The sequence below is a fragment of the Amia ocellicauda genome, chromosome 16, assembly GCF_036373705.1.
Source record: "Amia ocellicauda isolate fAmiCal2 chromosome 16, fAmiCal2.hap1, whole genome shotgun sequence".
NCBI lineage: Eukaryota > Metazoa > Chordata > Actinopteri > Amiiformes > Amiidae > Amia > Amia ocellicauda.
In genome coordinates, this window is record NC_089865.1 from 9,558,758 (window position 1) to 9,762,527 (window position 203,770).

The 203,770-nt window shown below is 36.0% G+C and overlaps 3 protein-coding genes across 3 annotated transcripts; 2 read left to right on the top strand and 1 right to left on the bottom strand.

Annotated features, from left to right (window-relative positions):
* Window positions 1-14,931: 14,931 nt before the first annotated feature.
* Window positions 14,932-17,818, bottom strand: rprma (reprimo, TP53 dependent G2 arrest mediator candidate a). Its single transcript, XM_066688159.1, has one exon. It carries the CDS (start codon window positions 17,725-17,727, stop codon window positions 17,290-17,292), a length of 438 nt encoding a protein of 145 aa, XP_066544256.1. The 5' UTR covers window positions 17,728-17,818; the 3' UTR covers window positions 14,932-17,289.
* A 10,376-nt stretch (window positions 17,819-28,194) lies between these two features.
* galnt13 (polypeptide N-acetylgalactosaminyltransferase 13) lies at window positions 28,195-67,063 on the top strand. Its single transcript, XM_066687519.1, has 12 exons — window positions 28,195-28,627; window positions 34,701-34,987; window positions 41,505-41,673; window positions 44,960-45,126; window positions 45,521-45,728; window positions 48,086-48,256; window positions 48,722-48,839; window positions 49,348-49,528; window positions 52,781-52,920; window positions 53,270-53,368; window positions 54,692-54,826; window positions 61,213-67,063. The coding sequence occupies exons 2-12, from the start codon at window positions 34,846-34,848 to the stop codon at window positions 61,351-61,353; spliced, it is 1,671 nt and encodes a 556-aa protein (XP_066543616.1). The 5' UTR covers window positions 28,195-28,627; window positions 34,701-34,845; the 3' UTR covers window positions 61,354-67,063.
* Window positions 67,064-84,448: 17,385 nt separating this feature from the next.
* kcnj3a (potassium inwardly rectifying channel subfamily J member 3a) lies at window positions 84,449-130,661 on the top strand. Its single transcript, XM_066687795.1, has 3 exons — window positions 84,449-85,711; window positions 86,462-86,678; window positions 125,218-130,661. The coding sequence occupies exons 1-3, from the start codon at window positions 85,037-85,039 to the stop codon at window positions 125,802-125,804; spliced, it is 1,479 nt and encodes a 492-aa protein (XP_066543892.1). The 5' UTR covers window positions 84,449-85,036; the 3' UTR covers window positions 125,805-130,661.
* The last annotated feature ends 73,109 nt before the right edge of the window (window positions 130,662-203,770 follow it).

Here is a 203,770-nt window from a genome sequence, read left to right on the forward strand (position 1 = left end):
TGGCATGTATAATCACATGCATGGTCACTTGCAGTTTATACAAGGTTACTTTTCAGCTCATCAATAGACTTAATCAAGGTCTACTAATGAGCTATACTACTTTATTTTTCTAAATACAACTACATTTTCCAGGTGGGTATTGTTCTAAATGCATTTCAAAGATGTGACAAACATATCTATAACAGTATTTTATTAAAACTACACATATAATGTGCTGTGGAAAGATTGTTTTTTTGTGAAGGCCATTGTTTTGAACAACAGTAAACTGCTGTACTTCTGCTAAAAGGATAATGCACCCTTTTATAAATCTGGGGACAAAGTAATTCAAGGAGAAAAACCTTTCCAAACATTTTGAAAACAATAAACCAATAGAACATCTCTGGGATTAACTTCAAGTGCTAACCAACGAATCACACTGCAGGGACCAGCTTCTCTTCTCTTCTACTGGAAACTTTAGTGACTCAGTATTCCTCCTGATAGCAATCAACATAACTGTTTAGTCATGAATAACAAATTATCCTTCACTGTATTAAATATTGTTCACAGCTGTCTTTTGTTTGTTGTCCCAAAATGTTAGGTACAATACTGTCAATAAATGATATACATCCTGTACTTAGTTGTAAAATGAAGTATTTCCATTAGTATAGAATTCTAACTTCACCAAATATCCTTCAATCTACATACAACTATTAGAGACATGTCTTTACTGTGTTGACAGGTAGACCCTAACATTTTGTTGGGTTATTGTTTCATCACTTCCACAGACAAGTTAATGAAGGTAGAAAAGAAAGGCTTTTAATAGTGTATATTTCTCAGAAGGTTCCAGATTCCAGATCCCTTACCTAACATCTATGACTGAAACCTGTAATATATTTACTATACTGATGCTTACTGATAAATTCATTTTTTTGTAAGAATAAGACATTAAGTTACAAATCGTGTTTTCTTAGTTTTACATGTTCGCTGCAGGAGATGCAATATATAACCCAAGGATGTCACGATTTCATATACCCAAAATAGTTTTTGTTGACTAGTACTTTTCTTATTTTAACACTTTCAGATGAATGTTTGTGTGGGGTTTTGTAGAAATTATTTAAAGCAATTTGAAGATGGTGCCTTTGGAAGTAAACATGTTTCAGCAATGGCTATAGGAATTATTTCAAAAATGACATAAGTAAACCTGAAATGTAGCAATGACAGAGTGGCAGTGTCACAGAAACAGGCACTGAACACATCTCAGAGAAAATTACCTCTGCTAGTAATTTTCTCCAAAACATTTTCTGTTTTCCTTTTTCCTGTTTGCTTTTTTTTTTATTGCGGTCTTTATATTCCATATATCTAGCATCTGTAAAATGTTTCTACCTGGAAAAGAAAATGTCAGTAAACTCACTCATGTGTCCATTTGCCCAGAGCCATTCTTTCCGTTTAGGGAGATAAAATGATCATCATTAGCTGAAATATCATTAGGTATGCAGAGAGATAGAACAGAGTGGGTCCATTCCAGAAATTTCACTGCCAACTGAGCAATTGTTGATATCTCAATATGTCGATTAGTACCACACAGTACATTTTTTATTGTCAATTGGTGTTGTGCTTCAGAAAAGTGGTTTGTGCAACTGCTTTTAAATTAGTGTTACAAATGTGTGTTTTGTTATTGATTATTGATATTAAGCCTAATAAGATTTTAACTTCCACTGAGTGTAATGGGGTAGGTTGGGGTGTTCTTTATAGTAGTTGCCCCTTTTGTTTTCCCCCAACCTCCAAGTATAGTTTGTAAATCAAAAATGTATTCACAAATAATGACTGGAATTGTAACCCAAACATCTCTATTAAGAGAAGGAAAAACACAAATTTAGTACTTGTACTGATGTTTTATATTTCATTGATATAGCAGTTAGCACTGTGGTTTCCATGACAATGTTCAGAAATTATAAAAAAATATGTCATTGACTTATATTGGGAATTTCACTGTATCTTGTTTTAAACACAAAATGGCAGACAGCTATGTGCTTTAAAGATTTATGTCTGAGAGAAAAAAGGCAAACATCTATCTAAAATGGCTTCAGGCATACATGAAAACACCTGTCAAATACACTGTGAACAAGCGACCTAAATCAAGGTAAAGATCGGCTGAGGTAAACAATTACAAAATATTCAGAGTATCAATGGATTCAGCTTTCTTATTAAACAGGAAGCAATCACTTGATGATATTAAATATAATACAAGTATTGTTCTTCAAGTTCAGACATCCCCCAAAATACATGATTTTAATGACCAAACAATAAAACAAAAGGAATACATCTCACAGTTATCTCTTGGTTATCCATTTATTCAACTGCAAATGCAATATGTTTGGAGTTTGGTTAAAATAATATCTGCCAGATGTTTAATATTTATTTAGGAAAAACATATACACATAAATGTGCATCAATGGTGGACTTTGTCTTGGAAGAATTGTCCTGTAATTGAATTTCTTTAGAATGAATGTGAATGTCTTAAGCATGCACTGGGGGGGAAAGATAGGGGGAATCTTTTAATGAAACAATGCATCTCTTTCCCGACAGATATCCAGGCAGCATACATTTAGATTTAGATTTAAATGCAAACTTACAACACCATCGTACACCTGTTCAAACCTGTGACCCTGTAACCACGGGCTAGACAGACTACATGAGGAAGGGTATGTCAGTGCTTAGGAAGCAGGTTGTCAGTGTTAAAGTGAGGAGAAAAAAATGCTGGAGGCACAGCAGTCTTGAAAAGGAGGCCGTTTGAACAGCTTGATAAAAGTGCCTGCGCAATATCACTTGAGGCAGGAAGACAGCTGACAATCTGACAAATAAACCAGAGGAGCAAGCAAGGAGAGAAACCCTGAATAGCATCGCATGCTGGCTTCTAATCTCAATGACATTCATTTTAGTTATTGTAACTTGGTCAATCCTCTTATATCTTGAAGGATATTGAAGTGAGATACTTTCAAGCTTTGCACTGTTACAGAAGTAGAAATGATATTGATAATGATAAAGAACAAAAGGCAGTGTATGGTGATGTGAAAACATATAGAATACATTATTTGTAGTTCCCAAGAACCGTATATGCTTCTTTATGTGATAATGTATAGATATAATTAGAGATAATTACTTTAAATGGTGCCGTAAAATACACAGTTTTCTCTTTTTTTTATGAAAACATGAGATAGCTCTGGTTTACAGGCAACAAAAGAAATCGGGTGATAAAATCTCCGTATGTCATGAAAGGTCACCGAAGTGTTTCACAGTTAAAAAAGCAGCAACTCAGGGGCTCTCAGAATGAATGGAAAACACAAACCTGTTTGTCATTCTTTTTCTCACTGGTCATAAAAAAATAAGAAGTAAAAAGAATGAAGGAAAGGGTAATGTAAACTGAATCATGTACTACATAAATAATGTACATCTCTATTAAGCATAACTGTGTTTGAAGGAGGTTGCTGTCTTACACAGTATAAATATTTTATACCTCAAGTTCTATTGTCAACAAAAGAATACTGAGTGGATATTTGGCTCAATGTATTTATGTGTTTTAAAAATGTGTATCTATTTTCACCTGTTTTTAAAGGTGAGGTATACTTAAAAGATACAGGAACTGTGAATTTGTATGGAAAATCAAACAAGTTGCTTTCTAAGCATTTAATGTTCCTTTGAGATTTATTTTCTGCCAGCAGCTACAATAGGTCTCAAGAGATGGCTCCATGCCAAAGTATTGTGGCTTGTTGCCCATAATATAATTACTGTATATCAGTTCTTTTTTTTTTAATTAAAACAACATATAGAGTAAACTAATTATGGCAAAGACAATTACAGATGCCTGTTTATTAAGAGAATCGAAAAAGGCCAAACATTTGAATAAAAGTCATCTACAGTATCAAATAAAACAACTTAATGTGAGGATTTTCACTGAAGGGAGAAAAGGGAAAATGAAAATACATGATGAGAGAGTGGAATGAGCAAATTTAACACAGCAATGGAAATATAATATATCTGTAGAGTAATGTATCAGCTTTTTAATACAATAATCTCACCCCCAGTCCAGTGGATAAGAGAAGACCACAACCTCATTTCCATTCCTGCAGGATTAAGCCTAAACCACCTCATGACTTGTAAGACTGCAATGTTTTGACTCATATTTACAGACTTTGGCCATATTGTGTTTGATTCCAGTCTGGTGATTATCCATCCCTTGTCCAGAGTGTTTGTTGATATCTGCTGTAAAAATATGTGATCAAGCAGAGGAATCACCTGAAGATTAATAGAGATAATTATTGTGTTTGGAGTATGATAGCATTTTTTATTAAAGGGAAAAATGTCAGCAGCTGAAAATGTAATTACTGGCACTTTTTTAAACTATAAAATTATTAGACTATTAGAAAATTCAAAAGGAAAATAATTCTCAGAATAAAAGTCAGTGTTGGTAAGATATTGGTTAGGATGGTGTGAAAAATTACATATATGACAGTAGTGGTTTACTTTCTAGTTAAATTAAATGGATTAAAGTATTTAATTGAACCTATGTACGTTTCCACATCTCCCAAAGTTAATAATCATCTTGGCAATTCTCTGAAGAGCTCTCATATTTTTAGACCTCTAAATTGTTGAAATGTAGAACTGAAAGAAGAGCCTTAGAGAGTAAAGGAATAATGAATATGTTCAATGTCAATTTGATTTGTGTGGAGAAAAATAGAGAAAGTAAAGACTGGTAGGTAAAGGACATAATGTTTTTCTAATCTTATAATTGCTTTCAAACATTTTCAAGTTTGATTTATCGTGAAGGTGATGCAAGGTACTGAGATCTTTCAGCAGTATACTGGGTTTATTGTGTGGTCTGACACTGTTGGAAAATACAATTGGCATCAATCTCTAGTCGGTTTGACATTCATGTAATGTAAAATGTCAAAACAGCTGGTATTCTGTTGGGAACGAAAAGGTGCTTTTTAGAAATATTGCGTCATATCTATATTGGACACATCTGTCAATGTTTAGGTCTGGTCTTGTACTGGGTTAATCCTTAACAACAATGTTTACAATCCATGACATTCACTATGACATTAACTAAACACATAACAAAAGTTATTTTGGCTTTAAGACTTTTAGAGTAGATACAATGACAGAAAATAAAAGTTGTACGTGCAATTGATGTTCCTTTCTTGTCAAAAAAGTGTTTTAACTCACAGTGTAATTACGCAGAATGCACAATTGTTTAGGTAAATTCTTAATCCAATACTGTTATCACAGCATAGACAAATCCTTGTTTAATCATTGCAAATTCCTAGGTGTAAAACCTTTCAAATGCAGTACATACAGATTACAGCAGAGAAGAAAAAAATGTGCAACCGCCTGGAAACCAGAGAAGCAAAGTAGATAAAGTCGATGTGTCAACTGATGTGTCAAAGGAAAAGGGGAACAAAGAGAAGCGACAGCAGTGAAGTTGATTGGAAGACACTTGTGTAACACAATGCTGTTGTAACTGGTAGGTTTGCAGGTTGGCAGTGTATCAAACAAATTCACATTGCGGTGCTCTGCGCTCAGAGGCCATTGAACTCATGTTCAGGAGCAGGGGGAGTGGCATCATTGGAGAAAATGATCCAGGCAGTAGGGCTGAGTTGTCACTCTTGTCTCCCGGCAGTGCAGTTCAGTCATATAAGGAAAAGGAAGACGGGTACCTTGCGGCTTTAAGTCTGCACTGCCAAATATGAAACGCAACTTTGTCACTGAGTAGTCTTCCATATCTGGCCTTGAAAAATTAGAGACAGAAGTTATAGCACATTCTTTAGGGTAGTCCCAGAGAAGTTGGAGGTGTTGAAAAGGATATTATACAATTGGTGGCAGGGAACTTTAAACACTTGTGTGGGGGTCTAATAAACTGGATTATGAGAATATTTAAATGCTGAAGCATCAGTTGAAAAAAACAACAGATTGGGTGCAAAGCAACACATAACAGAAAGGATAATAGTCACCATCATCGATATGATCTTTAATCAGGTGCAGGAGACAGCAGATGCAGTAGTGGTAGGCGAAGAGCAGGAGGCAGCTGTGGACTGGAAGACTGGATTCACCATTTCCTGTACTTACAGACAGACATGCAGTTATGTATGTAATGTGAGATAAGGTTTGTCTATTGTGCTGAATTTCAGTTTCTGAAATTATTTCTTCACTGCTATAAACACTATATACCATTTGTACACAGTATTTCGGATGAATAAATCATGGAAGGAGTACTATTTGTAAAACCTTGCACTTAAAAAACAAATCATAGGAATAATAATAAAATAAAAGCCTTTGAGGTTTTTGAGATACCCGAATCATATTTTCAATGAAGTACTGTTGGTTTTGTACAGGTTTACGTCATGGAAAATGTTCTCACTTAAGTGTAAACACTGCGCTGTAATTATATTGCTTTTACCTCGATTCTACTACAGATTATTTATTTAATGTAACATTTCACAACCCAGTCTAATGTGACTTGTGTAAATTATGGCTACTCTTTATTTATAAATGTTTACAATATTTTAACCTGACGAAGGCTCTTTTTTGGATGACTAAAACTCTAATTGTTGTGATGCACTTGGCTATCCAAGGTGGAAATGTTTATGTGAAGGATTGCAGGTATTGCTGTTTGGAAGAGATGTAAGTCAAGTAGATGAAAAAAACAAAAGATGTTAAAAAGGTGTAGTAACCAAGGGTTTATAACAAACAGTGCATCTAAAACATTTGAACATTCGAACATATTGTAAATGTTTGTTGTATAGAGGTATGCACTTTTGCAGTTGAAATGGAAAAAAATAATACTAATGTATCAAGAAAACGAGCAGTCCAAATACACTTCCAATTTGAAAATGATAGTAATTTGAATAACGCAAACTTTGAAACATTGCCATTTTTTTTGTCAGAAAAGTAAAAATAACACTTGTGACATTTGTTCTGCAAAAAAATTCTAAAAAACATTGCTTTTTAAAACAGCAATGTTTATCTGCAATTCCTCTGTCGAGCAAGATAAAAGTGAAACTGAGAATATATATTCTATCTGGCCCAAGGGATTCATGATCAGGGGTGACTGGAAATAGAAAGGATTATAGTGGTGTTAAAGGTTAACATGGAACCACATTTTGTATCTGAAATCCCTTTTACATTATAAGAGATTTTCCACTGTTCAAGCTCTGCTGTGTATTACGTTTAAGGGATTTGTTTTTATCTCGTCAGTTCAGTTATTTATGCTTGACATATTGTTTTATACCAAATAATACAGACATACATACACACACATATATAATACTATCATTGTTGTTCTTGTTGTTGTGAGAGCTGACAACATTCTCACAAACAAGAAACAGATAATTCAGGGCAGTTGAGTACTCATCAAGTTTAATACAGGCAGTAAACACTCTAATCTGGAGCAAACTGCATTGAATTCACTGCTTGATCAGGGAAAACCTAATTAAGACAAAGCCCAATATCTCCTGATCTCAATCAACTCAAAAACAAGTACCTTTGGTCCAACTAGAACTCAAACATAGATTTAGTACCCAGAAGAAATAGATTAACCTAGCATCAACAAGGCTTTGGCAATGAACAGAAAATATGCCTTTTTCCAGGAAATTGGCAATACATAGGCATACAACTCAAAGATGGCAACAATTAAGTCTATTTGGGTTCATTAATATAACCACCTCAGTGACAGGTGTACAAAACAAACAGAAGCCTCATAATAGACATGATTCAAATTGTAAGGAAAATCACAGAAAAGGTGGAAAGATGTATGTTCTGAATAACAAGAAGAGACAGAACAATAAAATAACAGGTCAGCGCACAATCAGCAGTGGGTCACCATGAAAAGAGACTGGAATGGCAATGGGCCAGACACATGGCAAGACAAATTGACCATGATTAGATGAAAGAGATGCTATATCCCAAAAAGCAAAAATGACGAAGAGGAAGATTTCCTGAAAGATGACAAGATGCACCTAAGACACATTTATGAGAAAGCTGGATTAGTCTATTCAAAGAAGCTGCTGCTCAGCACAGGATGAAGTTCAGGATGATGAAGAAGATGGTATACATCTTCTTCTTTACATTTGAAAGCATCCTTAGGTACATTTGACCACTTCATTGGGAAAGATAGCTTCAGACAGATGTTGCATCCACCTTGCAATTTTGTCTTCACACCTTTTCATCGCTACACTTTAATATTGTTTGGGATCAAACTGTGCATCTGTGAAGCACAGTATATCGTTTCGGTGTTTGTTCCCCTCCATGTTTTACTGAGAGGTGTACAAAATACTGGAAGCAGCTAATCTTTTGTAAAGAAAACAAAGTCAGAGACAGTATTTGAAAGTGCACTGTAAATTATTTGCTCTGTCATCCTGCAATTTGGAGCTGTCGGTTACCATAAAAATCACGAGCTACCTCCATGGAGCACTGAAGCATTAAACCAATCAGTCGCTGGATGAGCTGAGCCTCTAGGTAGCTGTTTACTCATAATTAATACCCTTGAGATGCTCAGGCCCCACAACACTTCTTAAATGCAATAGGCTTTCCAATAACACAGTGTAATACTGTCTGTCTGAAGTATGTGCATTTGAAACAAGCAAGGGTTCTTAGGTCTTTTATGAAAATCAATTATTTGCACTCAGTAGAGCTTGTTGTAGTAAGGTCTCTTGGGGACACAAATATGTTCCGTTTATTATTTTTTACCAGATGTGGGCATCTATTGTCTTCACGAAAAAGGTAACAACAATTATCGTAATTTTTTATTTATAGACAGACCAGTGTCATTAAAGCATAATCTACCTCAAGAATTGTCAACCGTTAAAAGTGTATCATAAATGTAATATTAAACACAGTATTCCTAGGGTGAAGTACTTTAATCAAATTGATTACAATCTTGTGCATGATTTGCCTCTAGTTTTGCCAATGAGCTTTAAACACTTTACAAATTGACATTAAATACATCAATCCCCTGACAAATGAGACACACATTACATTTTGGAGTGTACTGTTGTAATTACAGGTCTGTCCATGTGACCCTTGCAAAGGGACTAAAACAGTGCTACAGTTTTAAGCTGTATTAAACAAAACTTCATAACACCATGTCTAATTGTTTTCAGACACAAAAACAATATTCAACTAAATATCAAACTGGTAGGACAGAACAACAATGACAGAACTTGATTATTGCTGTGGAATTTATCTCTATTCTGTCCGGGGTTGTTTATTTTTTCATAAAACGAATACGTAAGGAATTTCTCTAATTTTGATTCACCTTTGTCTGAACTTTCCAGCTGTGCGGTGGACTTGGTCAGTTTCCTGGGTCATGAACTACATTTGCTGAGTTTGTACCATATTACTAGACCTCCTATGTAAGCAATGAAAATAAGAAATGTCTTCTACACCTTTGAAATCACGCACAAAGAAAATGTTGGTTCAAGACCTGGAGTCAAGGTGAGACATGGCAAAGGAAACAAAAAATACTACAAAATGCAGAAACATAGAAAAGGTTCGTATACCAGCAGGTATACCATTCAGTTTATGAAGTATTGAAAAACTATGGCAACAACATAAGGAATACAAGTATGCATCCTATATACTGTAGATCTGACAGGAAATGGTAATGTTTCTGATGAGAGTAAAATGTAATTCATAATATTTGTTCCTGTCTTTGGTATTCTACTTTTTAGTGTGCACACCTCATTCTTGCTGAAATTGACTTATGCTATTCCAGTTAAATAAGGATTGCTGTTAAATGCACTGTGATTGTAAGATTTTAGAACACAATAATCCTAGGGGTATGGCAGGTAAAAACAGATGTGGCATAGATTATACAATAGCAGACAGCAGATGTTCCATTTAATCGTCATGCTACAATAGACAGATATTTAAACAGCTATAATACATAACACAGGACACTTCATGAGATGTTCGAAAAACAGCCTAGAAAACTATTCCACAACAAAGAACAGTTGATGTATCATTCCAGTTATAATGTATTTGAAATTCCAAACAATGCTGTTTAATTTAAAAAAAAGTTTTGCGGAAAAAAAACTTGCATCCTTTTTACCTTGGCTTTTATGAAATCAAGGAAGTCCTATGACACAACTGTAACACCAATCTTACGAAAGATAATATTAAATGGCTATTATCAATTTAATGACCTGTCAGTGTAAATGTGGCAGAGAATCTTGGCTTGACACATTGCAGATGCCTCTTATAAAATGTTGCTTACTTTATATCAGTTTAATAACTTCAGCACAGTCCAGTAGATTCCTAATGGCTCCCTGTGGAGCAGCTTTTATGACATCACTCGAAACTCTGTTGCAACAAGCATCTATCTCATTGTGTAAACAGTGTTTCCAGACCAAATCAAGACTGACCTGCCTGTGAAATCACAAATTACAAACTTGCACCCATTCACGGTTTACTGCTTTCTACGGCTTACAAATTAAAATACAATGAAATACAAGTTTGTAATTTGTGATTTGGAGGCAGGTCAAAGTTGGTCTAGGCCTTTGCATCAGTACGTAATCTGCTGGCAATAGATGTTTTTCTCTTTGTCACAGTATTGTATTCACATTTTAAGTTTTTAAAGAACTCAGTCAGTGGGCTGACAGTGGAGTCTTTCAAGGTCATCTATATTATTCTTTTTGGAGTGGGATTGACACTATTACATATACAGTTATAGCTGAAAGAATTCCCAGCCTTCATTTGAAAGAATGTTAGTCAGTGATTCGTTTACTGTTACTGATTTCATTTATTGTTAATTAAACCATACTTGCCATCTATAGTTAGATGCACTTGGTGTATTATTGCAATAAATAAAGATAACATAGAAAACATCACATCATAGTTAATATTATGTGCACTCAAACTTTACACATAATTCTTAAGACTGAATTATGCTTCATCTTGTGTCTCCTGTTGCTGGTAAACAGAAATGTAAGCTAAACATTTTTTTTTTTTTTACTGCACTGGATATTTGATGTTGTTTGATACAAAATGAGCTGCTAAATCTGTGCAGAGAGAAGCCACATGAACCCTTCAATCAGTTCAGTGCTCTACATACAACTGAGATTTATGACTGTCATGAATGCCTCACTTGAGCCACGTCACATTTGAAGCTAAGCTTTTTTATAGAGGGAATGTTCAACTTCTTTGCCAATATAAGCCCCCTTGTAGTCTTAACTGGCAGCACTGTGGAGTAGTGGTCATAACTGGAAGGTTATGGGTTCAAATCCTGGGTGGTGCAGTGCTGTTGTACCCTTGAGCAAGGTACTTCACTTAGATTGCTCCAGTAAAATGCCCAGCTGTATAAATGGGTACAAATGTAAGTTGCCCTGGATAAGAGCATCTGCTAAATGACAAATAATGTAATGTAATGTCAAGTGCAAAATGATAAAAAAAAAAAAACTGTTCTGTAGCCTTCTACAATGTTTTCCTTCGGTTAGCTGAGTGACATCGATAGCGATATGATCTCATTCATGGTCAACAGCTAATTATTCTCAGCTGAGAATTACATCAAGTAGCTCCTTTGAGCTATTTACAGCAGCTGTTCATGCCCATATCATACGGTAAATTTAATGCTGGAAAATACAGTACTGTGCAAAACTTTCAGGCAGGTGTGAAAAAATGCTTTAAAGTAAGAATGCTTTCAAAAATAGACATGTTAATAGATTATATTTAACACAACGCAAAGTGAGTGAACAGCGTAACTTTTTGAAAGCATTCTTACTTTACAGCATTTTTTCACACCTGCCTAAAACTTTTGCACAGTACTGTATGTTTCATGTAATTATAAGAAAATATACAGAGAAGCACTGTGGAGGATTTAATGCACAATATCATTTTATATTAGCACATTAACAATTAACTTCTACAGTGTAAGACAATTGTTGGTGAAACCCAGTAACAGCCAGGCCTAGCCAAAGAATCAGACCACTAACCACATGTTAGTGTTCCAGTGACTAATTTATACAAAATTTTTAAGTAAAATGATTATGTCTCAGAGCCATTTCTAATGGACATTTGCGAGCAAACAGCAAGGTTTATCAAAACTGACAGAGGTAAGAGGTATCCTGTTCATATTACCTAACCAATGGACCAAACCAATTAGTGAACTTACTTATTATTGTTATTATTATTTTTCAATTTCAGTAACTGAATGAATTATTTGACATAATTGATCAATATCAACATGATCTTTAGGCACTAATTGAATATACGTATAGGTGTTGGGACACATTTAGACATTTAGATACAAATATGAAAATACTAAAATGTCAAAATCTACAGAAAAAACGTTACTTTAATGTAAATGGAAAAAGATTTATATCTCGATTTTACTGTCCCTCTTTCAGAATCACACACAGTCAGGAAATGTGATTGCACACCAATTATTCAGTGTGATCACAGCATACAAACTACATTTTCAAGTCCCTGTTATAAATAGGCTTTGCTCGTAGCTGGCCCCATCAGAAATGTGTATCATCATGACCAATATCTCACACAGAAACTTAAAAGATTGGCAGAAATATGCCAAATTCTTACATCTCTCAATTAACCTTGTATTTGTATTTCACTTTTAATGCTCCAAACCTAAACTGTTCAATAATCTTTCACTGCACTGTGAGTTAGTTATCCTGACTTGTATGTGGCAAATTTACCACATTTAGAATGGGTTAATAATTATAATTATGTTATGCACATAACAAGCATGCTGAAGAAAATCAGGATCTTACAAGATGTATTGAGGAAATCATGTGTCAGAACAGAAAACTCTCTCCAATGTATGTAGCATTACAAGTAATTGGACAGCCTCTCTGCATTTCTTTTTAATAGTATTCTCAACACTATGAAAGTCCTGCTGGGGATTAAAAACTCGGGGTCTGTTTTGAGAAAGCCTGATGGGGCCAAGATCATTTTTCCAGGAAGCCTGAGAGTTTACAATACTTTTTTTATTCTGATGAAATTGTGTCTGCAATTCTATATTCTATACCCACTTACAATCACTGCCTCGCGTCCGAACTGACATTTGATTAGGCTATTTGAATTTTCACCACCTTGGACCAGTCAAGCAAATTATATGTGACATAATAGTTGATTTCCTCGGTCCTGTAAAAGCAATCTGAATGCAAAATTACAATGCACCAGAAACCTTATGAAACCTTTCGAAGTGCATTGCACCTGACACGATACAGGCACAAACCACAGAAACAAGACAGTCCTGATGGGAAAGTTCAACTTCACTCTAGGATATCAGACATCTGCAAAGCTAGATTCTCTTTAAGACCTTTGCAATGTATTTCAGTGACAGAAAACAATAATACTGCTATTTTTCCCTCATCTCTGTCTCAGATGTAAGATATAGTGACACTTGAATGAATGAATGAATGAGCATCTTTGAAGACTCATCTGCCAAATTGTGTCTGGGCTGTGTTAAGGAGTCTGCACATGAGAGGTGGCCTCCTACTTTATTTGCTAGTAGCTTCATTATCCAAAAGTCTCATCCATATGCTTTTGAAGGGTCCAGGGGAAATGGCTGGCACAGAGTTACACAAACCCTTTGCCTACAGCTCTGCCTTCTATAATTACATGTACACGTAACTTCAAGTTGACTGAAATTAGTTCAGTTGTGATAGCTGTGGATTGCCACTTAAAGCAATACATAATATGTTAAATTTGACTGTTTTTTAATTCAATCATGGGTGTTATGTTGAGGTATAAGGATTAAATAAGTTCAAAGTATACAAAGAATACAGCTTCTGTCTATTTCAAAAAACAACAATGTATAATCTGGAGAAATGCTGCAGCTACTCACACAATCAACCACATGTTTGTTCAAGGGGCTCATCTTGACTTTTAAGGATTGTAATATACAATTTAATGCACATGTGCCTGTCACCTGTGATCAGCAAGGGTGCATAAAGATGACACTCTGTAATGGCTTGCAATTGGTAATGCCATGTACAAGGGTCACTTAGGGATGTGACTTTAGTTAGTCTATAATAGCAAGAAGAAAGAAGACATGTTTTGAGCCTGAGTGAAGTGATACAAAACAATTTACTTTAAGAGAGAACGCAGCTGGTAAATCATCGAGACAGATTGCAGAACAGGCTTATGTTCGCAAAATCTTCAATACATATCGTTTATGAGAGGCGCTGTTATTCCCAGGAGAGGAGGATGACCTCCCATTGTCAGGTGTAGCGCAAGAGATTGCTAAATTGTGTGGAAGGAAGAAGAAGAAAAGAAGAGAGCTTGCACCTAAACACGCAGCTCATCGAGGGAAAGGACGGGTAACCACTGCATTTGCTTTGAAGCTGCAAAGCCTCCGTTCCTCAACAGAGTCACTGTAAAGGAAATAAAATAGATACGTCTTTATATAACATTTGCTGACTGACATTGTAAATCTCCTTCAAAATGTAAAAGAAAACACCCGCCATCATTAGGGGGCCATGTATTTCAAACCGCTATCCTGCTGAGACTTTTCTGTAATAAGATTAACATGAGCTCTAAATATTTGAAGATCACTTTTGTGTTTTTTAAAATATTCTAAATACATTTGCAGTTTTTAATACTTTTGGTCCTCAACAGTATGAATAAAAAAATTATTTAAACTGGCTTTATTTATACGATACATATTGAGATCCGATAGAAATCTGAAGTCCTTACAAGCAGAACAGTTGCAATTGCTGCTGTTTAATGTAAATAATACATTTGCTTGATGTTCTTTCTGTTTGTTTTCAATCATAAAAACAGATCGAGTGCATATTCAGAGCAGATGTTTGATGAGTCATTACAATTAGATGTAACATATTGTAATTTGTTGTTTAGTTAAAATAATACTTGAAGTACAACAGGTATACAAATTGAAGTGATGATAATTTCACTCAGCTATTGCACACAAAACCCAGCTTCCAAATTAATCATCCAGCAACTGCTTTATTTACAAATGTATTAGTAAAGTGAGAAAAAAAAGACACAAAAAAGCAAACAGACAAAGAAACAGTTTTTGGCATTCTTGTATGCCACCCACTTTCCAGAGTAATTACAGACAATTTCTTTAAACCCAGCTATTATGGTATGTCCAGTTAATGGAATGTATGTTGTAATTAGAGTAATTAAATAATGGGTGAATCTAGGACAGAATTTCTATTAATGCACATCAGCAGTGCTGGTTTTCCTGCCAAAAAAACAGGTGTAAAAATTAATCTGAGCATAACGTTAGCATTAACATTTTCAAACTGAAAGAACAATAAACCAATCAAGCTTAATATTATTCACAAATTAGTCCAGTATCTAGTTGTGCTAGAAATGTAGTGAGTCCTTACCTTTTTCATTTTAATTTAATTTAAAAATTGGCCTTTTTCCCTGACAAAGTAGACACCAGTAGACAGCATCAAACAGCATAAAACCAATATCCATAGCTCCATCTATTCATTGTGATACTATTTCAACATTCATTTTAACTAGAAAATAATAAGGTACATGCTTTGTGAGGAATTCATTTGAATACATGTGATATAAGAATTGCTCTCATGCAGCTCACATGACCTGACCTGTCTTAATCACACATTGTGCTGCAGAATAGTCCCAAATGCCTCTCAACTGGCCCTCAAGCACAATATCCCTGGAAAGGTTATATAAGCTGTGGGATTTAGGCATACATAGAAATACTTATATTTTTAAAAAGTATTTGATAAAAAAAAAAAAAAAAACACAAGCATTTGTCACAGATCCAAACTGATCTGCATGACATCAGCTACCCAGAATTGTAACAGAGAAATGAAACCACTGGTCATATTTTAGACAGATGGAAACCAAGACACTTCAAGTTCAGATTCAAATAATACAGTGTAGCACACTGTTGGGTTAGATGGTTTAACATAATGTGTATGTTTGTAAATACAATTTTGTTATTTTAGAAATAGAAATAATGACTTACCTTTAATTAACAAGAAGCAGTGAACCTGAAAACATTAAAGCAAATTCGCAATTATCGCCAACGTTATTAATTAAACTGTTATAGCATCATGAACATAACAGCTTGCAAGAGGAGAATGTAAATTGTTCTTCCAGGTAAGAAGTTATATTTAAATATTTAAACTGTTAATGAGGAATACAACTAAATTAGCTATAATCTCCACCAGCCTTTTATAGTTATAAAAACACATATTTGTTCATATAAAATATGAAATTACTAAAAGTAGTTTAGGAACAACTTTTGTCTAAAAAATAACATTTTAAGAAGAAGGAATGATTTTGTCACATTTTAGAAAGTTGTTTTTTTGTGGTGTATGAAATAGACAAATTCAACACCCTACGTCTACTACCTCTCTATTACAAACCATTTCTACTACCAACAACAACAACAACAACAACAACAACAACAACAACAACAACAACAACAATACTAGCTTGATCGTAATTAAATGTATAACGTAATGTTAAATGAATTAATTAAAACGAATAAGTGAATCTTAATTAGTCCAGTAGGATCGCATTATTTTATTTAATGTGCGGTTGTGCTTACAGGTTCAAGATAGGGTTGTGTTGTACTTACACCGTGATTGTTACGTAACCAAAAACTTTGGGAGAATCCCAGGATGCATTTATTAAAATAGAACAATAACATATCTTTAGATTTTTTTTAGGCTACAATGAATTCATCCGTGCAACACTTCATTGGGACATTGGCTCAGGAAAGCAAAACAAACAAAAAACATGGCAATTTACCAAGCCGAAATAGTGAAATATGAAATAGTAGTCTACATTATATGCAAGTAGTAACAATACAAATTAATGTTAAACATTCATATTTAGTTCCTGCAAAAGGAGAAAGAAAACATTGTGTAAAATGACATCATCATCTCTTGTATTACCAGTTAACATACATGAAGCTTTAGTACAATATGTTCTCCTTGATTAGAAAATAAAATATTAATAAAAACTTTTTTTGTGAGAAAAAAGGGAGTTTTAAATATTTTTTAATTGAAGAAATAAAGTTTATTGGTCAAGTTTTGCCTTTATGTCATGTGCAGTCTTTATACATTCTTGAAGATCAGCTTTGGCCACGGGAAAACAACATTGGCAAATTCATCCCTTTCATGACAGAAGGAGCGATCCAACTTTCGAGAAGATCTCGGATGGAAATGTCCAGTCTGTGGATGCTCTACAATCATGTCCATACTCAAGATTTACTCATGGGAAAGGCATCAGGTTGCATTTGATCAAAAACCACATGCTCCTGTTTGCAGCTTCCAAACTGGCTTCCTAGTAAGGACCAACGACCACCGATTCCACCTCTTTGGAGGGTCTCCTGTCCTTCACTAAAAAGTTGATCATCCCCTCCGACTTGATCAGCAGATTGCAGCCCAAAAAGAAGATGCCAAACACGACAGTGAGTGAGAGGACGCACATCACCGCTATCTGCACCACCCTCATGATGTACAGGCTCCTTTCGTCCGGGGTTGTCACCACAAATCCGTCATCTGTCACCACGGACGAGAAGTTGCAGCATTGTAGGATCCCTTCACTTGTGTTGGAGAAAAGTGCGCCTTCGGTCTGGTTGACCACTGTAGAAGAATTCATCTCCATTGCGCTTCCAGTGCGGCGCTTGCCAGGGAACCGGCGCTCCTTAATTGTGCAGGAGCTCAACCGACAAAGGTTGTGTGCTGTGTGCAGGTCTGACAGAGGTTGGGCTTTTCTCATTGGGTTGCTCTTGGGTCACTTGCTGTCTCCCAGTTCTCGTCAATACGCCACTGTCTAAATTGCAGCCTCTGTGGCAACCCGTGGTTATTATACCTGTCTGGGTGAAACCATTTCCACACAGAGGAGCGTGTTTTCTTTGCCCTTTTTTCCTTCATGTTTTTTTTAGAAACTCAAATGCATGTAAATAGCGCCCCTACAAGCGCAGTCTAATGTCCGCATAGTATACAGAAGCGCTCCTGCAGAAGCAGCTGTACCTGAAGTCACTGAATTGTTTCTGAAAACGACTTACAGTTAGATAGATACACAGGCAGATCGATAGACTATCATTTCTAAACCAATTGTTAAAGCTGTTGGTATTTCTGGCACTTTTATACAGCTAAAAATAAATACTTCATGGGTTGTATATGTATGTGAAATGTTCTAAATATCAGTAGCAGCACAATTACCATGACCACATGCAAAATAAAAAAACACAATTTTAGACATAATTACAGTTCAGTTCAGTCATAAAGAAATATCCAAATAAAATAAAAAGTTCTAGGTGTGACCATCATGTCTCAGAAAAGGGGGTCTTACACTGACACCAAGTGGATGAAGTTATTTTTGGCATGTTCTGCCTTGTATGTGTAATTCAGTGCTAATGAGAAACTGTTTGTGCATTATATTTATTTATTTAAAAATACAATAAATAACTATAGGTTTTTTTTTATTAAATACATATTTATTATAAAGAGAGTGTAAAAATCTCTAGTACTGCATACAACTTAAAAGTTTCTGGCTCTCTCACTGAAATTTAGATGTAGATATACTATTCAAAGTTTCTTTACAAATTGTAATTCATTACAGACTAAGCATTTGTATACAATTCTCTTGTGAAAAAACAGTACATTTAAATCAGTAAAATACACAGAACAAAATATAGCAGTCTGACATTATACACATATTCAAACATAAGGTACCTCAGCGCTAAGAAGACAAGTAAAATGTACTTTCAGATGCCTTTTGTATACATTGAGTCTTAGTTTGAATGGATTTCATTTTTCTTCTACTGGAATAAATGTCTTTCTGGACTCTGTGAAAGAAGACTTTTTTTAAAAGGTTTTATTAAAGGTTGTTGAATCACCACTTTAAACATATGCTGGTCCTATTTGGACATATTCGGATTAAAGATAATACTTTCTTATTCCACACCTTTCTTACAACATATGTGTCTAGTGTAAAACTTGAAATAAATAAAATGCAATAATTATTTCCCCCAGGTTTACTTGTGAAAAGCTTTGTCAGTCGTTTCATCCCTCATCCCTTCAAACCTGTTTGTCATAAGCCCACTTGTTTTCCCTGTGCATTGACATTGTCTGTACAGATGTTCATTTTAAAATTCTGTTTCAGTATCATATATTTTTTATCTTCAACTTTCTGAGAGCTTGTGGAAGAATCTTGACTTCACAGCCATTCTGCATATGATTGGGCTTGATATGTCATAATGTCCTGACATTATTCACTCCCTTCTGAGTCCTGACTCAGAAATCCCAATTTCAGCGACACACCTGGTGACTCTTATTTAATGGAATTGTAAAATCTTTTTTTTTTTTAATTTTCATATGAAATGTGAATATATATTGAACTCTGATATGATCCTCATTGCAGAAGATAATCTATACATGCACAAATAACTAGAAAAGAGAAAACATGCATTTTTTTAAATAATTTTGAAAAACATATGTAACAGTGACATTTTTTGACTGGCATTCACACATTATATTATTATATGGTGAGTTATCATAGTGCCAAGAAATGCAATATTCAAAATCCAATTGTTAATGACTCACAGATAACTGTAACTGTGTAACTGTTTCCTCTGCATATGTGGATCTCCGTATCAGGAGAATTCGGTTGATATTAATTACATAAAGCAACATGAAAAATTGAATTAAAGGAAAAAGAGAAGTACAATGTCAGTCCGTAGCTCATACATCTATCTTCATAATGCTGTGGTGTAGTATTGTTTGAACAATTTTCATATACCAGACTCTTCTGTCTTTATTAAGAATAAAATCTATTTGAAGTTAGATAGCATCCGGGTGGTTAATGTTATATATATGACTAGCATAATTTACAGCTTGTTCTTTAATATAAAAATATAAAGACACATTTCAAAGCAAGCATGTAAGTTGTACAATTACAAACTGGATATACTTGAGGCTCATGGTGCAATTACAGTTGCCACTTAAAGGAATGTAGGTATAAATGTAAAGATGCAGTAGAGGGAGCTGTTGCTCCTTGTCTCTACTGAATGCTTTCTGTGGCTCTTAATCTACACCTCTTGGTCAGGGATGATTTGAAACAAGCATGACATTTTAGTGTGGTTGTCAGCAGACAATGTTCCAAGAGCAATACTGAAAACCATACATGTTGCATTTCTTATTGATTTTCCTTCAGATACAAATCAGGAAGAGCTGCAAAAACAAAAAGGTGAGAGAGAGAGAGAGACTGCCTGTTTGCAACAAGCAATCATTTAAACATAATAAAACCTCACACAAATATATCAATTTTTTCTCTTTTATTTCTCACCACCCCCCTCCCCCCCACCACCCCAAACCATTAACTCTGTCCCTGATCTTTACACCTTTAAAGAAATCAAACCAATGCACACAACAAAACAACAATCGGATAATATAACCCAATAAGTTAATTACATGGTAAAAACCAATTCCCCTCCATACAGTTTGCAAAGGGCATCATTAATACACCAGCCCTGTTCAAAACTCTCCACATCATTCATCAGTCTGTAATAGTTAAACTCCAGTCTGACTCTACACTTGACCAGCATGGCAAACACTCTCACTGCATCCTCACTGCCCTCCCCACACACTCTGCTCCTCCTGCTCTTATAGACGACCATTTTGGCCTGGCCCAGCAAGAAGTTTGCCAGCTGGTCCACATGTCTGGTCTTTCTGGCGTGTCTCGCCCCAAAGATAAAAATCGTTCTGTTAAAAAACAGGTTAAGATTGGTGAAAAGACAGGTTAAAAGACTAAAAATGGGTGACAACTGGGAGCATGTGCTAAAACAGTGAAACACAGTCTCTCTCTGAGCACAGAATGGGCAGGCGTCAGACACAGCAGGGTTAAGAACAGAAATAAAATAACTGACAGCAATAATGGTGTGTAAAACCCTCCATTGCAGATTGCCAGCTTTCTTATTGAGGAGGGGCTTGTACAGGCTGCTCCAGACGGGCAGAGTGTCCTCCACCAGCCACAGCCTCACTCTCCAGGGCGTATCAGAGAGCTGGCTCTGGTGCTGCACCTTCACACAGAACCTGTAAATGGCTCTGCCCTCCATGGTGGCCAGGGGACAAGCACTCAGGCCGTCAATGTACAGCAGTGGCCCTAAGGGGCCAGCAGTGGCAGCGATAGTGGGGGACACCAACAGGCTAGGGAACGAAGGCGGTGTATAGGGGAGGGGGTGCCCCTGAAACAGCTCCTCCAGGAGCAGCAGTCCCCATGGACGGAGGGCGGAACCCAGCTGGAGCAGATATCGCTCCACACAGCGCTGTTAGTGCAGCCCCAGCGCGCCACGCAGACGCTCTGCACTCAGCCAGCTGCCCTGCTGCAGATCCAGCAGGTGGGCCAGCTTGGTGAGCCGGGCGCTGACCGGCAGGCAGATGAAGGAGTTGGAGCGGGTGCAGGGCATGTCCAGCCAGGGGTTGTACATGATTGGCTCTTCCAGCAGCCCCTGCAGTGTGAGGGGCCCCTCCTCTCTTGGCCCTCAGCTGGCCCCAGGCCTTCAGCAGGCTACAGTAGAATCTGGGAAGCACCGACAGGTCCAGTCTACTACAGTCCATCAGAAACAGGGCTGTATCCAGCTGGAGCGCCTCCACCTGGTGAAGCAGGGCACAGGCCAATGCCCTCCAGGGCAGAGAAGGGGGGCTGTACAGTAGCCACTGTACTGACTGCAAATGAAAGGTAGACACCCTGCTGGTGATATCAATCAGGCCCTGCCCCCCTCCTCCTGGGGCAGGTACAGGAGGCTCAGGACGGCTCTCTGCAGCTCCCCCAGCAGCCCGGGCTGTGACTCTACACACACTAACCGGTGCCACAGTGTGGAGGCCACCAGGTTGTTGACGATGAGTGTCCTGCCTGTGTAGGAGAGCTGGGGGAGCAGCCAGTGCCAGCGACCTGCCGCCATCGTACCCCCTCCAGCACCCCCTCCCAGTTCTTCCTTTCACTGGCCTTGTCCTACCTGTGCACCCCCAGGTATTTAAAACCTCCCCTGCTCCAAGTGAGCCTGTTTGGTAGTGCTGGGGGGCCGCAGCCTTTCCACTGCCCCAGCAACAGGGCACAGCTCTTAGCCCAGTTCACCTTGGCTGAGGACAGAGTCTGAAAGTCTGTGATGGTGGTGTGCAGTGCCCTGATGTCCCGCTCCCCCCTCACCATGACCACCAGGCCGAAACCCGGACGGGGAGGCTGGGGTAGTGTGGCATGGACAGTCTGCTGATGACATGGAGCAGGGGTTCGATGGCCAAAGAATAGAGCACGCCTTAGAGAGCACAGCCCTGCCTGACACCCCTCCCCACAGGTAAGGGAACACTGTCCCTGTAGAGCACCTGAATCATGGCCAAAAAGACAGGGCTGAACCCGAAGAACCACATGGTCCCTCACAAATACTGGTGTTCAAACCGGTCAAACACTTTTTCCTGGTCTAGAAAAATCAGCCCAGTATTCAAACACAATAACTTGGAGACTGCCAAAACATCCCTGATCAGAAAAACGATATCAACAATTGACCTGCCGGGTACACAGTACGTCTGGTCAGAGTGTACCATAGACCCCAGTCCCAGACTCCCTCAGTCTGTTGGTCACACACAGCAAGACAACAGGTCTCCAGTTTTTATGTCACACAGATCCCCATTCTTGGGCAGCCGCGTGACCACTGCCCTCCTGCAGCTGAGCGGCAGCTCACCCTGAGCCAGACTCTCCCTGTACACGGCCAGCAAGTCCTCCCCCAGCTGTGGCCAAAAGGCCCTGTAGAACTCTGCGGGGAGCCCGTATATGCCAGAGGACTTAGCATTGTGCAGCCCACTGAGTACAATGGAGAGCTCCTCCAAAGTGAGCTCCCCCTCCAAACCCCTTTTCCGCTCTTTGGGGACCTGTAGACGACCTTGGTTGAACCTACATGTGTGGGGCGCATCTCCGCCTCCTGTCTCATTGGAGAAGAGCTGTGTATAGAACTGCACAACCCTCCCTCGGATCTCCCCTGGCTCGTGCAGCTTGTGCCCGGCCGTTGTGTGGAGACAGTGGATCAGTTCGCGCTGGCCGTTTTTCTTCTCCAGACTGAAGTGGTGGGTCGGGGCGATCTCGTCAGCGCTCCCTGTACCTTCGTATCCAGCAGGTCAGTGAGGGATGCTTTCTTGCTCTTGAGGTCTGCAACAAGCCTGCTGTTTGGAGTGAAATCCTGAGCTTGTCGTGCCATCTATGTGCGTTTCTTGTAAAAACATTACACCGAGGACAAGGAGGCAAGAGAGGAATCCGTGGAGCCATCCTCACTGTCACTCTCCTAGCCCGAGGCGTCCCCGGTGGCTGCCACGATACTCCAGCGTATAGCCAAACTTTTTCCTACCAAGTCACTTGCCACCCCAGCTTTACTATCTTTCCCACCAGGTCTTTTACTGCCACTACTACTCCCAGCACATTCTTAGATCTTTTTTCCCTTGGTGTTTTAAATTCCACCTCAGTATTTTCCATTTCCACTTACATCTCCACGGCCCCCCACACACTCCACTGCCTCCCCTGCAGCCGAAGCGCCACCCGGTGCCTTGGCTTGTACTGCCATGCCTTGCCCTGCCTCCTCCTTGGCTACACCCTTGTGTGTCTGTCTGCCCGTCTGCTGGCTGCTAAGTTTGTTCCTCACCAGTAACCACCGCTGTCTCCCCATCCGGTGCCTCAAAACCATCTCCTCCCTGTGCATCTTGGTTGTCATTATCCCCCCCTGCCTCAACCCCGTCTCCTACCTGTGTGTCATTACCTCCGGCCAGCTCTACCTCCGTCACGGCATCAGTGGTGACAACGGTCTGAGCGGCCACTGTCTCCCCGGTTTTACCTCCTGCTCGGGACAGTTTCTCACAACATGCCTCTTGCTCCCACATTTGAAACACTGCATGGACTCTGAAGTAGCAAACACTACGTAGTTGGTATTATCAATCATTAAATTTGAAAATGACATTGATGTTATTGAGGATCATAAACAGCCTTCAGAAGGACACAACGTTCAGTAACACTGGGGTGAAATTACCGTCTAGTACTATTCGCCAGAAGCTGATTGACCAAATCAGTGGATTTTAAGAAAATGACAATGGCACCACTCATCCAGGAGGCAGACTTGATGTTATCACACCCTAGAGAGAGAGAGAGAGAGAGAGAGAGGTCATAACATAATACATATTGTTTTAACATTGTGCATCTGTATGTATTTTGTCCACAAAAACCAAAGAGGAAAACTCCAAATTTATAATGAGCCAGTGCTCATGTGACATCTATATCTTGGGGACAGAGGGAACAGATCAACTTTCTACTGCCTGCTGGAGTGACAATGCTTACTATCTGCCCAGGTTGAACACAGAGCAGGTTTATTCCAATCCCTAGGCGATAACAATGCCATCCTTAAATGCAGATGTTAATCCTGTGGCTGTCATTCAGTCCAGAACGTTCTTCTCTGATGGGTGATTTCACTTCTTGGTAATATGCTCACTCTACTGCAGTCCTTAAAATAGACATGACAATAGAGCTCATATTCTGATAATAGATGTGTTGAATACATATCTGATAGGCACTAATGAGGAGCCATTTGGATTTTAGCTAATAAGACCGCATTAAAATAATACACTCTCCTTCCCTGTACACAACACAGACAATGTATCAGATATGTAATAGGAGTTTTGAGAATTACTAGCATTTAAAGACTATAACAAAAACTGTAGAAATTTGAAGGACACTAAAATGTAATATAGATCATTACTTTCACAAAAAAAAAACATGTTTCACATAATGTGAGTCCATTCTTGTGAAGACAGATTATGTATCTGTGGACTTTTATAACTTTTATAACCAATCAACTAAGATATTTTACATCCCAATTTAATATACAAACACAGGATAACCTACCTAAAGGTTGTCTTTAAAACACATATAATAATTTCTATCTATCTATCTATCTATCTATCTATATATATATATATATATATATATATATATAGAGAGAGAGAGAGAGATATTGCCATCAGTATAGGCATGGTATCTTTTTAGGCAGTCGGTTGTAGGTTAAGTTAATTAATTAATTAACTTAAGCTGTGTAAACTGTGTAAACAAGTACAGCAGCTTGTGTGATTACAAGTGTACATCTTGGAATCCCATTCAATTCCATCCCTTTAAACAAATTCCACATTTCAAGTTAATAATGCAAAGTGGTAGAAGTGGTTAACACCGAGACCAAGTCCACTCTCTCTCTGAGTTATTAGGGAAGGTAATTAGGGTAATTACTATAGGAAAAAAGTCATGTCTATTACCATTTGTAAATTCACAGTGACTGATTGATAGACTGTGTATCTTGCTTGACTAATAGCTACAGGGTTGCTCTTAGACATTCTCAGTGTAACTGACAGTAATGAATAAAACAAAAGGGTCTCTTAACGATGGTTGTTGAGTCACTGAGATTGGATGCATGTCTGCTTGCGTATTATGCTTAACAATCTGAAATAAAACGCTTCCATCACTTATGCCTGGTAATAAAAATGTTAAATTACACTCTTTATCTTGTTAAAATATTGGTTCCTGAATTCCCTTCTGACTTCTTTACCAAAACTAAATCTCTTATCAATTATTCAGTTTAAACTGGTACTTCTTATTAAAACACAGATTTAGTTCTAAAGGGGTAAAACATATTTTTTCACACAGTCTCGCAGAGATGCTAACTAAATGCAAAAACACAGTGCAAACATTGCTTAAAAATAGTATAATATTACATTGTAGTGTCAGAACAGTCAGTCCGTATCGGCCAACTTCTCTGAGAAAAAGGCAGACAGAAGACGGAGGCAGTGTGAACCAGGTCAGGAGACTACAACCTGTCTGTCTGTCTGTCTGTCTGTCTGTCTGTCTATCTATCTATCTTTTTTATTCTGACATGCAACCTAAATATATTTATTCAGAGAATGCATGGGTGCATTGGAATCAACACTTAACTGCATGAAGGTGTGAATGACAGCTTTACCCTCTTCTATGTTTCATAAACCGACTTTAAAACTGAGAAAGAAAAATATTATGATCGTTTTACCGAATAGTGTGTATTGCATGTGAGGCCTATACAGTAATTTGGTATTTAAAAATATTCTGATATTGGTTAAATCTACACTCATCTAAAGGATTATTAGGAACACCATACTAATACTGTGTTTGACCCCCTTTCGCCTTCAGAACTGCCTTAATTCTACGTGGCATTGATTCAACAAGGTGCTGAAAGCATTCTTTAGAAATGTTGGCCCATATTGATAGGATAGCATCTTGCAGTTGATGGAGATTTGTGGGATGCACATCCAGGGCACGAAGCTCCCGTTCCACCACATCCCAAAGATGCTCTATTGGGTTGAGATCTGGTGACTGTGGGGGCCAGTTTAGTACAGTGAACTCATTGTCATGTTCAAGAAACCAATTTGAAATGATTCGACCTTTGTGACATGGTGCATTATCCTGCTGGAAGTAGCCATCAGAGGATGGGTACATGGTGGTCATAAAGGGATGGACATGGTCAGAAACAATGCTCAGGTAGGCCGTGGCATTTAAACGATGCCCAATTGGCACTAAGGGGCCTAAAGTGTGCCAAGAAAACATCCCCCACACCATTACACCACCACCACCAGCCTGCACAGTGGTAACAAGGCATGATGGATCCATGTTCTCATTCTGTTTACGCCAAATTCTGACTCTACCATCTGAATGTCTCAACAGAAATCGAGACTCATCAGACCAGGCAACATTTTTCCAGTCTTCAACTGTCCAATTTTGATGAGCTTGTGCAAATTGTAGCCTCTTTTTCCTATTTGTAGTGGAGATGAGTGGTACCCGGTGGGGTCTTCTGCTGTTGTAGCCCATCCGCCTCAAGGTTGTACGTGTTGTGGCTTCACAAATGCTTTGCTGCATACCTCGGTTGTAACGAGTGGTTATTTCAGTCAAAGTTGCTCTTCTATCAGCTTGAATCAGTCGGCCCATTCTTCTCTGACCTCTAGCATCAACAAGGCATTTTCGCCCACAGGACTGCTGCATACTGGATGTTTTTCCCTTTTCACACCATTCTTTGTAAACCCTAGAAACGGTTGTACGTGAAAATCCCAGTAACTGAGCAGATTGTGAAATACTCAGACCGGCCCGTCTGGCACCAACAACCATGCCGCGCTCAAAATTGCTTAAATCACCTTTCTTTCCCATTCAGACATTCAGTTTGGAGTTCAGGAGATTGTCTTGACCAGGACCACACCCCTAAATGCATTGAAGCAACTGCCATGTGATTGGTTGGTTAGATAATTGCATTAATGAGAAATTGAACAGGTGTTCCTAATAATCCTTTAGGTGAGTGTATTTCATAAACATAAAGTACTACTTTTATCACTACCACTATTAACAATTATTATTTTAAAAATCTGACTCTTGTCTCTCGCCTCCCTCTGTACTTTAGTTTGACCACAGACAGCTAGACCAATGATCGCAGTCTCTCTATTGAAACTGTGTCCACTTCACCCCTACAGATGCATGCTGTCACTCTATGTAAACAACAGCACGACCAATCACAGGAGGCCCAGGTATCTCCCCTAACTTTGGTATTTGGATACATTCAAGCTTTGATATTGCTAATCCCCAAAGAGTCTGTGGGAGGGAGATGGGTATGGTGTCAACTGAGGTGCTGCTGTGATTGGTCACCTCTCTACCTTCCCATAGTGAGATTTTTAAGTGGATAAATAGAGCTAATGAGGAAACCTAAACCAGTGGTTCCTCAGCCCTGGGCCTGGAACCCCTCTGTCTTAGAGGTTTTATTTAAACTGAACTCTGAATTTAACTATATATTTTTTATTGTTTGAACACCTACAGAAAAACCTTAATAGTTTTTACTTTTCAATGCATTATTCATAGAATAAGGTTTACAGTGTTTTTAGGTTTACAAAAAAATAGACTATTTCTCTCTGTATATATATATATATATATATATATATATATGTAAAACATTTGCACATTTAAACTTAAAAAATGGTTTCTTGTAAAAAACATAATGAATAGACCATATTGGAATATACTGGAGAAAGAAAAATACATTTCCCAGAAGTCAGTGCCATTTTCCTGTTTTCGCATATGCTGTGTAATGATTGGCATCCATGTCACCCAATCAGGAGCTTCTAAAGGAACCCTCATGCCTTACGTTTCCAAGTTAGACTGTGCCAGATGGTAGCATTGCCCTTTCCCGTTATATTTTGATGGACCCAGGGAAAGCTATGAAATTCCGTTTCACTTGTATTTAAATATATATTTTGTATATATATGAAGTAATAATTATATAATAGCTGGTTGTTTTGGCGGGGCTCAATATGAAGCCATGGCGGAGAGGCGGAATGGAAAGACGGCGTCTTTAGGAGTCACTGCATTTCAGGAGGAACGTAATTTCTGCTACCTAACGAGACCATGACTCTCTGATCCGCTGCGTAACCGCTACCATTAGATATCAACATTTATTTTGTTTTGCATTGAACGATTTTTTATTTCCGTTTCCTATGCTTCGTTGTCATTGTTATTATTTCGTATTGTGTAACCCTATGCAACACGTTGCCGGCAAACAGGACTGTGCAGCTGAATCTCTTAATTATTCCCAGTAAGTATACATACTTTTATTAAATGAAGTATTGCATCCACAATAATTGTGTGTGTGTGTGTGTATATAATATATATAAGGACGAGAACCCACTTTGAAAGCATGATGCAAATAATGCATGAAAGCAGATGTCATGTTTTGGATGCTGTAGTGTTTTATTTGTATTATCTACTATTCATGTTCATGTATTTGGCTACAATGAATGTGATGCAGAGAAAAGTAGTGTTCTGTCAGACAGCTATATGTACGTAATTGATTACAGTATTGCAGTAAGCTTTTGATTTCATGAATGTGACACTTTTGAATGTGCAATATTCAGTCACTCTTTTGGTGCATCTGAGCTACATTTCTATATCTGAATCAATATCCATAGGCTTTCTTGCCTATTCAACTTGCCAAGGTACAACAGAAGGGTTTGATTGATCCAATTTGCTGATTTGTGAATGTGTAGCAGCATAGGGGAATATGCACACACTGAGTAACTAAAACAGCTTGATTCGCATATGCTGACACTATTTAGTTTAGTTTAGTGTATAAATAATTTCTCAATTGAGAATGGATAAGAAGTCATTTTCTCACAATCTTAAGGATGAGTATCTTTAAATAATTTAGATGACACATGGGCTGCAGTAAGAACAAAAAAAAAAATCAAGCAGTTACTATTTGTGTCAGTGTGCACAGTAATTAGTGAAATGTAGACATGAGGCAACCACATGAGGGGTTTGTGCATTTAATACAATTTGTATAAAGCTGGAACACTGTCTGTAAACTACAACTCCATCCCAAGGTTACAGCCACACATCAGGATGTGACTTTCATATAATCTGGATTTGGTTTTGGTTTGGTAAATTGTATATGGAACATCTTAGAAGTTGCAGTGTGCAATGTGTTTGAGTTTGCAATATTAATGAACATTCACTAAAAGCACTTTCTGGTGAATAAAAATACATTTATAGTCTGCTCAAGTATAAAATATCCAAGCAGTTTAAGACACGAGAGTTTATATTTTAATGACCTCTTCAGGGGCAAGCTGCATTGAAGACTGATGTTTTGGTGGGATTTAAAGAATAATATTAATCTCTTTTTTGTTTGATATTTAATGTTGCCGCCTGGTATGCACTTGCAGATATAACCATCAGTGTTTCACACAATTAGTGCAGATTGACTTTGGTCTTACCTGTGCAGTTGCAACTGTTAGTGGCATGTCTAAGCATAACATCAAAGGCTCAATCTGACACTTTGACATGCTTATCAAAGCATTGCACTTTACTGCTGTTTGCTGTGTGAGCTATGACAGTGACCCAATGGAGTACAGGCTAAAGAGGATCAGCGTTTGTTTTTTTTCCTCATGGATCCTATTTATGTCTTTCTGTGTCCTAAAGGCCCACTGTGGATGGCTGTTCTAGTTTGCCTGTTTATTTCCTTTTTAAATGATCTTGCTTTCTGGTAACTTAATGAGTATTCTGAGGTTTATTTTCTTCCATGATTGTTTAGTTCTGAATGCTGGGCTCAATGACTGGATTAGGCCTTTCTTATGAAAAAATCACCCGATCCTCGCGATTCTACATGCATCAAAGTGCCTAGTAGAAGAAAATTGTATGCAAACAAGGTGAGTGGGGGCTGCCCCTGTAGATCCCGGAAACAAAGACATATACATTGAGCCTTCACGGTATAACCCCCCATTGTAGTCTATGGAACAACTACATAAAAATGCTGCTTTATCTTTTGCTTTCCCAGCCCCAAGAAGCCGGCATTCATTTGCTTCAGCCTTACATCTCACAGCTTCCAGGTGCTGCACAGTGCATGCTTTAGCCCACCTTCTCCGCGCCTCCAGAAGCTGATATGCCCTTGTTTAAACCTTACATCTTGCATCTTCCAGGTGCCGCAAACGGCATGCTTTAGCCCACCAGCTCTGCGCCCACATAAGCTGCTATTCACTTGCTTTAGCCTTATTCTCTCAGTTCTGTGTGTAACAGTGCTCCATTTGTCACCTTAATTTGATCCCATGGAGAGGGAAATTGATAGGCTACATTTTAAACATGTGATGTCTTGAAGGAGCCTTTATTTATACATTTGTGTTTTTATTTCTGTATGTATATGTAGTGTATTTAAGACAATGTAATTGAATGAAGACAGGTTCATGTAGCCTGTAGTCTGTATGGCCCTGTTATTGCGTGGTCTTAGTTATTAAAATAAATATATACACATATAGGCAACTTCAAAACAGCACGTTTAAAATGTAGCCTATTCATTTTTCCCCTCGATAGGATCACATAAAATGCGAGAAATGGGGTCTGTAAGAGACGAAACTGAGACCAGTAAGACTAAAACAATATGGGCTTCTGGAGGCGCCGAGCCGGAGTGTTAAAACATGCAGTGTGCGGCCCCTGGGAGCTGAGAGAAATAAGGCTGAAGCAGCTGTATTGAGGCTTCTGGAGGCGATTAGTCTGTCCTGTCCTGATTAGTCTGCATGTGAAAACATGTATTGTTCTCTTATACATGCTTTATTATTATTATTATTATTCTGCCATTCGCACTAAACACTATCTCCTCCTACAATTCTTAACGCACATTCACCAAACTTCACACGGTGGTTCATTATGATACTGTGTGGTGTGGTTGTGCTAGGAGGGTTAAAACATGCACTGTTCGGCACCTGGAAGCTGTGAGATGTAAGGCTGAAGCAAATGAATGCCGGTTTCTGGGGGGCTGGGAAAGCATAGCATAATATTTTCTTCTACTAGGCACTTTGATGCATGTAGAATCGCAAGGATCGGGTGCAATTATATTGGAAATCCTTCCCTAGATTTTCCATATATTTTACTGAAACAGTAGGGTTTCAAAGAATATCGCATCACGCATTACTGCGTATCATTTCAACTACAGTATTTAAGTTATGTGCCAGTAATGGTTACTGTCATCATCTAGATGAGTTTTTAATCATACCTGTTATGAGTCCAGTGCATTCATTTAAAATATTTATTTGCATTAGAGCAGGAGATGCGTTTTAATGGCTGCAGTCTCTCACAGCAGCTAGAGGAATGCCTAATTATGGTGTTTCCATCACAGTCTGGAAAATGGCATATCTTTAGGTCATGTCAGATTGACAGTAGCCTCAAGAACCCCCACTTGCACATATACTTCCTGAAATGTGGTGACAAGATAGAGTGATGTACAACTGAATTGCTCCCCAAGCCATTTGTTCTGTGAAAATAGTGTAGTTTAGTTCAATGTGGTACTTAACGATAAAAAAAACAAGCCTCACCTAATGTCATTGTAGTAAAGCATATGCTGAACACTATAACACACTTGTTTTAATTGATTGGATAGGCGAAAAGAAGTCATCTTTCATAGCATGTTCACTTTGGAGTTATTATACTCACTTTTAATTATTTACTAAACTGAACAGTTGCCAACCATGTGAGAAAGCATCTAAATGATGAATCTGTTGTGAAGGAGGTAAGGTAAATTGTTTCCCCTCCATGGTTGCCTGTTTTCTTTGAGGATGTAATCTCTTGAGTGAGATTTAATTATAACTTGAATTATTTGTAAATACATATTTAACATGGACATTTAACATGGACATGCATGACTACTTATATTGCTGGATTCTATTAAGCTTTTTGACAAGTGCAGCAGTACAGGAGTGCAAGTGGATCATACTCTTCATAGTGAGACAGCTTTAGAAGAATCAAGGAGAATGTAAATCTTGCACTTCTGTTTAATGCCTGGTAAACTTTGACAGCAAGACAATTCATTATTTTAATTCCTGATTGTAATGAGAGAGACCTCGTTGTACTGTTTCACAGGTGGGAACAATATAAGCAAGAAGATGGTTGGACTAATAAAACAGCCTTTTAAGGGTACACTGTGTGAGTAGTGCCTCAAGCGTGTTCTGTGGCACTTAAACCTTTAACAAAATCTGTTGCTGAACATGAAACAGATGGCCTAAAACGCATAAGGGGTCTGAATGGGGATTTAAAACAGAAATGATCAGAGCACTTGCTGGTTGGTCATTAATCTATCACTTCCAGACATATGTTTTAAAGGCTGCCAGTAGCCTATATCATGGCCAACAAATATGATTAAAATCAAAAGATTAATATTTAGCAATCTGGAGCACAGCAGGTTACTAGAGCAGCTAAGATGGGCAGGTACAGTAAGCGTTCACTGACAAGTCTGTGCTGGTAGTTCTTATTTGTTTATATAAAATACACTAAATATTGCATCAAAAGCGGTCTTGCTTGTGTAAACACAGGAAGCACTATTTCATGTTCTTTTCTCAACATGATCATAAGGAAACTCACATGCACGTCTACATGTTTTTTTAGGATGCACTGTGTGCATGTAATCTAATCTAAGTTTTTTTTGTCTTTTTAAAGTAAAACCAGTATGCATTTGATGAGTAACCTCACATAATAAGATGATTTTTTGTTAAAGGGTGAAGCAGTGGTTAGTGCTGTTGCCTTCTAGCTCCTGGGACTGGGGTTCGATCCAGCCTCAGGTGTCTTGTCTGTGTGATGTCTGCATGTGCTCGCCGTGGTTGTGTGGATGTTGGCTGGGTGGTCCGCTTGTCTCCCACATCCATAAGACACACTGCTTACTTCAGGCTTTGGCCCTGGATCACCATCCTGTACTGGATAAAGCACTTTTTGAAAATGGATGGATGGGTTATTGTTTTTTTAATACAGCATTCATGTTGGAACATGATTTGTCTAATTCTTAACTTGAGTTATGTTGAGGTCTTGAAAGTTTTGCCATTTTAACAAACATCATTTCAGTGTAGATGGACATCTTTCTCCATAAAGCATGCCAGATTCTGAGATTTATTTAGATTTTTTAGGAGAGGAATATTGTATGGATACATTACAGAGCATGTTCAACAACCATCCTTTCCTGATGACCACTGAACACCAGTAGGGGTCTCCTGTGGGAATACTGGGTTAATATCCCAGCAGTTATTTTCTCATTGGCATGGATGTTCTATAGACTTGTAAGATGGTACAAATGTATCTGATCCTACTAAAGCACCTTCTTTAACTCCCATTAGTATTTTAGGATGTGATAACGGCAGACCAAGTCCAAGTGTGACATCTTCTCTGATGGCTTCTGATGGGTGTATGCCTGCAGAGGGATATTGTGGTCATATTATCTGAGCAGTGCACTGCTGGAGAAAGATAAGGTGGCAAGTTTGTCAGATCTCCTTGTGGAAAGCCCTGAGGGTGTCAGAAGAAATGTATACCATGTAAACCATCAAGAACAGTGCTTGTGAGGACAGGAAAGAAACAACAACCATGCACTATGTTTTTATTTTGTTTTTGTAGTTGTCATTTTCAAACTTATAAGTCAATAATGACTTGTAAGCTTTGATGCTGTAGAGCATTTATCCTGGGACTGGCATCTCCTAAAATCACAGTAAATAAAGTGTGGATGGCATTAATCATCTGAAAAGGGTAAATTCAACGTGATGCATGGATTATACTGTGTAGAGTATAGCTTTCCTCCCACGTATCTTGTTGGATGGATTGAAAGGATCAAGTGAATGCTACTTATGGCTCAATCTGTGAAAAACGGGACACCTAAGCATTATTTTTAACTCATCTGTCTCACACTTGAATGAAACTATGTATAGCATTCTCTCTCGGACTGGAAAAATAATGTTTAAGTTTTAATGTTTTGAATAGAAAAAAGATTTCTGCATGCCATGTGAACCTAAGAATAGCTGATAATTCCACTGTGAAGCAAAGACAATGCATGTGGGGTGTGTGGGAGGCAGAGGTGTAAGGAGCAAACCTGTAAACCTTACACCAACTATCTGTGCTCAGGCACACTAATGTTCTTGTCCATGATGTCAGTGTTTGTATCATGTTTGTTTAAGGAGAAGCAAAAAATCAATGAGAACAAATAAATCATGGATTGTGGGAATGTCATTATAAGACTGGATTATGTGTATTTGGAATGTTCTCATCTATTTACGTCCATATTATTTGTCATGGTGAAATAAGTGGTACCACCAGAAGTGTTGCCCTTGTACAACGAATCTATGCTGTAATTTATTTTATTTTGTTTTCAGTGGGATGAAGTTTCTCCATCCTCCATGCAAAAGTGGTTCTGCGTTGCCTCGCCTCTTCACTGGAGTCTCTTCTCCATCTCAAAGAGGACTTTGCTGATTCCTCATTCAGCAGGCTGAATCATCATCCAAAAGCAAGATTGACGACATGAGGAGATTTGTCTATTGCAAAGTGGTTTTGGCCACGTCTCTAGTTTGGGTTCTTGTAGATGTTTTTCTACTACTGTACTTCAGTGAGTGTAACAAGTGTGATGACAAGAAAGAACGATCGCTGCTACCAGCTTTGAGAGGTAAGTTATCTCCCCAAACACTATATTTGGCCCAGCTCTATGGAATGTTAAGTTTTTGTGAACCATTTCAAAGAGTTTTATTCTCATCAATATGTTATGCTAAAGATTTTGTACAGATGTTCTATTTGTTATCCTTAGCGCTAAAGTATGAATCTTGGCTTGCAGGTGGAGAGAGCTTGTGGAAGAACCGGTTTACCCTTGTGTCTTCTGTTTTATATTCCATCTGGGCTCTCAGTCACTTAATTAAATCATTACCAGAAGTATCTCCACACATTTAACATGTGAAAATAATGATAAAGGTCAAATTAAGCAATTATTTGTTTAATTATGATTCCTGTTAAGTAGTTTTGGAGCTCAGCTGGAACAGAAACCTGCAGACACAGGGGCACTCTGAGAAACCACTGATGTAAAGAAACTTAATATAAAATCATCTAAATTGGAGAGAAGAAAGACCAGAATATAGAAGTGTTTACAGGGCATGCAAATGGTATGGGGTCTTATTCTTCTTTTCAGTGCCTAGACCTTTTTTCCCCCTCTTTCTTCCCCTCTTGTCCTCTCTACTAAGTAGTGTGCCATGTGGCAGATAAGCTGATTTCAAGGTTGGGAAAGATAACTATGTGGAATCTATTTCTGGTACCCTTGTATTTCCTTTTAAATTATGGATATTTCCTATAACTTCAGTTGCACAAAGGGTACTGATGAACACCAAATTAATACGTGGTTACTGCTTTGGGTCTATATTAAGAATCTAAATATGTCTGTGTAAGCTTTTGGGAATTAGATTGTGTTAAATGAGGTCTACTTAAGTAGTGGTTCTGGCTAGAAAAGCAAGGATTAGGCATTTGACAGTCTTACTCATGCAGTGTTTCTTTCTGTGGCTTAAGAATGCAAGGATTAATCATCGAAGTTTAGATTCAATATCAGCCCAGCATTATATTTCCATGATCTATTTTCCCATATTGTCAAATTAAATAACTGATTCATTTTCAGTTGGAAATGTTAAGTATGATATAATTAAGACTAGCATAAGTGAAACCAGGTTTTTGAGGCTTTAAATAGATTTAACATTGCAGAGTACATAGTGGAGTTAAATATATCACAAACTAACATATGTACTGTGCCATTCATTTAACACCTCTTTTCACATTCTGATGATTTTTAAGGAAATACACAATTCTGATACAGCCGCATGTTCAGGGCATGAGCTTGTGGTGGCGCAGGAGTTGTGTCCTTAAGCCTGCAATCTGTCGGCTCTCCCTCACAGCTCCTGACAGGGAGAGATCTGAGGGATCCATGCTAGAAAATGTCTGTTTTGCATGCCAACCAAAAATAAAGTAAATATTGGCAGATATATTGACAATCAGGAAATGTAGCTTCCCAATTATCGGTATCGGAAGTCAAAAAACCTGTATCGGTCAGGGTCTAATTTCTTGACTATGTGACTTGTGTTGACTGTATTAAATGTATAAGTTGATATACTGTCTAAAAGTGCTGTAGGTAACACACCTTATATACACTTTCACCTAAATCTCAAATTACAAACCTTATCGTGTTTTTTTAAGTATTAAAATCTGGTCTCCCACAAGAAAATAACAAGCGATTGGGTACATGATTTATGCTAAAATTTATAATTCCCAGGTAATTATTATTTTTATTTGGTAGGCCTTAAGAGTTTATCTTGTCATAATTATGTTTCTAATGCAGTATATGTACTGTAGATGTAGCCTATATGTGGCCATCTACTTTTTAATAATATGTAGGACAAGTAGCTTTGTTTCCTAATTTTGCCAGACAAGACATCTGTATCATCCCCAGATGACATTGTCAAGATGATGCTTGCCATTCATAACTTTTAAACCAGTTTGCAAGAAATGCATGGAGAATATTTATTTCCTGACCAAATGACTGCACCCCAGCTTTGTATTTTGATACGAATTTACTGCATCAATGGTATCATTGTTTTCCATCTTTTAGAAGCTTGCCTAATCTGATATGGTCATAATGAAAGCACTTTATTAATTTACCGGTTCATTGTAGCTAACATAGCGGAAAATGTCTAGCTGACAGGCAGATATGAAAGTTCCCATTAGACTGTTGATTAAGACTTTACGGGCCATTTAGCATTATCACAGAAAGACTTGTCATTGCTCCAGAAATAGCTACAATTATTGAAAGACTTAAAGCTTTAGACACTATAATATACCTTGTAAAACTACTAGCGTATTCAACTCTAAATCAATACATTCTGCATCCTGTCAGTCCTAATTGTTTTATAAATATCTGTTTTACTTTCAGGGTAAGCTATATTAATGCATACTTACAAAATACTGCTTACTTTGAAATGTGTATGTATTCAATGTCAATCTTACTGATAATGAGGTCTCGATCAATATCATGTCTGGTTTGCCATTTTTTTTAATTCACAACTTTGTAACTATAATGTTATGTCCTTATATTTAGGTAATTAATTGGGCCTGAATGAAAGGGTTTGAACATGCCATGATTGTTTATGGTTACGCTGTGTACATTTAGAAGCAATAGTTACGTAACACTTAAGTAATCTGTAGCACATGATCCTATTAATTGTCATGTAAACAGTGGCAATATGTCAAGGAACCAAGTTAATTAGGTGTATAATCAAATTAGTTTTACAATGGACAACACTGGAGAATATGTAGGCCTAATCAATCCCCAAAATCAAGTTATGTCACACAAAGTTACAAATATGGCAGGACTGTTTGTTATGTCTAGACGTACAGCCATAATAATGCTTGAAAAACACAAAACAGGTAATGGACCTGCATGAATCGTTCCCAGATCTGGAAGACCAAGTCTTATATCTGTAAAAGCAAGAAGATGAATTGCTCAAGAGATTTCTGTAAAAAGCTGGAATAATGGCCAACAAATGTCAGAATCATTTGTTAGATTTTGGATCATCAGTTGAAAAATGATATCCCTTTTTTTGATGTAATTCTTATAAATATTCTATAATTTTCTTGTATTGGTGTATATTTATTTACAATGAATATCGAAAAGGATCTACTTTTGTTGTCTTGTACATAAAAATAAAGCAATAGTATGGGGGGGAAGAAATCATCTTCATCCTTTAAGTTCTCCTTATAAAGATGGAATAACATGACATTTCCCCCTTATGATGAAGTTGCAGTGCTTTTTCTGGAATACAGATTGCCAGGTTTAATGGATGTAGTGGGGAGATGGGAGATCAAAGTGAGCAAAATGTGAAAGGTATGAGAGATACTGTACTGGAAATGTATTTGAAAGAATGTGATAAAAATACCTTAGGTTTACTGAAAGAATTTAATTGGACTGCTTTATAAGAAAATAACTAGACATGACAGCTTTTGGGTTACAGAGGGCAAGAAAGATGCTTGCAAAATACAAAGGGAATTCTAACAAAGCAAGCAATTATAACTGCCACAGAATGAAATAACCAATAAATGTGAAAGACTCCCCAGGAAAAGGTGAAGATTACACTGTCCGGTATGTCATTACTAGGTACACATCTCTTTGGGAATGTGTTCTTTTTGAGGAATTAAACACATTTCACATGAGCACAGGATGAATAAATTACATTACATTGAAGCAGAAGGAATTTGCGTTGAGTGCTGCCACAGAGTTTTGTTACGCATCTTCAAAATTGCTGTTAATGAAGAAAATACAAAATTGCACATAATAAGTGGGGATGATAGGCAATTCCACAGTGTGCAGTAATAGACTCCTTTTCTCTACATCAGGAAGCATTACCATGGTATCACCAGTGTTAATGTGATGCCTAATTTCAACTTCATGTCTTCATATTAGAAGCATATAGAAGAAATAAAGCCAGGGCACAAGACTGGAGAACAAAAGACATGATAGAGAAAAATAAAAGTGCTTAATATGGTGTGTGGGGGGACGACGACAACAACATAGAAACACTGACTTACCTGATCTGATTTGTGTGTTTTAACACCTCTAAAATGCATTTTTCATATTTATACTATATAAAAATTATAATGATATGTTTTCTTTAAAATGTTATTGAAAGAGAACTGCAAAATAGTCTACTTCAGATCTTGGTAATTGATATTAAATAGTTTTTACTAATTATACTAATGTGTCAATATCTTTATTCTGAACTGTGATGCTGCATGCAGTGCCAGACTGAGAGACTTGACACTATACACCATAATATCTTAAATGTAACGAAGATCATTTCTACCTTCATTGGTAATGAAAACTTAACATTGCCATATTTTATATTTTTGTATTTCCCATTATTTTTTAAATCCAAATCTTCCCTTAATACTGAGAGAACAATTAATTTGCCTAATATCTAAATTATATTCAGAATGTTTTCTCTTTGCTTCAAGACTTTTTCAGAACCTATACAATGCAATATTAAGAGAACTCTAAACTGCATTTATTTGAGATGCAGATCAGTTGAATCACTGACACTCCTACATTAATAATATATGAGTATTTTGCTTTGAAAGATGGGTTATATTTGAAATTATGTGTAATCATGTTCCAGTGCTGGGTTGTTCATAAATGATTTAGTTTGTGTAATGTGGGGTAATCCGACGGAAGTGAATGTCTTAATCAGGTCAGAGCAATAGACAACTCGGTACTGCATTGCAATTACATTATATGTTGGCGAAAACCGGTGTGTTCTAGGCACCAACAGATTTCCAGCATCTTGCTTTCTCATTTTTAAATGCTGGTATGAACAAATGTGCAAACACTACAAATAATAAGAAATATTTAAAATTGTATCAGATACCTTCTCAGTAAACAAAACATATCAATAATGAGATTTTAAATAATTAATTTAATATTAAACATAAAGAACATGGTTTCTTTCCAAAACAACATTACAATTCTGATGAATGTCTTTTGGATAATTCCTACCTCAAAAACAAAACATTCATAATGTTTGTGTCTTTCCAAATGTGTTTTTGGCATATTTTATCAATGGAATTGTGCTAATTATTTGTATTTACTTTTGCTTGCTACTTTTAGTGCTCTCAGTCAAGTATTAGCATTATATTATATATGCAAATTACATAAGTAGTTGAATGGTGGTATTGGCAATCTGTTAATTTAAATTATGTTCACTCGACTTTCTCACAATTGGTGGAGATCTAGGAAGAGCTACTAATTTACATTACATTTATAAAACTCATCAGTATAACCCATAAAACTTACTAAGCAATTATATATAATATACAATCAAGAACAGAAAAGCAGTTATCAGAAGAGTGGAAAAATTCTACAAAAACCTATATAGTAGTGAGTGATGACAGCAGTTAAGTTATTTTAACATCAACTTCAATAATATTGTATACTGGATGTAACTTCGGTGACTTTTTAAGGCTGGTTCTGAATCTACAGGCCAACAAAACTGGTATTGCAGTGTCCTTGTATAGTGATAATACCATGTTTTTTCCCCGACCTCCCTTGGGTTGTCATTCTGATAAATGGGGTTTCCACTGTTTGTCTTCAGAAAATAGTGCAGAAACTAAGTAGCTTGGTAATTGATTTTCCTAGAAATATATCAATGGTCTCTTGAGACAGAAGGCATATACCATCTTTAATAGGTAAAAGTCCTCTATGAATCAGAACTTTTAACTTTTAGTAAGAATTAAAAAGGCATGGATTATTCCTTTGTGTGTCAGATGGCACAGTTTGAAACGCAAAACTGGATTATTTTTGGTAGGTCAGTTTCTGTAGGATACCTCACAATACATATGAGCAATCATGGATGCTATTCTATGAATGCAGATACTTTTGTAATTATATTAAATAGAAGCAAGGATGCATTTTAAAATGTAAAATCAGTTTTAACACAGCTGTTGTGAATAACTACATCTTGAGTAATCCGGTAAGTCCCTCAACACTGACATTGTTCATTATGATTCAGTTGTTTTTCTGTGGGCATGACAGCAAAGAGAATCCTGAAAGACAGACAGACAGACGGATGAAAAAGAAAGGAAGAGAGATTAATCTGTGAGAGACCAGGAACAACTTGATTAGGTCATGTTTTGAAAGCAGGCGGCACAGTCAGTCAGACCTGTCTTCCCCAGCTCATCAATCACACAGGAGGACTTTAATTATCTGGACTAACAAAGGCTTTCACAGCAACAAACAGAACATGCAGTGGAGACATTAGTGGCTTCCAAATATTATCTGTCGTGCAGTATTATAAATGTACGTGAATGTATGGGCTTTGGAGTGGTGCATCTATTTAAAACACTCTCTTAAAAGCTGAACTGTGACCAAAGGACTTTATGACTTTTCATGAATGAATTTCTGTAAATCCAAGCATTTTTATGAAGAGTTTTTAAGGGAAGGCTTTGAAATGTTTAATTTGGTTGTGTGCTGCTCACATCTGCCTTTTTAAGTGCAAATTGAATCGTTTCAACTCTTGAATCGGTTGAATTCTATTTAAAAAGTGATGTGTGGTGCAAAAAAAAGTTAACTGTTTATGCTCATGTATGTATTATTATTATTTCAGCTGTTATATCAAGAACACATGAGGGTCCTGGAGAGATGGGAAGACCGGTAATTATACCCAAAGACGATCAGGAAAAAATGAAGGAGCTGTTTAAAATCAACCAGTTTAACCTCATGGCCAGCGATATGATTGCACTCAACAGAAGTCTGCCTGATGTGAGATTAGATGGGTGAGTATGCCTGTGTATTCTGAGATAAGTATGGAGGAAAATCAATTATTCTCTGCATTTATAGTATGAGAGAATTGACCCTAAATAACATAAGGAAGGAGACGGTAGAATTATATTACTCATGCGTGTTCCGCAAATGAGAAGTCTAAATGTTTATCACAAAATGTATTTCCATTAATCATCAATATTTCTCAATCTACTCTAAAAGTTGGGCTTTAACACACTTACAGTGAGGGAAAAAGTATTTGATCCCCTGCTGATTTTGTACGTTTGCCCACTGACAAAGAAATGATCCATCTATAATTTTAATGGTAGGTGTATTTTAACAGTGAGAGACAGAATAACAACAAAAAAATCCAGAAAAGTTATAAATTGATTTGCATGTTAATGAGGGAAATAAGTATTTGATCCCCTATCAATCGGCAAGATTTCTGGCTCCCAGGTGTCTTTTATACAGGTAATGAGCTGAGATTAGGAGCACTCTTTTAAAGGGAGTGCTCCTAATCTCAGCTCGTTACCTGTATAAAAGACACCTGTCCACAGAAGCAATCAATCAATCAGATTCCAAACTCTCCACCATGGCCAAGACCAAAGAGCTGTCCAAGGATGTCAGGGACAAGATTGTAGACCTACACAAGGCTGGAATGGGCTACAAGACCATCGCCAAACAGCTTGGTGAGAAGGTGACAACAGTTGGTGCGATTATTCGCAAATGGAAGAAACACAAAATAACTGTCAGTCTCCCTCGGTCTGGGGCTCCATGCAAGATCTCACCTCGTGGAGTTTCAATGATCATGAGAACGGTGAGGAATCAGCCCAGAACTACACGGGAGGATCTTGTTAATGATCTCAAGGCAGCTGGGACCATAGTCACCAAGAAAACAATTGGTAACACAGTACGCCGTGAAGGACTGAAATCCAGCAGCTCCCGCAAGGTCCCCCTGCTCAAGAAAGCACATGTACAGGCCCGTCTGAAGTTTGCCAATGAACATCTGAATGATTCAGAGGAGAACTGGGTGAAATCAAGCTCTTTAGCATCAACTCAACTCGCCGTGTTTGGAGGAGGAGGAATGACCCCAAGAACACCATCCCCACTGTCAAACATGGAGGTGGAAACATTATGCTTTGGGGGTGTTTTTCTGCTAAGGGGACAGGACAACTGCACCGCATCAAAGGGACGATGGACGGGGCCTTGTACCGTCAAATCTTGGGTGAGAACCTCCTTCCCTCAGCCAGGGCATTGAAAATGGGTTGTGGATGGGTATTCCAGCATGACAATGACCCAAAACACACAGCCAAGGCAACAAAGTAGTGGCTCAAGAAGAAGCACATTAAGGTCCTGGAGTGGCCTAGCCAGTCTCCAGACCTTAATCCCATAGAAAATCTGTGGAGGGAGCTGAAGGTTCGAGTTGCCAAACGTCAGCCTCGAAACCTTAATGACTTGGAGAGGATCTGCAAAGAGGAGTGGGACAAAATCCCTCCTGAGATGTGTGCAAACCTGGTGGCCAACTACAAGAAACGTCTGACCTCTGTGATTGCCAACAAGGACTTTGCCACCAAGTACTAAGTCGAAGGGGTCAAATACTTATTTCCCTCACTAACATGCAAATCAATTTATAACATTTTTGAAATGCGTTTTTCTGGATTGTTTTGTTGTTATTCTGTCTCTCACTGTTAAAATACACCTACCATTAAAATTATAGACTGATCATTTCTTTGTCAGTGGGCAAACATACAAAATCAGCAGGGGATCAAATACTTTTTTCCCTCACTGTACATCATTGAAAGTTGAAAAATTACGAATCATGTGGTTCTGTTTTAATATGATTAATATATGCACACTCATTATTTCACACTGAGAATTTAGATCACAATTGCAGTAGCAGCACTGTTAGTTGAGCAATCTGTTCTTTCATTAATTTTGAATGGGCTTTCTTTGCAAAATGTTTAATTAGACCGTGTTCATGTACATAATTTCCTTCTGACCTATTTTTGAATTTGAAAAAACATTTTGAAACATGAAACATGTTATACACCATTTTCTGAAGAGGTGTTTCTATTTGTATGGTAAAACAGTCCTCAAAAATAGGCTTTATAGTGTTTTTCTGCATGAAAAATAAGAATCTTCTGATAGATGCATGTTTTAGGGACTTAAAAACATCATCAAATGGCCAATGTTGTTGGGCAATTCTGCTGTCAACAGTTTCCTTTGAAAGAACACTTGTTACTTTGAGAAATGCAATCCTGAAGGTAGGTTTGATATACAAGCTCATCGTAACTACTTAATATTAAGTGACAGCTAAAGGTGTGAGGGAAGGGACTTTTGTTCTTGCACTCTGAAGATTTATTTGTACTGCATGCTGAAAAAAAGAGAGCTATTTTCTTGATAAATTGCCACATCTATATTGTCTACTGTTACTGGTGCCCCAAGACTGTTAATTTACTCTTCAAAACTAGTATATCCCTCTGCTTTTAAGGAGTGAGTTGTTGTTTAAATGTAACGGTAATTCACAATCCTTGTCTGTGAGAATTAAATGAAGCCAGTGATTTAAAGGGAAACTGGCACAGTTCCTAAAATTGTGGTTTTATGTGTCTTTACCTGTTGCTGTAGTGTATAAGTAAGATGTATACCACTCTCCCAGATTGATTCTATCATATAAGCATTTATTCTCAGGATTGAACCATGAGTAAATATGACTAATAATAGGCTTGATGCACACTTTCTATTAGAGCTCAAAAGTAATATTTGACTCACAGAACTTTAGCTGTAAGTATTTCTTTAGGATGTCATATGGCAACATAAATAAGTTGTTTTACTGTGTAGGTTTTCTGCTGTCCTCATTCTGTCAGTCGCTTGACTCCCAGATCCACAGATAATGCAGGGAGACTGAATAACCTCAGAGTTGGAGCTAGTGCTAGTGTTCAGCACTTCTCAGTTGCTTTACTCTGAAAAAGACCCACTGGCTCCAAATATGGTTCTTTTGTGCCATTACTCCAGATACAGCGTATTTATCAGGAAGCACTGCTGGTGTGATCTATTTAATTTTCTTCCTTGTTTTTGGTAATCAAAAATTGCTTGGACTAAGGCATATACCAATAGTTTAAATAATGCATTATTTCCCCCTCATCTCTCTCTGAGTAATATGTCAGCTTTAAATGTAGCTTAAACTTAAATGCTGTTTCATGCTACAAAATTGAATGCTACTTTTTCATAATATTTAAGCACATTGTCCATCTGTCAGTTTCTGTGAGTTTTAATGGCAGACTGTTCTCTTTCCATTCATAGCTGTAAGACGAAGGTTTACCCTGACGGTCTCCCAAACACAAGTGTTGTCATCGTGTTTCACAACGAGGCGTGGAGCACCCTGCTTCGGACCGTCCACAGCGTGATCAACAGATCTCCTCGCCATCTACTTCTCGAGATCTTGCTGGTTGACGATGCCAGTGAAAGAGGTACAGTCTATTCTAAGACAACATTTGGTAAATCTGCACTTATTTTTTGCTTTTAAAATGTGTTTCAAATTAGGAGCATGATTTCATCTGAATTAAAAATTAAAATTAAAATTAAAAAGACAACTTGGGCACTGGTTATTGGAGTCGCATTTTAGTCTCGTGGAACTATGTTTGTTTTGTTTAGAAAATGATAAAGCTATCTGCAGGCTACAAGATCCTCTCAAGCATGTTAACTATAATGTGTCTCTATGAGTTGGGCCATACCTTGAACCCCAGCTGACCTCAGGTTCATCAACACTGACCTAAAGCTATTCAACTTTGCTGTAATGATAAATGTTTGTTTTATATCTTGCATAAATATCTGTTATGAACTTAACTTTTTTTTTCTCTCCAGATTTCTTAAAGGAACGTCTGGAAAATTACGTTCGCGGTTTGGAGGTCCCAGTGAGAATCCTGAGAATGGGTCAGAGATCTGGGCTGATCCGTGCAAGACTCCGAGGGGCGGCCGCTACGAAAGGCCAGGTCATCACCTTCCTCGATGCACACTGCGAGTGCACACTGGGCTGGCTGGAGCCGCTATTGGCCAGAATTAAAGAAGACAGGTAATTAATAATACACATATTTTTTAAAGAAACCCAATGATAGCCATGCTTCTGTAAATGTCTCTTGTGAAATCCTGAGTGTATTTTTTCAAAAGGTAATATGTAGTTGTAAGTCATACAGTGAGGGAAAAAAGTATTTGATCCCCTGCTGATTTTGTACGTTTGCCCACTTTAATGGTAGGTGTATTTTAACAGTGAGAGACAGAATAACAACAAAACAATCCAGAAAAACGCATTTCAAAAAAGTTATAAATTGATTTGCATGTTAATGAGGGAAATAAGTATTTGATCCCCTATCAATCAGCAAGATTTCTGGCTCCCAGGTGTCTGTTATACAGGTAACGAGCTGAGATTAGGAGCACTCTCTTAAAGGGAGTGCTCCTAATCTCAGCTCGTTACCTGTATAAAAGACACCTGTCCACAGAAGCAATCAATCAATCAGATTCCAAACTCTCCACCATGACCAAGACCAAAGAGCTGTCCAAGGATGTCAGGGACAAGATTGTAGACCTACACAAGGCTGGAATGGGCTACAAGACCATCGCCAAGCAGCTTGGTGAGAAGGTGACAACAGTTGGTGCGATTATTCGCAAATGGAAGAAACACAAAATAACTGTCAGTCTCCCTCGGTCTGGGGCTCCATGCAAGATCTCACCTCGTGGAGTTTCAATGATCATGAGAACGGTGAGGAATCAGCCCAGAACTACACAGGAGGATCTTGTTAATGATCTCAAGGCAGCTGGGACTATAGTCACCAAGAAAACAATTGGTAACACACTACGCCGTGAAGGACTGAAATCCTGCAGCGCCCGCAAGGTCCCCCTGCTCAAGAAAGCACATGTACAGGCCCGTCTGAAGTTTGCCAATGAACATCTGAATGATTCAGAGGAGAACTGGGTGAAAGTGTTGTGGTCAGATGAGACCAAAATCAAGCTCTTTGGCATCAACTCAACTTGCCGTGTTTGGAGGAGGAGGAATGACCCCAAGAACACCATCCCCACCGTCAAACATGGAGGTGGAAACATTATGCTTTGGGGGTGTTTTTCTGCTAAGGGGACAGGACAACTGCACCGCATCAAAGGGACGATGGACGGGGCCAGGGCATTGAATGCATGACAATGACCCAAAACACACAGCCAAGGCAACAAAGGAGTGGCTCAAGAAGAAGCACATTAAGGTCCTGGAGTGGCCTAGCCAGTCTCCAGACCTTAATCCCATAGAAAATCTGTGGAGGGAGCTGAAGGTTCGAGTTGCCAAACATCAGCCTCGAAACCTTAATGACTAGGAGAGGATCTGCAAAGAGGAGTGGGACAAAATCCCTCCTGAGATGTGTGCAAACCTGGTGGCCAACTACAAGAAACGTCTGACCTCTGTGATTGCCAACAAGGGTTTTGCCACCAAGTACTAAGTCGAAGGGGTCAAATACTTATTTCCCTCATTAACATGCAAATCAATGTATAACTTTTTTGAAATGCGTTTTTCTGGATTTTTTTGTTGTTATTCTGTCTCTCACTGTTAAAATACACCTACCATTAAAATTATAGACTGATCATTTCTTTGTCAGTGGGCAAACGTACAAAATCAGCAGGGGATCAAATACTTTTTTCCCTCACTGTATATGACATCATTTTCAAGGTTACTGTCCTCAACAATGTATGACACTGAATTATATCATGTAGTTATCATGAGCAACAAATTACATTGTAGGCAAACGTCTATATATATAGGATTTAAGGTCATCTTCCCTTGCTCTGAATTAATTTAACAATACATTAATTAAAGGGAGAGCTCTTCTTTTCCTTTTGGCAGCTGTCCATTATGAAGGTGGAAAAAGTGATTGTTAGGGGCAGGGGTAAAATGAAAAGTGTACGCTATCCGTTCACTAATTGATTTCCCTGTAGCCTTTAATCAATACTAACATGCAGAGTGGTGTTTGTATTTTGCTCATTATTAGGAGTACAATTACTGCTCCTCCCAGAAACTGCATCCTCAGCATCAAGTTATTTTTATTTCTTCTTTATTTAAAAAAAACAACTTAAAATTAAACCTTTATTCCAAGTACATCTGATGAAGTGTTACTGGCTTTGCACTATCAGCAGTTTAAGTTTAACTAGTATTTAATATAGCGCTTATGAGGAAAATAAGAGAGACCTAGTTTGTTTGTTTCTATGAAAGCCTTGCTATCTTAATGTTTATGTTACTATGTTTATTTCTTATAAGACCATACACAGGAATGTCCATTCACAGAGTATGTGATCGGGATTGAAAACAAATCCTGATGTTCTTCATGAAGATTTTGGCATTTTCATTGTTTATAATGCATGTCTTTTCCACTAAGTTGAAACTCTGTTCCACAGGAAAACGGTAGTTTGTCCCATTATTGACGTCATTAGTGATGACACATTTGAATACATGGCTGGATCGGATATGACATATGGGGGCTTCAACTGGAAGCTGAATTTCCGATGGTATCCTGTTCCACAGAGAGAGATGGACAGACGGAAAGGGGACAGAACACTACCTGTCAGGCAAGTAGCAGGGAACTACAGAATGAAAAACTGATTAGCTAAATATACTTCAATAAGAGACACATACGAGCCATTTTAACACAATTTTCAAAAAAAAAGCAAGAAGAACCATTCAATAAATTACTTTAACCTTAATAAAGTGTGTTTATTTTAATGTAGAAAATGACCTTGAGACATTTTTCATACCAGTGTTCTGAATCAGATTTCCTGACTCAATTTTTACTTATTCTTTAGGACACATACACCAAAACTGTATGGTTTATGCCTATTTGTAATTATCTACCTTTGGCTCGTCTTCTGTTGATATCGTGGGGAGTTTACTTTGATTTATTCCAGCAAATATGCCTGGAAGCAAATGTCCCAATCTCCTGAAATCAGGTTCGTTTGTGAAAAAGTGGCTTTGTTCTTCAAAGGGTTTAATGTTACTTACTTCATCTTTTGTTTGTTCCCCCTTCCTTCATTTAGGACCCCTACAATGGCTGGAGGCTTATTCTCAATTGACAGAAATTATTTTGAAGAAATCGGAACATATGACCCAGGAATGGACATTTGGGGTGGAGAGAACCTAGAAATGTCTTTTAGGGTAAACCTTGTTTGAGTGCTCAGATGTTTAGTTAACTTGAAGATTAAATTGTATTGTAATGTTTATTGTACTGTCCCACAATGTACTTGCAATCATCTACTTTCCTGAAATATTAGCAAAATTAATTAGCAAGGTCAATAAGAAAAGCGTAGCATAAACCTTTAAAGAACAATAACCAAAATGCACATTATAGGATATGCAGAAACAAAGGGAGTAACTACACCGTTGTGATTCATACTACTAATACTACAAATCAGACTGGTTTATTCTAAATTGCTGTTAAGCTCAACATCTTCCTCAAGCTTATACAGAAAAGAATACATATATAGTAATTTATTATTTTAATATTTCTCTGCCCCAGTATTGCTTGATTAATTGGGATTGTAGATAATGCACAGGAAGCAAAAAAAATCAACCTCAAACAACTAGGGTTACTAGTGACTCTGTAACAACAACCAAAAAAGTATATATTATCAAAGGTAACTATTTATACTTCTATATTTGGCAGATTTGGCAGTGCGGAGGCTCCTTGGAGATCGTTACGTGTTCTCATGTCGGCCATGTTTTCCGCAAAGCGACCCCATACAGCTTCCCTGGAGGCACTGGCCAAGTCATCAACAAGAACAATCGTCGGCTGGCAGAGGTCTGGATGGATGAATTTAAAGATTTCTTCTACATCATATCACCAGGTATGCTTGTAAATATGTTTAATGTACCTGAGATTACATACTCGATTTACTTTTAAATGTTCAGCAGATATATTTTTTTAATTATCTACAGAGCATAGAGGAGAAACAACATGGGTCAATGGCTGGGTGTACATGCCAGTCCAAAAAATATTCGATTGGGTCAAAGTTTTGTGGTCAGAACTGTTATACAGTGCATCCGGAAAGTATTCACAGCGCTTCACTTTTTCCACATTTTGTTATGTTACAGCCTTATTCCAAAATGGATTAAATTCATTATTTTCCTAAAAATTCTACAAACAATACCCCATAATGATGACGTGAAAGAAGTTTGTTTGAAATCTTTGCAAATTTAAAATAAAATAAAATAAAAAAAAGCACATGTACATACGTATTCACAGCCTTCTGTAGTCACATTATACTGTTCGAAGTGCATATGCATGACAGTTGAGTGCTGTAAAAGAGTCGTATACAAAGCATCCACTAAACTGTTAACTTTACTCGGTTCCCATTATCTTTCTTGTGTTGTGTAATTAAACACAACACTCACAATGTGTCATGCATTTCTGAGCAATAGCCTCTAGCTAGTGTAATTGTCATTAAGAAAATTACCCTAATTCAGATTGGCTTATGAAGATGTGTAATGGTTGATCTCACTAAATATAATGAAAAGTAAAATGATACACATTTGATGAGGAACTTCATTATGTCATTAATGTTTTAAGACATTGAAAGCAGGTCTTAAAGTCAGCCACCAATTAGTTCACTTCATTAGTTCATATGATGGTGCTTCCACCAAATACCAAATCTCAATTAAGTCATGTATAAATACTACAGCGACAGGGCAATAAAGAAGGTGTGGGATTTAACCTAAGGCAGTAGTGGTGTAGCTTACTTTTGGCTTCTGTTTTGCCCTGTTGCTGTTGGATTTTGATCATACACCACAGAAAATTCACAAATTGTGCTCCACTTGTTTGATGCTCTTTCATTGGGCAGTGTGTGATGCCAACTCTAGGGATTTGTTTTTCTTCCTCCCGAGAGATGCACCAGTCACATAAGGCAGTGTGTTCGAGGCTAAGTAAACTGAGGTCTTGGCTCAAAAACAATTGAGTATTTGTCTGTTCCATGGGTCTGTTAACCAAGGTTAAGAGAAACAAGATAGTAGAAGAAACCAATATATATCGCATTTCATATTTTAAGGATGTTTGTTGTCCTAAGGTCAGCAACTGCCATCCACAGGCCAATTATAGTAACTACATCAACTACACAATAGAATCAAATTCGATATTCCATTCGTGCTCTTTTTTAAAGAATATTATTTTATTTTATTTTCCTGTGAAATTGACCTTTGCCTTTTTACATTTCTCTGGCAAATATTGTAAAAGTCCTTTTCAAAACATTCACTGAATAGTTTAGCATTGAATCGCACAACTTTGAAAACCAATTGATTGGTTTTACCATTTGAAAAACGTAGGTACTCGATTACAGTTAATAATGATAAATAAACTAATAATAAACTAAGATTGTAAATCATTCAAGAGAAAAAAATAAATATATTTTATATACATACACTGAAAGAGTTGTCTTATTCATGCCTAGCTTCTATATGTGCTTTATTGTATACAGTATGTCTGCTGTCGCTTTGCTGGGTTTGCTTTCATAATGGTTCATACAAAGATTTATTTAACTGCAATGCGCTTTGTATCTAATGCAATGTTTGAGAATTTGCTAAGCCTTGATACAAAAAAATGTTGTTACTGATATATAAGTGTTTGGAATCATAATGCTGCAAAATGACATTTATAACATTGGTGTGTCTTGCACAGTTTCACCTTGCTTATTATTGTATTGTGTGCACTGAATACAGCTCAAATGTAATGTTTGCTGGGTCCAAAAGTGTCAGTGTAAAGAAAAACACACAGTTGAAAAGATTTTGGTTTACCACAAAGGAAACTGACAGCATCTGTAATCAAACTAATGTGGAAAAGTCTCTGAGGCCTATGATCTCATAATGATACAATAACAGATTGCTAAGCCTGATGTATCCCATTGTAGCGAAGTCTGTTCAAACACAACCTCAGAAATGTCAATGAATTTGTGATTTTTATTTATTAATTACATCGTATTTTATTCAATATATTTAAAAAAATATGAAGCTGCAGAAAAGAGTATTGAAATCCAAAATGGAATTCTGATGTTTCATTTGTTAGATATCTGATTTATATATATATATATATATATAAATAATACAATCTGTGAGAATACCTTTAAACATCATAAATTAGTCTATGCCACATGCCTGGCAGTGGTAAGTGACAGGTATTTGGTCGACATCAGTTTATTTTCAAAATCAAAATGATGTGCATGCCATTGACAAAAGGTTAATCAAAGTGAAGCAAGCTTGAAACATCAAAGAGAAAAATGAAAATGCCAGCTCCTCATACTGAATGGCATTTGATTTTTAACAAGTGATTAGTGAGTTAAAAAAGTAATGATTCATATACCTTCAGAACAAAATCTATACTTTTATACATTTATTTCATGAACTGTTTGAATCAATGAATTGATTGATTAAACTTTCATGTTTCATTCAATTACCCAGGTAACTTAACTATTTATACAAGGAAACTCTTATCTTTTGATCAGAGGGGTCCATCTGGTGGTTGTATTAGGCAGTGCCGATAAGTCATACTTTATTCTGCACTATTGCGCTTAAAAAAAATCATGAATGCAGAATGTGTCCTGGTCTTGGTCTCTCGAGTATTTTTTTTGTCAGATGCAGTGCAATGAAAGCACTGATGTCTTCATCCATTACATGAGGAAATGCTTTGCTGTGTTCAAAACGTGGTCTGCTGTGGACAGTGTAGGGATCCAGCCTCAAATAGACCAGTCATTTAATTGTGTGATTTGTGTGTGTATTGGTGGCTTTGCATGATCCTGTAATAGCTTTTTGAAGTCAACATGGAAGGCATCATGTTCAATTATTCAAAAAATGATTCATAAAAACTTTCTTCACAGTCCACAGTATTACTGGTTTCAAAGGAGCCCATATGAAGCGTACATTATTACAATTTCATTACAAATTATTCACATTTTGATTAGGGAATTGTATTTGTATAGTTTCTCACATTAGATTGACTTTAACAGTACATTTTAATGATTATGTCAATGTTTACTTTATTGTTCATATAGTGTATTGCAATTTTGGTTAAGGAATACAGTTTAATTTAAAACGTTCTCAATATTTTTGAACAGGAGTGGTCAAGGTGGAGTATGGGGATGTATCGTCTCGCAAAGCATTAAGGGAAGCCCTGAGGTGTCAGCCTTTCTCATGGTATCTGGAAAATATCTATCCAGATTCTCAAATCCCAAGAAGATACTACTCGCTTGGTGAAGTATGAAGTCTTTAACATACTACTGAGTTTTAATTGGAAAACTTTATTACTGTCTAAAATGTAAGCTATTGCACTACAGGTAATTATAAAAATGAGTATTTTATGGAAGATTGTTCATCACAAACTACAGAGTAGCCTACTGGCTCTATGAAATTATAGATTAAAATAACACCATTAAGAATGTTCATTTGACGACGTTCGGAGGTGATGAAAATCTAGCTTGCTGTACTAAAACTGTTCTGTTCAAATTAAGCAATGAGGGTGTTTTCTTTCAAATGAAGAGCATGTTTTATGATTTGTGATTGTGTATGTTCCAACTGAAATGCTTATTTTCTCTCGTGACATTTAGATCAGAAATGTGGAAACAAATCAGTGCATGGACAACATGGGACGCAAGGAAAATGAAAAAGTCGGCTTCTTTAACTGTCACGGGATGGGGGGCAATCAGGTAAGGATGTGTGTAGCATTCAGTTTATACTATATGTGCTGCTGAGAATGTCCTGAGGTTGTTGCAGACAGTTGCTGGTGTGTTCTAAATAAAGACAACAAACTAAAGAGCATATCATTAGAAATAATAGCTTTATTTTGTGTGAAAAAACCCCCTGAACAAAACTAAATTTGTAGGCTGTATATATTTACTCCACTGTGCTACAACTATGTCCCATGATAAAGAGAGGCTTATGTCAAGCAAGTGTTGTGTATATATTTGTCAGTCAGTAAACCCTTAAGGACAAGTGACAGAGATTAACTCTTTTGGCATTTAAATCTATTGAGCTTTTGAGGTCAAACTCGTATCTCGGTAATGTTAGCCAGCCTCCCAGACTGCGGCCAATTACCATTAATCTTATTCTCTGTCAACAACATTTTTTATGACTTATGTGTAGAATCCCGGCTTCTGTCAAAATATCATAGGAAAAAAGAGAAACATTTGGGCTGACTCTCAGGCTTAATTGTACTGATAAGGATATTGAAATTAAAGAAATTAAAGGCTGTAACATAACAAATTGTGGAATTTTCAAGGCTAAAGTATCCGCTATTATGCTTTTATTTTTTCTAATATAGCTCAGGATGCAATTATAGTTTTCATCCATGTATCATCTATACATATCAATGCCCCAGACATTACACTGTGCACTCCAGCAGACTAAACGATAAGGTCTTCAGATCCAAAAAAAGATAGATAATGGGGAAACCAATACCTTGAGGAAAAGCTTTGTGTGTGTGAGTGTTAATTAATTCAACATGAAAGATATTCCTGTTTTTTTTTTTTTAGTCCTACTGTTTCAAGTGTACTATATAGTAAATATAAATACTGTTTGCAGTGGTTCATGTGAGGAAATGACAGTTTGTTTCATTGTGTGGTAACTTACAAGGCATGCTATGCTAAAGCTTTCAATGGTTTTAAATGTGGACCTGATGACCTTTAACTTTAATATAAGATTAGAGTGACAGCGATTTTGCTTTTTACAACATTGTTGGGCTTTGATTAGTTAAAGGTTAATACAAGGGCATACTCCACTGAGAAGTTTAACTGTGACCAGAAAGAGCTTTCCGGGGTGGTGACAGGTACTGTGAACCATAGAGGATGAAATGCCATGTAGCCAGAATGTGTCAGTACATGGAGTTGCAAGACTGACCTCCTTTTGTAAATGATTTTATTCCCCCCCACATCTACACACTGTGCCTGAGGAATTCATGGAAATAACATATTTCTGTTGGCCTGAGGTCTGCGTTTGGGATCAGGAAGGGGTTTTGTTTTGTTCCTTTACAGGTCTTTTCTTACACTGCTGACAAGGAGATCAGGACTGATGACCTGTGTCTGGACGTATCTAGGCTGAACGGCCCTGTCGTAATGCTGAAATGCCATCACATGAGAGGAAATCAGCTGTTTGAATATGATGCTGAGGTGAGTATAATTATTTTTTATTTTTTTTGTTTGTTATTTTAGGATTGCACACATTTGCGTATGGGAAGGGAATTAATTCCTTTTTAAAACAAGTGTGTAGGTTTATTGGAATTATTTTTAAAAGCATTGTTAATGTTGTATATTCCATGTGTGTTTTATTTTTACTCAAACCCTTTTCCTTAACCCAAATGAAAATGGCCCAGTACCTTCTCAGACTCAATTTATCTTACAGGGTGTTTTCTAGTAAATTTCATGAGTAAATCCCATTTACTCATTGCTTTTTTTTTCAACCACAGATGTAATTCTCTTGAGTTTTTCTCCCAAACAAGCACATGCATCCTGAAATCGTTTAAATAAATACATATGAAAACAGTGGCAGATAATTTCTATTTTATAATACTGTTGATAAAAATACATTTGAGCATTCAGTATTATTTAAGTTTAATAGTATACATAATTGTAATTGTATAACTGTACTTACACATTGTTTTTAATGGTTATAACAGTGAAACAAAAGTTTAATTATTTTGAACCAGCAGATGGAGCTAAAAAGCAATTTTATATTTGTTTAGAATATTCATACTCTATATATAATGAAAATATAATTATCTTTTTTTAATTTACACAATCGTGTTATTGTTTTGTACCAGGTTACCGTTCTATATTCTCATAAAACTGAAATGATTATCTACTGTAATAATAATGTAATGACTACATATATTTTTTAGAGTTGATAAGATTATATTTAGCAGATATAATTTATAATAAATATAGTCTGACTGCACTGTGATTACTCTGCATTAAAAACAGAGCTCCACCATCCACATTAAAGTAAAACTATTATGTGATAGCACTGCATGATTTAAACCTCATTCAGTCATTTAGAAAACTGAAATGTAATTTGAAAGAAGAGCAATACCATCTAATGTCCTCACTGCACAATAGTGAGGGTTTTCAGAGTAGCTCAGGTTTTTGTTTGCAGGACCTTGACATTATTAGTTCATTTTAATTAGCTTTCCAGTTATTTACCTTCATTTAAAGTAGCAAATTATAGCAGTATATCATAAACTGTAAATGTTTAGTCACTTAATTCAGATCCGATCCTTCATGATACAATATAATTTCATCCTATTCTGCGTCTATTTTGGATAAGTAAAATATGCATTCTGTTGATTTTATTTTCCACTTTACACTCAGTATGTAGGAAAATGGGAATATGACTTTAAGGTAAGCTTCTTTTAATGGTTTAAAGGTATGTTCTTGAGTGCAGTAGAGTCCTCCCTTTGCCATGTGACCTGTCTCTAGAGCCCCTTTCCATTTACATTCAGAAGGTGTTTTCGTAGATTTATAGAGGATATGATGTTTTAGTGCTTTTAATATTTGATGTTTAAATATTGTAACATTCAAAATATTTTTTGTACAAAACTAACAGTGTAGTCTTGCTATCAGTCAGATACTATTATTATGATTATTATTATTCATATAATGCACTTACCACTCAAGCTGAGCTTTTCTTTTTCCTTCAAGCAGATGTTCAAAGGTCAATTGAAATTATGTACTTTAGCTGTGTATCTTTAATTACTCTGAAACTGGATAACTACTTGCTAATTGGCAATCCTTGGTTGAAATAATTATTTTACCCTATTGTTTATATTTTGATTACCTACAGCAAATTAAAATTAGGACATATTGATGGTCAATATGCATTTTATGTATTTTGTTTAAATCCCAGATAGTTTTTTGTATATTTTAAGATACACATGCACATATAGTATATATGTATGTATGATAAACATAAATAAATTATACACCGATCAGCCATAACATTATGACCACCTGCCTAATATAGTGTAGGTCCCCCTTTTGCCACCAAAACAGCCCCGACCCGTCGAGGCATGGACTCCACTAGACCTCTGAAGGTGTGCTGTGGTATCTGGCACCAAGACATTAGCAGCAGATCCTTTAAGTCCTGTAAGTTGCGAGGTGGGGCCTCCATGGATCGGACTTGTTTGTCCAGCGCATCCCACAGATGCTCGATTGGGTTGAGATCTGGGGAATTTGGAGGCCAAGTCAACACCTTGACCTCGTGATTCATCAGACCAGGCCACCTTCTTCCATTGCTCTGTGGTCCAGTTCTGATACTCACGTGCCCATTGTAGGCGCTTTTGGCAGTGGACAGGGGTCAGCATGGGCACCCTGACTGGTCTGCGGCTACACAGCCCCATACACAACAAACTGCGATGCACTGTGTGTTCTGACACCTTTCTATCAGAACCAGCATTAACTTTTTCAGCAATTTGAGCTACAGTAGCTCGTCTGTTGGATCGGACCACATGGGCCAGCCTTCGCTCCCCACGTGCATCAATGAGCCTTGGCCGCCCATGACCCTGTCGCCGGTTCAGCGCTTTTCCTTCCTTGCACCACTTTTGATAGGTACTGACCACTGTAGACCGGGAACACCCCACAAGAGCTGCAGTTTTGGAGATGCTCTGACCCAGTCGTCGAGCCATCACAATTTGGCCCTTGTCAAAGTCGCTCAGATCCTTACGCTTGCCCATTTTTCCTGCTTCTAACACATCAACTTTGAGGACAAAATGTTCACTTGCGGCCTAATATATCCCACCCACTGACAGGTGCCATGATAACAAGATTATCAGTGTTATTCACTTCACCTGTCAGTGGTCATAATATTATGGCTGTTAAGTGTTAACAATGGTAAAAATGTTTTTACTTAAAATATGACTATGTAGGTAGCAATAGCTATTTTAGTAATGTATATCTTTAATATCTGCTTGATAACATTAAAATGTAAGTTTCTGTTGCGTGGACTGCCCCAACAGGCAGATGATGTCATTAAATATTTGGTAAAGAAAAAGTATCCTAACTCCAGAAACACTAATCACGTTTTGTTTATTAACCATTGTATCATTATTCCAAAAGACACTTACCCAGTAGTATTTGTCCATTAAATCGAATTATGTTATTGTTGCAACATACTCTCATATTTCATTAGCTTTATGTTTTGTCAGTCAATAAAAATGCAGTATAAAATGCATGCTATAAAAAGCCTGTAAATGATTTCTTCAAACACAATGTTGACTTTTCAGACGTTTGTAGTCCAAAAAAGTAAGGAAACCAATAACCACACTTGTGGGACAACAGTTATTTTATATATTTGAGTTGCTCACACACAAAACTGATCATTCAAATTTTTTTTGTCATTTGGTCCCATAAGAGCTGTATTTTATACTGTATTTGTTATTCATGTCAGTGTTTTTGTATCAGTAGCTTAGATATGATCTAATTAATAGTGGTCCAATTCCCTTTCTGAGTGTTCACCTCCATTATTCTTTGTGATCTTGTTTTGCATGGCTTCGTTTGTACACAGAAACGCACTTTTCGTCATATCATCACCCAGTCATGTCTAACAATTAGCCGACTGGAAGATGGAAGTTACGGTCCTACTGTGGAGTATTGTGATAACAGTCCTGTGCAAACATGGAATTTAAGGAACTACACAAGACTTGAAGTTTTTAGGAACATCTTTTACAGTCCTACAGATTATTTTCTGTAACAGTTCTTGTAAACTTCCAGGTCAGTATCCTAGTGCTCGTTGTGTGTGATGTAGTGATTTAGCAAATGAGTTGAATAGTTTCTTTACACTCTTAGGTTATTTTTGTTATCCATTTGCAGATGTAGATTCAGTATTTCTCAGCAATATTGTGAATTTCAATAGCATTCAATCTGTGAACAACAATATATTTCTAATGTAGCCTACTTGTAAATAGACTTCATGTCAGAAAGTACATCTCCTTGACTAAATGTACTTTTACCAAGAATATGACTATAGCTCTAGGCCACTTTTAATGCCATTCATAAATAATGCAAAACGTTGGTCGTCTGCATCTCCTCAGTAATAGGGGAACAGGTATTGACACATGACACTGGCCAGATGCATTGATGAGTGTGGGTGAGTTACCTAGCATCTTGTGTAGTTTTTGAAATGAATGAAAAAGATAGTCAACTATCCTTTTCAAACGATAAAAGACATCCCACAGCAAGTCTAGATGGGAATGCTACACTGTACGTTCCTCTTCTCTGCCTCCGCTTTAGATGAAATCCCACTTGACATTTATTTTCTATATAAATATTTTATTGTATTTGAAGATTCGGTACTTCATCCCACATAGTTTGAACTTGAACAAGCTCGTTTAAGAAGATTTTGTTTCAATTTTGCTTTGGCCGCAGCAGTGTATGACTGCATTTGTTTGCCTTTGTCTTACGAGTAATTTCAGCTGTGCCTTCATTTTAAAGGCTCTTGGCTTCTATAGCCTCATACAGCACCACAGCTGGGCTAGGAAAATCTAACGGCCTTGGACGGCTCTGTTTGCATTTGGAGGCTTTGTTGCTAGGCAAAGCATATTGTTTTTTTTTTTCCTTCAATGTTTGTTTGTTTCTTTGTTCATTTATTTATTTGTGGATTGTAGTTTTGGTACTTGGTAGGGGAAAGGTAGTAAACTGACAGCCCAGAGCCTTAATCCTCCCATCTGCTAGAACAGGTGGAGCACAGACAGACAAGCTGCCAACCCCCCTTTCACCCCCTTAGAGCCTCATCCCTACGCATGTGGGATTCCCAGTTACTGGGGTGGTAGGTTAATTAAGAACCTTTTTTGTGGGTTTTGTCTTCCCGTCATGCATTGCCGAGGTGCTGTAAGATTTAAAACACAATAATGATGGCATGACATGCAGACTGGTTATTTATCAGATGTATGTATTACATTATCTCAAGGCAGGCATTATTGTATAGTGTTTGTCTTTATTGAGGATTGTCTTTTGCCTTGTTCTGTTTTTTGTTTTGTTTTTATTCTTAACATAGCTAGAGGTGTCTAAGATTAGTGTCAGCACAAACATATAGGCTAATAATTTAGACATTCTCTGTCGAGCTGTTCTTTTCATGCTTTTCAATGCAGCAAACAGGGTAAATCAGCTGTGCTGAGAGCAGGCTGTTGGAAGTCATATTCATTAAGTTGTAGGACTTCAGCTGTGCACACATTCGGAAACGGCCATATGAGGCAGTTAAGGTAGCTGGTAAGCTTTTAATGAGTTTTTATTTCTATTGAAGAGCAATTAAATAGTAATGAAAGAGAATGCCCAGCGTATTTTAATATTTTCATTAAATATAGATTAGTGCTTTTCAGAATGAGGTAAATTTTCTTTTTTTTTTTCCTTATGTAACTTATGTGATTTTTGTGAACGTTTTTTATTTAATTTATTGGAGCTCATATTTTCTATTTTGTCTGAGGTGCATTTCATATGAAATCGTTAAAGCTTGAGTTTTACTTGTTTATGTTGCTGTATTTATGCTAACATAAGTATTGTAGTTTGGAATGATAATATGCATTTATTTTGTACAGTGCATTTGCATTTGTTTTAATATATATTTTTAAATATTAAATATATACATAAAATATTTTATTTTAGTCTGTAAATGCAGATTGTTTGTAGAAACCTGATTGTGTAGCAGTGTTGTTGACATCATAAAATAACTAATAAGAAGATTGGTAATGTTTAAAGAAATTTGGAGTACAGTTTATGTACATTTATTATTATTATTATTATTATTATTATTAGTAGTAGTAGTAGTAGTAGTAGTGTGTAAACTTGCATTGAACCAAACACCCATTCATCTGAACGGATATCCCCTGAGCTGCTCGGATGACCGAGTTTGCACTGCACACATGCAAATATGTGTTTATACTCTTAGTGTTGATTTACTGAGTTAAGTTTATAAGTCTGCAAAAAAATAGAGCATAGTCGCATGACAAAGGCTTTTCACATAACATATCCTACCCTGCTTTACCATTGCCTTTATTTAATGTCATAAGCTGTTGAAGGAAAGTCTGGTACAAGATACTGACATATTGTTATTCACAATAGGGGAATCTAATTCTAGTGCCGGGGTGTCACTCTTTATTTTGATTGAACTGTTATGTTACTCTTTCTTTAAAATACTGTCAAATCCAAGCAGATTGAGGAAAAATATATAAAAACTTTAAGCATTGTGAAAAAATGTGGATTAAGAGTAGAAGCTACTAATCAGCGAGAAAAGCCTTCCACAAACTTAATTTTGCATAATACCTGTAACTCAATGTGTAATATGGTCACTGTAATAATTGAATACTTAGATTAAGTGATTTCTCTGGGGAGAAGTTTAGCTGGAGCTGATTTAAGTTACATTTGCTGATTCAGTTTGCATACCGTATAAGCTGCTTTCCTGCCTCTCATCACACATGGGTATTTGAAATGAGGGAAATAAAGCACTGAGTGTGCAGTGGTAGGGAATTGCCCTGCAATCCTAAAATCCTTTTCAACTTTGACTTTTTCAGAGGATGACACTTCAGCACGTCAACAGTAACCAGTGTCTCGATATGCCTTCTGAGGAGGACAAAATGGTTCCCACCCTGAGGGACTGCAGCGGCAGCCGATCCCAGCAGTGGCTGCTGAGAAACATGACCTTGAGTGCCTGAAGCCCACGAAGAGACGACTCTCACTGGCAGTGTCTACAGGGTACCTACCACTTCGTCGCCAGTTGATTTTACTTGTCAGAGGCAATGTCAGTTATGCTGCCTAGTCCCATTATTACTATCTGGACAAGTGTGGACTTGGGCCAGAATTTTCCTGCTCCACGTCTTTGACACAGTGCAACATTGTTTCCTCAAGGGACTGTCTTGCTTCACAGGAGATCATAACACATTCTGTCATTAATGTTTTGTGCACATTATACAGAGAACACAGCAGAAGACTACATTTTTCAGATTCAGCATATTTCAGAAAATAGAGCGAATTCTGGGGAATTCAGGTGCCACTGAAAATATGTGAAGTCTTTGCCATGTTTCTGAAGCTGTTCACTCTCAGATATGGCATAGTGAAGGAGGATTTCTTCCTTAACAGCAGTTATGATCAGTGGCATATAAGCATATCTTTATTGGGGGGGACTTAATCATATGACTCAGGGTATTTTATAAGGCCATGTGCTGTAATGATTTTTGGTGATATTTAATCTTGTCCGAGGGGAGGTCCTAATAAAATGTTTGACATTTTACCACTAGATACACCGTTACATGTGTGATTTGGCAACTCTAATTACCGTAAAACTTCAATTAAACGCCCCCGGTGTATATTCCAAATAACTGCAAGAAGCCCCAGCATTAATTGGAGACCAGCAATCGTAAGAGACTGGCGTTTGTATTAAACATTCATGAATAAATAGACATCATGGACTCGTGCAGGTTAAGAAGAGCCTGCAAACATTGCTTCATTGTAGAAGTAGGCAAATAGGCCAGGCTTTTATTTTTGTATGTATTATTATTTATTATTAATTTGCTTTCCAAAGATGCAAATCACATTCAGTGTATGGTGAACTATACAGTGGATTGAAAATAAGATATCGGTAATTCTGTTAGCAGTCTAAGATTCAATATACTGTTAACTCTCGTTAAATAAACACAAAGCACTTCAACAAAACTGTGGAACTACGTTTTAAACCAAACAATCAACATTATACTTTGTTTGTCGCAATTGACAGTTAGTTCAATCACTGCAATTAACAGCAATACAAATATACAGCTATATATAATAAAAACACACGTGATGGTGTTTTTTTTAATTAATATACAGTATATATATTTACTGAAAACAAGAAAGGTTGTGGTTGTGGATATGTTGTGGAAGGTTCTTTCAAATGTGTTAATGCATCTTTAGAAACTGTATCGATTTCCCTTTTCTTTATTTATAAAACATTGTCAAGTCTGTTTTGTAACGCCTAACCTGGCGTTTATTAGAGACCGGCTTTTGTTTACATGATTATGCAAATCAACCCAGCGACTATTGGAGACCGGCTGCTATTTGAGACCCAGCGAGTATTGGAAGTTTTACGGTAATTTTAATCCTAGTGTATTCATTTATTATCATTCCAGTTCCATGGTTGTGCTTACTGTCATTTGTTTGTTTGTTTGCTAATGTAGAGAAAAGCATTTAAAAAATATAGTCAGACAGAATTCTTTGATCTGCACTATTCTGAAATGGTCATTGAATGTGTCAAGATGCATAACAAGTAGGATAAAATAAGGGAAATTGTATTGCTTTATTATATTATGTATTCAAGATTTTGATCTGCATTTTGCCCTTCTCCGCCCCAGAGCAACTTAATTCCTTTCAATAATCTTGAATTGAAAAGGTTTAAATACAAATCTGTTTTTATTCAGTTGATTTGGGAGATTAAAACCAGTGTAGTTAGGAGTCCACGTAGACTCCTAGGTCTTTCTCATGCATTACTTCATCTAATTCTATTCCTCCCATAGTGTAATAATAGTGGACATTTTTGTTACCTGCATGTACTACCTTGCACTTGTCCACATTGAATTTCATCTGCCAGGTGTTGGCCCACAAATGAATATTATCTAAATTCCCTTTGAAAAACCTAAACCTATATAACTATACCAGAGTCCAGATCATTAATATAGATTAGAAAAAGCAAAGGCCCTAGTACTGATCCCTGTGGAACTCCACTAACAACCTCACTCCAGTTAGAAGAGACTCCTCTAATCGACACCCTCTGTTTCCTAGACATCAACCAGTTCATAATCCATCTACTTACATTACCCTGAATGCCTACAGCTTCCAATTTGAGGATCAGTCTTTGGTGTGGAACCTTATCAAAAGCTTTTTGGAAATCTAAGTATATCATATCATATGCTTTCACATGATCTACAGCTGCAGTTGCATGTTCAAAAAACACTAATAGATTAATAAGACATGATCTGCCTCATCTAAACCCATGTTGACTATCTCCAAGAATATGGTTTTCATTAAGATGCTCCTCTATTTTCTGTCTAATCATTTTCTCCAACATTTCACAGGTGATGCAGGTGAGACTGATTGGTCTGTAATTTCCTGGCTCAGTTTTGTCCCCTTTCTTGTGGATTGGTTTGACATTTGCTGTCTTCCAGTCAGTTGGCAAATCCCCTGTTCTAAGAGTGAAATACTCCTTTAGAACATTTGCCAAACCTTGTTCGTTTTCCAAGATACTTCCATTTTTGCCCTTTATCTGTTTCACTTGCTCCTTTATTGACCTCTTGCTGTTGTAGTATTGAAAAAAGCTCTTGGTATTAGTTTTAGCTCAAAGAGCTATGTTTCTTTCTATTTCCATCCTTGCTTTCCTGATCCCTTTCTTAAGATCTCTTTGCAGTTCAACATATTCTTTCTATTTTGTTTCATCTCTATCCCTTTTGTATGCACTATACAACATTTTCTTTCTCTTGATATTTTTTGCATACTTCTATTAAACCATTTTGGCCAGTGTTTTTTGGTACAAATTTCTCCTGAGCCTCAGGTAGTATATTCTTAAAATATAATATCCATTTTCAACTTAATCTGTATCCAGTGTGCTCAAGTCTAACTCTCCTAAGTGCCACCTCATAACTTCAAGGTTTGCTTTTCTAAAATTGAAGACCATTGTTTTAGACTTGGGCCTTGTTTTTTGCAAGTATGCCTCAAAGCTAACCATATTGTGATCACAGTTTGCCATTGGTTAACTAGTGTCCCTCTGACTCTATCTTGGGTCATTTGAAAATATCAAGTCAATGCATGCGCTCTCTCTGGTTGGTTCCCTGACAAACTGAGTTAAAAAGCAGTCATTTACTATCTCGGCCATTTCTATTTCTGCTTCTGTAGTCCCAACTGGGCATTCCCAGGCACATCCTTGCTACATGCAGTCCTGATTACACTGTACAGTGCAACATCTTGTTAAATATCTGAGTTGGGTGGTCCTTCCACTAATCCTCCAGATCTTTAAGTCAAAGATTTAACCCATTAAGATTCTGTTTCATTACTACGATCTAATTTTAATTCTTCTGCTTCAATGTCATTTGTGACACATAATGCTACCCCACCACCTCTTTGATTTTGCCTGTCCCTCCTAAACTGTGTATCCTTTCAACTTGTATTCATCCCCATCATTTTCTGTAAGCCATGTTTCCGTCACTCCTACAACATCATAGTCACCCACCAGCACTGTGGCTTCTAGGTCTAAAATCTTGTTCCTTATACTCCTGGCATTGAGGTACAAACATTTCAGGACTTTCCTACTAGTAGCTTCCTTTGGTTTTCTTTCCTTAGTGGAACATCTCCCATTGTCAGAACTTTTGATTAAGCAAAAATTAAACCTATTATATATTCCCACAAATTCTTAATAATTAATATTTTATAGAAAGGGTAAAAGCAATTTGGCTGGTATTCCTCTTACAAAATTAATATCAAATTTAATAATGTAGTACATTAGAGCCATGCATATCAATTATTGCTGTATTTATAAAAAGAAGGGACCAAATTTATTGTGAAAATACACAACACTTGAAGTGTAAAACAATCAGTTAAAATTCTAAAGTAATTTTCTAAGGGGAGAGGGATACATATGTCTAGAATTTGTTCTCTAAATATGCTTGGTATGTATAATTTGGGGGCTTATGTAAAAGTCTTGTTATATGTATGTACTTTCTATGGCAATGTTCATACTCTTTTTTAAAGTCAGGGATTGCAGTCTTTCATTTCAATTTATTTTAACTTTCTTGTACTCTTGAAGTTATTAATGAATGTCACAGAAAGCTATTTAAAATGTCGAACAAATCTTAAATAACACCAAATATTTTTTTTCCCATAAAGTATTTTTTCTCTTCAATCATAATTTAGTATACCTGAAATATTTTTATCATTAAACAAATCGATCATATAAAAGACATTTATATACTGTACATTTGCAAAAAAAACACCTTTATACATAATGTAAATCCCTGATTATAGAAAGCAGGTTATATATAAATTACAATAACAATATGGATATATAATTGAAAGTGTAATCATTTTGTAATAGTGGGAGCTGCATCCTTAGTTCTGCTGTTTAAAGTTTGGAAGTTCAGTGTGAAAGGAAGCAATCAATCGGACACCTACATCCTCGATGTATTTAAAGTTATTCTAGGGCAGTCCCATTTTACAGTGCTAAATTGGTGTTACACATTCTCAGTTCAGATTAGGAAATTGTAAACGTATATATATATTTAGAAAATAAACTACATATTTGAAATCCAGTTTCAATATTTAAGACCACAGTTGTTCCAATTTTCAACCTCACATTTACCTCTCAAATTCAGAGGCTGATGAATGATGAGGAACTGTTGCTATGAAATATAGGGGATTATCCAGCATGGCTAAGAAAAGGTATGTTACAGTACAGTTGAATACATATTTAATACATTGGTTTTAGAAGTAGAGCTCCTGATGACACCAGTGACTCACTGTTACCTGTTAACACTCAATAGAATAAGCTACATTCACTACATTTCTTAAATATTTCATTGATGCATTATTGTCACAAAAACACATACACAATGTAAATATTTCTGATCAGATTCTGAAAATCGCTGTAAATACAAAACAAAATATTTTTTTAATAAATATTAAGGATATAGGCCCTGTAAAAATGCTAATGATATTTACATATTATTTACATGTTATGTCTATAGAATTTTATACTTTACTGAATCATTAATAGTAAACAGTGTACATGCTGTGTAATATGTTAGGGCTGACAGGAGTCCAGCTATTCCAGTTAATTTTACATAAGTGTTTTATGGACAGCAATCAGGAAAATATACACACAATAGATTAGAACCTATTGTGTGAGTTAACTGTGAAACCGTTTTCAACTGATATGTGTAGTGACAGGTCAGAGAAAACCTTAAAGGGAAATTAATCGGAACAGCTGTCTGCCAATTGCCCTCTAATGTGTGTGTGTGTGTGTGTTTGTGCATATACATATATATATATATATATATATATATATATATACATACATACACTTCAGTTTACTTTTCTGCTGTATGAGACATTTGTTGCCTGTAATAATAAAAAAAAAATGTATGAATTGATTTGTTATAATCCATTTTTAGCTCCATAGATATTTGTATATATAAAATATATATCATAATGATGGGTAATATTATAATAGGGCTTTTTTGAAAGTCCTTTGATGCTGCTATTTTAAGTGCATGTTACAGAAATTTAAAAAAGTAGTTTGTGTACAAAGGTGTTAAATAATGTAGAAGGCTTCAAGTTATGTTAGTTGCCATTGATGTATATTTAATGATTTGTACATTTTTGGAAGGAATAAACTTTACAAGTTTATGTTTGGGTTTGTCATTTTATAGACTGAAATATTTATATATTCTCTTAACTGGGTTATTACTGTTACAGGAGCATGCACCCCAGTACATTTAGTCCCTCTCAGCATACTAACTGATAATTAGTGAGTAATCTGCAAGTTATCTGAGTCAGCTATTTCAAATTGCTTTGGAAGAGAGATTTCAGAAGATACTGAGAAAACAGTATTTGCACTTAGGATTGTATCATTCCAAGTTTGCTTGATAACATTTAGTTTTTATGCAATATTGCAAGAATACAAGTCTTACCTTAGATCCATATTCTTCAAAGTGTATTATAACGGTAGTGTCAGTCCAGGATATATCGGTAAACATGATATTCCATCCCCAAGTCTGTTCTGAAATACGGTGAGAATGCATGTCATTAGTAGACAGTTCATACAAGTTACATATCCTACAGATTCCATGTGTATTCATTTAAAGTGTTTTTTTTTTATTTTTTATAATGTTCAATTAAGAATTGACTGTATATTATGTAAAATTATGTATATTTTAACCTGTTAATTTTCTTTTGTGAAAATAAAGATTCTGTACACTTTACCATACAGAGCATTTGTAGCTGGTGCGGTCAGAGCTCCCCACTCGGGGTTCGATGTGCTCCGCATAGTAGAGCGATAAGCCCACTACTTCAAAAGATCAGCACCTGGATATTCAAAAGGTTTGTGCACTGCACAGAGAGCTGTGCTCATCGCAAATGGCTATCAAACATAAATTAGCATTATTTGCCATATTGGTAACCTCATTTTGCGTGGCACGATCCATTCTGCGCCGTGAACAAATAATGATCATGCTATATTCATAGATATGCGCCATGCACAAAACCAGGTTTGCGACATGTTTCATAAGGCTTGGAAATGGATGGCGTTAGCTCTGTGCACAGCACCAGTCCAGTGGACATCGACATTCCAGCACACAGTCAATGGAAAGTGTGGAACTGACTAGTTTTTTAAGTATGGTTATGTGTGCTGCACAAATTCTGCACATAAGTCTTTTTTGACAGAATGGCAATAAATAAATACAAATAAATGAGAAATGTGGTTAGTCCATGGACATTTGGACAGTACTGATGCATTGTACACCCAGCAACAGCAACCCCGACATAGGCAAAGATATGCTGAAAATGTGTATCGCCCTCGGCAAATGTATAAGGAGCTCAAAAATAAGCACATTATGTCCAGGTATCATGTCTGACATGCTTAATTATCTATGTCACCTGCTGCATAATGACCTGGCCAGAACAAACCTGTGTAGTGTGGGATTATCTGAACTACTTATATGTGTCCTGGCTACTAGGATCTTCCAGATCTGGTGATACAGTGGGGATCACCCAATCTGCTGTGGCTATGCTTGGTTTCTTTTTTTCGAAATGTATAAATAAATAAATAAATGAAGGGTCTTCGATAGTATGCAGTGTATTTGTCTTCCCTTTTTTAATAACATGCAAAACCAAAGCCTTAGGAAAATTAATCAGAGATTTGTATTAGTCCATTTTTTTCCAATTCTAGTTTATAGATATGATAAAACTGTGTATATAATAAAAACGAGCAGCACTGAGCATTCAGACTTAATCAATGTTACATTTGTGACTTCAGTCATAACCACAGAACCACAGAAGGACACACTGGCACATCTCTGTTTGTACCTGACCATGTAAAATACTGCTTTGTTGGGCTTGATTTCCATTTAATCTTTTGGAGCTTTTGCCTCGAAGCAAAAGGAGAAGATTGTAATTTTCTTCAATTAGATTCCCCATGGTCATAAACCTATATTAAGTAAAGAGTAAATGAATCTATATTTTATAATTTATCCTGATATTCTAACAAATATTCCAGACTTGTATTCAGGTAATTATGTAAAACAATACATGAAAACTAGTTTCTAAAGTAACCTTTTTATTTTTCCCATTCATCCATTCTCTCTATAGTTTTAATCTGAAATGCTTGTTATGATTTATTTTCCAAACTTAAATTAACAAAATCTCTGAATATCTACAGAATGAGCTGTGGAAGTCTCCAGCCAGGCAAAAACACTGGGAGATCGCCCACTATGTAAATATTCACCCATCCACAGAAATGCAATAATTGGCTAAATGTATTACCTCTGTGATTAATGCATTTAGCTTTGGTTCAAAGCATGAGTAAAAAGTCACACTTGAGAAAAACTGAAATAATAAAGGAATTAACTTCTAATTTATCAAGAATAAATACATTTCTGCCAGAACCAAAGGAGTCTGTGCATCAAGACACACTGAGTTTTCTCACTGCAAGTTGTCTTATTTTTACATTTCTAAAAGGGAAGGGTGTGCAGGTAGGTGGGTGTGCAGGAGGGGCTGGTGTGCCCTATGCAATTTTAAAGCTAAGTAAGTGTGCCTTGAGCTATAAAGGGCTGGGAAACTCTGGTTTATAAAGTGGCACTGTATTATGGTAATTTTCACTGAGGTCATGTATTTTTAATAAGTATTTGTAAACTCCTAGGCAACCACTACAACATAATTTATGACTCGACCCATAAATGATTCTTGCTCTCACTGTTTGCCAAACACACACAGCAGGAGAACAGTGTGAGCAATACGCCATCCTCACACCTGTGCACTCTTGGCCCCTGCTGGGTATAAGCAACACCTGTGGATAACAGTGACACAGCGGCAGTAAAGCAGGCGATTAGGAAGCCAGCAGTTTAAAATAACATCTTAAAGGATTCCTTCTCTCTTCTTTAACGTTATATTATGCTTGGTGTAATTCGAACGGTTACTTTTTCTCCTACACCAAAATAAAACAAAGGTAACATTTGGCTATATTCAAATGCATTCAGAAGCTTATTGGCCTGTGATGATCTGTCATTACACAAAGTTAAGTGGTAATATCTATTTGCAGTCACTATTCCTGATGGTTATCTAGACCCTCTTGAAAGATGGCAGTCTTCCGTTCCTTTGCTCCACAAACTTGGTCATGTGGACTAGCTGAGACCATATTAAGGGGAAGGTTCTATCGGGTCTACAGGTGGGTATCTGCCCTGTGCTGTGCCAGTCCAGGGTGATGCTCCATTAGTATTTCATGGCCTCCATGTAGCAGATGCTTTCGGTCTATTCCTAGTTAGCCTACAGGAACATTACCGAGAGCCATAGAGACAGTGCCCTGAAGCAATTACCAGAAACAGACCAATCACTGTAGCTGTAGTAAAACATACTTCTAATAGAACTTGATACTTGCGAAATCATTGCCAGAAATATTTAATATGAAATCAAGTTCTATACTGAGCATGTGCTTTTCAAGATTTCAATCAGATTGGCAAAACCTGACACCAAACATCTTGCATGTCAACGCTGGAGGCTTTGGTTATTCGGTAAGTACATTCACCAAAAACCTTAATTGCCTGTTTTTTTCCACATCGGTTTCATGTCTTAGGGTTCATTAATTTAGTAAAGCAATAAAATACCATTAACTGCATTATAATCAGTTGTGAATAGCATCTATCTGTTGTGAAGCCATTGTGAAACCATTTAAGTAAAGAAGAAAATAACATAATTGCCACACTGCTGAAAAGCATTGCCATATCCTTTTTCTACACAGCAGGGGTAAAAAAAATAAAAGACAAGAAAAGGACAGACAAAACAACAACTACTTTAAAATTCTTAATTTGTTAAAGAACCTGAGGTGATGCCGAGTCTGAAATGAAGAGTGGGCTTAAACACTAGTAATTTAAAAGGAGACCACCATGGCAGGGAAGAGGCCAAAAGGGAGAAACTTTTTTTTTTCATGAAAGACATCACATAAACTGAAAAACAAAAGGCTCTTCATCTCATATCTGATTGTGATATTCGGGTATCTTCATGTGCGATACAGTGAAAACATATTTGATTTTTGTTTTAATGATGATTGACTGAAAATATTATGTCATTCGGCTTTTTCTGAATGAAATTTTGGATTTACATTATTCTTTCTGGGGTGTCTGTAAAAAAGCATGTTGAACAACTTAAGACATTTAAGATGGGCTGCTAATTCTTTCCTTCTATTGCATGTATTATTTAAAGTTTGGCAAACCTAATTATCACTGCATGGTTGCTTACTACCTATTAGAATTATATTTCTTGACACCTTCTTCCATTAGAAGATCTGAAATAAATAAATGAAAGTCATCAGGCATCATAGCAGTCATCATAGCAGTCATCATAGCAGTAAGTGTATGTTTGTCAAGATGCAGAAAGAGTATAAGCGGTGTATTCATGTTTAATAAGTTACTGCCATCCTGGGGCCACATTGCCTACAACTGGCATCTTTAGTGCATTCTGGAAAATCTAGCAATGTATAATATTTGTCAGATCAGCTTTAAAATATCCCTGTGGAATCACCAGGGTGTTATAAAATACATTTTTCTTGTGTTCTTGTAAGGCAAACACTATGCTTTCATGTGTGTGGGTGTGGGTGTGTATATAGACAGTTCTCAAAATAAAAAAAAAACACTTCTAAAGCCTCAAAGGCAGTGAATATTCAAAATTACAAATGAATTAGCATTTCAGCATCAACACTTGTAGTTTCTATGGCAACTGGGGATGCAACTTTAACTTTGCAGGATTCAGAATAGAAGGCAATACAAAAGACTAATCGTTCATGGACTGCAGTATAAAGAGGGGAATTTACTGGCTGTGCATTGCAATTATTTAATTGTTCCTTTTGTCAAATACTGATGATCTTGATAAACAGTATAATTTCCCTTCAAGCATGTACTTAGACCCTGAAATAGAATTAATGCTGAGTACCCTGCACTGAGAACCATTTGCTTCACAGAATTTGTATTTCGAACAGGCAGCATACAACATCCTAACGTTTATTATTATATTGGATGTTCAGAGAAATGATGCAGAATACTTATCTACCATTAGAAATCCTTATTGGCTCAAATAACTGACCAAATAACTAAGAATCCCAACATAATCTACACAATATCTTGCAGCTCTGGGTTCCTTCCTCATTCAATGCGGTTTTCAGAAACACTTCCATGAACAGTACCTGCCTGCTCTCGCCTCTCACCACTGACATATAAACTTCAGTCTGGTTCGCAGTGGTCAGAAAAGGAGCCTGAGGATGCTCTTAATGTAAATAGTTCTTATTTTCTGAAGAGCAGAACATACAACAATGATATATCACAGAGCAATTTTATTGCACAAAGAAAATTTGACAGCCAATTACATCTTGAATTTTGAAGACCATGCACCTGGATGTTTACATACTAAAAACGTGTTCACGCAGTGGTAGGAAACAAAAATAGATACTGAATAGCTAAAAGACTAAATCGAGAACCAATATTTAAACTGCTGTAAATGGAGCAGAGTTAATCATTTGTATATGAACAACATAAATCCAAGGAAAATAATTGGATTTATGATTGTTTGTACAGCAGTATTAGTCACCTGTTCATCTTTATTCACTTACTCATCCTTTTCACTGTTAGCAACTTTGAATTGAACCTATAATTGATTTTATTAGCAGGCAGAAAACAGGTGATAAAAATAGCTCAGTGGAGGTAAATTATTAGGATTAAACATTGATTTATGCAGTGTGCAAGACCCAGACTGCCTAGAGAGCAAGCCATTCATTTGTGATAGCAGTGAAAGAAAGAAAACAACATGAGGATTGAATTTCTAGTCAAAAACAAACATCACAATGATGTGTTCTGAAGTGTTTAAATAAGCTGCCGCAGTTTTTAAATCATGAAAGACTGGATTATATGTTCAAATCCTTAGGAAGAAGTAGAACAACAAACACAGATGAACCATTCAATTCTTATTTTTCATTTGAGTAATAGTGATTTTTACTAAATGTCAGATATCCTGCATTTCATTCAGCTTTCATTCTCTCTATAATGATCAAGCGTGTTTTCTATGCTGTAGGCAGTCAAATTCATTCCACAAGAACAACTTTAATAAAAAGAATAGCACCCACTTTAATAGTACTTCAACAGCACATTGTAATTTGGTATATTTAGTGATGTGACATTTTCAATCACCCTTGGATTATTATACACTAAACAAATTCAAAAACCTTTTATTCTTTACTTTGATTAAGCCAGAACTTGTACATTTCAATTTGGAAACTGTCTTCGAAAATAATCAGCAGGATTTTCAAAAGGGCCATACAAATTATTTGTAATTCCTAAAACCTCTTCAAGTCACTTAATACTTAACATCTTTTCTAGGGCTTTATATAAAATGTGTCATTCATCCACTTTCTTAGTACAAGTTATATTAAAGGTCAGCCATTGAAAACTTACTATTGGAATTACTAGTTTAAAGAAAATACTGAATACTCTAAGAATGATATCTTATTTAAATCATTCTAGGTCTATTAACCTAATGCCACAAATATTGTGTACATTAAGTCTTTTTTTTTCTGGAAATGTTTCTTATTTCAAAAGGAGCTCTGAAGGCTCACCCACAATCTGAGTGTTACTAGGCAACGCCCCATGATTTGAGTGTCTTTGAAAATAAATCTTGGGAATCATAAAAATCTACCTTAAATAGGTCGATTTCAAATACTTTAAGCAGGTGTATCTGAGCAATCCATAAACAAGGGGGTTGGTGTCTGTAGTGTCCACGTTTAATTCTCGCAGTGATTAAAATCCTTACAGTTGTCTGTGTACGGTTGTCTTAAACATGCTCTTTACAATAACCAAAAGTTGCCATTCAACATGTTACTTCATTTTTCCTTTGATAACTAGAATTGGTATTAAATGTACTTGGATTAACCTCTGCAAAACAACTGCAAACTAGCAAGGTTGTTATTGTTTTGGTATACTTCAATTTTTGGGGGAGGAGAAAACGTGTTGTTCATGGGTGGGGATTATGACATCACCCATCTTAAACACGACACACGAATCAATGATGACAAAAATCATGCTGGCAGTCTGACCCAGGCCACTTTAGCTGACCTTGCAGTGTAAACGCAGAAAAAGTCAATGCTGATAAACACTACATAGTTTCTTTTAAAATGACACTAAAAATTAATTGTTTTTTGTTTAATTTGGCATTCAGATACATTTTTGGCATACCCTGGAGTAAAGTGAAACTGTCTGGTATTCTTGCAGTGACATAAAACAAACGCATGTAGTGTGGAAATCTCAAGCAGAATTTCTGTTATCAGCACCACAGTATGTACAACAGGCAGTTTGATAAAGGGAGTAATGCAGAATGCTTGAGTGGCTGGATCAGGATCATTGATCTGAAAGGGTTTAATCCCACAGTGATTATGTGTAATTATCCACTCTTTGGGGTGGCTTTAAGAGGTGCAGCTAACCAAACCTTGCTATTCTTCTGCATTGTTAATTGCATTCCTCGTGTGGAGTAAATAGAGTAGCATGTTCTTAAATGTATCAGATAGCCTACATTAGCACATACATAGCATGAGAAAAATTAGCACTAACATTCAGCTCTGTAAGGGGGTGTTGTTGTTGCATGCGTAATTAAAAAAACATCATAAAACCCATCATCCAACCAATTACACATGGTAATTGATCCATGTGCAGATACAGTGAGGGAAAAAAGTATTTGATCCCCTGCTGGTTTTGTACGTTTGCCCACTGACAAAGAAATGATCAGTCTATCATTTTAATGGTAGGTGTATTTTAACAGTGAGAGACAGAATAACAACAAAAAAATCCAGAAAAACGCATTTCAAAAAAGTTATAAATTGATTTGCATGTTAATGAGGGAAATAAGTATTTGACCCCTTTGACTTAGTACTTGGTGGCAAAACCCTTGTTGGCAATCACAGAGGTCAGACGTTTCTTGTAGTTGGCCACCAGGTTTGCACACATCTCAGGAGGGATTTTGTCCCACTCCTCTTTGCAGATCCTCTCCAAGTCATTAAGGTTTCGAGGCTGACGTTTGGCAACTCGAACCTTCAGCTCCCTCCACAGATTTTCTATGGAATTAAGGTCTGGAGACTGGCTAGGCCACTCCAGGACCTTAATGTGCTTCTTCTTGAGCCACTCCTTTGTTGCCTTGGCTGTGTGTTTTGGGTCATTGTCATGCTGGAATACCCATCCACAACCCATTTTCAATGCCCTGGCTGAGGGAAGGAGGTTCTCACCCAAGATTTGACGGTACATGGCCCCGTCCATCGTCCCTTTGATGCGGTGCAGTTGTCCTGTCCCCTTAGCAGAAAAACACCCCCAAAGCATAATGTTTCCACATCCATGTTTGACGGTGGGGATGGTGTTCTTGGGGTCATTCCTCCTCCTCCAAACACGGTGAGTTGAGTTGATGCCAAAGAGCTTGATTTTGGTCTCATCTGACCACAACACTTCCACCCAGTTCTCCTCTGAATCATTCAGATGTTCATTGGCAAACTTCAGACAGGCCTGTACATGTGCTTTCTTGAGCAGGGGGACCTTGCGGGCGCTGCAGGATTTCAGTCCTTCACGACGTAGTGTGTTACCAATTGTTTTCTTGGTGACAATGGTCCCAGCTGCCTTGAGATCATTAACAAGATCCTCCCGTGTAGTTCTGGGCTGATTCCGCAACGTTCTCATGATCATTGAAACTCCACGAGGTGAGATCTTGCATGGAGCCCCAGACCGAGGGAGACTGACAGTTATTTTGTGTTTCTTCCATTTGCGAATAATCGCACCAACTGTTGTCACCTTCTCACCAAGCTGCTTGGCGATGGTCTTGTAGCCCATTCCAGCCTTGTGTAGGTCTACAATCTTGTCCCTGACATCCTTGGACAGCTCTTTGGTCTTGGCCATGGTGGAGAGTTTGGACTCTGATTGATTGATTGCTTCTGTGGACAGGTGTCTTTTATACAGGTAACGAGCTGAGATTAGGAGCACTCCCTTTAAGAGAGTGCTACTAATCTCAGCTCGTTACCTGTATAAAAGACACCTGGGAGCCAGAAATCTTGCTGATTGATAGGGGATCAAATACTTATTTCCCTCATTAACATGCAAATCAATTTATAACTTTTTGAAATGCGTTTTTCTGGATTTTTTTGTTGTTATTCTGTCTCTCACTGTTAAAATACACCTACCATTAAAATGATAGACTGATCATTTCTTTGTCAGTGGGCAAACGTACAAAATCAGCAGGGGATCAAATACTTTTTTCCCTCCCTGTATGTGAGATTGTTCATTTCACAATACTATTCCCTTTATGAAACAAGAGGATTAAAACAAGTGGTTTGATATTGAAAAAGCCAAACAGAATAATTACCGTTGTATCCTCGGATTCAGACATCAGACGCCATGCTGTAAGCAAGAACTGAGCGATTAACAAATAAGATAGTAAATTACGGCTACACTTTTGAAATTGATGGGCTGGTTAGTGTGGAAAAGGAATCAGAGCTCAAGTGCCAGTTCTGCTGATGTAACCTGTGTGATGAATGCGATAAAATTAATAAACCAATTCTAGTTTTCTTATCAGATCTACCCATTCCAATTTGTATGAAATGCACTGCACAACAAGCACATGAAACAATTCCATCAATTTATAATGGGAAACGGGACAAGGCCAAAATTGAAAGTGTTTGTTACAAGAAGTAAAGAAATATGGTTTGATATAATTACCAAGGAGGGGAAATGTTTCTAAAATTAAATAAATCAATTATGCTACAACAATTTCCAAAGCAGTGTATTTTTTGGATAAGAATACATGTTTTTAACATTCGTTGGAATTATGCTAGGATATATGTTCTGTATTAAAATCAACAAATTCATATTTCATTGTTCCCACATAGATTTATTATTATTTCAATAAAAAGTTATTTACATTATTGAATGATAACGTTTTTGGGGATGTAAAAATAATAAGTGTGATGTGTAAACTTTTTTGGATCTACTCTACAATGAAGGCTATATCATGGCTAAGGCATGCTATGTAATATTCTAATGTGAACACGCAACACATTTTGAAGGAAAGGTATGTATTATTCCAGTTGATTAAGTCAGACTGCACAGCTTGTCTGATGGACAACCTAAGGGAAACCTCTCTTGATTAAGGATGAAAGATGTGTATAGGATTCTGTTTTAAAAGATAGCCAAAAAAGAATAATTCCATGAAGCTTTTTTGTGTGAGTGTGGGGGTTATTACAAATGGTTGAAAGTGCAAATTAAAATGTCATTTGTCTTCTCAAACTTCAATGATTGCTATTTTTTGAAAATCAAATCAATGAAGACTGCCAAACAATATGCTTCAGGCTTGCCATAAAAAGCATTTGATCTAGTAGCATATGTTTTGGTTTACAGTAATGTACTGCTCTTTTGAATACTCATGATAGTGATACATACAGAGATGAAAAAGATATATAAAATTACTTCTGTACTTATCAATATACAATGAAATGTATTCATAGAAAATTATATTCCACAGAACATTAAATGTGATCATTAATGTATCAGCATGTATCAGTCTTTGACGATTTAAGATTCTCTGCTCCTGTGTACATTTTCACAATTGGAAACTTGTTTTTGATTAATTTATGTATAAATTAATCAACTGTCAAGTGCTTCACACTTGCTTATAGATAATCAGAAAACATTGGTACTTCTGATATTAAATCTACTCCTCCAACTATTATTACACTGGTGAAAGTTTGATTTTGTCACCTATGGAAGACAAGGCAGGTAATCCAAATCACCAACAAGAGTCAGACTCGAGATCAGTGCCAGTGATGTAATCCAGCTCATAAAGCAAAACACTGGAGGGGTTTCAAGAATTTACATTTATATGATGAGGAACCACTTCATACACAAGTGTATCTATTTGCAGAACGATTTTAGGACAGATTATCTAATTACTTAGTTGATAGCTGACAGGCTCCTGCATTCAGTGACCACGAGGGAAACACGTTATACATGATTTTACCTGAAACCAGATTTTCCCACTGTGAGTTCAAATTGACCTCCTTTAGCTTTTTGCCCTTGTTAGATGGGGGAATACTATATCTTCCTGTTCACTGGTCAGATGATTTATAGACTGGGGGTTCTTGAAAGGCAAGGTCAAAGGTAAAAAATATATATATATGTAAAATATGTGCATCATTTCCAAGATTTAACATTTTTGTGCATTTTCTTGGCTGAACAAACAATAAGTTCCATTTCTTAGATTATAATGAATTAACTGAAAAGTAAGGAAGTGGATACAAAATGTACATTAAACCTGTATTTGTTTATGGGCAATTGATTATCAGACATTTCTATACACAACCAAAAACTAAATATGTTAGTGATGGGTATTTTACACAATTTCATTTCAACCTTGCAGCCTGACGATAAACATGGGAATTGAATGATTTTTAAATTTTTAAATCTGATATACACATATATAAATGTTCATTTATATGTTGCTTCAGCCCCAGATTAAATTCCCAGATGTGACAATTTAAGAAAGTTGAAGTATTTATGACTTTTAAGGATAATAAGAACCTTAACTTCACAGGAAATCACATCGTCTTTTCTCATTAATAAACCAACACTAGGTGACCTATTCTGACCTATAGTCATTAGAAAGCTATTGATTGTTACACAGGCAAAGCATGTGTATTTTTTTTTTTTCTTTGAACTGGGTACCAGCATGATCTGAAGGACAATCAGAAACCCATAACCAAGAAGTATGGTCTTCTGTGGTGTAAAATGAATGACCCAGCACCTTATGTGACATGTTCCATGTTGTCAGTTCTTCTGAATTTAGTTACATAAAAAATCACAGTGATTTTAAGCAATTGTGGAAAGAAAAACACTACAATGTGAAATAAGAATGTATACTTTTTCTGATTTTATTATTGTTTATTACATTCAATTAGAACAATCAGTTTCATGTTAGCAAACCAAAAAAAAAAAAAAATGGTGGTCAAACTTTTAGAGAATTGTACACAATGTCACAGGAAACGGTCTATGGCATGTGTCTAATTATAGTCAAGAATGAAAAATTCAATCTCTTTTCAATGTTAATAAGAGGTGTTGTATACTATTGATGAACATAGCATTAGAAGTTTGCCCTTATTTATTTTATACATCATGACAGAAGTTCAGAAACCCATTCTGTTCTTGTAAGTGTTAGAGTAGAGTCAATCCTCATAATGTTTGGTTTTAGAGAAGGTATTACAACATTAATGCAGACATTCTTATAATGAGTCTTGAGGGAACTACTGTATTGATACAGGTTTGAACAGACTGTACTCACTGTAGCAGTTGTTTAGACTCAGTCATATTGATCTATAGCACAGAGAGAGACGGCAAAAGCATTTATCAAAGTATTAAAAATGCTGCCATATTGAAAAAGGCATTTAATAGACATCCGAATGGATATCTGTACAACAAGATTAATTGTGTATGCAGCTTTAATGTGGTATAGATTTTAAATGATCATTTCTTATACACTTTTAAGGAGAGTACATGCAAACTATTCTTTGTGCAGTTATCTAACTTTTAGAAAGAATAATACCGACACCCTGACCACCAAATAACAATATTGTCTTGTTTCTATGCTAATTTTTATTTTATGCTGCAGGACTCCCCACACCATTGATGTCCAAGTTTTCCTTTCATGTGAAAACAAAAACAAACAGAATTCAAAGCAACATAAACTTATATATTCAAGAAGCAGAAAACACAGACGAGACGTGTTAGACCAGGCAATGTTTCATCTTGTACAAATGATATTCCGAGTAACACACCGAGAAAGTTTTCATACGGTGAAGATGCTAATGTCCCATTGCTTTGCGGAACACAATGAATAATAGAATACCTCTCAACCCCTTCATTTATCGTTGCCGTTTCCTGCCTCCAATGAGAGCAGTGATCCAGTGTTTGGGAAACACTGCACTAATAAATCACCTTGCTTCGCACAGTCAAACAAAGCACAGTAGCAAGCTACACGGGTCTCTCCGATAAAGGTAAGCAAGATCATATTAATCGTATTGCAAATACTCCACTGGCATATAATCTTACCCATTATATTCAGACTATTGGGATTGTGTTTTACTTATAAAGTGTTGAATGCTACCAGCATGTATTTCAAAGATTACACATATTTTCAATTTGCACCAGGAATCAAACCCTGACCTCCCATACACCAGCCCTGCAAGCTACCACCTCCACAAACACTCCAGACTGGCTGAGAAGGTGGTAATCAGGAACTACTTACATCCTGGACCCACTTGCAAGGCTAGGCTCGATCTGATCCCAAGGTCTAGACTAGACCAAATCAAAACTTTGACCTACCTGCAAATTGCTAGGTATAAATCTGTACCCTTAATGTTGTTTAATTTATTTTTTAGAAGGCACTTTAAACAATCTGTAAATCAAAACAGGTACAACTTCGTAATTTGCAATTCGTGGGTGGGTCAACGTTTTGATTTGGTCTAACCCTCAATGGGAAATTAACATCACTAATTTGAGGAGCTGAAATGGAGACCCCCGTGGGCCAAAAAGTTAATTTGGCATAAGTGTCTGTGTATAATCACAGTGGGTTTGATTTGAAAATATTTGTGCTGATATAAACCATTTTTGTTTGTATTTGGTCTTCTACAAAACCAAGCATACACAGCGGTTTACAGGGAGTTTCCGCACTGTAGCAAGTCTCTCTCAGAGGAGGATGTTGTGGTATTCGATCCTGGAAGGTCATGTATCATGTTGGCATCCAATATGAGGCTCGTTTCAACCCCGACACATACTGAAGCTGCTTGTACATCTGAGCATTGGCGAGTGAGATTTATACTGCTCGGATCTGTCCACTCACACTGTAGATTCACTGTACTGTAACGGAGACCCCTACTGGCTAGACCTGTGATTAGTATGCCTATACCAAAAGAATAAGCCACAATTAATTATTCTTCATGCGTACATTTATAATTTGGAAAAACTGTACACCATTACAACAATAACATAACATTATTAACCTTGAGAATAGCTTAGCTAACAGCATCATTTTCAGCTTCATCCAGCTGTGAAACTACATATGTTTAAGTTACCTCATTAAAAACACAAACTGTGGCCCTAAAAAAGAAAAGTCTACATTGACTGGCAAAGCTAACTGTAACCCTTATGCCCACCCAAACCAGAATGTAACCCTAATTTAATCCATTAACAAAATAATTGCAAAATGTTTTCACAATAGTAAACAATTTAAGACTATTCCTATCTTCATTTGCATGCCTAATTAAACATTACCATAACTCCAGGCATTTTCTCTCTTTTTAATTTCTAGTTCAAATTTTTGGTGAAACTCCAATATGGTTTACAGGCACTTTCAAGGTTGATGCCATTTTGGATAGGGCAATGCACTGGATGCCAAAATCATTATAGACAGACCCACCTTAACATTTAAAATGTCATTACAAATCAACCGAGATAGACAGTCATTATTCTACAGTACATTGCCTACAAAATTAGATTCAGATATCTAGGTTTTCATCATGAGCTTTCAATATAACTGCACCAGCTATTTACAGTTCAGCAGGATACAACCACAAAAGATCAATGACATCAAAAGACTCCTGGAGCTTACAGTGTGTGTGTACTGGGACTGGCTGTGAACTAGAGCAGCACGAGCCCAAAGCAGAGGGGATCAACTACAGAAACAGCTGTCCTGCCCAAAAGATTTGGTGCATACAGCAACATCAGGTATCAAAAGATTAGAGAATATTTTCCTTAGTCATTGTTATGACATTGTTATAATGGTGTTTCTGAGTAGGCCACCCATCAATAAAGAACATTAACAAAACATTTTTCTCCAGTTAGAAAGAAAGCAATGTAGAAATCAAAACAAAATAAGGTTTTAGTGGGAACTAACCAGAGAAATGTGAGAATGGAAGAGATTTAGATCAATCATTCAGTCCCTTATATGCAGACAATTACAGAATGTTAACTTGCAATGCCTTGTAAAATCCTGCATTTGTGAAGACTAAGTACCTTTTCAATTAGTTACTTATATCTATGTTTTTGAGAAATGTTAAGAAATGCAGAATTGTGTATGGTCAGTCTAAATTGAGATATAGGTTTTGCTTCTAATAATGAGCTTAACTGAGTGCAAAGGTTCTGTTTACCTCAGGTAAACAATTTTACTGAACTATCAAATTATGATTTACTAGAAGATCAAGCTCAAGTATTTATCTGATGATCTTGATGGCAGTAGTTGTTTATTTAAAGTTAAAAGTAATTTCTAGGTTATGTCCAGAATAATTGAAGACATTTTAAATCTGATGAACTATTAAAATGGTATGGATTTTACAGGACAAACATTTATTCATGTGAACTCATTTCTGTCTAAGCTACAAACCCAGGAAAAGGAATGAAAAATGCTACAATGCAGCCACTGGCTATGCTAATAAATAAATACAATATTAAAGTATTGAATCACTTGAATGCTCGATTAGAAGGCTGAAGCAGTCAGATGTCATAGGCGACTTATGTGTAGTGTGGAGGAATTGCGTGCAACTGCTGTGCGACAATCAAGAAAGCAGATGGACCTCTTATCATTTAAAAAGAGCAGTCATTTGTCCCTACAGCAAGGACTTAATTCACTATATTGACTTCATTGACCAATATATTCTTCAAGACACCCTTACATGTGCTGCAGAACCACCATCAATCGAATGTATAACTCGTCACAAACTGGTAATCACACACTAGGCTCAAAGACACATTGTGACAAGCAAGAGAAGGGCTCCCGCAGTCCAATTAACAGAAACATCAACAGTGGACAAGGCACAGCTGTTCCTGCTGGAACAAAATGTGCCAAGAGCTAGGGTTTGTTGGGTTCAAAATGCAGTTAATTTGTACTTTGTCTGATCAGACTATAACAGGGCCTGTCAAGGGCACCCTGGAAGTTTTTAAGATATAGTAACCATTTAAATGCATAACTTAAACCAATTACATTTTATCTGACAAGCAGAAAGGCAATATTTTTTAAAGTTTCTTAATTACAACAAGCAAAAGCAGCTCCTATGGTTATTTGTATGTGTCCATTAGGTGCATCATACCACACAATCAAGCTATAAATGATATTATCTCCATTAAATACAATAAAGCAAGATTCACACACCCACATTTAAATGAAAGAATAAGTGAACATTGCACATATCATAATTTAAACCTATCACAATATTTCAGTCACATTTTTAAATCCCTTCTAATATAAAGCATTCGTGCTTACATAATGTAGGCTTTACCATACAGAAAGATGGCAAGAGCTGTATCCCAAGCTTTGTTTTCTGATCGTTTCATTCCACACAAGGGCATGTACTGCAAAATCAATAATAACCTTTTTCACAATTATAATACATCACAATTTGTGATCAAGCAGGCACACAACGATTTTTTGAATTGTACTTACTGTGTATATATACTCTTAGCATATTTTTACATGCAAACATTTCCTGGTCTGTAGGAGAAGTCTCTCATTATGATAATCATATAGAATCCATAGATGTCTCTAGGCCATCAAATCAAGAGGCAAGATCATTTAAGCCCACAGGTGTAAGCGCTGATTATACACAGGAATACACTAATTAAATGGTATGTCTCTATAGCCTGCCTTTAGTAGTGGGGTGCAGCAGTTCAAAGGGCAAGCAATGCCTTTTCACAGCTCGGAGTCTCGTTAACATTTAACCGTTAATTAGACAAATGCCAAACTGCTGGGGGCACACAATAATCACTACAGAGGGAGTAAGAAGAAAGTAGCAATGTCACAACACGTGTGTATTCCAGCCTATTTGAACTGCAAGCGTTTATAATACAATAGAGACTATTTGCTTGAAAATATGTATTCATACATTCTAATCGTCTGCATTGACGTGGCCATATTGCATGACAACTGGACATAACGTCTTCCATACATTTGATTGCAATCTGTGAGAAATGCACTATGAATAATTGCTCATTATTATTTAAATGCAAAATAGCCCAAACTGCAGTACTATTAATGACGAAGGCAAACTGCCCCTCAAGTATGACCACCAAGCGCTACAAAAGGACAATACACGTAAAGAAGCATTTTAAACAAACCTAATAATGGAAAGAGCGATATGCACACTCGGGAAAAGTAACAACCCCACATGTCGGCGGTCAGGAGGGATCCCTCGCCCCCCTATAGCCGGCACTGCAGATGTGCTGAGTTTAGGTGCCACTAGGCTGAGCGCAGCAGGAGGAGCATTCAGTGCGCAGAGACGGAGACAGCCTTCCGCACATCCACATCCAACCCGACACAGAGACCCACACAAGGCAACGAGCGACGGCAGCACCTGAGCGCAGCGAGGACCGCAACTCTCCCTCGGGCAGAGCAGGGGGAACCGCACACGAGTCCGTCCCGGTGAAGAGTGAGTCTGTGCGGGCGAGCGGGCGGGCGGGTTCATGGCCAGCTCGAGCCCGGCGGCAGAGCGCGCGGGCTGCGGGAACCGGCGCGTGTGAAGCGCAACAGCGGCGCGTGACACTGGCGCTCTCGTGCAGCAACTATGTAATAATTTGGTCGCGCTGTAACCACCATCGGACGTATAATCGCACCACCGCCTTGACAAGGACGGGTCGTGCCGGCTGAACAACCCCCTCCCCCTCGACGCTTCCAACTTTGGCTCGGTGTCGAGACGCAGCGTGCAAACTCCACAGCCGACCTGCGCCGAAGTGTGTTGGCTCGACCTGGGCAGAGCGGCTGCACCAGCAGAAGCGGTTGGCGCATCCCTAGGAGCAGCAGTTTGGTTTCATAAGCTCCTGCTCTGATGAGAGGAGACTCGTCCCCCCAGTGTCATTCATCTGCTTGGTTTCTGTTGCGCCGGCGAGCTCATGTTTTCTCACAGGTAGCCCAGCTGAGCCACTCTGTCCGCGCCTCGTTTTCAGCACTAGACTAAAACGCGTGGGGGACAAAAAAAGAGAACCGCAGCCCAGGCTAGTTATCTAATCGGACTTTTGCACATTGAATCCCAAGGACCACTAATCTGGCTGCCTTCGTCGTATTATGTCTGCACTCCGCAAGAAATTTGGGGACGACTATCAGGTAGTGACCACCTCGTCCAGCGGCTCTGGATTCACGCAGCCGGCGCCCAAGAGGAAGAGGCAGCGCTTCGTGGACAAGAACGGCCGCTGCAACGTCCAGCATGGCAACCTCGGGAGTGAGACCAGCAGATACCTCTCGGATTTATTTACCACCCTGGTAGATCTGAAATGGCGCTGGAATTTATTTATCTTCATCCTGACTTATACTGTAGCCTGGCTGTTCATGGCATCCATGTGGTGGGTCATCGCCTACATCAGAGGCGACCTGACAGATAAAGCCCACGATAGTCAGTACACGCCGTGTGTGGCCAACGTCTATAACTTTCCCTCGGCTTTCCTGTTCTTTATTGAGACCGAGGCCACCATAGGCTATGGCTTTAGGTACATCACAGACAAGTGTCCCGAGGGGATCATTTTGTTTCTCTTTCAGTCTATCCTGGGATCCATTGTAGATGCCTTTTTGATCGGCTGCATGTTTATCAAGATGTCTCAGCCCAAAAAGCGGGCAGAGACTTTGATGTTTAGTGAACATGCGGTGATCTCCATGAGGGATGGGAAACTGACCCTCATGTTCAGAGTCGGCAACCTGCGCAATAGCCATATGGTCTCCGCTCAGATCCGCTGCAAATTGCTGAAAGTAAGTGCTGTTGCACCCTGTGTATGTAACCCTGTGTGTCACTGAGGCATTGACAGTGTAGCTCTGCTGAAGAGTGGATGAATATTATTACATCACTGACTGTTCAATTGCTTTAATCCACTGTTGCACGTTTGAGACAAATATTCAAATATGTTTGTATGATCTTTTTATACTGTTTTCTCTCATGAAACCCCTTTGTCTTCAAATATCTTAATTCCCCTACACGTCTTATTGTTGTTACAATTATGTAATATTTTATGCATGTTTGTTGATTAATCGAATGCAATTTAATTACAAGATTAATAAAAGAAGCTGAATACTTTTACTGTTTTATACAAGGAACATATGAAGCAATTGTTTATAACCATTTCAAATGAATACATTGTGTTTGCATTCATATATTAAACAAGTTCACCTGTAAAAGATGACAATAGCTTAAACTTCCTAATTTGTCACATAATTCTTAGTTGGTCCCAGGAGTCAATAAAATGTTGGGCTCTGTGCCAGGTAACGAAGTTCACTATAATTAGTAGGAATTGCTTGTTCAATTTACTCGTATACCATTTAAAGTTATGCATTTTAATGTTCTTTGTAACACCTCAATGTCATGAGTCATTGAATTTATATTCTCTCTGTATCTTGAGTGATTGATTGCATGGAAGTTTGACAGCATGTGAATTGCTGTCAGTATGGCTTATGGAATTGCTGTGGTTATGCTGATATTTCCCCTTTCTCTGCACGCTTTCTCAGTCCCGGCAGACGCCTGAAGGCGAGTTTCTCCCACTGGATCAGCTCGAGTTGGATGTGGGCTTTAGCACCGGGGCAGACCAGCTTTTTCTCGTTTCCCCTCTTACAATTTGCCATGTGATCGACACCAAGAGCCCCTTCTACGACCTCTCGCAGAGATCCATGCAAACTGAACAGTTTGAAATTGTTGTCATTCTGGAGGGGATTGTGGAAACCACTGGTGAGTAAGCCAGACATATTTTGGTTTATATTCTTAATTTCAAAAATAAATTTGCCATGCATTTATACAGCAAACCAAAGCCAAGGAAACATCATAGTGATAACATGCTGGTGACATACTGAGACTCTAGACATGTAATTTGTAATGTATTACTTTTTTGTACTAATGGGCCTGTTGACTGAAAATTGGTTTACATTAAGTGACTCCTGACTTTATGTAAACCAATTTTCAGTCAACAGGCCCATTAGTACAAAAATACTCTTCTATAATACTCAATTTTTGTTTTCAGGATATATGGTGGTGTGTGTTTATAGGGGACTATGGCTTTCATTTTACCACAGGCTTTTTTTTGGTGTGGGGGTGGGGCTTAGAAACGCAGGCCCCTACCTCTCGCACTCTTCAAATAATGTCCCTGCAGAGGATAGACAGCCATGGTATATAAGAAGGAAGAACAATTTTTACTGTCATAGAAAGCTTAGGACTTATTTAAATAGCATTCGATATTGTCAGCTGGATGGATTGCAGATTAATATTTTACATTTCATAATGAAGTTGACCATTTTTAATTCTTTGCTTAAACTAGACATCTGTAAACCAATAGTGCCTGCAATGAAACATTGACTACACACTTGATGGGGTCAAAAGTTGAACAATGATGAATGATACTGTTTATATTTTTGAATATCTCTTTGTGGATTATTACTTTTAGATACTCTTGCCAAATCCACATCATACAAGATTTAATGAAGAGGCCTATATATAAACTGTATTTGAAGATTGAGAAATGGATAGCAGAAATGTGAATACCATAGCCTTATTAAACAGCCATACATATAAATATGGTGTCATTCAAAGGCTTAATATAAACAAGACTGTATTAATAATATTTATTATTATTATTATTATTATTATTATTATTATTTATTTCTTAGCAGATGCCCTTGTCTAGGGCGACTTACAAAGTATAAGCGTAATAGATATTAATGATAAATAAATGCAATGCACAGATTGATAAATATTAAAGAATCCACCTCAGATGTACAATAATAAGATGAATGACTAAATTGTTTGTTTGGTTCGAAATGGAAAGATGTTTAAATATTGAACTGCTCTTCTTTTTATACTGCAGAATATTATATAATAGTATTGAATAATTTACACAGGGCAGTGTTAATACTAATGTTCTCCATATTTGATTTAAAGATTAAAGGGTCATATACATGCGTTTTGAATAAATTAAAACTGTATATAACTTGTACGGGTGAGGCTGCATTTCATTTTACAGTGCTACATTATTTCCCCTTCTGTTCTGTTAAGATAAGCCATTGCTTAACGATTCAAATGCGTTTCTTTGATCGTTTTACAAATAACCTGGAATGCCACTAATTTAATTATTATTGTTTTAACATTTTGTAGAAAATGGCTGTTGTCATGCTTACCAATTGTAATCTTTCTGTAATGAGCTAATCTTTCTGGTTAGAAATCCTGTTGAAATATTTACTTGCATGTTCTATTTATAGCCCAGAATGCTGCAGTGATACTAAGCGGTTTGTCTAAACTATGGATTAGAGCTTTAATCAAAGCATACATGCTTTTTTGTCTGTTTTAATAGGAAAGTGCAATATATGTGTGTATATATATATATATATATATGTGTGTGTGTGTATATATATATATATATATATTTTTTTTTATGAAAACAGTATGTTGTCCATGCTGTTTAGTGGTATGAATGCAATTTTCCCATTGTTTTTCCTTTGTAACAAATTAACACGTATGAAAACTTAATCCACATTTAACTGTAAGAGTGATGTTAAGTACCATATACTTGTCATATATATAATTAGATCTATAGATTTATGTTTAATTCTACTTTCTCAAAGGTAACATATTTCTGGTATAATTACTGCATTTATGCAATTTGACCAGTTTCTTGTTACTATTGGTATGTCTACAGGAATATTATATCACTATTTTCATACTCTGCATCTCTGCATGGCACAGAAAAAAGCACCCTGCGAATCTCTATAGTGTCAAAATAAGTTTACTTGGGTGCAAAGTAAAAAGTGGAAAGAATATCCTGAGTCACAGCATTTAGATGCCTTTGGCTAAAGAAATGTTTGCAAATGAAGTACAAATATCTTCTCAGCCATGAAAGGGTTTACACACTTGTATTACCCTGCAACTTACTGATAAGAAGCAGAAATGCATTATGTAAGGAGTGCTTAATCAGAGTATGAACCCTTTTCAGTTCAGAGTTAAGCTCCATTCCTTGTGAACTGTGCTGAAGAAACTCTCATAAAGCTCATTAAATGTTACTTCACAACCATGCTTTAATCAGCCCATGGTGAACATAAAATCTTAGTGATTTGACTGTGACAAGCAAATAAGTCAACAATGTATTTTTTATTCTATTTTTTATATTTATAATAGTGATAATGGTTTGAACTTTGAACGTTTATAGTTGGCTACACCCTGTATTTTTTGTGGTAGTCTGTTAAATATATTTGTTATATATATATATAATACAGATTTGTGGAAACCTTTAAACTAATTTCCATTTTTCTTGACAAGCATGGTTCCTGCCATAGTTGGTCGTGTTTATTTGAATGTTATAATATATGTGCGTTATTGTGAAAACTGATCATTGTCATTTGAATAATGTGTACAAGCCTTGAGGAGAATAAATGGCAGGCCTTTAAAGAACATATTCCTTCACTTGCATGAAAAGATGACTGATGATGCACTCTAAAGTATAATTGTTCAAAATAAACTGTTAAAACTATTAATTTTAACATATGAAGGCTATTAGGCTAGCTATGAGTATTTTCAATAGAGATAAGCTGAATTATATGGCATTTACTGAATGACGGATTGTGTTAATATACAGTTTAACCTTGGACAAAATGTAATCTGCACCTTTATTGGTCTCACTATCAGATTGAGGATCTAATTTCTGTACCTAATGGCACTGAGAATGCTGCCGTAGATTACACACCGGTCTGTCCTTTACGCTTTGCCACTTTGTGGATTCCAGCCCACAACATGACATATCCTTCTTCCATCTGTGTCGTTGTTCACTGTATTGTATCGAGACACTGGCCTGTCTGTCTGTGTAAGGAAGATAGAATCTGTTGTTTGTCAGTGAAGAGGACAGGCACCCAATAATTGATGTTCCACCTCGCATAATTTCTAACCCATCTAAATGTCCCTGGATGTGTTCCGGTGTCAGAAGGACATGAATTGAGGCTGCTCTGAGGTTCTATACACTTCACACCCGTCCCAGGAAACTGCGTGAAAACTAACTGTATACAGATGATAACAAGTATTACCATTTGAGTATCTTTTCTGAATTGGGAAGCGTTCATGAACATCTAGTTTCAATCTGGTGTGATTTGTGCTGGAGCTGTGACTGATCTGCAGCCCTGGCCGTGTTGTATCCTGAAGTTCCCATTGCTGTGGTGTCAACACCACATATGCGAGACAACACTTTGGGATGCATTCAATAATTGGGTGACATGACATTGACTTGCCTCGTTTTCAAGCCTCCCAATGCCTCATTCATGTCCTTATTACATGACCTGACATCTAATTAGTCTCAGAGCCTTGGCACTTAAAACATTAGACAGTTTTTAACCAAGCACTCCCACTCCACTTTACTGATTTTTGTCGGTATGTCAATCTGCCGAATCTGTGCCTTGCGTGATGTTCTGGTGAAAATTATAACGGTATCACAGACAGAATTTGAAATGAACCAGTACTGATTTTCATTATACCTGAAAGTGTGATGCTAGGTAAATGTAGTTCAATAGCATAACATGCTTTTGTAAAGTACCAAATTGGTTTTGATAAAGATGCATTTGTATGTGGACATTGACAAAGTTTTAAGCTACATAGATGTATTAACAACCTTGGTTAGGAACACCACTTCTTTCAATGTCTGTGAGTTCTGATGAACCTCTTATTCGGACATGGTTGTGGGCTTCATTTGAACTACATCCCTTGTAATAACCTGCAATACAGTGTGTATCTAGTGATTTGGATTGTCCATTTGTGTATTTGGCTACTTTATGCACAATAAAAAATAATGTGTATGTGTGTGTATAATGTGTTTATGTATAGGTATATTATATGTATATATTAAACGGAAACAGAAATACAATTATAACCTGCACTATAAGTAGGAATTCACACACTTTGAAACTCATAATTGGGAAATGGACGATAATTAGCTTGTATTTTGTAAGTCGCCCTGGATAAGGGCATATGCTAAGAAATAAATAATAATAATAATAAAACGCATGGGGACATATAATGAGCTAAATATATCCTAAACAAGATAGTGTTATATTTTGTACTGTTTTACATCCATACATAAATATTATATATTGATATTGGAAGGACATTATGTTGATTGTTATTAATTAATAGCCATAAAAGGATTATCAGTACCATCCAAGTCACTTCCATTCAGTTGTTTTTGTTTTTAATTCACCTCAAAACAAGCTTTGTCAAAGACATTTTTTTTGCATGTAAATACTTTCTAGATTAGGCACTGCTGCGGCATAATATAGAAGTTTACATATTAACTGAATAATACTGGAAGGTACAAAATTGATTTGACAGAAATGCCAAACTCAGTGTCTCCGTAATTTGCATGGTATTCCATATTGCCCAGACTCTTTTTTTATCAAAATTTGCTGTTCACTTGTATTCCCCAGACATTTTCAATTCTGTCCATTGTAACGGTCTCCATGGCAACCCCCCCTTTCTTTCTTTGAAAATCCAAGACCTTAGCACTGCACCTAAAGTTACTATCGTCTAGCATATTAAAAAAAAAGATTTTATTTAATAAACTTCAAATAAAATACTGCAGTTATGTAACAATATGAATAAACTTTATGACTATGATAGTACTTAATCTTAACCTTGAGCTCTATCTTTCACTAAAGATCTACATTTGTGCATCTAAATATTTAACTCCTTTTTCTAATTTAACTGTCATAGTATCCGCTTTGAATGTTTGCCCTTAATAACTTTATAGAACACACATGGGTGTTCTAAATATATAATGCATACAAGAACATATTTTACAGGTATGCATTGTCATGTTTCTTATTATATATAATATTATAAAAATATAAAAAAAATATACATATATTCAAACAATACATGTATATTAGTCTTTTAGTACAGTATAGCACATAGTTTAATTATATTTACTGTTTTTTGTATTATTTCAATGATACGCATACAATGTTCCATATCTTAATTACTTATGTCAAAAACATGGGCCATGTGCTGTACAAGCAAGACTGGATACAAATACTAAACTGAACTGTCATGAAAGATTATTGAATAATCATTGTATAAGGAGATTGTGCCACTCGAATTGGATCTGTTTTGTCTAAGGTTTCCACTTTATACATTTATGTATTTATTGTTTTTTTTTGGCTTTCCTATAACACATTTTTGACATAGCTTTGAAGTATTTAAGAAAATGACTGCAGCCAGCTGTTTTTTTTTTTTTTTCATGCACCAGATTTGACAGGCATATTAAAAGGCAGGTTTTTTTATCCAATCAACTCTTAATTTGCATATACTGACACACTCCAAAAACAGCAGATGTAGGGTAAAATAGACACAGACTATAATGCTGTTGAATTGACAATGACTGTGAAATTAAGACCTAGGTTATTTCAGAGAGATGCTGAGATAAAGGTACAATATGGTATGAGTCTTTTATTGTGAAATTGCAAGGATTTGCTTTTTGGCCTACCTTTTTTATTATTATTTGTATGGATTATCCTGGGATGCCTTAGACTTTATCAAGCTATATGAGTAAATTGTGCTGCATCCAGTAACTTATTTAATATGTAGTAACCTAATTAAAATGGAGTCACTACAATTTAAATCATACTGTCAAAATAATATTGGTTTTTGAAATGCTTTTACACACACTTGTGTATTGTAGCTTCATTAGAAACTCAGAGTAAACATTTGCCTGCATTCCTGATAATGAGTTTCTTAAGACAGTATACATTTATTGGTTGCTTGGTTGTTGACCTTTTTGATAACTGATTTTCCTAAGTAATCATCGAGGCACACATTACATTCACTAAGTACACCTTTGGTTATAATACACTAATCAGGTTATACAGAGATGCTGGAAATTAGATTTAAGCAATAGTTCCATGGTTTCCTTGACCATTTCAGAAATGGCCTTGACATTTTGTAACCCAGAATGCTCTATTACTGCAATATTTTTAGGAGAGACAAAATGTGCTGGACACACCATTAGTTTTTGTTGCATTTATCTTTTTTTTTATCATATATCCACATATATATATTCCTCTATGGTAAGATTTATGTTTCTCTGGTAGCTTAGCAGGTGTCTCTAATTATTGGGTATTTAAAACTTCAGCCACTTTTACTCCTACAAAATCTATTATCTTCTGAGTGAGTCATTGCTGTTACTGAAGGAACTTTGCTTGTAAATCCTTTTAGAACTCAATGCAATTATGAAAAGGACTACTACTGCTAAAACTTTGCAGTGCTTCACTTTTGTGAGTCATCAATTAAGATGATTTAAGGCCCTTTGAGATGGTGTTGGTGTTCACCATGAAAAGACACTGTATAAAATAGTGATTGATTGATGACTTGAGAAAGTGGGGGATATCTGAGCTCTACAAATATGGCAGTAGATTAAATCATCACTTATTCTTAATCGTTGCCAGCATTTGAGTGTCAGGAAACAACCGACAGCATAAGATCTCCCAATTTGCATGAATACTCAGAAGAAAGTTGATTTGGTACTGGTGACCGGCTTATCTTGCATTGTATGTAATGATAACATAATTTGCTTTTTTAAAACCTATGAACTCTGTACATCACTGTCACTGTCTGATTTATAAAAAAAATGACTGTAATATCAATCAATGACAGTGAGTTAATAGTTTCTTCTCCCCGTATGTGTAGACTTTGTCACTCAGATGAGAGGGATTTTAGAACCATTAACATGAAACACATTAGAAACTGATTAAAAACAATTTAATGCATAGATTTAATTTATTCAAATGTTGGTATAGCCTGAAATGAGTGACTCATTACTTCAGACCTGAGAAAGTGGTTTAACATGTTTTTCTCTCTTCCTGCTTGGGTACTTATTTTAAAGTTAATCTTATTGTAAAGTAAATTCCTTGGCACAAACATTACTACTGGGAGAAATTAAATTACTGTAATACGATATAACACATTGGTTAGATAAGGATAACAATGCAGAATAGCAAAATATTATCACAAATTCTAATGCAATAGAATTTTATTACAGTTCGTATTTTGATGTATGAACTGATGTTTGTTATTTATTAATGATGGATTTAAAGATGCGAAGCTTGTGAAGGAAAATGAATATTGTTTGTAATTACAGTGCAATGGTGTTGACAGTTAACTTTAGTCATTCTTTCTCCGGTTCAATACGGTATGGACAACAAAGCTGAGTATGAAAGGAGTACCTGAGGTGTACAGTGCTGTAAAGTTTGTTCCACAAGCAATGTTATTGTGTGTTGTGAAGGCTATTGTGCATTGTGACAACATTTATGACGAAAAAATACAATATTAAACACCACAACCCTCCCTTACAACAGATAAAATTGAAGCACTGTTGAAAACAACAAACAAAACCTCAAACTGACAGAGCACTCACAGGAGCAGTTTATCACGCATTGACAGCTGCTTGTTGGCAATATTTCATTAGGTTTCTACCCCCTCCTTTTTAGCTGGAAGCTAAAATATATATTTTATCATGATTCACTTGCATTTGATGAAAAATAGCATCTTTTTGTTATGGAGTTTCTTGTGTTTTTTATGGTAAAATATGCGGGGGTGGCGTGGGAATGAGGTTGTGGATTAGAATTGATTTTGAAAGTTTTATTTATTTATTTATTTTTGAGTGTGTACACTAACTGGATTAATGTTTTGACTGTTTTTAAAAAATCAAAATTTCACTCACAGATCCACAAATGCTGTTTGGTAGATTTATTTTCATTTGTGTATCAAGGCTGATAAAAATAATATACAGTATTTTATTTTTTAGACATCCATCATGATTGAAAGTAAAGATAATGTATGTATTTGGAAGCATATGTATAGAATGAATTTCAAAGGGATACTAAATGGGAATGCTGAATTAATAGTATAAATCTCCTTAGGCTTCAACATAATATTAGTTACTCATAATATAGAAGTACTTATCTAGTATTTGCTGTTTTGCAGGATAGTGCATTGAAGCCACACAGCTTTGAGAACAACTATTCAGAAAATAATAACCTGCTTACTGAAAACAATGATGTCAAATTTAAATTGGAAATTGTAATGGATAAAGGGAGCTGGCACATGTGCCCACAAAGCCCTTCACATTTCAGTGAAAATAATTTGGAACTTGAGGCAGACTATAACAATTATTCAAATAATTTCTAAGATTAATATTTACAACAAAATAAAATACATTTACAGTGTTATGCATGGGTTTCCTATTACAATAAAGTTTAAGACATTCAAGTACATTGATATTCAAATGAATAAAGAACAGGAATTTATGATAATCCTCTTATAAATGCATCATCCATTGACATCTTAGCTCAACATGGCCAAATAGTGGCGTAGAGGTTTCACCAGTCTTATTATTTCAATTTCAGTTTGTCTCATTTTTACTAAAGGTAACCCTAATGTAAGGCTTCCATTTATTATCTGTACCTTTACTTTCCATGTTCCCTATTGGCAATTAACCTAAGTGGCTCACACCGACAGATAAAATATGCATCACCTGCCTCCGTATCTGAAGACTTCCCTCTTCCAAACATTTGATAATGATAAATATCGGGTGACCTTCATATGTCCAATTATGCAAGGCAATTTAGCTTTCTTGAGAACTGTAGCCATGGTGAAAAAATATTTCATCTCCACCACAGGTGATGTACTTTACATGCCATCGTTATTTTTTTATCCATATGCCACAGGCTGTACAAATCTATATATCACCTGGTGTTATATTGCTGCTTCCAAATAGACTCTGGCCTTTTATCTATATGGAATTTAGAATCATGCAGTCCGTATTTTAAGTTAAAATGGTATGTTTAAAATTTGTCCATATCAATTGCATTGGACACGCTACAAATATAAACAGCTAACAAACACGAGGTAAATCGGAGTAAAGTTTACTGAAAAGCTAGGACGGAAGAACAGGTGTGTCCCGAGAGGAAGGGAGTTTTATTAAGTCAAAATGATTGTCTTCAGAGTATCTCCTCGTACTTGATCCAGTAAGAGTCCTTTGTATCCAGCAGTTCAGGGGGTTAATGTCAGTTGAGTCGGGAAGTCAATCAGCAGCTCAGGTGAAGGCAGCAGTCTCTGATTAAAGCTAATGAGCCCTGGGTCAATGCACAAGAGGCTTGTACCACTGAAGGGGTCTGTCACATTGTTCACGAAAGAAAAGTGCAGACTGAAACACACAGAGGTAATGAGCACATTTGATGCTCGTGTTCTGTGCTGGAGAAGTGTTTATATGTGTTTTAGCACACTGTTATTTTCTCTCACCGTATGTTTCAATGCAGACCTTTGAGGTGCACTGCCGACTGAGAATAAAAGTGTAAATACAGTCATTTAAAATCTTATTAATTTCCTGCTTTTTCTTTCACCATGGGTTAGATCCCCATACTCAATCTCCACTGAGACCATTTACAAGAGACCTCTTCATGTTGAGTCTAACACAAATAATACAAAGCCTTGACAAGTCCTTTTACATTACCCAACACACAATAAAGGTTTAGCAAACGGGACTTGGCCAAAACAAAACCCCATCAAATCCACTAGTAACAAATGTGTTGGCAGCTTTATATTACCAGATAATCAGGCTGATTCACAGAGGTTTGGGTGTGATGTTGGTGCAAGTATTCGTCTGGTGGGGAGGAAGTCAGGGAGGTGGCTGTGTCAAGCCTTTAATACAATAGTGCATTGCATTGACTTCTAATTGTGGGAAGCTGTTAGTCATTTGTATGAGGAGGAAGAGTGGTAAGCAGATCTGGTAGACCCATGTAAGTTCATGGAAACTTGAGCTGACTGCAGCTCAGATAAAGGAAAGACCCTTTATGAAACAAAAAGCCACCATTAAGAATTGGAAATGTAATGTGAAATAAGAAAGATTAGTTTTGACATGTAAGTTGAAAACCTAAAATCTTTGGTTAACTTGTCATTAAATATTTGTAAAATTGTATTCAATGTTATGGTAGAATTGAGTTGTGTTTGTTGCTCTGTAATTCAGACTTCTCCCTTTACTCCCTACGTGATTTATAGTACCGGTAAGGAACATTATCGTTAAAAGCCAGTTTTTCCTCACGGATCAAAAGTTTGGCAACCTCTAATCATCTATCAAGTGATCTCAGTTTTCTGACTATTATTCATTCAGTAAGGCTGTCCTTACTTCAGGATTTTTTTAAAGCTTTTTTTTAGAAACTGTCTAGAGGTGGACAGAGTAATTAAAAAATCAAGGTCAGATCAAAGGTGACTGGCAAAGATTTGTCAGGGTGCAAGTCTCGCTTTAACAGTCAACGCTATTTTCTTTTCTCATAGGTAAAGCTGGATTAAAACCTTAATGATCATAATGCATTTTGCAAAGTATTTTACATCACATTATATATTTTTTTCTATTTTATTCTACTGAGAATGACATCTTATTAATAATTTAGAGACTCCAGTAGATGCTTTCATAAATTACAATATATTGACTACTCAGAAAGAAATATGCGTAATACATAATCTAATATCCAGGAACTTGTAAATACAGCATCAACAAACTCTGTGTATAAATATATTGTAGCTATTACAGATCTGACAGTGAAGCTAGTTTTCTAATTTGTAATCCTTGAAGTATCTCTATATTTCAGATGGAGATAGTAACTTCTAATATATCTGGAAGCCTCATGAATGCCACTATACATAAGCTGTTTCATAATTCGTTTGCTTATATACCTATTGGCTGACTAAAAATCTATGATAAAATTAAAGATAATTTTTGTCATATAACTACTACATTTTATTTTAGTCTAGTTCACTTAATAAAATGTGGTCTTTTGTAATGAAATAATGTTTTACACACAACACAGTATATTTTACAGTGCTTGTAATGTGTATACACCGATCAGCCATAACATTATGACCACTGACAGGTGAAGTGAATAACACTGATAATGTCGTTATCATGGCACCTGTCAGTGGGTGGGATATATTAGGCAGCAAGTGAACATTTTGTCCTCAAAGTTGATGTGTTAGAAGCAGGAAAAATGGGCAAGCGTAAGGATCTGAGCGACTTTGACAAGGGCCAAATTGTGATGGCTAGACGACTGGGTCAGAGCATCTCCAAAACTGCAGCTCTTGTGGGGTGTTCCCGGTCTGCAGTGGTCAGTACCTATCAAAAGTGGTCCAAGGAAGGAAAAGCGCTGAACCGGCGACAGGGTCATGGGCGGCCAAGGCTCATTGATGCACGTGGGGAGCGGAGGCTGGCCCGTGTGGTCCGATCCAACAGATGAGCTACTGTAGCTCAAATTGCTGAAAAAGTTAATGCTGGTTCTGATAGAAAGGCATCAGAACACACAGTGCATCGCAGTTTGTTGTGTATGGGGCTGCGTAGCCGCAGACCAGTCAGGGTGCCCATGCTGACCCCTGACCACTGCCGAAAGCGCCTACAATGGGCACGTGAGCATCAGAACTGGACCACGGAGCAATGGAAGAAGGTGGCCTGGTCTGATGAATCACGAGTTCAAGGTGTTGACTTGGCCTCCAAATTCCCGAGATCTCAATCCAGTCGAGCATCTGTGGGATGTGCTGGACAAACAAGTCCAATCCATGGAGGCCCCAACTGCCAACTTACAGGACTTAAAGGATCTGCTGCTAACGTCTTGGTGCCAGATACCACAGCCCACCTTCAGAGGTCTAGTGGTCTAGGGCTGTTTTGGGACCTACACAATATTAGGCAGGTGGTCATAATCTTATGGCTGATCGGTGTAAATAAACATGACATTAAACTATATTTAGAACTAGAACTTCTTGATTCAGGCCTCTTTTACACTACAAAGTGAGAAATACTTTTGTAAAATAACCGACTTACACATTATGTAACCCAATTCATATTCTGACACCAGCTCTAACATTTTATGCATCTATTATGTATAAGCATTATATATAAGCTACTGATACCCTGTATGAATATACTATGAAAAGATGTGTCCTTCTTCCAATTAAAATCACATCATTTTCCAGAGTTGGATATCAAGTACAAGCTTGAATGTAAGTGGCTTCAGCAACAAAGAGCAGCAAGCTTATGTTCTTCAAATTGTTAGTTTTTATTTAATTTAGTTTTGTTTGTAGATATAAAAACTATGACTGTCAATGTATGTCATCTTCAGTTTTAAATATGCAGAACATAAGTTTGTGTTCTTCCCAATGGAGTAACTTTAATAGCTTAATGAAGATGTATGTATACAATTTTATCTCTGAAAAACAGCAAAGATCAAGTGTACAAGACAATGACATATTGATACCAAAACACATCCAATATGTAAAGTATAATTTATTATTAAAGGAGACATTTCTCTATCATTACACCATTGTTCATGTACACTAAAATAATCTGTTTCTAGTGTTCTTGAAAATAAGTAGTCACACTTTGTTTAAAAATTAAAAGCCCTTTTGTAATGCATATACTTCTGAAGAAAGAAGGGCGTGCAGTCTTAATGCACATCTGAAGAGGTGGCCTTCATTAATTTGGAGCATAAAGGTTCCTATTAAAATGTGGAAAGCGGGGGCATGTTGCTACTGATTATATTATATAAACAGGGTATTAGTCCTTTGTAATTCTGTACCCTGGTGGAAAGAAAAAATATCATTAAGATGTATCAACAATTTCTTAATTTATAAAGAACATGATGAGCTGCCTGACCTAATGCCTGTAGTAATTTAATGTCATGTCCAAGCAAAAAAGAAAACCACCAAGGAAGCTTACCCTGATTTGGGAGAACAGAGAAGAAAAGATTTAAATTAATAAGACATCACCAGACCAGGCACCAGCTGGGGATGTGACCTTGTGTCACTGTTCAAGGCAAAGTAAGCTAGCATGATGCTATCAATGCAAGCTTTCTCAGACAAGAGCTGTGTTACCAATAGAGACTGATGGTGCATAAAAGGAAAGGTATGAAAAAGGGCAAAAAGCTTTAAAACACATGTTTCCTTTCAGACCTGGAACAGATAAGAATATATAGCATCCAATATAAAACTATTTCATAGAATGATAACCTATTTTTTTAATGTCTTTAGACAGTGGCTTTGATTCTGTGATCTCCAGGACAAAATGTAGTCTTTTATTCAGTGGTAAAAGAGAGAACGGATGTTGTTCTAATGAAACTTTTGTGTTATGGAAAATGCACAGTGTATTTAACGTGAAGGTACCAATCACATATACATTTCCAATGGGATAAAGCTGCAGTTTAAGAAATAATGGCATTCCAGTCTTGCTGCTGCCAGAACTATTCACTGACCCCTTACTCTTAAAAGACTTTAGGGCCCGTTGTGTGAGAGTCGCAGTTCTGAATATCACAGCACCAATTCTGGTTGTAGTTAATGTAAAAAATATTCTGTAAATATGAACCAGACCTCTCCATAGTACTTTACCTAAATTATGTATGTGCAGCGATTGATATAAATGTGACGGAAAGGAAATTATTAATCGTCACAGTAAATACTGCAAATACATATATTTACAGCATTTTGTGGCAGCATTATTAGCAGTGGCTGCTACCACTGATTAGAAAAATATAACAAATATCAATATTGATGAATACTTACGTTTCTATGCCCACCCCCTTGGAACACGTTGTTTTTTTATTTACATTACCCAATCGAGCAGTTGAACAGTTTGAAATGTATGTGATTTATTACTATTGTTTCAACATTACAGTCACATGTATAAATAATGTTATAGACCCATTTCTTTAAATCTTTACTAAGCCTACTAATGTTGCCTTTATCCATAGTAAGTCACCCAGAAAGTAATGCCCCACTTTCTTTCTATGGGAATTAATTAATTTTAGAATGTGGGGCATTACTTTCTAGGTGACCTTCATATGTGTATGTATTAGGGTTGTAACGGTATGATATTTTCACGGTATGATAATCATCTCGGAAAATATCACGGTTTCACGGTATACGGTATTAAACAATCATTATTATTATCATCAGCTACAGTGACCCTTAAATGAATGAAAACAGATTGAACATATGGTTTATTATAACAAACTTTTTTCTATGAATAATTTACTTTTTATGGAAGTATGAGTCTACCTTTTGAAAAAATAAAGAAAAGCTGCACATCTCCCATTTGAACAAAATAAGGAATAAGTTATTTCTCTTTAGATTAGACCAGAATAAACCAAACTGTCCTTCCTCTTGAACAGCATAAATGGGAGAGCAAAAAGTGCCAGGTTTTTCCACTACTGTAAAGGGCATCATGTCTTTAGCAATGAAATAAGATACAGCATGATTCAATTCTTTGGCTTGTTTGGATGTAGGATCTAACTTGATTCCTTTTGCAAGTGACTGTGTGACAGTTAGTTGAGCTGGATCAGGAAGCGTCTTTGCAGAGGTAGCTTGACCCTAAAGAATTAACAGAATTATAAACATGATAAAAAAAAAACAGCATGTAACTACATATAACCACATAATGAACCAACAACATGGATGTAAATGGAAACTGAAATGTGAGATATAACTTAGATGGGACAAACTAATTCAAATGTTTATTATCAAAAACATGTCTAATCAATTTATTTTATAAAACCTTAACTTATTTTTATTCTTAATGTATTAATTATTATTTAAGATAATATAAGATAATAGTCTTATGAAATGTATTTTATTTCCTCAAATTCTGGGTTGTCTGATATAATTTGTCTGGATTCTATGATTTAATACAAATATATTATTGAAAATGCAATCAGATGGTAACGACTTTTGTTTGTCTGCACAACAGAGGTTTACTAAATTAAAATATGGACAAAAAACTATATATTCCTTAAATAATGTTTAAATAAACTTTATTATTATTGTTGTTGTTATACCTTTAAGTAGGCTACATTCTATTGTACAATAGTAATATATTTCAGTCATTATTTCTTCAAGCTAAACCGAACTTTTATTTTGACAGGTTGTACTAAACACCTTTGAGTTTCAGTCAGACTGTATTTGACGATGATTCTTTTAAATACAATTATGAAATGAAATGCTCATTAAGTTTTCTCTCAGAGCAGCTCTGGATATGTTCATGTATTCATGTCCTCATTTAGTGAGTGCACCGGCAGACGCTTTAAACACCATGAGCGTCACACGTACTTGAGTATGTACTACTAGACGAAACGGCGCTGCTCATTCACACGGATACACGCAGAACAAGAAGAATATAGATTTACAGTATATAGCAGTCTTTTTGCGCTGTATATTCATAGACACACGCATATCGCGATTTGATTCATTGCACAGTTATATTTTTGATTTATTTATCCATCTATAATCGCGCATTTTACATGACATCTGCGTTATATTGTAAATTCCCTCTGCATCACGGAAATAATACGGCCTTAATTTATAAACGGAATATACCTTTATCTTCGCGGAGGGATGGTGTTCCCGAATATGGCAGAACATGTTCAACATATTTGCTCCTTTTGCAGACACTCTTCGTCCACATTTCTTGCAAACTGGATATCCATCTTCAAGGACAACCCCGCGTTCGTTTTTCGGATACCCAAGTATTCCCATACTGCAGATTTGAACTTTGTTTTCGGTGGGGGATAGAGATTAGAAATGAGCTGCTGCTAATCTGACATTTTCTCTGCTGTACATGTGTGGGTGGAGTCTAAGCAGTCAAGTGGAAAGAAGTTGCATATGCGCAGCATCGCAGGTGAGATTTGGTTTAATTTTTTTTTCCAAAACCGTGGCTAAGCAAATGTTCACGATATGATAATTGTACATATCGCCATAAACCGCCATACCGGTATACCGTTACAACCCTAGTGTGTGTGTGTGTACACATTAGATGATCTATGGGCATGTACATGCTTAGAAAATATCTCAGTGGTACCTGTAGGCAACAAAATACTCAAAGCTGATATTTTAAAAACAAGAAATCCACCTAGCATAAATGAATACACAGAGGCCTAAATTAAAATGCCATTATGTTGGATATACCCCGTCTGGAATAAGCAGAGTTTGATCACTGTTATGTGTAATACTTTAAAAATAATGACAAAATTAAGTCTACTGTCTGTTGTTTCAAAGCATGGCTCATGCTTATATGATAAGCTTTTTAAAAGACGCAAACAAACAAAAACCTATCATAATAAGTACTAATGTGGCTTAATACCCCACATCCCCACTCTGACTTTTCCACCAGAACCCTCTACCACTCCCACGAAAGAATAAAATAAATACATGTAAAGAAAGAAAACAATGTAAGCACAGGATAAACAATGTACTTAAAGAGTAAAATTAACAAAAACATACATAAATGAATGAGTTAAATACGAAAACAAATCTGTCAAACGAAGTGACAAGTAACAGCAGCAAAAGCATAAGTAAAATAATGAATACATTCAATTTCCTGCTTCTGCTACTAGATTCACTGAGTCAGTAAACGACAAATAAGTCGAGTCATGGGTTTAAGCAACAGCTTTAACAGACACAGCAACACATGGAGCCTCACTCTCTTCACTACTTCTACACGGCTGAACTCTCCCCAGTCACGGCCAGGGCTGCTAGATTGGGCTTGTTTCTTTTCCATTGTGTGAAAAAATGACTGAGCGGATATCTACATTTCAGGCAACTTTGTTTCTACTGTGTCCAGGTGTTCATTGTCATGTGAATTATGAATGAATTCCAAATTGTATATTCTTTTTCAAAATATGAAACTGGAAGCAAACACCCTTGCGTTTATGTCTCAGACTCTATTCCAGGCCTCTGACTAGTGTAACCAATGATCTCCTCGAACACGTGGCTCAGTTGATCTGCTGAGTAGAATGATCAGTGAGAACGTGTGACTAAATAAATTGTGTGTACGAGAACTACCTCACTGATTCTTTCAAATGTAGTGTATTTTTTGCAATTATGGGTAAATAGTTTCAATACAAAAATATGTACATGAAAGAATGCGAGAGTGGTTTTAGTGATCTATGTAAATATAGTGGATGGTGAAAACACCACACATTTATTTACGTTAGGGTTTGTCATAAAAAATAAAAATATTGTACTGGTTTTGGGCTAGAATTTTATTGATTTTGGACTACTAGTGCATTTTAGATTTTTCTGGCAATCCTGATCCCGGTTCCCCCGATGTTACCAGTTATCCTTTGACCCTGCAAATCACAATTCTCCCCACACACACACACACACACACACACACACACACACACACACACACACACACACACAACTGACAGGCGTACACACACCAGCCCCTCCATTTAATGCAACAGACTCATAAAATTTCTCAGATTGTTACAATACATTTCATTGATATGGATGTTGGGAGCCACATCTCATTGTTCATCTAACTTTGTCACAAATTCAATATTTTCAGCGTACTCACAAGGAGGCACAGAAATATGTGGATATATGTACTGGCACTTTTACACTTCAGTTGGTTCATATACTTTATATGAGAATCTTTTATGCCTGCTTTGGAGGTGCTTCTAATTAAGTGAAAGTTTGACATTTTATGTATATTGTATATGTGATATATGTATTCAATGTATACGTAAGGTCAAGCTTTTAAACATCATCATAGATGCAGATATCTAGTTAGAAACATCTGCTTGGTGCAGGTTTTCACCCCAAACCATTTATTTATTTGATTAGAAAAGGAGGACATTACAGTGGCAGTAAATACCAAAGAAAAATGATTAAATTACTTTTTGTTGTATTTTTAGAATATAATGCATTTAAATGCGTTCCTCTTTAACTTAATTTCTAAAAAGGTAAATGAACTTAAAGGGGATTGGTACATCTAGATTGATTTCTTTATCTATGTCCCCCTTCCAGATTCAATTGTGTTAGTTGTAACTGATACTGCTCAACAGTCCAGTACTAATGTTTGTATTTGCTGTTATGTTGAGGTTTTTTAGGCTCCCAGATTAGAACATTATTGCTGAAAGCATCTTCGTGTCTGCTCCTTGTTTGCTTTAGTCTTGCTCTTACTATATACTTAACAACATGCAGTTAAATCTCTTGTGGAATTTTCAACCCATTATTCTTGCAATCTTCTGCCACCTTACCCAATTTAGAGATATAAACTGACATTTCTGTAACCTCTTCACAGTATACACCCACAGTTATTTTATTGGCTGTGTTTTTGGACTGTTTCTGCACCCCCTTCCCCCACAGCAGCAACTGCGCACTATTTCTCTTAAGCATAGTATTCGTTGTCTATGCGTTCCCCTCACATCTTATTTAGCTTTTTTATTTATTTAAATGGACTGAATAAACCCTCTAGATGTAACCTTGCTAATTTAGTCAGTACTAAAATATATTTATTCAGTATGTAGCTCTTCTGTCTGGGGAGAATAATGCAGTAGAACCAGGGCACCAAGAGCAATACAGTAGTTTTCTATGTTTAACACTTCATGATGGTAACCATAGAAACAGATTATCTCTCTAGAAGATATGAATTGTGTCCATAATAGAATTAATTTATAGCAAAGTGAGACATCTTTCTTTCCTCCTAACATAGTTATTATAATACATTTTAATTAATATGCATTAACACGTTAAAAGAAAATGTATTTTTGAATAAAATGTAAAATAAACATGAAAGCACAAAGCAATTCAAGGTCCAGGTTTCATTTTGAGATGCGAGAAAGTTAATCAGAGACTTGTCCAGGTGTGGATAAACTATCTTTCAGAAACTTGATATTTTCTTTAATTAAGACGTGAATAACTGGAGTCTTGTAATACATTAGATAGTCTCAAAGTGCAATAGAACAGATCAGTTACTGGAATTGGAAGGTAGCTTGCTGATGATCCTTTTAGTTACATTTCATTTAACATGCATTAAACCTAACATAATGTTACCAAAACATAATAATCTTCTGTAAAATATAGGCCTCAGCATTTTTTCAGGGCCCCTTCATACCTAGGGCATTGATTAAGTTCTGATCTTGAATTCACTTGCAAGCAGACTAAAATGTTGCTGTTTTCCTTTCTGTTTGCTGGTTTCACTTCTGAGAATCTCAGGGGGACTGCAGTTGTTCTACCAAGTTCATCTTCTTTACTGTAATCATGCCTGAATACATTTGTTTTTGTTTCCAAAGGCAACATTTTCCTTTAAATGTGCATAGTCTTTAACGCTGTGCATTAGCCCAGTATCGGTGAGTTGTTAGCAGTCTTTAACAATCCCTGTTTATCATCCTTTCTCTTCTGAAGCATTATAATGACACACCATGTATTAAAGGTGTGAGGCAAAAAGACAAATTATGGAAGACCAATGTATTTATATATGTTAATGTAAGAGATAAAAAACAATTGTAACACAGCTATTGATTGTTTATGGGAAAAACAAAGAAACAATGAAAGTAAAATGACAAATATACAATTGCACTGATGTTTCAAGGTCTGTTATTAAAGACAATACCAACAAAATAGAATAATAAATACATGCATACATGCATACAAGGGATAGACTATTGGATTGATAGATGCAAAGACATAAACACAGTGATTCTTGTATTAAAAAATAACAATTTAAAGAACAAACCAAAAACAAGACCCGTGCATTTAGAAAATTCACAATCAGATACACAGCTCTGGGAAATAAAGTAATCAAAAACCAAATGTTTGCTGAAAAATGAACTTAATAGCAAGAAACAATTAAATAATTACAAATACATTTTATATCTCAGAAACAGACTGGACAGCAGAATATGTGCAATGATGAATGGTCTTCTTAACAAAATGGCTGCTTTATAAAATCCAAAGAATGCTCTACGCCGACCAATGTGCATTGCAAATGACCGGATTATTATGATAATTTATTATTAGTAGTAAAGGTACAGAATTGTTGTGTACTCTAACCAGTGACTATTCAAACTGGTGTAGAATGCATCAGATCTGGGCACCCAATACAGCATTGTTATCCTTACTGCTCCTACCCTTTCTATTCTGTTCCATCCATGTTCATGAATACTGAACGGTTTCTGTTTTTTGGTTCAAACTGTTTGCTCCTGCAATTCAGTATCACTTAAATATTTCATATGCTGAGGCAGGAGTTTGTTAAGCAGGATTTCAGTTTTTTTGTATATGTTCTTTTCAGAGAAAATGGAAAGGATTTTTTTTTTCTTCTTCCAGAAATGCACCAAATAGGCTGCAAAATAGAGACTGCTGAAGGAACAGCAATCTAGAAACACCCCAAAAATCACAGCTAATGCAGCAATCTGTGATAAGATTATATTGTGGCGACAGTTATCTAGCTTTAACCCTTTGTTTGCCTGCTGCTCCAGGCAGTAGAGATTTTTTTGCAGGAAGATGTATTTGTGAATCTTATGAGCCATGGTATCTTTTTTCTCTGTGAGTGATAATCTACTGTAGTCAGTCTGTGATATTTCCAATACCTGCTTCCATGAGGAACTAGCATTTGACATTTGTCATTTTTCTGTATTATGGCAAAGCCACTGACATGAAAAAAAAAAAAAACAATATAAATACAGTTCTTACTAAGTTACTTCCATCTTTAGGCCCAGTTCCTGATCATTTGTGGCCCATGAACATCCCGTGTCACTATTCCAAATAGTAGCAGCTCTGTAATTGAGCTTCTGGGAAAACATGTCTGACTTGTGGCACTCTATAAAGTGCTACATTAGGATACCTTTGAGATAATATAAGTGATTGTTATTATTATTAGGCTTACATTTTAAGCTGTATTGTTTCAGTTAAAGCCTTGACCCTTTGTTTTATTGCTGGTTACAATTTTAACTTGATATAACTTGGTATATATACTCCTGGAGGTGATATATGGGTGTCCAGTTTGTTACCCCACAAAACTTGCACCGTGCAACTTAAATTATACTAGTCTTGAAAATAAGTCTTGTATACTGTAAATGGGACGATGTTTAGATGCCAATAATAGTGATATGTATGTTTAAAGGCCTATCTTGTTTAGGAATCTGTTCTGAAATACCATAAGATTATTCAGTAAAGATAGCCACCATATTTACCTGACAGGCATCCCTTCAGCATTTTTGCATGACCAACAGTAGCATGTGTTGTGCAGTCTGTTCTCTCCCAGTGGCAAGGAGATGCCTGTCTTTGGCAGCCTAATAGGAATCTCAACAAAGAAGTGTCCTCTTGAGCATAAAAAAGATGTCAGAATGTGTACATTGTAGGACATTAGTAATATGTGAAAATATTGATATATTGTGCAACAAATACTAGTAAAGAACAGAAGCAAGCTGGAGGAGCTTATGAAATATATGGCCAGTAAAATGTTATGTTCATTTCATCATCATCTGTCACTTTGGGTAGTTACTGTGTAGTTAAGTAGAATGTGCTATCTTATCATGGCTGGTCTTTGAGTTTACTCACTAACACTTGTTTTCCAGATTAGATTCTGTGTATGATTGGTGTCTAATTGTGATTCAGATACTTCCCATTTTGTATAATAGACCACATTATCTTCTGAAACATAACATCTCTGCTTTTTCATATGACACGTTTCATAACAGCACGCTGACTGCTTCATAATGATGCTTCTTAGTATGTCTGATATCTCTAAATCCCTACACTGCGGATTTATAAAGGTTAAACGAAATACTGAAACTTCTTGTAGACTGTGATTTTAAGTGCATTCTTTTGGGTACAATACTAGTATTTGGGAATTGTCTTAAATGATTCTTCTTATAGACTAGGTTTTCTCCAACTGAAAAATATCACTTATAAAATGTGTCATGCCTTGTAAAGAGACTGTGTGTGCATTCCATAAATAGTCATCTGTAGCCATAGCAGTGCCGTGGCTAAAAATTGAACAGTGCCAAACTTATTTTTGGCTCCACAAAGAATCTGTGCTCTATTGCTTCCTGATTTTGGCAAGGCCAGTGGCAAAGCTTACAGTGCATCAAATGCCAGCGAGCTCGCAGCTAGCAACTGAGAGTTCTGGAAAGCTCTGCATCTCTTTGGCTCTAAAGTGGGATACATTCATTGCTTTATCATCGTCCTCTGCTTCTTACTGCTAGGAGGCATATTATTCTTCCGTTCACCACTTGAATTGAATCCTCTTTTGTTTGCACATAGCTGTAGTCACACAGCCACAGCATTTTTCTCCTACCAATTCAAACCGTACAAGCTTAATGTTCTCCACCTACGTAACACAGAAATCCTCCAAGTCTCCAGCTAAGATGCCTTTCTGATGTTCACAAAAACATGTTAAACAAGATTAATTACTCATGTTTGATTCACCTTTGTGTGTGCCAATGCCAGTGTTTGTCCACTGTGTGAACTGGTTTTATGTTTGCCTTGCAACATACTTTTAAAAATGCATTTGATTTAGGAATTTGCATGATATTTTTACGTTATTAATCTACACAATACTGTCTACTCCAGATGTGTTTTCCCCTTGTTTATTGGTACACAGTTTCTTTGTTCAGTTTGATATCCATGAGTATGGCTTTGCATTGTGGTGGAAACCCCTGAGCCAGCATTGTAGGCTATCTGCTAGAGAGCATTTTGTTTAGTAATGCTGTAGAGGCCTTCGTATGGGTAGTAGGGGAGGTTTCTGACCCTTGATGTGAGGGAAATCAAGTTTCTAACATGGTTGCAGGCTGGTGACCTTCCCCAGGGAAAAGTCCTTGCCAATGAACCACAAATTTCAAGCTAAGGATACAGGGACAGAGAAAGATACAAATGTTAGTTTAAATAGTAATAACCTTGTTTTTGTGAAATGTTGCCAACTGACTTTGAATTTGGATCATAGCTTTAAATATATAATTTTCACTTGACCGCATCTTTTAAAATGAATATAAAATCAATTAACTCTAAATAAAATGAATTGAGGATACATTGTATACTGTTATACATATAAGAAGTTCATTTTGCAAGAAAAGTGTTAAAGAATATAGAACAATGTTATTTTCTTTTACAGATGTTGGCATATTATTCTATGCAGTGGCATTTGAAAGAAATACATATGCTGTATACTACAGAGGTGGTAATTGTGGTTTCAGATTTCATTTTCAGTTAGTTCAATTATCTGATTTCAAGCCTGGAAAAGCTGCTTTACCGATCAATCTGTTTCCAGTCGTGTTTAGTCAGGAGAATATTGCATTGTTTGGTCCTTTGGCTAAATGTGTCTGTATTGATACTGGTGTGTTTGAGCCTGCTTCAGTAGACATGCCAGATGAGAACACCAAGAGCCACTTGATTTTATGTATGCATTTATTTATTAATATTTATGGTTCTTTTACTTCTGAAATGCACAAGAGAGGAAATATTTAAAGAGTTGCCCTTTAACCTGTTAAATATATTTTCCTACTGTATGCCTTTATAAATAATTGTATTCCTGAAGTTACTGAATAAGTCCTCTGTCTTTGGTAGGTTCATCTTAGTTGATTCTTCACAAGTTAAACTTTAAAAGATTTTGAATCCATTGGCTACAGAAACATTTAGTAGAACAGAATTATGATTTATGAAATTGTATTACCAGAATTTTACATGCTGTGATTTTTTTTGTTTTTTTTTTGTTAAATGGCATTAGATAATCATTAAAACGTAACCACACTCATGGTTTATTTGGCATGCTAATCAAAATGACAGAACCCATATGCATTTACATTTTATTGCGAAAGAGCACAATATTATTTGAGAAGTGGTACAATAGAGTTGTTTTTGTTGATAAACAATACAAATTAGAGCACTATATGTAGGTTATGATTGTATACAGTGAGGGAAAAAAGTATTTGATCCCCTGCTGATTTTGTACGTTTGCCCACTGACAAAGAAATGATCAGTCTATAATTTTAATGGTAGGTGTATTTTAACAGTGAGAGACAGAATAACAACAAAAAAATCCAGAAAAACGCATTTCAAAAAAGTTATAAATTGATTTGCATGTTAATGAGGGAAATAAGTATTTGACCCCTTCGACTTAGTACTTGGTGGCAAAACCCTTGTTGGCAATCACAGAGGTCAGACGTTTCTTGTAGTTGGCCACCAGGTTTGCACACGTCTCAGGAGGGATTTTGTCCCACTCCTCTTTGCAGATCCTCTCCAAGTCATTAAGGTTTCGAGGCTGACGTTTGGCAACTCGAACCTTCAGCTCCCTCCACAGATTTTCTATGGGATTAAGGTCTGGAGACTGGCTAGGCCACTCCAGGACCTTAATGTGCTTCTTCTTGAGCCACTCCTTTGTTGCCTTGGCTGTGTGTTTTGGGTCATTGTCATGCTGGAATACCCATCCACGACCCATTTTCAATGCCCTGGCTGAGGGAAGGAGGTTCTCACCCAAGATTTGACGGTACATGGCCCCGTCCATCGTCCCTTTGATGCGGTGCAGTTGTCCTGTCCCCTTAGCAGAAAAACACCCCCAAAGCATAATGTTTCCACCTCCATGTTTGACGGTGGGGATGGTGTTCTTGGGGTCATTCCTCCTCCTCCAAACACAGCGAGTTGAGATGATGCCAAAGAGCCCGATTTTGGCCTCATCTGACCACAACACTTTCACCCAGTTCTCCTCTGAATTATTCAGATGTTGGCAAACTTCAGACGGGCCTGTACATGTGATTTCTTGAGCAGGGGGACCTTGCGGGCGCTGCAGGATTTCAGTCCTTCACGGCGTAGTGTGTTACCAATTGTTTTCTTGGTGACTATGGTCCCAGCTGCCTTGAGATCATTAACAAGATCCTCCCGTGTAGTTCTGGGCTGATTCCTCACCGTTCTCATGATCATTGAAACTCCACGAGGTGAGATCTTTCATGGAGCCCCAGACCGAGGGAGACTGACAGTTATTTTGTGTTTCTTCCATTTGCGAATAATCGCACCAACTTTTGTCACCTTCTTCGATGGTCTTGTAGCCCATTCCAACCTTGTGTAGGTCTACAATCTTGTCCCTGACATCCTTGGACAGCTCTTTGGTACTTTAAGAGAGTGCTCCTAATCTCAGCTCGTTACCTGTATAAAAGACACCTGGGAGCCAGAAATCTTGCTGATTGATAGGGGATCAAATACTTATTTCCCTCATTAACATGCAAATCAATTTTATAACTTTTTTTAAATGTGTTTTTCTGGATTTTGTTGTTGTTATTCTGTCTCTCACTGTTAAAATACACCTATCATTAAAATGATAGACTGATCATTTCTTTGTCAGTGGGCAAACGTACAAAATCAGCAGGGGATGAAATACTTTTTTCCCTCACTGTATATTGATGTCATTGCACATAGATAGAGGCTGTTATAGTTTAACTTTTAATTTTATTTAAGAGGCCTGGTGACAAATTCTCAGAGTATGATGTCATTATTGAATTTTCATAACTATCTCAATGTTTTATTTATTTTACTTATGCCAGTATCAGAAAAATAGGCATACTCAGCATCGTTTGAAGTGAAAATTACCTGAATGAAGCAGGAAGAGAATAAAGAACTGACAAAAGGGTTGTGTCCTATACTTATTATTATTATTTATTTCTTAGCAGACACCCTTATGCAGGGCGACTTACAAAGTGTAAGCTCAATACAAAGTGCAAAAATACCGTGCAGTTCAAGGCATAAAACATATTACAAATTCCAATTTACATAATACAGTGCAATTCAAAGCATAATACAGTTCATGAATTCCAATTTACACAAGTGTATACAATATATGGGGTCTTACATCCTGGATTGTAAAAGCTGATGAGTGCAGACAAGATGATAGGTCACAGTCAAGGGCCAAGGGAAAGGGAGCATAGGGGACATCAAAATAAACAATATGGGTACTAGTAATGCAAGGCAAGCAGTATGATAAAATATTGTATAAGTGCTATCTTACAGGAGAGAAAATGGCTAAATTACAAGTACTGTCTGAAAAGATGTGTTTTGAATAAATGCTGGATGGAGGTCAAGGACTATTTTGACATCAGTGGGAAGGTCGTTCCACCACTTAGGGGCCAGGGATGAGAAGGTGCGGGCTCTGGAGGAAGGCGAGTGCAGAGGAGGCAGAGTTAGTCTTTTGGCACCGGAAGACTGCAGTGGTCTGGAGGGGATGTATGGGCAGACAAGGGTCTGACGGTAACTTGGTGCAGTGTGGTCGAGACAGTGGTAGGTGAAGGTCAATGACTTGAACTGAATGCTTGCCAGTATTGGGAGCCAGTGGAGGGAGCGGAGCAGTGGAGTAGCATGTGCGAATCGGGGCAGAGAGAATACCAGACGAGCCGCAGAGTTCTGGATGAGCTGGAGCGGGTGAGTAGTTGTTGCAGGCAGGCCGGCCAGGAAGGAGTTGCAGTAGTCCAGGCGGGAGAGGACCAGTGACTGGACAAGCAGCTGAGTCGAGTAGTTGGTGAGGCGTATGTTGCTCACGAAGAATCTGCAGGTGCATGTCAGCATGGTGATGTGCTGAGTGTAGGAGAGGGAAGGGTTGAGGGTGACTCCTAGGTTCTTAGCGGAAGAAGAAGGAGAGTGTCGCAGATTCCAAGGGGATTGAGATGGAGAGATCAGCAGAAGGTGAGGAATAGGACGAAAAAGAGCAGATCCAATTTGGAGAAGTTGAGCTTGAGGTGTTCCGAGAGCATCCAGGCAGGCAAACAGGAAGAGATGCAAGACGGGATGAGAGGGTCAGAGGAGGGAAAAGACAGGAAGATCTGGGCATCATCTGCATAAAAATGGTAAGAGAAACCATGGAATGCGATGAGGGGGGCCAGGGAGCGAGTGTAGAGAGAGAACAGGAGGGGACCCAGGACAGAGCCCAGGACGGAGCCTTGGGGTATGCCTGTGGGGAGAGGTTGGGGGGTGGATGAGGAACCTCACCATGTCACTTGATAGGTCTGGTCATTGAGGTAGGAGGAGAACCAGGTGAGAGCAGTTCCAGAGATTCCAAGGAGGATGGAGTGATTGACAGTGTCAAATGCTACCAGGAGAGCAGTCTCAGTGGGGTGAGCTGTGCGGAAGCCGGATTGCAGAGGATCCAGGAGTGAGTGATGGGAAAGAAATGCAGAGAGCTGATGGTGGACAGCACGCTTGAGGGTCTTTTTAGAGGAAGGGGAGTAGGGAGACAGGGCGGTTGTTCTGAGGAGAGGTGGGGTCAAGGGTAGGTTTCTTGAGGAGTGGGATGACAACAGCTTGTTTAAATGCAGACGGGAAACAGCCATAGAGGAGGGAGGAGATGAAGGGGAGTAGATCAGGAGCAGTTGCTTGGAGGAGGTGAGTGAGGAGAGGGTCCAGGGCACACGTTGTAGATTTGTGACCTAGGAGGAGAGAGGAAAGTCTGAAACAGGTAAGAATGAAGAAAAGGAAGCTTAGTCCGTCGGACATTTGGGTGTGATGGGACAGGAAGAGCTTATGGATGTGTGTGATCTTGGAGGAGAAGAGTCAAAATCATCTGCAGTGAGAGATGAGGGAGGAGGAGGAGGGGGAGGGGTAAGAGGAAGGAGAAGATGGAGTAGAGTTTGCGGGGGGTTGTTGACAGTGGATTCAAAGAATGATTGGAAGTAAGACTTCTTGGCTGAGGTGAGTGAGGAGGAGAATGTGGACAGTAGAGAGCGGTAGAGTTCGAGGGAGTTTGTACCTTTTCCACTTCTGTTCAGCGGCACGCAGACTGGATAGGGTTGAGCGGAGAATGGAAGAAATCTAAGGCTAAGGAAGGGAGGGACGGACAGGATGAGACATTAGAGGACAGAGAGAATCAAGGGAGGAGAACAAAGAGGAGGTAGCACTGTTGACATATATGGGAAAAACAGTCAAAGGAAGGTAAGAGAGAGCCATGTAAGTTGAGCCTTGGTGACTATGACTGAGTATGTTGCTACACATCTCAAACACGCTGTCCATCGGGGCTTCAGATAATCAACCCCCAACTGCTTTTAAGGGAGACTTATGTTCTTTACAGGATCATATATACATTGTCTATCAACTATCTTACTAATTTTAAAAATAGTATAGCACAACTGACGAATGGAGTTACAATTCTCCATAAATACCTGTGCTTTTTTTCTGCATTGTATTTTAAACTGAATTGTCAATAGAGCTTGATGTTATAGGTCTCGTGTCCATACTGGTAGACTTGGTTTCCATAGGAACACAGATTTCTAATGTTAGGTATGAATGTTTTCATAATAGAAACAGTGTCTGAATAAATGGTTTACTTTATTCTCTAATCATGATCCTCAGAATTAATTGTCACAGTATATTATTATTGCACATTGTTTTGATATTCCCTGCTTATTTTTATTGCAATATGTTACTGTAGACTTTTGAAAAAGGCTGATGTTTTTAATTTTTTAGAAGCTTTATAGTAATTAGCTGTTGTACACTAAGAACATGTTTCCCTTATTACTACATGCAATTAAGTTAGTGTTTTGTTGTTGTTGTTGTCATCGTCGTCGTTCTTAGGTCTGTGTGAAGCCACTCGTGGTTGTAATGGCTGCTATACTCACAATTTTTAGATTTCATGCAGATGAAAAGGAGTGAACAGCTGCATCTGATTGAGATGTTTATGCAAGCTTGTAAAGGCCAATTTAATTGAACAGTAAATGGATTGAATTAGAACAATGAAGGGAATAGGGACATCATTTATTTATTTAAAAAAAATACCCATGTGTTTGGCATTGCTTTTAAAGGTTTCTGAATATCATTGAAATTCCATTAAATAGCCATAATCTGTTCATGTGAAAAATAATGTTTTATAAATGATTAGTTTTAAATATTTATTTTATGTATTGATAACTAAACTACTGCTGCAGCATGATTTGATTGCAATCTTGATTAATCAAGCACATTTTATTAATTATTATTTTAGTAATGTTATATGCATTAGGAATCAACGACCCCAATCTGCTAAATATTAAGTATAAAAAAACTGCATTACTATTAATTGAATATGCACTATATTTTCACCTACTGAAGTGTAACCTTCATATATGATCTTAAATGTGCTTAGGGAGTGCTGTTTTAGCCATTACTTTGGAAGGGAAAAGCGGTTTAAGTTGCTGTCAGTCACTGTCATGACCAGACATTAAAATTAATCACATGAATTATGTTAGTGTTCTATGAAAGGAGACAGAACATTCTGATTGAGAGAAGTTCATCTGGAATCCAAGCACGGACTTGTCAGATTTAAAACAACACACAAAGGCTATGGGCTGGCAGTGTTGGGTTGGTCAACAGTAGTCAAATAACTCGACGACAGCACAATATTCTTTTATTTAATTTTCATTTAATCAATCCTCATGGTTTACCTGTAAGAATCTATGCAGATATGTGGAACAAAATAATCTAGAACATTGTAACTTGACTAAAGTAGGGCAATTTGTTTTCATATTTTCTATTATAAATGTTTATCTACTTGCATTTAAGCTGATTTTGACCCAATTAATCTTTCATTTAAATGTAAGAGAAAGCTATTACTCAGTCAATTTTTTGCACTTTGTAGCTTGAATACTTTTTCAGTGATGATTATGTAAGGGGGGGAAAACATCTGATTCATGTGTTAACAAGGCAATTACCTACTTTGAATGCAATCATTCATAGATTTTTCGATTTTACCTACACCTTCAGATTTGTATTTTGTTTTAATGATGAACTCAAGGGAATTTTCATGTTTTAAATTATTGATCAAACCGTCAAATGAAGAATAAAATAGATTTTATTGCAAAAATAATTAATCACTAACATGATGAATAGTGATGGTTGGTTACAGCTTTAAATGTAGGTAGACAGTTTAGAAATAAATATGAAAACAAAAGGCTCTAAGAATACTTAACATTCACAGAAGCAACAGCAGTGGTACAGGTAATGTTTTGAATACATTCCTGAAACCCAGATAGGAGATTTTCCAAATTAAACCAATCCGAATTATTTTAATATCACAAAGCATAAAAATACATAGGAATTGATGTAGTTGTAAGCTTTTAAGTAAGTTTTTGCATTTTCCAAAATTCAGAAATGTTGCTATAACAGAAAAGAAGCAACTTCTTACAAGAGAGCAGATTGTTGTGAGATGTGGATATTAAGTAATATGTGGCACCGATATGATCACATCACTGGGTATGTGATTCAGACCGAATCAATATGCATCTCTTTTATTTTTGTTGCTATTGGTATAATATATGCAAGACACAAATGGAAAGAAGTTATAGTCATATTTTACACTAAATGACATTACATTAAATACATTTCTGGCCCTTTGTATTTGAAGAAACCTGCTGAAAATGCTGAGTAGTCCAAACTACTTAAGATGGGAATTATTGTCGAATGCCTGGAAATAGCACTTCACGCTCAACGCCGCACACCTACACCTCTGTCAAAAACCCGAATCAGCACATCATTCTCCAACCTTGGCTAGAGCACTCCAGGAGGCACATGTAGCTCTCTCTAACGAAAGCCACGTGACGCCAATCTCAGCGTGATTAATATGAGTTCAATCTATGCATATTAAAATGTAAGAGTTGAAGAGGTGAATTAGTGTATTGCTGTCTATGGTATTATATTTGATTAATGTATTTGATTAATTTAATTTGATAATGTGTTATAAACAACTTAAAGTCTCACAGCAGGTAACAGACTGAGTAGTTGGCCCACCACAGACTGCTGGCTAAGGGATCTTGCCGTGTTCCCTGTTTGTCCCTTTTGGTTTTAAAGTTGTGTATTAGAGACAATTTTTATCTGCCTGAAGTACAGTACAGGATGGCTATGTGCTGGTGAGGAATACATTAATATGGAGGTGATCTTTGTGTTGCTGTCTGTGCTAGTTGTAAGAAAATGTAGAATACATAGGATGTAAAGTTATCTGCTTGCTTATGCATGTGAGCTAGATTATACTTCATTTTTATCCACTGAAAAACACATCTGACATATTTATGAAGGGTTGTTTCCAACAGTGCCATGAGCACTTGGCTTCAGTGATAAATAAACCAGTGTTATTCATATTAGAGTAGAGTATTTTGAATGGCACAGCCGGTTGTACATCTTGTCATGGAATTCAGCCATTTACTTTATTTGTAAATCTCAAAATAAGCTAACTTTCCATTGGTTTATTTATAGGTATGTACATTACAGGTGAACTGCAAAAGAGTGATAATACAAATGGCACCATGGAAGAACACCTTAAAATGACACATTGTCAGTCTCTCTCCCCGTGCTCTTGAGGCACACACTCTCTTGCACGGCTGTCTCCTACCTATTTTTTAGCCATAATCACTGGATTGGCCCAGCCCTAGGAAGCAGGGTCCATCAATCATATGCAATTGATGCCCTCAAACAATTCTGATGATACTGAAAATGATGATGATCTTCATCTTTTATTATTGTTATTTATTTCTTGGCAGACACCCTCATCCAGGGCGCCTTACAGTTTACACAAGATCTTCATCTTCATTATTTAGCTCGGGTTCAAAAGACTTTCTGTGGGAAGGCTGACAGTAGAGAGATTCAGTGATGTAAAGCACTATAGCCTGCTTTTTAAATGCTAGCTATTACAAGGTCAGCCTCGTGGATGCGCATAACAGCATAAAAGTAGTATGAGGAATCATGGTTTGTTTTTCCATTCAAAGTACCCTTCCTGTATTTGCTATGCCTTTGATACAATAGGAAACTATCCTTGAAAGTCTGGCTGTTATATTTTAATGATGACAGATTTATTATTGAGAATGTTTCTATTGACTTCAAAGTACTTCAGTGTACTTGGAAACCGACTTGGAGATTACAGCAGCAGCAGTGGTAACTGTGTTACAGGGCTTCTTCCAACAGAGGGTTACAGGTTCTCACTGTATTACAGACATTGTCTTAAAAGCAATCAAGGACAAACTCAAGTGTGGCCTTTATAGAACAGTGCTATTGTCTGTGCTTTGCATTTCCGTGTGCTGCATGTTATAATGTGTGAGACACACTGCAAAATGGGACCTCTTCATGTCACCAGTCTGGGAATGAAAATTCATAGCAGGCAAAATTGACAGTAACCTATAGTGACACCAAACTGCAATGTACATTTTATTTTAGTCTACCTTATACGTTATATAAGCATGCATCAGACAAATCAGTCCTAAAATAAATTAAATAGAACTGAATCATCTAAGAGCTGTGTTGCTCCCTGCGATGCCTGTTAATTATTATTACTGGTGTTGGCAAATTAAGATTTACAGTCGATCAAGAAGGGTCTGTTTCCTTGCTCACCTTTATTATTGTTTTTTAGTTGGGGGGGGTTAAGCACAATATGCGTTTCATCTCTGGATATGTTTTTTTTTTTAATGTTCATAACATAAGAAAAATCTGGAAGAATAGGTCTGAGTTGAAATAACTATCTCCAGTCCTTTCTACATTGTGTGTGTGTGTGTGTGTGTGTGTGTGTGTGTGTGTGTGTGTGTGTGTGTGGTGTGGGTGTGGGTGTGGGTGTGTCTTGAAATACACTATTCTGAACACAAAACTTCACTTAATTGTCAAACAAGTGAAATATGAAATTCATTATTAAATGTATGCAAGATATTTCCATGGAGAGTATTTGATCTAGTAGCATCCACATTCACAGAGACTTATCTTTCCCCATAATTTAAGACCGCCTGTGGAGTATTATAATTTTTTTAATGCTGAGGAATACAGAGTGACTACTACCTATTAATTAATAGTGCCATTTAGTGCTCATTAGCATATGGTGTTCACAAGAAACTGGTTTCCAATTATTTTCCAATGACAATGGAAAAGGGGTTCCAGGTGGCAGATTCAGGCAATTTATTGATTGATTATTATTGTGTGTTCTATCTGCCTGGATAATGATATCTTGGAGATGCCCTCTAGACACAGGACAGCAAGCAAGATTGAAAAGACAAGATTAGTGAAGAAAAAAAACTAATAGTTTGATAAAACATTATACAAATGAATAATTGTGTATGTTATTTGTGTGTATTAATATTTACATTACTGAAAACTAAATTATAAAATGTTTACATTGTGAACATTGAACATTTTTTGTATTATTCTCTAAGCAGATAAATTGCATAAATGCTTTAGACACAAGGCTAGAGGACACAGCCACTGAAATATTTTGCTGATGTGGTTATAAAATCCATCTACACAGAGAAGTGCTCAGCTTCTCAAAAATAAATACATGGGGGGGGGGTTCAAAAGCTTTGGACAGCAAAATTGTGACGCTTACTACTCCCCCACCACCACCAATCACCATGACCACCAACCCAAAGACAGGGAAAGAAAAATAAGAATTGTGAACTAAAATAGTACTCTCTTAACACACACTACATACTGTGCATGTGAGATGGTATGATAGTGTACCCACAGCTCTTTTTGGTATCATAGCTTATTATCCTTATTGTATAAATTGTCCAGCTTACCTTTTCGTTAAACACCGAATAAGTAAACAAACTATTCTAATATTAAAGGTAAAGTGCTGGTTCCATTCATTCGATCAATCGTCCGTCTGCACATCAATTTCAAAAGCTCTTGTCTAAGTGATTCAATGTTTGTGATAAACTCAGCAAATGTTGTAGTGTATGTATGAGAAGTATCACTTTCGGTTTTAGTAGCTTGCATTTATGACCCATCCTTCACTGATTAAAAACCTCCATCAATGTGAAGGGGGCCTTCATTAGTTAAGACATTTCAACTGAAGTCTCTGTGGATGAGTGATAATTTGGAATTAGAAAAAATGAAAAATTCCAAATGAAAATACAGTTAATAACCTCATGCAGTACCTATAATTATATAGAAAGCTATTATTAAGTAAATTGTCCCATCACTGTCACACAGCTATTAGAGTCATGTATTAGTGAGATATTTGCAGTGCTAATAAATAGATTTTTTTGTGTGTATACAACAATGTCATAAGCATGTTGAAGTTTAGAAATTTTAGAAAAAGTGCTAGAAGAATCTAGAATTGCTAATAAGCACATGTAGTCTTTATATCCAGTAGTTGGAATAGACGCACACACCCCTGTAACACATATATATGAAAGGATACAACATCCACCTACAGGGGAAAGCTTTACCGCTGATAAAAATGATAGATTCTATGCTAATGCTTATCTTTATTTTGTTTGTGTGTTATTTTACTACTGGGGAGTTTAAAGATGGTAAAGGCCACGAAGATGGTAGAGATTGATCAGTTATGAGGTTTCTGTGGGGGTTTTAGGTCTCCATTGAATTACCCCCCTATGGTTTTAATATGACAGGCAACTGCTCTAGAATGTAAAACAAAAAGTCTGTATAAACTGAACCAATACATAATTCATTACATTTAGAGCTTTACTTAAAGTGTAAGTTAAAAAGTGCATAAGTAGCCTATATAAAATTGAATTATTTAAAAACAAATGCCCTGATTACTAAAATATGCTTATATAATAGTACTCAATAACAGTACTATCTTGCTTTATTATTATGTATTTAGTAACAGGTGCCGTACCCTTTAAGAAAGGGAAATGGAGGAATTCCTGGCCATATAGAGTATGATGGTGACATTGTTTCAAATAAACCTTTAACTTGTTATAAGGAAAGGGACGTTTTTGGTTCCCACTGTCCTTGGGGCTCTGAATCTTTCTTATTCCTCTTTCTTTTGATGTTGGAGTCCATGATGTGGAGAAAAATCACTTCTCCTTTAGGCCAGCTTTTTATAAGGATCTTTGCTCATGCATTTCAAGGGGCAGCTAATGTCATTACCCTCACGAATGCTGTTTCCACATCATTTGAATACACGAGTAAGCATTTTGCACAGTCAGCAGACACTAATGAACCCATCCTCTTCTTTTCAAGGTGCGTGTGTTAACATGCATGTCTGTGGTAGTTGATGAATATGGTGTTTATCCTTGAAACCCTTATTGAGACCTTGCGGCTGGTTTAAAACAACAGAAATAAAATGTTCCTGAATACTTTGTAGTCTGACATTGTGATAGCTGAGCAAGGAGAGTTACTAGGGATACCTAATTATCAACAATTCCCATAATAACTGCGAGCATTTGACTGTAGGACAGTTCATATTACAACACTACAATAGAGAATTTGGAGGGAAAGGGCAATGTATGTGGTGGATTATTGTTATTATTTTTATCAGTATTATTATTGTTTGATTAGACATTGAACATCTGTTCCAAATTTCCCTCAGGCTGAATGTTCTCTTGCATCATGCATTTGATGACAGGTGTTTGATTAATTTACTTATGTTTTCATACTTATGTTATGGTTGACTGGCAAAACAAAAAACACAACGGTGGATCACAAAAGTATTTTTTACTGTAACTTGCCTGTTGAGTACCTTCAAAATGGACAATAATGTGTTTTTTCTTTCTGTAATCAGTTTGTTTTTTTGTTTGTTAGAATGATATTGCTATAGTACACAGTAGGATGATCATGGTCAGGATGGCAAACTGAATTGTTAAACAGTTAAGGTTTAACACCCTTGGTATAATACATTTATATATTTCAACATTTGTTTTAAATCAACTCACAGCTATTCAGCCACTTCTGCACACTGCAGTGTCAGGAGATGCTGTAAGAATAATTTGGAGCTTTGAAAAAGCTACACATTCTGTGCCGTCACATTCTGCATATCAATTATTTTAAATGTTTTGACAACAAAGCAGCATTTCTTGGTTTAATTCACTTCCGACATGTGCAGAGCTGTGAATGCATGTGGAAGCGAACAGATGATTACTACTTATTTTAACTTTGCTTTAGACACATATTAACGCTTCACCTAAATGACCCAAATCTAATGGATTGTGGCTGCCTGTTATATTTCAAGTGTAGGATAATTCCTGCCTAGAAGAAAGCATTTTATCAGTCATCCTCTAATGAAGGAGTACTTTTCATTGATTGATTAAATTGCATGAACAAAACATGCACTCAACTCAACGTGCAGGAGATATTTATACCTATAAGTGATGTAAAACAGGAATAAAAGCGGCAGTATTATGCATCGGAACATACAGTACAAGCAGACAACGGTTCTATGCATATTATGCATGTAATTTATAAACATACATTAATTCTGCTTACTCAAGCTCAATTTCATGACTCAGGCACTTGGAATGTATTGTTAAATATATGTGCTAATGTTCCAGATTGTGCCTAATGATTCTGCAGGTGCTTGGCATCAGTATTAGGGCTTTACTGACCGAATAAACAATTAACCGTCCTGCTTATAAATAGATTTTACTTGGTCTCAAGGATCTTGCTTGTACATTGTATATTTTTTTTAAATATATATTCTAGGGACAACTGTGTTACCATTCTCTTCCTTGTTTTGTTTGTAGACTGACATATTTCCATGCACATTATTTATTGCCATTTGTGTAAGCATTGTATACATGTATTTTATTGCTGTATTGCTTATTTTATTTTATTTATTTTGTCTTTGATTTGACTCATATGGTTTTCTCAGTCCATAGATTTTATTGGCAGGTAAAAAATGTAATTACTATTGTATTCAGAGTTGAGAGCAATGGTTGTATCTGCCAGATTGGATGCTTAGGATCATTTTTGCTTTTCCTTGAGCATATATCCTTAGATGTGAATTTGCTTCTGTCTGTCTTGCTGCATTGTATACCTGTCCAAATAAGTGCTAAAAATATCAAACTTCTAAGCACAGAGCAATTTGTGATTATATCTCTTTACTGAGCAATAACATATCCTGCACTGAACACAGTTATTTTGATGTCATTGCACAGAAGTAACCAAGCCGACCACTTTTATTCCATGTCACTGAGTCCTCCTTATCAGAAATCAAAGACAATGCATTATAAATGTTATTGTTTTTCTTACTGCATTACATATCATTAAACAAAGCAGGTTACTGTAGTTTCCCAGGCTTGTGTTTTAAGTTATAGTTTCACAGAGTAAAAACAGCTGAGTTTTAGATCTTTTTTTTTTTTGTATGTTTTGTTTTGTTTCTTGCTTATGGCAGCTCCTGGTCTTTCAAATAATAGTGCTCTTTTAAAATGTAGTTTTAAAAAGCAATAGTTTAAATTTGAGTAAAAGATAAAAAGGGAAGATTGTCAAAGTAGGCCACAGTTTTCCATACATCTCAGATTTAGTCTACATAGCAGATTAATTAATCATGAAGCTTCCAAATCTCTTATCAATTTATAAATATCTTCTGTTTCTGAAGTCACACAATTATTTATTCAATGTGAAATAATAATTAGTCTGCATTATGAAGTGTATTGATCTATTATCAATAAAAACACTTAGGGCTATTTTTGAATGGTCAAATGCTTTCTTTGTCCATTATGTATTTAATGCCATCAACATGGCAATCAATTATTTAAAAAGTTGTAAATGTTGTTTTGGTTTACTTGAAAGGTTTTATGTGTTACATGGTCCCCTTTCGCCCTTTGGAATTTTTTAAAGTGAATTGAAATATTGAAGAACATTTCATTGTCAAAGGACATGATGGCTCACTGCCAGAGATTTAATTGGATCATGTCTTTGCTGTGGCTTTTAAGTGGGCAGATTCAATTTTACAACATTAAAAATATTTCACCTTCAGGAATATCACCCTTTGTGGAAGAAATGAAAAGTGTGTCTTCACATTGAACTTCAGCTAGACTTCCCTTTTCTAATCTGATACATGTATTCAATGGTTTACTCAGTTTGAAGCTAGCAAAACAAAGAATAAAGCCAACATTTTCAGACATTCATAAGTGAATTCATACAAAATTCTAATACTCTTAATGACTAGCATTCATGAGGGGAAAAAACTAATTTTAAAACTTCTTTAATATATAAAAACAAATAAATTACCTTACATATGGAAACAGTTATCCCAAATAATCCATGAGATGTATTTTGGGTGCATTTAATTATATTAACAGAGCCTCCAGACCCCCTCACTGTAGGTGGTCAAGCAGTCAGGCCTGTACCGTTCTCTTGGTGTCGCCAGACATGCACTCGCCCACTTGTCGAGAACACTAGCCCGTTGAGCATCTTTGTGACTGAAGCTCCTGCCATTCGTGCCCCAATAATGACCCCTCTTTCAAAGTCACTTAAATCATTTCCTCTTGCCATCTTGATCCAAAATTGAGGTCTGTATATATATTGTGTGTATGTGTGTGTATATGTATATGTATATGTATGTATGTATATATATGTATATATATATATCCACATACATATATATATACACACTTTTTACTTACATATTACATTTTATATTTCACTCTCTCTTTTAAGTTGCAAAATTTCAGACATTAATGCAAAAATAGCTGGGCCTTTACATAGCCTACATACTACACAATTTACATATCCATCTCCCTAACATTTTAAAATTATTCTGTTGTAGGAATGACTTGCCAGGCACGGACATCTTACACAGAGGATGAAGTGCTTTGGGGTCATCGTTTCTTCCCCGTCATTTCTCTCGAAGAGGGTTTCTTTAAAGTCGACTACTCCCAGTTCCACGCCACGTTTGAAGTTCCAACCCCTCCTTACAGTGTGAAAGAACAAGAGGAAATGCTTCTCCTCTCTTCTCCTTTGATGGCACCTTCTCTGAGCAACAGTGGGGGGGAGAAGAACAACTCTGTGGATGGGTTGGAAACACTCGAGGACACAAGTACCAAAATCCCATCCAAACTGCAAAAGATGACGGGAAGGGAGGACTTTCCCAGGAAGTTGCTGAGGATGAGTTCCACCACCTCTGAGAAAGCCTACAGCCTGGGGGACTTGCCCATGAAACTGCAGCGCATAAGCTCGGTCCCTGGGAACTCGGAGGAGAAACTTGTTTCAAAGACAACCAAGATGAGCTCTGACCCTATGAGCCAATCAGTTGCAGACTTGCCACCTAAATTGCAGAAGCTTGCTGGTGGAGGAAGAATGGATGGACATCTGCCTCCAAAACTGAGAAAAATGAATTCGGACCGGTTTACATAACTACAATTCTATGCTCCCCCTTCCCGTGACACTATTTTTAGTTTGATTAAAAGGATGAGATTCTGAATTTAAGATTATTCTTCATCTATAAATATATCTATATATCTATATATATCTATATATATCTATATATATATATATATATATATATATATATATATATATATATATATATACACACACCAGGTAGGATAAAGAAATTCAGCACTACATGCATTCTTGGGTGTAAGTATAAATGCTTTGATGAAAGACCTCCGATATTTTTCAGGTCATTGTATTATTAGCATAAACTGGCATGTAAGTATCACAATGCGCATGTAATACTGCATTTACTTTTCTGGCATGGCATTTATATCTAAAATTATTATTTTGCAAAAAAAAAATTAAAAAAAAGTTTTAAAAATATATAAAACAAATCTATAAAATAAAGCCAGAGAGCCAAAGTGCGCTCTTACCATTCTAGCACAGAAGAATAATTTAGGAGATATTGATGAGAGACAGTGAAGAGTGTCTTTTTTTTGGTTTTATTATTTACGGTCATTCAATGTGAAAGTGAGTTTTTTCTTAACTACTATTTTTGAATGCATGTTATCCGTATGGAAATTAAGAGAACGGGAGATACTGGAGCCAGAGATTTAGCCTTAAATATATTGCCCTGTTTATTTCACTGCTTTGTTTTTGCTGTTAAATATGTATGATTAGGATTTAATTATATTTTGTCATAAAAAGCAGATTTGGCATTTGTTATGGCTGGGCAAAAAATGTATTGCCGATATCCCAAATCATATTATTAGCATGATTTAAAGTAGAAAAAGATCACTCAGTTCTACACAGAATTGGTTTTCAATCAATATTGCAGTTTTAGATCCTCAACTGTGAATTGAAAACCTACAATTAGTCCCAAGTACATCATAACATTTTAATTGTTTAAAAGTTTTCTATGTGAAAGAACTGTAGCAATAATTACATCTTGCTTTGACCACATGAAACATATTAGCCCCACAGACACTTAATTCTGTCAGGGAAAAATAAATAGTTTTGACGAAAAGCTTAATTATTTTCTGCCATGATTAAAAATCTTCAGGGTTCAAGATTTATTTCAGAAATATTTTTAAGCAAGCTCTGACACTTTGCAATTAACTGACTGCATAAACAATACCATGCTTCGATAATGTATATAACTGCAGGCTTAACCATTTGAGGCATATTTGAATTATTAATGAAAGATTTTGCCAGTATCTGATCTGTTTTTAAAATAGTAATTCAATCTTATACTTGAAATAGGCTAGAGAGAAACTTATTTCTCCCATAACAGATTAATACAATTTTAGAATATCTTTAATTATCATGGTGGATCAGCATATCAACAAAACTGATCACTTCATCTTCAGAAGTTTTGAAGTGGAATTTAAATCCCAATAAAACACCTGAGATGATAACTCACAAAGGTTAGATAAAGTGTGTGATTGTCCTCAGAGGAGAAAGGCATTTAAGGATAATCGCTTGCAACTGAAATAAAGGGATCTCTGCCTATTTAAAATATTCCATTAATGTCTACAAAAAAGCAGAGATATCGGTGTTGGTGAATTAAAAGATACACTGTATAAAGTCTTATATACAGAAGCAGTCTGCTGAGGAGGCAAGGTTTGGTCAAACTGCAGAATTCATTTTCCCTATAATTCATTACGAGCATTGAAGGGCTTTTTTAGGATTGATCTAGAAACATAACAGTTTTTGCTCAGCCTTTAATGTTTTGGTCAAAATGGTAAAGGGAGCTGACTGCACAGCAGGTCTGTGTTTTCGAAGAGCACTGTAAAATTTAAGCCTGCATAATGCTGTAAATTGTAAATAGAAATGTCTACCAAACAAACTAGATTTTCAGGCATGCAGAATATTTATTGTATAAAAACACAAGTTTAAAAATGGACTTGTACGCATTATTACTGTAACCTGATCCTGTATTAAACTTTTCAGAGATTGGTTGGGTTTAGATTTTTACAAAGTCTCATTTTGCTACTTGGTAATATTGTCTCTTTTTCTGATGATTCTTTTAATAATACATTTGAATTGTGATTACTTATAAATGTAGGTTTGTAACCTGAATAGGGCCTTAAATTTCTGATATTTTATTTAGAACTCTTTAAAAATATATATATTTTACGTTCTGCTTTTCTTATGTAGGGTTTTACATCAGTGCAGGAGAACTTAATTTTTCTGCTGCATAGGTTGTATGTCTCTGTATAAATACTTTCTGCTTGATGCATGAATATTTCATGGATACATGTCTTAAAAAGTTTCAACATCCTAATACATGAATTGTTTTAGTTTGCTCAGTTTGTTTCTGTGATATATTCTTGTTTTTTATGTTTCTTTGCTTTGTTTTTTTGTGTTCCTAAATTGTATCTTAACACATAGGCAAGATGGTCTAACTAACTAATGTATAATCATAAAATGTTCAAACAAATCATGCCAAAGAACAGCTAAACAATGAAATTAATCAATATTAATATTTCAATTAAAAACAAAAGGGGCAGAATAAATAAATCAAACGCAAAACCAATTAACGAATTATGTATATATACACACACACAAACCTTTAAGTAAATACACCAAAATACAATCATTATTGAGCTGCAACAAGGGTATACACATTAAAGAAAGCAATCTCCGAAACTGATGGCTAGTCTCAGTTCCAGACTCACCAATAAGATAGTGGGAGAGCCAGACAAGGATGGGGGAGATCACAGGGAACATTTTTATTCTTCAGTCCAGTGATGGTGTTACTTGCCAAGATTACTAGACTTTTTAAGTTACTGAAACAAGAACCTTACTTGGATTTTACAGTCATGTCCGATTACAATTATTGTAGCACTTCACACGTAAGCAAAAATGTTCCACATCCAAATCATTAAATTATTAAATGAAGTTGTTACTTCAATTGTACCTGTTTACAGATAAACCAAGGTTCCTAGCCCGTTCTCATGGTAATGCTGTACATCAAAGGCCTGCTTGACCCAGGTCTGCAGTCCATTGAGAGTTGGCAACACACTCATATGTGTTAAGATGCTGCAACATATGCTAGTTAATGAGGATTTGTGCTAATTAAACTAGGAAGCCTTTCTTAATAGGATTTTTATTCATGGTTGAATTGTCCCTACCATACGACACATTACCTATATGTATGGTTAGTTTATAATATGATAATAGTGTCAAGGTAGCTCAAATACATACCATGATAGTAAAAGCCTGTTTCATTATTATAATTGTCTACCAGCGTTCTAAGCAAATTACTTCGGTCAGCATTAGCATTAATCACTGCTGGAAGAAAAAGATTTCACGTTCACCATTACATTTCACTTAAATACCACTTCACAATGTTTTGTTACTCCACAAATAGTTTTATGTGACCACGAGAAATATATATATTCTTTGTCTTTCATCACTGGCAGTGTTTCCATATCAATTATTAGAAAATATTGTGATTTTAGGATCCAAACCTCCAAATAATTTAAATGTATAAATACTCTTAGTGCACTAATACACTAATGTAGGTTAATAACAATGTCACTGAAGTGGAAATGGATGTATATTTGGGAGTCTAATCAATATCAAATTAAAAAAAATGGTATTGAATCAGAGCTTTACTTAAAAAACATTTAAAACAAACAATATCCAGCTATTGCTTATCACAGACTGTGCAGCCAATCTGACACCCTGAAGCATAAGGTTCCCTGTAGCCCTTGTTCTTTCTTTCTTTTTACCCTTGTAATCAATAGAGCAGCGAACAGGTAAATGACATCCGTTACCTCGAAATTATTACGTTGCTCCCGACTGCCCTCAATCAAACAAAGAGCTCACAAGCTTTTACATTTCCTATATAAATAACTTCAATCAGTTTTAATGAAACCTGTCCTTAAAACCACTTAAAGTTCATATTTAATATGAACATCTGATTTTCATGGAATGCAACATTTCTATTAATTTCTAAAAAGTCATCTTTCAGTTGCCGTTAAATCCCTTTTGTGAATATATACCTTTATGTGGGCAATTTGCCTCATGTATACAAGCATACAGTATTATGCTTGAAAGGTTTTCTGTGGTAGCAAAGGCACTCCGATTCCGAGTTGGTCAAATGTTTCTTATTAAAGGTCTGTTTAGACAGAGCTCTGAAATGTAAAATTGGGGCCTCTTATTTATCATAAGGTGAAAATATATTGTTGACATGAACACACTTAAATTATACTATTGTCTTTATAACTGGCATCATCATTACTTGACATATAGTTCACTGTGACTGCTCCATTAACAGGAAATGATAGTCATTATATGTCAATTACACAAATAAATTACATTTAGTGGCAGAAAATACTGCAATTTAATTACATAATCTTTAATAATGATGAATCCTAGACTGTGTCTATTATGTAGACACTGACATAAAAAAATTGAAATGGAAAAACATACTAACATCTTTTCATGTATTGATAAAGCTGAAAATAAATGCCTTTTAACAGACCCGTCAAAAATCCCAATACTTGATAGTAGCATTTAGTTGCAGAGATGATTGTTCCTTCCAGTGCAAATTTGGCATCAGATACAGTGATTTTAATTTGCGATTGGTGGATGGGTCAAGGTTTTAATTTGGTCTAGTCTAGTTTTTCTTTTTCAGAACATAAACATATCCTGCAGAGTACATTTAAAACCAGACTGATTAGATATTTTGTGAATGCTATATTTGATTTCTTTGGACCATTTATTTTCTATTTAATATATTTTATTTTTAATAGTCACTGAGCAGAATGTGATGAATAAGAAAATACCCTGGATTTCCTCATTAAAAAGTTTTTAATCGTGAAATACTTCAACAATGTGTTTTAATGTGTATTACATACATTTTATTCTATTGGGTTTAATCAAGAAAGCTTCCAGTGGTTTGGTTAATTTCAAACCTCCCCTCATTGAATATATACATGCTTTTTTTCTCCATTTGAAATTTCATTATTCTTTCTACATGAATGAAACTAATCTTGTGAAAACAAAATGCAAAAAGTACATTAGTTACGATAAAATTGATTTTTAAAAATATTTAATTCCAAAGTAATTTAAACACCTTGAAAAACTCCCTTCGTGGAGTCTGGAAAGTACCATGCATCAACTTTCTGCACCCTTAACACTATAATCAAAGTGATTTGGGTATATAAATTAGGCTTTACCAACATCTTATATTGCTATTTTGAAAATCAAGCTGAATGTTGTTTTTTTATGTCTGACTAGGGATACTACAAAAACTCTAAAAAATAAATCAAATTTAAAATTATTATTAGACCAACAGCTATTGCTTGAAATTGCCTTCATTTATTAAGAATTTTACATTTTAGTGCAACAGAAAGTGATATTGCACATATTTCTGATTTATATATTTCATTTGCTTTACTAAGAATTCAGATCATTTTAAATAAGCCAAAATGGAGAGAATAATGTTCAAGATGAAAAAATATATATTCTATCTTCTCATTACGCACTTCAATATTCTATATAGTTCAATGTTCAGACTATTTCTGACTATTTTGGAGGTGAAAAATATGAGTCATCATGCTGTTCAAATCCAAGCACAGCCTATGTATAATTTGCAAATTTAATTTTTGTTGACAGCCTCCCAGCTGGGTTTTATTGCACAAGTGGAGCCTTTGTGCCTCCTTGCAATTGTAGCTAATAAGACTCTTCAAGTACCAATAAATCACTTTAATGTGAGCTGAAAAAGAACCTCCAATCAATACATTTTACAAAATGATCTTAAGATATATATTTCACTTAGTCTTATTATTATTATTATTACAAACCTATAACATGTTGACTGTATAATGTACATTAAAAATAAATAAAAACAAATGAATATAACTAAATGCATATAATAACTCTCTAATGGCACTCAAAGCTTTTCAAATAAGTATTATTTTTCATAAACAGAAATATTAATTACCTTGAGATTTTTTGTTTTATTTTATATAATTTGCAGAGTTTGTACATGTTATTTATAATTTATAGGTTAATATTAGGATTTTATTAATAATACATAATGTATTTTGTTCTCCACTTGATTGTCTTCATAATAGGTACATATCTCTTCAAAATCTTCAAAATACGTATCCATAACTTCATTACAGCCGTCATTAAATATTGGGGTGAGATGTAATTTGTGGTCAATTTCTCTACCTTTTGGCACAAGTCTGTCTTGTCAAGCTTTTGTAATACTTATTTCCTTCTATCATTGTTTTAGCGTGCTCACTCAGCTCGTTCTTTTGACAATCACTTGCCAAAGTCGTTGACCTGTGGGATTTTAATATCATGCAACTGCATTCGTTTTCGTGTGGTCAGTCAATGGATCCGAACTGCCGTCATAGACACAGATGCCAAGCAACCCAAGAAAGCCGCAAACCTCAAACCAAAAGCCAAAAGACGAGATGACAGGAGATTCCTACACTCTTGAGAAGTGGAGAGGGGAGAGGAGCTACAATAATCCTATAAACCCTTCCTTAATCCATTCCTCCCTCTTCAAACAGTTGCAGCACCATGTTAAAATAAGGGACACCAGATTTAAAACCTGAAAGAGGTTGGGTTTTATTACCGGTCAACACCACCTATCACAAAAGTATCTGAGCACTGTACAAGGTCAACAAGAACACATTTCCTTCATATTTCATGTTCCTGCAGATTAATAAATAGCTATTACATAATTTCAAATATACCCGTTTCTGCATAATGTACAGAATTAAAAGTAAATTGCACTCAACGAAAATATGTATACACACAAATGAAGATTTTTTCTCTTGGTGGCATGTACAAAATGCACTTTTATAAGTCATCAGTGTTAGTCACAATTTGAAGAATATAGAAGTGGAAATATTTTGGAAGGCAATCACCTGTAGCCACTTATAATGCAAAATCAGAACATTAACATTTGCATGGTGGGGGGAAAAAATAGCAAAAGCGCTACAAGTATCCACACATTGCAATGAAAAAGGAATATTTTAATATGTGAGAGTAAAGTGAAAGAAAATGTGGTAGGAACTGTATAACTTCTGTCTGGTTTGGTTTTAATGATATTATGTTAATCATATATTTAAGCATTCCTTAAAAACATACTCATATATTATAGACTATCACCACCCTTGTCCTAATGAGAAAAAAGTATTTGGGTTCCAGCCAGCCAATGTTGGACATACCAGTTTACCCACATAAGTCCAATGATGGACAACCATCAACTATCAACTCACTAATTGCTTTACACAGCAGATCCAGTTACACGTCCAGAGCCTTTAACATTACTTTGCACTGCTGATGTACAATTATGTATGTATTAAACAAGATTTACAACGATGTAAAAGTTTGTAAGTAGAGAAAGCCAGCTGGCAAGCAACCAGTAGCTGACAGTAGGATAAATGTAATTAATTTAAATCACATCTTTATCCATTTAAAAGCACCTAATGTATACAGTGACAAGTAATTAAATGAAATTAAAGGTTGACATGCCTAGATATAAAATTATAAATAAACATTACACTGTGTGCTGCATTATTTTGCCTTGCTTGATTTCATCTAATCAAGGGTAAATTGTGACTGCATCCAGGCTCATTTAAACACCATGGTTTCCATGCAATAACATAATCGAAATCTAACATTACTGTACATAAATGCATATATAAATAAATACATATTTAAATAATAAAGAGGTAATCAGCAGTAACTAAGCCTGCATACGTACGTGTTTGCAAAGACCTTAGATTTAAGGTTAAAAAGTGGATTTGAATACAATATTAGTTTTATATAAATTACAGTGAGATTACTACTCATATAGGGGTCAGAGGAATACGCCATGTAAAATAAAAGTATCCCTTAAGTAAAACAGTAATACTGTTAAATGTTTTATGACGGTATCTGTAATGTAATATGCTTGTTGAGAACCATCTCTCAGCAAGTCTCAAAAGGCACAAAAGAAGCCGGGTATAAAGCAGGACAGATATTTTCCAAATGAATAACAATGAATCTACACAGTCAATGTTCTTTTACTGTTAATGTTTAATGAGCAAATTGACCTTGATGTTAAGATTAACCACGCTTACTGATCATCACCTGTAAAGTCTAAAAAGTGTGTACTGTACATGTCAATGCACATGTAACAAAATGTAAGCACATGGCTAGTAACATGTAACCAGTGTTATAATAAGATTGTGCTTGCAACCAACAATATACTGACTTAAAGAAAGTATATTTTACTACATTTGATTTGTATTCTAAAGGACCAGAGAGAGAGGTGACTCTTCTACCCGATATAAACATGCTTTTCAGTATTGTGGGTTTTATTTACAACTGATCAGTTGGTAGATATAGTTGGACAGATGAATAAATATGAATTTGATTTGATTACACAAACTGCTAAAAGACTAAGTGTGTAGGTTTCCAATAGAAACAATAAAAAGGTTAGTCATAGTTGTATGTGGGCGATTGCTTCCCATATTATCACCAGCTTGTTAGACTGAGATGGACAAATAAGAAATTATGCTTTCTCAGTACCAGTTTTGTGAGAGACAACTTATGTTACTGAGGCCATGGACCTGATTCCTCTGTAGACTGAGCACATCTGTTATCCCCTCATCAGCATAGCCCTTTTATTTAAGTCTACAAACCTCTTCCCTTGTCGGTCACCCCCTCCAATTGCTTGTCAGACACTGCTGCTGGGGACGGGGATGTGGATAAATGTTCTTTCCAATTATATTTTGAAAAATGCCCAAGATCTTTGCAAGTACCATGACAGAACCAAACTGATAATGTTGAATTGAAAGCAAGGCATTTTGTCTCTTCATTTGTTATGTTTGGATGACACATCATTCTAAAAGTAGGTGCTCTACCTTAACAGCCTTAAATGGACCTCAGTGGTAATGATTTAATGATGAGGTAATCCTGCTCTATTATTTAACTCTCAATTAAAATCTTACCAATTCCAAACAAAATAACACAGCTGTGCTTGTTTGGCCCTCAGTTATATATATGGAAAACCAACCTGCTTGGTCAATACATAATGGATTTGTAAAAGCTTGTTGAAATAGAAATAGTTACAAGAATAGCAACTACCAATTATCCCTGGGTTCACAGGACCAAACACTAACAGGTTTTAACGAACGCATCTCTTTAGTTTCGAACAGAGGGGACAAATGTGATTTGATTGAAGTACTAAAAATACTCACATGTATTGACAAATTCAACACAAAAGACTACTTCAAGGTCAAGCACAGACATGAGGTAAGAGCTGAGAGGAGGTGCATTTCGGACTTACTTTCTTTTTACAATAAGGGTGGGTATCTGGAATAAACAATCCCGTATCTGAAGCTAAATGAAACAGCTGGATGGCATTCCAGGTTTAATTAGCTGTGAACAACTGGGGAAAATAAAGATGGGCCAAATCAACTCTAGTTTTAAACCCCTTCTGGTCTCATGACACATAAAAGTCTGTTCCTAAGCCCCCAGCCAGTCCTCGTGATCTCTGTGCAGGTATCTATTTAACCCATCCTTGGGCCAATGGGGAACAAGGGTTTTACTGAGCTACCTGGGGAATTTATTTTAGTTTAGCACAGTCTGCTTCTTAAAGGGCCAGTGCTCCAAAGTGAATAAAAAGAGCAATCAACAAACGCAGAAACATTCAAGAAAGAACAAAAAGTATACACACGTAAAAATAAATATAAACTGCAGCACGTAATAAAGTGCAGGAAAAAATAAATACAGAAATTACATAAAGATGCCTCAAAGGTATTTTTTTTTTTTTTTTTGCAACTATTAAAAAATGAACCAAGCCCAATTGTATGTTTTCTGACACAGCCTACTTCTCAGCTTGCATAGTTATTCAGAAAGAAAAATACAAAACAGTTTTTATTTGAGTACTTAACATGCTACATAAAAGACAGGACTTTTTCTGTGTGTTGTTTCCTTTTCTTTTCAAATTGAAGATGTGCTGTTACATGTTTGCTTATGGATCAGCCCTTGTTTGAATACACAATCGCTAGAGAGAATGACTGAACTGTTTCAAAGAGATCACCACCAGCTATTGCCTTTTTAAAGCTCATATTATCATATTACTTGAAGGTTTAGAATTTAAAAACAATTAAAAACACATTTTTGTACTACCTACTTTCTTGGAATAAACGGGTAATCAATGCCTGCCTCCTTGAAGGTTCATTCTTTTTGCTTACACTATATAGAATACAAGAAGTCAAGCTTTTTACAATACATTGTGTAGATGAATGAGGGAAATGTAAACAAAAGCCTTAAGAAACTGGATATTGTTTTGCCATCAAAGACACATTTTTTGATTACATTATCTAAGTATAGATTACATACTATATACACATGTGTGGGAGACTTGACAGTGGTCCAGTTTAGTAGATAAAGGTTTATTGTGGGCACTGGTAAAGTAATCTACACACTTAAGAAAAGGATCTGCTATCCAGATATGTATTACTGTACATTTGTAATACTCACGTTTCTGTGTCATAGAGGAGCACCATTATATGAAATGGTGAAATATTTTGTCAACTTTTTTTAATGTCCCGCCCACTATATGTGACAGCAAGATTGTTCTTATAGATGAATGTGGACGGCCAGGAGATGGATTGTCCATTTACAGAATGCTGAAGTAAAGCATTCATCTTAAAAAAAAAAAAAGGGTCTCTTTAGACTCACAATGGGACTCTTGTTCAAAATGAAGCCATCACGAATTTGAGAGTGACAACAGAAAAAATATTAAGAGCGATTCTCCCTAGAACCGGTTGCTAAGGAAACATGAACAGTGCAACGTACAGCAGTGCCTCTAAATTCTGCAAATATTAAATAAGATTTGTAGAAATGCAGCTTTTGAAAGTCTGTGATCAAAGCTGAGTCAGCACGGCTTTGCAGCACAAGGGAAGCTACAGCAATGCCTGAGAGGAATGAAGATTATGAGCAGCAAAAACCTCTGTCTCTTTAATTATGCTGTTGCTGATGGTTTTTGTCAATTCTACGTCTACGTGCAGCCACCATTTATAGAACGCATCATTTTGATATATTTTTAATATCACATCTAGGAGCTTTTTAGATTATTTGTAAGATTGCATTTAAAAAATTATCTTTGCAACAATTTTCTTTTCCATACATTTTCGTATTACATTTCTGATATTTCCTGCAGGCTTTGCAGGTGTATTCAATATATTTTTACAACGAAGACTGGTAAAGCTTTGAGGATTTTGTGAACCAGATTTGCCCCTCATTTATATTCATGATGATGTAGTTTGACAAAAAGCAGGGTGTTAATATTAATGGAGGCATTCACCATAAGATTTTACCTAGCAAAAACAAACAAATTATGTATTATGCTACCAATTTGCTTTATAAATATCTGTATCTATAAATATCTGTTGTAACATTATAAATATTAATTTTGAATCGCTAATTTGACAGACTGATAGATATCCAACATGGTTGTCATTGGTCAAAAATATTTTAACCTGGAAACTGGAGCAGAATGTTTCTCTTCTCTTTTCATGAAACATCTTTGCTGATCAAATATGTAAATAGGATCGGTTCAGTGTGTGTTCAAAGCCACTGTGAAAATCGCAGATGCATATCGTTTCTCCTGTTGAACACTTTCATCAGCATGCTAATGTTTACAGCACATTTAATAATGGCTGCAGCTTGCCAAGCTTAACATCCAATTAAATAAATAATAATATATGATCAAAGCAGTCTAATGCCATTCAGTCCAGGTTCACAGAAGGTCTGAACCATTCAACAGTACAGATCTCAAGCATGCACTCAATCATATTTGGAAAATAAAAAGTGTGGAAAAAAAGACACTAAAACATATCATTATGAAAATGGGTATAAATGCTCCTCGTTCTTTAGACTTTTTACTTCCCTCCGCTTGACCTTTTACACATTACTGCACTTTCAGGATGTAATTCTATGTCCTTCTCAAAAGTCACACAATTCAACAATGCAATTCTCTTCATTTGACAGCTGGATCCTATTTTTAGATCTTATCTTACATATTGAGTAGAAAGTCTTATCTGAACTGATTTTAACCTGATCCTCTTGAATGGCATATGAGCAGGTTTTTACCATCATAGATCTGCATCAATTATAATCAATTCCCTTACCACACAGGCAGAAATATAACCAACATTTGTAACAGGTTGCACAATTAGAAAATAATGCAATTTGCTGGTTTAGTGAGGTGCAATCTGAAATGGACACATCTCAGTGAAATAAGCAAACATCAATGTCTGTGTAAGGTATGCTCCTTAAAAAGACTCATTATTTCTTGTTCCTGTACAAAGGAAAATCTCTTGAGGAAGAAATTACCTGTTTCTCTTTGATTTTCCTTTTTTTCTTCCTTTGAGCAATGCTTTTGTCTTCATTTTCAGACAATCAAAACATTACACACATAGAAACATGAATGAGACAAAGACCGGATTGGCTCATTGAAAACTTGAAGATATACTATATACTGTATGTACATCCACAGACGCACATGCAACACTCAGAGAACACCTACTGACCTTATTTTGAATGCTTCTGATATAATCTCTGTATGCATTTGCCAGTGCCGAACTCAGAATACTCCATAACCAGCCCGATCAGATATATCTCCCCCAATTTTCCTTGCAGCAGTTAAGTAAGCCAGCAGCAGTTTACAAGGGAAAAGAGATAGCTGCTCACTAGGAACCCTCAAAGGAATACAATATGCTTTGTTGTTATATCTTTTTTACTTAATCTTGCAAGTCTCCAGACCTACTTTCATACCTTATATTCCTTAACCAAGATGTCTTTAACAGGTACTCTACCACAGTCAGAGATCAAAGTCACTGTCCTTGTCCCTAAACTATAAATAGAATAAATGCACAAATGTCAAAATAACAACAATGCATCAACTTCAAAATAACAGTTATCTAAATACTAGCTGCAAAAATAAAGTATGTATATTTTTTAAACAATGTGATATTAGGTGTACCGTATAATACTACATAAAAAGTGTATTTGCCTGCCTTTAAAACCCAAATTCTCATACATGGAAAACAAAGAGGCAGAGAGACATATAATGTACCTTATAAAGACAAATCTAAAAACAATGCTTTCTAAACTAAGTACATTTAACTGCATCCCAAACTACACCTTAGCTTGGTCAAATTTCACATTTCGAATGTATCTTCTTTTGTACTGTGATTTTTATTTGTATTAAATATGCAACTTATCAAATACTATTATGTACATTTTGGGGGTCTGATACCTACATTGCAGTGCAAAAAGGACATTACTATAACCCATTTTATCACATCGGTAGGTTACCTGACCCATTTTATGGCCAGACAGCAGCCTAAACTCCATCCCTAGACAATGTATGTGTACAATTACAACTATTAGTTATTTTAATTCTATATTTTTACCCCTGAGAAGAAATTATAGAGAGTTCCCATATCTGAAGAAATAAAGGGCCGTAAGATATGTAATGCAGGCTTTTTTTTTTTTAATGTACATCATACTTAGCACTCCATCTGTTAAATATCAGCTGGAGGAAGTGTACTCTGCACTGAGTATGATTATGGTTATATTCCAAGGAAAAACCTTCTGGATCAAAATAACTGCTCAGATGTTCCTTCCCGTCTAAAATTAACATCTATTCCAAAACAGTGGGATGGAGAGGCGAAGGTGGGGGTTGTATTGTGAGGGTTGCCTTCTGGCCTTTTAAGCCTCTGATTGAAGAAGCTGAATAAGTATGCTGGTGTCATTTTAACATTTCACAAGGAGGTATCTCACTCAGTTTCAGAACAAAGAGAGTGATTGTGCTATCTGAAAGGCATAAGAACCCTTTATGTAGAAAGAAGGATTACTTTTGTATAGTTAAGAATATTAGGTTTTGTGAATTTATTACCATATCCCAAAAGGCTGTAAAAAGTAGTAGTCTTTACCATTTATTCATTGTTGCTCCAACAAACTCCTGTTCAACACAGTTTAATTAATAGGGTACTTCTAATTGTAGAATATTGAAATTTCAACTCCTTTTATACTGCAATTTAATCAATTTACTACCATAGGTTTATTTTAGTAGTTATAATAAATGAATAAATAAAAAGAGTGGTAAATAATCAATAAAATGAGATACCTTAACATTGAAAAAGTCTATTATATTGATTAACATTTCTTTTTTTAGACCTGAATTTATAAAGTACTCCTCCATATTTTCATGTGATAATTAGTAATTAATGATGCATTTTAAATGCTTTGTGATGAGGGTTTTACCTAGGAACAGCAAGCAGCCAGCCAAGTTATGTCTTCAATATAATGAAGGGACAATTTGAATTATATGGCTCATTTTAAATTTAACAATAAAGGATTTCCAACTGGAAATACTAAATAGTTTAAATGACTCTGCATTCCGGAAAATGTTTCCCATTTCTAACTATCAATTTTAAACCAAATGGATTTGATTTATTTACTTGTTAAGGAATGCTTTACAAATTAATATACTTAATTAGAATGTATTAAACACACTAAATGCACTCTATTGATTCTATGAGATGAGGACTATGAATCGTCTTCTAATACACACACAGAAGTGCACACCACTCAAGTTCATTTTCAATTAAAATTGTGGTGTTAAGTGTTGTAGGGATGGTATCAGGTATAGAGACATATATACACAATAATATAATTAAATAACATTGTAATATTGAAATAAATGTCTTCTGATTATGTTAAGTAATATCACAAACAGATATAGATGGCATAGCTTCAGATAACACCCCCTCACAAAAAGGACTATTCTGTCTGCATCAGAATGGCACGAGATTGTTTTAAACAGGGCTGGACAATCACTTTAGCATCACTCAGAGCCATGGGAAATTTTAAAAATAAATAAATAAGGTTTTGTGAATAATGCTGAGTAACACAATAGTTTTTCCTTCTCCAATACACTACAGTAGATCTGTGTAAGGCCTAGCAAAAAAACACTATCTATTTATAACCTTGGTTCACCTTATTGTAATGTTTTTTTAATGTGATCCAAAGAAGAAGACCCCCCCCCCCCCCAGCTTGCACACACAGTAGCTCACTGCAGGAGCAGACCTCCTAAACCTCTATCAACAGGGAGCTAATTAAACAAAATGCTTTAACACATGGTTGTTATAATAGAGGTGCTATGGTGCTGCCCTTAAAATAAATCTATGCATCTCCTTCTGGCCTTGATTGAAATACCTTGCACATGTGGAAATAGGAAATGTGTGCATTGATATTGTATTGACAAGAATAAACAGGTACAGGTCCTCGACTTAAAGGTCAGGCTAACACTAGCACTGCTTTCTAATACTGCCAAAAAGGACGGACGGAGCAATAAGACTGCTCAGAGACGCCCCGTCACATTGTAGCTCCATTATCAGTGATTCATTAACCTTAGGAGCCACGCTGTTAAGCACTTAAGGTATCAAAAACCATGAACAACAACCAAGGGACAATAAAGGAGCAAGAACATAGAAATATAATTGTCCTCCCCCACCTGTCATTCATTAACATTGCCCACAAAAATGAGTACATGTCTTAGAAACACAGGAATATTGATCCAGATTACAACAACAAAAAATAATCCTTGAATTTTTAAGTCAAATGTTGAACACCTGCTGGCTTGTCAATGTTGGCAGTGAGTTTCATGTACGTGTATACGTGAAAACATGAATTTATGTCATAACACGTTTAGTCAGTTATAAGAATGACTTGATGTTGTTGCGGTGAGTAGTGGAGAGCTTTACCATTAAGCGAAAGCTAAACACCTAATTAGAATACTGGATTGCCATTCTGCTTTCAATATATATGTTAATGTTACCACATTAAGATCCAAATAAGAGAATATTTCTTAGCTGACTTTAAAGGCGAACTCCAACTCAGATACAACACTATGTTATATTAAAGTATTATAATTGCTGAAGCATAAACAATGTGAAAAGACATAATAATTAAAGATAAACAGATTCCAAAGGTGGGACTGAAAAGTAGAATAGAAAAGTGTTCCTGGTAATTTCACCATCATGAGAGAAGGCATGTGGTTTATAAATGGTCATTAAAGCCTATACTACCTAAAATTGTATCTGATGCTATAGCCTATACTTGTGAGTGTCAGTCATGTACCCTTTGTACCACAAACGGCTGGACAAACAGCATGGAAGTGTTAAATAATTCACCTGAGGTGTTGCACTGCGTTCTGATGGGTTCAAAGATCAGAAAAGGGGCACTGAATTATCTGATCTTTGAGAGGATTTCTTGTCCCATTTATTTACTGCAGATGGATATTTGAAGCTGGTAAGATTTACTTTTAAATGCTGAGTTCTGTTGAAATGGTAAACATGAAGAACTTTTAAAATAACACAAGTGTAAAATTCCATGAAATATCTGGCAAAATCAACCTCTACAAATGATTCATCATCTTCCAAGATTAAGAGAAGTTTCAAGTCAAGGCAAATACATGCATCTTTATATCTGCCAAACAATAATATTAATATTTTTGCTGTCTAATGTCTATTTTTCTCTTGCGGTAGGTCCTGTTCTAAATAATGCAAGGCCTATGTGAAATGTTACCTTCAGAAAGAGTCTGTTTGACACTGCTGACATGTGCTTTTATCAAAATACATTGTACGCCTTTATATGCATTAGCAGGGTTCCAAAATGATCAAAACCACTTATTTTTGCATTTTAAGAATATTCCCATGCAGCATTTTCCATTTAAACATTTCCCATGTTACCATGACAACCAGAGAGTGCTCTGAGGAGAAGTTTTATAGTAGAAATTGAACAAACACTAATATTTAAGTACAGCTAATATTAATATATCTCACGGTGAGCATTAAACCAAGTGTTTAGAAAACACCTGTCAACTGATGTGGCGATTCGGGCACGCAGAGACAAAGATTATTAAAATGACTTTATTCACTAAGGTTTGGGTTAAAATGGTCAAACACAAATCTGACCCTATATCAGTCATTGACCCTTTAGACACAAGGTTGAATGAATCCTCATACATATATATTGCAGTGTTCCACCTCCCCTCCGTCACCCACTGTGTGAGGTCAGGGGTAGCACTCGAACAGGCCTCGCTGTCACTGGTTCTAACCTCCCTGTCTGAGCGCCCATGTCTGCATGAAGCCCTTCCGGCCGCTCCGCTCTGTCAGAGTCTCTGTGCACCGTCTTGCATTGTTCTTTAAAGAGCAACAGCTGTAAGTGCACTAGCTTCATTTGAAGAACTAAAATAGAAGAGCTTACCTTTACTTCCTTGACTATTTGTTCACCGCTGTCTCCTGCAGTATGTATTGCTACAATATAAACTTTTCACTTGCACAGAATTGAGTTCTACTGAGAGACACTTTACACACAGCCTGTCTTAACTAATTAACTAATTCAAACAACATTCTTGTCTTGACTGGCTCAGTGTTCAGGGTGTGAATACTCAGTTCAGATTACAATTGAGACTGTGAAACTTTACTGGATGTAGCGGTTGGATGGATGGAAATGGTTTTAGTTTGCACCATTTTAAAACAATAATAATAATGCTAATAATTAGTAACTTGTGAATTTTTATAAAGGAACAAAGGGTGAAAGATCTTGACAGTTCTACCTGAAATTACATACATTTAATACTAAGGATACATAGACCCAGTAAGAGAGAAAAATGAACGATACTTTTGTCTGCATTATATTCTTTGCAGTTTAAAGCTTGAAATGTGTTTTCCTTTGTCACTGCTGAAACAAACAGTAATAAATACAACACTGTGGTTAGATCATATGCATAATAACAATACCAACAGGATAACTTATTATAACCTATTAACATTGTTTATTTGTTGATTTAACGTGCAAGATGAAGCATTTTAAAAATAGTTTATCTATGTCATGTGCTATGTTGAGTTATCCTTTAATATTAACCTTCAGTCCAATCTTTTTTTTTTTTTCTGTCCCCTTTTTTTATATTTAGACAGTTATTTTTATAAATGCACTAGAGCACTAGAGACTAGCTCTAATATAGGGTAAAAAATAGATGGCCTAGAAGAACAGGCAGACAGGTCAGATGATTTAAGAATGAGAAATGATCGGTGTTGATACAGACGAGTTTATTTCATTAGGGCTAATACCAAAAGCTCTTCTTAAAAATAAATAAATAAGAGCATCAGTGGTGTCACGGTAACAGACATATATATTAGTACAGTTAATCAGACTAAAAGGCAAAAAAAAAAAAAACACAGTGAGGCTCTTCTATTTCAAGACATGCCCTTGTGGTAGTTCTTCAGTTTATTATGCAAAATTGATGATGTAATAATGAGTAATTTAGGATTTTATGATATCATCTAATAAACAATAACAGGCAATGTTCCTTGAGAAGTAAGTACAGTCATTTATAGAACAGAGATGCACATTTCCCCACAATAAATCCAACACAGAAGACTAATCTTATGCTTCAAGATTTAATATAACCACCTCTGAAAAAGGCAAACATCGAACAAATCTAGTGGCTGAAGCGAGTATTACAGACAATGTTCACACTGATCTAGCAACATTATTACTCACTCTCACCAATCACTTATCACCAATAAGTTTTCGTAAAAAATATATTTCTCCAAGAATTATACAAATAAAAAGAGGAACATTTTTACTTAAGAAAACAGTGGCCAGGCAATTAAAATTGGTCAATCTGGTTGCATTCCGTGCCAGGAAAATTATTCAGTGTGGTTTGCTTAAAATATACAAGCCATCTGTTCCCCTTTATCCTTATGCTCAAACCTGCAATCATGCTTAATTTATATTCTCATTAATCAAATGATATACTGACAATTGTCTGTACTTTATTATGAACACTGGAATAAAAAAATAATAATCTCTGGAAATGTACACACAAATACAGGGTCCAGATTGTAGTATTTATTTCTATGAAGCATACCATGAGATGTTTTATTTAACATTAAAGGCTATCCTCCAGTAAGCTCTTCAGAGCACTATTACTTACAAGCTAAACACACACAAACTAAAAACAACCATTCCGATGTATTAAACACAGCTGGATACATTTTTGTTAAGTATATAAAAAACTCTTTCAAAGTGTGAATTACTAATTTTAATGTAATTTGTATTATCTTGCCCTATTATGCTTTCTTGTAAACAGTATGCTTTGAATCAATAACACTAGAGCAATGGTGTGCTCTGCTGAGACACTGTGTTGTCAAGGAATGTTATTCTACTCTGACATACTCATTAATTTGCAGAACTGCTTTAATTTGCATGCCTTTTCTTGTCACACAACAATAACTACCATTTACAGGCCAGTAGAGTGGATTTGCAAAATGTCTATATATATTGTATTGTTGAAAACATTTCATAGATTGTTTTTATTTGTGTAAAGAGGTTTATCCACACGTCTCACTTAGTGGAGATAGACAGTCTTTATATTGTAATTTGATCAACCTAATTTCAGCATTTTCACTACACCATAGGATGTGTCTTACCAATAAATATCATGGAAAAAGATTGACTTTGATAAACCACAACAGTATGACAGACACAGCTTATCACAGCTAATGCACACTGAGCACTGCAATGGTCATTGAGTTTACAGAACAGTAAAATAAAATTTAAAAAACTATATCTAAAAATATATTAAAACACACACATTTATATATGCACAGTTTGTTCACGTACAATGTATGTTAATATATTTTGTATCATACTTTCAGACTGTTATAATCATATTTATTGCATTCATCTGTACGCTAAATCTAGTCAAATCAAAAACTGAATTATTGTAAAACTAATTAAACAGATAATTTAGATATGTTAATTTAGAGTGCTTTTGATCTTAATAAAAACATTGTATTGAAATTCAGGAAAGAGAAGGTGGTTTCATCCCAGAACTGTAAGCTACAGACAGGTTAAGGGAATTCCTTGACTTCAGCTTTAAAAAAATATGGCCTTGGGGGAGGTTTGATTAATGTCTTCAAGTGTACCCTAAATAATACCATATATCAGGTTGAGTACCAAGCCTAAAAACTGCAGAATATACCTAGAAGTAATAAGTGGGGGTAAATTCAGGCTTTTAGATTGCTTTCAAATAAATTATGTATAGGTTCTAAAAATATATATTAAGGAAAATATATAAATAAATACTAATTTGTTATGTATGAAAAAAAAGGTTTTTGAAGGTAATTAAACAGAATTCAACTGAAAGGGGTGGCACGAGGCCTACCATTTAAGAATCAAATTTTAATGAGCATCTTACAACTTAACCTGAAAATAATTACAATCCCAGCTATAATTGCCCAAGTTTACAAATAAGTTTGCAAACAAAGCGCTGTTTAAACTCACATGGTAAAATGATGCGTCTGTAATAATAATGAGAGGACATTTCAAATATTTTGAAATGGTGAAGCATTAGCTGTTGTTAAAACCCTGGCCCTTGTTATTTATAATGTGAAACACTATCTACCTAATGGACCTCAACTCAAACCGTATTTCGAGGTCATTACTGCAATCAGTGAAGCACAGAAAACAGCCCAAATGTACATTTCTCAATGGTAACGGACAGCAAATACAATACATTCATGGAAATTTCTCAAAACTGCACTCTGCATTATCAATATCCTTGTAAGATTTTTTTTCTGACTTCTTTCATTATTGTCTTAACCATGTGCTGAAGCGCTTGTGTGCCTTAAGAGGGCCTTGGAATTGTTTCAATGGGTTTAATAGTTGTTACAGAACTTAAGTGATTCTATTTATTTATTTTTGTCTTTAAGATTAATGTTTTTTCCGATGATAGGGTAACAACTGTGTTTTACAGTGTATTTAAATAAGACCATATGCATCTGAGCGGGCCTTAAAATCCATACTTGAGTGTAGGCCAAGACTCTTGAATTTGGCCTAGTGAATAAGTGTTAAGTTAAATGACCTTCAGGCAGATGGAACCTTGGCTTTAATTCTAATCAAAAGCATGTAAAGATTCTCAACCTTGGAGCCTTTGATTACACTAAAAATAGAAATAACTGTCCTTGAATTAAACCTGCTTGAAAAAGTATGTAGGACATGAGATATTAAAGATGTAAAAAAATTATTAATAACTGTCCAGATTCAAAGCAGTCTGATATATGGTATAGCACATATACATTGAAATTAAATAAATGCTACATTCTACATTTATCATAGGGGGAAAAAGAAATAAGTTAGGCTTGATTTTAAATCTATCCTAAAACTGCATCTGAGGAAAAGTAATGGAATTTGTATTCACTGGGGAATGTTCAGGAATGTGATTCTCACAAGTGTCCCCTGAAGTTCTCCATTTCATTCATCCTGTTATTTATTAATTATTTATTGTGTGTTGCTTCTGAAGTGCACAGTTTTGGTGTCTTATGAACTACAATATAATTGTTTTTGGTCTTCTGAGACCTTTCTGAGAATGTTTTCGATTTATCAAGCTATTTTGTAAAACCACAAGATTGCTTACAAAGCTGAAAACATCTCCCCACAGTAATGTGTTGTTATAAGAGAGAGAGAATATTTGTATTTCTATTTTCCCACAAGCATTGTGTATATATATATATATATATATATATATATATATATATATATATATATATATATAAACAAAACTCTTTTGTCTATTCTGAACAGAAACTTTAATATATACAGTGCCTTGCAAAAGTATTCAGACACTTCTGATGGTGTCCCATTTTCTGAAATTATAAAATGTATACACTTTTGTATACAATATTTTATTCATAACTTGAATGCTCAAATTGAAGACTGAAGGGTAAGATATATTACAGAAAATGTCAGCAACAACAAGAGAGAAATAATTAGATTTTTTTTGATTGGATAAGTATTCAAAGCCTTCAACTCAACCCTAGTTGCTTGGGGATAACTTAAAGACAGCTGTTTTCAACAGGATTCAAGTCAGGACTAGGCCACTCAAGGACATTCGCTTCCTAATTCTTAAGCCACTCCAGTGTAGCTTTGGCCTTGTGTTTTGGATCATTGTCCTGCTGAAAGGTGAATTGTTGCCCCAGTTTTAATTATTTAAATCCTAACAAGTTTTCCAGTCCCTGCTGGGGAGAAGTATCCACCACCAAGCTTGACTGTATGGATGGTGTGACAGGGGAGGGGTTTCTGCACACTTTCGTAGGGACCAGATCGAAAACATCACTCTATCAAAGCTGCCATTGGCCCCTGCGCATGTCATTCAGAACAGGTCCCTTCCCACTTCCTGTTCTATAAAATGTGGCGTCTATGCAGGTTCGTCCTCTTATGCCATTTTGCTGGACCCGAGAACGTGAGATGTCTGTGTTCCATTAGACCTTAAAAACTGCATATTTGCGCTTTCGGTTTCAGTTTCAGTTCACAAATAGAGCATATAAAAATAATAATCGTGTTAATATAGTGCCATATATTATCTGATTGCTTGCTGGTTTTTTGTCCACAGGGCTTTTTCCTCGACAGCAGGAGGCAGTAAAATCTGAGGTTGGACGTGACGGGACCGGTCCCTTCCATTGGGAACCCAGTGTTGGCGGCAGTCGAGCCCCAGTAGCCTACGGGCTCTGGCTCCTGCCTTTCCTCTCCCAGTCTGCCCCTGTTGAGTGCATGGAGTAGGGGACCACTGCTGTTGTCCTCCAGCGGAGTGGCCACCGCTCTGATGTCCCATGTGTGGCGCATGAGCTGACTCCTGCACCCCGGGGTGTAGTTCATTTCTATGAAATCTAATTGTCAGCACAATGGAACTCTTCCACTCTGTACTATTCAGTGGAGTTGGATGCTCCTGTGCTGCACGCTGACAGCATGAAGGTCTTGCCGTCGCGTGGTATGTACATATTGTAAATTTCTGTTCAGCTCAGCTACTCTGTTGACTAGCTGGCTATGTATTCTGTTGTTTCTCATTGGGTCTGTAGCCTCGTTCCTATGGGATCAGGGGTCCATGATAATGTGCGCAGGCTGCACAAGGTGCTTGACTGCCCGTGCCAGATATTGTGCAAGTAGATTTGGCCTCGCTCCTAGCTGCACTAGCACAACAGCCGGCCTTGCTATTGTAAGCGGAGGGCATAAGAGTTAAACTCTGTAGCCCCGCTTTGTATATGCTGACTCTAGGTAAGAGCGTGACTACAGTCCTCCCTCTTGGGCAGCTTAGGTGCGGCCATACAGGGACCCTGAGGTTACAGTCTGGAGTTGTGTTGCCGAGGCTCCTAGCAGTACACCTTGGGGCAGGCACCCTTATCAGCTTGCTGCCTCCTCCCTTTCGATGGTTTTGCTATACAGTAACCCCTCCCCCTTGGGCAGTGCTTCTGACTTGAAAGATAACAATAGGTTGCAAATGTAACCCCGGTTATCTGAAAAAGGAAGCACTGCCCAAGGGTTGCAAGGTCACGCAGGAGTCCTGCTCCCGGCAAAAGACGACGAACCTGCGCTGACGTCACGTTTTATAGAACAGGAAGTGGCAAGGGACCTGTTCTGAGTAACGTGTGCAGGGGCCAATGGCAGCTTTGATAGAGTGATGTTTTGATCGGGTTCCTATGGAAGTGCGCAGAAACCCCTCCCCCTTGAGCAGTGCTACCTTTTTCAGATAACCGGGGTTGCATTTGCAACCTATCATTTCGGATTGGCGCCTCCACACGCTCCACACAGTGATACAACATCTGTGGAGCCGGTTTGGCCGTGCGGAAGTGGATCTCTTTCTCTTGGTCCACCCACTGCCCACTTTGGTTCTCCATCCAAGACCACTCGGGAACCCTAGGGATCGACGCACTAGCCCAAGCGTGGCTGAGCTGTCTCCTTTACGCATTCCCACTGCTCCCCCTTCTCCCGGTGGTCCTGGAGAAGGTCAGGTGGCCTCGCAGATTCTGGTTTGCAGACCTGATTTTATTCTGGAATCTTGAGAACACCAATTACTGCACACTGCAAATTAATTGTGTGGCTTTTCTGGCACCTGAATTCATGTAGGTTTGCCGCACCAAAGGGGTTGATTATTTATGCAATCATAACTTTTACATATTTAATTCATATGAATTCTCTATTTGAATTTCAATGTGTAATAACTACAAGCTTCAAAGCAATAGAATGTGAATTACTTATTTTTAATAATATTTAGCTTGCCACATGCTACATGTTTTTTAAGTAAGGGGAGAAATATCACATAATAGAAATTACTTAGAGCTATGTGAATTCTCTTTTTTTTCTTTTTTGTAAGCAAACACAATCCTAAGTACTTTAGATCTATTATTTGCAACAAAACTACTTGACAGAGAGCTAAGGTTCTATAATTTAATTAAACTGCTGCTTGAGGTACAAAGTCAGTGGGCTTTCATGCAGACTACATAAGTCAGTTTGATAACATCTGAATAGGGCACTTTAGGGGTCAGAGAAAATCAAAGCTTAGTCATCCTTCTATTTTAATTTTAATTACTGTAATCTTGTTTACATTGTAAGAATCTTAATGTCTTCCAAAGCACAATTCTTGGATTCAATATATAACTGGGTGCATATTCGTGCAGAGTTCTGTCCAGGTCATTTCAGCCAAACGGGTCACCTGCCTGGTAAGTTGTTACTGTCCAGCTGCAAAAAAATCCATCTGAGCCTGCATTACAGAAACTGAATGGTTTCACTGCTGTCAAGCAACATATTTCAAACTACACCTTTTAAAGCTGCATTGTTGTTTTCCTCTTGTACCGACAGAGGAAATCACAGAAAGAAAGCCAAACAACAGCAAAAAAACAATTCACCTCTCACCTACTTCCAATGCATACTATGTGGTGGTATTAGCATTAAAAATATAATTAAAAGCAAATATTTTAGGTTATTATATTGAAAAAAAATCAACTCCCCATCCCCGACCAGACTAACAACACAGCTAACAAGTGTTTGAGTCAGCACTGGCAATACACTTTTGACATATTTCAATCATCGTGGTTATTGTGTTTGTAATGGTAATTTCAATCTCCTTACAAAAACAATATAGTATGCCTAGAGATAACCATTTATTCATGTATTCATTTAAACTGGTGGAATACAATGCAAATTAATGTTAAGGTGATTCAGAATTAATAATTCAAAACAAAATTGACAAAAGATACATAAAACAAAAAAGTACTATCTTGAAAATCACAATAAAGGAATATCTACTTCCATTTTCAATATTCATCATCCTAAGGTACTTTGTGGCTGAAATAGTTGTAGACAATTAGTTGCACCACTAGGCTTTTCTGCTCCCATGGTAATGCATGGTGTCTCATCCCACTTCAGTTCCATGACAACGGCATTGTGCTGTGGCCTGATGTACCATTTGGTGCAAATGGACTCTGGAGAGTTATATTACACAATTATATTACAATGGATATTTAATACATTCTGCATTCTAATTTTACTTAATTTGTAACAAGTTATGTGAGAAAAGAACAGCCTGCATCCAATTCAGTTCTGAATGGCTGAATGTATAACTGTGACGACATGTTACACAATACCATTACTGATGCACAGCTGCAGTGGTACTAAAATAGACCAGCTCTAAGACAGCTGATTATACCAGCAAACAAAACTATAATATAGTGCAGGTTATGAGTGCCAGCTCTATTATGATGAATTTCTGGTTTTATCATAAGAAATAATAATAACTAATGCAATAACTAATAATAAAATGTATACATTTATAGTCAGGTGACATGCTATAAGGGTGCTTAATGATTTTCCTCCAATTATGTAACAAAATGTTCAGCCATTAGTATCTATCTGGACCCCACATCATCCATGTAAAGCTGAAGTATATCTATTGACTTTTACTTTACATGTTATGGGATATGTTATATTAATTAGTCTTTCCTGGCAAATCTAATCCAACCCAAATTAATATACTCTGCTGAATTAATCTTAACTTGTAGTAACACGTTAGTAAGAAACAACCTAAATGTATCTGTAAGACCACTCAGGATTTCTCTAAATAAACAAACATGAACCCAGCTACATCCTTAAAAGCAGTCCTTAACTTAAACTTAACCCCGACGACAATCTGGATTGAAAGGCTAGTGGAAGCTAATTTTACATTTCAAAGAACTAGGTATGGATCGATTGAGCAGCAATAACCAGGAAACAGCTAAATCACTAAATCACTATTCAATATACATTATGATTTCTCCTCTGAATGTTTGTTCCAGCTGTGTCCTTGCGTGTTATCTAATTCGTGGATACTCAAAGACTAACCTGGAGAATTGCAAACCATAGAGGGGGTCACATACTCCGCAGTCTAAGGAAGGTGTTATATCACTGTATATCCTTTTTATAAACAATATCCACAGTTTATTGATGTAACACCTGACCTGAACAGAGTGGGTGGTAAAGTTGCACAATACCTACATGTAATTCATCTTCCTGGCTTCCTGGGACCTCACAGAGACAAGCTGTGCAGGTGTTAAAATGCTATGGGAAAAAACAGCAACTACTAAACAAACAATCGTGCCATTTTAAAACACTTGCTGCCCTCTCTATCAAGATAGACAATCTCAGTGATGAGATACATGTCTGATGTCAGCAATGTGTAGCATTTTCAGCACCGGTATGGTAATCTAGAAGTACATTGCATTGTTTGGGGGATTTACTGTATTTACTGTATTTAAAGTTGTTTATTTGTACCCCTAAACTATTTCCCATCCCTCTGACTGGTGTTAATATATTACTAAATAAGCATCATAAATAAAACAAAAAACTATTGTGCTACAATTATACAATACACAATGAGATTACTCAGAAGCTGAAAGTACACACACACACAAAATATTCACCCTCTTGGAAGGAAAGAGTCGATCGTTTAAAAATAACATTCTGCAATATGCATTTTTTACACTACTATATCTCATGCTGAAACAGTGAAAATAGCCGTCACAGAAGTGGGAAAGAAAACTGCCTACACAACACCTGCCGCATTTACAGTATATCTATTCATGCATGAAATGGTTTAGTCATTTCTTCTTTCTTCACATTTCATATGCTATGGCCTTTTGCTACAATTATATTGCCCTTATTACAAACTAAAATATTTTGCTCAGGATAAATACCCATCTGTACAACATGTCTGCCAAATTATTTAATAATTTTATAAGATTATACATTAAGGAAGCAAAGATTTAAAGCCATTGACATTCTCGTTGTTGGTTTATTTATTTATTCATTACCTTTCAAGGTTTAAACTGTTTTAGGTTCCTATTTCATCAACTGCCAATGTTCTGTAGTCATACAAATTATATAAACAGGACATTTTGTTCCAGTGTGGGTAGGGTTTGTGTATCTTGATAAAAATAAATAAAAATAATAGGTTACCTAGTTTTGATAAAGAAAATGCCACAATTTAACATTCCACCGATGCACTGGAGTTATGAAATTCATGATTTACCAAGATGATATTGTGTATGTTTACTTTAAAATTGTCCTGGAATACCAACACACATTAATTAAAGTGTTATTAATAGCAAGGTAGACTATCATATAACCAGATACTGCATCCTTTTACAGATACACAGTCTTCTATCCCACTAAATATCACTGTCTCATCACACTGAGTCAGACAACATCAGTATTTTCTCTCACGTGACTTGGGAATGTATGTTAGAGAGAAGAGCTTGAGAAAGTGGCCCAAAAAAGGACCAATTACCAGGAAAATCCTAGTTTAATTTTCATGTGAGATTAAGAGACATTCTTGTGACAACCCACTACCCACAAAAGCCGCTATTAAGGTCATACTGGAAAACTCAAATAGCATGCGAATGGAAAGGGACCTTATACCTAACTAATTTAAATATGACCCAGATCCCATTTTTCCAGATTTGCATGGCATTCTGGGAAATGTGGGTATCTCTGGCACATTCAGAGACTTTCACAAGTAAACACAAAATCAGGCTTGTCACCACAGACTACTGTACAGTGTATTCAGCTTGTAAAGGAAGGTAAAAAGGAAAGGAGGTCTAACAAGATGGGCACAGGATAAGTTTCACATTAGGGAAGGACTGGCATGGAAAAGAAGACCACAGGAGTTGCTTTTAAAACTCATACTCACTAGAAGATTGGAATCAGATGCTGTACACAACCAGAGCTGCTCAACGAGCTCCCTGTACGACAGAAGGAAGTTGCACATGAAGCATACATAAAACAATCTGGTGGAGAAGCTAGCTGGGCAGGAACAAGCTGTTAGACAGACTCATGATATCCTATGGAGCCTTCATGCTGCATGTGTGTTTCAATACCCTTGGTGTCTTTATCTCTGCCTTTGAATGTGAGCATTTGGAAGGCGATGACTTCTGCAGCAAGATAATTATATGCTATTTTAACATTTGAATGCCTTTGTAGGAAAGCCTATGAAATAAATGTGGTGTGGGATTAATATACTGTGCTCGTTTCATTTTTCTGACACACTCTAGTCCCATTTGTGCCCAAAGTGTCTATGTAGCAACATTCATTCAATACTGCATGCATTTTTCCTTTTCATGCATCACTTTTTATAATTTACTTTTATAAACATATATTTATTGCATTGAGATTCATTGGGAAAGCAAAGCAAGTGTTGCAGTACATGTTTAAAGAGGCTCCACAACAATGTTGGGCATTGGTGCAGATCGTTTGGGGATCTTATTATTAAGGGTAATTATATTAGCTTCCGGGATTGAAGGTTAACTTTGACACTAAGATTGGTGGGGGCTGTTATGGGTGGGGCAAACTCTCTCCATATTTCTTTTTCTTTCGGCGAGACGTGAATCCCGTAGGAAGAAGACGAAAATGTTATACTGATACTGTAGCGTTAAGAAAATAAATAGATATAATGATTAGGCACCTCCAATAATTCGATGTTGTTCCCCAACTAAGAACTATGCAGTTGTGTAAAAATAAAATGAGAAGAAAAAAGAAAAACAGCTCTCGAGTACGGCGTGAGGAATATATAAAACTGAGTCAAAAAGGTGTCAAATCGGATACCTGAATTGAAATGCTATTGCTGATGGTGATAGTTTATGTTTTGCCCTGCAGGATCACAAAAAACATATTTTTTCTCAAACACATTAAAAGAGTAATCTTATTTATCTATAGTACTTTTTAAAATACATTTTAAACCCGACTGAAATGTTTCATAGCCTTTAAAGTAGTACTCCACCACTAGCATCAGACTACCCACTTGTATATCTCAACTAAGGGTCTTCGGTGTTAGTGTTGGGGGAGTATAACAGTATAAATAGATTATTACTAGAAATTATTATTAGCACAGTATTAACCAAAACAGCAATATCAGTTTATTCATGTATGCATACCCCCCCACCCCTAGACTTCATCAATACTGTATAGATGTAGTTCAAATAATAAAAAAAAACCTTCTTCTCAAATGTGGGAAGATTTGGGATTTTAAGCACTGCAAAATCATGCATCACAGTTATGAAACTGAAGCCACAATGGACACTAACATATGGGCACTTATTTAATGTGCTGAGTGAAGAAAAAAACCTTGAAAACAAGCAATAACTGTTTTGTAAGAGGTTAATTTGACTTATTTTACAATTGATTTTTAACTAAAGGTTTAATAAAATGGTTTTACTTCATACATCAAACAACAAGCTTTACCAGTAGTAAAGGGCCAGCATTAAAAAACACACACAATTTCAGCTGCAACATAAATCTTTTAACAAACCTTACATAGAAAAAGCAGAGCATATTATTTAAGGTGCCCATGAGATGCAGAAGTACAGTACATTGAGAACACGTTGCTAGGAAACGTTACTGCTGGGTGAGTCAATGAGCAATACATTACTGCTCAGCTGCTACAATGAAACAGACAGCTTAGGATACTAGGAATAATCTTACCCTGCATGGTCATTGCAATTATGCTAATTAATATCATCTTCAATGTCACTCAGTAAAAAAGCTGTATTTTAGGCAAAAAATGATACCTCCCTTTTTAATCTAAAAGATTATGCTCAGAGCTTCTAAAATAGCTTGAATATTAACTGGAACTTACAGTTTAAAATACAATACTTTACTTTACATTAGCAGGGGAAAAATGCAGAACAGTGCAGCTGAGGTACCAAAAGAGTGTGAAGGAAAGGAAAGTCTTTAAAAATAAAATAAACATGATTACATATATTGCAAGTACAATGTTTTCAATTTATTTATAATTGATGTTATAAATGTATTTGTCATTAAAATAACATCTTGAATCTATTTCATTTAAAAGGATTCCCAATTTAATAGTGTGGCATTCTCACTTACACTTCTTTGCATTTGAACGGGTTATAAACAACTTAATACATCTATATTTATGTTTTATTTTAAATTGAGCACAAACACACACATACACACACGCTTGTAAGTTCCTCAAAATCTCTCTCAAGGCCAATTGTGGGTGTTTGCAATGTGTAGTATATTAAATGCAATGACTTGATATAAAGAGTGATACAAAAATGGTTCTGACCTTTATTTTATATTAAAGGGAAACAAATATGTCACAGGTTTTTATACTGAGCTGGTTAATAGAGCGTCACAGTACTTTTTCTGTCTTTAACCCAGTGAGTCCTTACTAATCTGAAAGATACCCTACCTTAGTAACAAGATGTTGGATTTCACTTCTGACTGTGCCAGGTGACCTCACAAACCCCCCATGGGACTGGAACTGATGTTGCAGCAAAAACTCAGGAATGATTAATCTTACACTCTCTTGCACAATTAGCTCAATAATGAACCTGAGTATTTGTTGTGGTGCCAGCAAGATGAACCACAAGCTAGGACTGATTGTTAAAGGTTTCAAAAGTATATATTTTTAACAAACCTTTTCACTGTTAATCATTTTACCTCAGCGGTTACTGGGTATAAACTTCACACTGACAGAACAGCTGGATGCAAAACTATGTTTAATTGTTATTCACTCATTTTCAACCATTCACATTGAGTACGTGTTGTGAATAATGCTGTTTTTTGGTTTGTTTTTTGGTATTGTGTGTGAACTTGTCTCAATTTCATTCTTTAAATAATGCTGGGTTTAACTGAGCCATTCACTGTTTTTTTGTTTTAGCCATTTCTTCAAGAGAACAAATTGGTAACAATAACATTAATAATTAATCAACTTCATAAAATACTGGAATACATATACATTATATATTTAAGAAAATAAGGTTCACAGGCCTTTTTTATGCTGAGTGTTTTACATCTGTAACTCCTATTTATCTGCTCACAACAACCCCAGACATAATCATTTGTGAATAAAGTTTGTTCATCTGTGTTTCAGGTGCTATTGACCAATGAAAGTCTATGAGCCCTCTGTCATTCTCTATCAGTATGTGAGGAAGCTCAAATGCAACAGGATAGCACTTTCAGCAGATAATACAACTGTTTAAGTATTTAGAGAATTATAGTTTATAGGCACACAAACAACACAACATAGTGCAGCTGTTACATCCATGTTAAAGACAATCTCACTTGGAAATAAATGTCGTGAGATTATATAATTCTATGGGAATATATAATAATTAATAGGAATTATATCTAACAGTTGGTTTGGTGTACACAATTTCCTAACCATAAAATAATGGGATAGTATTAAGCCAGGCCATGAAGAGAACTATATTTATATAGTTTAAAAATTATAAAAATATATACATAATTAATATTTTCAGTTTAGTATGCCAGCTGAACTAATTGGTGTTTTAGAATTGATATATGTATTGATTTAATTTGATTCTTCATATTGAGATCAATTAAGTAATAACAGACACACATTCCTCATGAATGAAACGTGCTTTTGAAAGGGAAGGATACTATACATTCAGTATTATATACCACAGCTTTTAGAAAAGATGTGCTATCTTGGGTTCGGTGTTACTGGCACAAACGCCACTCTTTTGTGCTCAACTGAGTGCCTCGAGAGATTTCAGAATCGCTGGACTGATGCACTGATGAATCCCCAGGGCAGGCCCCTCCATTCATCCTGAATGATTATCTTCAATTTTGTTTTCTCTTGACAATAAGACTGCAGGATTCATTCGGAGAGTTGCCCAGGCTTCAGGAGTTAATGGCAGGTTATTTGGCAGTCCATCATTAACTAAAGAGACGACTGTGAAGTTTATCTGACAGGCGCCCATGGCTGCATGCTGGTGCAGTGAAGGTCTACAATTGCTGGGGGTAATTACCTATGCATCCTGCTACACTGTGTACATGTTATCTATCTTTGATGTTTTATACAGAATTGTAGATTAGATATCATTCTATTTGAAATCCAATTACAAACGATTTATTTTGCATTTATATTTTACTTTTTGTCCTGTGAAATTACAAAGCCGCCTCCTTTGAAACTCTTTTGGATGAGAATGAATGGTATCAAATCTAAATACAATGCTGACCTCTATTTACACAACAACAATAACTACTGACAATTTCACTTCCTTGTCATTAAAATGTACTCCACTATTTAATGAAAGCTCATACCTCATTCACATTAATGGTTCCCAGGAGATATTTTGTGAGGTTGGTGATTTTCCATAAAGTTTGTGAGGATGGGAGCTGCAAAGAGCAAACTAATTCGGTATCCCTTGTGTATTTTCCTGAATGATGCCACGGTGCATTGTGGAAGTAACATCATCCATTTTTACCAAATTAAAATGCAGTGACTGTGTGTACTAAAGGATTAATTCAAAGTGGCCGATGCAAAGACCTGTCTGGGGAATGAAAACATGTTGTAGCAAAGAATGATCAAAGACCTTAAAAGATCTTCCTCTATGACAACTTAATAGTTTAACTTTGCTGATCAAATAGCATCTGTGACAAGATTAGCTTTAAATGACTACTTGATTTAAATGTAAGAAATAAGTTACAGTATTTTTTCCACACTTTTTGAACATGTTTTCTCAATGTGTCATTGAGATTGTCATTTATTAGGAATCTGGACCTGACCAGCTCTAGATCTCAGAGGTATAGAACAATAGATGATTATGTTGCCTTGCGGTTTGTTAAAGTATAAATTATATCTGGTGCCATAGCACTAAATATGTAAGCTAAATAAAATATGATGTTAGAAAAAGAATAAAAATGGCTGCATTTATAGTAATCTATACCATTTTAAAAATAAAATGCTTCTTACTCCCTCTACTGTTCATACTGGTGGAATAGAGCAAAACATGTTATTTAACTTGTTTACAACTATTGATTTATTTACATATCGTAAGCCATTTTCATAACAGGTATACTTGCTTTATTCATTGTCACATTAAAAGCTGAAGTGAATGTTTTTAATTACACACAGAGCATGCAGAATACCTCCTGCGGGTCAAGTATGTAGGTTAAGAAACAGCGTGGGACCTGACCACCCTCCTAATTATACGAGCTGATACTGAAAAGGAAATTGTTTATCAGAAGGATACCCAAAAAGCATATCATTAATGTCTATTTCATATTTTAAGTTCTCATATATGTTTAATATGGTTATAATGTATTAGGACTTACTGATAAGGTTCCAAATATATATAGATAGGTTTAGATCTATTATTCGTTCACTCATTTGTTTATCTGAGAAAGAAAGTTAAAAAAAGGATAACACACATACTAACCTATTTCAGTATTTTACTGATGCTCAGTTGGTTAATTCTTTTTTGGTCTATTTGAAAAGAGTATTTTGTATGACATGAATATTTTGATAATAAGTACATGGTTTGGCGTTGTACTCATGCTTGTTGATTATTTAAAAAAGGAAAACTACTCCCAAGACGGTGAAATTAACACTATATTTCCTATATGAAAGTGGTTGTTTAAAACTAAAATAAATATTTTTTAATGGCAAGTGGTCTTCACTAGTTTCTTTATTCTCTAAAAATAATGAATTACATACTATATGATGGATAGTTGGCAGCCTTTTTCTGTTATATATCTACAGCAACTTATCACAGTAATGGTATGATCTTTCAGGAACTCTAATGATGATACATCCACTTGATTCTAAAAATAGACATTAGGTTCCAGTGAACATCTAATTGTGTGGAAATATTTCTCTAAGCCTCTTGCCAGAATGGCATGAAATGTTTTATTTAATATAAAGGAGGGAAGGGGGAATCACTTGAATGAATTTGGTTGATGGGGCAGTGAAATACCTATAATACATAAAAGTGTTTAAATGAACTGATTCCTAAATTAAAAGACAAGAAAATCAAATCAATGTCTTTGCATGATAGTTGTATATATATATATATATATATATATATATATATATATATATATATATATATATATATATATTATGACTATATTTAGTAGGGTTTCTCCTCATCATTAACCTCCCATTCTGTAGTGCTCATTAAAGTGAGCTGAATGTTGTACAGGATTGTACAATGTATTATTTGAAAAATACATAATTTGAAATGCCGTGATCAATTCTTAATGAGTTATCGGAAAATGATTTTAACTGTAAATAACCATGAAATCTGCTCATATTTCATATAGCGGGCTTATGTTCATCCTTACAATCACAATGTAAAACATTCAAGAGTATGTACTTAAATATAAATTATTCAAACTTAATTTAAAAGCCAACTTTAAGTAAACTGTTGAAAATAAAACTAACAAATAGGTAGAACATTTCTGCATTCATCTTGATTTACAGAATGGGGAGACTTCTCACTGTAATCCATTGAATTACATGAGTAAATTGCTGTATTTTCAGATTTTGAGTATAGATTTTTTTTATTGTGTTTTTTTTTTTATAGTATTTTGATTTTCCTGAAACACACATGGAAGTAATAACAGGAATAACAATTAATTAGCATAACACCTAAATAATATTCACGATCTTCATTCTGAACTGTGATATTGCATGAGAGTACCAAACTGAGTAACTTCACACCAAACATCACTAAACTACATCAATGGATTACCTACATCGTTTTAAGCCCTAACCCCAACCCTAGCCAACACAAACAGAAGAAGGCTAGGGCCATATAAATCTAGACAATTCAGTTATTCACACAATCCTGACCTCAACAGAATCTTAGTCTAACCCTAACCCTAGCCCAGACCAAAATATAACCCTAATGTCATCACTTCTAAAATTACTGAAAATCGTCATATATAAATCAACCGTAAGGTAAACTTACACCTTTCCCACCTTCATTAGTATGTCTAATAAAGATATCCTTTCAATTACCATAAGGATAACAATTAAGTAGCTTAACACATACTCGGTTATGAACAGTCTGATTGATAAAACTGTTAATGTACCCTTTTTCATCTTGTTACTGTACAAGTGTAACAGTGTACGTCTGTGAAGTTCATCTGAGTTTTCAGTTTCTGTGCTCTCTAATATGCCAAAGGTGTCTTGGGGTTATCAGTGGCCTATAGGAAATCTTTATTAATTCCTGGCAGCAGCAACAATTGATTAATGTATACCTTAGCAGTTACTTTGGACATCTAAGATGTTCTGTTTTTACCATGAATACTGGCAGAGACATTTCCCCTTTATCTAGAGCTTTTAAGTGCAAAGCAGCTTATGCATTCTAATTAGCCCAGGTCTTTGCTTCATTGTGTAGGTTAATTTACAGTCAGACACAAATTGACATGATGGCTCTGCCTTATTGCTGCTATTTAGGCATCTGTCAGAACTACATGCAGTTCCAGTTTTAAACAGATATTCAGTGAACAACTACTAGTAGTAGAAGTATAATTAAAAATAGAAATAATTATAATTATAATTATAATAGAAAAACAAAAGAATGAAGAAGTATCTATGAAATTATCTCTGAAGTGTTATTTCCAACAAACACTTGTAAAGGCATTCCTGGTGTCACTTATAAACTATTTAAAATGGACAGACAGTTTCTAGTAATCTGTGGGCCAATCTTAGTACTAGCAATTGCCTGTGGCAAAATTCAGCTGGAGTCTTCTCCAGGGCCCGACACAAGACGGATTACTCTGCAAGCTGACTGGTACTAATCACAAAAACAGCTGAGGGTAAAAGACACTATTCAGTCTGCAATTAGGGTCAAATGGAAGGTAGGTGGTAGAGTAAGCAGGTGAATTATTCCCTGATGCTGTATGGCCTGATTTATTAGTCTTCGATTATGATTTCCATTTCTGAAACAACAATGCCACTTGTCAAAACTGGAAGAGTTCAATGGAAAAATGTAGCAGGCAAACAGAAAATCTGCGTTCATTTGCTGGCATTGCCATGGATACAAATCTATGTCTCACGGAGAGACTTGAGGCAGGATGAGATCAAAAATGTTGGCGCTGCGAGTCGCTCGCAGAAGCATTAGCGCATGTCTGCGAATGGAAATCACGCTGCTAAACTATCGTGGTATTAAATCTGACCCCATTTGCGCCGCAAAACCACCTTCTCGCAGCTCCTTTCTGTCACAACACGAGAGAATAAAACACAACTTTCACACAGCCACTACTACAAAACTACACCACTGTACTCAGTCATGCTTTCATGTTTAGTTAGATGCTACTCTCTTCTCATTTGTAATGTAAATCCCAATGATGTACAGTTGTATTTAATCCCGCCCAACAATACAGTGGGAGTGGTTAAATTTTCACTGTATTAAACCAAGAAAATATTTGAGAGAAAACACCCTGACAATGCTCTCGCAGCTCCTGCGGAGTTGTCTAAAGCCTCTCGCGGTTAAGGCAGTGGAGAGAAAGCCTGTCCGGCACAGGTTTGCGCAGGTGCAGCTCCGGGTTTATTCACAGCCTCCGCGGCTCTGTGTGTCCAGTGAAAATGACTGCTCATTGCTACAGTAACTACAATACAGGTGTACAGTGCAGGTAACAAATTACATGTTGCGACCAGCATCCACACAAACAAAATGTTGCCTATTGTTTGTGCAGAGAGAAAATATGTTGTTATTGAATGTCAATTTATATTATATTTTGTTCAGCGTTATATATGTGTCAGTGTTTCGATTGTTTTTTACGTATTTTTTCATGACTTATTTGTTTAAATCACTTGTTAATTTATTCTACTGTTGCTTTGTTCGTTGTTCTGAAAACTATTTGATGTCTTAAAAATGGTTTCCTTCTTAACACATCTACTATCCTACTATCGAGTAAATATTAATTAATAATGATTTTGAACGTTTGCCCACTGACAAAGAAATGATCAGTCTATCATTTTAATGGTAGGTGTATTTTAACAGTGAGAGACAGAATAACAACAAAAAAATCCAGAAAAACGCATTTCAAAAAAGTTATAAATTGATTTGCATGTTAATGAGAGAAATAAGTATTTGATCCCCTATCAATCAGTAAAATTACTGGCTCCCAGGTGTCTTTTATACAGGTAACGAGCTGAGATTAGGAGCACTCTCTTAAAGGGAGTGCTCCTAATCTCAGCTCGTTACCTGTATAAAAGACACCTGTCCACAGAAGCAATCAATCAATCAGATCAAACTCTCCACCATGGCCAAGACCAAAGAGCTGTCCAAGGATGTCAGGGACAAGATTGTAGACCTACACAAGGCTGGAATGGGCTACAAGACCATCGCCAAGCAGCTTGGTGAGAAGGTGACAACAGTTGGTGCGATTATTCGCAAATGGAAGAAACACAAAATAACTGTCAGTCTCTCTCGGTCTGGGGCTCCATGCAAGATCTCACCTTGTGGAGTTTCAATGATCATGAGAACGGTGAGGAATCAGCCCAACTACACCAGAGGATCTTGTTAATGATCTCAAGGCAGCTGGGACCATAGTCACCAAGAAAACAATTGGTAACACACTACGTCGTGAAGGACTGAAATCCTGCAGCGCCCGCAAGGTCCCCCTGCTCAAGAAAGCACATGTACAGGCCCGTCTGAAGTTTGCCAATGAACATCTGAATGAATCAGAGGAGAACTGGGTGAAAGTGTTGTGGTCAGATGAGACCAAAATTGAGCTCTTTGGCATCAATTCAACTCGCCGTGTTTGGAGGAGGAGGAATGACCCCAAGAACACTATCCCCACCGTCAAACATGGAGGTGGAAACATTATGCTTTGGGGGTGTTTTTCTGCTAAGGGGACAGGACAACTGCACCGCATCAAAGGGACGATGGACGGGGCCATGTACCGTCAAATCTTGGGTGAGAACCTCCTTCCCTCAGCCAAGGCATTGAAAATGGGTCGTGGATGGGTATTCCAGCATGACAATGACCCAAAACACACAAGGCAACAAAGGAGTGGCTCAAGAAGAAGCACATTAAGGTCCTGGAGTGGCCTAGCCAGTCTCCAGGCCTTAATCCCATAAAAATCTGTGGAGGGAGCTGAATATTCGAGTTGCCAAATGTCAGCCTCGAAACCTTAATGACTTGGAGAGGATCTGCAAAGAGGAGTTGGAAAAAATCCCTCCTGAGACCTGGTGGCCAACTACAAGAAACGTCTGACCTGTGTGATTTTGCCACCAAGTACTAAGTCGAAGGGGTCAAATACTTATTTCCCTCATTAACATGCAAATCAATTTATAACTTTTTTTAAATGCGTTTTTCTGGATTTTTTTATTGTTATTCTGTCTCGCACTGTTATAATACACCTACCATTAAAATGATGCAAACGTACAAAATCAGCAGGGGATCAAATACTTTTTTCCCTCACTGTATATTCAGCCTATATCATATATAAGGGGGGTGATTCCATTCATGATACATTTGGCATTACTTTAAAATTTGAACAGGGCTGCATTTCTTTCAATTTTAAAACGGCTTATTCCAGACGGGTATATCCAACAGAAGGGCAAAGGTAATGCCGTCCAGTATGTGTTTATATTAGGTTAGCATACATATTGTTGTTCAGATATATCAGCCAGCAGTTCACAAGTTTAGCATTCACTCGTCGAGGCATGGACTCCACTAGACCTCTGAAGGTGTGCTGTGGTATCTGGCACCAAGACGTTAGCAGCAGATCCTTTAAGTCCTGTAAGTTGCAAGGTGGGGCCTCCGTGGATTGGACTTGTTTGGCCAGCACATCCCACAGATGCTCGATTGGATTGAGATCTGGGGAATTTGGAGGCCAATAATGAGCCCAATAATCCAGCTCGCCCAAGTTTTCCCTGGACGATGAAGTCGATGACGATGAGCACAGTGAAGGATGGTTGAGCAGAGCAAGCACGAAGCGGGGGCAGTGACTGGAGTACATGGGGCGCTAGCAGGCCAGATGATCGAGCTGTTGCGCTCAAGAGAGCCCCGTGTTCCCACCTCCTGAGAGCAAGGGCGTTTGAGGGCTGCGGCCTTGCATTCCCATCTGTGTCGCCCAATCCTCCCTCATCTTAACACAGGGGTGGGGTAGTCGGGAGTGTAAAACACGGGGCGCAGTGGCACTTTACCCATGTCAGAGCATTACACACACACACAATGGAAAATGCATCTAAAATCTTTGACCTTTTCTTTTCTGCTGGGTAGATATTCCAAATGTTTTAACACATTACTCTCATATTTAAACAGTAAACAAACAAACATAGGAAGCGCAAAGTACAAAGCCTTTACTTTTCTCTCACAACAACTGTTTTACTTCTCAATCACTCGAACACTGAATGACCAAAGGAATTGTTGCTTTTAATGTAATGTTCAAAGAAAAGAAAGTCCTTTCTACACACCTCATTATTTTTTCCAGTACACCACAGCCTGTTTCACTTACCTTGGGGGCATTCTCTATCTCCAGCCCTCTAATTACTCCATTGTAGCCACACAACCATCAAGGCTTGTTTCTCTACATTGCAGCAGGTTTTTACAAAAGCTGCTTTAATTTGACATTAAATAGGCAGTGGGGGTCAGGCCAGAACCCGCTGATATTCCTTGAGCTCCGTGTCCATTTCTTAATGCCTATCAAAGTCACCCTTTCTTTTCATTATTCACAAAACCAATCAAATCTGATCTCAACATGTTTGTTCAGGCTAATTTTAAATGAAAGGTTAACTTGAGCATGTTATTAACAACATTGAAACATTTTTTTTTTAATAATGACAATTAGCTAGCCTTAACCATAATTATCAAGCTGTTATACACATCCTTCACATGCATGCTTAAATGGGTGATGTTGACATCATTCATAGATCTAGACAAATGAAAATAGCAAGAGACCTGTGTGTCCGGTTTTAAATCATAGAAATGCAATGGAAAAGGCAATATTTCACATTGCCGATATTACACGTCAAGCAAACCCTCGTCTGTCTGACTGCCCAGGCTGGCTCCATCATCTCTCTTGCCCTACAGAGGTGGAACGAGCAGCCCACCTGCAATAGGACTGCACAGTGTCTTACCACTATTGAGCACCCCCTTGAGACGCATCTATTTAGATGAAACCTGTAGAACATTTGGATCTTGTCTTGAACCTACATTTTACTCACTGATAGGTGTGAATTATTTATTGTGATCTTCCTACCCTTGTGATATTGTGTCTGGGTGGCACATTGCATGTTATTGTTTAGTGTTAGTCTGCTAAATATGTCAATTCAATAACTAATATAAAATAACAATAATAAAATGTCCCACTGGCCAATTAAAATGTCCTCACATTCTAACAGCATTACTTGTAAAATAACACGATAAATGCATTATTATAGTAAGTCTCGATTGTGAAATTCTGAAAATATTTTGACATGCCACTTTTGTATCATTTTCATATAATGTAAGCTATTCCATTAACTGTAAAGTAAGTAACTTTCCCCCAGTGTCACAGGGCTGTTTCAAACATTTTAGCATGGAAACATGTTATGGAGCATTTTACTGTCCTTACAGGACCTGCACTACATTATAAATAAAAATGCAAGCTGAAATTGCTGGTTCAATGCATTGATACAACGCACAATTTATTAAGCATTACCTCCATTATGGCATAGAAATAATGGAGTTTTGTATTCAATTGTCAGTATAAAATTGCATAAAATTATTTTACTGGCTTTTAATGGTTTAGCACTTTTGTACATTAGTGCGTGTCTGACAAATTATGTTCCAAGTTGAATTTTAAGATCATCTGACGCTGGATGACTCCATATTCCTAAAATAGAAGAAAAGTGGAGAAGCAGCCAAGATTTGGAACTCACTTGCATTTGATATTCATCAGGCACCCTCTATATCAAGTTTTCAAAAGCAATGTAACATTTATTATTGAATTAATTTTAATGTCAAGATATATATGTAATGTTTGTAATGTATATGTAAAGCGCTTTGAGTGGCATGTTAATATATGAAAGGTGCTACATAAATAAAGTTTATTATATTATTGTATTACAATCACATTATACATGTGAAAAGCGTGTTCAGAGAATTGCTTATTCAAATAAAACATATTGAACTGGTATCTGTTTTTAATGCTTTATATCATATTTCATCACTATAAAACATTTAAAAAAAATCATAGACATTATCTGAGAGATCAAATTGAATATTTAAAGCATTTAGTCAGTAGCTTTTCTGTACCACACTTAGAAACCACTGAATTCATTTGACTGACGTACAACAAGCTGCATGAACAACACGGAAACTGCACCCTGCAGGAAACTACCGAGAAAACAGCGGCTCTGTTGGTGTAGTGGTAGTATATGTGTACATTGAAATCCTGTGGACCCATTTTTAAGTCCCATCTAAGGCATAAAGCTGTTGCTTTGTTACAGCTGGTACCTGAACAGATTGACCCTTCTGTCAAGTGAGTTAGTGTGATATTGCTTGGAGCAATGTATTAACTGAACTCACATTAGTGCATTTTCCTTTCTATAAGAAATCAGGTGTCAGCAGGCAGACATTTTAAAATGGCATGTAAGGCACATTTTATGAAGTTTGTTCTCTTTATCTTTATAAAGAAATTCTAATACGATTAAAGTTTTCTGTTAGATCTGAATAATTGCATTTGTGTATGCTGGTTGTATTTTATAAGATTTGTGGTATGTAAATTAGACTTAGAGACTGTCCGTCAATATGGAAAAGTGGGGATTAGGTGCAATTTGAAACAAATTAAATTCCGCAAACAGGCGAGGGGATTACCAGAAAATGGTCTCCTGCACCATGCGTCAACTACTTTTTAAATATTATGAATGCAAATACAATATGGAAGCAAATCTCTAGGGAAAATTGAATATTCTGCTTTATGTTGCACATATACAAATTATACTTCTAACCATATTTGAAATTCATAACTTGCAGAGAAAAGCTAATTGGTCTCATTGGGAAATTAAATTAAATTAAAGTTATTGCATGTCATGTATTTATTTATTTGGCTGGGATTCTCATGTATAAAATAATGAGAAATGATAATCAAACTGTTACAGAATATTGAAATGAACCCATTACATTCAGTCTACCACAGAGTTAAACAGTATTATAAATAGGCCAGACAGGAAGTAGGGATGAATAAGAATAAAATCACTGGCCTGCAATTCCAAATTAAATTGGAAAGGTAATTGTACAAGTTCCATCATTCATAATGAAAACTATTTTAAAAAGGTCTGTCTCCAAATTGATTTATCTTTAAATACATCTTAAGTAATAAAATTGTATCTCCAGTACTTTACATGGCCAAAAAGTAAGAAGAAAGTAAGAATGTTTTGTATACAAAAACCTGACAGAATATTGTACATTTCTGCTTTAATTCTTCGAGTTGAGAAATATTTAGCAGATATTTGATCGTATATTCAGGACACGCCTCATTATGAATTTACACATCTTTCAAGATGCATTCTCACTTCAAATCTTTGACATATGTCATGCAAGCCTTGCAGATGAAATATGGAGGCAGAAAGAATATAACATGTTAATAAGCCTAAATACATAAGACTATCTATATTAAAAAAAAAGAAAGATGTTGAAATGATTGTGCTGGTCTAATGACCAGACCTTTAACTGCCTATTTTTTTGCCCAATACATCTTATTTCTACTCATGATTATATGTGCTATTAAGTATATTCAGTGTGGTTGCAGTTTGGATTTAATGCAGCCCATAGCCTTAGGTAATGTAAAAATTGGTCAGTATTTTGTGTCAAACTCAGTAATAAATACAGCTCCAAAAGGAGGAGTTAAAGAAATGCAATTCAGTATGGTATGGGAATCTACATTATTACTTTGATTGTGTGTTTATAGTCTAATAGAACTTTAACTGAGTAAATTCAAAATTAGAATACAAGGAAATGTGCTTTTAACAATTACTTGATTTAATACTCTACACAAAACTACTATTTCTTAAAGCATTTCTTGGATGTAGCCTAATTATTTTTAAGCTGAACCACAGTGCCACTTGGTGGCCAGTGCTCATACACACGGATCATCTTATTACTGTATTATAAAGTATTAAAGACTAAAGTTTTATATCTATTATTTATAGATGGTTTCTATTCTTCTATTAACATATTAAAGTCATCTTCATAATTAGACTGTTTTCAACGTTTAGGCCTATTATTTATAGCATAAATGTCAAATTTTCCTCATGACTGACAGAAAAACTTAAAAATAAATTAGTATGTTGTTAGATTTGTATCTATAAAACTCATACAGCTATACAGCAGTTTTTATTTGGAAAGCTTCAAAACAGGACATTGGACAAGTTGAAGGGTTTAACTGATTATTTAACTTGATTTACTCGATCATTTGATTAGTAATGCATTTAATTTTTTGTGAAAAGCTCTTCATGTAATAGAATAAAAAAATGATCATCAGTTTATTTTTCAGCCCACAAGATCTATTTTTTGACAGTTTCTACTGTAACATTTCAAGGCTGCACATTTTTCTCCTTTCTGACATTTCAATGAAAAATACTGTGTTGTCATACAATTTTGAGTCATATATAACACTGTGCATGCTTCTGTCTTGAGAACTACTATCGTGAGTTTTCCTAGTGTGTGATGTCAGAAAAACACCTCGTCACCACTGCTGTGGAATAACATGGCTGAAGGAGCATGGGTTTGCTTATTGGGTCATGGCTTATTGGATTAGAATGGAAAAGTCATATGTTTTTTGGATTACTTTATGCCACCATGTATAACAAAATCTTTGGAATAGTTTTCCTGATTATTCTAAATTGTTTTTATGATGAAGACATGCATGTTTCCTGCAGTGATCAAGGTGAATCCCACAATTATAAGTTACTAGTTATGATCCTACATCAGCACATTATTAATTGCAGAACGAACAATGTAATAAATACTGGAGGAAAATTTACATTAAATTCCCCCCAAAATTAAAACTTAAAACACATTTCTCTATACATTTCTCATCAAGATAACTAAAATTAACAGGTGTAGCTCATTTGTTAAGGCAATGCAATATTTTAAACCCAAATGTCTTAATTGATATCTAATAACATGGTCTTAGTATTTGTATAGGATGTATAGTGTTCAGGCTATACATAGTGTGGTAGAAATTATTTACGTCAAAAAAAGAAAACAGGAACAAAAACTAGATCTGACAGAATTAAACTAACCCAAGTACAATTCGAATGTATAAACAACAACGTTGCCAATATTTCTATCACTTTTCAGTCATGGTCTCTGATTTGACATCACAATAACCTGCCTGTTGCCAGCAGCTTTAACTTCAAAAGGAGAAAAAAAATACAAAATCTAATCCACCCCCACAACAGATTTCCTGCAGGCTTAAGCCAATTATAAAGGTCATATAACAGGCAAACCATGCAATATTATAACAGGGGAGCATTTCTCAAAAGGATACAGACATTTTAATGGCAATAACCAAGAAAATAGGAAGAGTGAATCCAGCATGAGATTTCTTGAGTAGTGTTAATAATCAGGTTTGGACTCAGTAGTTTATTACAAGGCCACTGCTTACACATTCTTCCTCAGCTAGAAAAAAATATTTTAATTTCCTTCTGAACCATAGGCAGTGGCGGGCTTTTTAGATCTGTATAAACACAGATACACATATTGGCCTATATTATTTAGTCTAGAAAGAGATTTTCTCTGCCGTTTGAATATTTACAAATGTATTTGTGACGGAAAAAAACAATTCATGTTCATGTTAAGTCTGTGAAAATAATACATGAATGGGTAATACCATATGTGTCATATGGGACACACTAAAGAATTGTCCTTCTCTTTGCAACATAGCGAATCACAGTAGCTTGCATAACCACTTTCATTTTGAAGATACCTTTATTCACTAGGCAAGGGGAAGGAACTAATTGTCTTATTAATTTGTTGTTTAAAATGTATAGTTAGTTAGTTAGATAATTAAGCAAACCAAACAAAAGACAAAACCATCACAATTGCATTGCTTTAAGCTTTTTATTATAGTGTGGTAGGCAACTAAAATAAACTTTGTCACCCAAACATAAAAAAGGTTGCCATGGTGTCTAAAACAATAGTTACTTTGAGCACTGCACAACTTCACTGAAAAAATCCAAGTAATAATTGGATGAACAGCTGTAAGGACACAGTTTAACATATATCCCCTTGGGCAAAGAATAGGCTATAGCCTGAAGAATAAAATCAGACAAAATAGAACCCTAATAATAAAATATGTAATCCTAAATAGCTTAGGATATGAAAAATGTTAATAAAACACTGATTTGAAAAGTGAAACACAAACAGCTGACGGATTACACGTATAGAAACCCCAGTGCTTGTAGCTTATCATCTGACACAATGGGAAGTTACACTGTTGTGTTTGCTGGAAAAGTAAACACGAACATAACAGAACAAACTCATCCTAGTGCTTCTCTACCATGTAATATAACTTTACCACGTGACATTTATTACATACTTTAATTGTGGGGGAAAACGAACCTGTTTGCTGAAGACATGAAAAATCTATTTTCAGTAACAAGTCCCCCCCCCCAAAACAGGAAGTAAGAAGCGTTGTCATGGAAACAGACTGGCTCATTGTCTGAGGTACCGAATACTCCGAGCATCACAACACTGTTACAGTATTCTGTGTAAAGTGGGAGGTGACTAGAATAAAGTCCTTTTTTTAGAATGTATGCAGTATAGGAAGAGCTGAAAATTATAATGGTTATGGGTTCAAAACAATAAGTGCACAGCTCTGGTTTCTCTTTCTGAATCTCCAGTTGACTTAGAGCGATCAATGTGCTTCTTTGATCATTTGTCTTAAACAAGTCTTAATGGTGGTTCCCACTTATAGACAGATATTAGAACCATATGTTGTCTTCATTCAGTATTGTATCAATAGACAGCTGTAATACACTATCATAAAGGATTCAGAACGATTTAGAAAATTGTAATTATGTAATTCATAATTGCAGAGCACTTTCTGAAAATAACTCAGAATATCCTAAATTAGACGTTTCTGGCTAGTCATTACAGCAGAGAAAATAAATCAATTAGATATTTACATAACAAATTTGATTAATCTATTATAGACTGTGTTGTGCATTCAGATTAAGCATTCTAATGCCTCCATATCATTATAAGCTAATGTTTACAGCTCTTCATTTGAATAATGGGAAAAATAAAACAAAATCAAAAGACAAAAATGTTTAATTTACAAAATAACTATTAATATTAATTTATTGTAATAAAAGTGTTTTGCCTATTATCAGCGTTAAACCATGTGTAATAAAATATTTTATATTATGGAACTACAATTTTAGCATGGATGTTCAACTTTTCAAAGAATTGAATGTGTCTGTAGAGATCAGCATCTCTATTTTCTAGATTTTCTTTATTAACAAAAAAAAAAAAAAAAAGTTTTTTGTGAGTGAAATGTTTTTAGTACACCTATTGACAGAATTTTGAGCCAGTTGACCTAGTTTTTGAATACTTTTGAGAGCCACTGTATCCACAGAAACAATCCCTCCAGCAAATCAGGACAGGATTTCACCATCCTTGAAAAGCTACACACACACACACGGGTGACAAATTAAAGGAAAAACCAACAGTAAAGTTTCTCAATAAGGTGTTGGCCACCACTAGCCACCAGAACAGCTTCAATGCTCTTGGCACAGATTCTAGTCTCTGAACTCTACTGGAGGGATGAAAACCATTCTTACTAAAGATATTCCCTCATTTGGGGTTTTGATGATGGTGGTGGAGAGCGCTGTCTAACACGTCGGTCCAAAATCTCCCATAGGTGTTCAACTGGGTTGAGATCTGGTGACTGCGAAGGCCATAGCATATGATTCACATAATTTTCATACTCATCAAACCATTCAGTGATCCCTCCTGCCCTGTGGATGGGGCACTGTCATCCTGGAAAAGACCACTCCCATCAGGATAGAAATGTGTCACCATAGGATAAAGGTGATCACTCAGAATAACTTTGTAATTATTTGTAATGATTGTCCTCTAAGGGGACAAGTGGACCCAAACCATGCCAGGAAAATGCCCCCCACAGCATAACAGGAGCCTCCGGACCCCCTCACTGTAGGGGTCCAGCAGTCAGGCCTGACCCTTCTCTCGGTGTCGCCACACATGCACTGGCCCACTTGTCGAGAATATGGTGAAGGATGACTCATCTGACCAGATCACTTTTTTCCACATCTCTGTAGACCATGGGTTTTGCACCACTGACCTCTCAAATGTGCTTTTGTCTTTGTAATGAGGGGTTTATGCACTGCAGCCCTACAATAATATCCCTCTCTGTGTAGTTCTCAATGGACTGTTCTTGCCGACACAGTCTGATCATGTCCTGCATTGACATTCTCAGTCACCTGGGAAAGAGTTGCTCTTCTGTTTTTCCTTACATATCGTAGTAATCCACGAGCATCACAGTCATCGAATGTGTGCTTTTGACCACAATTTCCAACCCTGTTTACTGTCTTTCCCATAGATCTAAATGCAGATGTAACTTCAGTCACTGCTCCTATTGAAACACTAGCCAGTTGAGCATCTTTGTGACTGAAGCTCCTGCCATTCGTGCCCCAATAATGAACCCTTTATCACAGTCACTTAAATCCTTTCCTCTTGCCATCTTGATCCAAAACCGAGGTCAACTGGGCCTGCTCAGCATTTGTATACATGCCAGGTAAGGTGTTAATTGCTCAATTGTATCATGCAGTACACCTGTTTGGACGCATCTGCATTTGTTATGTTCCTCCACTCATTTATTCAAGTTTTTCCTTTAATTTGTCATCCATCTCTGTGTGTGTGTGTGTGTGTGTGTGTGTTTATATATATATTCACAGCAAATATTCAAGATATCTTTGGCATCTCAGTGCTGGACCAAGGCTTCCAGCTAGTTGTAAGGAAATAACCTTTTGTTTGACAGCTCAAATTCCAGATGAAGCCTTCCAGCTTCTTATATGGTAAAGTATTGTTTGTCCTGTGGCCAGAACTTAGCTTTGCCAACAAAACTAGAAGCAACCCTCCTCACCAGCCCCCCGGGCATGGTCTAAACTTTTTATTTATTTAACAGGAGGGATGAGACCTTCAAAACACTTGTGAAAAAATAAATGGTACATTACCTGTACAATATAAAAGACAAATCAACCGACACACAAACAAGGAAATCCTTCAGATCCACTAGGATATCAACATATCTAGGAAGTATTCCCCCCTTTGACTTTTTCACTTTTTGTAGTTTCCCTTGATTTACACAACCTACTCAACACTTTGAAGAGGCAGTTAATAAAACAACAGGTAATGAAGAAAACAAAAACTGATGGGTAATGATTATAGATGTATTCACCCCAAGTCCATACTTGGTAGAACAACCTTTGGCAGCAATTACAGCTGTGTCTTTTGAGGTAAGTCTCTACTAGGTGGATTTTACAATATTCACCCATTATTCTTGGCAAAACTGTTCAAGCTCTGTCAGGTTGGGTGGGGATTGTTGGTGGACAGCAATCTTTAAGTCTCACCACAGATTGTCAATCACATGCAAGTCCGGGCTTTTACTGGGCCACCCTAGGACATTCACTTTCTTGTTTTTAAGGCACTCCAGTGTTGCTTTGGCTGTGTGCTTGGGGTCATTGTCCTGCTGAAAGGTGAATCTCCGTCCCAGTCTTAGGTCTTGTGCAGACTGGAGTTATACAATGTTATTATGCATTATCATCATATTATATTAAAGCCAAAGTTTACGAAAAAAAAGTTTCAACTCTAGCAAATCAGAGCTGGCTTCTCAGTTGCCTCAGACTCTTAGCCATTCAAAGGAGGAGTGTGTGACTCATGTGTGTAAGAATAAGTTAAATACCTTCACTAACCTACAGGGGCAGCAGTGAGAAAAAAGCTACACACTAATGGATAAGAAAAACTCAGCATTTTTCAACAAAATGGTCATGGAGAAAAACAGACTTTCACGGAGTGTCATGGTATCATTTAATTGAAATCAAAATGACTAAAAACACATTTTGAGTAAGTTATGTATAATTTGTATAGGTCACAAATATGATCACCCTGATACCAAAGGCACGTTCAGAACTGAAACTCCTAATGAACATTATAATGTCGTAAGTCACAGTTAAAACCATCTCTTTCAAAATGTTGAACAATTTCTGAAAAAAAAGTAATTTAAAAGGCTACGCTACGATTGCAGTAGTAAAATATGTTAAAAAATGTTAAACTTTAATTATTAATTCTTAGACTTATTTATCCTCCAATATGAAAGAGGAGAGATGCTGTCAGCAAACATTTTTTCAGCAGCATGTTTGTATGCCTACATTTCTGTGGTGTAATTTTAAGTGAAACCGGGGATCAATCAATCAATCAATCCATTTTTATTTGTATAGCACCCTTCGCAGGGTAGCCACAGAGTGCTTTACAGACTGGTAAACATACAACAAATGTATAGCAAAATAAAAAACATAAATACAATAAAGTGGCAAAGAGGAGACACTGAAGGGTCTTGTTGTGAATCAAAAAACAGCTTCACACAGATATACAGGTCAATCAGTAACAACTGCTGCTTGTGACTGACATGGCATCCCACCAACATTTCCAGAGTGGGTTATTTAACCTGTTGCAGTGGTAACAAAATTCATGGCACTGACAATGTAAAGATTGAGGATCTTTGCTAACACTCATTTAGGGCACCAAACTATAGCGTTTGTTATGTGAAAAATTATTAAACAAACAGGGAAACCAAAATAAAAATTATAACTTCATGGGAAGCAGTCAAATACATGAGTTCTGTGAAATCAATGATAACGTGAATTTTACAGGTCCCTTATGGACTTATGGACCACTCAGGTTCTCAATTGTTAATTTCACATAAACTTCCCTGGGGGGAACTTGGCATAGTTGTAACATGATTTCAAGGCTTTGCTAAGTGGGGATGTTGGATTAGGTCCCCACTTTGCTACCAGGTCCCACTTAATAGTTGTTTAATGACACTCGGGTCCCCATTTGGATAAGTAGATGAGAACAATTGCACATCTTATTCTTTAGCACTGTTAACATATACACCACTAGATGTCACTCTATGCTTAATTTAAGTTCTTGGCAGCACATCATACACTTTCATTTTTGTGAGTGTATTTTCCTTACCAATCTGGTATACCACAATCACTATATTATATAAATATATTATGTATTGTTATATTACATGCACACCTTTTCCATCAATAAAAAGTGATTTAATAGAACAAAAAGAGAATCTTTGAAGGGAGTAATTCAGCATTAAAAATGTATAATGAAACATCCATCAATGACATTGTTTTTTATTCTTTGCAAATAGAAACTTAAATGTGTTATTTAGTATCATTCCTCAAATGACTATGTGTGACTAAATAAAAAAAATGTTTAATTTAATGGTTTATATGATTGTTTCCTTTGGTTTTCAAAGGGTGATTTTTAAGCTACATATGTCTGATGAACTAAACAGAGTTAAGTTTTATGAAGAAATAATAAAATCTATCTCAGGATTACTGTGATGCATTCCAGTGTAAGCTACTATACACGAATAAACATATATCCACATCAATATGGACACCTACACCTTTATTCTAGTAACTTAATTCCTGCTGAGAATACAATGAGAGAAAGCAAAACCTACCCATTATTTAAAGAAAATCCATAGCATTTCAATTAATGCCTTTGCTTCCACGGCATGGTGTATATATACCATTTAGTTTCAAATGACTGAAATAATTCAATTTTAGAAATCTATTTTCAATTTTCTTCAAAAGTATTAAACTTAAACACCAATTTTCATTTTCATGAAACAAATCTTGTCTGAGAGTTTATTAAATACAACTTTTTGAACACCCTCTCTTATTATGAAATATTGTTTATTTGCAAGGGAAAGCAGACACCTATTTTGACATTTTTGGGAGCTAGCAGATTTTATGCTACAGGGCCACATAGTTTCAAAGTAATTTCCCTTTTCTTCACTAGAGGGAGCTTTTGCTCTATAATATCAAGATGTGTAAGATCATCTCACAGTGTAAAAGAACAATGACAAAAATAATTTGCAATATTTTCATTCTGGTAATATTAGCAATTCTGACTTGATAAATACAAAAAAGTAAAAACATCTAAGAATGTATTCAACTGTGTAGTAATAAGTATGTGTGAGTTCTGTTTATGTATTTATTATTAAAACATGTACATGTGTCTATAAAATGCCTGTAATTTGTAATAAAATGTAATATTCTTGTAAACAATCTCAGTTTCATAGAATTTATAGAAACCATGTTCAAGATATATTTAATAAACCCTAAAAACATGATTATAGGTAAACACAGCTATACAAGTCACCATATTTAAATATATATACATACATATACATACATACACACATACATATGGTGTATTTAAGAGTTCATTTAATTTAATTTTGTGATTACAATCATATGACATTATATATATATATGTGTGTGTGTAAGACTGTCACATTGGCATTGTAATTTTAATACCTATGTTAATAGAAAGGAATCAGAATCATTGTGTATGTTTTTTTCTTTAATCCAATTTGTCATTCAAACCTACAGTTTTTTCTGGACTACTTTGAGAATTTCACCGGCAAATAAAGCACACAGTTTTCACTAGATGGCAATGCTGTCACTGTGTTTCCTTTGTGAGATGAATGCGGTACTGAACAATGCAAGCAAACAACTCTTCAATTTCTTGTCTTTACTCAGTAGTAAGACTGGTTCATTTTAGCCTGCAGGACAGATTCTATAGGGTGTCTGACTCAGATGAGGCGGCTTCCTCATGTGGGCTCTATTGCCAGATTTCACCTCAATCTGTCACACAGATTTGACACTGCGTCATTCCAACCGCACTCTGAAATGACATGTATATAATGTGGAATATTGTGCACATTTACAGTCAAGATTTTCCTTAGAGCACAGACCCCTTTTTTATTGGATTTAAGACAAAAACAAAAGGTTCATTCTAATACAAACAAACTGATAGATATAAAATAAAACCCAAGAACCAAAGTTGGGCACCCAGATGTTTATCATGTTTCATTAACCGTATGTGTTAGGGGAATCAATTGGGCCTAACACTAAAAAGCACATTAAAAATATATATATTTTTGGAAACTCTATATTATGTGTCATATAGCTGTGTTAGATTGCATCTATATATTTTCCATTCTGCAATTATTAATAAAAAATATCAATTTTCATATAACTTCCAAACTCATTAAATATTATTTTTAGTTATATAACTATAAATACAAGCATAGACAAAAATAGTTTCAATAAACAATATTAAGGATCCTATTAGTATTTATCAAGTGGAAATTAATAAAACCAACATTATAAGTTGTTGGTAAATATTTGTCACAGTTTTATTTATTTATTTACACTGTCAATTCTCTTTGTGATCTGGAGTTTCAAATTACAATGGTGAGTGCTGCCAAAAAGCATCCCTGCCAACAGTCATGTTTTCCTAATGAGCACAATACAGTATTTAAAGCCCTGCACGGTTGAGAGTACAGGGTATAAAAAGGAATGTTTTGTTTGTGTAGATAATTTTATTACAAAGTGAACATGAATTATGAAAATGATTATGTATACAGTAAAAATATTTTAATCGCTTTCCTTCACAGCAGCTCTATTTTGATTTACGATATCTCCTCACTCCAAACCGCTTTAGTCTAAACAATTCACAATTTGCTCCAAATTTAGAAACAACGAATGAATTACTCAGCATTCCTTTGTTACTTAGATACCAACATGGCAGGAGTAAACTCCAATAATATGGATCCAGCCAAACTTACACTAAAAACATTTTTAAAGATAAAAATCTTTACATTGTCACACCCAGTGTGTAAGGCAGACTAGGATAATTAAAACTTATAAAGAAAACAACCACACTTAGTTTTTTTCATGTTGATTGTTCTGCAAATACAATGCCATTTTTTCTTATAGTAAACTCACACATTATTTGATTCTATTTTAGACATTTCAAATTATTAGATAAAATACTTATTTACACCACAATATGAAGTACATTTACCAACAATTATATATCTATCAAATCACAAATCACAAATCTCTCATTCTAAAAATTAAGACTATAATGACATAATGTATTATTATTTGAAATTATAAACTGACTGTGTTTAGTTGGTTCCGCTAATTATATTTCAGAGTAGTCATTCGTAGAACATTTGACTTGACTTGACAAAAAAGCGTAAAACTGCAAGTATATTGTTTCATATTGACAACTAAATTATGTCCAACAACACTGGACACTATAACGATTAGCTAACATTTTTCCAATAACTTCAGTGTACCGGGCCATGCCTATTCAAGCTTATCTCATCTGTCCATATTTGTGAGATTCAACTCCAAACTATTCTAACTATCAACTGTTTGGAGCACGAATGAAGTTGTACTGTAATCAGTGCATTTGAGGTTTCCTTTCAGAGATCTCTTTCTCTGTTCCTCCGTTTCATCAAAGCGTACAGGCTCAGCTGCCTTGCATGCTGAGGGTCTATAGGCTTATGCAACTGACTTTCTCCATTTCTCCTCCAGCAGTATTAATGGGATCAAGTGACTGACTCGGGCCCCTGTGGCCATTAAGTAGGATTTTCTATCCCCACACTAGTACCACATACTTTCCAATCCAATAGCACAGACAATATTCACAGAACCAAAAATGGTCAAGTATTGAAATGTATTCAGGCATATCTAAAAATGACAGGGGTCTGCTTATATGACCAGAAATAGCTATATCACATGTACTCTAATATATTCAGATATATTCTATTTAGAATTGGGTTTTATTAGACCCAACTCAGAGTTTTTCACTTTTCGCAGTAATCTTTAAGAATTTTAAAATGTTTCTTCATCAGTCCCTCCTAGGAACATAACCTCATGGTAATGTCTCGAGCCCACCTATCTCTAACTAAATTCAAATATGTAGGAATCAATCCTCTTGGGAATCACCACTGCTTTATAAAGAAAACAGCTCTTAAAATTTAAGAGAAAGCAGTTACCCGAAGCTAAGCTGAATGCCTCTCTACCGCAGATAATGAGTCTGATTAATTCCTGACCTTTAACAACTTTGCACTGTTCTCCTTGAACTTCTTTCTTTTCCTTGAGTTAATAAGGCACTTTGCTCTCCCCCCCACCCATACTTCTGCAGTATTTGGTCTTACCATTCAAAGGGAGTGATCAAAAAAGAAATAAATACTCACCTGTGTGGAGACACACAACACTATGGGGCAGATATACTAAGATTGGACACTGAGCATGAAACATAATTAAGTTAGCATTTGCATTGCATTAATTCCCAATGCTTATTCTTTTTTGTCATATATATAAAGCAAAATATGTTAATATGTGCATTTCACACAACACAAAGGTAAAAAGCTTTTGCAAAAAAAATAAAAATAAATGCACATTTCACGTTAGATATTAGAGTCATTTGTTACTGGTTTGCAACTACTGTAACAGGCACTATACTTCAGTACACCTGACCCAACAGGTTTTCAGGAAACTAAAGCACTCACAATGACATTTTGAGATAAATATCACCATTCTGAAAACATACATGTCATTATTATTATTTTTTTGTTATAAAAAATGACTTGCTTTATAATTGCAATTAAAATAACAGCTGAAGTCAATGTATTATTTCAAGTTTTATAAAACTTATTTCACACTGTTTACTGCTCACAGAAATGTCTGTCAACACGTCCACAGAATACAGCACATCACATGTGAGCAAATAAAAAGCATTCTGCTTCATACACAGCCGAAAACAGAAACTTGAACCATAAATGTACATCTGTCTTTTACAATAAGTTTTGATACTGTTAGAGGTCACTAACTGAAAGGCTAGATATGAGGTATTTAGTGCCCTCAGGACTATATTGGAAGGACTCGGTTTAGGTAATACATTGTACAGTAGACAATGGGAAACATTTGAGTGGAAAAACTGCACCACTAGGGGCTCTGCACTTCATCAATTTCTCAATGCACTGAATTCACACTGTTATTAATGGCTAGTATTAAAAAAGTAAATAAAGAATCTAGTGGAGAAGTTATATTTTATATATATCTAAATATGTATTTAAAATGTATATATAGATAAACACATGTAATAGGTGCCAAACGGGGAGGATACACATACGTTTTATTTTAACTTTGACGGATATTACTGTATGAAATATTAATATGATTCATATGAGCTAAAATGCAGTCTATATACTTAATTACCATCATAAGGTAAAGGGTTTGTAAAATGTTTTTATTAATAAAAAATAATCATTTTTTTTTATTCTTGGGGTAACTTTCTGTGATTTAATCAATACCTGCAAACATCATATCTATCTTTCAATATATCTATTTATGTATCTTTCTATTATCACTAAATCTCTAATCAATATAATTAATACAATTTCATGAATGCCAGAAAATGTTAAACTCAAAGGATTTATTCGGTCCAAACCTGCTTATGTGCAGATTTCAAGTAGTCAGTGTAATGTTTGCATGCAAAATCAAAGGTAAGATCATCTAATCCATTTATTCCAGCTTTTGAAAACTGACTAGGATCTTACAATGCTATCTATCTTTTTCAGTCTCATAAGGTATCCCTTCCTATATTTTATTGGCTTGCATTCTGAAGACTCAAAGCTGTGCATCATTATTTCACATCTTCTTTTTGTTATTAGGGAGGCATTTCTTTTCAGTCTATAGTGTGCACCTTGTGATCATAACTGGCTTCAAAATCATTTATCAATGCTTAAAGTCTGCCAAGACTTTCATAACAGAGGCATTCAACAGTGTATATTTTTCCATTATGGACTGTCTCCATAATACATGTAAAAAGCAGAGAAATGTATGGTTCATCCTTTCTGATGCCCATTAGCAACCTGAATCTCCTCAATAAAAAACACAGCATAAAATAAACAGATTATTATAAATTATTATAATATTACTTCCTTACTTAGATTAATTTATGTAGAGTATTATTATCAGTATATTATAATATTATTAATATTACTACATCTAATTAGTGAGAACTACAAAACTCAATGAATTACAGGATTCTCTCAATTTCAACATACGAGTATATTAACATTGTGTTCTGGAACATTCAAATACAAAGTGCGAATATAGTTGACAGGAAAAAAAAATGTATCAACTTGATTTTTTAAATTAAATGTTAGCTTTTGCTTCAATTCATTGTTGTTTTAAGAGTTGATAAGATTCTTAAATATATACTTGGGAATATTTAATTATAACCTCATGCAGTTTATTATAAAGCACTACCTGTTCTGTATACGTTCCATGCTGCTTCGAGGTTCTCTTTGTGATGCATTTCAAGTAAATATATTCAATAAGGCTTAACTGAAAATATCAACAAGAGCTGTCCCCTGCTGCTAATGATTTTGTGTTTTTTGTTATATATATATATATATATATATATATATATATATATATATATATATATATATATATATATATATATATAACACACACACACATTCCTGTAGATACCCCAGTAACAATGTGGGATACACTTGAGGAGTATGGGCTTCTCTGTCTTTGCAGACATCCCAGCTAGCACCCCTTAGCCTAGGGTGCTTTTCCAGCATCTAAGGTAATATTAACAAAGTCATGGCTGTTTTACTGACTAGAATGGTGTCAGGATAGCAAATCCTGCAAACAATCCCTCCCACTCACCCTAGGATTCAAAGATGATAGCTCTGTGGACCATTGCACATGTAACCACTGGTGGCACGCATGCCTGTGGGTGGAGTAGATTATGTCTTTAACTTTTCAAACATGATTGGAAATGGTCATAAAATCCCATTGTGTTTCAGTGCACCATGGAAATTCTAGATTAAATAAAATGGACGAGCAACAATCCAGTACAGTGCTTATTTTTATTTCCCCTGCTGCAGTACACACAGCGTTGAAATGGTGGATTACAAATAGTACACATATTATAAAAAACAGCCCAGCATGTGCAAAAGATCTTCTCAGACTTTGATAAAAACAGGAAAAATACTAAATATTTGTAAAAATACAAACATTTTAATTGAAGTACAGTTGACTTTTTTTTATTATTATTAAGTTAGTTAGAAGTTAGTAGTTGTTAATCACTAATAAATCTCATAATAAACCTTTTAACTAAAATAAATATTACAGTGTTTAGTTAGGTTACATCCCCATTGTTATTATTTTTACACTTATAAAAGGAATGTGTAATTTAACTTAATGAATATGTAACTGTATATTTTGAATTATTAAACATATGTTAACAACATGTAGTTAATGTAGCTGTATTCTGAAGGGTTTCCAATATTTCTATGACCACATTTTTATATATGTATGTGTGTGTGTGCTTAGAAATAGGAATCTGGATAGCAGATTATTCTAATGATATAAATAATTTGGAAGCATCAATATTACATTATATCATATTAGAAGCCTTATATGCACACACTTATACACACAAGCGCACACACTTCTTCAACTGTAACTTCTCAGAACATTTCATCATTGTCTAGATTTTGCGATTAAAAGAAGAAATTGAGAAAACATCCGGTTTAGTCCAAGGGGATCTTGTTCTATGAATGTAGAGTTCTGCATGAATGAAGGAACTAGTACGACCAGCAAGAGCAAATTCTCATTCCGTGGTTGGAATGTTCTTCTATATCACAATTCTAAGATGGAATCTATATTAAAAACTCGAAGTGCGTATCCTCGCCGCCTGATCAGTCACAACAAAATAAGATGCCCTACAGGGACAGTGAGTGCGTCTCAAGCATAGGCTCAGCCAAGCTCAACTGCAACTCACTTAGGCAGAAGGGCACCAAGATGGAACTTGTCATCCACCTTTCTATGAGAGAGCAGTGAATTTGTACTATGTAAAATGACACTGAATATCATCTGTATTGTAAGATATAAAAGAAATAGTTAACTTAATATTAGTGAAATTAAACAATAGATTTAAACATAACAATAATAATTAAAAAAACTAAGGTTAGGAATGCACTGTATTTTGTTGTATGTGATTAGAAATATATATTCTGAATGAGAAGCAGAGAATTGTTAATTATTTTAATTATTTTTACAATCCTCTATCACACAAATTACACTTACAACACTATGATAGTTAAAGAAGAACTTGGCATGTTATAAGTATATTATCTTTCATTTTTATTCATTCAAGGATTCAAAGTATACCTTTTTTGCTGAAACAGCTGCTTATGAAAGTACATTTCTAAATCATACGTAAACAAGGAAATCAATATTAAAACGGCCATGACAGCACCAATAAAAAGAGAACCATATTGCCTTGTTTTTTTTCCTAATCTGCAGAATTGATTAATTCAACTGAAATAAAAATTACATTGGAACACGTGCATTTCTTAAATGTCAGAACTATTGTTTTATAAAATGCTGAACAGTTACATAACCTGCTAATTAGTATTTTGCTATGCTATAAACTGATGAACATTAATGCCTTTAAAACTAAAGTAAATATAGTGTATTCCCAAAAGAATGTATTAGTACCACAAAGCCCTTTGTCAAACCTGTCTAAAATATTGGCATATACAGTAACATATCCTAGTTTCATATTGATTGCTTGTTTTGTTTTCAAGTTATGCTGTAAACAAGGTATGTGCTGACAGATTTAAACACACAGACATACAAATGGTGCTCCCATGGGAGCTATGTACACCATGATTCCAGCTATCAAACCCTTCTATTTCTCTATGCAGTCAACAACTTTCTAAAGTTAGGCTGTGATAGCTTGCTCAGTTTTCGAGCTTTGTTTTAAAATGCCTGATTATTATAAGTTGGTGGTCCCTCATATACCCATTAAGATATAATATACTTGGCAGACAACACATAGGTGAGGTCTAAGGATAGTACAATAGTGTTTTCTTTTTAACGTAAAAAGAAAAGAAAGAAAACATACAAGAATCAGGCATGGGAGAAATTTCTCACTAGAATCTTTAAATCTGAAGGAGTACATTTTTCTGTTAAGCTGTTTACTGGTTATTTTTCACACAATGTTGAGTGCTTTGAGCAATATTGAATCATATCAGTAATTACAGGTCTAGGGCACAACAGTCATTGGATTTATTCAAGGCTGGACTTCATATAGAAGTATAGTTTTGGGGAATAGGGTGAGAGAGATGGAGAAAAATACAAGATTGTATATCCTAGAAGACAGACAGATTTGTTTGGTTTGTTATTCCTCTTTGTGGAGCAGGAGTCTTGTGTAGACAATACACACCAAAGGACCATCATTGTGTCCATGGTGGCTAATATGCATGGAAGGACATGATACACAGCTGAATAAAACTATTCAGAATTCAAGAGGTCAATATGATCTTATTTGTGTGTTAACCAAATTTCATTGCTCTGTGATGCAAAATATTCACAATACAGTTGATTGAATAGGCCAACTAATTTGATAAGCATCCTGTATTGGGTCCTTATGATATTCATCACAACATTAAAAGTAGCAACATCAAAACTGTAATACATTTGTGATGCAAGTTTGAATGCTATTTTGCAGGAATCGTGATATGGTGACAGGAGGTGTACCGCAGGCAAGTGCATAGCTTATGGAAAGCAAATAAAGCACTTAAGATGCTTGTGTATGTACAGTTGTATTCAGATATATTTACAGCTCTCAATATAAACAATTAATACTTGTCTTGCTAAATCAACTTCTATTTACATTTAATCAAGGGTATGAATAGAAATTGAGACTAGTGTAAGTGTGTATTTATTCCTTGTCCATAAAGTGTCTCAAAAGCAAATAGATGAGAATAACAAATCACATTTTCATTTACATCACTTTTACATTAGAACTAGAAGGAAATATTCCTTGGTCATTTGAGCCCAGTCTGTTCTTTCAAGTTTGGATCTAAAGCTTAATATGAAATCAACACCACATGCCTTGATTTTGTTGAATATTATTAATCACTAAGTAGCATTTTTGAAAAAAATATATCAAGTTTCTTTTCTTAGAAACATATATCTGGTTATGTGTGTAGAACCTGTTTCATCCTGAAAAGTGGGCAGAAGTTGATGAATATTACATCAGAGAACCTACTAAAGACCACATGCCTGCGCCACACCTCATGAATTATGCAGTGTTCCAGGTAATTTTGAACCAAGAGCTGTTACATTGATGTATTTTGCACCAAAGCTGTTGCTTGCTCCATTGGTGGTTATTAAGTGACCCTAAAACAATTAAAGGCAGCATTAACAACTCATTTGTAAACACTACAGGGTTAAATATGAATATTATAAATAATAAAAATGTATAATAGAGTTTAAAATAGATTCTATACTCTGAAAGAACGACTAGGTGATTAATAAATTATTGTCCGACTAATATTTACACAAATATAACCCAATTACTTAAAATAATAATAATCACTAGAAATATCCCCATAAAATGCACTTTCAACTATACAGGATCTCACTAAGATTTCAAAAAATGAATTAAAAAAAATAAAATATCTAAAATCTCTGTACCTCTCAGAGAAAAGTAGGTGATATGAAATACAGTAGGATAAACTGAAGAATGATTACATAAGTCCTTTACAGTTACACAAATACATGACAATATAAAAAATGCCGACAAATAAAATAAATTGTATTGAAAAATTAAAGTATATTCTTTGGTGAATAGTATATGTAATTCTACCATCTGCATTATTGTCAAAATTGTTGATTAATTTAAATTAAACTATGTTGCATACTTTGAAGTAGAGTTAATACTACTATAAAACTATCATAAAAAAAATATTCCACATCATTTTCTCTGTATACAACATCAGAATTAAAGTAGTTAAGACATTGTAATCAGGTAAATGTAATCTCACCATTAGGTGTTAGGTCTCAGCTTTGGGTTTGGTTTAGAGTAAATTTTTAATATTGATTGTTCATTTGTTGTTTTAAAAGTACGACAAAAGTGTATCATTAACATTTCAAATTTAGTTATAATAACTTCTACTTTCCGATGTTAATGCTTTTAGGTGTCGGGGTTCTTTACTATCACACATGGATTTTTGTAAAGTGTAGTAGCAAAATACTGATCTGTCATCATCAACCACCAGCATTTTAAATTCAGATATTCCCGATATAGTTGCTGCTGTGGACGGCAGACAATGCTATACCAGCACTTGTCCATCATTTAATTCAAGTTATCCTCATTCCTGCCATAAAACAAAATGAAACCAATCCAGATTACTTGACAGTGAAACCACAGTAAAGTTACACACATTTGCATGAATCCGAGATTATTTTTATATAATACTCATGGTCCAATAAGTATGGCATCCACATCTTGCCATTATGTAAAGTCAGTTTCTGTAAATGTTTTTTGAGGTGAATTACTTTCTTCAGCAGTAACCATTTAAACTATATTGTATCACAACATCTGTACTTACTGGAATGCATAGCTAACCTAGCCACCTAGGGAAAGCATTATAGGAATTTTCTGTACAGCTTTGTACCATGGATGAAGAAGTCATAATCCTCAAACAAACTAAAATTCTTCCTGAAAGGCTCTTGATCCTAAATCTACTCATTTTCTTCAAACAACCCCAGCTCTTCCTAAAAGGAGGAGGATATTTGGAATAGCTGCAGTCTATGATTGAAATCTGCTACAAGTGGACTACTTCCTCTTAGTCTAAACCTTAGTGAGGTCTTTGAGAAGGTCTTACTGAGTGCTCATTAAAAGGTAAACTTTTCTTAGGCCGGGTGTCATGTCAATCATACGCAATGTTTTCTCACAGACCCAAAGCCATCTCTTTCCTCTGTCAGAAGCTGTTATCATCTTCAAAGCCATATCAAAACGCTGTTTGTTCTGTGCTTTGATTTCACCCACACAGTGGATTCAAAGAGTACAGGTCTATTTGAGAGAGTGTATATTTCTGTGCCTATGAGAGTGTGTATTTGTCTTTGCATGTTTGTCAGCCTGTATTTGAGCAGAAAGTTCCTATTAAAACTAAACACTGGATCAATGGAATATTTCAAGGGATCTTTAATTCTCAGATTGTAAAGAAGGAGGTATACATTAGAAATAATTTGATTTTAATATGTGTATGAGTTGGTGAGTGGGAGTGCGCCTGCACATATAAGAATTGAATCCTGAAGCAAGAAAATTTCACAAAAACAATACACACACGCACACCTTTATATCTATGCATATACATACACACATACATATACAGAAACAAATATATTTTTTCAATTAAAAAAGTATTTCAATTATGTACTTTTATAAATACAACTGTATGAACACTTTACATTTACAATTCATACATTAAAGTTGACCGCATATTTAAGTACAGTGAAAACTGCATTCATAATGATTTGATTACACATATCCATGTATAACTTTTTCAGTCTTTCTTTGGGAACCCACACAAACTCACTCTAGGATTTTAGAGTATATAACCTACTCTCTATCTGTCTCAAAGTGCTTACACTGCTGAAACACTGCTTTGAATGAGTAGACAGCAAGCAGACAGCACAAAACATGCACTTGTATACTAATCTGTGTGTTTAATATTTTATTTGACTAAATATTTGTCTGACATCAGTTATTATTAATATTTAGAGTATAATAACCACAGCAAATTAGTACATTAACAAAACCCACATAAGGAATTCAATCAAGCTAGTCCTCTAATGTTAAAATACTAATGTTAAAATACCAAAACATATGTAAATCAACTGTAATTATACAACAAAGAGGAAACAATGACCTTAAAGCAGAACGTTATTGAAATATAGAACATTTATGTATTTACCACTATGGATTTTGAATTAAAGACATACTTTACGAAGTACAAGAATACAAAATATTTAATATACAATTGATTTTCTTTTTATTTGTTCTTGATTTTGCAGACTTTTTTTCTCCTCCAACAACACGTTGAATATATTTTTTTTGGTGGGGAAGTGAGGTAGAAAGGAGTTCATTTGGAGAAGATGTGGATGTAAAGTCATTTAGAAGTCTTTTAAATACCTTGTCTGCGATCGTCTTCTAGGATTCATATTTTGATGTAAATAATCTTGACTACATGCATTTGGTAATTGTGAAGTTTCACAACATATCTGCAAGATGCCAGGTATGAGAGGCAGTAGTTAATAGTTTACGTAGGAAGCTAAGAAATTGTTGTGTTTGTTCTTTGTGAAGGTCATCTGGAATGTTATAAGGTTTTGCAGTCCAGGATAGCTGCTTCATGGGAAGTGACTTCGCCAGTTCATCTATGCTCTATACTGCCCAGCAGGGGAGCCTTTTTTCCTCCTGTGGGGGAGATGTTTCTATGGAAATTGAATCTGAAAGACATGCAGTGTGCCCTAAGTCCCTTTGTCTACTTTCGTTAACATGTTATAAATAAACACAATGAGAGCAAAATTAATTCTAGCATTGGGAAATTAATTTAAAATAGTAGAAAAACATATCCTCTTGGCCAAATTAATTTAAATTTTGCATTTCTCATCAGTGTAAGTGTAAGTCTTCATCTTCTTATGCGATTGGTTACTATACATTAATGTCACCAATGTGGCACATAGATAGACCAAGGTATATTTATTTTATAAAATGTAGAATTGACTTTTTTTGGCATAAACAAATAAAACAAAACAAATGATAGCACATCTACAATATATCAAATCATCAGATGCAAGTAGGCAAGTTTCCCATTAGTGTGTTGTATCCATATCACCTCTGTATTAACAACTGGAGGCCTTCATGTGTAAAACACAAAATGTTACACAAACGGTTAAATGTAATTTAAAAATTGAAGACCTTCTGATGTTAAAAACTGGTTACGGTGCAGTCTAGTCTCACAGCTAATTATCTTAGTTTCCCTCTTGTTTGAAAAGAATCAGTAAAAATAGCTATGCATAAAAGAAAGATGGAAAACAAGTCATTGCTATTAAGGTGACTGAAACATTAATAGTAACTGTTATTCTGTATAGAGGAAGCAGTTGCACTCCATATTATATATAAAAGTAGAGCATATTCACTGCGGGGTGTAATCATGGGCTAATATCAATGGCTATCCCATTATTATTAAATTAAAATAATAATGTCCCTTCCACTCAACCACCTCCCTCATTTTTTCTTTTTTTCTTTTAATGAGGAACAAAAAGGGCTATACAAGTCGTTTGTATGTTTGCTGGACAAACTGTTGGATCTAACCGAGCATGCAGCTGGGGAAATAAAAGGTACTTTAGATCTTATTGACCCTCCAGCTGGGTCTTGAGATCGTATTTGCAGAGCAGCTGAGAAGTTCACACATATTGGGGGTGCTTATGTATCTACCCAGTGAACAAATAGCATCGGGCTTATGCTTCATATATTTAGTCAAATTTTAATTTGAGTCTGATACACAAGCTGGCAAAGCAGTTGTGCTCTCACCATCTTAGAAAAAAAAGTAACAATTCATAAGCAATAGGATTAAAGTAAAGCACTTCAGAATGCTTGAACAACCACCATTTATGTTTTACGTACAGTATGTCAAATTTTATTAGTGCAATTCTGGGCTGGAGCTAAGATAGTAAGCTGTAACAATTATGCCTTTTTCACCCTTTTTGTTTGTTATTTTTCTCTGCAAGGCTTGCAATTGAAATGTAAATTCAAAATTAACTTCATAGTTTAAACTTCTGAAGTGAGACAATTTACCAGCTTTTCATTTGACAAAGGCTCTTACTGGGATTGACTCCAAACAGAAAATAAGCCTGGTAAACATCTAAAAAAAGGATTGCTATAAATTGCTATGTATGCATTTCTCCCTCCAGAGAAACCTCCATTTATTACTCTATATCTTATATTAAACAAGTTTTTAAAGGTGTATTTTCATGTTTTTTGTGAATACCAACCACCAGATGCAATCAAGAAAGTCTTCTAATTATAGTTTCATTTTTCTGTATATTTTTGCAAATGTTACAACAGAAATGGTGAAAAAAGGAACATAGCAATTAACTAGATTTATGTGTTTAAGCTTGCCCAATTCCCTTTTCATAATTCTAATTTATAACCATAAATGATTACACAAATCTCTAGTTAAAAACAATATCAATCAACCAACCATCTATAGGATATTCATCCAGTTACTTACATTCGACATTGGCTGTATATGTGTCACAACATGTAGGTATCCATAAGATGCAGAATAAGTATGACCCTGGACCTAAAATGCCATTTCTGGTACTGTTTTAAATGGGCTCAGGCCTGGTCTCATAGGCAGCAGTTAGTAGATCTTTGCTGAGGGATGTTAACTCAATTCTGTGAGTCTCATCTCTGGAGTACTGCGGGGCTCCATCTTAGGCCCTGTCCCTTTCTGGACTTTCATTCTGTCTCTTGTGGAGTTAGTACAGAATACAGGAGTTAGCATCCATATCTATGCTGATATCTCTACCCATCTATATCATTTGATATTCCTGGAACTGTTTCTGTGCTTTTAAAATGTTTGTCTGTTATACAAAACTGGATGAGCTATACTGTTTTTATAGTGAAATGTCAGTGAAACTAGGCACTCCCTATGATAAAAACTACAGTTTGATGGTCAAATTTGTTCCATCTGTAAAGTTTCTTTTGACCATCTTAGGAAGATTGCTGGAATCTTATTTTAAGAAGGGAGCAGCAGAAACATTAATCCATGACTTTGTCATCTCAAGGCTGGATTACTGTAATGCTCTTCTAGCTGGGCTTCCCAAAACCATCACTGGTAAGCTCCAAATAGTTCCAAATTCATCTGCCAACATTCTTACACACACCAGGCTGGAACAGCAAGAACCCCCTCTTTTGTCTCATCTACACTGGTTCCATGAAATGCATACAACAAAATACTTCTGTTCCTCTTCAAAGATTCAAACCATTCACCTGCTGCTACAATAGAATGGGTACCAAGGCATCAGCACCTTGCCATTGCTGGGCCATTTTTCGGTTGGCACCACATAACAACGACTCCCTTCCTCATATTTTTCTACTGCTGTTTACAGTTACGGTTACTGTTTGAGTCTTAACTCTGTAAATATCTTCATGGTAACTGGGTTCATTCCTCTCCACCTACATCCCAACTCATTAATATTGTCAAATCAATATATTTACTAATATACAAACTAAATAAAATATGTGAACATTTAATCTATACTCTTTGGCTCATGTATTATTAGACTGCTGGTTTTATCTAATTTTAAATCAATACACACTGTATATTGATAAAAACTAGCTACATCGCCCACCACTGGTGACACCTGAAATAATTATTCCTTTCTGAAACTGACGTTTTTTTTTCCTTTCTTCTTTCCAATGCATCCACATGTAACATTACAATATTATAAATCCACTATAACCTGCTTGAAATGCTTACATATTGCTGTATTTACTTTGTTATTGTATTAGACATTGTATTTATCTATTATAAATATGAATTAAAGAAACAGAGTATTTTACATTTATGTCTTTGGCCCATTCTATGTCTAAAATCCCTCATCCTCAACAGCATGACAGAACATGCTTTCAAGCCTTTCATGTCTTCATTCAAAACACTGTTTTCTATCAGTGCATATGTTGAAAGTGAATCTGGGGAAGAAGTCTTGCAGTCACTGCCTGGTAAATTGGAGTGCTACGACTGTTCCAGTGGACCAAATTTCTCCTCACACCATCAGAAGAATCCCGTGTGGTGCACTGTTGTCTGCATGTTAATAGAAAAAGTCCCACAAGAGCCATTTCCAGACCAGCACACATCTACCAAAGAAAAACTGACAAAAATGTGCAATAGAAGTTGAGAGGCTAGTGTAACATGTCTAAGGCCCCTAGACTGCATCAATGAAGTTGCCAGCTAGAAAAAGCATTTCTCTAACAGCCTATCCAGAATACCCCATGTTGTGAAGATAATGCTTGCCAGTGAAATGGATAAGGAGACATCATCTCCAAGGCTGGCTGCTACTTGTCATAGATTCGATTGAACTGATTGGTACTGACAGGTCCTGGCCTACTTGCCTGGCTCACTACCACAGTTTTGTGGTTGGTATTAACCCTTTGTAGACCATTTGTTTAGAACCTGTCGGGTCTGTCAATTTCAAGATCGTTGTTTGAGAAAATAACGTGACACAACATGCTGTAAATTAAATCAATTAATAAAGGTAATACACATGGGGGAGAACACCCAGGTATCCCGGCTGATATCTTTTGCTGTTTTTCTTAAGATGTAGAAGCTGCCATCTTTCTTTTTTGTGATGTTAGCATATGCACACTGTGTGGTTTTTGAAGAGAAACTCTATTTCCCTGTGCTTGCACAACAGCTCCCTCTTGCATACAAAGCCTGTCCATTCAGTGAGTGGACATCAACTGACTTGGACGTCTGAACTGATAAGCAAAGGGTTAAGCTGAACAATCAGGCTGCTAGCTTTGGTCATGAGGATCTGTAGCAGCAGCCGTACTTTTTAGCCATTTTCACACACAAATGCTGGTAATTAACCATCAAAAAGATATCTCAAAATTGTTAACTTATTTACGCAACACAAAATTGCATCATTTATGCCAATATAATACCATCATTACCCTTTCACACAGCCAAAAGGATAATGAGAGAACAACTTTCAAGCCTCCTGTCAGTCAACAGATTGTTCTTATGGCAACTGAAACCATTTCAACAAACTCACAAGCAGGAAAATGCAAGTCTGTTGATGAAAAAGTGTACTTAGATACTTTTTATTTACTTTGCTGTTCAGTAACAATATACATGAATCCATATATAATTTACAATATTGGTTATTATTAGGTTTATTATTATTAGAAGTTTGTAGGATACAAATACCAGATCTTTCAAGATGTTTATATTTATACTTTGAATGTTCTGCTGTATCACTGCATTTTAAGCATGTCAACCGTTTCCTTCAAATACTCTCCAGCTGAGTAACTTAAGACAACTTCTTTGTCCACTAGGTATTTGCTGAGCAGTTGATTCTGTAATACATTATTATAATAATTGTCAGCTGCAGGTGAACTGTAGTGTACTATATTTGTTTCTAGTAGTTTATAGTGCTTGTCATGATGGGTTTCAATCAATGCTCACTGCAGTAAAGGCAAAGCTTTACATGCAAACTGTGCCACCTCTGAATTGTCTGGCAAGGTTGCATTAAGATGGCATAAAATATGCTGGCTCTGTGTCTCGATACAAGCAATGCAACCAGCCCAACACCATGTGTCTGCCAGCTTTCAGCCATAATAACACTGCTGTGTGGAAAGGGCTTTGGATAGAGACCGAACCCTTCTAAAATGTCAAGTGAATTATAAGGTGTCATTAACTGTTTCTAGATACATGGTTCTATATTTCAGTCAATGAGTAATCTGCAAAACAGTCTTGACTTGTTTGTGCTTTCTTAATGTATATCTTTGGCAAAAAGGAAGTCTGCAGTGGAGAGGTGTCCATGTTCTTATGTACATTTACCACGTATATCTCTCAATTTACTTCCAGTAATCTCAGCACAAAAACAGGGTTAAACAGTACTTATTTTAACAAGTTTCACATTTCTCTTATATAATTATTCATTTTCATGCTTTAAATTCCCAAACCAGGTTTACAAATGACATCTAATTGCACACATTTCTGCCTAGTTTGCAAAATGTAATTACCATTCCTCAACCAAATGTTGTTGCTGTAGTTTAACGTATATTTAAAAAGTAATCTAAAAAAATACCTCACAATAACAACAAAAACACCACTATCAACTACAATAACTGACTGCAACAATAACAATAATACTAATAATACATAATTTCAATGTACATTTAAATGTAGCCTGGATAGAAAACAATTGTGTATTTTCTATCTTGTGGAAATGAGAGGGTTAGACGTGTTTGTTCTGCCTCTAAAGAGAACATCGAGAGTGTAAATGAAAGTGTTAAAACCTCCTCGGGAACCTCTCTGCACTGGTTCTGTCTTCATTTTATCCGAAGGCAGGGAACTTTAAGTTCTGTCAGTTTGGATACTGGATGGAGCTGTTGAAAGGCAGCATTTCTCGGTACAGTGTGCTAATCCCAGCCAAAATAATGTGACACTAACAAAGTGATTTGAGAAATTAATTGATTTCCCTTCACCAGTGGCAAGAAAATTATTTCTGGGATATACAAAGTGTGTGATAATACTGGGTGTTGACAGCACTAAAGAATCTTTCTCTTTACATGTTCATGAAGAACCTGACCTCTCTAAAGATGACAAGTTAGGTCTTTAAACACATGTAAAAGATACTAAATGAAAACAGTTTCTATAAGTCTTCTAATAAAATTGTCACAGTAATTTACTTCCTGTGTGAATGAAAAAAAACATAGCCTTGAGCCTGAATTTCCTATATCATATTTGCCATTACTCCAGGGACAACATAAGCATAGTTGACTTACGAGCATATCATTGCTCGTTTCGTTTGGATTTTTCCAGTCCACTGAAATACAATGGTGCAAATCGCATAGGGTTTTATTCAATTTGCACTACACCTGGTATTGGACTAATGATTTCCAGTTGAAAACGAAACTTTTAAATGTAAGGCATCAGCATCTCCTCATGGTTGCTTGATCGAAGGCTTTTCTTTGGGCTAAATAAACAGCATATTCTTTTGTGGTTCGAAGACTGATTAGACCCACTGAGATCCCGTATTACTGGCAAAATACTGACAAAAATTATTTAAACCATTATCACCAGGATTGCTGCCCACTGGTAACGTACATGTGCAAGGAAGGCAAGATTTCCTCTTTTGCTTCTGGCTTTAATATTGTTGTGTTAAAGTTATAAGGTTGTGAGAAAGTAGAGCAAGCAATTCCATATAGAATAACCAAGCTATCACCCCAACCCCCCTCATACTACTACTACAAATATTAATATCAATAACATTAATACTAATAAAATGCCTTCCAGGGGAATAACAATAGTATAAATGTTAAGCACTCTGTTAGCCTTATAGCTTGAGATCTAAAACCAGGTTGCTCATTAAACTGACAAGTAAAACTGAATTCTGCCATTTTTCTATATAGTTGCAGTATTTTTCAGTCAACAATATATGTTGAAAGTATGTGTGTATGATTCTCACCTATTCTCCATTAAACATTGTGAGTGGCACTGCTTCTGTGAACTCTATGGTGCTCTAAGGTTGTCCTGCCAAATATACCAAGATTTCAAATCAAGGTATATCCTAAAAAAGTATGGCACAGACACATAGCATATTACAACTGAACATAAACACACACTGAAGGAAGTGAATAAGTGTATTTGAAAGAAAAACATCTTAAACAAAAATCTATGTAAATATATAAACACACACTAATAAAACCATGGATTGTTACTAATTAAAATATTAATTTAAGACTAAAGAAGGGTTAAAGTTACCATTTTCTTTTATAAGACCTGAGTGAAAATCTGCTAAAAGCATCTGTCTGCAAAACAAACCACAGTGACAGCCATAAGTCATTTTTGGATTATGCTTGCCTTGTATTTAAAAGACTAAGGCAGTCAAAAGCCCATAAAACTGAGTGGCTCCATAGGAGCAGCTGCCACTGTGTGTACAGAGAGATTCAATGTGAAAAGTGGAAGATAATGTGCTCACACACTAATGGGCACTGAACTAGACACAGGCTCATTTTTCACATCATGTCATCTCTAAGGTTTGAATAAAAGTAATGGCTAGAATGAGCCCGGATCTTTCTCAGCCATTATCATTTGCCTTCTCAGTTTTATTTGTGTTGACTTGTACAGTCTAAAAAGATGACAGTCTCTGGGCTTCTGGATCAGTCAGAGTGATAATACACAGTACATTACACTGCCGGTGACAGGTTCTGTTACAAATGCTGTAATCTGACAGATCAAAGGATCTCGCAGCGGGGACATCACAAACTATGTCTTTCGTAATTTCCCAAGAAAAAAAGGAGTTTCTAAGGTTCCTTATACTTAAAATTAATGTCAGTCAAAGCTAAGTGACTATTTAAGACAAACAGAAAATTCTTCATGATATATTCAATGTTGCAAATAATTCTTCTACTGCTGCATTCAGTACATCTACAATGTACTGGGTTTGGTAAATAGTGATTTACAAATAATGTACTTCCTAGACTTATTTCTGAAAATCATGAAATGTTTAGCGCCCAAGAGGTTATCTAATAAGATACAATATTAACATCCTTAAATGCATCGTACTTTGGTGACATACTGAATGTTGACCAAACTTTATACTACCTGACAAATTATAAATACAGATTTAGTATTTTCACCCTGTGGGTTATTTTATCAATAGAACCAGTATTAAATAGTTTTATACACTTTTCTATAATAGAAAATATATTTCCACACTGAATAACTGCTTTGGTTTATTAACTGTATAGGTTCCCTGGAAAAATAAACTATTTTATAACCTAAATATGTATTAGATGTGCATGTAATTGTATGTATATAGAGAGAGAGACAGAGAGAGACATTTATTTTAAATGTATTTATGTATATCGTATGTTTTATTGAAACTTACTAATGTTGTACAAATGTGGATTGTAAAAATAAATAAATGCATCAATACTAACAACAATACAAATTCTAGTGCCTATGCACTGATATTTTCCATATTCTTAATTTCGTTTGTCCTGTGAATGTTGGTCACAGTGGGACACTTGGCACCAAAACAGAGACGCCCAAGTAGAAGAACGTCATACCCCGTGCAAATCATGGAGGCGGATCCGTTTTGGTCCGGGGATGTTCTCCATTCCTTGTGTCCTTGTTAGAACTGAGAGAAAATGGATTCCAAAATATACCAGGATGTGTTAGCCAGAATATTGTGGCATCCTGAATCAAGAACATCAGGCATAATCGGAAACAGACTTTGTCAGAAATAGGCATTCAATTCTATGAGGCTACATGAATATTTTGACTCACTGGGATTTTAATAAAATGCAAAGCAAGAGTTTTAGTCTTTCTAACGTTTAACTTAATAAATTTGTGCTATAACATATTCCTTCAATAGTGAATCGAGCAAAGTGGAGTATACTTGTACCATATAGTAACCGCATAAATAACAGGGTGATGGTCCCCAAGGTGTGTAGAAGAGCTGGATGTGTTCCCTTCATGAGCACAAAACAGTGAACTGTAGCATTTACAAAAATGAACACGATCTTCTCATACCCCAAATACATCCATGCAGTAGATTTTGCGAGTTGGAAAAGATCTTCATCGGGCATTTTATCAAGACAAATTATCATTGCTTTGTTTGGAAGCAGACATTTGCTAATGACGAACTGTATAGCACTCTTTCCAACACAAAATTGCGATGTTGACGTTAAACAGAAAGGTATGTTGAAGGGAATTGGTTCAAGAAGTGAAAGATGAGTACTACTAATGCATGTCCAGTATCCACAGCGAACTTCCAAAATAAGGGAGACTGCTTGGCAAGTATTATTTAGTATATAGTATAATATAAATATATTGTCGATCCAGGTATATTTAAAAAGCAAAGAAATGGGCAACGTTGAGGACCGTAGATGCAGTGGTCGGCCAAGGAAACTTACTGCAGCAGATGAAAGACACATCATGCTTACTTCCCTTTGCAATCGGAAGATGTCCAGCAGTGCCATCAACTCAGAATTGGCAGAAAACAGTCGGACTCTGGTACACCCATTCACTGTCTGTAGAAGTCTGGTCAGAAGTGGCCTTCATGGAAGACTTGTGGCCAAAAAGCCATACCTCCGACGTGGCAACAAGGCCAAGCGACATGATGAAACAACTATGCATGAAAACACAGGAACTGGGGTGCAGTTTGTTTGCTGAAGGGCTGGAGAGTGGTACACAAACAGTGAAGCAAGGTGGAGGTTCCTTACAGGTTTGGGGCTGCATTTCTGCAAATGGAGTTGGGGATTTGGTCAGAATTAAGTGTCTCATCAATGCTGAGAAGTACAGGCAGATACTTATCCATCATGCAATACCATCAGGGAGGCATGTGACTGGCCCAAAATTTATTCTGCAGCATGACAACGACCCACATACAGCGACAGTCATTAAGAACTATCTTCAGTGTAAAGAACAAGGAGTCCTGGAAGTAATGGTATGGCCCCCACAGAGCCCTGATCTCAACATCATCGAGTCTGTCTGGGATTACATGAAGAGAGAGAAGCAACTGAGGCTGCCTAAATCCACCGAAGAACTGTGTTTAGTTTTCCAAATGTTTGGGCCAACCTACCCGCCAAGTTCCTTCAAAAACTGTGTGCAAGTGTACCTAGAAGAATTGATGCTGTTTTGAAGGCAAAGGGTGGTCACACCAATTATGGATTTGATATAGATTTTTCTTCTGTTCACTCCTTTTGCATTTTGTTAATTGATAAATATAATTTATATCTATATTTGAAAGCATTCTTACTTTTTCTATTCTATTTTTTTCACACCTGCCTAAAACATTTGCACAGTACTGTAGTTTCCTACTAACAACTAATACATGTATATTTAAATATGGTTACAACACTCTGGTATCCATAACTTACTTAAGTTTTTCACAAATTTGGTATTAGCATTTTGTTTTCTGTATAACCTACATAAGCTTAACCAATGTCGCTAAACAAATGAATTACACATCAACAACTTCCTGCGCGAAATCAACTTTTTTTTTTTTTTGTTGGAATTCCTTTAAAAAAATACCTTGTCCTGACACCATAATTAGTGGATCAGGTAGTGGTTGTAGGTAGGCCCTGGACTCAAACGGCCATGCTGAGGCATGCCTAAACATGGCTAGTGGAAACGGGGCATTGGTTTCAGAGCCGTAGGTGAGCATTAGTATTATGCATTGGTCAAATATTTGCGTCTTGAAGTAAATGGGCAGAATTCTTTTTTCTTTTCTTTTTTAATTAACTTCAATATTCTTAGTCTTTACAAAGCTGTTGAACATGACTTTGGTCTTACTTCAGTTCAATTTGATTGTAGTCATTTTTAACATTTGCATCCATGAGTTCCTGAATTCAAAGCTGTAGATCTTCAGGTTTTTTTGGCAAAGACTACAACTACATTGGCAGATTGAAAGAGCCTCAAATAAGCTCTTTTATTCTTAATTCCTTTTTCTTCACAGTCTAATGTCTTCAACAGTTCTTCAAGTGTTGCTGTGAAGAGTCTAACTGTTTTGATTTCTGATGACTGAACATGTATAGATTGAATTCATTGTGCTGTATCCACTTCTGAATCTTGCTTGTTCTCTTGCCTGGTAAATGTACAGGGTGTCTTCAAGTTGTTGTGTTAATACTTTGCTAAATACTTTATTGATTCTGGGAAGTCAGCTAATGGGCCTAGGGTTCTCTAAATATTCTTATTTACTTTCCTGCAAAGGTGAATGACAGCTAGATTGTTCTATTCATCTTGGATTTTTCTTTTTCTGAGACTTTGTATTTACATTAGGGCTTTCAGCATTGACACATTAACGCATGATTCATTTAAAACAAATAACGTGTTCATGTTTTTTAACGCAATTAATCGCATTTTACTATTTGCAGCATTGTGTGCACCCATAGCTGAACAACAGATGTGATCGATGGAGAAGAAAGGTGGATTAATGCATGGCTGTTTCCATTTTTAAACATTTTTGGATGGTTCAACGAACAAAAACAAAATGATATGTAATCTCTGTGGATGTGAATCTCAATATCCTAGAAGCAAATCAAGTTTGAGTCATCACCTAACAGTCAAATATGCCAATGTTCAAAGTGCTAGTCAAGCCAATATACGGCATCTAAAGCTTGCACAACAATATTTGTCAACACCAGTACCTTTTCGAAAGACAAATACTTCTCACACTGCGGTCATGTCATACAGAAGAAGGGAGCAGCTTTATCGTCTGAAAATGTTTACAGACTACTTTCTCTGAGCAACTGGCTCAGTGTGAAGAAATAGGTGACCTGCATAGGCGACTATGTTTTTAGTTCCTACAGTGAGGGAAAAAAGTATTTGATCCCCTGCTGATTTTGTACGTTTGCCCACTGACAAAGAAATGATCAGTCTATCATTTTAATGGTAGGTGTATTTTAACAGTGAGAGACAGAATAACAACAAAAAAATCCAGAAAAACGCATTTCAAAAAAGTTATAAATTGATTTGCATGTTAATGAGGGAAATAAGTATTTGATACCCAATCAATCAGCAAGATTTCTGGCTCCCAGGTGTCTTTTATACAGGTAACGAGCTGAGATTAGGAGCACTCTCTTAAAGGGTGTGCTCCTAATCTCAGCTCGTTAGCTGTATAAAAGACACCTGTCCACAGAAGCAATCAATCAATCAGATTCAAAACTCTCCACCATGACCAAGACCAAAGAGCTGTCCAAGGATGTCAGGGACAAGATTGTAGACCTACACAAGGCTGGAATGGGCTACAAGACCATCGCCAAGCAGCTTGGTGAGAAGGTGATAACAGTTGGTGCGATTATTCGCAAATGGAAGAACCACAAAATAACTGTCAGTCTCCCTGGGTCTGGGGCTCCATGCAAGATCTCACCTCGTGGAGTTTCAATGATCATGAGAACGGTGAGGAATCAGCCCAGAACTACACGGGAGGATCTTGTTAATGATCTCAAGGCAGCTGGAACGATAGTCACCAAGAAAACAATTGGAAACACACTACGCCGTGAAGGACTGAAATCCTGCAGCGCCCGCAAGGTCCCCCTGCTCAAGAAAGCACATCTACAGGCCTGTCTGAAGTTTGCCAATGAACATCTGAATGATTCAGAGGAGAACTGGGTGAAAGTGTTGTGGTCAGATGAGACCAAAATCGAGCTCTTTGGCATCAACTCAACTCACCGTGTTTGGAGGAGGAGGAATGACCCCAAGAACACCATCCCCACCGTCAAACATGGAGGTGGAAACATTATGCTTTGGGGGTGTTTTTCTGCTAAGGGGACAGGACAACTCCACCGCATCAAAGGGACGATGGACGGGGCCATGTACCATCAAATCTTGGGTGAGAACCTCCTTCCCTCAGCCAGGGCATTGAAAATGGGTCATGGATGGGTATTCCAGCATGACAATGAACCAAAACACACAGACAAGGCAACAAAGGAGTGGCTCAAGAAGAAGCACATTAAGGTCCTGGAGTGTCCTAGCCAGTCTCCAGACCTTAATCCCATAGAAAATCTGTGGAAGGAGCTGAAGGTTTGAGTTGCCAAACATCAGCATCGAAACCTTAATGACTTGGAGAGGATCTGCAAAGAGGAGTGGGACAAAATCCCTCCTGAGATGTGTGCAAACCTGGTGGCCAGCTACAAGAAACGTCTGACCTCTGTGATTGCCAACAAGGGTTTTGCCACCAAGTACTAAGTCGAAGGGGTCAAATACTTATTTCCCTCATTAACATGCAAATCAATGTATAACTTTTTTGAAATGCGTTTTTCTGGATTTGTTTGTTGTTATTCTGTCTCTCACTGTTAAAATACACCTACCATTAAGATTATAGACTGATCAGTTCTTAGTCAGTGGGCAAACGTACAAAATCAGCAGGGGATCAAATTTTTTCCCTTTTTTCCCTCACTGTATATTGAGTCATTCAGATTTTCTTTGAACATTATTAACTTTTTCAGGTTAGTTAAATTAATCTGATGATCTAACATAATTTACAGGGGACATTTTCCAGTACATGTATAAGGAAGAAGCAGAAAAATAAATAAGAGTTTTGACAATTGCATACTGGATTGCTGAAATTTATATTAAGATTTGATTGAATGAATCCCTTGGGGTTACTTTATACCCATTCTGCTAGAAATTACACTAATATATAATGTAAATGTGTATGTCATTTAATATGCGATTAATCACGATTATTTCGTGAAAATTGTAAATCAATCGCAATTTGATAATAATAATAATAATAATAAAATAATAAATATAATAATTAGACAGCCCTACATACAAAACAAATTAGATATTTTTATGTATAGAACACTTTTTTCGACTCATTTTTTTCACTTTACATTACATCTGAATTACACCTAAAAAATCTAACAAGAAAAATATTATACTGAAAGGTTGTTGGTTTCTTCACAATAATATCATGAAAGCATGAGGGTTAAAATAATCAAATGTAGTGAGGCTCGCATATTAATACAGCATACAAATGCGATGTCAAAACGCATACTATACTTAATTTGATTGCATTATTTTCTTGTTTACTTTTAAACTCCCTTGTCATATTTTATTATAAAAGTTTGGCCCAGAGGTGCTATATCCCAAAGAATACATGTATCTGGTTCATACACATGTTGCCTGCCACTGCAATAACCCAGCAGCAGACACCTTGCTCAAAGCAAAGAAGTTAAGCAATACCCTTGCATGGAAAAATGCCAGTAATTATTTACCAGAGAGCTCAGCAATCGGACTTCAGGTCCACTCAGATGTGATTACGAGACCAAGTTGAAGAAGAGACAATGGCAGCATGTGAACATGTTATAAACAACAATGCATTTGTGTAGGTTTTGAGGTAAGTACCTATTGTTTCCAATGCATTTTGTTTTACCCCAAAATATTACAAATAACTGCTAATGTATTCGTTTACTGGAAAAAAGGGAATCTACATTTTGATGATGATGCTTGGATAAAAAATAAATAAATAAAAATGTTATCAT

What these genes read in the sequence shown, in the direction of transcription:
- kcnj3a (XM_066687795.1), top strand. Translation starts at nt 85,037, where the DNA reads ATGTCTGCACTCCGCAAGAAATTTGGGGACGACTATCAGGTAGTGACC. An exon ending in TCCGCTGCAAATTGCTGAAA is followed by an intron (nt 85,712 to 86,461) that starts GTAAGTGCTGTT and finishes ACGCTTTCTCAG; the next exon opens with TCCCGGCAGACGCCTGAAGG. An exon ending in GGGGATTGTGGAAACCACTG is followed by an intron (nt 86,679 to 125,217) that starts GTGAGTAAGCCA and finishes ATTCTGTTGTAG; the next exon opens with GAATGACTTGCCAGGCACGG.
- rprma (XM_066688159.1), bottom strand. Translation starts at nt 17,727, where the DNA reads ATGAGAAAAGCCCAACCTCTGTCAGACCTGCACACAGCACACAACCTT.
- galnt13 (XM_066687519.1), top strand. Translation starts at nt 34,846, where the DNA reads ATGAGGAGATTTGTCTATTGCAAAGTGGTTTTGGCCACGTCTCTAGTT. An exon ending in TGACGATGCCAGTGAAAGAG is followed by an intron (nt 45,127 to 45,520) that starts GTACAGTCTATT and finishes TTTTCTCTCCAG; the next exon opens with ATTTCTTAAAGGAACGTCTG. An exon ending in ACCTAGAAATGTCTTTTAGG is followed by an intron (nt 48,840 to 49,347) that starts GTAAACCTTGTT and finishes TATATTTGGCAG; the next exon opens with ATTTGGCAGTGCGGAGGCTC.